This window comes from Pieris rapae, chromosome 6 (assembly GCF_905147795.1).
Source record: "Pieris rapae chromosome 6, ilPieRapa1.1, whole genome shotgun sequence".
NCBI classification, from domain to species: domain Eukaryota; kingdom Metazoa; phylum Arthropoda; class Insecta; order Lepidoptera; family Pieridae; genus Pieris; species Pieris rapae.
In genome coordinates, this window is record NC_059514.1 from 2655579 (window position 1) to 2919936 (window position 264358).

Below are 264358 nucleotides of genomic sequence, written 5' to 3' on the forward strand. Positions count from 1 at the left end.
TCAAACGACATTTTATATGTTTGTAATCTAAATATTAAGTAATTCCTGTAATTTAATAAAAAAACATTTGAACATATATTGTATTGATTTCAATTTCAAATGCAATCATAGAAATTCTGATAACATCGATAAAATTATTTAAATTCAATTTCCCTAATGTTATTTACATACGACCACACAGCATGCGTCCGATCCCATACAATAATTTGTATCAGTATTGTTTTGTATGATATTGTGATTACACGCGTTGCTACGCGACTGAATTACGCGGATGGGAGATGTAGGAAAGATTTTATGGATAAACTTTTTAGACATTATTTAAATACAAATACATATGACTATAATAAATTTAACCGGATAATACCATTATTTGAATTTATGTATATTGATTGATTTGTCAAAATTCAGTTATCCACAAAATAACTATCTATTCCACAGATAAATAACTTAATATAATGACATTATGATAATAGGGATCTGTTTAACATATCACATATGATAAACACTATTGTTGCGTTTCACGACTGTCAGATCATGGCGACATGATGGCGTCATGAAACGCCAAGTATCTTTTTCAGAACTTTTATCTAATAATTTATGTGTTGCATAACTATTTGGTACTTTATCCATACATTGTGAAACAGGCCCTTAATATGATTTTTATATGGTGAATTTTATGAACACTTTCTTCGCAATTAAACGATTTATTAATTTTTAAACAATCCATTGGTATTGGATTTTTAAAGTATAATTTTACTATTAACTATATTTTATTGATTATTATATCGTCTATTATAATGGCTTAATTATGGAGTGTTCCACTCCGCATTGATTTGACATTGTAAGGTAGACGATACTTTAGTTAAGTACAAGATTTACTAACGTATATTTCATCAACATCATTTGTGGTAAGGCTTAAAAAATACAATAAAAAATGTAATACACTTGATAATTGAATATCATTGAAGACAATTTAATACTCGCCCTATGTGCAGTATATACACAACCAATGACACATAAATATTACACAATCATCATATTTCTCGATTAAAAAAAAAAAAATCTTTTCGAAATTTCATAAATGAAAGCCGATCAACAGTAATCCATCGTGAAGAAAAATTACTGGCTTGAAGTCGGCCGGCGGCTCCCGCTCTTACGGGACCGAATGAAAATTGACCGTTTGCACAACAAATCGCTCCATTTCATTCACTACACTATCATTTCGTGTATCAATCTCGTGTCGAAGGCGTGTTTTAGATATCTACTGCGTTGTTAAAGGAATTTCCGCTATTATTTGTCAAGTTCAAATGGATATTAGAGTATCTATTAATGAAGGTATACTTATAAAAGCAGTTGAATTAAGAAAAGTAATGCGATGGAATACTTGAGCGTTGGTTACCATGGTTACCTTATATTTGAAAGAACAATCTGGTATGCAATTAGTTTTATGATAGACGACAAAAATTGCATTATTTATTAACACTTGAAATCTATTTAAATTATTGGCGCAACCTTTTTAGGGCTGGACCTGATATTTATGCATCCCTTGTCAATCTAATGGGCAAGTAGGTGATCAGCTTCCTGTGCCTGACACACGCCGTGGACTTTTTGGGTCTAAGGCAAGTCGGTTTTTTCACGAAATTTTTCTTCACTGTTAGAGCGAATGTTTTAATGCGCACATAGAATGTAAGTCCATTGGTATACAGACGGGGATTGAACCTACCACCTTAAGAATGAGGGTCGTACGCTGAAGTACTGATCTAAAAAAATTATTTACTAAATACATACATACATAAAATAAAAAAATACATTAAGCGGTATCTTCCATGAAAGTAGGTATTAACTTTACAATTTATCTACCAAATATATTATCTCTATTTTATATATTACTATTAAGTATTTTCAGTAGTATTTGGTACACCTTGGGTAACACTAGTGTAATTACATAGTGTACCATTACTTTTTTGCAATTATAAATATACAGTATTTACAATTAGCTAAACCAACATAGAAATAAGAATAATAATCAAAAAATAAGGAGTTTAAAAATTAATACATTAAAAGGTAACAATGCTTTCAAAATATTTATTTTAAGTTTACAACACAAAACCTATTTAATATTTGTATTTAAGCATTGGATTCAATATCCCATACATGACACAAAGCTACCTAAATCTATTTCATCTTGATAAAAGATTCCATTTTACATCGCATACACATGCAAATGTTCTATTACTAAATCGATTCCACTCGGTCATCCATTCGTTCTTCCGTTCATCAATCACGAATGAAATGGATCTTTGGTTCCCTGAAATAGTTTATCTGTCTGACTTCTCGCATCTGAAATTCGGGGTAAATATTTTTCTTACAATTTCATGTAATAGGAAGCTTTTCGCCAACATTCGTTTCTATTTAGGCTTGTTTAAACTATGGAAAACATAATCTCTCATCTTTATAGTTTGAAAGACAAAAAAATACATGGTTTAAACATTAACAGTAAATTCACCTCTAATAAATAAATAAAATTTAAAAAGTATTTTTATTTCTTGTAAAAGAACACAGTAAACCTAATCCTATATATACGTATATTGGCACTGAACCTACTTGCCTATTAGATTTGAAAATGATCATGAAACAGATTCAGATATCTGAGGCCAAGACCTAAAGAGGTTGTAGCGCCACTAATTTTTTTTGTATATACGTAGATAATTAAAAAAAAAATTACATTACTTTTCCTATTTTATTCAGTCCTTATCTCCTGGTTTAATTTTTGTTTAAATTCTTATGGCTTTACTGAGACATCACGGAACATTTCGGTCCAGTCTTGCTTAAGACTGATAAGTAATTTAAGTCTAACCTACTGTGTATATATATATTCAATATACTAAACAGGATATTTAATATAAGAAAGTATCCAAACACTATTTACAGTCTCTATTATAGAGAAGACACTCATTCTGTTCTTGTGTTCTATTTTCCACATACCACTCTTCAGTACTTAAGACTAAAGTGCATATACACAAATTCCAATAGTTTTGTCACTATCACTAGACCCGTGGTGTCAAGAAGTTGAATAGACTCGACATTCATGTGCTACTAAAAACAAGAATTATCAATCATTAAATATTATAAAAGTTAATTATCATTAACATACATAAGTGTATCTGTTTCCATCATATCATGTTACGACCACTGGAATTCACAAGTATATGGAAAATCTTCCAAAAATAATGCACCTGTCCACAAAGCACTTTAGAAAGCATTTTTACTTAATTATCATTTCCATAATGACATATATCGTATTAGTTGGCTCACGTGGGAACATTTTCCCTAGAATCCAGATATTATATTGCAGACGAGTACAGGGACGAATTCTGGGCCTAAAATATATACAGATTAGGCTTCTAAGGCATAAATATGAAAAGGATAGAAATACAAAGTATTAATAATACTGAGCAAAAAGATACTAAAAACTTAATTGTTAATCAGAAATATACCAAAAATATACCGTTTAAAAAATCTGTCAAAAACTGCCCATAAAATAACAATGTTAACATAACATATTTTGGAAAATAATTGTATTTTCGATAAATGCTTCTGGAGAACTAAATTTATAAAAGTATACCACAATTCTTCTTAGTAGCATTCCTCGTTGTGTTTATATTAATGCCTGCCTGTCTAGTGATATATCTCCACATTGTTTGGTCTATAGCTTCTCTTAGAGCAGCTGTTATGGGGAGACCAGTGAGAATAGTACCGTATACCACTACTAAGACTTCTATAAAACATGTTAACTGCCTACTAATATTTTTAATTGTAATTGAAAGTATAATACACATTAATAGAGAGATACATTCGGGCCCCAAATGTCTAAAGTACGTCCCTGGTTGAATAGAATTACAATATATTAAACGGACACGGTTAAATGTACGGGTGTTTCTCAGATAATTTTTATTTTACTGTTATGTATATGTCGGATAGAAACTGTAATGGAGCTTTATCAACGCATTTGTTATTGTATTTGATGATTTCGTTCGAATGGGAGCGAGCGTTATCTTTACGCTTTGTATTTCATTGCAGGGAATTAGTATCTGCTTATAATGGATTTAAAGTATCGCTGGAAATAGATTTTTGCCTATCTTGTGTAATTAGTTAGTGATTGTAATATTTAATGTAATAGACGATTATTTTGTTATATTATAGAACAGGGACTTACCTGATGTTAAGTGATAGCGCTCATAGATGAGCTCATAGGACATAGATCTTGCGAGTGCGCTGCCGGCCTGTTAAGAATTAGTACGCTCTTAAGGTACAAATTCAGTATGTAGAAGATTCAATTTCAAAATTTCAATTTGTAGAATTTTAATTTTCCTTTTATTAATTTTTATTATTATTACGATTCAGAAAATTGTAAATATTAAAACTACTGTTTAAATAAATGTAATCACTAAAATACTCAAACATATAATGTTAATATAGAACTGTTTTATGCCTTTGAGGTAGATTACAAAAAAGATCATAAAAAAGGCTAGATAGTATTATGCACATGGATAAAACATTGCATACAAAAGTATTAATTTATTAAATCGTTTCACAATATCAACCAAATACTAATCTAAATTAATTTTGGCCATACAGTACAGAACCTATTCATAACAAAATATTGTGTCTACATTTAAGATGATATACGAATATCGCGTAAGAATCGAAATATATTTGAAACTATTTTTTTATTTACGATAAATTTCCTATTAGTATTATTAATTCATTTCGTGCACTTGAATATAAAACTAAAAACTTTAAGCAATCGATACTTTTAACAGTATTAAACTGCTATGCCAATAATTTATTAAATTATTGAAAAACTTACCAACATTATGCATTTTTTATATTAATAGAACTTACTGTTTAGTATCAAAATATGATAATAAGTTATATTTGAAATGTATAAGATAATATAATAAAATGTAAATTGAATCGTTCAATTTGTCGTTTGACTAACTTAAAATACAATAAAAATATAATTAAGTTTAAAAGAATTACTTCATTTACATTCTATAATAAGTTAATTAGTTTATAATTATTGCTATTATTAAAAATATTTAATGTACATTGTTGTAACAGCGTGAAAGATGTTAAGTTTCTCTGATTATGCAAAATTACGTGGATTGAGAAATTAAAATAATTTATATTAATAAGTTTTTAATCTTCGTAGCGGGATATGTAATGGTTGTATAATAAAAAAATAATATTCGTCACCCGTTGAGTGTGTTTGTATTATAAAATAACTGTGTGATATTATTTACTTAATGGTGTCTTAATAATTGAGAATTAATACAGTGAAACGCGTTTTAAACGATTTTATAGTATCTCAGAAGAAAACGTGAATTAAGCACTATTTTCACTTTAATATCAGTTCCAGCGTGTCATGCGAGAAATTTTATTAAGCTTTACACATATTTCACTTATTAAATATGTGTAAAGTATCTTGATGGCTAGATTGAGCATTTCATTATTATTATTACTTATTAATTACGAACAAATCAATTTATCGAGGCTATAAATATAAGTTAATGTACCTAAAGGAGGTTGGCTTGTTAATTATTTTTAATTTTACTTTCTATTATTATTTCTTTACTGTATCACTAAATTGTATAGCTTATACATTTATGCGTATTTAGTATGTACAAAATACATACAAATATACTTGGTATTATGCTATCGTAAAAGACCTTGATAAAAGGCAATTAAATAAATAATAAAAAATGAGAAATTAGCCTTAAAATAAGCTGAATTATAGTAATAAAATATAATAAAGAAATAATCAATATTAAATTTAATCTAAATACTAATATAACTTTAGGTTCCTGTGTACCTGTAATGGCTGTACTTCCTCGCTGTTTCCGCATACATTCATACGACAATATAAATATATCCATGATGATATACTGGTGACAGCAGTGTTAGCTTAGTGGCCTCATCGTGTAACTCTCATTCCTGAGGTCGTAGGTTCAATCCACGGCTATGCACCAATGCACATTCCTTCTTTATGCGCATTTAACATTTGCCCGAACGGTGAAGGAAAAATCCAAAATCAACTCAAAAAATTTACGGCGTGTGTCAGGCACAGGCCTATTAGATTTATAAATAATCATGAAATTTGATGGCCTGACCTAAAAAGCTTGTAGCACTGATTTATTTATTATTTTTATATACTGATAATGTGTACAAAATATTTGCTTCATAATGGCCTCTTGTTAATCAAAGGACTATGAGTTACTCTATTTAAAATACTTTTTTACTATTTACTTGCATCTCTAACATTATACAATATAGATAGGACACAATGGGTGGTTTTATTCGTGAATATTCAAGTAATAAAGTATGAATAAAATGCAATTATTTCGCCTACCGTCCAATACAAATCTTTATGACTTCAAAGATAGAATTGTGGTCTTTGTCGACATTTTGATTGAATATCGCATGCACAATCATAAAATCGATATTCTTGCTAATTCGATTCAAGTCAGGTATTGAAATTTCTGAATAGAAATATATTAGTATCGCTAAAATACATTTCTTGGTAGTAATAAAGTGTATAGAACATGATAGAATGTTACTATCCAATTGCCTTGAAAAATACCATTTTAAATGAATACAAAAAAAGATGATTTTAGTTATGGTATGGTATGACTTAATTAAACCAACAAAAGATTTCAGGAGTCTAGTTTCTAGTATATCAGTAATTGAGATAAGTAATATTTGCCTTTTAAGAAGATAGTTCCACTACTGTGCTAAGATGAGGAATTAGCTGCAAGTAGGTATTTCAGAACCAAATAAGGTTCCTTCTAGAAAATAACACACCGATTTCTAAAAGGTCGTACGTATTCTAGATCCTTCTGGCATTGTGTTTAATTACTAGGATCATGATGAACACAACAGCCCGTTTGTTCATAATGTTTGAAAAACGCATTTTAAAGAAAGCATTGTTGAGTGCCCTCGTAACCAATCCACTGTTTGTGGACATTTTATTTGCTTAACAATATGCAAAAAAAATTATTTTAATGTTTAATTTTTTTTATAACATTTATGTTTACCAAAAATGTCATACATTTTTGTCATACAGTTTAAAAAGATCACTCACTATGTGTATATAAAAATATACAATATAAACATATTATTAATATTTCATAAATACATCGAAGTTAAGCTAAATATTTGAATCAAACAATATTCAACACTGTCGTGTTTCCTGAAATTCAGCTTAACTTATATTCTGTTGAAACATTGATTTTTATTTACATTTAAAATTCACACATTTCCTCTCTATTTATAAAGCTCAGGTGAGCTTATTTATAAAACTATTAGTGAGTAGTACTTGGTATTTGTTAAAATGGTACAAATTATACAGAGGGATTGGTTTAACCGCGATAATGCATGCGATTTGGGACCGGAAGATCGCATCGTTCACGCGAGCTTCGAATATTAGTTTAAAGCTTAGTAATTCATTACTATGCTTTCTCGATTGTAACTGAGATTTAGGGATTTTTGTATATTGAGTTTTAATATATATCAAACATCAAATAATTCGGTACATGATCAAGAATTTTGATACCAATAACTTCTCGGAAATGTAATAATAACCGTGTTCGTAGTCGTTAGCTACATTCAGCTTGAAACAACATTGTTTTATATTTGACAGGTATATGCCGCTAAGCGCCCAGAAGAATACGACGATCCGGGAGGAGGCCCTGCAACGCGGCCTTGTACGAACTACTCAATGTGATTTTAGTGGGTATTACGCACCTAGTTTCTAATTAGAAACCACAGAGCAGAGAATTTAATGTAGTTCGAGTCCCACATACCCTTGCTACTTTAGGAGACAGGGGATGCACAAATCTATTTCCATGTAGGATATAAATAACAATTAAAAGGTACAATCTTGTAATATCACCTACATATCCTATTAAAATCAATAAAACAGCACAGTGAGAAAACTCGAAAGGATCTCGCAAGATTTTAAATCGAGATGAGTATGAGAATTGAATCATAGTAAGTAAACAGATGTAAATGCGATACAGCGAATATTCTTGCGATTAGATCGACACGACGCCGAATATTTTGTATTGAACGAAAATCGATAGGCCGATAAATATTTAACATTTTTGTATTATTTCAAGAATAATGAAGAATTAAAAAAAAAACAAAATGTTTTTGATAAGGACTTTATGTAATTTGAATCGCTCAACAGATCCAAAATAAATTATTATAAAATAATTTTGCAATGTTTAAACATTCATATATTATATATAAAGATATTTATACAGTCAGCAAGTGTTCTCTATTTTGTTTTTGACAAAAATGACGCCATTGTAATAGTTGCTGTATAAACGTTATATAATTATCGTATTTATCACAGAAATTTATTTGTATGATAGCTTTTGGATTTTTGTGTTTCTTTTGTTTGGCAATAATCAATACATATAACCCTTAATTTTGACCTTTCCCCCCACCAACCTGCATTTTTAACTACTGTTGGTTGCTAACCAGCTATTTAAATATTTAAGATTTAATAATAGTTATTAATGTATAGTAATCTGTTTTGGCTTTATATATTGTCTTAGTGTTTTCAAATGTAAGTTACTAATACATAAGTAAGTACAATTGACATTCAGATTAGCGAGGTTAAAATCTGTTTTTTTAAACCTTTATTTCTGACTATATTAAATGCACACAGACAGATAACTTAAAATAAAATCATCTCCCAATTCCGTTATTCTAATACAATAATTAATTAAACTTTATAAAACCTAGCCATGTACCGATATAATCGCCATAATCTATACGATTTTTTGTTTTAAAAACTTAGTAGCTTTCCCATACTAATAACATATCAATAACATATTATAATCATAAATTACAGCACAAAATTAAGAATTTACAAATTGATTGGTTGCCGCTATGTAATTAATATCTATCGACTTTTTACAAAACAGTAATGGGGAAATTTTATCGATAAAGCTAAGGAGGTCGAATTAAAACAATTAACCTCATGTCGATGGCCAACTTGCCACGAATAAACTGGTGGTCGTAGACTAATGAGTAAGCGTCGTGCACGTTGAACCACATGGACTGCCGGGATAGTGACTGGACTTTATCGATGTTTTATTTGGTGAGTGCCTTAATAACATACCTATGAAATGGAAGAAAGTTTGGCAACTTCGGGCCAATTCATTTTTAAATAGGGGTTTTTTCAGAAGAGGGGCAAACGGACAGGAGGCTCACCTGATGTTAAGTGATACCGCCGCCCAAGGATACTCTCAATGGCAGAGGACTCGCAAGTACATTGCCGGCCTTTTATGAATAGGTACGCTCTTTTCTTGAAGGATCCTAAGTTAAATTGATTCGGAAATACTTCAGTGTGCAGCTGGTTATCGCACAGCAAAAACTGCCTAGAAAAACACGCAGTTGTGAACGGCAGACGTCGAGGTGATACGAGTGGAACTTCGTATTCTGCTTCGATGTCCGATGCGTATGCGCAGTAGCAGACAGTGAGTCGTTGATCATATAATCACGTACCATCAATAGCACACTACCAAACCTTACAAACGTAAGGAATTACTATTATAATACATGCGCAAAAACCTTAAAGGTATAAGACATTTTAATTGAACTACGAAGAATTAATCATACCATCCATTTCTCGATGCAGTTCAAGCCAATTTCCACCAATAATGACTTCATTGTAGATATAAGTAAAAGTTACTGCAGGCATTGTATATGTCATATTTCAAATTTGAATTCAATTTAAACTAGTAGTTTATATGGTGTATGATGTTTGGTGAGCTAATAATGCAATTATGAAAGAGAGAATGTCCCTCAAAATACAAAATAAATTACCTGATTTGGTACGACGATCTCACAACTTTTTACAGAAGATAAATTAAGTAGCTAGACTTGGTTTTACGAGATATATTTTTGATGGCATTTTTTTGACCTTTAGTATCTCCTAAATGAATAATAAAATAAAATATTGTCAGTCTATTTTTGTCGATAAAGCGTCACCTCACTAGACGCTCGGTACAAGTGGTGGCCGCGGTCGAATGCGTAGTGGCACAGCACTAGTGCAGTAATTGGTTCCTCTGCTACCTGATTTTTATCTACAATTATTGAGTTTTCACGCCAATTAAATATTATCTGTATCCGCAGGAAGCACGCTGATTAGCTATCACATTGTTCGATAAACGGTATTCAAGGACGTGTCCTTGCCCTTTTGTTTAAATGGCAAGTTAAAACTGCAAAAACACTGGTTTAAAACATGATATTCTTGAATGAATTTGGAATTGAATTTTGGTCATGTTTATTAATATGAAGACCGAAGAGGACAAATGAATCAATTTGTCTTTAATCAAATTATATTTTATTTATAGTCCACAGTGTTTACGGCGATGTTGTTTAGAAAACATATCGGTAATATTGACTTAAAGGTCCCGGCTGAATTCTTACTACGGTACTTAACATCAGGTGAGCCTCCTGCCCGTTTGCCCCCTGTTCTATAAAAAAATAATAATAATAACAACGTCACAATTGACTATCGGTTTTTACGATCAAATATGAGTCAATTACACAAATCATACCCCAATTTAGGGACATGGTGGTGAGAACCGCTATTCCGTAGATCTTATATATGAGGAAACAAAACACAAAAAAAACACATAGTTCTATTTTATTTTACCATTAGAATTATACAGGCTGCATCCATAGACTTAATTTCTAAATATCAAAAAAGTCTAGCCGTTATAGCTCGCACCTACAAAGACAATCTTTTATGGTTAGTGTAACAATAGATTAAAAATTCCTTAAAGTAATTACAATTAATTATGAGAATGAAAAGCCAGCCTTCAAAGCATGCTCATTGTCTTCGCAATGCGTTGCTATTTCATAAATAACACATTATCTATAATAATAACTCGACTCCATTGAACAGAACAATACATTGCCGTGTGGGTGTTGGATACTATCAAGGTATTGATGAATATTATTTTTATAGAGCTGTTAATACTTTAGAAACACGAAAAAAAATTTATTTATTCACATATAACATTGTTGTAATTCCTCTAGAGATTAAAGCAAACGACGGCTACAACTGATGTTCATAATTAAATGTCGAATTTTTAAGTGTAATAACAGCGCTATATAGATACCCAAAAGCTTTTAATAGTAAGTTTGCAGATTTAATTGTGGGTAGCGTTAATTGGCTATTGTCCAGTGGTATTGGTCTGCCCTCTTCGCCCTATAGCTTACTAAGCCATTGTTTTGCTATCGGGAAGTCAATGATTCAATCTTTTTCCTTTAAATTATTGGTGTTAATTAAAAAGACGGAATTGGTTATGTGATTATGGAATACGTATTTATATTCGATTTTTGAAAAAAGTGACAGAAGTCTAACTACTTTAATTTAATTTTAATTATTACATTAATTAAAAAACCTTTTGTACGACGTTTCTAAAGACAATTTTTGCTTTTGACAATTTCCGTAGAAATTCGACTCCGGTCCTTCAAGAAAAGAGCGTACCAATTCTTAAAAGGCCGGCAGCACGCTTTCGAACCTTCTGGTAGTGAGTCCATGGGCGGTATCACTTAACATCAGATGTCCTGCCCCTTTGCTTCCTGTAACATAAGAATAATATTAATATTTTTTTATTTACAAAACCTTGTCAACGTTTGGCACACTGATACATTGGTAGGAAATATAAAATACAAGATTTAATGCGACAAGCAAAAACACGAAAGAAAAAATACATCGATATCCAGACCTCCATAATCATCGATAAAGGATTGGAAAACGCCTATCCAAGAACTCTACTAACATCATCAAAAACAAATAAACTAATTTTGTTGAAATTTTTCAAAAAACTTAACTCACTATATTTAAATAACAATCACATAATATCAGGATTGAAGTTGGCGTAGTGTTATAACTTGCATGACTCTTAATATGAGCACGTATTTTAAGTTCAAAGGTATCCATCCATACTTAATTCACATGCGCAACTTTTTCAATGATGATAGATCAACTAATTAAATTATTAAATCCATTTAATTATTTTGTAAGATCTAGGTGCCATTGCAACAAAGGCCCCGTAATATTCATTGAAGTGTAGCAAAATCATAATAATTAAATGTCGCAATACGACGCTTATCAGAGGAGGCTACTGACCAGAACGTATCACAATCATTCAATCCAATATAGGTGAGTAAAAGTACATTTGTATACATTGCGTGTTAAGGACGATTAAAATTAAATACTCAGTTACAAGCATCGGTAAAAGATAGCAATGTATTTGAAACATAGCTCCTTTTTAATAAAATTAATTCATCTCTTTCTATCATAGTGTGGTTGTGAGAGAGACACATTGTTTCGAACCGTTCTATCTGTCAAGTTGTATAATATAGTTTTAGAAATTTCGCTAGTAGTTTATTCTAAAGCGACTAAAGAGATATAAAATAATTTAATAGATATTTTACAATTATATGCTTTTAAATGTATCACATACTATCAAAGAAAGAATCTATTTAATTACAGTCCGACGTCAAAGTGAGCGGAAAGTCGTTGAAAATTACTATATGTAAAATGTATGTATAGTTTAAAGATATATTTGTTTAGATAAACCATTGTTATTGATGATTAGTTATTTAATTATTCACAAAACATACATACACTACCCTTACATTACTAAACCAACATGAATATAAAACAAAAAGACAACGTTTGTTTTTTGTTTAAAAACATATAATGAATTTCCATTTCCAACCAGCAATGTATATAGTACAAAGCGGTTCGATAGTTTATATTAGAATACAGTGGTAAAGTGATATGTCAGAGCAAGAACCAGTTAGGCAAATTATCTGCGAAGAATCACTGGGCCCACGGTCCACCTGCCGTCTTCATTTATTTATTGCACCAGTGTGCGTGACTGCATTGTTTTATTGCTGTGTGAGTAGGATTAATGTCTAGTAATTATTAATGCGTATTAAGGCGTTCTTAATCCTTTAAATATTTTCATGTGTATTTTCATTATTAGTTTACACAAATCGTTTACAGATATGAACAGCCTTGGCTTTAGATATCTGAATCTGTTTCATGATCATTTTTAAATCTAACAGGCAAATAGCTGATCAGCCACCAGTGCCTGACACACGCCGTCGACTTTTTGGGTCTAAGACATGTCGGTTTCCTCACGATGTTTTCCTTCACCGTTCGAACAAATGTTAAATTCGCACATAGTAAGAAACTCCATTGGTGCACGGGGATCGAACCCACGACCTCAGGTATGAGAGTCGCAAGCTGAAGCCACTAGGCCAACACTGCTCCTATGTATTATCATTTACACACACATATTTGCAAACGTACACAACAAAGCTAGAAAGCAGTGCGATGCATTCTTCGTAATAATTTAGCCACTTAAGGCCGATTTATTAAATAGATTTGTGACTTTAAATAAATTAAAACTCTGACATTATTAATAACAGTCATTACACAGATTAACCGTAACAATATCAAATATTTTAGAAACAAACAATATTTTTAACTAGTTGCCACGAACCGTTTTTCGATCAAGAACCCAGCGTGGGACATAATTAAAGCATAATCATTTGAATACCCTTATACTGTAGTGATTTATACGTCGTAGGTGGCTCTAACTAGGTGTTTTTGGGAGAAATTTATCTTTATATGACTGTTATAGGCTTTTAATGATGTTAATGACGTGTACAGAACCATTTTTTTATATAACAGGGGGCAAACGGGCAGGAGGCTCACCTGATGTTAAGTGATACCGCATCTGGACACTTTCAATGCCAGAGAGCTTGCGAGTGCGTTGCCGGTCTTTTAAAAATTGGTACGCTCTTTTCTTGAAGGACCCTAAGTCGAAATGGTTCGGAAATACTTCAGTGCGCAGCTGGTTCCATATTGTTTTCTAGTTAGACGATATCAGACATTTAAAGTAATCCAGTTTAAAGGCTTATATAGCTAATATGTACACAATTTCACGAAAGTCGTCGGAAAATTTTATTTTATGTTCGTGCTTTCTTGGTCTATTTATGGGATATGGGATATATATCACCATTTATTACACAAAAATACATACTGAAGTGCATTTTTAGAACTTGTGTTATAATAAAAATTCAAACCTTAACACAAACCAAAAATCTCGCTACCAGACGTTAAGTGACCATTAAATTAATATTTATGGGTGAAAGATAATTATTATTTTATCTAAGTGAACTTAACCTTACACGTACAGTAGTGACGATTCTCGTATTCTTAATTACCGAACGCATTAATTAATGGCATATGCATATTCATATATCGTTAAATGGCTTTACTAAAACATCTTTAATCTCGGTATTTTTGAAGTGATTGATTACGTTCTGGTGTGGGAATCGCTTCACAGTTATCTATACATAATATATTAACTATATGCTACCGTTAACTCTCTCATTGGACTAGTGATTAGCAGAGCTGTAGATCATAAAAAATCCGTTTAAATCGCAAGTCGCAATTTCAAAATCATCATTGGGAATGTTTGAATTCGCATTTCTTTGTTTACTGTTTTGTTCTTTATCATGTATGTTACTTCAGTAATATGTTCGTGTCAATTGTTTTTGCGTAGGATTATATTTGTTATTAAATTCATTTAAATTGGAGTTTATCTTTACCGATAAAGCAGGTGTTTTAAACGCACAGAAGAGATAATTAATGAACAATGAAAAAGAAAGAGAAACGAAAGAAATGACTTTATTATATAGTTATAATAAACATTTAGTTAAAAATAAAGTGCACTTGGACAACCTGAGTTCTAGACTCTTCCATTTGACAAATTAAACCTTTTTTTTAAAACATTTTATAAATAAAAATAATAATAAAATAAAATAAAAAATAAAAAAGCCTTTTTATTTCCTACAAATATAACTTTTTACATTGGCCCATCTCCAAGCGCTTACTTATCTAATTAAAATTAATACCATCTTATTTTTATTTATTTTCTATATTATTTACCTATAACTATTTTATTTATTGTTATTAATATATTACTTATATAATATTTGCTACTATATATATCATATTTACTACTAGATAATATTTACTATTACATTATTTTATTGTATTATTAGCTAGCTTGGTTAGATTTTAGTATACTTACACATTTTATACTTAAACTTATTTTCGCTGTAGGAATATTTTCTCATTCAGCCTGCCATGTTGAGATGTGTATGCGTATATGTATAATTCGAATATTAACTTATTACTATGAACTTTATATATAAATGAAATCACAATAATTGTTCCCAAGGTGCGGCCTAGACGTTCAAAGGAACGGCTATGTAATACAACGGGTCGGTGTTAATTCGCCAACACTCGCTCTATGACAGCTCACTGCATGAACTACAAAAGATAGCCAAGTAATATGGATATACCAAAAACTATTAAATTATACAATAAGTCGAAAAAAAAATTAAATAATTTTTACGAAAATATAATCTTAAATGATTTCTATTTAATTAAAAAGATTGGCGGAGAGTTTATTGCCAGTTCTTCTCTTCCGTTCTACGCCCTTGATTTGAGAACTGGCAGTAAATGTAAAATTAGAATCATTTAATGTATATTTCTTTTTTTTTTGTCGTTCATAAGTGTACATTATGTTACCTATATGAATAAATGATTTTATTTTATTTGAGAAGTAGTTTTCCCAATATACTTGTAGTCCGTTTCTACTGAGTGAGGCGGTTTGGTGGCAGAACCGTTTCTAAGCCCGTCTCATTATTGTGCATTCATGCTGCATCGCAAATTGAGGTTATAATCTATCCACACAGTGGTAAATTAATTGTAAGGGACCTGCTTGATACAATTGAGAGGGAGACAGAGGTCCAGCGAACCATGGTGGTCGAGTAATAAGTGTCTTTATTTATTTTTAATACCTGTAGAAATTCCGATTTTTATATGATAGGCAAAGGAGCTAAACCCATGTACACCTAATTAAAACTCACTCGTTAATTCCACTGGTTAGTTTTTAACAGTGATATCATAACTCATAACTTATCCTAGCAAATTATTATAAAGTATTATGGGAAGGGAAGGCAAAAGGAGTAGAGGAAGACTACATAAAAGATCGGAAGATGACATCAGACAAGTGGCTAGAGTTATGACGAACAGAGTGGCAAAAGAAACATCTGAATGGAAAAGGTTGGAGATATCCTATGCCGACTGGCAAACAGATCTGCAGAAATCAAGCAAATATTAGAATAGCTTTTTTTCCACCTTCTAATATCTAATTTAATATGATCTTTGTTTCTGTATGTGTAAGTCGATCTGAATAAAAGACTATATTATTTCATAGACTATATTATATATAAAGACTATATTATTTACATTAAGGATTCTTCAGAAGACACTTTCAAAGTAGATTAGATTTTACCCGTAAGATGAAAAATCTTTAACATCTGCATATCCATAGAAATTATGTTTCAGAGCGAAGTGCGTGCGACGGGCTATAATAGTCTTGATATTCTCTTTATCTGAGTACCTGTTTGTGGATTAGTCCTTGCGGGACTTGCCTCATTGTGAACCGGCCACAATCGGATTCTAGCCGACTCCAATTTAGTCACATGAAATTACGGAATTTACTAATGTTTTTTTTTAATTCTACTTGCCAACATTAAACAATTTATGTTGGGCGCTTGTGGTAGATAATGGAGAAATGAAAATTTCTAAAAATTTATCCAACTTAAATCTACGGTTAGTACGTATTGAACATCCGATTTCTATATACAAAATGTCTATGTGTAAAAAGTGTAATATTTTTACTCATAATAAAATACATTTTCATCTGTCCACAAAAAGAAATCAAGCCGTGAGTGCATTTTGATCTTTCCCTTAGATTCCTTGATTCCTTTCCTCAGCTTATTTTAACAGGCACCTAGTACACACAGTAACATTAGGTGAAGTATTCAATCCCGCTCACTCCAGTAACACTAGGAACTTTGCAAGTGCGCCACCGGCTTTAAAGGTCATCTCCTGAAGACCCTAAAAAGTTAAAAACAAAGTGCTTTTCGCTGTATTTTAAGGTGTCTAAGTAAGTTTTTACTCTAATAGAAATTGTAATAATAGGTAGAATGGGTGTAAATGAATACAACAGCTAACCCTAGAGTTCACCTTCCATGATATCTTTAATCTCAGTACTTAAACCTATTTGTTTGGTATAATAGGACTTTAACACTTTGTCTGCATTAAGCCTTATCTTAAAGATACTGCTGAGGATTTTATTTGTGCCTTCAAAAGATAAAATTTCTCTAAGTACAAAGTAGAATGTTATAATGTAAATTCAAAATCAAAAACAAATGAAGAGCTCTTTGGAATTTGTGTGACAGTGTAGATTTAGTAGTTATGCGCGTGAGTCTCAATTATAAGTTCGAATTGCGGCAGTGTACTAATTGATAATTCTCTCTATTTACCCGGATAACCTGTTTAGGTCAGGGCCTCAGATTTTTGAATTTATACTTCTTTTGAGGCATTATGAAAGTGCATTTTTATGATGCGTGCGCACACCGACACCTGAATTCGGAATTCGACATCGAAAGTTAGGTATAGGTAGCATGAAAATCGATAACTATGTTCAAGTTGTATGTTCTAGTATTTTTACATTCAGAACACGTGTTTCGTAACACTATAATAACTAAGAAGTGTGAATAAATAAATATTATTTTGGTGTTTTAAATCAATTTCATATATGACGGTGATAGTATTTACAAATAATTTATTTATTTAAATTTAATTTTAATTTTATTAATTATCGTTAATGATTACTGCATTTTAGCTATTTTTTTTCATATGCCAAAGAGTATAACTTCTAACGCGTGTACATAAGTACACATACTCTTTTTTGTATCTATTTCATGATCATATGGCAATCTAATGTTGGGTCTAAATCAAGCCGGTTTCCGCACGATTTCTTTCACCGTTCGGTTGAATGTTAAATGCACACATAGAAAGAAAGTCCACAGTGAAAGTGCACAGCCGGGTATCGAACCTACGACTTCAGGGATGAGAGTTCATACTGCTACTAGGCTAACACTGCACCTGGAAAATAATGATAATCCATCTTAGACCCTGTTAGTGTCATCATATTAAATTTTTCGTAAATAAATAATCACCCATTAGTTAAGGGGTTTGCAGGGCATGTAAGCTAATCTCAAGAAACCGTTGGAGACAGTTAGGTTCTGTACAATGACTAGTATCGTATAAAAATATCAGACCCTGCCTTATATGCGGTACAATGGTGGACGTGCCTTGCGGGATCTTTGCAGAGGTAGCAAACTAAGGCTGAATTTAATATCTAATTTATTTAATTGTACATACGAACGTTATTTAAGTAAAAATACGATGTAAGTTTGACGTAAGTGTGATCATTGGTTTGTAAAGCCAATATATTATTGTTATATATTAATTCCAAGGAATGTAATAATGTGAATCAGGCGCTGTTATTTGTTTCATCAAAGTAAGTTCAGGAACTCAATTCAAACAATAATGCTAACAATAATTTATTCAGTCCCTCCTGAAGAACTTAGAAGTTATTATGTCATTGGCAACATCTTAGATACATTTACATTCTTTATGTCTATGTATATTATTTGATGATCGATCAGTCAGTAAGTGTTACAAAATTGAGAAATTAGACAAGTAATAACTCCTAAGACCACGACCACAAGGCGGTAAGTGTGCGGTGCGTCGCTTTAGCGGTGCCAGCTACGTCATCCTACATAAAATTCGACTTCGGTCATGGTCCTTCAAGAAAAAAACGTACCAATTCTTAAAAGACCGGCAACGCACTCGCGAGCCCTCTGGCATTGAGAGTGTCCATGGGCCGCGGTATCAATTAACATCAGGTGAGTCTCCTGCTCGTTTGCCCCCTGCCTTTCTATAAAAAGAATTACTATACCATGTCCCACGACGCGTTGCGCCGCGTCGTGGCGCTGTAAAATAATTGTATGAAATTTGAAATATACCGTTTATGGTAACTGAAAATTCAGGTATCTAATTTTATACACTACTTTATCGGGTTACGGGGTCCAAAATGGCCTCGACTACTCTGCTCTATTTGGCAGGTGGACTGAACAGATTACCTATAGATAATGTGGAGAACTATTCAGTCACGCACACTATGTATCAAATCGAATCGAATCAAAACCATTTATTTATGTAGGTAACAAAATGTACACTGATGAATATTTAAAAAGAAATTTACATTGAATGCTTATAATTTTATATTTACTACCAGTTCTCAAATCAAGGACGTAGAACCAAAGAGAAGAACTGGCAATAAAGTCCCCGCCACTCTTTCTAATCGCCAAGTTTTTTCTTTTACACAACGTTTGTTAGGAGCTGCAACCATAACACCATGTACCACCATATTCGTTTGTATAAAAAACACAACCTACGGGGTACATTATTACTTACCCCTTATAACTTTGCGAAGATTTAATTGTAATATATATGTAGAAACCAAACGTAAGCAACCGCCTCGCGTGCGTGTCCGAGAGAAACGCGAAAATCACTATTTATTGTTTAAGTGACGAGCTATAAATCTAAAGGACAAGTACTTGACGTCCGTCTATTGTGATCTTCTGGTTTTATTGCTCAACCGTTTATTCAATCTCGGTACCATTGAAGTTGACGATTTATCTGTGTTTGCGGGATGCGTAATTATGCCTCTGTTTCTCTATGGTATTTTGAATACTTTTAGAATGCTTTGTTTGTGGTTTTTTCTAGGTTTTAATTCAGCATTTCTTTGTTTAAGTGCCTCTCCATTTGGGTTGGCCGACAATCTCGTAAAGCGTGTCTTGTCATGTGCCAAATGCAGGAACTCTTCTGCATTTGCAATACTCACTTCCACTCCAATATCCACTCCCCAACGTTACGAAGCCATGTTTTCTTGCTTCAACCATCATACCGTTTACCCATTTAACAGAGAATAGACAGCTTAAAAAAGACGAAAGCTTAAAATAAACTTTCATTTATTTTATATTATAATAAATATAATTTGTGCCAAGCACCTTTTAAAATTTTAATTTTTGTCGCAAAAAAAAAAATTCGAAACCCAAATTGGTTTTTAAATAATTTATTGAGTAGATAGAATTTCTATATAGATCCAAAACATTTTTTATTGCTGGGGTTAAAATCTTTTCCTAGGTAATAGTAATGTAATAGTATGTTATTCTTTTAAGGAAGCTGTAGACACAGTTGACGGCAGAATTCTTGCATAACTAAGCAAAGTTGTAAAAAATCCACAGTGTAATAAATGTATCAGTAATCAATAATGTCCGCTGCAGTATTTTCGAACCAATTTGACATTGAGCCCTTCAAGACCTTACCAATAAAAAAATCTCAAGGCTGGTAACAAACGCAGTTGCCTGCCTTCTGGTAGTAGTTTTCATGAGTTCCTTCCGGTTTGCCACCTGTAGTATAAAAAAACAAAAGATAATTAAATAAAGAAGTAAATTTTTGGATATTAATTGGAAATTTAACATTTCCAATTAACATCCAAAAATATTCCAGTTGAACAGAAATTTTAACTATTTGTTTATAATTTATTTAATGTGTTATAATTTAATTAGTGTATGCATTAAATTATACAAGAAAATAGGAAGCCGCAAACTTTACACACATACACCAATTATATTACAAAGCAAGGGAAAAAATAAACAAGCAGCCACAAAAAATAACAACTAAAACTAAATAGAGACCTTATCAAACCCATGCTGTTTTGGATTTAATAAAACTATACATTATACTGTGAAAAGTGTTAAAAATACAAACGTAAACAAATAAAAAGTAGTCATCGGCCTATAGGCCGCCGTATTTGCATACGTTAGATCCGATTACAGATTTATTAACTAGTGCTGTTTTCTATACATGGGAACAAAAACAGTGATAAACTTATATTGTAAGAAAACATATGTATAAAAAAATAAAAAAATTTTGATTGTGTCTATGTGTATTTTGTGATTTTAAAATAATACTTTTAATAACTGTTAGTTAGTACACTGTCGGTAGGGACGGTAGCGGTCGCCGCGAGGCAAGCGCCCGCGCACCAATTACTAAGAGTAGACAACCCTGGGGCACTTCTTGATAGACGTTAATTGTTCTAAAGAAATAATAGTGCAACTTCCACATAATTGTGTTTTACGACGTATAGCATTAATATTTTGATTTGCTAACAAGAACAGGTGTAGATTTAGAAATATCCTTCAAGTTCCACTCATAGTCGTTTATTACAGTAATTATTTGGTTAAATTAAATAGGTAACAAAATCTGTCCATTATGTTTCAGCCGCTAACTTACTAAGCTAACTATCAAAACAGAGATGCATCATTCAAATGTAAAATGAATATTTGGTTTAAAGTTAAGTGACGTTTGAAAATCTATCACTATTTACAGATATTTTTGAAGTGAAAAGTTCTTTAGCGGCATTGTACACTTTTTTTGAAATGGGTAAATTATTTAAACTCGCGTCAGGACACGTGACCTCATCGAAAATTCGTTAGACGGATGGAGAGTAGACTGCTGGCGTGGCGTATGTAATATACAATAAATTGTCATATTTATTTACGATAGCGCAATAAATAAATATGGTATCTATCACATAAAAGAAAGTACTTTCATACTGATAATTGAAGCAATTCGTGCAAAATTATTCCCTAACCATTCCAAAATATCAAAAATTGCACAACCTTAATATTCAAGTTTTCACTTCTGTCGGCACTCCCGGAGTGCAAGGCGTTTCGTTTCTTTTCTATATATATATTTGCTTCATAGACAACGCAATTAAAAAACTATGAAAGGGTAATTGTTTGTGTAAAAATTTTCCGACATTTTTATACTTTCCAATAGTTATTGTGTAACCCAACAATTTATTCATAGAAGTTCCAAGTCGCGGCAAAACCAGAATTACATCATAACTAGCCATTTGCTGGGAATTTTAAATGGGGCTTTGTTGGACCTGTTCTTGTGTAACATCCTGTATAGTGTTCACTTGACAAACCGATTGTGAAATTGTTTTTAATTGCGACTAAATAATGGAATTTACAATTTGTAATAAATATTTGAGGTGTAGCTAAATCTATTTAGTTTTTGCTTTTTTGTAATTTTTGTGGTATGTAAGATGTAGGTGGACTTTAAAGACAGCTAGACAACCAAAGGAAAGAACTAGAAGACGCTGATCAAAAAGAGGTGGATAGAAGATATAGAGAAAGTAAATCGAGGAAGAAAACAATGGATAGAGAAATTTGGAACAGCTAAAGGATGTCTCTACTTGAAGGGGTTCCGATAAACAGTACTGAAGGAAGTGAGGATATTAGACTAATTAAAATATATATATTAAACTGTACATGTGTTTATATTGCAATGGTAAGTATATTTATCTATTTATTTATTCATATATACATTCCAAAACAATGTGTATGTCCAAAAATACAAGAAAATATTACATCATAAATTTAACACATGCAAAGACATCAATTACATTAGAACTTAATAATATAATTCAATATCTACCAAAACTCAGCAATCTTTCGGCTATTAACATTGATGATGTTACTTAAAAAAACAAAGTAAATAAGTCTTAGTTGATAAATAGAATAAATCGTTGCCTAGGTTTTCGTATTGAAAAATAATACTCATAAAAATAAAAATATATATTTTTATTATTTCCTCAGTTTTATAAAAAACAATCTAAATCAAGAAAAATGTTCCCCGTTTAAATATGCTTGATTCTAAATCTTTCTCAAAAGCTTTCAAATTCATTTTTCTTTAATTTAAATTTAAATTTAAATCAATTTAATTACTTTTCGAATGAAATTAAAAAGTATTAAAATGAACATATTAGAAAAGAGTAGAACATATTAGGAAAGAATCTTAATTAGAATTGAAATGTTAGAGGCGTTTCTCCACATAACCTCCTCGCATTAAAAGAATAAGTATCCTTGACTTCTTCTTCTTCTTCAAGTGCCTCTCCATTACGGGAGGTTGGCTGTCAGTTTCCTGAAACGCGTCTCGTCCTGCGCCAGATGCAGCAACTCTTCCGCATTTGCATTAACTGTCCACTCCCTGACGTTGCGAAGCCATGACTTCTTCCTTCGACCAACACGCCGTTTTCCCTGGATTTTACCCATTATAATTAGTTGAAGGAGGTGGTAGCGGTCATGGCGCAATACGTGGCCCAGGTACGCATACTTATCCTTGACTTAGTGTTGGCCTATTGGCTTCAGCGTGCGACTCTCATCCTGAGGTCATAGGTTCGATCCCCGGCACGTGCATCAATGGACCAATGGACTTTCTTCTTTTTCTATGTGCGCATTTAACATTTGCTCGAACGGTGAAGGACGTGAGGAAACCGACATGTCTTAGACCCAAAAAGTCGACGACGTGTGTCAGGCACTGGAGGCTGATCATCCTACTGGCCTATTACATTTAAATATGATCATGGAATAGATTCAGAATACTAATCCATGGTTCAATTCCCGGAACAACAGCGCATTACTCTGTTCTTGTGTAACTTCCGAAAGTGACTGCGATAATGATACCAAAGTCTTTATTTGCAAGTTCCTAGTGATGCCGGTAAAATCCTGCACATCCTCTCTCATCTACCAACAAGTTTCTTGCCTTGCAATTTGCCCATCATTAAGTATCGATGATGATACAAAACGGAATAAGGAAGACGTAGAAATTATTCTGGTCCTAGTACCTACTCTGTGATGTGGCAGTAATTGCTGAAAAGTTCTATTTTCGCAACACATACTTAAGTATTATAATAATGACGTGTAATAACCGTACTTTAGGTATTCGAGGAAACAAAAACTGCTCCAAATTTGCTTTCGTGGAACAAAATTTAATTAAAGAAAACCTGCTCTCTTTTATCCGCCGAAGAACAATGAGCCCAACAATTACAATATGTGAATGCCTTACGGGACCTGATGGAAAAAGCCAGCAACCTGTCCCGAATTGTTTGATAGGGTTCCTTCAAAGTATTATCTTTGTACACGAGACCGGTTTAATTAACTAATTTTATGTGAGGATTTTTTATAAATACTTGCTAACGCTCGACACACTGGTACATTGTTAACGACCATAATATACAATTAATGCGATAAGTACTTATAGGCAAACACGATATATACGAAGACATAATACAAATATTGAACAAAATAATTCAAGTCAAAACCATACGTAACTACGTAACTACTATGTATAAAAACACATAAATCAATGGCGCTACAACCTTTTTGTGCCAGCTTTGAGCCTTGTATATCACCTCGCACAAAGACTTTACAGCTCTCTTTGCCTCATCTGCAACTATATGACAGGTTTGCCTGCCACGCTTCCGCTTTCCTTGCCAATTCGAATCATAGGCCTGCTTGGGAATCTGATCATTATTAGGCGAGGATACTATTGTAATTAAAATATTTTTTATTCAAGTATTTTATTTGATTTGACTTAACAATTATTTTTTTAAATTTCCTTTAAAAATATAATTTAGATTAAATTACTTAAAATACATATATTTACTTACCACGCATATATATACTAGATATATATAAATAATAACTATTTGAAAATGAATAAAGTATATTTAGAATACTCAGAGACTTCAATAATCAAATTATTAACGATGCTTTAACATGGTATCGAATTAAACCTTTGTCAGTCCGATTTAATATAAGTTAATGAATCACTGTCTCCAAAAAATAAGTACGGAACCGTCAACTTATAAACGGACACACTTGTCTGTACTCCGGTAATGGACGAATTTTGCCACAAGCAAAAATATTTAAGGCCAATTTGATTTACCTATATACATGAGTTTGATACAGTTGGGTCTCATTTTCGACACATAATTGATGAGAACAAGAAAATGAGATGAAAGTTATTCTTGAATTACAGCTTTATTTGCGGTTTTTGTTTCGCAGCAAATTGGTTTAAATTCGGTACAGTTTATGAGATGGAAATTTTATGCAAATGTAGTAGTCAGTAGTAGGTCAGCGAATGAAGTGTTAAAAATTGTGTTTGTATTTTTTTATTATTGTTTGTAAAACATTTTTATTACACATATACCACGAGCCTGCATTTAAATATAACTTTTATCCTGTTCATAACTAAGAAGGCTTATTAATATTGTTGAAACCTAATTTGTAACGAAAATCAATTTTATATTGGCTAGAAACGCATTCGCGAGCCCTCTGCCATTGAGAGTGTCCATGAGGGGCGGTACCAAAGTTAAGTGAACTTTGAGAAACCGGCAGGAAGCTCACCTGATGTTATGTATGATACACACTCATATAGAGGGCTCGCAAGTGAGATGACGGCCTTTTAGGAGTTGGTATGCTGTTTTCCTGGAGGACCCTAAGTCGAATTGGTTCGAAATTACGCCACACAGAATTAACGAACATGCAGCAAACGCTAAACTATTATCATTAAGAAGAATAGCGTTTATATCGGTTCAGAGGAAGTGAGAAAGGGAGATCTGGAAAAAATAAACGCTGTTTGCACGATGTATTCGTTTAGTAGTTACTTTTTAGATGGTAATTCTGTCGCATAACGTCTTGTGCAGTTAACGCAGATTTTTTATTTATTTGTATTATCATTAGCACGTATACCTGCATGCCGCTTTTACCTTAGTAATAATAAATTTACAAAGACTTCTGATATGTTACTTTGTACACACACACTTTTTTTATAGAATAGATAGGACGCTCTCGTGATGTTAAGTGATACCTCTGCCTATGTACTCTCCATGCAGGGCTCGCAAGTGCGTTGCTGTCCTTTTAAGTATTATTACACTATTTACCTATAACAGAACTATACACATGTCAATGAACCCTTATATGTTCTATCATATTTTATGACATCAGAATGAAGTTATTTTTATCTGCCATTATCAGAACGGGTCTTGATTATGCAGGTGCTTTCTGACGTTAAAATATTATTAACTGCGAACGAGGTTTTAAACTAGTTTTAATTACCGATAGATGGCAGTGAACGAAACTTGTTTTTTGAATACGGTTATAATTTGCTTTCATTTACGACCATAAGGATAGTTTCCCGTGAAAATGTTTACGATAAATCTCCATTCCGATCTAGCAAGTGTTATTGCAACCGTTAAACGTATAAGTTGAGAATTAAAGAATAATGACACTGCAATAACCTGATTCTTTATTTAAAGACGTTTAAGATACAAGAAAATATGACATCACAAATTTAACACACATAGATACATCAATTATATTATAACAAAAAATTCAAACGAAGAATAAAAACTATAACTAAATATTATATACTAAAACCTTATTAAGAGCGTATTACAGAAAATTACTGTAAGTAGAAATACATCAATATTTTCATTAATGGTAGTAATTCCGTGAATTCGGTGAGGTGGTTCATCAATATTTACATTTAAAATAATGTGTATGTCTAAAAAATACAAGAAAATATGACATCACAAATTTAACACACATATACATCCATATCAATTACATGGTAACATAAGCCATCAAATGAAACGACCACAAAAAAAAATTATAATAAAACAAAAAATGATTATAGACAAAGGAAAATTTAGTATGAGGGTCAGTATACTCATACTTAATGATGGTGGTGGATTGAACACACTCTTTGCCAAACCTCCCCAAGTATTAGATTCGAATTCCCAAGGAAAAAGGAAACATGGCCGCTCTAGACACAATCCTGGTGAGGCTCGGTTGTGGACTTGTGGCTCAAGAAAGTGATGGAGAAGCACTGTGGACGCCCTTTGCCCCACCTAGGGGATATAAGAAAATAAGTCAAAGTCAAGAATTTACTAAATCTAAATGATTTGCATAAAAAAAAATTAGTTGCTATATTTCGGCTATATCTTATTTTTTCGTCACAAATATAGAAATATGATGTAATTCCGAAACACTTGTAGCAATTTTTCAACATCCGTTGTAAAATTGCCTTAAATGGCAGGGAAGGAATATTTGATTTGCAAAATTTTTGATTGACTTAGAATTGATTGACAGGATTGTGCTCCTTAGAAATTCAATATTTGCATTTACATTTAAAAACAATAAAGTTTAAAGAACTTTTGGGCCAACGTTTTCATATGTTCCCTTCTTTATAACAAAAGAACCTTATAGCAGTAGAGCCATGCCTTAGTCTTAGTCTCAAACTTATGTATTAGGTTATCAGCCTTCTACACCTGATACAAGCCGTCGATGTTTGGATTTTTGGTATGTTTCCTCACCATGCTTTCCTTCACCGTACGAGTGACTGAAGGCATAGACAATAAGCACACAAGTTCACAGCTATAAATCGAAGGCACGATGTTAGGGTAATGAGTCATACGGCCAACTGTGCTAAAAAAGCAAGCTTTTCTTTAAAGAGACAGCTATGTGTGTCTCATCATCATCGTGCCTGCCCTTTTTGTTTTGCCCTGATTGGGAAAGAATCTCAAACCTGCCCCTTTAGTTTCTATATTCTAAGACTGTGGGGGCCAATGTTGACCATACGAAAGCCATATTTGCTCATTCTTAATTACAAATGTCTCTTAGAAACTATTTACGTAAATATAGGGACAATAATAGTTTCCTTATGCTGCGTTTGTATACTATCCCAAGTCACTTTAAAACAATTAACTTGTATGACACTCGCCTGTGTTCTAAAAAATTAAACCTCATGCGGTGTCTTATATATCCTGTATCTCCTATCCTATCCCTCTTTAATAGGCAGCTAATGTCAGAGCCTTTTGGTCATTAAGGAAGCATGTGGAGCGGACTATGTATATGTTTCCACCTGTTTCTGTCCTGTATAACTTATTTTATAATACATATGGAAAGTCCAGTAATTGAGCGTGCTAATCCCAACCTCGAGATCGTCAGCTATATACTAAGATAATCTTTTGCTTGCTTATATAGTTAAGGAAAGCATCATTAAGAAATTAATCTAATATCGCATATTATAAGCAGAGAAGGTTTACCATGCATTAATAATAACAAGCAAATAGATTAAATAATCTGGTAGTAGAGTCTACAACCAGATCAAGCGTTAAAAAACGCAGCCCAATTATCTACTAAAATCAGTTGTACCAATACTTTGGTAAAACTGATTTTAGTAGATAACTTTTTATAAGTCTAACAGCTACTGGAGCCAGTTGTTCAACCATTCAAACGCACCCAGTAAGCCGTTATCTCATCGACGAGTTGTCTCAGCTGATTTATCCGGAGCCTAACAAAAAGTTATTAGCTACACTGTTATTGTTAACCTGTTCCTCGATGACTGGTTTTCACACGTTTGAGAGAATTGATAGTGCTGCGTTTACAATACTTGTTTAAATGATTTATTTCCTTTTGAAATGGGGTTGTAACTGTGGTGAGAAGGTACGTTCTGATGTTGCACCGATTACGTAATTATGAATAGAACTTTGACTTTGAAGATGAGTAGAACTAACCACTGAGGAATTATATAAATTGTAGCAAAATTTTAAAATTCTTAATGCAATTTTTAGTGTTGTTTATGTATTTTATTTAATTATTTAATTTGTATTTTATCAATATAATAATTTTATATACAGTAGCTCCGATCGGAGCAGTTATTTTGAGCGATATTAATGTTTCTTACATCCTCTTTGATGATATTTGCAGCACGGATTCTGTCAATGTCAAACGCTATAAAGTTTGAATAGTAAAAGAACTATGCACTGAAAAAAAATGCAATCGTAACAAAAGTCAGGATTACTTAATAATATGGAGGTTAAGTATTCTTAAATTTTCAAATCAGTACAGGGATCAAGGTGGGCAATACCTTGATCCTTCCTTTCTTCAATCAGTTCCTCAACTTCGTTGTGGTTAAACCTTGGAGCATGTAGAAAAAGACTTCAGTAGCTAAGATGACATGGCATGAAAATACAATGTATCTCACAAATTGTTTAGTGCGATTTCCAAGTAAATACATGCAACATTTTAAATATTGATATGGTCACAATTACATATTATTAGGTCAGCTAATTACGTAATAACTTAGACACGAGGTCCCTTAAGTAGGGCTTAAAAAAATTAGCCGACTTGTATATCACAAATTTTTACGAAAGAAAAACTGAGTAGTTTTTTTGGGTTATTTGATAGCAACTATATTGTCAGTTTACTACGCAGCATTTTATTAATAATAAAACATTATTAAAATATCTATCCAAATAAGTATTTATGATAAACACGCAATAGTTTTGTATGTACTAAAAAGTTTACCAGCACTAGAAAGCTCACAATACCAAAACGTCAAAATGCACACCGGGGAATTGTACGCCGGAGAATGGCAATTACCTCAATTTCCCCCATACCGCGACAATCAAGCGGCGATTAAACAATTTCCCACCATTTCCCACCACTTTCCCAACACAATCATGACTGACAGCTTTGAAATTGCCTTGTTTGATTCTTATTGACAAGCAGGGTTAAAAAGAAATTATTATTCTATATATTTATTTATTATTATTTGATAGGTATTGGAAATATATTATGATGAAGAATTTATTTTTTATCATACTTCGAGTACATGCTAGTAATATGAATTTTTAACTGTAGTTCTGATGATTATTTTATACAATGGATTATTCAAATATATAAAGTTTTTTAAGTAGGTATTTTACTACCAATCTGTTTAGACGCCTATTTTTTATAGAACAGGGGGCAGGAGCAGGAGACTCACCTAATGTGAAGTGATACTAACGCCCATGGACTGTCACTTTCATACAAACGTCTATCCACATACACCGATCCGACCTATCATGGATATCTTGTATCGACAAATGGCTATTACAATCCGTCGATTTGCTATTGGCACACTTTTCTCAATATTTGGATTAAGATGTATATCTCAGATGGTCAAAAACGGATTGAGATAGGTAATATATAAACCCAATAGGGTTTGGGCATAAGTGTGGGAACTCAGTCCACACCACATACATACAAAACTCACCTGATCATAAATCATTTGTAATTATTGCAAAAATGTGTTTCGGACAGTAATTGCTGGATTCAATTAAAAAATTAACTTGTCTTGTTAGTCTCACATTTCATTAAACATTGTTGATTTAATACTGAAACGACAGCGACTGATCATTCGTGTAAAGCAATTTTAATCGTGTTTAATTTTACCTTTTTTGATATGTTGAAAGTTTTATTATGTAAACACTGGTTAAGTTTTTATCACCTTGTTAACATAATTTATATTGTACATGTTATAGGTATCGGTTCGGATCCCTTTCTCAGCTTGTAAACTGAAAGAATCTTCCTAATAAGATACAACAATGAATTGCTAAGTGTGAATTAATACTATTTCGTATTTACATTGTTTGGTGGATATATAAATTAAATGAAAGATGTGAAAAACAATAAAAGAAATCCCTTTTATCAAAAAGCATTTCTTAAAGCTAAAACAAACCCCGTTCAATGATACCTCTTTTGAGACAGGTCTTTTTTTTAAATGCATTTCCCCAAGTAATAAAAAAAGACTTGTCATTGCAAATCCAACACCGTTTTTGGACTGTTTAGAATTCTTGAAAAGCACGCGAAAAAAGAGAGTGATATTATAGAAAAAAAAATGTATGGCTGTGGGTGCTACATATCTTTAATAACAATAGGTAACCGAAGTATGATCAGGTCGTATGCTTATTATTATTACATTCATTAGAATGTCAAAAATCGAATAACTTTCATACAATATTGATGAGGGGGAAAAATTATGACGCACCTGTCAGTTCGCGTGCGCCAATCAACGTGTTGAAGTGTATGCACTTTTAGAGAAACCACAATTAAAAGGCATTCTTTATTCGAATTAATAGACTACAGATGCTAATATGGATGTAACAAAAAGTCTCGAAATTAAAACTATTACGAATTAAAAAAATACTGACTTTGTTCTAGAATTTATTGTAGTTTTATATTTCATAATGAAAGCACATTTACCAATTTCGATAATGATAAAGTCGCAAAGTAACTGTGAATTTCGTGACAGCCACCATTTAGTAATTTTGACAATTTTATTATTGTTGGAACGATATCTTTTATAAATTAAACAAATGGCTAAGTTATTTTTTAGCGAACCCGACCGCTATGTCAAGAGTGTACCGGATAAGAACTTTTGGAAAAGTGATTAAATAGTATGGGGTAAATCTTTTATAAATATTATATCGTGGTGCCTACCCACATGCATACCCACAGCCGTCTTGAATCCCTCGATAGTTATAGACAAATTTTTTTAAATTGTTTTGAATAATTTTAATACATTTCTATACCTGGTCATATTGTATATTATGAGTATAATTAATGTTACTTAACTACACCAATGTACGGTCGAATATTTTCGCAATTCACTAGAAAACCTAAATAGGTTAAGATGTCAAAATGTTTTAAATACATTCTCTTGTAATTCTTAGCTCTACAAAAAACTACAAGAATTGTTTAAAGAAATACGACAAGTCGTACCCACAAATCTGTCTGTCTGCACACAACGTATCGACACTTCGTTTGTTTTAAAAATTTATGAGGCATATTTATGACCAGTAAAACTTATTTACATTCAAAATTGCGAATAAAAATGCAAAGCGTTTTTCATAAATTGTTTTTGTAGGCTTCATTGCTGTATTTGAAACCACTTTTTCTAAGTAATAAGAACAAAATATTCAATAGCTACGCAATTGATATAATAATATTGTTACGTTTCTATTTCTGGTAGGTCATATCTATGTATTCACCCTCGAAGCTATTCTTAAAATTTTAAATGGCAGAAGAAAAACAGACTCAAACAGATGTAACTGTCTATTTGAGATTGGATAAGCGGAGGTAATTTATTTATTAACAAAGAAATATAACAGACCCATTCCAGATTCAAGATATACGAAAAATATAAACACATTAAAATTGCAGAAATTTCCTTGAAGTCACAGGTATTTTTTTTACATAAAATTCTGAGTATCACTACATAGTATAAAACAAAGTCGCTTTCTCTGTCCCTATGTCCCTTTGTATGCTTTTGAAATGAAATCTTTGAAACTACGCAACGAATTTTGATGCGGTTTTTTTAAATAGATAGAGTGGTTCAAGAGGAAGGTTTATATGTATAATAACATCCATTAAGTAGTGGAGAAGTACTGTTATTTTTGAGGTTTCTAATGTGATGTCGTAAATAATTACATTTTTCCCGCTTACATTGTTAACGCAGGCTGAACTCTACGAGTTTTATCAAAATAATGAATTAAGTATTGTACACATTGAAAAGGTCTACAGAAAAGTCCATGATGGTATATATCTCTTATGGATAACCCACAATAACTTTTTGGTCATTTACTTTTTACGAAAAATAATGGCTAATTTTCGAAGCGATTTTAACCAATACAGCATTAATCCTTAACCAAGAAGATAAACGAAGATACTTGAAAATAAACGAAAATAAACGAAGATAAACGAAAATACACGAAAATACACGAAAATAAACGAAAATAAACGAAGATAAACGAAAATTAACGAAGGTAAACGAAAATACACAAAAATAAACGAAAATAAACGAAGATAAACGAAAATACACGAAAATAAACGAAAGTAAACGAAAATTAACGAAGGTAAACGAAAATACACGACTATATACGAAGATACTACTAATCAATGAGACATTTGAGCTGGAATTTGGGAAACTAATCCATCGGTATATATATCCTTTCCACTGATACAAATACGTAAATAATTTTCCAAGTTATGCGTTGATTGACTCTCATCAATAAAGAGAACTGTTCGATATATATATGTCTATCTCTTATGGATAACCCAACATTTTTATATACAACGTTCACAGATTTTCTGTAGTGTATTTATTATCAGCATTGCACCCATGCGAAGGCGGGGCGGGTCGCTAGTCACAACTAAAATAAAAAAATACTGTATTTAGATGAATAGGGGTGAAAAAATTATAAAATCATATTATGTCGTATAGTGTCGCGTGTCAATTGTCAACGCGTTTTTCAAAAAAAATGTTGACCGATCATAATCAAAGGAAATGCGCCGTCGTCAATGTCAAATGTCAATGTACAATGTTTCAATAGATAACATCTTTAGAATTAACATTGTAGTAAGCAAAACGTATCAAAATATTTACTTTTATCTAGCTATTTTGTACAAATGCTTGGCTTTGTACGGTTGCATTTTTTTTAAATAAATATAACAAATGTCGATGTCGATGATGGCGAAAGAATTTCTCAAATCGTACTTAGTTCTTAAGTTTATTTGTTACAACATAAAATCCTCTTCGTTATATTTGTTGATTACATACTAATTTCTTAACTGCATATAAATATTTATTATAAATTTTGAACTAATCAATAATAACTATAAATTACACTATCGATTACAACCCTTCAAAATCGGACAGAATAATTGCTTAAAATAGAAGCCTAGAGCTAGTTTCCCAGTGTTGCCATATAAATCATGCAAATCCACTCATTTACGATCTACCGTTAAAAGTATTGCCATATAATGTCCGAGCATGTATTATGAAGTGATTATTTATATGTACTCATTGTAAGCTCAAAATTAACACCACCTGCAGGAGAAAAGCAGGGTTCCACCGCTAGCAACGCAATACATTTTTAGGGCACTCATAAATAATATATACATCTTAATATATATATTTCTTGTGTGCGTGTGTATGTGACTGAACTCCTCCTAAACGACTGGACCGATTTAGACGAAATTTTTTTGTGTGTGTTCAAGGGGATCTGGGAATGGTTTAGATTCACAATTTTGTCCGCTGGACAATGTTTTTTTAATTAATTTTCAATTTATTAGTTGTTGTTGATTTTGGAATGTTTTACATTGGATCCGACAGACGGCGCTACCATCGCAGTGTCAAATTTTAAATAATATTCGAATTTTAATTTTAATCTGTCCCGAAATTTAAAAAAAGTTTTGTTATCATTGTGTTATATCGTGTGTGACCATGTGCTGGATCGTTAGATATTGTCATAACATTTGAATAATAATTTTCATCAAAATGGCTTATTAAAAATTGAAATTTTGAAATTAAAGACGTGTAGACAGGACAACGTCTGTCGGATCCGCTAGTATATCTATATAATTATTATTGAAGTCTGCCAAAGTGGCGTGGAGCGTTGGCATTACATGGTTGAAAATTACAAAGTAAAATTCTAAACGTTACAAAGATAAGAGATATCTTGGAAATGGGCTGGTCACATAGCACGTGTTTGTGATGACAGATCGGACAAAAATTTCTAGGAATGGCTCAGTGGGAAGAAAAAGAGAGGATGCTCACCAGAAACCTGGGAAGATGAAATAAAAGATATCGTGGGAAAATATTAGAAAATAGTAGGCAAATGGAAGAATTTTGAAGAGGCATTCACGCCGTCGCAAATCGGGTGCTAATATTGAATACAATAATAACATATATTTAATGTAATCCTTATTACATTACTTGGTTCTTCTATTATGCTATAGCGAAACATACCATCTACTACTACAAACAGTATGATAACATCTGAATCGTTAAGTCAGAAATCGCCATCTGAAAGTCCAACATTCTCTCGTCAGGTTAGAGGAAGCGCACCCTTTCTCCTGAAAGACATATTTATTCCTGTAATTAACTATCCTGTTTTGCATATGACCTATCTATCGGCGGTATCATTTAACGACAGTATATATCTGAACATTAACGTTACCAGGCTTACAAGTATGCGTAATAAAAAATCATAGCTTACTGTTTTAGCTGGACAAGGGCCTTAGTGACCACCCGTTTGCGTTTCTTCATAAATATTTTTCGAGATGATTTATATGTCAGGTTGGTCTAATTATTTGGGTCAGTAAATTTTTTCTCAACATATACAGGTTTGTTCCGTAACAATCGATATTTTCATTTAAATTTGTTTTGATATGCATAATAATAATTAATGTGTATAAGATTTATTATAGTTATTATAATATGTCGTAAATTATTCGAATGTCTGAATTATATAGAGAATAATGATGTTATTAATATAAACTTATATTTGGATTTTGGAGTGATGAAATGATTTCCCTAATACGCATTAAAGTATTGTTAAATATATGTAACATTTTCACAAAAATATGTACTTTAATAAATGTTAGCATTGTAACATTTTATTTGATTTGAATAAACGTTAAATAATTGATTTACAGGTCTGAAGTATTTTCGAACCAATACAACTTGGGTCTTTAAAAAAAAGAGAATTTCTGGCATTGAGAATTTCCATGGACAACTTAAAATCAGGTAAAAAACACAGAAGTCTAATCACTTACAGTATTAATAATGAAACATATCTACACAAGACATTATATAACCATCTATGTATTTTTAATATATGTATTACAATGTTATTAGTATGCACACTCGAAGCTATTATAATAAGTTCACATCTCAATCTAGAGGTTAACCGTGTGTCTGTTACTGTCAGAGATCGCGCCCCGCTGAGCGCCTGCGCATCCTTGTTTAGACTTCGGCGCAGAGTACGAGCGAAAGCGGAACCAAATAATAAGGATTATTTTGTATAAATATTAGTTACTTATGACTTTGAACAGTTCTCGTATAAGATACTTTGCAAATATCTTTTCTTAAACATGTTATTGTCTTAAAACTTTAGGCTATAAGTCGAGACTTAAGCTTTATGTCAAATCCAATATGTTTTTGACATACGTCAAACTTTATTTTTAATCCTACGCAAAACTATTTAGTCTAGAAATAACAGAGTCTTCTCGAGCCACTCCTATCGACACTTGAGAAAGAAGTCTATTAGCGTTTGCTAGGATATTAAATAAACACCCCTCACCTCCATATTAGATCAGTACACCACTGACTGGCCGAAGGCCCCAATGGTATTAGAGTTGTGTAGGTGTCAGCAGTCACAAGATATTTGGCAGTCCGATTAGGGGTATGAAATCTTCGACCTGTTATGTAGATGCAAATTATATGCCTTAAATATTATGAAATCATAAGACACCGTTAATAAAATCGCTTCAGTTCGTTACTTGGAGGAACCCGGAATAATTTGTTCAAGTAAATTATCTGTAAAACTTGCGCTTAGAATGTAATGTTTAATAACCGGTGCCACGGGAGGCTGATTCGTAATTGTGTTTCATGATATCATAGTCAAATATTCATTGTCTTTATAAAAACAGTGAGATATGCGCCCGCTTTTTCCAATGTGTATATAGCGTTACGGGTTTTTTGTTGATATAATATAATGTTAAATATATTGGAAAATTTACGAAAACAAATTTAATTCATAAAAGTATGGGTTTCTGTCAATGATAGATTAAAGGTAGATTCTACCTTCAATTAACGTATTTAAATGATCACGAATCGAGATATATTCACAATATTCGGATAGCGTAATTTATATTTTAAAAATATGTAGATTAATGTGATTAATTGAAAAGGACTGACACATGTAATTCAAAATACATACATATTATTTATAAATTTTATACCTTTTTTGTTTCCCTTGGGTTATGTTAGCATTTACTTTGATTATATGTTTGCCAATTTTATTATTTACGCCCTTTATGCGTGTGCAAATTGCTCATGCGTGCTCTTATTTCACCATGCCCCCTGCTTATAGAGGACAAATCTTTATTGTTAATTTATTTTATTATTCTTGATAGTAATCAAGATATCTTGAGTACAAGATGTCAAATGGAACATGGTGTAATGGTTGTAGCTCCTTACAAACGTTGGGTAAAAAAACTTGGCGATTAAAAAGAGTGGCGGAGAGTTTATTGCCAGTTCTTCTCTTCCATTCTACGCCCTTGATTTGAGAACTGGCTGTAAATGTAAATTTACAATTAATTTTTTTTGACGTTCATAAGTGTACTCGTTTACCTGTATGAATAACATTTTGATTTGATTTGATTTTGAGTTGAAAAATGCCTTCGTAATATCTAAAGTCGCGATAAATTGTGAACTATAATATAATATGCACAATATGGCAGTAATATCCTCACGTGCAACGATGATTGACAATAATCAGTGACGCTTCGATTGTGCGAGAAAATGGCGGAACGAAATGACAAAACGTATTCTTGTTAGTGGTCGGCGTTATGCAATTCTTTAAAAAAATCTGTTGTCTATTAAATTTATTTTGTCTAGGCTAAACGGACAAAAAGTATAATGAAGTAAGATATAAATTGTTTGTTTGCCTGTTTATTTCCAATGTTTGTAAATTAATATACAGTTTAGATTTGTTTTTTATTTTTTATGATTCCATTTATCTATCATGTTAGATTAATTTGTTGTTAAATAAATAAAATAATAAAACAAAACTTGCTGACTTGGAATAGTGTCGTTCTACGTCTTAAAGTTGGGAACTACCAAATGTACATTTATAAACATAAAAGTTTATTCCTCATTCCTTTTTATTATAATATATTTTTGAAGTACATATTTTCGAACCAATTCGACTTAGGGTCCTTAAAGAAAAGAGCGTACCAATTCTTAAAAGGCCGGCAACGCAGCAACGCCCACTGTTCTATAAAAAAAAAATATTATAATCATTAGAACTTCTGTGAAACAATATTTTATTGAATTGTCAAAGAAAATCACACTAATAGATACATACCATTAACATACATAATATATACGCCAACATATTATGCTTGCAGAGTACAAAACAGTTGTGTGGAAAGTCAGTCTTATGCTTCTAGATTTTTAATATAAAACAACATATTATAAACATCGTTGTTTCGTAGTCAACGAGTGGTGCTTAACTTCTGTGATTGAGTTAAACTTAAATAAATACGATTTATGTATGTGACAGAGAAAGGATTAAATATTTTACTTGAAACTGGCATAATTTATATTTAATATTAAATATTTTTTATAAAACATAGAAACACTATCGCATGACACAATTCTTGTGGGAATTCGTATTAAAATTTCAGTGCGTGCGACAAAATTATTGTCAGCTAAACGTAAAATCTTGTACTATGAAACTTTGATTGGATTACACTCGCATGCAAACATTTAAGAGAGCTAAAAATTATTGGCCTCACTGTGATTTTAGACATTAGATAATATCTAATGTCTAAATATATTATATTGTAGATAATACTAAAGATGAAAAAAAACTATTTCAATTTATATAATATATAATTATAATTCAGTTAAATACTTACTGCCAACTGATGTTGAAATGTCCCATCACCCATGCCCATGTAGGACATTATTTTTTTTGCAACCACATATCGAATCTTCTAATCACCTAGTCACAAAGTTATACATTTTTTGTCTTATAGTGTACTCTTATATCCTTAGTTGCACGTCGCAAGGAGAATCACGTAGGCCATGTCCGTGACGTCATCATCTCTAAGACTAATCCTGTCAACGATCTAAAAAATAGAAGCAACTTTGAAAGCGACAAGCAAACGTGTAATAGGAAACGCATTCGAATCATATAATAACGATATGTAATTTACACGTAATTTGTTATAATATGATTCATCAGATTTTCCCGCCAAACAATATTATAGTAATTGTCTCTAAATAGAATATTCCATAGACTATTCATTATTTATTACCATCATGTATTTCTTTTTACAAATGGAAATAAAAGCAAAAATTAATATTATTATTAATATGTCTTTGTATATTAATAAATTTATTAAAATTATACTTACATGAAACTCAAATTATAAAGTGACCTCTGTTTTTTATAGAATAAACTAAAATTATAATAAAACGATCCCCTGTCTTTTTTCTTAAAGATTTCATCATGATTGGAGAGATGGCAGGAAAATACAGAAATGCACCGCCCTCTATTGATTGATGTATAAAGCTTTGATACATACGCATGAGATTTGAACATAGAGTTTTAAGTGTTGGAACTGATTATGCTCTCGTATAGATGGCGCTATTATGAATGCAGAAATTCCCGCCTTTTTTGGTTTTTTTAAATAACATATTTGTAACATGTTAATATTCGACGAAATATTATTTAAATATTGAAACTTGAATAATTAAAAATCTTGCATTTGTAATTCATTGTTCTTAGTGATATATCCATACGAAAAGTATGTAGTCTATTATAATATGTACATAGATCCTAAATAAGTATATTTGTAAGTTGTATAAAACTATTTACAAATTAATTCAATATTAACAAGCTATCTTGTATGAATGAATCACGACGACTCTTAATGTTTATCTGTAAAATAATATTTCAACATTATCACATTAAAATAAATTATTTCCCGCCCTTTTACATACAGCTTCATACGATTTAATAATTACAATATCACTTCATAATTTACACGCAATCATTCGTTCGAACTAGCGTAAAAATTACAGGCGGAAATATTTTTATTTTTCATCCATAAGATTAATTTTCTCTTCGCAAACACTAAGTTTGTTGAGTGTGCTTGAGACTTCGAGTGGGCCGGAACGAAATGAGCACAGCACTTAGACGTTATAATAAACCACTCAAAAATATTCAGCGAAAGATATTCTATTCCTTTTACTTTGCGTACCTGCCTTCTGTTTTTGTGCAAAATTTTGAATCTGTACCTACGAGTAAAATTTTAAGGTGTACTAAATTAATTTATTCATTTTATTTTATATGGCAACTATTTTTAATACAAATCTTGGTTATCATAATAATTGTTAAATCATGAGTCTATGGTTTCCAGATCATTCAACCCTAAGAGTTCAAAAAGGTTTATTGACTTCAGTTTTAAAGAGGTCACTGGCCAACGATCACGTGTCAAAAAAAAGTAATTCAAAAAATTGGAATTCGTCTCCTGGTAACGTAAAAAAACAATTTATAACAATAGACGACGTCTTGAAAAAAGGAAAGTTTGACGTGCTCGGTTTTTTTGTCTAAAATAATTGAATAAAAACAAAATAAAATGTTTTCTGACGAGGAAATAAAATCCGACAGTGGCTTCATGAGACCAGATGATGAGCTTATAAGGTTCGATCTTCATTTTTTAATTATTCGAGCATGGCCGTGTAGATTTTATTATTTTTCAAAAATATTTTTTGTTTTACAGTATTCAAGAAGTGTGTTTAGTTGACAAGTATGATAAGAAGGATTTCGGATTTAACACCGAGCCAGTATTATTCAATTCAGGTCGAAGTAATGTGCGTATTTCTTGAAATTTTTCCCTATGTAAAAAATTTGCTCATAGTGAGTTTATTTTATACTATCGATCATTTGCTTATTTATTTATTTATATATACACAAAACAAAATAATTATACACACTCAAACAGCATTTTACTTACCGAGTCGTGTAGAAGCATTTTTCATTTTGATTTGACATTTTAATAATTTGACACAATTGGTATATCAAAATGTTAATGTCAAAAAATCGTAAGTCGTAACCAGTAGGTTCTCGAACAGCGCTAAAAAATAGATAGCTTAAGATATTTTAATGAAACAAGTAATTTATATTTATTTAAAAGATAGTTTGTATATTGTATTCTATATATATTCACACATTCAAAGACTAGAATGTCAATATTATTTTTGTATAAAGGTTTATTTTTGCCTTAAGAAACTTATCAAGTCTTGTCTCCCGAAAGTACTTCGGGTTACCTGTTTGCTTTCAGCATGATGCTCAATACCTGCATCACCTTTATACTAAAACACCACAAAAAAAGATCTTTGCCCTTTGCTTAGAATTATTACCAAATCAAAACTTATTGTGTTCTTGCACGCGAGTATGAATAAATAAAATATAATATTTTATCGAACCAATATTACATTTTTACTACATTAGTAATTTTTTTTAGCTGGATGTTGGTCGTTTCTTCCGCGATGGCTTCTGTGAAAGTCTGGAGCAACAGCAGGCCAAGTTTGCGTGGACGGAAGAGGACGGCAATATCGCCTCTCTCTTTTCCTCATCGGGTTTTGGCGCCGGGTCCAGCAAAGAGCTTGATGATGCTCTTAGTAATGAGTTTAAGGTGCTTTTTATACCAAAAGGAATTGTTTATTTTAGATTTAAATTAACTACAAATAATAATTAATTAAACCCATACGGTACTAACCGTTAAAAAATTTAAAAATGCAAATAATGCGACACTATGATTACCTAATGTAGTTTTTTTTTTAATGTACCATTTTCAACGAATCAATAAAATCAAGTATAATTATATACTTATTACTAGCGCGTTTATTTTAGTCGCATTAAGACCGTATCATTGTTATAGTTTTCTTCGATACATGGACAATTTTTTTTGCGTAATTAATTTATTAATAAGGTAAATATTCCGCTATTATACAAAACAATTGCCAATTAAACACATAAACATTTTTTTTTACGACATGAGAAACCATTATAGGAGACTGATACGTCCTCGGAAAACAATGAATGGAAAAGTAATGGTGTGATATTCAAAACTAAATCAACTAACTCGAATGCAGTGTCTTCTACTTCAGGGAATAGTTCAGGTACCAATTAATATTAAGAAACAAACTTATTATTTTTAAATGTCACAAATGATTTTGATCTATCTACATTATCCTTGAATAACATTGAAAATATGTTTATATTAAAAGTTCTACATTAGAATTATGCGCGGGCGCTGGCTATTGATAATGTGTATATAAATATGGGTCTTTTCTAATCACCTTTTTTTAACGTCAGGAAATGCTTTTACGCATATCTCTGCGGTATTTTACTCCATCAGGGATTATGTGGATTATTAAAACCTGACAGATGCCTTCCGCACGCTTAAATGCGGAGATAGGTTACCTTTCCAAACGCGAATGCCCCAATGACACATCCCACGCACAAATCTTCAAAACCTTAACTTAGGGCAGATGATGACACGGCGTCGCTGCCCTGGTCGTCTTTTCCTTTCCGGAGCATCTGAATCATTTTCACGACGCTCCGCATTCTGTTATTGAATGATGACGGCCTCACAAAAAGCCTTGAAGGTATTAGGGACTGTCATTGTCAGCTTCCATCATTCTTTGAATAATTAGTGGAAGCGACAGATTGCCACCAATACTATCAGCAAGGACGAAGCGAAATCCGTCCCAACTTCAAACCGACAATCATTGATTAGACAATCATCTGGATGATGTACTTTTCTACAGCCTACACCTTACTATTTAGAGGATTTTTTTGTCCTATTCTCCGGTGTATATAATTTTAATAATAATTATAAGTTAATATCTCAATCAATCAATATAATTTTAAAGTAGGTGACCGACCGAAAGGAAAGAACTCATGTAAAATCGATAAAGAAGATCCTCGATCCAGACTTCACTTCGTCAAATATATTAAAACGCATGGACGAACTATCAAACTATGGGAATGTGGCATTTGTAAGTTCATAACATAGGATACAAGATAATTATATGATATCTTCACGAAGTTTATAATGTATGTACACAACTATATTAAATCTACATGAACAATATAATCATAAAAGTTTGTTTTGCATAAATCAATATAAAGTTGTAATCAAAACAGAGAATCCTTTGGACATTATTACCTACTGTTTTAATAAGTGATAATTATAAACTTAACCTTAACTCTAGGTAGCCGAGAATTCCAACACCAATATACCCTGATGCGTCATTTACCGACTCACACGGATGAGAGGAATTACCACTGCGATGAATGCTCCAAGAGCTTTCGTCAGCTTTCTACCCTTAGCCAACATCGTGCAATACATTCTGCAGAGAGACCTTATTCCTGCGAGGTTAGCACTCATTAGTAAATCTATTTAAAATAATCACCAGACTAAATACTGACTCTATTACCTACTACATAAATATATAATATAAAAAAAATATGTTTTCAAACAAAATATATATATTTTATTTATATATACATATAAAGTAACGAACGCATTATTCTTATTTTTGAATGTGTTTATATTTTATAATATACCCGATTATAATATTAAATTTTCAAGGTTTGGTTGTGTAGATACGTCTTGGTATGTACCGTCGTAGTACTTACATAATTAATCAACAGGTCTGCAAGAAAACGTTTAACCGCGTCTCCACTCTGATCTCCCACCGCAAAACCCACTCTGAAGAGAAGCCCTATCGCTGTCACATCTGTCCCAAAGGCTTCCATCAGAAAGGTTCCCCTCCATTCCTTCTTTCCTTCTAACAAACAACTATACCAGCGTTTTCTTAATACCAATTCTTCAGTAATATAATTCTTGGGAGAATATATGGCTTGTGTATCTACCGTTAGTATTTATATTGTAGTTTTAAAAGGAACAAATAGAAAAAAAGTGAAATGATTTGTAAGAAATTTCCAAATTTTTCTAGGTAACTTGCGTAATCACTTATTCACCCACACAAACGAACGTCCATATCGATGCAATATTTGCAAGAAGGGTTACAACCAACAGTCCAATTTAGTTTGCCACAAAAATAAGGTTGGTACTTTATATTATTGATTGTATGTCTAACAAAAAATGTGTGTGGGGAAATTTTTACTTCTTTGGGGTAACTAGATAAAAATCTTTTGAATTTTTTTATTTTTTGTCTGATTCTACGTTTGTAGAAAAACGACACTAAAAATAGAAAAAAATATACTCTTATAAATTTTTCCAAAAACGCGCCAAAAGAAATTGAACTACAAAAATATACTTTAATATATTATATAAGTCTTTGTACCAAATAAAGGTGCAGGCTTATTGATCATTCCGCTACAGTGAGTTATGTAGACTATTGTATTCCAGGCACATCCAGACAACAAGGAAACAATTAGTATTGAGAGAATTAGCTGCCAAACGTTACCTTCCACTTCAAAAGCTTCTAAGCCAACTCCTAAGCCTAGGTAAGATTTTTTATTAATTGCCCAGCGAGATCTAATTTACCTTACATATAATTTGACATTCTCTTCACCTATTTAATGAATACATTTTATGAAAATGTGAAAGACATACTAAATACTATAGTTTAATTATGAATGAAGTCACAGGTGGTAAATTCATTCGGTATTTATTTGTAAAACTAAACAACTAATATTTCTTTGGATTGCAGTCTTCATTTATATATAAAAAAAACTATATGTCTAAATAATTAATAAATAAAACAAATGTTAACATTGGTTTGTACTAATGATTTTAAGCGTCTATCTCAAATTGGAATAAAACTTATAAAAATTGTCAGAAATGTATGAACAGTCTCAATGCTCCCTAGCTCATCAATTTGTTCAGGTTAACCGCTTTCGGTAAATATGAGCAAACATTTGTACGAAAAGTCTTAGATCGCCGCGCATCAAATTAATTTTTATACTTATTAACTTGTAGACCCGACAAACTTTGTCCTATTTAAATAAATTTGAGTGTAAAAATAATAATATGTGCCTACATTGTATGTATACATGTTTCTCTCTGTTTAAACCTTCCCTGAACTTTGACAAATAATCCAAGATTAGCCAAGTCGCTATCTTGAGTTTTAACTAGATAAAATAAAAGGAATTAATTTTATATATGTATATAGATATACTAATTACATTAGATATTTTATCAAACTCATGATTGAGCCACAAAAGATTCACATTCAATTTAGCTAAATTAATAAGCAATACCTAATTTACCGGCCAGTTAAATTTAACCTATGGATATATAACAACTAATACTTTACCAGACCCGAATGCGAAGTATCATCATCAATGAGTCCAGAAACGGCTAAACAGCTTAATACAAGTTTCTCTGGCCTTTGGAGTGGTGGAGTAATTGTTGATCCAATTAAGACGTACCATATGAGCGTTGCCATGGCAACCAGACAAACGCCATTTGCTCTACTCCAAGATGATAATGGAGTTAAAGTACTCGTGAAAGTTGTCGATTCGGAACTGCTTGGGGGAAAACAGGTTTGTAATTTTTATATGCGATTAAAAGAATTTTTTTTTAATAAATCTTAGTTTAAATAATAACGCATTTGTAATTGAAATAAAATGTCCACGCATTGTATTATTTAATTAGCTTTGCCTTAATTTCAAATGTAAGACAAAATAATTGATACATTACTATATGTTTATTATAGTTTTTAACATAATAATGTTGGCCAGTTTCTATATACATATATTTGATTTACATTTGCTCATATAAGTGTTCTATATTGTATATATGTATTTAGAATCAAATAGGTCCGTTATTCAATTAAATGAACCTGGGAAATTCAAATATTTAATTATTATTTGAGGTTTAATATATTTTATAGATGTTAGTTCCCGCCACGGCTGAAGATTTGAGAGTCGGTGGTAAGATTGTGTTAAAGGATCAAGATTCGCAGGTATATCAATTCCTAACATTTATTTATCACAAACCTAGACAGAAATAAATGAAATACAAACTATTTACTGGCTTACTGGAAAACAATATAAAAGACTAATTTAACATTTGTAATTTCCATATTAAAAACATTTATGTAAAGCACACACACACACACACACACACACATATATATATATATATATATATATATAAGACCAGATTTATTTAAATAAACAAAATGGACCCAACTCACTGGTTTTCAGTGGTTCATATTACATACAAATCTACAGTATTGTCATTTAACATAGGAACTCAAAAAAGCCCCAGAGACGTCCATACTTTTTATTTTACCGCATATCTCATACATGCGGTTTGTTCTAGGATATACAAATTGAATCGGTACCGAAAGGGAGCGCTCTTCAGATCCGTGTGCCGGTTGTCGCCACTGTGGTGCCGAAGATAGCTCCCGGTGGTGGACTCCATCTCGCTGTTGAGGAGCCGCATCACGCGTACCACAGTGCATTGTCTACTGATAGTAAGTTATATTATTATCTATCACTTTTGAAAGGAATTTCTAGAATGCAGGTATGTATAATTCAAAACATTAAAAGTGCCACATAGTTTGCTTAGCCGGCTATTGCATCTTTAAAATGTCAGACAAATTAATTGGTAATATACAATAAATAATTTCACTATTAACATCTAATAAAAATCCAACTAAAATGTTTTTATTTATTCCTTGCGTCATTAATTATAATAGCAAAGTTTTAATTCTGGCCGGTTCTGATTGCTAGGTATCTTAAACATATTATATTATATACATAGTACAAGAAACAAAACCAATCATATCAGTTGTTCCTATGTTTGTGCCACATTTATTTAAGCCTAGAACTATATTTTCTAGATACTAGTATATATAGGCTCCATGGCTTCAAATTATTTACCTTATAATGGTTTATTTTTATTTACTGGCAATGCTAATACTTATGACAGCGACGCTCTTACCGGCCAAGAAAAGTATGTGGCACTGTGTTTTACTATAATGGTCATCTAATTGCTTTGAAAAAAATATCCACAAACATAGAGAAATCAGAGGCCAAGACTACTACTCTAGGTTTTCAACTCAAAAAAAATAATAATATTATTCTTGATAAAAAGAAAACCTCATTTTTGACCGGGTATAAAAAAAAACCTCCTTCGGGTATGAATACGACTTTAGTTTAGCAGAAAAATTGCCGTTGATTATTTTGTCTTTTTTTTCGAAGGTTGAGGTGTCTATTGAATTTGTTTAGTTTGTGTTTTTTAACACATTGAATTCTTACACACTGTAATGTAATAGCCGAAAACCAAAACTGAAGTGAATTTTGATTAAGTAAATATTATGAATGTTGAAAATATGTACTAAGGTTTTAATAAAAAAACATTTTTCGGATCCGAGAGGGCACAACTAATATGACCCCACTCCACTCGGATCCGAGAAAAGAGCACTTAATGTGTTAAGTAAATTTATATATTCACAGGTAAAGGTTCTTGCATCACCAGCGAAGCTCATGCTTCCTGCAGTAAAAACGTTGATGCCAATGAAACGATTGCTGTAAAACAGGAGATTCCATCTACTTCAGAGATCGAAGAATTCCAACATGTATCATCATCAGGTTAGATCTTATATTGAATACGTTTTGACGGGATTAAACGTGATTAAATGTTTTGAAAAATTATATAATATGTGCGTTACATATTGTGTTACATAATTGTATTGTTATTATACTGAATTAGTTTGTTTGTTTAATCAGTTAAATTTGTTTAACATGTGTGATACTTACGAAAATAATATATCTTTATTCTTTACAAGTCGCAGTCAACTTTACAAATAAATACCCTAAGATTTTTAAGCCGACTTTTAAAGAAAAGAAAGGTTACCTTTGTATCTGAAATTGTTGGAATTGAATAATATCTGGATATATATTTAGGCTTGGTACTAAATTTTGTGTGTATTCTTTTTTCCTAGGTACTATAGAACCTAGGTACTGTCCAAATTTTATCAATATATATGAAGACGGTTTATGTATTTAAAAATATCTTATATAGGGCCAGTGATATTGTCTACGTACTCCTTGCTGCCACCGGCTCCATCTCCACCCCTCGACTACATTCCACTTGACTTGTTCGAGTCTATGGCATGCATGCCTATGGGTTAGTGTTTCTACCTTTGAGTAAAGTAAAATGTGAATTGTAGGGTTACTAGAAGTCGATACTTCTGACCCTAATTGTTACGTAGGCTCTAAAAAGGAGATCAATACTTTATTTTCGTAGTTATATTCAACTGAGCGTTTTTAAGGGACTCCTCATGAAGTACCTATTTCCAAACTACTTCGATTTACGGCCGCTTTGTATACCCTATAACCCAAAATTTAATCCAATTCCAATCTAGACCCTAGCAAATTTAGATTAATTAATGTCAAAATTCAATCAGTCAAATTCAAAGATATCTTAAAACGATCCATTGATCGGTTATTGAATTTTTTTTTATGAGAAATGGATTGAAATATTCATATCTAGTAGCATGAATTGGATTGGGATTAAGTATAGAAAGCGGCCGTTAGAGTCCTTCAAGAAAGACCACTCTTAAAAAGTATTCACTTGGAAACTTCTGTATGAGTTCATGGGTATCACTTGACATTAGGTAAGCCTGTTTGCCCCTATTCTATTAAAAAAATCATACAATATAAGTTAGTTACATATTACTTTCATATCTATTTCAATTTTAAATCGGGAAAATAAATATTATATTTAAGTGTTTTGTAAATGAATAAATAAACGTGCTTTAACTTATAGTACGTTAAATGCTGTTTTAATATAAGTTTTTTTTTGAATAAATTAAATATTAAAATGTTAAGTAGTTTTCCAACGTAAAGAAACAATTACAGGTCCTCAAATAACAACTGTGAACACAGATCAGCCGCCGTCCGATGAGTCAGACATTTTTATCACCAAATTTGAGGTTATTACTAAAATTTACATTTAATTGCATTCGCTGTATATAATGACGTCACAACCTCTGCCTCAGATTCCATTTTTGAGATTTTTTCTCTTAATAGGTGATCAGCGTTCTGTGCCTGAAAAACGCCGTCGATTTTTGGGTGTTTAGCTTTTCACATATTTTCCATTGCGGTAGAAGCGAGGGTAGTTCTTAAAAAGTCAGAAATGAGCTTGCCCTTTTACCAGTGTGTATAGGCGGTATCACTTAACATCACTTGAAACCTTCTGCCCCTTTGCCCCTTGTTCTACAAAAAAAAGGCAGGATCGCTAATTTTTGATTTATAGTCCTCATTCGCTTATCTAAAGTCTCTTTCTGTCAAATCGTATTAGTACTATGATGAAAATAGCCAAATATATTTTAACAATATGAGCGTAAGAAACCTTCATTTTATTATATTAGCAATTTGTTTTTTTGTTGCAGGATGATTCCAACACGGCATAATTTTTCTTGTTTGCATGTTTTTTTTTTAATTTTAAGCACAATGTTTTATTAAGCACTTGATTTGAATAAAAATATATTATAATTTTGTATTTTTTATTTGTTGTACAATACAATTTCAGAATACCAAAGAAAACCCAAATATAAGCCGTCAAAGAATCTAAATTTCTCTATACTTACGTTTTTTCGATGAAATAGGGAGTAACAACTAAAATACATTTTTATCAATAATTGCCAAAATAAAAATCTCTATGATCCCGCCCTATTCTATAAAAGGCAATTTCCTGTCGTCAGTGTAAATAATCCAGTATTATGATGTTGCGATGACATCGTCTATTATATTGTTATAATATCGTATAGTATTGGCACGTGGACGGAAATACTCCCTTGAGTTGGGGTGCTATGGTTCTAGCTTCGAATCAGAGATGGCGTTAGTAGCTGTGTTAGTAGTGTATTAGCCTTATTGGAATTTTTATTTTTCATTTTAAGACGTCTAAATTTACCTTAAATACAGAGAGCGAATTGTATTATATTTAAAAGGCACAATGGTCTGATAAAATTATGTAATAGTGTAAAAATATCTAGTCCTACCTTCTTAGTTTGTGTAAATTATATTATATTTAAACTAGATATTTATCCGAAACAAAGAAGGTAACACTTAATCATTAATCATTTTTCATTTATATATAAGAAAAATAAAAAGTATACGAAAACGCATGTTTGATAATATTATCCAAAGATGGCGCTATAAGTCGCATTCTAACGAATGATGTTAAATAGTAAAATAATAACTTAATAATTGTTTGACATATTTTCTATTATATATTATTTTAAATCCCTTTTAAATAATTGGATGTTGCAAATGCTAATAACCGTCAATAGGAGTAATTTATTTACAAATATTTTTTTTATTACTTTGAGTGACTGAAGATAATTTCGAATATAAGTAATAAATTTTCCTTTTCAATGTCTATTCTATCCAAGCTTTATTAATCGCCAAGAGCCAACACAATACCGTCTAATTTTAAATATTGGCCACGTTGTACAATTCAAAGGATTCACATTCGTTTAACAAAATTTATAATTGTGTTTCAACGCATCGTCGGGCCTATTTGAAATCAGTCAATTTGGTAATGACCAACCATTAACCACAAAAAATATAACGCGATATAACAAGAATGTGACAATAAAATGCGAATTATACGTTCAGTTTTTTACCAAAGGCTCACGCGTGGCCGGCACGTGATAGAAAATATTAAAACTGGTGTTAGTTCTGACACGCGGACTTTCCCACCAATAAATAGAAAATCTTGTAGCCCTATTGTCATAAACTTAAATCGTTATCACCCTAAAACCAACCTTATTCCACCGACATACGGTTTACAGCAAATCTACCCGTTTTAATGTCTCTACCGTTAGAGGGCGTTGAAAAAAAGATTCTATTTTTTGAGGAATACAGTTGTGAATAAGTTTGGGGTGGTAATATAAAATTAGGGTTATCCTCAATGGTCTAAATACCGCCCCCAACGGTTATCGAATAATGCTATGGCACGTGTCGGCTGCGTTTTTTATCGAATTTTTATTTCGTGCGATTGCAGAAGTGGCGGCTGGTGCGGACGTATAATGAATCTTTTGTTACTTCAAAGGTTTGAGGAATGAGAAATTTCTTATATTCAGGCCACGAAATATTTGAAAATGGATTTCTAATATATTTTCTTTCACTCCACACTTTAAGCGGGGAGGTAGGTTGTCTGACATGAACTAAATAGAAGGGTAGATAGTGCCACGGATTTAAGAACATATTTCGTACATAATAATTATGAAATATAATTATTTATCTAAAATACAATATCCATGTTAAGTAATCGCACGTGACCTAATATATCTATTAAGTTTTAGACAGTACCTTCAATTCATTGCTTTCAACAGGTCTAAAAACGTTCTGTGAATCGGAAATAAAATTGGCAACAAAAACTTTATCAAAATCAGCAATATATACAAATAATCTATTTATTACACCCTCTAAAATCTAATTAATAAACAAACTATCGTTTAAAAACAAACACGGCCCTATAGGACCCCAATATAATTTCATATTTTGATTATGATATCAATGTCACCCACTCGCACTTTTTATTTCTATTGTCCGTTAATACACATATTAAGCTATTAAAAGTCGCGTGCCGACATAATATAATATTTCATACGTAATGGAATAATTTTATTGTTATCGACGTGTTCTTTTGTGGGAATATTGCTTTTTATGGGATGCTTTGTAAGTCATTTTTTAGACAATAATGAATCTATAAATAAATTGTAGGCATTTAAGCTAAGTGGTATTTGGTTTTAGCAACATGTGAAGCTGTCAGGCAAGTATAGTATCTTAGTCTCATTTCATATTATATTACAAAGATATAACACTCAAATAAAATATAAGTATATTCTACTTTCAAGTATACTTTAACGTGATTCAAGTGGCAGATGAATTAATTTTTAAGGCAAATTGCCTTTATTTATATATTTTTTTATAGAACTGGGGGCAAACCGGCAGGAGGCTCACCTGATGTTAAGTGATACCGCCGCCCATGGACATCACAATGCCGCGTTGCCGGCCTTTTAAGAATTGGTACACTCTCTTCTTGAAGGAATCTAAGTCGAATTGGTTTGGAAATACTCAAATATTATAATATATTGGGAGTGTTTAGACCATAAGTTTTGACAACAATTATAAATACATTAACAGTTCTTATCATCATGACAGTATGATAATATGACATTTTAATTTGGCTGATTGTGTATTGGGATTTTTTTTTTATTAAATCAATCTGAATATACCGCCATCGAAGTCCTAAGTAATTCAACAAGACTATCTTTTATACTGTCCAGCTTCTTATGTAGCAACACAGACTAAGGGCCTGTTTCACAATGTATGGATAAAGTAGAGGCGTAGGGACCTGACGACCCCATCGCCCACTGGTGAAATAACCTGTGAAAGAGGTTATTTCACCAGTGCAATCAGTCAACCCCCTTCCTAGTGGGAGTGCCATGCTGTTGCTTTCGGGCTTCAGCCAAATGGGCAGGCACGACCGGGGCAGTACCACTGTCTCACAGAAAACCGGCGTGAAGTGATGCAATAGGTTTATCTTATTGTATTCGCGTTTCGTTCGGTGAGTGAGACTCCCGGAGCCCACCCCCCCCCCCCCTTCCCCAGAGTATGACGGTGCAGTTTAAAGAAAGATTACCCCAGGGGGGTACCACACGTGGAGAATCCCCCTCTGGGCGTCCATCATCGGAACAATCAGTATCCGGTGGTGGATGCACAGGCTGCCCTTCGTATTCTGGGGTGGGCAAAAACTGCGCTCTAAACAAAACATCCAGTTCTAGTTTCAGGTTTCGATCTCGGGGCAAACGGAAGAATTCGCCGAAGGCAACCCCTTCCACGCTCACAGTGGACTTCACCAATGTTAGGGGGCTCAACTCAAACCTAAGCGCGGTTCACTTTCACCTTGAATCTGCGAAGCCGGCCTTATTCTTCCTCACTGAGACTCAGATATCCTCCCCGGCTGATACTTCTTACCTCTCCTACCCGGGGTACAAATTGGAACATTCATTTGTGCCGCGGGCGGGAGTTTGCGTGTACGTCAGAGAGGATATCTGTTCTCGTCGCCTCGGGACGCTTGAAGGAAGGGACCTATCTAACCTCTGGCTCCGCATAGACTGCGATGACCATCCGCGATTCTATGCGTGCCTGTATAGGTCCCATAGCGGAAATGACGAAACTGACCGACTCATCGAGCACATCCAAATGGCTACAGATTCCCTGCTTGAAAGGGTTCCTACCGCCGAAATCGTGATACTTGGCGATTTTAACGCCCACCATGCCGATTGGCTCGGCTCTGAAACCACCGATCACGCGGGAAGATCCTTTCACGACTTTGCTTTAGCCTACGACCTGACACAAATGGTCCCTGCGATTACGCGAATACCAGATGTGGACGGTCATAAACCCTCTTTGTTGGACCTTCTGCTGACTTCGCATCCGGAGAACTATCAAGTCTCCGTTGACCCGCCATTGGGTTCATCGGATCATTGTGTGGTCCGGAGTACTGTGCCATCTACGCGCCCTTCGCGGTCGCGCTTTTTGGGTTTTCGCCGTATTTGGCACTACAAGTCAGCAGATTGGGACGGGATGCGGTCTTTCTTTGCGTCCTACCCTTGGGGGCCTATTTGCTTTTCGTCTGAAGCTCCAGATTCCGTCGCTGCCTCTGTCGCCGAAGTGGTTCTGCAGGGAATGGAACTCTTTATTCCTTTTTCTGCGGTGCCGATCGGTGGCAAGTCTCAGCCCTGGTTTAAGCGTTCTTGCAAGACAGCCTCGCGTCGAAAGCGAGAATGCTTTAAGGCATGGGCAGAAGCGGCGAAATCTCGTGATGCTAATACCAGCGAACTCAAAAAAGCATATAACTCAGCCTCCAGGTCCTTCAAACGGGAAATCACTAAAGCAAAGTCAGAGCACATTGCCAGATTTGGCGAGAGATTGGCCCAACTCCCTTCGGGGACTCGAGCCTTCTGGTCTCTAGCCAAAGCTGTCCAAGGGAATTTTTGTCAGCCCTCCATTCCACCATTGCACAGGGAGGATGACTCGCTGGCCCACACTGCGAAGGAGAAGGCCGACCTTTTAGGCTGTCTCTTCGCGTCCAACTCGACTTTGGATGACCGAGGGAGATCACCACCGAGCATTTCACGGTGTGATTCTTCGATGCCGGAAGTTACATTCCGGCAACGTGCTGTCCGTAAAGCATTATCTTCCTTGAACATACATAAGTCGAGCGGGCCGGATGGTATTCCTCCAATTGTGCTGCGTACTTGTGCTCCTGAGTTGGCTCCGGTCTTAACGCGCCTTTTCCGGTACCTGTACTCGCTTGGCACTGTCCCGGAGTGCTGGAAGATCGCATCGATACATCCGATCCCTAAAAAAGGCGATCGCTCCGATCCGTCCAACTATCGCCCAATAGCGATAACCTCCTTGTTCTCCAAAATAATGGAATCCATTATTAATTGCCAGCTCCTGGAGTATCTGGAGGGCCACCAGCTGATAAGTGACTCTCAGTACGGCTTTCGTCGTGGTCGTTCGGCTGGTGACCTTCTTGTATACCTTACGCATAGATGGGCGGAGGCAATTGAGTCCAAGGGGGAGGCTCTAGCGGTTAGTTTGGACATAGCGAAAGCCTTCGATCGGGTGTGGCACAGAGCACTGCTCTCGAAGCTTCCAGCCTATGGGCTTCCCGAGAAATTATGCGATTGGATCTCCAGCTTTCTGGCCGATCGGAGCATCAAGGTCGTCATCGACGGAGCATGTTCCGACCTTAAACCCGTGAACGCTGGGGTCCCACAAGGCTGTGTTTTATCCCCGACCCTGTTTCTTCTGCATATCAATGATATGTTGCAACTTAGCAACATTCACTGCTATGCGGATGACAGCACTGGGGACACTCTTTACACTGGCCGGGCAAGTATTTCTCGGGCAGATGTCGATGAGTACCGGAACAAACTTGTGTCTGAAGTAGAAACCCTACTACGTGGAGTCTCTGACTGGGGCAGACTAAACCTAGTCCAATTTAACCCCAAAAAGACACAAGTTTGCGCGTTTTCCGCTAAAAAAACACCCTTTGTCGCTACTCCTCTTTTCGAAAACACTCTCCTTAAAGCCACAGCCAGCATTGGAATACTTGGCGTTGACATATCGAACGACGTTCAGTTTCGCGGTCACTTGGAGGGAAAGGCAAAATTAGCCTCCAAAAAGCTCGGTGTGCTCAGCAGGGCGAGACGGTACTTCACTCCGGGCCACCGCTTGCAACTATATAAAGCGCAAATTCGGCCCCACATGGAGTACTGTTCCCACCTTTGGGCGGGTGCTCCCCAGTACCAGCTTCTTCCACTTGACCGTATTCAACGAAGAGCGGTTCGAATCGTTGACGACCAAAATCTCTCCAAGCGGCTTGATCCTTTGGCGTTGCGTAGAGATGTGGGGTCTCTCTGCATCTTCTACCGCATTTACCATGGAGAGTGTTCAGAGGAGTTGTTCGGATTAATACCTGCAGCTGAGTTTCATCATCGGACGTCGAGGCAGAATACGAAATTCCACCCGTATCACCTCGACGTCCGCCGTTCCACAACTGCGCGTTTTTCCAGGCAGTTTTTGCCGCGCACCACCACTCTGTGGAACCAGCTGCCAACTGAAGTATTTCCGAACCAATTCGACTTAGGGTCCTTCAAGAAAAGAGCGTACCAATTCTTAAAAGGCCGGCAACGCACTCGCGAGCCCTCTGGCATTGAGGGTGTCCATGGGCGGCGGTATCACTTAACATCAGGTGAGCCTCCTGCCCGTTTGCCCCCTGTTCTATAAAAAAAAAAAAAAAAAAAAAAAGTACCAAATAGCTATGCAACACATAAATTATATTTTGGAAGATAAAGTTCCGAATAAGAAACTTCGCGTTTCATGACGTATAGCGCTATCTGACAGTCGTGAAACGCAAAAATACTATTTATCATACCAATAAGTAATAAATAGCTTATTTGGAACTTATCCGGACATTGTGAAACAGGCTCTAAGTGTGCTTATTATGTTAGTATCAAGGTTTCGATAAGTATTAGTTTCATCTCGCGTTGTTCTTGCTAGTCCCATCTACTCGATTAAAAAAGCAATGTCATACCTCATTAGAGCTTGAAACTGCGACAAATCCGTTGGAATTGAGACGTCTGCAGTGCTACAGTGATGGCCGCTAATCCGCAACACGAGGCGACACGTGGCGCCACTGGTGCCTGACACACGGCCGCTGACTGCGCCCGACAGTTCCTCGTTAATTATTGAATGAGTTGATGTTTTTTGATTTTGGATTTACGAAAATAATGTATGACAAATTGTTGAGACACCAGCGTGGGTTATCACTATCTGCTACCACTGTTGAGACTATGAAAGCCTTTGATTATAACCGACATAGTTTCATGTTTATTTATTTATATATACATTCTAAAACAATGTGTATGCCTAAAAAATGCAAGAAAACATGACATTTAAAATTTAACACACACATACACATCAATTACATTAGAACTTAAGCAATATATCAAAGGAAAAAACTGAAGAAACGACTACATAATAAAACAAAAACAATTTATTAAAAATAACTAATAATATAACTAAAACTAAAAGATAAATATAACAGTTGATTACAATCACCAGATTGATGTACATTTTTGTTACAAAAACAGATACCTTATTTAGCTTTCCTTGTCCTATATTTAACCGACTTTTGAAAATTCGAAAGACAAGAAAAAAATTTATTTAACGATTTCGGTATTCTTTTATAGCCTTAACGCATCTAAAGATTATTTGTCAATCTTAAACAAATTTTTAATACTATTATTTATAATAATTAAGTGATTTATTTGCGTTTACATATTTTCATTTGAAACTACACAGTATGATTAAGTATTACGTCATATTTCTGATAATTACACGACACTGGCGAAGTACCTTGTGCCCTGTTGGCACAAATTAAAGCCATTAAAAAAATCTGATAACAAGTTTTGTATTAGATATATAGAATAGTTTTAAAGTGCCTCTTACGCTTTTGTTCAACATTATTTCTTTGAAGTTTGTGTCTGTTATGTTCGTTCACTCACTCAGGACTTGTAATACTGTCTTCGTTCATTTTGCTTAACTCTGTGAACATACGATGAGAATTCAACGTGACCTTGTGTGATCAGTCCGGTTGTTTTTGTAAAACTATTGAATAAACCGAATCAATATTAGGAATGAATAATTTCATTATTCCATATAAACCACAATAAAACAAAAATATCGAAAGTATGTATCACATTATATATCAAACTATATGAATTGCAACGAAAACTATATGGAGTTAAAAAAGCAATTGTAGTGGAACAGGCGATTACGCCGTCATATCGCACGCATGGCCAGAGACGCAAATTGTTTGCTAACCTGATTACAAACTACTCCACATTGTCTTTACCCCACTCCAATATACGAAACAGAAATTGAGTTTTTAAAGCGGGTACCGCTTTGGTTGTATATATTATGTTACATTGTTCATATATCTTGTTAATAAATTAACATCTAAGCTGGGTAAATCAATACTCAATTAATTAATTTAAATGGTATTAAAATGTCCTATTATAAAAACATTTAGGTTCAAGATAGGAGGAGGGAAGTAAAATGTTGTCTCTTTTTTACTAACTATTATAGAATAAGCTGGAAGAGGTGTAAGTGTGAGTGTGAGGTGTGAGTACACGATTACGAAAAACGGGTCATATGTTGTATAGGATTAAGTTGTATTCGTTACTTAAATATGTATTAATATATAATACTGGGTGTGTTAGCCTAGTGGCTTAAGCGCGCGTCTCTCATACCTGAGGTCGTAGGTTCGATCCCCGGCTATGCCAATGGGCTTTCTTTCTAAGTGCGCATTTAACATTTGCTCGAACGGTGAAGGAAAACATCGTGAGGAAACCGACATGTCTTAGACCCAAAAAGTCGACGACGTGTGTCATGCACTGGAGGCTGATCAGCTACATGCCTATTAGATTTAAAAAATGATCATGAAACAGATTCAAAAATCTGAGGCCAGGACCTAACGCGGTTGTAGCGCTTCTGATTTATTTATTTTATAATACTGGGTGTCACCAATAAAGGCTGAATAATAATAATAGAACGATTAGTATAGATAACAACAGCTGATACTTATATAAATAAGGATTTAATTACATCACAGACTGTTAATTATTTTAGACTAGAATGTTAATTAAATGTGACTTAGATTTCTTAATGAGCAAAATTTAATCTAATTTTCTTTGAGAGGAACATATTAGACGTGTACCATCTTAAGTTTTATCATCTTAATTTCAAATAGTATATAGCTTGAAGGATATATTATATAGATTCTAATAAATTTATTGCCACCTAAATAAATGTAATATTCAATAAAGATTATAATTATGAGGGAGTTCCCTATCCACAAGGGACGCAATTCTCTCTAATTTGATTTAGTTTTGATCTCGTTTGTCTGTTCGTTTGTTCCTACTTTATTTACTAGGGAGCCGTAGGAAATTCTGTAAAGTTTAGTTTCTAAAAAAAGTTTAAGTTTAATATAATCCTGCGTAAACATTACTACAACTTTTATAGAACCAGGTTCATTGTTGGTTGTTTTGTGTTTAAAATTAAAAAAAAACTCCGAACCATTTTTTTAACAAACAATTCGACTTAGGGTCCTTCAAGAAAAGAGCGTACAAATTCTTAAAAGGCCGACAACGCACTCGCGAGTCCTCTAGCATCGAGAGTGGCCATGGGCAGCGGTATTACTTAACATCCTGTGTGTGTGAGCCTCCTGCCCGTTTGCCCCCAGTTCTAAACAAAAAAAACCTTTAATAGTCCGTTATTTTTTGATACATTGTCTCTTGATTAAGATAATGGAACATTTTGATCTAGCCAAACTTAAGACTATTAAGTAATTTAAGTCTAACCTAATTTACTAACAAGGATATTTAATATATGGAAGTGTCTAATAACATAGTACAGTCTCTATTAAGAGGAAGACGCTCTGTACTTGTGTTTTTTCACTTACCAATTAGCACTTAAGACTAAAAGTGCACTTACACTAATTCAATAGGTCTTGTCCTTTTCCATTTTCTTACTAAGACCGTGGTGTCAATTTGAATAATTATTTTATTTAGGAACTTAAAGAGGTATATTTTTGATACGAATATATAAAACAATACGAAATACGAAAACTGCTGGACTGATTTCAATTAGAATTCTACATTATCCTTCAGTAAGGCTATATTTATTTTTCCAAAATATTTTAAAAATAAATGACCCGCCAAGTATAAGAATCGGACATTAACTAATTTATGTAATGAAGTTTACACTATACGTATTAAAACATATGTCATGCAGTTATGTGAAGATCAGGAGAAATCCATCATGATAAAGTAGGTATGGTATTAATCAAAATACCTGTTTATGTTTTATGAATCCTTCCTTCGTAATTACTACGAGTAATTGTTTTAATAGAACTAAGCAATAGCCAGTCTATAAGTTTTTACCGATATTTAAATCAGTGGAGTTCAAAATGTATTGCAATTTGAAATACAAAACATATAAGATAATACTTCTCCGTCTATCAGCATGAAATCGAATTCAAGAATCAATTTGTCTACGGCTCTACAGAACAAACATTGAGGTAGAACGTCATAGAATATTCTCTTCGCGGAAAATATTTGCTTTTCTTATATTTTCAAGACAAATTTTTAGTAGTTTAGTTTAGTAATTTCTTAATATGGTCCCAAATGGATTTGATACTAGTTATATAGTTAGGCGATTAAAAAGAGTGGCGGAGAGTTTATTGCCAGTTCTACTCTTCGGTTCTACGCCCTTGATTTGAGAAATGGAAGTAAATGTAAATTTAGAAACATTCAATGTACATTTATTTTTGACGTTCATAAGTGTACATTATGTTACCTACGTGAATAAATTATTTTTGATTGATTGATTGTTACATTTTTTCTGTTTGAAGGGTGACCTGAAGTGATCGTAAGATGGGAACGAGAACACACAATGAAAGATATAACTTAACGAGAAACATATATTTGCTTTGTAAATATGTACAGTACAATAAAATCTTTTGTTATGGTAATGCACGAACAAGTATGGGTGTGTCTCCGAAACTTTTCTGTGACAAGCGACGTCTGCAGCCAACGTGAAATCAGTTGAAGCCTAGGTTTAGTAAATTTGCTAAATTTTAAGTCGCCGCCGGTTTCTTGGGGAGTTATGCAAATTGTATTCCATGCGTACTGACTGTATGATAAACGCAAAATCATTTTAGATTAGAAGTTAAAAAACCAGGTAATTTCTGCCCAGGTATGTATTTCATGATTGAAGACTTATGAACTTTTATTGCTAATACTAGAAACAACAGAGTTTTTTTTTATTATAATAATTATTTTAGTTTAGTTTTAGTTTACTTTTAATTAATTAACACTTGACAACATCACATATGAGGAATAAATAAATAAAGTAAGTATGAGCAGTAAGTCCTGCTAGAATTCTGCCAACTTCAAGCAAACTAGAATCCAAAATGTCTCTGGGTAGGTAGAATTCATGTCTGAGTATCATGGTCTAGCTGACCACTTAGCTACAGTAAGATCTGGCTTGAAAAATTTTCCTCCACCAATTTCGATACTGCACCTGCCTTTTTTTTCTTTTTCTTTACAGCGTATAAGTATGGGGATGACGACGAGTTTTTGAGTTGATCAATCCATTTGAGGTTTTCTAGGTTCTCGTCACCCCTACGCAATGAGCGCTATCACATAATTATATTTTTTTTCTTGATATCTGTATTAATTGTAATCACTAGATACTAACCATAGAAGACGCCGCGGTTTATTGCACAGTGGGTAAATGCGAGCAAAGTTGAATAATCTGGCAGGCAAGGGTTGTGACATGGCCGTGGCAGATTGTTTGCACGCGAGGGTTTTTTGGTGCCGAGGGAAAATCTCTTGAGTTTGTTTCGATCAGATGCTCACTGAATAGATTATCAGATTTGAATAGAATAAATTCTGTATTGTTTGGAAATCCATACGAAATAAACAATGATTTTTTTTAACGTTTTCGAAATGAAAAATTGATCCTGTGTGGAAAGAGAAATAAAATCATCGAACTAATAAAATCCTATTATGCATTTAAAACAAAACAGTTTTTATTTATTTATAGTGAGTGAAAATAACAAAAAAGATATGAATTATTTTATGTAACCGAGGGCAAACATGAACAGAACAAAAATCAAACAGCAAACTTTGTTATGGGGGATAGTTTTTTATTTAATTACAAACGAAAAATGTTTTGTTAAGGAATCATATGTCTATTCCATTATCACACAGACAATAAATTTTCCGCTACCCTTATCAAAGCTATATTAAATCGTTTGTTTTAATAGCTTTAAGTGTCAAGCTTTAAGTTTCAACAAGAGCTTTGATAATAAAACGTCATGATGGTTTATTTGAATGTTAAAATGTCAATTAGAATGTCATTGAATTTTAACGATATTTTGATTGATTTAATTTACCTGTCAAGATATTGAGGGTTATCATCAGCTTCCCAATTTAAAGTCTTGATTGAAAACGGATTGCTTTGTGGTTCTGTTTTGGCATTTCAATCAACTTTCTCTGATTGCTGGCCTGATATTTGGATCAGCCTTTGTGTCATGTTTTGCTCATGATTGTAGAAATTATAGTAATTACGATGGGTTTAATACTGATATATTTACTTAGAAAATAATTCTAAAGATGTATAAATGCGTTTATTAAAAATAATTGTCCGCATTTAATTTAGGAAAATACTTTCTTTTACACGCCATATATTTTATGTGTTTTCAAAGTCTAAGCTAGGGTAGCTCAGGTAAGCTAGGAAAGCTTTTATCTCCGATATAAATACGGATTTTATACGATGATTTTTTCACCCTAAATATAACTCCATAAAACGCGTACAATTTAGGTTCTATAATTTGATATTCAGTCGCAATCACACCGAATGCCGATTGCGTAAATACACAGCCCGATATTATTTCCACAACGCATTTAAATTGGCAATTGTTGAACACGTAACAATGAAGGGCACGGCTTTATTCCGTGAATTAAAAACGCGATTCGCATTGAAATTGTCGCGGATTCCGCTCGAGTGCTCGACCAAAATGGAAACTTAACAACCGCAGTAAATAACCACAAATCACTGGCTCCTAACGCCCAGGGCGAGATTTAAATTTACGCGCGAATGTAGCCATTAGTTGCGGTTGAGTTTCCATTGTATCATATTTGAATTTTTCGAGGGAGCTTGGCCAAGGAAATAAAATAATTTGACAGAGATATCCCGGACCTACAAATCATAGTTGATATATAATAGCTTTGACATTCGATAAAAGTAATAAATGCAGACTCTGATGTAGTAATTGAACAATTTTGATGTATACTTTAAGGCTCCTTGAATGGAGATCTAGGCAGAATAATAGACAGCGTGGTCACCCACTAATTAGGTGGACTGAAGAAACGATACCATCAAGGAGGTTGGCACCCAGTGGAGGCATAGAGGCCACCTCAGGGCGTGCAGGTGGAACATGGAGGAGGTCTATGTCTAGAAATAGACCAAAACAATAGACTGATGATGATGCTGGCTTCTCCAAAAAGCGTTATCTATGTATTAACTAATATGAAGCCCGTACATTTGCCGTGACAAAATGGACACAATACAAAATGCTCACGCGTCAAAATCAACATAAGATACGCTACAACGAATCAAAAAGACGGGGAGAGTGATGACGTATTATTATTTTAAAATTCACACAACGTATATGATACAAAAGACCTTACTTTATTGGAAATAGGATATAAAATCCTGATATAAGCGATAACATCAACTTGTGGAAGAAAACGCGGTCGGTGCGTGTCGAATTAGCGGTTTTTACAATTTGAATTACGAATCGTATTATCGAGAAGTGCGAATAGCTGTTACAAAGGAACATCAAAGAGCCATGAACAATTCGTCAATAATGACACTGAATATTCCAATATTTTGTGCCTAATTAGCTTCATCATTTATTGCATTTATCAAAAACGAAACTATTGTTAATACAATATTTAAGGATTGGATTTCATCCATCGTTCATCCCGATATTTTTTCTGTTTTTCACCTTACTTACTATATGATTTTTAAATGACTGTAAATACATTTAAAAATCATATAGCTACAAACTCTTAGGTCTGAGCCTCAGATTTCTGTCTGGCATATAGGTGATGAGCCTTCTGTGCCTGAAATACGCTGTCGACTTTTTGAGTTTCCTTCAGCGTATAGTCGAGTGTTATATGTGCACATAAAAGTCGGTTGGTGTACAACCAGGGTTCGAACTATGACCTCATGGATGAAGCACACTGAAGCATAGGCCATAACTGCTTACCATTATAAATATTTCACTGGTCAGACTGGAATATATGAAATATAATTGAATACGTAATACAATATATAGTATACCATTCATTAGTTTAGCCAAGCCAACGCAGAAATTGTTGCGTTATTGTAACAAGGGATTTAAGGTAGACTATAATCCCTTTTAAGCTTTGCGTTCGCGGCTTCTGCGCCATTTCTCACAGGAAGTGATGTCACAGACAATGGATGGTGCACGTATCCGGCGCCTGCGCAGCTAACTAATGTTGCGAGTACATCCGAATGCAATTTACGCGACATCCAGACTGCGGTTAACGATAAACTTAATGACTCTTTAGTGGTATTTAAGTAAATGTTAGGAAATGGGAAACAGACAATAAGGGAGGAATATTTTCTACGTAGCTGAATGATATTGTATCGAAAATATTTTCCCTAATTTTATCCCAAGTTTTTTTTGATATTGATAGACCAATGACCAACTAAAACTTCTTAAAGGAAATCAAGTATCTTGGACAATTTATTCTGATTATTGTTATGTATACAAAAATACATGAACCCTAGTGTAGACCTAAATATGTTGAAAATCCTTTTGGTAAATTAGGTTATATTTAAATTACTTACTTGTCTGTAATACGTAGAATGTAATATCACTAGAATATTACATTATAGACTTAACTTAATATGATTAAATATGATTGAATATCCAAGTAAAAAATAATTACATTGCATATGTAAAGAGTAGTTTTAAATTTATTTATCGTTTTTATATTAAAATTATCACAGAAAATTAAATTTTTGTAGTTGTATTCGTTAATCGCTCAATTAACATTCGCTCAAATGCTGGAAGAAAACATCATGAGGAAACCCAAAAAAAGTCGACGGTGAATGTCAGGCACGGGATACTGATCACCCACTTACCTTATTAGATTGACAAATGATTTTGAAACAGATACAGAAATCTGAGCTTCAGACATAACAAGGTTAATTTTTATTATTATTTAACCTTTATCAAATATGCTACACAGTTTGTATAATAGGATGAACAAATTGTCAGAACGTAATCTTGTCGAAGTTCATTAACTAACAGTTTTAGATGTTAAATAAACATTGAAATATTTATTGAATAACTGGATGGTATTATGCAAACTAAATCTGTGGGGCTGAAATTTGATTCGGCAAGATATATATTATACTCCCAATCAAAGAAATACGTTTATTATATACAAGAACAACTTTACTATACAAAATAAAAAAGGATGTTTAGTTAATTATAAATAAAAAAATAGATCTTTGCAAATTTGTAAAGTGGTATATTTAGATCGATTACTCATAAAAATCAGTACAATCAGCCATATAAAAATAGGCATGCACTATCATATTATAGTTCATAATGTTAAATAATATTATGACATTATGTTAATGTCAATAAGTTGAGTTATTTATAATTGGTGTCAAACTTATGGTCTAAATATAAGCTATAAAGCTATACCTTAAATTTAAAAATTTAGTCACCTTCCCCTTGACAGCAGACATCACTGATCTATCTTCTTAATTGATATTCTTCTTCTAACTTCTTGGAAGATGATTAAATATTTTGATAGTCATGGCCTAACGATTTTTTTTAAATACCTGGTGTTGAAACATATAAGCACCCACAGCAGTGTGGATTCCTCGGTATATATTATATATATTTGAACAATTTTGGCTGTGTTTTTACTGTCATAATTAATGTACTGTTGCACAAGAAGACATTCAGTTTCAGCAGAGCTCAGGTTGTACAGAGCCATAAATATTTTGCTTTTTATTTTTTTTAATAAGGTTCTTAAGTTCCAAAAAGGTAATATTGTCACCTATGCCTCAATTATATGTACCTCCATAGCCAGTATTTCAATATCATAAAAATGTAACCAAAAAATTATTTTTGCCTGTTTAGTTACATAACACTATCCCAGGACCCCCATAGATTAAGAACGCTAATCACCAAGGGTGCAAACTACCCCTCGCGACACAAGTGTTAAAAACACAATAAGAAACATAATTCGTTACAAAATAACATCGAAACACACTCTATGTATATATTCAACCTTATAACTACGTCATAAAGTCTACTATTTAAGAAATATATGCGTTGGAAGTTTGTATGTATGATTCGTAACGCCTATAAAGTGTCATATCATTGAAATATAAATACATATTTTTCAATTGCATCATTCAAAATAAAAAGGGTGAACAGTTTCATTATACCATGATAGCATTTGAGATAAGTGTTATGAATTTTTTGTGGCAATATTTAATAGTTTATTTTATTTCAATAAAAGTATTGGAATAAAATAAACTATTAAATATTATGAGATTCTCCTGAGATTGGACTAGGATCTGATTTCTATGTATTCAATTCAATTCAAAATCATTAATTCATGTTGGTAACACAATGTACACTTTTGAACGTCAAAAATATACATTAAATGCTTCTCATTTTACATTTACTGCCAGTTCTCAAATCAAGGGCGTAGAACGGAAGAGAAGAACTGGCAATAAACTCTCCGCCACTCTTTTTTATCGCCAAATAGATACTATTACTTTTCTTCAATTCAGACATATATTTGTACCGTTGTATAAATGTTCTATTAAACTGTCCAGATAATTTAAACAATGCTTTCTGTAAAGTACTCCCGAACATTTTTTAAATTTAAATATATAGTTGTATTAATTAAACACGTTATTTATTTCATTTATACTTAAGTAATACTGAAAATGTTTAGAAAATTAAAAACGGCTTAATGTGTAAAGTTACCAATTCTTTAATTGTTTTTCGAAGTAATCTCCGTTCCTCGCTACACATCGTCGTATTCGATGGAGCCACTGAGAAAAGCAGTGGGCCCATTGTTCCTTAGGCCATGCCGTTTTTTATTTTCAGTGTTACCTAGGTATTATTAAAGGGACCCCGATGACCCAGGAACCTTACCCTTGCCATGTGATCATGCATTTGAACCCCAGCTTCGTGAGGAACACGATTAAGAAATTGACAAGTGTCAAATATACAAGGATATTTTTTACCTGCTAAAATGAAACAGTGTGTATAATTTAGTAATGTTGAATAAATATCCTAAACCAGACAACTAACTTTAAAGTCACACAAAATATTCTAAGCAAAGAGTAATTTAACAGGGGTCGGGTAAAGTAATATTTTAAAGACACGTGCCGGAAGCGGACATTACGGACGTCATCTATTACACGCTGTTATCTCGATTCAGCCTCTGATATTGTATAACGTATTCCTTTAATGATCCGGTTTTGCATATTTTATATCTTATTGCCGATTTTTTTAATATGACATGGCAAGTTATTTACAAAAATATATCTCACTCGTACTCTTTTAACAAATGTCATTGTTAAAATACTGTTTACGTAGCAATAGATAGTTAATAGAGACTGCTTTAATTGTGTATTTGGCATTTTTATGCATATAATCGAATAGGGAATGCTTTATTTTTTAAATGTAATAAGAGGAGAAAGTCAGGAGGTTGTTAAGTGATACCGCCGCCCATAGACATTCACTTTGCCAGAAGGCTCGACAGCGCGTTGCCGGCTTTTCTGGAATTTGTACGCTCTTTTCTTAATGGACCCTAAGTTGCATTGGTTTTAATATATTTTCTAAGTGAGAGTTAATTTAGTATTTTCTTTTATCAATATAGCTTTTACATTTAATTATTTAACATAATAAGCGTGTCACGGTGACTGAAGACAAAAGGTGTTGAATGTCAAAAAATATCACAGCTGTCTAAAAAGTTATATTATATGAATTTATTAATCGGAGTTGATATCGACTAAAAGATGAAGGGTTTTTGCACCACGCACGCTGTAAAGCACGCTAAACGTCGAAAAATTATAAAATTATGTCAAATAATAATTATAAGTTTATAATACATAGCTTCAATTCATGACATGACATTTTATCCTATAAGATAGGTACATAAGTAAGTAATATGGCTGGAAAAATGAAATTTATTAAAAAGTGTTCATACAAATAATTTGAAGCAACATAATTTTTATTACTCAATATAAATGAATTCAATCAGTGGTGCTACATCCATTTTAGGTCTAGGCCTCAGATTTTTGTACTTGTTTAATGATCATCCGTCAATCTAATAGGCAACTTTTGTGTCTAAGGAGGTATCGTGATGATGTTTTACTTCACCGTTCGAGCGAATGTGAAATGTGCGTATAGAAAGAAAATCCATTAAAGCATAGCCGGGGATCGAACCGACTTCAGGGATTATAGTCGCACGCCGATGCCACTATGCTAATTTAAAACGAAAATTATTTTTTTAATTCTATCACTACTACTGTCAATAAATGACAATCCTCAAATGGAAAATAATTCATAATTAATGCATACAAAGCTCTGATTAAACAATCCAGTCTTTTATGATTGAATTACTCACCGCTTGCTCAATGAAATATGAAGAAAAATAATTAATCGAAGGGAAGCTTGCGCCATAAATTGCATGCTACATATCTAACGAAGTGTTAACGGTAATCGCATCACAGTATTGCACATCTGTTCTCTGGCTTACGAACTTAATACATAGATTTTGTAATCCCGTATACTGTTTGAACTACAGCTACAGACTTGTTTGTTTATCTATCTGGTTATGAGATACTCCGTACACTATACTCCAAGCTGTACTACATTGTCTTTCAATGTCCATTACAAACGTCATAAATGCAAATGCTTCAAAACCCATATTATATATTTGTAAATATAATTAAAAAAATGTCATCAAAATTGGTCCAGCCGTTAGGAAGGAGTTTTATTACAGATACACACACACAATTAAAACAACACTGTTAAGAACTATGGTTCAAAAATGTATGTATAAACTATCATATTGTTGTCTTATCCTAGAGGTCGTAGGTTCGATCCTCAGCTGTGTAACAATGGTTTTTCTGGGGCCCAGACCGGCACATGTTTGCTTGTTCTTTTTTTGTTTAATACATTGATTCTGTATTTACCAAACCGAAACAATAATTTGACGGCAATCCAAGCCAGTTAAATGTGTTACCTCCGAGTTATGTAATAACCAATAGCTAACTAGTTTCAGTATATATATACAATATTTATGGTATTACAGATATAAATATTGAGATAAAGCGTAATTGGGTTCATGAATAAGTAATTTTACTCGTTATATTGAAAATAAATAGTAGCGTAGTAGGAAGTAGCAGGAAGCGAATGGAGAAAGAATTATAGACAGAGTCAGTAGGAAAAACCTGAAAAGGCTTTACTTGTTAAGAGGTTCCGATTGACGATACAATAGGTAGCTAAGATATATGATATATAGGTACGATAATAAGATAAATAAAATATTGTTTAAAAATGAAATAAATCAAAAATCAAAAATCATTTATTCATGTAGGTAACGTAATGTACACTTATGAACGTCAAAAAAAATCTACATTAAATGCTTCTAATTTAACATTTACTGCCAGTTTTCAAATCAAGGACTTAGAAGTTAAAACGGAAGAGAAGAACTGGCAATAAACTCTGCTGTATATTATCATTATTTTCATGATTGGAAAGTAAAAGGCATTATTATTATTAAGGCTCAATTTCTACACAAAATTCTAATTACCAAAAGCAAGTCTTAAATAGAATGTAATGAATCAATAACTTGTGTTAAGTTCAATAAGTACCAAGATACCAGACTTCAAATTGAAATATCAAAAACCCCACATTTCATGATGAGCACTCATAATATAGCCATTTTAATAACAATGCGCCATAGTACAATACCGCGGCGTGTCTCGCTCCACTGGTTTTCAATCCATTCGCATTTTTACTCCATTCTGTTTCCACTCGCCGTGCATTATTATAGGAAATGAAAAGATCTGTATTTTTTCCTTGGGATTAGTCCGAGATAATGTTTTTCGCTTTTATTTTTGACAGACTGATGAGTAGTTCAGTGAACTTTGCAAATGGAGTTCGACCTGGATTTTTTGTGCAAATTACGAGAACAGATACTAAATATTTAAATAAATCAAATCCTTTATTCTAATCAGTCCACTTTAATTGGCACTTTTGAACGTATAATATAATATAAAGATGATTAAGAAGAATGGGCAAGAAACTCCACACTTACTCTTATAAAATTGGTTTTATAACATTTGCATACATTAGTTAAATAAGTATATATGGAGACAATGTATATTTAGTAGTTTTATCTAGGAGTACATTGTGTGTGTTTATTGTTTATTGCGATTTTCGTATGGGTAGATTAGACATCTAGCTAGCTAAGGTAAGATGTTTGCATATTTACTGATACCATTTAATTTTGAATACCTCAAGTATTCTAAGTTAAGATACTTGAGAGAAGATGCGTTACAAAGGAACACAGTTATTTTGATGTTTTCAATGTACATTTTAGAGTTTGAGCTACCTTCATTATAATAGGTAGTAATCTAATTAATGTGATTTATTTAAATAATACATCAAATAATTGTTAAGATAAGAAATAAAAAAGTGTTTACAATTTTCTTAACCTGTATAATAATTATAATATTTATATTTATAAGGATATTTCAATTTTTTTTAAATCGGTCCCTGTGTACCTTTGAAGCCGGCATTATTTCCTACCTGAATTGCAATACTTATTCGTTGTTTGACGAAAGCACAGGCTCTGGTGTCAAACTTGACGAAAAATCTAATTATATTATTGTAAATACACTGTTTTTTTTAGAGTGTTAAGTTATTCAGCACTTATAAGTACACAAAGAACCTTTTGTTTCAGAATGTACATTCAGAGCCAGTCAAAGCCACATTATGAGCCAAATGTTATATCTTAAAAGTTCATCTCACTTTGTAGCCAAAGTCGATAAAATCCGTATAAAAAGCCAATATTCAAAGTTATATAGAAATATTCCAACTCCAGCCCGCCAGCTGCCATTAACCTAAAACCTTTCAAGAATTTTCTATACGCCAAATCCTTGGGAAAACTTTTAGCATTCCTATCCAGGAGGATCTGCATCGCAATCTTAGTAATGCATTTCCAAATGGGCGTGGTCTATAACAGCCAATGTGCACTCAGGCGATATGTAGTACATCCATTTTTCTAGACCCCTCCCTGCCCCCTCAACACTATAGGAAATAGATACACCCGGTATAACAACGCGAATTTTCTAGGCTCAACTTATAATGGCTAGTCACGAGGCTCCGCCCATCGGCACGCTTCGCTGAACGCGCCGTGCGTTGGACTGAGATGGACCGATGAATTAGAAAGAGATAAAACTGAATTTTCTTAAAGATAGTTTGTCAGACAATGTTAGTATATAAGAACGGTTGACAATGTGTTGGTATGTAAATGAGATGGTTATTTACGATTGGGTGGCCCGAGTTCTCTGTAAATTGGTGTCACGACTGAAATATGTGAAAACTTAGCTGGCTTAAGAATATTGCTGGAATCTTTTTAATTGAACAATAAGTTTCCCAGACTACTATGCACTAGACGTTAATAATTGTGCTTAAGTATACAACTCATTAGCTGTGTCACTTTGTTCTTAACTAAAGATTCGATCGGTATTCTGGGTCTAAATAAAAAAAAGATCTTTGTAGTGTCCTATCAAGTAGATAGTTGATATAAGTACGCAGATATAAATTTAAAAGTAATTAGATATTTTTTATTAATTAGATAATTCACCTAGAATATGAATAACATTTTATTTGGAATTTAATATCTAATACGTTACGATGTATGATTTAAAAACGAAAACAGATACAGTTTCTTAGAACCCTTAGTACCCTTGCGTCATTAACTGCACCATAGAAGCTGTCTAATTATTAAAAAAAAGGTCAAATTTCCGACAACATCTCAGTATATAACACAAAAAATTTAATGAAGTTGGTCTTGATAAAGTACCTTGCGAATTTACAGATTTCATATATAATTACTTATTTATAAGTGCAATCAACATGTATGCTTAAAATATACAAGAAAATGATTTCACATGTCATACATACAACAGTTACAACATAAAAATTTCAAACTAGCTAGGAAAGAATTAAACACAAACAAACAAATATTAAACTAATAAGTAACTTAAATCTCGTTAAAATCGTGAGCACAAAATTATGGTTAAAATTATGGAAGATTCTAAATAAAATATTTTGTACAGTATTAAACTTTTAAGGGTCGTTGAGGTACGATTAACGATTGATTTAAGCGGTGTATTGGTAGCGATGCAGGAGTTCAGTGTATAATAATATATAACATGTGTATGTATTAAAATCTTCATTTACATCAGTTGATGAAACGGGTAGTTTTTCTTCTCTATAAAATAAAATAAATCTATGGTTAGCTTCTTATAGTTAGCTACCTATAACGTTTTCCTATGACCAAATAATACAGAAATCTAAATCTAATAGGTAAGTAGTCATCAGCATAAAATCAAATTTTTATTTAAATTAATTAAACTATATATGCAATTGAAAAGTATAGCGATTAGCTGTTACAAATTACAATCCTAAACGAAGTTCGATAAAAAAAACAGGAAACTTTAAAGTCATATAAATCTTAGAGCGCAGTTAAGAAAGTCTTATTATAATACTTTTGCGGCACAATGTTTCTTAGTTTTTACGACGTGGGTAAAATATTGTTATGGCTGTAGTTACCCCACGGTTGGGGTTTGGGGCGCACTCCCGACCCTCTTAAATTGTAATATTTTGGCTGTAAAATGTTTAAAAGAAATCGAAGTTTGAAACGAGCTTCAAACACTACTAACATAGAAGTAGATATGTACTGGGTATATGAGATATAGTATAAATATCCTTCATTCAAAACCATAACAGGGTAACACATTTTTTTTTATCAAACACATGTACGTTTAACACATTTACACAAAATATAAATTATTAAATAATATGATAAATATATGTAAAGTTTTTTATTTTACAAAACCAAATATAATCAACATATACAAATATGAAGCTAAGTACGTGCTAAGAACACTGTTGGTTAATAATAAACTAGATTATTCCTTCCGATATAACTCGACTTCGGGAAAGGAAATTCAAAAATAATATAGTTCATGGCAAAATAATTCTAATATCGGTTCAATACATTTGAGATTACTTCATACAAAAAAAGTGCACTAATAAATCCATTTAGATTGCCCAATATATGAGAAGCCGTTCGACACTAATGCTAAACTGTATTTAATTGCTTTAAATACTATCCCACAGCACACATTGTTAAATAAAAAAAAACTATGTATTATCACGAACTTAATACTAACAACCGTTTTAAAATAGATATAAAATAGCCAGCTATCCTCTGTTATAACTATAATATTCAACGTTATTTCATCCATCTTCCTTATTTTCATTTGTATGTTCGCAGAGTGAATTCACAGTAGCGATATCGTGTATATTATGTGTCTAATTTTATTAAATGTTTCTCCACATTGTCGTAGTGGCTTAGGCTGTTAAGATAATGTGTGTATTTCTGAAATAAATAAATTTTAACGTGGCATTTGACTTATACAATTTTTAATTTTTATTTATTTATATAGTACTTTACATATATATTTAACATTTCAGTTCTGTTTAGAAAATTATCAAGACAACGAGATATACTGGACCGATGTGTGGTACGTTTTAATTTATTTAGAATATATATCATAGAAATTAATGACGCTAATGCGTTCATGGAATTCAAAGCATTATAGAGCTGCATACGAGCGAAAGTGCACTCAATGGGCAGGTACTATTCTTTGCATATAAGTGCATGTAATGGTATATGGATAAACCGCACTAAATCTGTCGGCGCGGCATCGGCCATTACTGCTAATGACTTCGGTACGGTACCTGCGTGCTTAGGGTTGCACTACCTATTATAAATATTGAATTATTTGTATGTCTTATGGAGTGATTCATGCCCGAACCCATTACTAATCTCCGATCTCAGATTGAAAACTATCTAAGATCAGACTGTGATTATCGATCGATCTCCTAATATCATGACAGATTGTTGATTGGGTATTGGCACTTTTGGATTTTGATCTCTATCTGAGATGGTCAAACATGGATTGAGATAGGTTATTGGGTTTGGGTGTCAGAAAACATCAAGTGCTTGATGGTTTGTTTTACTACAAAATACTGTGTGAATTACGTAATTATAATCAAACATCACTTTTGATACAATAAATTATATAGATTTTCGAGAACTACCTTCAAACCACAAGCAATTTAACCCAGAAGTCTTATATTAGAGTTCTTCCAAACAACGGAACTAGAATAAATGTAGCCACCGCATGCCGTATTAGTAACACCAAAATTATTTCATACAGATAAAGATATCTTTAAATAAATTGTTTGTTGTAAATATTATATGTATCCACAACCCTATCCAGCACTAGTTCGATGCATCAATGCATCCAGCATATTGCGAGCACATACAGCATAGTATCGCTACTGCCTCTTGCCTCTGATTGGATTTGTGCTGACGTTGATTTCAGCCGTATTCATTTTATAATTGATTAATACCAAGAAGCAAGTGTTATTTAAATTAAATGAATGTTTATTGATACTTGAGACTTTGCATGAAGAATTTCTGTATTATTTTATGGGAAAAATGAATAAAAATGCGCTAATTACAATGCAACTACGATGCTACGCCCGTAGCACACGGTTTAGCTACGAAGCTTGTCTAACGTAGTATTGATTATTAGGACTTAGTTTAATCATAAATTTTCATAATGCTACATCGCGTAGCATCTTGTACGCCATATAGCTACAAATCGTAGCAATGTTATGATCTAATGTATCTAATCTAATAATTGATCATAATCATTAAGTTAATCGTTTCATAATGTAATGTACAACTTGAAGAGCAGTATTTAGAATACAATATCCTATTTCTCTTATTCAGTAAATCTCTCTTAAATAGTTATTTTTTAATTAAGTAATAATAATAGTAGATTGATCAAGCTATCAAATAGTGCTTTATAAATAACAATAAAATTTAAAAATACATTTCATTCCTAAGTCGAAAATGTGTAAAGGTATATTTTTAAATTTGGAATACTGACGAAAACAAAGTGAACATTTTCAAAAATGGAAATTCAAAGTGAAACAAAAATATTTCCGCGGTACCAATTAATTATAACGAGTAAGACACCTGAGTGACTAAAGAGCCTTTATTTTTTTATTGAAGTCAACGCCCCTACAAAGGGTGTGAACAGGATAGGCCTAACAGGCGTAAAGTGTAAAATTCTAAAGCTGAGTGGTCACGGCCTGTGTGTACCTAGCGTGTAATGTGGCCAATGTGTGGAAATTATTATCAGGAAAACGGTTTATTTTCTCTTCTTGTGTACTATTATTGATGTCATGTAAACATTGAGTAACAATTTTTACTTTAGTATATGAATTATTGTTGATTTTAAATATTTTATTGAGTAAGTTAAATTCACTCTACCGCTATATTTTGCTAGTAATACTGAGTATTTTCAAATCGCAAAACGGTGTAGTAAAATATCGTATTTTACTATGTACTATCACTACTTCAATTTATGATATTAGAAGTTTCAATGCAAATTAAATATTTTCATAAAATATTCTACCTTTCGAAATAGACTCCAAGTGGGCTATTCAAGAGAAAAAATCTCGAAAAGGCCTACACTTGCGAAGGCTCACTAAAGTATGGCGTCAACACTAATCTAATTTTAATAAGCAGTGTTATTTTCTTAAAAATAATACTGTACAGCCAAAACTGTGTACTTTAATAACAAATAAATATTTATTTGATACACGATCTTTTTTTTATCTATCCACTAAAATATGAACTTTATTTTTAGACACCTTGTATATATAACTACTCAGTACATCAAATTATCATTAAATTACACCCGGTTTCAGAAAACACATTGCTAATAAAGCCTTCTTTGCCAATGCATAACCATCGGTGCGTACAGACATGCATAACACAACATACTTAATACACTAGTTTTGTATACAAGCAAGAATCGCCTATATACCCCATTTCTAAGGTATAAATTTCCGTGTTAGGAAATGTAGTAGTTATGCCCATTGTTCGTGGTGATATTTTATTACTGCTCTTGACAATAATGCATGGCTGAGCTAATGTTTGCTTTGTATCAAGCTGCACTAGCTAGTGACCACGGTATGCTCGAGGCGTGAATGAATAATTTCACATTTCGCTACAGAATGACCAATTAAGTACTCTCATCTATTATGTATGAGGTAAAGGTATCTTGCTTTATGATTTTGGTCAGGATCGATTAATTGGCAATAAACTAGAACATATTGTCGGGTTTATTAGGGTGAATTATTCATTATATTATAAGCTAGGTTTATTAATATAAAATATAATTATGCGTTAACCAATAAACTATAGAGGCATTAACAATTTGTTTAACAAAGATTTTTCATTAGTAAATACAGTTTATATGGAATCATTTGTCTCGAAGCCACCACTGTTGGCTTATTAATATATTTTTTATCAATAGCTTTTATCACGAATTGACCATTCAAAAATATATTATTTATTGATAACCTGGTAATTTAATGGCCTTTTCAAAGTTCCATGATAATGTATTGCCTGCAAGATGTACTTTTCTTTAATTTGTTAGATAATCTAAACAACACTTTGTTAATAATTTTAATTTATATTTTCAGAACACGGTTATGAAGTAAAGAGCAATATTAGCATACGAGTTTCCCATTAACATCACGCGCAGATGTCTGCTTCACAATGTCTGCCCTTGTGAGCGCAGAACACCATTAAATACGTGTCCTGCGGTCAACAGATTGGTTATAGACATAGCAAGATTTAGAGCCGAAAATAAGACTTGACTGGTCGTTTATGTAAGATTTGACAAACAATTCGTTTGTCAATTTGTGACATTTATATGTTATCTGCTATAGTAAATGAACCTATTATAATAATTAAAAGATTATCGCCCAATATCATGACATGAAGGAGCATTGGAGAACACATATGAATAGTTTTTCGTAAGTAACTAGATAATTTGTTTTATGTTGTGTCATATTTACGTTTCACAAAATGTCATCATCTTAATATGATACCCAATGTACCTCCTTCAATCAGTAGTGTCATTGTCGCCATCTTGAAAATCGAGGTACTAATTTGAGTGATAGTACCGAAGTCGAGTTCATACAAGACAACTTGATAAACGTACGAATACGATCCACAATATACTTCCACTTTGTGGAAGCAGCTGCCGACTGAAGTATTTCCGAACCAATTCGGCTTAGGGTCCTTCAAGAAAAGAGCTTACCCATTCTTAAAAGGCCGGCAACGCACTCGCGAGCCCTCTGGCATTGATAGTGTCCATGGGCGGCGGTATCTTTAAACATCAGGTGAGCCTTCCCGTTTGCCCCCTGTTCTATAAAAAAAAATACTTCTAAACCTACTTCAGTCTACATTTAGGAGTCGATTCATTCGACAGGCTGTGCACGTTGCACTGCGGACAGACGTCAAACCCTCGTGTAAACCGAATTGAAATCGAGCCGTATATAGTATAGCTGTGGAATTAGTACTTAATACTGTGCAGGAAATCTGAGAGGCCTTTACGTTAAAACATAGAATCTAGAACGTTCTAGAACCACCTACAACTTTTTTGAGAATATTTGCAATCATTAACATGGTTGCAGTATTTTGGTAAAGCATAAAATTGGCAGATATTATGTACAAAATTGTAGGCTTTCAATCGTACAATATGCACCATTTCCAGCGTTAAATATATACCAGGAAGCTTAAGTGAAATAGAGTTTCTTTGAATTTTGGTTAAAATAATCACGTTTGCAACAAGAGTTATTAACAATTATTCGACTTGCAACGAATTGTATATTTGGCAGTTTACCGAATACCGAAAATTTTTCTATTATTCGCCAAGGCCGAATAGCCGAATATTAGTTTATAGAAATATTAATTATACAATTATTCAAATACATAGAATCCTTCATTTTCCAATTCAGAAGAATATTATGTGTCTGTGTTATGTACTGATGACTACTTAAATGATTAAAACAGAAATGAAAATATGAATATATTCGCAATCAATCGATTTTAATTTTTAATTTTACCAATTATTTCTCTATGACATTTACATTATTTAGTTTTTATTTATTGAACTTCCACTTTATATGTATTTTGTTTATAGAACAAATATTCTTAACCGAAACAGGAACTTAAAAACTATTCGTATATATGTGTATCTATATATATATATATATACGGAATAGTGGAGGCACGTAACGCGAACATGATTTTCACGCTATGCACTCAGGCTGGGGTAGAATTTTATACGATTTTTCCCTTCCTACGTAAATATTTTAAGTGCGAGTGATTTTTGTACTAGTACTCTAGGTATAGATTTTGAGAGTATATTTTAATACTAGTAAGCTTTGTTATATACAGTTCTCGGAGGATTAAAAATCACCAATTTTTTTAACTTTAATTTTCATTTATCATGAGCGTAATATAATTTGCTATACCCTTATACCCTACTGTATAAGATGGCAACTAAAACATGTAAGCGTAATTAAATATATCAATTTTTCGTTGCCTTTGAAAGAGGTCATCCGTCGCCATCTTTATACCTCCACGAACTTTTTACAAACTAACCACGACTGTTATGTGTTTAAAAAATATATACATTCAATAAACAAACCTATAAATTTATAAACAATCCCAAGATTGCACTGCGCTACATATATAATAAGTAGTAAATGTATTCGGGAACCCCTTTAAGTAAAAAATACCTGTTTCAAGGTTCCTAGTTCTTCCATAACTTAATTCTAAATTTAACTGTCATCAACACGCCAGAGTGCATTAGTGAGTGTGTGGGTGCAAATGTGTGAGTGAGTGAGTTGAACGAAATACGTGTTACATTCAAATCAACATATCTGATATTAACGCGATGTATCGTGTAAACACGGATGAGAGCAAATTATTACTCGTGTCTTTGATCAAACTTGCCAAATTGGCGGTTTTGGGTGACTGCGGTTTAGGCATCACACCATACGTTCAAACGTATCAATTTTACATACATCCTAATCTATACTAATAATGTTGTAGTAATTTGACTACATATCTAAAATGTATTATTGCATCAGTAACTTCGCATTGGTAGAATAAAAAAAACGTTAACTAGCAGCCGGTTCTATTTACGCTAAGTTTATAATGCTTTATTATATATTATTTATAAATAAATCAGTGGCACTACAACCTCTTTTAGGTCTTGGCCTCAGATTTCTGAATCTGTTTCGTGATGATATTTAAATCTAATAGGAAAGTAGGTGATCAGTCTGCAGTGCCTGACACATGTCGTCAACTTTTTGGGTCTAAGATATGTCGGTTTCCTCACGATGTTTTCCTTCACCGTTCGAGAAAATGTTAACTGCGCACATAGAAAGAAAGTTTATTAGTGCACAGCCGGGGATCGAACCTACGACCTCAGGTATGAGAGTCGCACGCTGGAGCCACTAGGCCAACACTGCTCTATAAAAAGCTTTATGTTTTTTTATAAATTCTGTTGTGAAATAAAAATATACTAAAATTATAAAAAGCAAATCTGTGGCCGTGACTTTAAAAATTCTTAAGTATGAAACGATTATTGTAGCCTATTTAAAAAAAGAAAAATGTACAAAGCGTTTACAATGGATTTTAATTACAATTCTACATTTAATTAAGGTAATCTGAATGCGAAATTAATATCTTAACAGATCATAGTGTTTAATTCTTAAATGAGTAAATTTATCCTCTTTGTAGAAACCAAAATGGTTTTATACAATTTCCATTTGTTTGTAATGATCTGAAATTCAAAAGTGATTTTTCGGATCCTAACTTGCTCTTGCCTTGACGCCATTTTAAATTACACAGATACCATTACCGGTAATATATAATAGCAGTACAGGCACAGTACTGTTATTAAAAATAAAAATAAAACTAGTGGGGCTACAACTTATAAGTTCTTAAACTGACATTTCTGATTCTGTTTCGTGATCATTGTTTTATCTAATTCGCTTCTGTGCCTGTCTCCTCGCGATGTTTTCCTTCACCGTAAAACCTAGTGTTATATAGGCGGAAAATTTATTAGTGGGTCATACATCGGGTGTAAGTCTCTGAAGCACCTCGACCAATATTGGCAATTTTCTAAAAATATTTTTAACGTATAAATCTAACAAGTTCGTTAGCAAATTGTAGTTTTGCCATCTGACATGATAGGTTTGCTTTTGACGCGATATTCGAGTTATAACCGAATTTATACATGAGTAAATTCGTTTTTTACGATATAAATTCATTCTAATAAAATGTTTTAACTAAGACTGGAGTGTCCCGTCGCTAACTTTCAATTTGCCGATGCGGATTTTGGTGTTTTTGAATGTTATTTGGATAATCTTCCATGATTCGTAGCGCTGTCGTGACCTTGGATGGTACAAAAACTCACCATTAAAAACACATTATATTTTGATCGTATTTTTATTTGTTTTTGTAATACATAGTTATATCGACCTAAATTGTCATACATTTTTTAAAAAAGGTTGTAATATATAACGTACATATGATGTGGTAAACTTGAATAAATCAATATTTAAAAAAATCTAGCAAAATTGTTTTAAATCAACTTTACACTGAAACGCCTATCTTATATATTTAATTGAAAATGCGATTATATACAAAAGTATTTCATGTTACATTTTAACATAGTAAATTAGCGTTGTCGGGTCCGTCCGTTGCAATCAATAGCCGATTAATCAGTAGCGCCCGCGCAGCCGCGCATGAAATCTTACAAAAAATCCTCGCAGGCTTACGCACTACTGGACTTGATTTAGGATTAGACTACGGATGGCGTGGAGTAGTTACGCAACATATTTTGTAAGGAGCATTATTCGATGGACAGTTTTTACAATGCGACTAACCCAAGTTATAAGCAAATTTTAAACAAATATATTCATAAATTTTAGATGATAAAGCTACAACAGTATTTAAAAAAAAACTTTCCAACACATTTGTCGCGAACTGTGACATTGTTCAACAACATGTTCATATCTGGTCACAAAAGAATCGTTCAAAAAACTGTGAGATCTTTAAGTTTAGATTAGGTTAATAAAGAAAATTCGTACTAGACAGCTCCATAGATTTGTAGCATGTCGAGAAGGGTAGGCTGCGGGATGTCGATAACAGAGGTACATAAATCATTGCCTCGCAAATGTCTTGTCGTTGCCTGCACTCGATTTGCCTGCCCCGCCTATAATCCTACGCACAAATTGATAATTGTGACGATGCGTTTTCTGTACGCTATGGCTCGAGAAGGTTTTGGATGTGTAGCCTTTTTGAGGCTTGATCATAGCCAAATAGTTATTGTATAGAATCCATGAATTTCTTTGTTCATAAGGAATTTTACTTTAACAAACGTGGTCCAAATCAGAGACTAAATAGGAACTAAATTTTAAAATAATTTTCGTATAAAAATGATTACCGAATATTGTCATTGTCATCGAAAAATATCCATGATAATTGGCGATTGTTATGTATTTGAAACATAAAAAAACACAGAACATTATTTAAAGAAAAGTCTGTCATATATAAAAAAAATACTTCTTAAGATAACCTGTTGTATATGTGTTTTTTTTTACTTCAACCAGCCAGCCATTAAAAATTATTGTGATGAAGACATAGAAAATATCTGCTTGAAAAAATTTTCTTTCTCTTTAAAATTATTGACATAGATAAGTTAGCATAAATAAGTTTTGTGTGTGTGTATACGTAATTATTAACACAGAAAATAATATAACACTTCAAATGCGATTTTATCGCTGTAATTCAATTTTCGGAACACTAAGAAACTACCTCCAATATTACGAAATCAATTAAAGCGACTTCTTAAGGCGGTATGTGCCTTGGAAGCCCTAAATAATTTAATATGTTACAAGCGTGTGACGTCACGCGTGTCGGCATGTCTGTTACAGCGGGAATACACGCCCCGTTGGGCCGTTTAATTAATTCTCAAATAGCTGAATATATTCGCTACGAATTTTATTTTACCTGACTTATTGTCTAGATATTAAAAGCTCGAAGAAAAATATACTTATTGAGTTTTTCTAAAGTTGCATCTGTTCCATATTTGACAAGATGAATGTGTTTGTGCGTGTACCAAATAATTTGCTTTATCGGAATCTAATTTATAGAAGTAATTACCATTGGAGTGTTTTATTTTACCTTGTTTATTAGAACATGTTCGAACTTGTCGAAAGCCTAACACTGACAGCAGCAACTGAGTGGAGTGGGCATATGAAAAATCGCACATCTCCGCATTCGCGTTCAACGGGGTAGCGTAACTCAGGGTATCACTGTCTATAGACATTGCCACTTAAATTTTAAATTTTTTATCAACTGCGTTATTATTTCCTATAAGCACTATATTATTTTGTGAGTTAACAATTTTATCAAACCATTCGTTTGTATGTATAAAAAAACCTTTAGTAATAATTAACTATTTTACAGACAAACACTGAAATGTAGTCATTTGTCAAGCCCATTACAATATTTCTGAATATAGGTAATTATGTTATATAATAAATGTGTATTACTCCTGTACTTAATAGAAGCGGACTGAAAGCTCCACAAATTAAGGGTCAATCAATTTGCGTTTGGGAGCAAATTGTCTTAAAGGTCGATTCAATTATTTCAAATTAATTTGTAAGAGTCGATTTACGGTCGATTTGTCAAGTTGGCCTAGTGGCTTTGGCGTGTGCCTCTTAACCCTGTGTGCGTGCATTTGAATCACGGCTTTCTTACGAATGCATCCTTTACAAAGAGATATGATTGACTAAGTTCAAAGATAGAGTGTATTTGTGTGTTGTTTTCACGAGAATGTTCGTGCGTGCTCCTATTTCACCATGTCAACTGCTGATAGAGGACAAATCTTTGTTTTATTTTAATATTATTTAATATATATTATTATTACTAAGTAAGTAATCTAGCATGTGAATGTAACCAAACATGGTGCAATGGTTGCAGCTCCTATCAAACATAGTGCAAAACAAAATCCTTGGCGATTAAAAAGATTAGCGGAGAGTTTAATGTTCTTCTCGTCCGTTTTATTGATTTGAGTTCTGGCAGTAAATGTAAAATTAGAATCATTTAGCATTTAATACGTTTTTTATAGACGTTCATAAGTGTACATTATGTTATCAAAATTAATATATGATTTTGGCTTTGGGATAGTGATAGCACATGTTTATCGTTCTTTGTATATTAATATTTATAAAGTCTGGCACGTCTGGCACGTCTATCACGATAAAATAACCACTCTGCCACGGTATTTTCACTAATATCTAGAATACCTTATGAGGAAAGTTTTGTAGTTTACAGGTCACGCTAATCTAAGCAAAAGCAAAAGTAATCATGAAACAGACCCAGAAATCTGAATCCTAAAAAGGTTGTAACACCATTTTTTTTTTTAATTTTCTATCCAACGTCAAATTAAATTAGCTAAAAACCTTTTGATTAAATATGGCACGAGAATAAAGTACATACTTAAGATTGTCTTAATAAAAGCCTTTGTTATATAAATATTACAAGTTTTAATTATTTTCTTGAATGAAATTCATTAAGAAGTCTTATTTAGGGCAAATGTAAATAAAAATATTATAAAACTCGGAATGTTTCTTGTCTCTAGTTATTTTCAGTCATTACTATAGTGGTTTCACATTTTTTGCCTTTTTCCGGTGAAAGAGATAAAAAATGAAGATGAAATGGCGAGGTACGAGTAAATATGGGGCTAATAGTGACGTACCTAATTATTGTCGATATGTTAATACATTAATGGATTAATTATGCAGACTATGATACTGAGAAAAAGGTTTAAGAAAATAGTTATTTTATAAATCACTAACATACAAATGTATTTACCATAATTTCAGATCTTATACTTTTGACGGAGTGTAAACGTGTCAGAAAAATAATTTATAAAATATATGTTTTCTAATGTTTTTATTCGTGCTATAACCTAGACTTTATTTAAGTAACAACTAAAAAATCTGCCCTGGTTGCTAGGGTAAATTGATAAAATATGCTCTAGATTCTTCTAACTAAACCACTCGATATTGCTCTTTATAACTATTTATCAAGTTCTTACACTTTAAGCATTACCGACCGGCCACTGTCCTTTTAGCGGCAGAATGTGCGCCTACGCAAGCTCCAATTGGCTAATTGTGAAGCGACAAACGTGGCATTCTAGTTTCTGTAGCTAAGGCTCACTATAATGTGATATATGTCTTTATAATTTTTCATATAAAACAAAAACATAAGTAATATATTTACATTATAGGATAAACACTGAATCAGTGCAGCAGGATGACCTCCAATAGACAGCGGTGGCGGAGCGTCGTGAAGCGCATTACATCTGCGCCTTCTACTTCTACTACTTAGCGATCACGACCGCTCTGCCAAGAGCGAAACGAATGTGAAGAAGAAGAATATATTTATTTTTATATCGAAAGATCGATATACTGTTTCCATCCCTATCACCGGCCGCAGACCGCACGGGCCGATAAGCACGAAAAGTCGTTCCCAGCAAATATATTAGAATATACATTACCCTACGTGACTTTAGTAAAATGAATAGCGTAGTCCTGCCATTTGATATAACATACACATAGTATATAATGAAAACCTGTCCTATTTACGAAATCGTGAAGTATCGTGTATAGAAAGAGGTTTTGAATGGTTTAAGTAGGATTTTATACAATTATTATTGTGTTTTGACATCCGTATCTTTTCGCTTTGATTTAGTTGATATCTGTATGAAAGGGCACGATGAAAATGTATGCTAAATTAATAATTCGTAAGTAGATTTGGTTTTGTGTAATAGGAATTAAAATGTAATTTGGTTCTAGTAATATTATAATACTGTCTTATTCTTTTGTTTTTAAGTTTTTTTATGTAACCTGAGGAAGGAAATGGTACGCTCTGTTCTTGAAGCACCCTAAGTCGAATTGGTTTGGAAATACATCGGTGGGCAGCCGTGGGATAATTCTGTCATTATCAGTCTCATGTTTTAAATTCAATATTGAATGTACCAATGAATTTCGGCGCCAATATTAAATATTAATAGTCAATTATTTCACAGATCAAATATTTTTGTCTATGGTGTATATTCGTACCTTTAACACCCAATAGATGTTATAATATATGTTACTATATAAAACTATAAGTATGGAGCAAGAAGTAATTTAAGAATATTATATGAATCTATAACCAGAATTAAATTTCATTTATATATGAATAGAATATAAACCTAAGCTATACGTAAAAAAATAATAGTAATAAAAATATTATAACAAATATAACACTTTTCTTAATAATAACTACTTAATACTTTCATAACATTTAAGACTTTATATTTTTTTTCTTTATTTATTTATTTATTTAATAATAATAATAATAATAATAATAATATAATAATAATAATTTTAATCTATTAATTTAATAATATATTAATAATATATAATATAATAAATAAAAAATATACAAATCTCACCTGAAAAGACAATCCATCAATCTTAGAAATTTTCCAAAGATGATCTTGTATTTGATTAGGTATTGTTAAGTTATATTGTAGCTCATACTGCTAATCATATTCAAGTATTAAAGGTCTCAAACTTTAAAAAATATATAAAAGACGACTACTACAAAAGCTGATAATTAGGTACATAAATCAAGTGCTAATTAATAAATTAATTTTTCAAATCTTTTGCATAAATTATACTGAATTCATGAAACTTATGGACTTTCCGAACACTATATAACCACCAAAACCCAAATCAAGACTGATGGACATTTTCTTCGGAAAAGCCTTATATTGGGATCGTACCAGTCAGGCTGAAACTTGCACTCATCCGAATAAATTTTTCTTTACTTGCAAAAGGAATATGTACGAATGGTTCTAAAGATTTCATTTTCATGTTAGAAATTTCTTTAGCATAGATCCTGTTCTCGGAATAATATCTGTGTTTCCAAAATAACTATCTATCCCAAAGTGTATCACTTCTAAAAGTTGTGCCTTTGAACTTAAAAACTACGAATGAAATATCTTCTTCCATCTGCTTTCAAAGGTTGGCGGCCATCATGACTAGTTTAATTTTTGTTCCTAAGCGTCTGAACAATGACTTTGCGCTTTGATCACACCATAGTCAAAGATTATTTAACAAAGACGTGCGTCATTGAGTACGGTTGTATTTCGTATGCTGTTTGTTCAAGATGTTTTAAGCATACGTCGATAAACTTAAATCTCTCACTGTCGTTTCCAGTTTTTTAGGCATCTCCTCTGTGTCAGCTTCCAAGATGCTGCGCCGTAGAGCAAGCACAGAGTTTTACATTGTAAATGTAGGCTAAAACTTTTTTTAATCAAATATGCATCAAATACAAATGCAACTGTAAAAAGTCTGTGAAGACTAAGAAAATTAACTAAATCTATGTTGAATAGAAAAATCATACGCCGTCGGAACGGAAAAACACAGATATATCTCGCAATTTCATTACATATTATCTTTACAGTCATCGAGTAAGAACTCGCGACTGTATGGGTGACATATTATTTATTTTTTTAAGTTGTAATTGCTGACCTCCCTTACCAAAATCTTGTAATGGCAAAACGAACATAAACGCGTTATATTTAGATATACATTAATAATATTCACGACAGAGCCAGTTCTTAAAAGCCTCAACAGTGCGTTGCCAGCCTTTTAAAAATTGGATTTTTCCATATAACGGTGGTACCTCCTTAGACGTTCCATCATGAAGCTCAGCTGCAGGTATTAATCCAAAGAAATCGCCTGAACACTCGCCGGGGAAAATCCTGTAGAAGATGCAGAGACCCCACATCTCTACGCAAAACCAAGGGTTGAAGAAGAGGAAAACTAATGGCTGTATAAAGTTTCATTATAATATTAGGTAACATCTAAAATGTAACTAACGTAAGCATCCCTGTTTTTAAAGTCGATTGTCACAATTGTTAATGGAGAAAAGACAGTTTTTTGCACTTTATTAAAAAAAAATTATTACGCTAATTTTCAATAAAATACGCTTAACATAAAAAGAGACATTATTATTACAAGCCTCGCATGTTTAGAGCGACGAAACTTGAAAGCTCTTCAAACAAACTAGACGCTGCCAAATTGTATTAATAGTTGGCCAAGACAAGGGTGTTTTGGGCGTAAGTTACTTTGGAGCTTTTGAATAAATAAATTAACACAAGGTATTTTGTACTGAGATGTTGCCTAACTTGACTATGGTGAACTATCAAGTAGAAGCTATATATGAAAAGCATAGTTTTGACAAATGCATATAATTTTAATAAGTAAAAACAGTTATAACTTCATGAAAAGCAAAATATTATTATAATAAAAATTCAAGAATTTTTGTAATAATAATATTTTTCCTGAAGGACATTTTTAAATTAAATATATAGTTTTAAAAACTGGTTATTTCTGATTTATTTCCGCAGCTTACATAACTCTATTCCTATACTAGAAGCCTACTTACTACTCATCTCCGAAAACATTTACATAATAGTAACTAAACAGTAAGAAAAGTTCTTAACATTGTATTTGATAAAATGGATCTTTCATGTTTATCCATAGCCTGTTCTTATTCACAGATTAAATTTTCACCTTCAGCTAACTGAAAAAATCCATTATTTCCGCCAGATGTCACCAAAATCAAATGTCGTTAGAACAATGAAACCGAAGAGGCTTTCGTCTCTTTTAAAAAAATGTTTGATATAAGGTCTGATACTTATTTGTATTTAATTAGTTAATAAATTAACCTGGTATAACTTTGGTAATACCATTTTCAATATACAATATACATATATATATAAAGTATATCGTTACAAAACAGCGACATTTAGTCAAACTTACCTTTTACGCAAAATTATTTTTGTATGTTTATTACCCGTTGTCTTATAAAATAATATTATAACTACTCCAGCACTCTTTGTGTTCGGCCGTATCAGAACCAGAAGTTTTTTTTAATCTGTCCGCACTGACATTAATCAACGTCGATCAACATCAGTTCTCAGAAAAAAGTAATTTGTTTCTTTACTTTTTCTATATACGCAGAATATAGAATAAAGTCCAATTAAAAGTCTATAATAAAAATACAATATTTCTCGTGTTTACAAAGGTAGAAAGAAATAATGGAAATTGTGTGCAGCGAGTATAATTTTTTGATTGATACATGCAACAATACATTGTAATATTTTATTTTGATTGTTCCGTTTTTATAATAGCGGTTCAAAATACGGTCCTACAAATAACAATATGGATGTTAGTAATTATTTTCAGTATACCAATTGACATTAATAATTTTAATTGTTTTTTTCCTAATAACTAAGAAGACCATAATGCAGCAATAAATGTCGACCACATATCCTCGATTTAGAATAATTTACGCAAAGTATTTAAACTTCATAGTTTACAGAAGACTCTGCAATTTAAAATGATAACCTCGTATGTCCAGAGAACCAAACATTACAGGAAACGAAAAAAAAAATTCATTTCGTCAATGTTCGTTAAAATATTATCAAGTTCTATTGTTTTGGATAGTTAAAAAGGATCTGGTATAGTATTGTCACTAATTAACATAGCTTTTACACATTAAAAAAACCTTTTTTACCGGAATGAAGCTATTTATTATTTATATTATTTATTTTACATAATTTTGAATTTTTTCGACATATAATATAACTTTTTCTACAGCTGTGATACATTTTGACATTCAACACCTTTTGTCTTAAGTCTACGTCACCACGCACGCTGTAAAGCACGCGAAACGTCTGTAACTGTGTGTGTGTGTGGTCCTTTTAAAGATTATCATTAGATATAACATTAGTTCACCAGTTAAGTGACATAAGTCTAAAAATAAAAAAAAAATGTTATGATAATCTGTATCATTCTTTTATGTGTGATCGAGCCTTGCAATAATTATTCCGATACAGGAATACAAATTATATTGAATAATTACCAATATATGGATACTCTCCTGCCAAATAACTTGTTTAAAGAAGTTTCCTATGTGTTCAAGATTGGACAATATCACATCTGCTAGTGATTTAGTCTAACCGAATGTTATACACGACTAAAATACTTATTTTTTTATGTTAAAGGCTTTTACATAAAAACCATCTCCGTTTACTATTTGTATAGCGACAGACTAATCTCTCATTAATGTAGTCCTTCTTCCAACTTTGATTTTGTTCTCTTTGGAGTAGAGACTCTGGGGCCGTGGGGTTCAAGTGTACAGGCGCTAATTAACGATTTAAGTTGGCCCCTGATGTAGGTGACCCCAGACCCTTGGAGCTTTTAAATATGTTTAAATGTTCTATTTATCCATCTTGAATTATTATTATTACTGTGTAGCGTTTCTTGTAAGTACACTGTACAGTTTATTTGTATGTTGGAAATCGATTTCGCATTGTGCATTTATTTTATACATTAACCCTTTACTCAGAAAAATTTAACCAGTAATTGCACTATTTTAATTAAATTTCTCTTCTGTCAATTTCCATCAAAAGTATTACAAGAGACGACTTTAGTAATTGGTGCAAGTGGTTATGCTTCTCGCATAATGTTTAAAAAAAACAAAGAATCTCAAATCATATTTCCAGTCAAAAGACGCTGGCGTATATAATATAAAACATCCCTTTATTTCACCCTAGTTTAAGCCATGTGGTGTATGTAGATTATAGAAGATATACAAAATAAATGAAATGGCGCGCGTGCTCCGTCAGACGGCGGAAGTCGACACGTCCGCGCCCTGCGCTTTGCCGATTTGATTTCAGATTATATCACTAAGAGCTGACACAACTTGTAATACAAATTATCTTTATAATGTTTCAATAATTATTAGCGTAATGAATATTGGAATTGCACAATTCAATTTCAAAGCAGCTGCAAATTTTTAATTCGTTCATACTCGGTATATCCAACTTATTAATTTCTCCATCAACTATCCTATTTGTAGTGGTATACGCAGTTGATCTTTCTAAATCGTTGGTTCGCATTGCTTATTAGTGAAATCTATCTGTTTTTATATATATATATATATATATATATATATATATATATATATATATATATATTATGTCGCTCTATAAGTTGATTGTAATGAGCAGAACCTAAGTTATGACGGGACTGATCTAGCTAACTCATATAAAAATCAGTGTCAGCTCTTATAGATATTTAATAAAATTCCAAGTACGTGCAAAGTTTCCAGTGCGTGTCAGTCGGGATCAGTTCTTAACTCCTTTACACGCCCATGCACATCGCTCTGGCGGTTACCTACCGATGAATACTTTATACCACGTCGTATTTACACTCCTTATCCGCACCTACCTCTTAAATTTTAGATCTTGTCTACATTTAAAACTAATGTATACATACTATTTTCGTAACCGAATATTGCAGTCAAAGTATCGAGTTGCTCTTGCTGCTGCCAAATCTTGAAGACGGTTTTCGAAGCAGGGTTGTTAAATTAGCTAATAATTAAATACAGTATAGTAGTAGTATAGTAATATCTTGACTGCGTATGCGCACCGAAGCGTGACATCCAAGTCGCGGTTATTCAACCGAGACATTCCAAATACGCAGGGTCTATGCTAAGCGATGCACATTTTGAAGATTCCTTAGTGAATATATAAGTTGTCCCTTGAATATGGAATATTAATAAGATATATTATCGTAAGTCAACGTTCCTACTTTATTTCAGCTAGATATACCTTACAATCACTAAATGCAATAAAAATATTCAATAATAACCAATTTCGGAACCAATTAGACGGAAATAGAATAGTGTACCTATTTTTATTTTATGTTCTGATGCCCATGGGCGGCAGTATCACATAACAGAAAACTCTTGCCCGCTTGTAATTTCTATACAAAAGCTATTTTCGTAAAAAATGACTTCTAAAAGTAATAAAAACATAATTTTATAATTATCGTTGCTTGAATATTTAATATAATTAATCCATGTACAAGTACAAATCTTCCGCTATAATGGTTTGGTTGCGAGTATTTTCTTAACAGACTACATATGCGATACTTGTAAACTAAATTCAAATTAAAAATATATTAGTTATTCCTTGAATTTAATACAACTAACTTAATAAATTCCTTCGTCTCGAATACCCTAACTCGACTTAAAACAATAAAACCCTACTTCTTAGCTTCAGTTTATGGTTCGAAGGATCGACTCAAATCGTATTTTGTACGGTATAGCGAATTTCTAATTATTAATAACGAAATATGCAAAGTTTGTTGTCTCTTTATTTTGATTAAATCGGGACGCTCCCGAATTCAGTTTTAAATCTACATCTGGTATAATTAGAATTTTAGATTGAGATGCCATATTCGTTAACGCGCCAAATGTAATTCTTATGGTAATTTTATTTAACAAAATTAATGCTAAGATCGAAATACCAAAGACAATGGAATTATCTATAAGTGAATAAGATAATTAACGCTCTCGCTTCTTAATTTTTAGCTGATGATAAGGATATGACATCTATTTCTATTCCTTATATAGATATTTGTAAGATCACCACTAGGTGGCGCTACATGCATGATATATCGCGGTATCAAAGTGTTTTTCTGGGATCGTATACTCATCATGTCTATTTAGATCAGTATCGCTTCTCGGAATTTTGGCTAAGATCAAAGTGTAGTATCTGTTCTTTTCAGCTTAATATCTGAAAGTTCCCGCATAGCGGGACCAGTATATTAAACTGATTTTTGGAAACTGACGGGATGTTCGGGGCTCGCTCCACTCCTGTCACGGGTCGGCCCGGCATTGCAGTGCCGCCGGGATCGGCCCACATAATTTGTTAGAAACATCTTATATAAATAAACTATAAAGTTCTCGTGTCGCGGTGTTAATGTATAAACTATAAACTCCTCCGAAACGGACCTCCCGATTCTCATGAAATTATGTGTGCATATTGGGTAGGTCTGAGAATCGGACATCTATTTTTCATCCCCCTACGGCTAAATGTTAAGGGTAATACACCCCTAATTTTTTTTTAATTATAGATTTTTAAAAAATATTTTTTTATGATACAGCATTAGTATAAACCCTTGACAATTAAACCCTACTGTTTATTTTTTGATATGATACTAGGGTAGCGTAGCAAAATGTTCCATGTTGGTGTATACTAAAAACTATTCAGGAGCAAACGAAGTTCGCGGGGGCAGATCACTATCTGCTAATAATAATAAGAAGTATAAACTTTTAACTTATAATGGTTTTCCCTTAATATCGACTGAAAATTCTTTTCAAAACTCCATTTCTTACCCTTTTTTAAATTTGATAGCGAATATTCTTTCTACCATATGTAGTTATAGACGTGTATATGAAATTGTCGATTTAGTGAAAGCAGTCAGCGTTAAGAAGCTTCAGCCCCCGATTGTCGATAGCGTAAAGATTTTAGATCACGGTTTTGTATTCAGTCGAGTCGCTAGACCTCGCGTATATATTGACGTGTAAATTCTAGATGAGATTGAATTTTTTGCTTTGTTCTATTTTTGTCAAAAAACCTGAGAATATCTGGTTCCCTACGAATATATAATATATATATTGTTTACGTACACGGGGTTTTTAAATGATATTTGTCGTAAATATACATACATTAATAAATGGCAAACACAGGTAATTTTGCGCGTAATAATTATATGTTTGAGTTATAACAACAACATCAACAAAAAATCTTTATTCATCTAGGTAAACAAGTACACTTATGAACGTCAAAAAAATTAGATTAATTGTTAATTTACATTTACTACCAGTTCGCAAGTCAAAGGCGTAGAGCAAGCTAGAAACTTTCCGCCACCCTTTTAAATCGCCAATTTTTTATTCCAAATTGTTGGAACTGGAGGAAATCAATCCCAAGGATTAGGATCATTTAAGTATTCGTCACATTTATAAAAATCTTTATTAATTAATTTACTTTTAACGAGGGCTTTGAATTTATTTAGTGATAAATCTCTAGTTTCGCTTGGGAGTTTGTTGTAAAAACGATTATTATTTACAATACCAATTGATTATCCATAGGTAGCCAAAACAGGACAACACCTATTCAACTTTGTAATTATTATCATAATTTCATATTATATTGGTGGTTATCAATTATAAAATATGTAACTAACAATATATGATTCAACTAATTCTAGACTATAAAATTAAAATTATTTCTAGTCCTTATAGTGTGCAGTATGATAACTACAATCTACATTTTACTGCAAATTCCAGGCGTATGTAGGGAGACTGTATTTATATGTAAATTTCACCACTAGGTAGCGCTATATGCATGATATATCGCGGTATCAAAGTGTTTTTCTGGGATCGTATACTCATCATGTCTCATTAGTTCAGTATCGCTTCTCGGCCTTTTGGCTAAGATCAAAGTGTAGTATCTGTTCTTTTCAGCTTAATATCTGAAAGTTCCCGCATAGCGGGACCAGTATATTAAACTGATTTTTGGAATCTGACGGGATGTTCGGGGCTCGCTCCACTCCTGTCACAGGTCGGCCCGGCATTGCAGTGCCGCCGGGATCGGCCCATATAATTTAATAGATATATCTTATGCATATTAACTCATCATGATCTTTCATTACTTAAACAAATTAAAACTGCAATTTATCCTGTCCAGTGTCCTAACCTAAATTAATAACCGCTTAGGGCCAGTTTTTTGATCCGTACTTAAAAGTGGTGTAACCATTTGTTACATTAACTATAGTTAAATGTCTCACCAGTAGTTAAATCGTAAATGCGTTTTTCAATGTCTATTTTAACTATAATCTAACTTTACAATTGATCAATTTGTTACCATTGAAATGAACAATGACATCCCAAAAACATTTTTTTGTGAGGAATATTTATTTATATGATAACCCTATACAAACTGAGGGAATGACATCCATTTTTAAGATCTTCATTCGTTATCTGTGCTTGATAAGTTTAATAGACAAGGACTAAATGATAAGAGACTCAACGAAAAAAGAGATTCGGGATGAAAGCAGTTTTGTCCTGCTACACAAGATCCGGAAACACAAGAGCAAAATATACGGCATTCTAGAAACATCTAGAAAACATAATTCTGTGTCCCGCTGAAAGAATGTGTACGTGTGGTTGTCACGCGGCTTCGGTCACGTTAGGCTCTATTATATACGCCCAAATAATAAGCCTCTATATAATGTGACTTCGCCTTTTGTTCGCTAACAATAGAAGATTATATTTTTATTAAGATTCGGAATCCATTTTCCTATTGAAAGCAAGCATATTGTTACGTGATTCGGTTTCGATAATATTTATATGAAAGGTATGCATATATATATATGTACTTCACTCTTTTTGTAAAATGTTATTTTATTTTGTCAAAAAATCTGCTTATACGAAATTTTGAAGAGAAACCTTGGGAAGAAACTGTCTTAGACGCAAGACTTAACTCGGAGTTTCAGGCCATATGAAAAAGTCTGAGGACAAACCCATTTAAAGGGAATTAGTGCTACTGAATGTATGGCTGTATACACTATACGTATTTGCACCTAATGTGCATGTCTGTGTTGTCTTTCTTAAATTGTATAGAATCAAATTTTCTACTGCTACCGGAAGCAAAGGAAACATTTCTCGATTGAGCCTTTCAACTAAGTTTCGTTCCAAAACCAAAGATTTAAAAATAGAACGAAAAATTTAAATTGTAAAGCAATGCACGTGAAATACGCGACGTAATTAGTTGCTAATTAAGTACTTCACGTTCGCAGCTCGCGCCAAGTAACCGGTGTTTGTAAGATCGCAATATACTGTAATTACGTTTCATTAGTTTATAATTTAGAATTAAATTAATTTATATAAAAGATTCATTACAGAATTTATAAAAACATAAAGCTTTATATAGAGCACTGTTGGCCTAGTGGCTCCAGCGTGCGACTCTTATACCTGAGGTCGTAGGTTCGAGCCCCGGCTGTGCACGAATGGACTTTATTTTAACATTTGCTCTAACGGTGAAGGAAAACATCGTGAGGAAACCGACATGTCTTAGACCCAAAAAGTCGACGCAGGCACTGGAGGCTGATCACCTACTTGCCTATTAGATTTAAAAATTGATCATGAAACAGATTCAGAAATCCGAGGGCAAGACCTAAAGAGGTTGTAGTGGCTCTGATTATTATTATATATAAGATTGGCTTAGTTTATTTTATTATTTTCTTTAATTAATGTGGAATAAAACTTCTGCATTATTCTACACAGTTCGCGTTTAATTATTAACGAAATACAGTTCAGTACAATACAGTGCCTTATATACGTAATTAGTTCCAAAAGCCAGGATTCATTGATTAAGTTTAAAATAGGCTCAGCAGCCAAGAGATATTGATTTTATAGCTTCATTAGTGGATTAATCTGTACGGAACATAAATATAAAACAAACTACAGTAGTTCTGTGTATATATATCCTTATTTTTTAATCGTATCTGTAAAGAAACTCCATTTTCAAATTTTAAACGAATAGCAATCTAATATTTAATGTCGCTAAAATCGAGGAATCGATTCTCGCCCGAACGATCATTCGATGTCCAATATGAGTAGCTCGTGGGGCGGTAAATTGTTCATCAGTCGCTAACAGCTGATGGGAATCGATATCCGATTTTAGTTATCGTATCGATATTAATATTTACATTTTAATGGCTATTTCTTGTTCCAACTATAGTAGTTTATTATTTGAATTTGGAATGAGAAAATACATTTCTGAATTTTAAAATGAAACCATAAATCGATTATTTATCTAAATCATAAAATATGTACTCAAAACAAGCTATCAATTTAACTTACCAATGTGTCCTATAAAATGGGTTCTTAGAATAATACCTTAATTAATTATGTGGTGTCAAAGTGACGGGGTGTGTCGATACCACGCCTCATTACACGCAACCTAAGGCGAGCCAACCGGTTAATTGAAAACATCGTTTTTTACTTTGCCTACATAAGCTAAAGGAGTATTTTATCTCCATATCAATGTTTCACAGGTTAAATCAAAGTTGCGAACTTTGGCTCTCGTATGTCAAAAACATTTCTCGCTGACGTCTCGACTGTGAGAGTTACACGCTAATTAGGCGTTCACGTTTGCTTTTGCTTAGTAGTTGATCGACATGGCATTAATCAGAAAAATATATAGTAGTTTAGGGCAACTCAGAGAGTATCAAACCCGTATTATACGAATCGATCGCAGTCTACACGTCGACGAACAAAAGACAATCGCGAAATGCAAAATTCTTTAAATCTCTTTACCGAGCAATAAACAAACTAAAGCTTACCTTGTACTTAATTTTAAACGACTAATCGCCCGTAATAGGGCGAGATTAATAAATGATGCTTAAAATCAACCTTTTTTCGGCTAAGCTAATGGGGCACGAGTAAATAGCCGTTTTTATAGCAGACTGTTTGAGATTTATTACCGAATTTGGTTGTGAATATTTTGAATAAAATTTCTATTTAAACAAGGAATTACCGTAATTTCTAAATACATACGCACTAACAATCTTAACTAAAATGTAATAACCGGAAATATGCTCCATACTTTATTATAACGGTTTATCTTCATCATCCAGGCCCTAGAGTCCGGGCTTTGACCAGGTCGAGCCAGAATCTTCTTCCGGTCTTTTCTTCTATGCTTTTGCTTTCAATTTGTATTTCCCGTGGTATGGAGGTCCTGCTGAATGGGCTGGACATTATGTATGACTTGTACGTACATTTATATTGAAATTATTTATATTAGAGTTGTAATACAAATTCCCATATGTTAACAAAAAATAATGAGCAGTGTTGGCTTAGAGCTCCAGATTGAGACTCTCATTCATGAGGCCGCAGGTTTAATCACCGGCTGTGCACATATGGACTTTTTTTCATGTACGAATTTAGCATTTCCTCGAAAGGACAAGGATAATATCGTGTAGAAACCGGCTTGTCTTTGACCCAAAATGTTGACGGTGTGTTTCAGGCACAGGAGCAACCTACTTGCCTATATGATTAACAAATGATCGTGAAACAGATACAGAAATGTGAGGCCCAGAACTTTAACGTTTACCGCGTCGCTGGTGTTTGATGTAACGAGAAATAATATTACGTAAACAGTATTTCAGTTAAATTTTTACTTGAACATCTCAACAACTTTATCGTTACCTAGCATATATATATATTATTTAGTATAATAATATAGTTAGTAATTTAAATAACAACAGGCGTTGATACAAAATATTGTGAAGAATAATTCAAATCGAAGTTTAAAATTGGCTTTTAAAATTTGTAATAATTGATAATTTAATCATGAAACTCAAAAACTGTCATTTTATTTTAGTATGAAGTCAAAATTCATCCACGAATGTGCTAATAATAAATAAACTAACCGGTTGCTCGATAGATGTCGCCAGTTGTATGATAAATGTATTTAAAGTCTAAAGTACTTTAGGCGCGTTTAAGAGCTGGTTTGTTTAAAATAAATCCATATATCACCAAAATGTTACTTTTTTCGCCTGATGCTTTTTCTCTTTCAGAGGCTCTTTCATATTTAACCACTAACTAAATTTTAATACTTGATTCATAACTTTTACTTTCAATAACAATCTTAAGCAACATCTTCTAAACCCGTCTTATGCTCAAACCGATATACTTATGTGCAAGAATAGTTTAACTAAAAATTAGTAATAATTATAATCATAAATAAATCAAATACGTCAAAGGGAATACTAGTGTACAAGGGCACTACTGATTTTACTAGCATATGTAATTATTAAAAAAAGTACTCAATTTGAGTAGAATATGTTAATTATATTATAGAAACCGTGTCGAACAATGTTTTTAAATGTTCGTTTTCGACATCATTCGATTACTTGAATTATAGAATATAAATTACATATAGTAGTCGGGAGTTACATATGTAAAATCATAGTTTGTTTCTTTAAGACATATTATATAAGTTCCAGTGAATTGGCTATCTCGCTTTTGCAACTTTTGACTAACATTGATGAAAATATTGATATTTAGTTAGTCTTATCATGCTTTTAATGAGGTTTAAGTTTTCATGTAGAATAAATTATTATTATTAAAAAAATGTTTCAGTTTTTATTTATATTTTTGTTATTATTTTATTTTGTGGTCGCTTGTTTAATTTCTTCCCTTGCTAGCTTACGGTTTAATATAATTTAAGTGTATGTGTGTAAAATGTGTGATACTTACTTGTACAATTTTATGTATGCATAAGAACGTTGATTTAGAACTTCTAAATAAATAAATAAGAATTGTGTGTATAATCTTTTCACTTCGTTTAAATTATGACGATAATCTTTCACGTAGCTATGTATGAACCTAATATTATTTTATTTAGTTTTCGCTTCTTACTTGAGAGACATAAGTACTGCTGTATTTGCACCAGACCACTATTGCGATTGCTATTGGCAATAATATTTCAAACAATTAATGTATTAAATGGAACATTTGCCTAGATAAAATATTACTTTAAATATACTTAAAACGTTTTCTCAATTAGGCAATTTAATTTGGATTGTATTTGTGTTATTCTTTTCCCTCCGAGCCTCGGTTTAAGACGTTTTATTTTATATTTGTAGCGTCATACGTCTAACATTGCAGGCTCGTAAGGGAATATGCTTCAATTATAATATAACATGTCTTAATGGTAGGATTCGGTTGGACTCGCCGTTGAGGTCCAGGTAAAAGGCGACAGCGACCGGAGCCTCTGCTTTTAGTTGGTATTGTTCACCCAGTCTCTGAATAGTAGAGATTTTGATGTGGGTTAAGTCCCACATACCCCTGCAGCTTTATAGGGCAGGGGGATGCGCAAATGCATTTCCACCTTGAATATTAAAAAAAAGGATTCGGTTGGATTAGGTATATCTATAAACGAATAAATACCCAATAATACTTTGAATATTTTATTGAATTCAAATTTATGATTAATATGTATTTACATTGGTAATTTGATATCTACGTTCATATATATTTAAACTCTATAAATAAATTATAGGATAGATGTTGCATATAATACTTTATTTATACTTAGGTACTTGAAAGCGAGTTTTCGAAGATTTAAAGCAATTAAGCAAGAAATATGAATAAATGATACATAATTATACATATAAACATACAAAAGCTTTTCGTTTTGTCGGCAGTGACATTTCTCGAAGAAAATTACAATAAAGAACACGAATCTACTTCATATACAGTATATCTATATATCTTTGGTATACATCAGATTTAAAAATATATTATACTACTGTTAAACTACAATCATAAGTTTTTGCGCATGGTGATTCAATTCGTGCTTCAACACACCGCTATAAATCGTAAAAATTGTAAAGATATTAAAACGCATCAAAAAACTTATTCAAATATTGAGAAATTTTAAGTCACCGATGACTGGTTGTGTCACTTGACAGACGGATTGACACATCGTGAGCATTTGTATGGGGTTTCAAAAGAGCATAAAATTATTGCATTTTTGGCACACTCCGTTATCACTAAAACTACTTTAAATGTCTACTATTCTCTAAATATTTCAACATCAATAATACATTTCATAAATTTTATTATAGTGATAATCAACATTTTATAAGCTGTGCTACATATAGTCCAAGCATATAAAGCAGGCTAAACAATTTCAATAAAAAACACAATGTTTTTAAATATTTTTACTTTATATCACATTACATGAACGTCGAAATCTTAAGACATTATTTGAATGTACTCCTAAAATGTTTTACCATAGGTTTTGGTTTGAAAAACTTAACAATAAAATCATTATGGCTTAAGATATATAGGCTTAGGTTTGAGAGTTTTATTCCAAATAATATGTGAGCACGAAAAGGTGTGATCCTTAACGAATAAACCGAAAAAATAGATAGACTTTTATATCTCTATCTATCTATAACGGTACCATTTGACGTTTCCAATAAGTGTACCAGTATTCTTGTTTCACAATAAACATTTTTTACATCAAATAGCACATCATATAAGTAAAGAACATCCAATATCCGTTGCTATGGTAACGCCTCATTACTAAAATAGGAAAATACGACTATGTCCATGTTGAGCAATTTCAATGAAACGGAACCATTATCATTTTAACTATTGTATCATTTGCGTACTGAACATTATTCTCAATACTTCCAATAAATCTTTGTACATATCGCTCGTTCGTATTACTGCGAAAGCAAAACCAAAAATTCGATTCCTATTTTATAATAAATCAACATTGATTTGATATGTTCGATTTCACTAAACGAGTATCATAATGATCAACAAATTCTATACTTATGTTACATTGAATTGGTAACAATATACTTTGAGATTATTAGGCCTAAACTTTAATATGAAGCCGTAATTACATCTAACATTACATCTAAGCACTGTTTCAATTAAAACTAAAGAAACAAAAATATACAGTCAAAGTATTATAAATATAACAGCCTATAACTTTACTATTCAATAGTAAAATAACCACGATTGATACACATAACTGTTAACATTCGTTTTAAAACGTAGCCTCTTGTAGGCTTAAAATGTGTGAGGTGACCCGCCTCAGGCAAATGAAAACTTAATTAATTTCCGTTTACAACCTTATACTACGACACCGAATTATAAAACAGTTTATTGATACATGCACAATATATTCGAGTTAATTTAGGCTAATAAACGTATATTAATTGCGACCATGTCATGTAATACATAACGACGTAAACACAAAAGAGAGAAATACAACACTATAATATTAAGATTATATAGTCTGATATAGATATAGTCTGATTTTAAGTCCGTACAATTCTGACAGCTATCATTTTTTGACGTGTCAGAGATTACAAACCTTTTTGGCAGGGCACATTTTTCAATTTTAATACGAGTCTGAACATCTGAATCCATCTAAAATGGGTCAAATTTGACTAAATTTCGGTGGAGAACTTTTTTGTAGCAACACTTATGGAATATCAGAATTCTACGGAATAAAAAATCAGAGTTTAGGTTTTATTAATAAAGTCATAATTTTTTTCTTTTATATGAAACCGAATAACAAAATTGTAGCATAAAGTATACGTTGATTAAAAGAGAGGGATTGAAGTGTTGATTGTATTTTATTCAAATTAGCCAATGTGGCCCTTTGAAACCCAATAGACCGAACATTTAGGCCTAAGTGCGAGATCCTGTATAGAAATATATACCCTTATATGTGTTTTAATAAAATATGCTAGATGATTACGAACTGCCTAAGTCAATCAACAATAGATGGATACTCTGAGTTCAACGACCTTTTTATTAATAAATAGATAAATACCTAAATGAAAATTTATACTACACCACTCGCTTCTTGTAAATAGCGAATACTACTAGTATAGATAAAAAATGCTGCAGTTTTAATGGAATTGAGTTTATTTTGTAAGGCAGCTATTATACAATATATAGATAAAAATCATTTTTTTTTAAATTTGTTTATATATCTATTGCATATATGGTTTTTAGCCTCAGATTGTATCGGTTTTTAATGCATTTCATAGCCAAGTAGATCAGCATTCTGTCAGACACATGTCGTCGATTTGATTTAAATCCTTACGAGCGAGTGTTCATAGACAGAATATTCATTAGTGTACAACCGGGGATTGAGTCTACGACCTCAGTGGTGAAAGACAGAGCCTTAAGCCCCTCGGCAAACACAACTGTACAGTAAACAATTTATTATTGTGTACCTGTGAATGACGTATACTCTGTGTCTGTGTATTTCTTATACCATAGGACCCAAAACCAAACAATTCACGCAAATGAACGCTAATTCACAATAACTAAGATGTGACCCAAACCTAAAATTGGTGTATGTATGAATTAAGCACTTTCACAATTCTTCGGTAGACGCAATGGGTGCTTTCAGTAATGGAGTCCTAGGGCTCTTCGATCCATCCTTCTGGAAGTCTTCGTTAGAGAGCGAAGCAGCAATAGGTGCGATTTTCAGTTGATGACCATTCAACTTTATCTCTGTTATGGAATGTGATCTGCCGTGATATGGTTTTTCTTTTACCTCATGCTGCGGTGTTTTTGTTATTGATTGGGTGACTTTACTCTTGATTGCTTGTTCTCGAAGGGCCATTTGGTAGGCAACTTCAAATGCTTCACCGAGGGTTAAGATCACTTCAGTCGCTTGATCCTGGAATATATTAATCAATGTAAGTCCTTTATTATTTGGGTGCTTTTTTAAGTCATGTAGTCCTTATAGGCCAGGGTCGATAATTTTTAAAACCAAAAAAAATAATAGTAGAATGAAACCCATTAGAAAAGGAGGGGAATATTATAAAAAATGAAAGGAAAAATAATTTACGGGCGATCTGAGGAAGGTTCAGGGGGTGAGGGAGGAAGGGTAAAAAAACGGTTTTTCTTGATTTCCGGCAAAACTAAAAGTCCTATTAAAAAATGGCAAAGTTGTAGGTAATAAAAAGATCTAAAACTCTGTACACTTTTTTCACATACTTAACTTTCAAAAATTTATGTGAAAAATTCAAAAAACCAATTTTTTGGTTTTTTATTATTAGCTGTGTACCAGATTCAGGGAATCGAAAATCTTAGTGTAAGATTCATACTTACCTATCACAGTTAATTATTGGTTTCAGGCGATAGAAAACACGAGCGAGTTGCTAATATTTGCTTTATAATTCAGCTAGGCGTTACTAAAAACATTATTAAATGCTCTTTGCACTTACCATAGTAGCGACTCTAAAGACATGACAATAGTGACTCTTGGTGGTGTGGTCTTTTGTGATGTAAGCAAAATGCGTCAGGTCATCGGCGTCTTGACAGGCGCAATGAATGTTTCGGATTTCGTGTTCACACACCAACTCCTGCACAAATTTAGTATTACATTATTAAAATGATACAATTAACACAATTAAATAATAAGACACATGTCCGCTAGTGATTGATAATTGTATAAAATTATTGCATATAATGTTTGGTACTATTTGCGACTTTGATGATTGGGGCATTCACTGCAATGAGCTTTATCTGCCTTTATCCTTGACGACGCCAACAGCATCTTATTCATTAAATAAAACAGGCTTAAATGGTTAGGATATATGAACAGAACCCTAAGATCCTTACCTACTAGCTGGTAAGAGAAAACCCGCTAGCTCGGTCTAGCGGGTTTAGTTAGTTTTAGCGGCCGAGTTAATAAGATAACGATGGCGAAATATTAGAAGGTTAAGGGCCCAATCATGATAAATATAAAATAGATATAACGTCATAGAAAATCTTTGACAAACAGTTGCGAGATACCCCTGTAAGATTTTGTAGAAATAAACAATATAAAAATCAATTAACCCATGTAACTAAGCGTGAACATCAAAAACAAAAGAAAAACAATCCTTTTTCTGAGAAACAAAGGCAAGATTAGAGCTTCGATGAAGTGAAAAGTTATCCATAATTAAAAATCAAGCGAGCAAAGTCAGGTCCTTTGTTTAGTTGACCCTTCGAAGCAACTTTGGGATATTTACCCTTCCAACGCTTCGTTGGGTAACATTATTTAAGAAAATTCAAATAACGATCTAGTTGGCAGGATGACCGAGGGAGATCTCTAATTGATACTATATTTATTTTGCATATGTTAGATATATGTAATATTTAAACAACGTTATTATTATTATTATTAAAGCTTTATTAATCCATACAACAATTGGTTAGTTTACATTCCTTAATATAATTATTAGTTAGGTTAGGTTTAATAGCCAATTATAATTATAATATTGTAGAACATATAACGTATAACGAGGTTATACGAAGCACCTCGTTCTTAACAATCTATAAATATACTATTTATCCTATTCTGGACGAAGACAAATTCAAACTCACAATTTGGTCCAGCCGTTCATTAGTCATATAATTTAATGTAATAAAATATATAAATAACAATTTTTTGTTTAATATATAGAGTAGCCGATTGAGCTGAACTTAATGTATGATTTTATGTAAGTAATACAATCAAACAACAAAATATTAAGACAAAATAACTGTCTGCACGTACGCATAGGTAAATACTTGACAAGTTGTCAAGTATATATTTTATATGTCAATCCATTTTTATTACTGACAATATTCTAATTTTAAAAATTTAAAATAATCCATTTCCTGAATATTCTGGATTTCAAAATTAAAGAATCCCTTTTAATAAGCATATTCACTTACCCTAGTTATAGTGTTTAGAAACTTGACACCTCGATAACTGATAGACAGAATGATATCGGGCGAATCCCTCGGCTCTTTGGTAGTTTTCTTCAGTTTTTGTATTGATTTCTTCGTCGATTCCGTCCCTCGTAATTCTTTCACAACCGTCGATCCTAAGTACTGTAAAAAAATATTAAATTAAAATCGTAGACATTAAGTAAAATCAAAACGCATAGCAAGTAGTATAAGATTTTGATAAAAAAAGTCCAGAAAAGAAACCTACGTATTTTCAAGAAACATGTACTACTGACTAATTGTTATTTAGATACTAACAACACAGGGACTCCCTACTGTGGGGACTAGCGATATATGAATTTATCGTAATCTATTTGTCATGCATAAAGTTATTAATATTATTAAAATTTACTCCAAAATGTGGGGAAAGATTGCTGCCCAGTTTTCAAATGAAAAAAAATATTAATGAAAATTTTATTATTAATGTTGTGGACCACTTACATTAGCTACATATGTAACAGCACCAGTCACCAATACGAATGGCTGGTGTTTCCACTGCGTCTTCAAAGCCCCCGGTACTCCGACTAGCAATTCCGAAGGGGCCCTGATCTCCAGATCAGAGGGTCTAGGAGGTTGAGGAGCAGGTCTGTTCTTTTTACTACGTTTTAAAGTTTCGCCTCCAGGTGGCGCTAGTGTGGGAACGACAGGCGGTGGTACAGGTTTCAGATTTTCCGAAGGCGGCAATTTTTCTTTGATTTCGTCTTTTAGCTGTTGAATATTGTTTTTCTAAAACAAATGTATGATAAAGAAAATTCAACTATTGGACTATTAAAAACTATATTTATTTCATATGTACCAGCAGGCAAACGGGCAGAAGACTCGCCTGATTTTAAGTGATCATGACGTATGGATACGAGTGCCTTCTAGCTAGCAAGTGTGTTGCCGGCCTTTTATAGTATTGGTTTTTGCTTATCTTGAGGGCACCTAAGTTGAATTATACACTTCATTTGAGTAAACAAAAAAATAAATCTTAATTCGTGACTTCCATAACCCATTGAATAGTTTGGTACCGTAAGCGATCTTAAAAATAAATAAATAAATCAGTGGCGCTACAACCTCTTTTAGGTATTGGCCTCAGATATTTAAAACTGTTTCATAATCAATTTTTAAATCTAATAGGCACGTAGGTGATCAGCTTCCAGTGCTTGACACACGTCGTCGACTTTTTGGGTCTAAGACATGTCGGTTTCCTCACGATGTTTTCCTTCACATAGAAAGAAAGTCCATTGGTGCACAGCCGGGGATCGAACCTACGACCTCAGGTATGAGAGTCGCACGCTGAAGCCACTAGGCCAACACTGCTAAGCGATCTTACGTAATTAAAAATGCAATGCGCCCTAAGCTGTAATATAATTAGAACCAAGCTCGAACAACATCCCATTCACCGATACCGATGAATAAAACATACGCTAATTAATGAAAACGACAAAGGAACAAGTACAAAAATGCCACTCAAAACAGTTCACACTTCAGAGGTGTAAAACAAAAGTAATGCAATGCAAAAATGAAATGTACATGAATACACGAGCGTGAAATTTTAATTAAGCCTCTAAGGTGAGGCACAAAGAGGCATCTAACTTCACGAGTGTCATTTTGTAGGCAATAAAAATGATGGGGTAAGTGAATTGGTGTTCTTTGAATGGGAATGAATGCGGAGAGATAGTGTTGTGCAATATTTGTCAGATAACACGTGACGATCTGGGGAGTAAGAACGAATGGTTTGGTTTAGTCAAATCAATTTTAAATGTGAAGTAATGATTTTAAAATGATTGCTTTGCTACTAATATTAAAGTATTTATTTTTATTTATTTAATTGTCCTGAAATATGTATGCTTAAAGTATATAAGAAAATATTACTTTGATAATTTTACACACATACTCGTGTCAATTGTGAACGCAAAAATTTTAAACTAAAGGATAGGCAAGGATAAATTAAAACTCAAGCTGACAGCAAAAAAATACAACTAAATAGACAAAACCCCTTATTAAGATCGAGATACACATTGTAAGTTTAAATTCTATAATTTTATGAATTTTAGCACTTCTTGGGAAACGTTGGAATTCTAATCCTAACTCCACAGAGCTGTGTATATATATCTAACTATCTATTTAACTGTAGTTTCTACTCTATATTAAAAATGTATAGCCGTACTTATCGTTTCATTATTAAAAGTAAATATTTCAGAACAATAGATTATTTCAATGATTTTAGGTTTCATTCTAAATCCTACCTTTTCAATTCCATATATCCAATAGGTTTTCCTCTTGGCATTTCTCTATATCACAGCCCGTGAATGAATAGCCGGGTTGAATAGAACGCGAATTGAACACTAATTAACCATACCGGCCCAACGATGTGTGAAATTAAAAAAAAGAGCTGTACAAATGTACTATTACTACCTATAGGGTTATTAGACATTCTTCGTTATTATTACTGTATTTATGTGGTTGAACAAATATAGAACTTTTGCTTAAGTAATCTTTAACTTGGAAATCATTCTATAACCACTGGGTGTAACTTAGTTTTTCTTCCTGCATTTGTTCAGTTCAGATGTCGTACTTAATAGTATTTAACTTATTATATACAGTATTATTTAGTAAAAGAATTTCATCTTTATTTATTTTATTTATTTAATGTAGTGAAAATAAATAAATAAATCTTTCGCCCTTACTAAGTTATTTACTAGAAGGGATATTTTAATCGTTAATAAATGAATATTATTGAGTTATATCTAATATGAGCTATTATGGTTTTGAGGGTAATATAACCTGGAGCTTTTTTATCCGTTGTGCCTTACTCCTACGTAATAAATAAAAAGTATGTACACTAATAAAGAAATGTAACTTAAATCGGAAGTTCTTTGATAAAAATCTACTTAATATGCCCGTCACTTTAGATATTATGGCACCTGGGAGGGGGTTGCCAAGATACACCCCGATATGTGTAATTACCAGCGAGATGAGCAATTTAATGAGGATTAGCCCTTTTAACCGATGTGGTGATTGGCTTTTAATATATTTTGAACTATCGGGGTGTTGCCAGGTGATTAAAAATTATTTGAGTGGGGTAACTTTAATCTGCTAGATGGGGATGTGCTGTGAGGTAAATATTGTTCAAAAACAGATTAATTTAAAGACAGTATAGATGATTTTTGTTAAGGCCGGACATAAATATTGTCTATATTTATTGGTTAGATTTTGAGTATACCATCGCAAAAAATTAAAAAGTTATACAAAAAGTATTCCGATGTACAAAAAAAAATCGTTTCATTCTAAGTCATATTTTTTTAAAGTGGTATTCATGTTTATTAGGAATTAGTTAACGAATTTTGAGGCTAAGGTTAGCCACGCCTTTATCTAAAATCTTCATCATCATCAAACTTTATAATTTTAAAGACAAATTATCTATCAAATGTTCAAAAATCATGTTAAACTTTTAAACGGTCCTGAAACAACAATTCATGAAATTTAATAAATAACCGAACCTGCATCAACAATCATTATTTGAAGTATAATAAATGCATGGTCACTTCATTTATATGCAGTACCGCAGTTGTGAATATCAATCAAATCAATAAAATTATATTACTGATTGTCTGGGAGGATGTCCTCATATTGTTTGTATATTATATAGTAATGTTAATCGTGTAATTTATATATTTTACGTATAGTATACATAATATAAAAAAACACTTTCCAATTTTGCGGTGAAAACTGATGTTAATGTCTTCATATATTTTATTATTTTTTTTGTTGTATGGATGATGAGACTTTATGTTTTATAAAGGGTTTAATTAATTGTATACATAAATTGACAAAACTATTTTAATATCAGTTGATTTGTAAATTAAAAAAAAAATTTTTAATTGCCGTTTTGCTTTATGATCCATAACAATTTCACATTTAGTTTAGTTTAGTTAGTATGTATCTCTTATTAAATTACATTATCCATTGACAAGCCAATTTATTAAAAACTGTCAGTCAAAGTACCTAATAAAAAAACTAATTCTCTTCAAATAATCTATAACGATCAGACATAAGTATGCAAGTGACGTTACCATTGTCTGTAACGGCTATACCATGACTAGACTATTGTACGTAGTTCGTTACGTCAATCGGTTAAGGAAAATTTGCTTAATAATTCTTCGAAGTTGGTGACGAAATTTTTCTTTCACGATTCCTGATACTATTATCTGTTTACTACGAAACGGGTACATAATTTTTAATTCGGAGTTCAAATGAAAAACAAGGAATAAACTTGTACCGAGTATGTAACCCGTAGTGACACCATTTAATAAAACGTAACTTCAGCTGTTTATCTCAAGGATAAACTCTTCGATGTCATCTTGTTTAATGTGGAAATAACATCTGAGCAGACACGAAAATACCTGACATTGTCATTATTATTAATTACATAATTGGTCGATCTCAATATGATAAATCGCATAAGTATAATACATTGATCGCACGTCTTTATCGTAGTCGACATAATTTGTCTCATCACACTTTATTCATTAGAGCGTTAACACACTTTAACAGAACGGCACAAATTAGTACTTTAGTAGAATCCAATAAATTGTTTTAATTAAGATCAATTTATAAATACTTATTATATTCACTTACCAAATTATTAAGATCAGCATTAATATCGTCGATGTTATTAGCAGGACCATTATGCTCCCCTGACACAGAACAGAGGATTCGTTTCCTATGCCCCGGCTTGTTTATCTCCAATACCGCAGTCAGTTCCACTTCCCATATTCTCCTAACTCGATCCATATCTACATACAAATGCTTTCTAAAAGTCTCACTATATTGTTCTAAGTTAATGTTCCGTAACCATTCGTCCACGGAGCCATATTGATTTTTTATTACGTTATTGTTATGATTATTGCTTATTTCTGTAATCTTAAGAGGTAACTGTTTCGATGATTCTAGAATTTTCTGTCTATCGTTCTCTTCTATTCCCATTTCTCGTAGGTCGTTCTCGTCCAGGATTCCATTCTGGAAATTATATCATTTTAGTACATTGTAAACGCATCCAAATCATACAAAAATTACACTTCATTTATTGGTCTGTTCTCGAAGCTGATGCTTCTTTATAACTGAGAATAGGTTTGATTCCCGAAATAATGTTTTTCCTGGAATACTGATCGCCTATATGCTTTTTAAAATTATTGTTGTAAGAGACAGGAAGGTGGCTTTAAGATTTTCTGTATATAGATGTTTCCTGGGGTTTCAATGGGAATGCAAATGAAAAAACTGTCTCTGGTACAATACTTACGACAAACTCAATATCATCATATCCGCTATCTATGAATAAGGGTTCATAGTCATGTAGACCCAAACCAGACAGCCAAAGACCCAAGCTTGACGCCATCGACGGACTAAGACTGGACTCAGAACAACTGAGGCCGAGGCGGTTGGTGAACTCCTGTTCAAGTTCTGAGACGAAGACGGATTCACGAACAAGTTTGCTCCCGAATGAGGCCATTATCTCGGAGATTTTTGCCCATTCCTCCTGCGGAAATAAAAAAAAAATCAAAACAAAAAAAGGCAAACATTCTTAACAAGAAGAAGTTCAAACCAAAGGTGACGCACGGTCAGTATTTGTATTGCCCAATTCGTTGTTCAAAAACGTATCTTTTTTCTGTGTGTTTTATGTGTATTGTTTTTAACTCTTAATTTATTAAATTTAAAATTTGTACTGTGGTGAAGCCTTACGCACCATGTTTTCTGTACTTTTAGATTATTTATATATGTATATGTAACTACTATATTTTGTCGTTAAAGTAACACTCAGATTTTCTACTGTTTTTTAAATTCCAATTATTTACTTTATAGTAATTGTGTTCACTATAATTGTTGCTCAACTTGGGTCACAACGTTTCACCTTATTGAATATATCTTCATAATGAATATATGTATTTACAGGCACGACAGTAAGTGTAAGGATTATCATGCAAAAAGACAAGCTTGCACCTGCATACACCACCTGACTGTTTTAAACACCTGCCTACCTGCACGCAAAGGGGAATGAACTATTATTATTTAAAAATCCATCTTTTTATTTTGCAACACTCGGGTAGACACAAAAAAAAATCCGATCTACCGTAACCAGCAGAAGCATTTTAGAATTTTTTTTTGCATTTTTCTGCTTTTTTAGATTTTTTTTCGCAAACACATCACTAAACTATGGTACTACACAGAGTTTAAACACAACTTTTCACCCCAAAACAACAGTGCAAATTAAGTATTAAATACAATTTGGAAGTATGTCAGGGTGGCGTTATCTATACCCTTGAATTTTCAGTTTTACACGCATATATTATCATATATAGGTCACTGCGCCATTATTGGATGTAAGTACGAAAAATTCATAACATATTTATATATAATAATAAGTGAAATTTTTTATAATACAAATCAAATAGCATTAATAAAATAAATAATATTAAAACATATATATATAATAAATAATATTAATACATAAATTAATATTATTACGCAAATTTTAAAGATTTTTCTTTCTCTCTCAGCCAAAAATAAAGCATTTTTTTTATTTTATAACAAAGTTTATTAATATTTGAAACAGTTGGATTAATTACGTCTAAAAACTAATAAAAACTTTGATTTAAGTTTAATTGTGATACTACTTACTTATTATTACTTTTACTTTACTTTGATTCAGCTTATAAATTAATATGAGTGAAATGATAATTCCTCAAACCAGGTTAGTTTTGGACTAGATACTGATTTTAGTTTATTTATTATTAAACAATTTAAAATTGAACAAAATTCAATTTTAAAATGAAATATAAATATGGTCAAAAAAGAAGTTTACTTTGTTTTAATAAGTAAAATTATATTTAAAAGGTTACGGTATTTGGCTCCAAAGATATATAACATATATATCCATAGACACAGTCTTTGATATAAAGTGTCATCATGGAATAGATATATGAACTAACTAATTTCAGTTCTACAAACACTGGCATTCAAGATTGTGCATCGGAAAGTGATATCTAGTTTAAAAATTGGCTAGTTAAAAATAATATGACTACGCCCCATTATGCATATATCTTTAAAACCGCAGGTGTTCAGACTGTTGAGCACTAATTCCAGCATTTCCGCTCTTTGTCATTTCATGGTATGAACATAAATTGCATTAGTATTCAACTGTGAAGACCTCCTCTTTAATAACGTTACACACAGCTCAAGGCCATGCGAAATTACCTAAACACATTAAGTAAACGTGACAATCGCCATTCTGCATTATCATTATAAAATATATACTATTTTATTTATTTAATTAAATAATCTAACAGGTTATACTTGTAATACAGAAACCATATATATAACCATACAGATTACATAGATAAACAATCTCATAACAATTTCAAAACAGAAAACAAGCAAGTGCATTAATAGATAAAGATACATTTAAAAAAATAAAACTAAAGTAAACTGAAATTTAATTTTTTAGTTTATTCTTAAATTCAATACGTTTTGGATATAAGGGTAATCATTACTAGGTCTAAAGGTTACCTTTTTGTCTTTGTTGTGTAAAGTTATAATTGCGTATAGAAAAAAACGATTGGCGCACAAATGAAGTACTGTCTACAAAAGTAACATGCATGTGAGTGAAGTTGGCGCGGAACTGAGATGTGTTCAAGTGTATAGACAACAAAACCTATTCACAACGTTACCCAATGGATACCCTACTGAAAATTGTTTCAAATTTGAAATTCTGATCTCACCTGCTCATCGAATGGGCTGAGTATTGAGAGAGATTTGTCGCCACTATGACTCGAGCTTGTCGTATTACTCCGTCTTCTGACTTCATCCTCTGTACCATTAAAGCTTCTGTCCACCTGAATAGATAACTGTTATTACAAGTTTAAAAGGTTAAAAAAGTGGGTAGATTAAAAAATATATATTGTTTAACGTGCAACCGTCGTATACAAATTTCCACTATGAGTGACAATTAACATGATAAAATTGCTCTGTGCTATATCAGTAAAATATTTAAATAAACAAGTTGAGTGCGGCCCCGATTGCTCTAAACAATTCGCGTTTATTTATTTATAAGTTCTATAGCAATGTGTAAGCATAAAATTATACAATATGACAACACAAATTTTACACCTATACACATACATATTAATAATATTAGAACATAAGCAAGCTAGCAAAAAAGATCAAGCAACCCCAAAATTAATAATAATAAAAATGTTGAAAAGTAATATTAATCAATGTTGTAAAATATATTATCAATATTTTCATCAATGTTAGTTATGAATTTGTAAGAGCGAGATAGCCCATTCACTGGACCATAAATAGTAAAGAAAAATTTTAGTTCTAGTAACCTAGGATTACATAGAAAGGAAAATTTTGAAAGAAGGTTTATATCAGTTACTCATATTTAAATGCGGAGTAGTCGAGAACCAAAGACAAACATTGAAAAATTTCAATACCATAGAGGAAAGTCTTCAAGCAAATTGTGCACAGACTATAGTAATGGTTACCTGTCCATTGCTGCTATTGGTATTGACATTAGTAGGCTCTGTGGGTGACGCGTCGTACACTGACTTGAGTTTCCGTAATGTCTTCGGCCGTTCCGCGGGCATCGGTCGTAGGCCTATTCCGTCGAGGGTGGTGGTGGAGCCTTTGAAGAGGCCTGTGGATAATGGTTCAAATGAGTCACATAGAATATGATGTGATTTATATAAAAATACTTATGAAATGACCGCCATATCGAGTTGAGATAATTTATACCAAATTCACTAAACCAAAGTGCCTTATAACTAATATAATTAACTACAATAAATGTTTATGTAAGAAATATTATTAAGCCATTTCGAGTAGCTAAATTGGTGACATTTAGAAGGCGAGATCGCGTCGTTCCACACATGGCACAATGTATAAATATTAATTATAAAATATTTAACAGACGTTTTTCATTGTCCGTTAAGCGAACTAAGGTTTAATTCATATCAGTTCCTATACTGCATGAAATACTTAGCTAGTGTTTTTGTAAATATTTCAATCAATTACTGTTTAATGTTGATTTTTTTTCTATGTAAATAGTACCGCATTAATCTGTAATAGTAGCTTATTTTGGTATATAAATAAATGTTTATAACTTATCAAAATCTAAATTAAATCAATAAAACATAAACATTTCAATGTAAATAAAAACATCGCAACTGAGTACGATAAATGAATTCTCTAAAGTTAGATAAGTTTCATACTTTTTTTGTAAATGTAGGTTAATCACATTGATTTGCAAGGTTACGTTTTTATGACCAGTTAGACAAAAAAATAGAAATCGCTAAGGTCGTAACTAACTTTCACTTATCAATAAATTAATATTTATTTTAATGTGTACAAATTTTAATAATTATAAATAGGGGACATCCAGGAGAAAGAAACGAAAAAAGAAGACCACAAAAGCCATGGGCTGACGACATCATTACGGGAATGAAATGGCTCGAGGAAGCAAAGGTCCAAAAGGAAAGTTCCGGAGGAAGCCTTTACTCAAAAGGGGTCCATACGGCGAAACATCAAGTCATGGAAATAACAATAACTAACATAGACAACAGCTGTATAATAAATAATAACACTAACTAACTACTATGTTATTCAGTATATGTAACAGATATTGCATGGCCATGCACTCGAATTCTACCAGCCCAAGTAGACGTAGTAGAAGACGGTCAGATCATCTATCCCCTAATCTTCTAGAAGACATCTTTCATTACTTCGTCGTAAGCAATGTCATAATTGGAATTTTTTAAGTATGGAATTAAAGTGGCTTTATTATTATCCTGATTAATCACTACAGAAGTTGGCGCGCAGTGTTGGCCTAGTGGCCTCAACATGCGACTATCATCCCTTAGGTCGTAAGTTCAATACCTGGCTGCGCACCAATAGACTTTCTATCTATGTTCGCTTGAACGGTAAAGGAAAACATCTTGAAAAAACCGGTATCGCCACATATTTTGTATTTTAAAATTTAGAATGTTCAATTCGAAATTTGAAAATATAATTAGAATTCAATTGTTTGATATTTTATTCAATTACTCAATATTCTCAATAGTAAAGTAACATATGATTCTTTAGACTAAATATTCTCACAGTCAGTTAATATCAACAAGTTCCTTTGTTCAACACCCAGCCGGATACAGATACAATTTGAATCAATTTGTGCCTAATAAACATTGACTCCCTGTCTTCTATAGTTATTAACTATATCCTATACGTATGACCTCAAATCAATGTTTCCCAGCCTTTTTGGTGTATCCACCAAATTTTTAGCTATATATATATATATTTGCTAAAATTTCAGCAAATAAGTAATATATATCTTTGTATTATTTGATTTACTATATGTAACAGATATTGCACGATATAGAATGCGAGTACCTGACTCGCATTCTACCGGCCCTAGGACGTATGTAATAGGAGACGGTCATCTATATCCTAATCTTCTAGAAGACATCTTTTTTACTTCGTGGTAAGTACAAGCGGATCACACGTATTCTTTCTGCATCGCCGGGAGCTAACGTATATGTTCGCTCTTTTCTTCATAACGTTGGACAATTTGAAAGCTCATATAGACAATGGAAATATAAATATCATAACAGCATGTTATAGTTAACAATGTACCATTGTATTACACAATCGTTGAACTACCGATTTTATAAACTATGTTACGAGGATATGTACAATATTGAACAGTAGAGCAGTGTTTGTATAGTGGCTTCAGTGACTTTTTTCCCTGAGGTCGTGGGTTCGATCCCCGGCTGTGCACCAATGGTCTATGTGCAGGTTTAACATTCGCTCGTACGGTGTAAGAAAACATCGTGAGTCAGAAGACAAGAAGGCAAACTTTAGGCTTATCTCAGACACAGAAGACCCATTTTAAAAAATGATCACGAAAGATACAGCCATCTTAACCCGAGCCCTGGTGGTTGGAGTGGTGGTGGCTACTGGTTTTATTTTAAAAACAGAATAGATGCTTATATGCTTGCTTATAGTGCCATCTCCTTGCGAAGGTAGGCGATCATAATGGCTATTTTAATTTCGGATGCCGTGCTTCTAAACAATGACTTGGTGCTTTGACCAAACCATTGTCTCAAGTTTTACAACCAAGGCGTGCGTTAGCGGCCAGGTCTCCTTCTACCTGAATGTTATTATAGTATAGCTTAAAATCTTTATAGATATATGGGGAGATATTAGAAATGTACAAAATTATCAAAAATATATGCGGCTTTTAAGACTGATAAACTCGAAAATTGTGGTTATAGTAAATCTACTGAGGAAAAATAACCCTTAAATTTGTTATGATTAAATAAAATCGGTATCAAATACAAATAAGATAAACCTATCGATAGATAACGAAGTCAATGTCACTATCATATATTTTTATACATTATAAATATTTAACGATGTCTAAGTAGGTTGAGTGAGTCATTATAACGCTTCAAGTAAACGTGAAATTGATTATAATATGATGTCATAAATTTGCCTCTTTTAAAAAGACCAAAGGAGTTCCAATAAAAAAAACACTAAGTTGAATTTTAAAGTATTTGCGAAGTAATTTCCGAAAAAAATTTTTTTATCACTATTGCTTTGTTGAGATCCAGTTTATATAAGTTTTCTAATAAGTAACATCATAGTATTGTCTTTTATTAACATAACTATTACACATTTAAAGAAAAACACTTTTTTATCGGATTAAAGTTATGTATTATTGTAAGCCTATAATTATGTTTAAATAATTTAAAAACTTTAATCCGTTAAAAAAGTGTTTTTCTTTAAATAAGTTACACCATATTTAAGCAAGCTACATATTTGTAAAACATTTTCTTATATACATGTACATTATGTGTTTTGTGTTGCATTGTAAATCATGAAAAATTTATCGAATATAAGCTTTTAGATTATATTTTATTTTTAATTGAGTTTGGTTTTATTATATATCGTATAATTTTACGCTGTTTCTTTAACCTATTTAGTTTTTTTCCATACTGGTGTTGCGTGAAAGAGAGCAGTTGTTAGCGATAGCCTCCTGCTGCATCAACTTCATTTAACCAATTCCAACCCATTCTAAATAATTTATGTTACTTGTTCATTAGCAACTTTTAATAAATAATCGATTGATCATTCGAATTCTACAAAACAAATCAATTAAATTTTTAACTTGTTTCATACAATTAATATTACTCACAATTTCCCATCGGTATAATCATTAAGAGCTTCTGAATTGTTCAAAGCCATCGTTTTTTGAACTTCACTTCACTCATCACACACGCTTACACATGACACAATAGGTATATGAGTTTATGAGTTCTAGAATTTAAGACGCTCGCCCGATTAGAGGCGCGCAAAGCAACTGGGCACTACGAACCGCAAGTGTTTGTTTGATAAAACACATCAGGGCTTGTAGATTGCGAAAATGAAATTGCAGGCAGCGAAAATCAGTAGATTTGAAACAAAATGTAGATGTAAGAAAGAAATATTAACACTTTTATGCATTAGGTAAAACTTAATAGATACATATAAGTATAGCATAGAGTTTAATCTGATTTTAATATTTTATTGTGTTATTTCACATTTTGTATAATAGTAATTTTTAAACATGGGATATAATGTACGATTTCGTTTATTCATTAATGATTTTTCGTATAGAAGTTGTGCACCTTTAGCCAGATTTAAAATTTTATTGTTTTTTTTTATAAAAAATTCAGTAAGTCTACTGCAATCACAGTAGGTACGTCGCCACTCGCCGTCACATGTTTAATCAGAATCAATTTATTCAATTTTTAACAAGACGATTGACCTGTGTGAACGACAGTCGCGAACTAATTTCTTTTGAAAACAAAGTAAAGATAAGAAACCTTTTAAAAGGCTTTTAGTTTAAAGGAAACTACTTATTTTTGTCTTGAGCTTTTAACAATCAACAAACAAATTAGTAAAACAGATATTGTTGTTCTTATAGTAGGTATATATGCAAAAAAGTTGTTTTGTTATTAAAATAAATAAAAATAAATCAGTGGCGCTACAACCTCTTAAGATCTTGGCCTCAGATTTCTGAATCTGTTTCATGATCATTTTTCAATCTAATAGGAAAGTAGGTGATCAGCCTCCAGTGCCTGACACACGTGGTCTAAGAAATGTCGGTTTCCTCACGATGTTTTCCTTCACCGTCAAAAGTCCATTGGCAATGTTTATCTAAACAAATGAATATAAGTTAACATCATGTGCTGCCGCATCAGGTGTCGTCAGTTTGCCGCCTGTTCCGATAGGCTGATTCTTATACCTGCAGTAGGTATCACAACTAGATTTTCAACTAGAAGTTGTATATAAAATATTTTAAATAGTTTCTTGTAATCACCTCTACGTAATGGCGTGAGAACTAAAAGAAAACCATGATTAACGAGGCATAATTCTAACTACATTAACGTATGTAAATTTTGTACTAGATAATGTTGAATCGTATTTTAAGCTCTATGTACAGCGAAATAAGGCTTTCGCTAAAGGCGGCTAACACCTGTCAGTTTGATAAGCGATTTTCTCGCGTTTGCTTGAAGATTAATGAGCAGATTTGTCTAACTTTGAATATTTTAACTTTTCCAAGTATACAGTAGGTATAACTGTGTATAATTACATATTTATGTATCTGTGCGGCCTCTGTGGCTAAAATATTTGAATATAATTCTAGGTTCGATTCCGAATGAAATACTGATTGGTTTGCCTGAAAATGGCCAACTAACTTGCAGATGTATCTGCCCAATTAACTCAAGAAACGAAAATCGTCATAAGAACAAGAAATGTATAGATGTTTTATTGTTTAAGTTTCATGTTTTTATTTTTATCTAAACAACTGCGGCTCACATTTGTATGCGATACAGAAGCATATGGTGGCGATTATCTACCAGCTATTTAAGGATTTGATCCACTAGAAAATATATAGAAACTCATTAAATGGATTTGAAGAAGAATGTAGCTTGAATCACAAGAAGTACGTTAGTACTAATATACGTTGTAATATGTGTTTAATCACTTTTAGTATTTAAAACACAACATTGATTGTTATTTGTCAATTTGACGTTAATATTTGACAGATGTCACCCGTTGCTGCCTAGTATAAACTTTTTATGTTCGGTGTTTATACATGATAATTATAATTATATAATATCAATGCAGAGCGAAATAGTAAATAGGATCAATAATGAAATTAAATTTTATATGATAAAAATAAATGGCATAGCTTTAAGTAATAGGCAGCCTTTAATTGAAGCATGTGTCTTGCTACCAAGGCCAGTGTTATTCGGTATTTAAGAGATAAGATCCTTCCTCGAATACACTTCAACCCTTTAACTATACAAGCTAACTTCATTATCTGAATAGATTTATGGATCAAGTATTTTTTGAACTACCCTTGAACTTTTAACGCTTTTTTAACTACCCTAAATTATCAATAAACTTTTAACTTTATTTAAGATCTTTAGTAAAATTTATTATACTTATTTACTTATTGTATAACTTCAATTATAAGTTGTCATTAATATATTATACAAAATTTTCAATGGAAATTAATATCACCCAAGGTTAAAGAAAATATGTACTTAAATTGATATCGTAAAAAGTATAAAACGCATAAAAACAAGATAACGCAACCCCAAATGTAACCCTATACGACAAAGTTTTTTTTAACACCAAACTTTGTCACAGATAAACTTTAACCAACAAACCATAAAGCATCTTAAACACCTTGGAATAAAGCTCAAATCTCCATAATTTTATAAGGAAATTAAGCTATCAGAACGGAATGAAACCTAATAGTTCCCGTGTGGTTTTAAATACTTTTATTTGGGTAAAAAATGTAACATGTGGCTTGGATGTTATTTTTGTTATGGAGTTTAATTATTCTGTATTGATGAAAAGGTCTACGTACAGGTCATACAGACTTCTTGACACAACAGGAATAAGACGCCTAAAGAGAACTAAACCTTTAGAGTTAATAGTCGTAATGAAATGAATATAAATGAATGTGTGATATATCGGACACAAGAACGTAATGTCAAAACTTTATATAACATTAAGGGTCTGTTTCACAATGTATGTATAAACATAATAGCTATGCAACACATAAATTATTCGGAAGATAAAAGTTCCGAATAAGATTCTTCGCGTTTCATGACGAATAGCGCTATCTGACAGTCGTGAAACGCAGCAAACACTAGTTTTTACCAATATGTAATAAATAGCTTATTTGGAACTTATCCGGACATTGTGAATCAGACCCTAAGACTATTAATGAGCAATACCTTAGTTTAAGCTTTTCACTAGTTTTGTAGTAAATTTAGTAAACATAATATTATTTATTACCCATAATTAATGTATCTAAGGCTAGATTCTATTTCATGTGAAGTTATGGCAGGAAAAAATGAAAAGGGTATTAAAGAATAAAATTACTTCAAAAGAAGTTTAAGAATAGATTATTTAGAAAAAGAAGCGCGGAGTCATTCATTATTTATGACCTCATATGTGTTTTTTCAACACTTTGTAAACTATTGGATAGAAAGAGGCGGATGAATACCTTAGTTCACATACTGACAAAGCTTAGAAAATCAATAATATACCCAAGAATTTAATTTTGAAAAAAAACAGATTCAGTTTAGATTATTGTGTACCTCTTTCGCGACTACTCTTTAGACTTCTTTGGTTAATGAACTGTATCGAAAATCTTCCTCGTCTTCGGACATAAACAAATACAGCCATATCCAAATATCGCCTTAACAATAGAGTTAATCAACACTTGTTTTTATTTAGTACTAGATGAACTTCATATCACCTACATATGCAAACGTAATACAACATTTTTAAAACTATACCAAAGACAACCTCAAACACCAACCATTTTTATAACAATCAAGTGACACATCTTAATTTCTAAAAGGATATAAGAACACACAATAGGATTAGATTTTATTGTAAAATTCAATTGTCGTTTTAAAACATATTGTATATTTATTTTCTTATATATGTTTCAAACCGTTTAAAACTTATCTTCCACAAATAATGTAAGACCATATCCAAATCGGTCAAGTCTTTCTCGAGTTTTAGCGAGACTAATAAAGCGCAATTCATTTTTATATATAGATAGATAGATGTTTTCTATGAATATTTTTAGTAGGTAGTCATACTATACGTATGTAGGTTATATGGCTGAGGTAAAATGCGATCCCGTGGGCTTCTTTAATGTAGTCGTGTTGTGCCACTACTCCAAGTAATTTTAGTGTAGGTATACCTAACGTGACCAGACATCCCGTTTTGAACGGGACTGTCCCTTTTTCCAATTACGAGTCCCGGTGTCTCCGAAAGAACTGTGGGACACAAATAAGTCCCGTTTTCAGAAACCGCACAAAAATTTGAGTATTTAAAAAATCGTGCCAATAGTTTCATTCTTATTTGAAACTGCCACTAACTATATTAAAATAATTTGTTTTTCTAATTAATATAACTAAAATTCTCGGTACCTATATTTTATGATTTTGAAGCCAACTAACTACTTTCTAAATTAACTTTTAACAGGCGTTTTGTTTTCATTGACTACTTATTATTTGACCTAAGTCGAATAATGATTGGTCACTATTATTATTATACTGGTTCATACCTAAACCCTCTAAGGTTAAAGTTGCTCTTCTACTCAAATAACTCCTATTCAGTTATTGGAGAGAGTCTAGTACCACATACGTCTGTTGCTTTTACTGCGAAATGTGTAAACCTTTGTTAAAAAACAGTGTTATATTTAGACAGAAAAATGAATAAGACAGATTTAGTGCTTATAAAGATAAGATAAAGAGAATTGTTACATGAACAATGACAAGGAAAAATCCCGTCATTATGATTAATACAAAATTGCAACATAGCCTTCATAACGGTGCAATGTTATTGATTTTTACTTGCGATTGTCCCTTGTCACGGCGATTTTTATTATAGATATCTTCGAAATAACCTTAATATATACATGTAAAGCAGCATTCTAATTATAAAATAAGTAGTCAATTGAAATGCAGTAGTTATAGGAAATATCTATGATTCTGTATATTAAACAAACATATATAAAAAAGATATATAATTAAAAAATATAAAAGAAATCGTTTTTGTTTTTTCCAAGATTGAGTAATCTATGACACACAGTATACGTCATTCAAAGGTAAATAATATATTCAGCAGTGTCGGCCTGGTGTCTTGAGGGTGTGACTCTCCCTGAGGCCGTAGGTTCGATCCACGGCTGTACAAAAATTGATCTTGTGCGTATAGACTCGCTTGTTTGCTGAAGGAATTCGCAAGTCAACGGATTGGGTCGGACAGAGTAAAGGTGATCACCTACTTTCCTTAGAGAAGAATGTACACGAATGTCACGAAACACACACCTACAGTCTTGTATCGGATAAAAATTCAGGCATTAGCCAAATACGATGAGGAGACATCACTGCATCTACGGCACCAACTCTGTTATGACTTATTCATAATATGAGAAAGACATAGATAAAGAATTTCGTAATTCAGTCAATAATAAAGTTATAGATTAGTTTTCACATATAGATAAAAAGACAAAAGCGGAAAGAATAGAGAGATCATTTTATAAAAATCTTTAAACACATAAAATTTATCGTTTCTACTCTCCACTACCACTCCGAAACGTTTATTTTAATGCCGTATGCAAAGAAAATTGTAGCAAAATCAATTTTCTTTATTCAAAATCTCATATTTTAAGCACCCATTCGTTCGACTTTGTGGTTATGTCAAAAATATAACATTACCGTCAAACCTGTCCAAACATTTTAACGTAAACAAATTCATCTGTTAACCGCGTAATTAATACTTAAGGAGTGGTCTTGATTATAACGTGATTACTATGGACCAACCTACCTACCTAACCGACCTATTACTATAGTTATATATAACACATATATAGACGGAGTTTCTTTCCTGTTCTACGCCCTTGATTTTGGAACTGGAAGTAGGAATTTTAATTAATTTTTTCTTTTAATATTGACGCTATTTCATTAAATAATTCATTGGCGCTATCATTCGCAATCTTTTGGGTTTGGACCTCTGATTTGGTGATCAAAATTATCTTAACACGGTTTCTTCACAATGCTTAACTTCACTGTACGAACAAGTCTTAAATGCAGATATAGTCGATTGGTGCAGACCTGGCGATCGAACCTTCTACCTCAGAGTCACATGCGGAATCCACAAGGTCGATACTGTCGTTTATGTACATAATTATTATATGAATAAATGCATTTTGATCTGATTTCCCAATATACAGTTAGTTACTTTTAATATTAAATATTGTGTGTAATATTAACTTTTATTTTTAAATTTTCTGCTTTGTAATACAATTTCTTTAAATCTATTTGTCACTATTGTGTAATAATTGGAAATTTTTAGCTATTTCATTTTGTATATTAAAAAAATGAGACTTATGCTAAGGGCTAAGTTTGACGATGTCTAAAACTTGGACTTGACAATTAGAAGTCATACTTAGCGATAAATTGCGACTTAGGTTAAGCGCCTAAGCGCACTACTTCCAGCCCTGATGTCGCCCGTTCGAAACCCGGCTGTAAATTTTTCAATTAAATTGAATATGCAAAAGCAGTTTGTAATACGTATGTTGTATTATTTACGCAAAATACGAAAATGTGTATTTGTTACTACGCTTGTTTATAATATCGATTTAAGGCTGAACTTAAATTATAGTTGCCATAAATGGTGTACAAAGAAGGTTCGATGACATAGGCTCGCGTTTCCGTTGTTGTCCGATACGAGATTTCAGTAGGTACGATTTGATTACTTTATTATAAGAATTTGACACGAATGTACTATTGATTTGGGTTATAATTCTGGTTTCCATATGCTAAATTTAAAAAGGGGGAATTGCTTGAGCACCTTCTTCTATTGTACTTATTCTTATTATGAGGAAGATACAGATAAAGAACTCCGTAATTCAGTCAATAATAAAGTTTTTCACATACAGATAAAAATACAAAAGCGGACAGAATAGAAAAGCAATATTTCATATATCTTAAGACAATAATATTTTACGAGTCCACGATAGAAATCGTATCAAACGACAATGGAACCACGCAATAAAGTCGTTGCACCAGGCCTGCGCCTGCGCCACCTGCTAACCTTGCACCGACGTCTTCGGCCCCGCTTTCCATATATGGCAGCTTTTAAATGATATAATCTATTTATATGTCTTTTACGTCAACCGATGTCTAAGGAAAAAATGATCTGGCACTGGCGGACACGGGAAATAGTATGGACGCATGTCCGATGCAACGTTTGGTGCTAAAACAGAGCTAATAGCAACAACACGTTGATGTCGGGATCGCAGTCGCTTTTGGCTGTCTTTCCGGGGCTGGACCACTATGAAAATATATATATATATATATATATATATATATATATATATATTATATTTATATATAAAAATGAGTTAGCATGCGGTATTTAGTCTAGTGTAATAGCGAGCTTGCTAATTAGATTTTAAGACAGTCTTACTAAGTCAGTCTGAATATCGCATAGTGTAATAAGCCTCTTAGAGTAACTCAGCCTGCAGGTGTATTTTTAAAAACGATGTTGTACACTACTCTGTATCTCGAATACTGGCTAACGGTTTTTACAGCTGCTACGAAATAGCAGGTAACAGTAAGGCCCAGACCCTCCTAGGTCCATCCCCACTTCTCAATGAAATAACTTACACTGGGCTAAAATTCACCGAAGGTCACTCAGGTATATAAATTATCTTAAAACAGCAATAAATAGGCATCTACAAATATTATTTACAGAAGATTCTACAACTTTTTCAAAATATTGTAGATGTCTTATTAAATATTAACTTTATTAACTTATTTGTTTGTTAATTATAGAAGTATATTTTAATTTGCAATTTTTTCGTTTATCAATGAAGCATGAAATCTTACGTTTTTTGAGTAATTAAAGTGTAAATTTTAATAAATACCTCAAAATTGTACATAATTAAAAGAAAATTTTCGAATTTGAGGTTTTTTCAATTTTTTGCATTTTCTAATAATATTTCCTATAGTAATGTATATTTTTTTTTACACCATCAGAAAGTAGATATTTCAACGAACAAAAAGCCCCCAAACTTTTTGAAAAAAGCTGAAATTTTGACGTCAGAATTATCGATTGAAAATTAGGGTGCTTTTTTGATATTAAGTTAAAATGAGGCGAAAAAATAAATATTTTTAATCAAATAAATTACAGTATATTTGGGACATAATAAGGTAAGTTTTCACCAAATTTCGTAGAAAAAAAAAACTTTTTAAAAAAGATATAAATAAAAAACCAAAAACTTGGTTTTTTGAATTTTTCACCTAAATTTTGAGGTTATGTGAAAAAATTGTAAATACCAAAGTTGTAGATCTTTTTATGACCTACAACTTTGCCATTTAACTTTTTTCCATAGGACTGGTAGTTTCGCCGGAAATCAAGATAAACCATTTTTCCCCCTTAAAAGTCACCCCCCTCCCACTTCCCGAACTCGGATCGACCGTAATTTATTTTTCCTTTCATTTTGATCATATTCCCCTGCATTTCTAATGGGTTTCACCCTACTGTAATTTTTTTTCGTTTTTTACTATTTTTGAAGGCTTCGGCACTGGTCTATGTTGTAAATAATATTGTACATATTGTTAGAAAGTAATTTTTATTTTATATAGCTTATTATCAAATAATTTCACAACACATGTACATAACTAACCTTTTCTAAATTATCTACATTGTTTTTGACTCTTCATAACGAAATTGCCCATGACTGTACTAGAGGCAATGTGAGTGTCTATGGGCAGGTCTACTTACCATCAAAAGAGCTTCCTGCCCGTCCCCAAATGTATAAAAAATACACTTTTACAAGTACATTTTAAACAAACCTAAATTTTATAATAACTAGCGTTTAGTATATTATATCTGATTACATAGAAAATATTTAAACAATCATATGACTTTTACATAGCAATAGTATTAAAAACAAAATTACCGTGAGAATTCATCCAGTCGTGATCACTGAATGTCGTGAAAAGGCACAGCTATCTTTCATCTATTGTTAAATACTGAACATAACAATCACCTAAGTGCCTTTCATTTATATAATTAGATTATACATATTACATCGTGTATAACAAATATACCAACGTCTTTGTAAAGAGATTATATATTATAGTGTGACATTTGTAAATCGGAGATCTGATATTATATATTTTTTTAAAGTAAAACAGCGTGCAAACGCGCGAGTATGTTGCCGGCCTTTGAGAATTTGGTACCTACGCTCTTTTCTTGAAAGATTCGAATTGGTTCCAAAGTACTTCAGTCGGCAGCTGATTCCTCATAGTGGTGTTGGTCGTAGTGATACGGGTGGAATTTTGAAAACTTATTAGTTTTCATTAAAATTTTGAAAAATTCACTTAATGTTTCGTTAAGAATTTCCTAGTAATTTCTTTCCTATAATTTAATTTTTTTTAAGTGTACAATTCAATTTTTAATTACATACATAGGGACAAAAATTATTTACTACATATATTAGGTTGGCTAATGTGGGGCATGGCACACAGATCAAGAGTATATTAAATGTTGACTAAAATGTTATGTAATTAATATAGAAATGGCCTGAATAACGCAATATAAACATTTAATTTCCTTTCAAATAAATGGGTAGGTAATTCGTTTCTTCCATGAATTCAACGTTATGACATCACTGGCCGTCACAACAATTAGTGAATCGCTAACGCGTTGACCACGCCTTAACATTGGTTTTAAATAATGCTATATACTGTAGCTCTGGAAATGATTATCTAACTACTGTTTCTATATATAAGTATATGATAATTATGATGGTGACAGCATGTTGCTATAGGTATATATTCGATTAAATACTTGTAATATTAAGATACTTACACGCAATTTTGCCCGATAAAAATTTTACTTGACTTGTAATTTACTTACAGGCACAATAATTATTTTTCCAAGTTATACAGGCTTGAAGTTAGTAATGGTGTCAATAAAACTTTTAATTTTCCTGATCATTTAGATCTCTCCTACTGAACTTGTTTTTCCAATTATATAATGTGTTAATTTTTCGACCATTATACAGCTATTATTATAATTAATCATACATGCTACCTATTTAAATTCAAATTAATTCGAATGTAAAACCGGAAAAGGTGGGATAGTAATCATTCACTTCCGCTGCACCCATAGTACTTTATATACTAAGGGCATACGTGACGTACCAAACACAGCTATACTTATTACAGTAAATAATTTGTTGCTAAAAGTTGCTTGGAAAATTTCTTAATTTTTTTTCGCTATCATAGATTTGATTAAAGTTTGTTACATTATCGCTTTTAATAGTTGATCCAATCAGACCCCAATAGGAGAGTCAGATCCGTGACCTAATTTTTTATCAATAGAGTATTCTACTGCTCAATATATACTTAATAAACAATAGATCTACAGCAGCTAATAGGTACTTCGTACTTTCTTACTTCGTTCACATATAATTAAGTGATAAGCCAGAAGCTAAATCAAATTTAAATAAGCAAATCGCGCGAGGCCATAAACATTGACACAGTTTGAAGCCTTTATGACGTTGAACAATACACTGGAAACCTCAAAACCATAAAGTAAAAGGTCCATTAAGTCCAAAGTGAATAATATGGCATTGTAAAAACTTCCCAAAATGGCGTTAATCTTGTATATCTTGTCCTGCAGTGTCATTGTTCGTGAACTTACAAATTATTTACGCCAGGGGACAATAAAGTTAAACATTTAAAATTGAGTAGTTTTGTTTGAATTTTTTGTGTAAGTCAATAATAATAATAATTTTTTTTTCTCACAAAACTTCATACATGATAAGTTACAACGATTTATTAATGTATGTAAATAATTGTCATTCTTCTTTTGAGGGATAGTTATTGTTTTTGTGAGACTGATGCCTGCTAAAGGTTGAGCACTTGTGTTACAGGTCATCAGGCCTCCACCACTTCGGATCGACAAAAGATAATATATAATAGCGAATAGACAATTATGGTTATAGTAGGTTGTAACATTAACAAAATAAGAAAATATATACATTTTTCTACAATATATAATAAGGAATGTATTTATTATAAGGAAACCACATGGGGTATATGTGTGAGTTTGTGTGTGTGTGTCAGTCAATCAAACAAGTGTTCTAGAACCTTGAGAGTTCATTCATAATTAAATCTAATCATCAAATTGACGAATCGCGAAATCCTTTACAAATTCTTTTAAATACTAGCGAAAATAAAAGACAATATAAGCCTTTTTGATAATTGGGACTCAAAAAAATAATTATATACTAAGAGCGCGACATAGTGTCCCATTTAGCGCCTGTTTCACAATGTATAGATAAAGTACCAAATAGCTATGCAACACATAAATAATTCGAAATATAACCGTTCCGAATAAGATACTTCGCATCTCATGACGAATAGCGCTATTTGACAGTCGTGAAACGCAAAAATACTGTTTTTCCTACCAATAAGTAATAAATTGCTTATTTGGAACTTATCCGGACATTGTGAAACAGACCCTTAATATAGCAAAAAATATATGTTAATACAAATACACAAATAGTTTTATTCACTTAACTGATTACAATGAAGTTCTTTTGCGACGAAAATAATGTACCAAAAGCCACCAAATTTAATTATCATTGAAGTGTCGCCTTATAAGGTAATATTTATACTTAAGTTTAAAAGGTACTTAAGAAAGTTAACACATGAATTTATTTTAATAGTTTTACGAAATAACTCAAAACTCAAAAGTCAAACTCGTTATAAAATATGGATAGTATCGTGTTGTTACCATGGTAACAATATTTACACAACATTGTAACCATGGCAACAAATATGTTATAATAAGGTCGTATAGAACTGTTCAGTGCCTAGTATTGGGATATTCGACAGTATACACTGTATGTACTTTAACAGTAACAAAATACCTTTAATATTTTCAATATATATATATATATAATATATATAAGAATATTTTTAAAATGTAAAGAATGTAGCGATTAGACGCGTGTCTGCATATTTTTTAATTGAACACAGGGCAAACGGTCAGGAGGCTTGTAAGTAACTGCCACCCATGGAAATTCACAATGTCGGGTTCGTGAGTACATTGCCGGCCCATTAAGATTTCTTATCCAATTTTATCTTACCCTAGAATTACATCCTCAATATAAGGGAAATCGGTTATTTTCAAAATAATGCATACCCATTTGCCCCTCCTTACTCTCGTAGTCTGGAATGATTAAGCCGGATAACAACACTATTTTTCACTAACAATCACTAGTCATCACTTATCACTTGCTTTCGTTTCCAATCATTTTCACTTCGCTAGAAAAAAATATTAAAATTAAAAAAGATGAAAAATATGGGTTTGTTCCAAGTTTGAGGTGTAAGAAAAATACAAACTACATATATGTATATATCAATGTCAACATTATACGCGTTAAACATAAAAATGTATAATTTTGTTTAGACTTGTGTTTTTCTAATCAGATAAAGTCGGTTCCTATTCTTTACTATAAGGCCTTGCATAGTAAAGCAAAACCAATAAAAAGCCATAGACCGCGGGTTCACCGCTCGAGAATAGAACTCGTTCTAAATTTAAACACGATGTTCGTTAGTGATGCGCCGCGCGGGAAACTGAAATCGAATTTATTTTTAAATTTCGAATAGACACGTTCAAGGTCGGATTTGTCAACAACCTATGTTTTTTACTTGACAGTACACGTCACAGTTGACAATTGATAGTAACAAAACCATCTGTGGCAGGAAGTATTAATATCAACTAAATGTCTATGTGTTTTTGGGGAAGGTGTATTTAGATCAGATCGAGGTAAAAAAGTCAACATTCAACATCGTTACTGTAATTTAATGTTTTATTTATGGCAAAAGAAACATCTGGCTTTTAATTCATTGTAACGATTTGTTGATAATAAACCCAAAATGGATCCATTGTGTCGTTACAATGCCAGAAAAGGCCATTCTATTTAATTTGTAGACAACGATCTTTTTTCAGGTAGTAAAATGTTTTTTATATTATTTAAAAGATTTTATCGTAAAAATAGTTTTATTTGAAAATTTCTTAATGTTTTGTTTTATAATTGATGTTTTTAAAATATACTGAAAAAATTGAAGATTTTAAAATTGGAGCAAATTTCCGGAAATTGTTGTTGATCAAGTTTATCGTGAGTCTTATCTTACATATTTAAAAAAATAAATGCCTTATATCATATACATCTTAATTTCAGACATTCCAATCGTTTTTGCGCAAGAATATTAATGTGTAGTGTGTACCATATATTATAAGCATTGAGGTCGAGTATTCATAACACTTTTGATTCCGATTTTAATATAGTTAACGAGTTTAATATTGGCAATAGAACAAATATGAATAAACTGTTTATATTTCATCATCAATAATATTCAAATTCAAATTTGCATCCATTATTAGCTTAGTTCTTTAATAAAGACTAAACCAGTTTATTACTAAACTAATTTCATGAAATACAAATTAAAAAACAACGACAACGACATTAATTACTGTATGTGTGATTTTTATTATTAAGAGCAAATATCAACAAATGGTTGTGCGCGTCATAAATACGCAAAATCTGTCATAAAGTACAGATAATGATAATTTTAAAATACGATAACGTAGAGTATACGTCCCACAAGTTTATATAAAAATTTAATATAAACTTGTGGGACGAGTTAGCGAGTTGAGGTAAAATCTTGTTGACTTATAGACAAATTACTTTCTTACGCACAGACGCAACTAATTAAACTTGATCTATAATATCAGCTGTTCCTTACAATAATAGGGGTCACATAAACTGGTCGTGTTAACTCGGGGACATAAATTATAGAACGACAGTTATCTATGCCCCTAAACTATTCTGTGCCTATTTTTAAATTAAGTTATTTTGTGGAACGTGCTATACTTACATTTATCGGGTTTTGGGAATCGTTTTTCACACACGGAATGTTATTTAATGGAATGTGTGACAATTGATTTTACGAAAATAAATTTCTCATATATTTGTGTGGATGCGATGTCAACATTATTTATATTTATATTGGGTTTATTCAGGTGTCAGGAATATACTTTACAATGCGCTATTTAAATAAACGATCTATTAACATACCAACAAGATTTTCTGAATAATGCTTAATAAATATCTGAAGAACCGTAAACCATAATCTAATTGCGCCGTATTAAGTGACACAACGTGTTAAGCGTCAACACAGCACAGAGTATGTTTCTCTGTGAAATTCTGACGCAACGCAATATCTTACAACGTTTTAAATAAAGGTCTCTATTTCCTAACACGTTTATTTGCAAAGTGACATATCACTCTCATGTCACTTAGACTAAAACATTCTATACCAAAGTATACCAGTCGACAACCCTTTGGGTCATCAGATCTCTGTCGCCAGTCAGGCAGTCGCTGACTTCGAAATGCTCATCAGATTGATGGAAAGGAAATCTGTTTTCATAGCTACTTTTCTATAGCTTGCAATCGTTTTTTGTATTTCTTTCGTTAACTTTTTAATTATAAGCACGCCGGCTGATACAGAGCACAAAGTTCTATTTTGTGTAATTTGTTTTTTACTTATATATGGCAATAATTAAATCAGGCTTTTGTGCCTGACACACGCAGTCGACTTTCTACTTCTAAGTGTTTTACTTCACGGTACGAGTCAGTGTTACATCAGTGTTTAATTCAAGATTGCCATACACGAAAATCCACTTAAAACACAAATGCATGACAAACTATATTTGAGTAATACATTGTCGTGCCTAAATACCGTTGGTTATGGGACGTCGTTCGAAACGTGACATAAACAAATAAAACAGCGTGTCGGGGACACGTGCTCTTGACCTTTATTCAATTAATCAACTTTCAAAAGCTATCTATTGATAATATGACCTTTTATCACTGATGAAAGACAACATTTTTGAGAGTAACGATTTATAAAATAATAATATTTTGATAATTGAAGCGCCGAATGTCAATACAGTGCTTTCGACTCATTCAATAAACAATTTTTGATCTCTACATTTTTTTCACATATACATATATAAATCTCTTGTCACGATGTTTGTCCGCGATGGACTCCTAAACTACTTAAGCGATTTTTAATTAAATTGGCACACCGTGAGCAGTCTGGTCCAACTTAAGAGATAGGACAGCTTAGATCTTTACTTATAGTCGCAATTTTATTTTATTGCAAATTATTTGTTTATTATTTGGTACAATTCTAACAGATGTGTTACGTTCGTTGTGCACTGTGTTAAAAGTACCAACGTTTCACATAAGTTCTCCTACCGTTTCCTTTTGGATAGTTTACTACTATGTAATATAACAAAAACCTTAGCTACAGCAACGCTTGGCTGAGTCTGCTAGTATCACATATATTTCCATTCTCGACTCCAGCTATATAAAACAGTAAAACTTAAAATAGTAAATGTTTAGTCGCATTTTTTGTCAACGAAAATGATAAGAATAGAACAATGTAACCCATTTGAATATTTGCATTACATATGGATAATTATGCATAAAAACTTTTTAACGAAACCTTTCTCGAATATAGAAATCGTTCATACAGTTGATGATTCTTAGATAAATATTTACTATGGTAACAGTACTTAAGTGCCACTCAAGAACACATCTGCTCTACTATTACAGTTTGAGAAAACAACGCCGAAATTGGTCAAACATTTCACAAATACTTCCTACTTCCGTGAAACACTTTCAGATTTTTAATGAAAAGAACTACGAACATTACATGATTTATCTGATATTATATCCTATAATGGTACGGCGCAGATGCATTTAATCTCCGATACGATATTACTCTTTTGTCTATGATACAAATAATAACTAAGGATCTTAGGATGATCCCGCGTTACCAACAAAGCAACAAGACGGAGTATATATAAATTCATTCGCAGTTTTAGTTACAATTGACGTTTTATATGCGCTCATTATATATTATGTTATATATTCTTACTATATAAGTATTCAATCTGTTCGGACGTCCTGGTAAACCAAAAACTGTGTCTAGTTTACGTTGCCTCTGTTGTAATTCTTTTTCTCATGACATAAAATAAACGAAGTTATCACTTATACAAAGATTTAGCCAGTTGAAATTTTAAATTACATCCAAACATTCACACGACAATAAAACGAAGTTAATTGTTACATCTCTAACAGCATAACCATATAATTGCTACTGGATTTTATCTTTTAAATGTTATTTGAAGATTCCAATTATCTGTACAGAATTTTTTATTAACAGACAAGCAAAACAAAACTGTATGATTGCCAAAGCTCATAAACTACAACCTAAGCCATTAAAAGGAATGACTAACAAATGATATTGGTCAAAGAGTTGAGCCTATGGATACACCATTATACATTACTTAAGCGTAAAACATAGTCGTAAATTAGCGTTCACACGGACGGTGTCCCAATTCACCACGCGTACACAACGTACAAAGCAAAAAGACCATGAGCAGGCGCCGAGTCGGGCGCCACTTGCTCTTTTATTTCATGTGATGACTCTTTGTTCATATAAAGATAGCATAGACAGGAACTGTGAGCTCAACGCATTACGATTGACAAATTTGTACAATGAAACAAAAGTTTTATCTGTGAGACAATTATACTGAATATGCAGACTTTATGTAAACCACAAGACAATCAAATATAAGCAACCTAAAAATCGCACTTTCTTCGCCCAACGCTTTTTGAGGCCCTTTCAACTTTAACAGATTCATTAAAAACAAAATTATCACTAACGTTTAAAAAATAAAATTAATCTCAAACAATATCTTGATAACCTGTCTTATGGTAACACAGAAAATATTCATATTGTACAAAAATAGTTTAAATATAAATGTGTTATGTATAAATAAGTAAAATACTATTTACATGTGAAAAAAAAAAAGAGACTGGCTGCCGACAACACAGGGAATCCTAGTGTTGTGCCAGTGCACTTTACTTTATCTAAATATTCTTGTATATTGTGTCTAATAAAGTTTTCTTTCTTTCAAATGTTCCTACTTATAACTGTCTTAATTCTATTGACGCGTTTATTTTTTTTAATTACGTAAAGTAATATTGGTCGCCTTCTAGGCTCAATTCACTTCCTACCAAGAAATCGAAATCAGAGAGCCTGGGATTCGAGTTTAATATTACTGGAAATCCACGAATACATTACCACTTCGGCAAGATGAATTAACAAATCAATTAATTTAAATGTATGTAAGTGAAGAACAAAAAAAAAATAAAAAAAAAAATAAATTCTGTTAAGTAGTTATTCGAGTTAATCCATCGACTTTTTTGACAATGATATTTAAACTAAAATACAAATTATACAATTAAACCAAAGTTTTAACGGCTGTATTTTACAGAGATAAGAGAAACATAATTGAGCGAGTAATTAAAATATTTTAAAAGTTTGTTGAACGTATTGTTTGACCTTTTTAAGTAAATAATTTTGACTTTGAAACAAGCTTCAAACGAGCTTTACGCGACACTTTCTTTAAATTGGAGGTCGTATCCTATGACCACCAGACGAATTCGATTCAACAGTTCGATAGTTTGAAAAAGAAAGTTACTCATGAGGCAGACCGTAGAAGACTTCCAGTCGTCAAGGTGATGCTGATTAAATTTTGAATAAATACAGCTCGTACGGTAACAAAAACCCCTTCATACACTTTCAAACACCATAATAATATAAACCAAATTTGTATTATATTTTCCATAATCCAAATTTGATTATGAAATTCTGAAATTCTGAAACAACTCTTCAGAATTCGATAGTACACTTTGATTAATACGCATAGAGACGCATAATTTAATAGATTGCAAAGTTTAGTCAGTCCGGTTTACCTGTATGAATGAAAAAGCTATTGACCATAGCCATGAATATAATTGTATTACTAGTGTATTTTTTCAAACTGAAGTTCTTTGTTAAAATTGCGTTAAAACTGAGGTGTATAAGTGGCAGAAACTCGTAAGAGTTCTTCAACCTTGTGAATGATTTTTTTAATAACGCAATAGGCTCACCTGACAAGTGACACGCTGCCTCTAGACACTCACATTGCCAGAGGGCAAGTGCGTAGCCGGCCTTTATTGAATAATACTATGACCGAATTAACGCAGGTGCATTATAAAGACTGACACACAGATGTGACTGAACTTATAATATATGCTGTAATAGACGTCCTATTCAGTTTTAGATCTAAAGATAAATTGGAGTATTTCTTGGCTGCCGAGGCGAAATTCCACCGTAATTAGCAGTAGCACGTGATACCGATTCACACGTTAATGAGCGTGAGTGTACTTCCTGTTCACTTTTTAGTACTTATCAAGCCATAATCTTCACGACTGTACGTGCGAACACTAGTGCGAATACTGCATGTACAGTGGGCCTTCAATTGGGGCAATTTGATTCTTGTTTTGGCCGTTCGAATTAAATGTATTCGAAATTAGAATTTCAGTTTTTCATCATGTTTTGAAAGTTTTGTTACTGTGTTTATTTAACAATTTCCAAGTAATTTCTTCCTAAAACCTTTTGTAGTTTATTAAATAAACAGTTTATTTTTTAAATATTAATAAAGTATGTATGTAACATAGGGGTGGCATAATAATTTGAGAAAGGGTAAGATGGGGAACCAAAAAGGTTGCGAAATATTGTTCTAGATATTTATTATAGCTTGGAGCTTATTATGCAAAAATAATAATTCAGAACTAATAACATTTCACATATTTATTGTTATTTTATTTCATTTGCAAGTGCTATATTATATATTTTGTTTGTTCATAAGTATAATTAAAAAGATGTGGATTTGTTACAATTCCCATTAATTTCTTACAGACATTACTCGGTTATCACTTCGTTTATTCATTTGTTTAGAACCCGGAAATAAAACAATTTTAAAAATAGAACATAGATCAGGGAATTATAAAAAAAAACAAATGAATAATGTAATAGACGATTAGCATTTATATTTCGATTTTTGGTAAGGTTTTAATCATATTAAATTAATAGATAATTCACGTCCTTACGATTGCTTATCAACACACAAGGTGCATTCAAATAGAGACCCGATTACGTGTCCATACGTAGGGCTGATTCATCGCTTGCACTCATTTCTGTTCTCATACTATTAATTAATTACGTTAACATATTTATTTATATACAATAAATTTTATTTCCGACGCACACATATATGTTAGGTGTCACGATGTTTGCCTGCTATAGACTCCTAAACTACCGAACCGATATCAATCAAATTTGCAAACCGTGTGCAGTTTGATCTAACTAAAAAGGATAGCTTTCATCTGCAATATTTTTTTATTACAAATATTTGTTTATTATTTGATTCAATTCGCACCGATGGCGGAGTGTTAAAAGTACCCACGTTTCACAAAAGCTATCTACCTTTCACATAAGTTCTCCTACCGTTGCCCTTGAATAGTCTACTACAATGTAATATAACAAAAACCTTAGCCAGAGAAACGCTTGGCCGAGTCTGCTAGTAGTAATAATAATAATAATAAAAATGGAGAAAAAGAAAATTAAAACAAATTTGATAAGATCCCTGCTCCCTGTGGCGGTGTGTACCTTTAATGCTGGTAGCATTTCCTAGCTGTATTGCGATACTTATTCGTTAAGCGTTGAAAGCACCAGTTTTGGTAAAGCCTATGTATTATCAACCAGCCAACTGAAATATCAACTCTTTGGCTGTGCACTTGAACCCACGGCTCAAGAGTCTCTACTCCAAAGGAAACAAAATCATAGTTTAAGGTAAGATAAGGATAGTTTGATATGTGTAAAACTTTTTTTAATTAATTTTTCCAAATAAAATAAATCAGTGGCGCTACAACCTCTTTAGGTCTTGGCCTCAGTTGAATTCAGAATGGATTTCTGAATCTGTTTCATGATCATTATTTTAAATTTAATAGGCAAGTAGGTGATCAGCCTCCAGTGCCTGATACACATCGTCGACTTTTTGGGTCTAAGACATGTCGGCAAATGTTAAACGCGCACATAGAAATAAAGTCCATTGGAGCACAGCCGGGGATCGAACCTACGACCTCAGGTATGAGAGTCGCACGCTGAAGCCACTAGGCCAACACTGCTCTAATTTTTCCAAAACATAATAAAATTAAAAAAAAAAGACTTAGAAAACCCAGCCTTTTAATCATATTATCTTATATGCTATCTTTGTATGTAAGAGAAAATAGGCATCACGCCTATAGTAGAAATAATTTAAATATTATAAAGCATCTTGGTCAGTGGCCGCAATGATAATTTTTAATCGATATAATCAACGAATGCATTGAATTATAATTTCCAATCATTGAATTGCATTGACCGATTCGAATCCATTTTATTTTATTGCCTTAATGTATTCCACATTATAAATTGTGCAAGGAATTTTAATTGTCTTGCAAAAATACTTTCAATTTAAGAAACATTTTTATATATAGCTTTCAGTAAATATATTTATTTGTTTGATATAATTGGGTTATAATATTCACAGTGGCAATGTAAGTATGTACTTAGAAATAGATAAATAACGCTGCGAGAGGTGTTATCCTACTTGAAGCATCGTTTGGGTAAATTACTGATGGTTAATTATTGGAACTGATTTAATAATTTTTAGACGCGTGGATTAAGATGTACTCCATTAAGTATATGTATACCAATTAATAATATAACAAATATACCCATATATGGTAACCATGGCAACGAACATTCTATTGTATCCATATATGTTTTAACTAAAGTACAAAGCAGTTACACGCCTATTGTAGGAAGTCTAACAAATTCCTCTCAATTGCCATTAATTGTTGTAATCAAGCAATTGTTACCATTATCTGGCTGAAATTGAACTTAATAGATATACATTGTTTAACATAAAACACACTCTATTTCGTCACAATAGGGTATTGTTTTCAATGACTTTATAATATGGAAAAAAATGTCGACGTTTTGAAGTCAGCAAAACTTATATGACGATGAAAAATGTATGTTTAAACCCAAATAGTTATATAATTGAAATTATCTAAGCAATATTGGTCAAAATTTATTTTAATTATCAATCTGCTTATGTCTTCATGTTTCTTATGTTTGCATATAAGTGATTGTCGCATTAAATCTGTTTTTTTTTTCATTTTTCCTATGTACTAATGTATCAGTGTGCCGAGCGTCGGTACATTTTTAAATTAATAAATAATTGTATTGGTAAGAAACTTACTTCCATTAACTTGACTTTAATTAGAGAAAAGATACGATATTTATTTTAGAAACATTAGTTACTTAAATAAATAAAATGGACGATTTACTACTTTTACAAAAACATTTCAATATCTAAATTATTTCTATATACAGTGTATGCCAACATCGCAGACTTGAGTTTGAGTTTTGTCAATTGTCATTGTTATCAGTTTCAACTGTGTAAATAAAACTCATCAAAGACGCTACGAAAAACGTTAATTTGAACAGTAGGTACTAAATTTTCTCTCAACTGATTTGGTGTTAACTCTCCCCATATAACTGATCAATAAAAATTAATCAACGCCAATGAAATCACAATGGTACGTGTCGAATACAATTTCACGGCCCTAATAAACGAATACATTAACGAATACTATTACGATTAGTACGACCTAGATTCGTAATATTACAAAGAAATTAATCAAATATAAATTTATCTTTATTATTAAAATTCAGTCTAATCAGTAAATACATTACAACACGAGATTCATCAATAATAAAATCTTCTATCTATTCTGCAACGAGGCACTAGAGTCTAGACGTTCACAGGGCGACGCAGAAAACATCGTGAGGATACCGGCTTGATTTACACCCAAAAAGACAACGGCGTGTTTCAGGCACAGGAGGCTGATCACCTACTTGCATATTAGACATATTGTCATGATAGATAGAGGAATCTGAAGCCCAGACCTAAAAAGGTGTAGTGTAGTGGTATTGGTTTAATTATCTATTCTTCAATTTATTTAATTAATAATCTACGGAATTATAGATCTTATTAGATTCAAATAGATGAATGCAATAAAGTGTTTGAATTAAGTAAAAATCTACCCAAATATTTACGATATCTGTGTATGCATAGGTCTGTATAACTATTTCCATTCACCTCATCAAGTATGTTACGGATGTTTGTTACCAGGTAGTGTGATAAGGCTTGCTTCATCCTAGACAATGTAAATATGGTGCAATGCCTTTATCAATCTGGTTGGGAAACTTGAGGCATTCGCGATATATTGTTACGAAACTATTTCCATTCATATGGTAATAACATTTTAAATAATAATTTGAAGAGTATTAAAGATTTCATTTACCGTTTTTATGTGTTTATATTCATCTGTCAATGTAAACTGCTAACTGTCAAAGTATGGCATCTATGTCGTATGAGATAATAAGTTATCGAAGTAGTATGTGGTACCTTTTGAGTTATCTGTACTGCTTTATTAATAACACTTTTCGTATACGCAATAATTAAATTTTTATTAACTCTTATATATATATATATAACATATACAACAACTATAACAGTGTTTATTGTTAGTTTATTAATTTTTATATTTCCGGCTAAAGCAATTTTGATGAAAGTTTTTGTGGGTGGCTTGGTAGATTCGAGAATAGTTAATATTCTAACTATTTTTTTTTATATAAGACGTATGTACAAGCCACGTCTGTCCTTTAGCTATACGTTAAAAGTCATACATATATACATTTATTACAAACGGTAACATGTTTTATATTAATAACAATTAACTAACCCTTTTATTTTACGTTGTAATTAAAACAAAGCATTGACAATGAAAACAATTGATAACACTGCACAGTAGTACACTCATAGATAATACAATATTAATGCGCCATCACCTTTGATAAGAGATTCACATTTTTATTTTGAAATATATTGTTTCACGCATCAATTTTATGCACTTAAAACTCGCTATTTTATTGCATATATCCTTTATTATAAAATTTCCTACTCTATGGTTTTGAGATAATCGATTACAAAGTCAGAAATCACATGTAAATTACGTAAAGCGAATTGGATTTGGAATCTACAGAGGCCTCATATGTATCTTGGCATGACTCTGAGGTTCCAAAAACTAACACTGACTCAGCGCACGCTTAAATACACACACCCATTTACATCTCACACATTCAAAACATTAAAACTACTTTTTCTCAAAAATTTGCTTTAAACATTTAATATGTATGAATAAATACAAAATGTATTTATTCATACATATTATTTTATTAGTTACCCACAACATAGGCACTAGCGATGGCAAGAATTTTGTCTCAATCTGTCATGAATATATTTTTTTATGATTTTATTTAAGCAGCGATGACAGTACGTGTTTAATAAAGTTAAAAAAGACACATTCCTGTGTCTATCCCACGTCCTACTAACCAGTGAATCTACAGTACTAGACAGGAAAGAGCTAACAAAACCTAATTATACAGACAAGCCTACATAAAAACTTTCACAATCAAAATATTTAAATGTAAATTTTGAATACAATCATAGGCCTATTCTCTGTGATTTATGTACCCAAAACAATACTTCGTAAATGACATTCAAAAACCGAGTTCAAAAATAAAATTCAACTGTTACTGAACGCATGAGTGGAAGCCTCCATAGTATATAGAATTAACAGTTGTGAAAAAGGAATTAACGTCCTACATTGTTGTCACTTTGTATTGGTTAATATATATTGACGATTATAAAAGAGATTTATATACAGTTTCGTGTAACTTTGATAGCTTATATGTAATAATGAACATATTTAGCAAGATTTACACTATAGTCTAGAATAAAATATCAGGCAGCAATATATATACAATAGGCTTGATCTGCCAGTGGATTTTTAGGCAAAAGTGATATAAGTACCATCATTCTATTAATCCCTTTATCTTACTTTATATGATAGATATGGTTTATGGAAATGCACAGAAACAAAAACTGACCATAACTTTAAAGATAGTAATAGCCAAACTATTTTCATTGCACCACTGTAGCTGTTCAATAGGCTATATGATACGTCATAAAGCGACGGACAGACGCCCGAAAGGATGCTAATAAGGCGTTGACAAAGAGAGACCACATGGGTGGATCTTTTGTTTAGTGTGGTATTACTTGGGACAATGACAGTCCTTTTTTATTCTGCTTCATCGGAATAAAATTTATAAATGAACAAACGTACCAGTCTTACTTGACTTAATGAAATATCAACTTTTAACATAAATAATTAAATTACGTTTTTAGTGTTACCGGGTCGTCATGGATATCAGACTTGAATTCATTGAAGACTATTATGTATTTTTAAATAAATTTTTAGAAACATTATTTTGATAATTCATATATTAGCAATGTTGGCTTACGCCCAAACCCAATAATTATACCACAATCTTGTTGATTAATTAATGGGTTCAACATCTGTCATTTTCATACAAAGGTCTATCCACATACACCGATCCGACCTATCATGGATAGCATATGGATAGTATCGACAGATGGCTATTATCATCCGTCCTTCGTTCGTTCCGTCTCCGTTCGTTATTGGCACTCTTTTATCTATATTTGGATTAAGATTTCAATCTCAGTTGGTCAAAAATAGATTGAGATCGGTTATTGGGTTTGGGCGTTAGGGGCCCCAGCGTGGCTTCATTTCTGAGGTCGTGGTTCGATCCCCGGCTGTGCACTACATTTTACTTTCTATGTTAACAGTCGCTGAAGGAAACCGGCATGTCTTTAACCAAACAAATGTCGAAGTGTATAAGCAAGCTGTTAGAAAAAAATAATCATGAAACAGGTACATAAAACTCTGAGGCTTAGACCTAAAACATTGTAGAGCCACTGTTGTTGTTGTTACATGTGAGAAATACATTAATGCAATTAGATTAAAATCCATAAATAATATTGTAAAAAGAAAACTTTGTGCAACGCACGTCTGAATATTTAATAAGTTACAAACAAAATAATCGTGCGCATGTCTTCAAGCGCCATATTGGTAAAGATAATGAATTATAGTACAATCAATAATATTATATAAGTTATTAACTTGTCAAGATTATCAACACGTCGTGTTGCCCAATAATGAAACGTATTAAGCTTTCGTGTCAATCGAACACACGATGACCGATATTTTAATGATTAAAGGATTAATCAATAATTATTTATTGTATTATTGTCTTAATGAAAATTGTCTTAACAAACAAATCAATTTCTCCACGTATTCTCTTTATTTCTCCATATGTATAAGTTGGTTTAGCTAAAGGAGCACGGCTTATTTATTATTTGTTTTCGACCTATTAAACTATAAACATTAACTTTTAGTTTATATTAATGCCAGATAAAAGAACTGTCTTAAAATTGTTTTGTGGTATATTTATTATATGCTTGTTATATTCCTGCAAAGACCGTGAATATATCTATTAAAAATAAATTTAACGTGTTTCATATTACGTTTTTCAATGTTATTTAGGTGTATAAAAACAATCTATGTACATAAGTATAAAGGGCTTATATAATTTGTAAGCTCAACTCGTATTGCATCAACGTATATTAAAGCAAACAAAATAAACATACAGAAAATACAATACGCTTATTTATGACTTCTCCGTCTTGCAATATTTGATTCTTCATTATGTACATACATCGTAAAGAGGGAAAGCCGTTGACTGCTTGAACGTTAGGTCTTAGTTCGTTTGCGGACGTTACCTCACGATTTAACTATAAATTACTTAAGAAAATAGCAGCAGACAAAACATCAAAGTGCAAAAAATACACGAGTACGAACCGTCGAAGAATCTTGTGTGTATGAAAATGTTTTTAATCTGTATTTAGTAATCGTAAAATAAGTAACAATTAAATAAAACATACAAATTGAATATGAAACAAGCCACAATTTAATTAACTCAAAGGCGTACATCAACGGCAATCAACGGTTCTATCTAATAATTAATTTGCTATATTTGTTTTAAATATTATAGAGTTGTTTTTTTTTTTAAAAGAGTACCGAGAGGTTTTTCCGCCGGCTTTTTCTCTTGGCCAACACCCTCTGTCTTCTTTGCCGATAAGTAGGGATGCCAACAGGCTCGAATTTAATGACGTGGAATAAGTGATACCATGATTATCTTATGTTCCAAAATAAACGTATTTTATTTTTTATTTTTACTTTTATCTTTTTCCGCTCCCCTTTAATATAAATAATAATATTACATTATGACAGTTTTGTTTCAGTTAAAAAAGTCCCAGAAAATTTTTCTCCATCCAAAACTTACCGATGAATAGAATATTAAAGAGCAAAAACTAAGGAACTACCTAAAATTGAACGGTATATTTTTTGCCAGCGGAACTGGGGTGGTTCTAATTAATCGTTACCATCCGGCGAGGTGAACTCAAGTACCGGATACCACTCGAAACTGAAGACGCAATGGATTGAAAACATCGCGAAATCACGTACGCATTATTTAAGAAATTATGTATATACAATGTTGAAATTGCTTCACTAACGCCCTATGTAGAATCACAATTACACAAATAGAATAGTAATTCGGTATTATATTTATAACGGTGTTTGGTTCGATTATGCACAAAAAGTAATGATGCCTATGAATTATATCTGTGCCTTAGATTTCTGTATCTGTTTCATGATCATTTGGCAAGTAGGTAATCACTCTTCTGTGCCTGATATATGTCGTCGACTCTTGCGGGTATAAAGCTGGTTTCTGTTTGACACGATGTTTTCCTTCACCGTTCGAATGAATGTTAAAGTGCAAATCAAAAGAAAGTCCAGGGATTAGTTGCACGCTAAAGCCACCAGGCCAACGCTGCCAATGAATTATATACGCAGGCAAAATGTATGAATGGTCTATTACAAAAAAGTATTTAAGAGACTCCAGATTTGAAATTCACAAACTACAGTCAAATTACATAATACTCTGTGAATTGGAGTGACGGCTAACATAGTGTTTAAATACTCTGCACAAAAAATTTCGGTAGTATATGGGTTTTATTTTGTCTTGGAAACCTAGGTGTTCCACGAAACGTTTAAATTATTGTAATTAAAACTAATCAAGCGCAATATAAATACTTTTTTATTATAAATCATTTGTAAAAAAAAATATTTTTACTAAGCCTTGCTTTAAGGTTGCTAGCGTCACACTCATAAAATTTAACTTTACTGTGATCCTGTAAAAGTAGCATTTAATTCAATATAACCCCAGACCAATAAGTAAAATAACGAGAAATTGGTACAGAATCTTAATATTTTGGTCACGAAAAGCCAAACCATTGGGTATCTGGTAAATATTTGTTGAAAAACAAACGTCAGACATTGCCTTAAATCAATAGTGATTCATTGACGATGCTCCAGTGAGCATCAATACATTAGCAAATACATCGAATAGCCGAAACTTGAATAGTGATTTCATTTTAGTAACGTATCCCATGGCATTTTAGCCTAGTTCCTTCAGCGTGCGACTCATACCTACCACCCCAATAGGGCAACGTACTCGCGAGCCCTCTAGCATCGAGAGTGTCCATGGGCGGTAATATCACTTAACATGAGGTGAGCCTCCTGCCAGTTTGCCCCCTGTTCTATATAAAAAAGGAAAGAAAAAAGAGGAAATCGGCTCGCCTTAGACCCAAAAAGTCGTCGGTGACACCGAAGGCTGATCACCTATTAGATTGACACATTATCATGAAGGATACAGGATTTGAGGCTCCGATCTAAAAAGCTTAGAGCACATTTCAAAGTACCTAATTTTGAGCTTATAATTACAAATTGAGTCAAAAATAGTAGAGAACGACAACTAAAATATATGTAATACGTGTAACAATACATTTTATTTACCTATTAGCTATGAATTTGGGACTGTTCGATATAAAATCGCAAGCATTGCAAACGCGACTGCGTTTATTTATTTGTATGATACTATATCACTTAATAAATGTTGATATCATCGTGTCATGTAAAAATAGTGTGAATTTTAAAGTGAATGACGAAATAATTAATTTAAGATCAAACCTGTAATTTTAAACAGGCAAGATTATAATAATCCAACGAAGTAACATCAATACGTTAATAGATTAACACGATATAAGTTGACTCATTATCAAATAATTACATAAGTGAACACTATCTCAAACTTGATAAACAAACCACAACTGACTGATAACCTAATACACTGTGCATTCACCTAAATCACAATTCAAATTTCGAACACAAAACTTTAAACGCGTTAGCATCGATCGATGCGCGAGAGCAACTGACACGGGGAATCATCGGAACGTGCGCCTGCGCATGTATTATCCGGACAAATTAAACGAACCTAATTTATATGGGTTTTGGTTCGTGCAACTACGTTTGAAAGCTGCCGGATTTTAGTATTTATTCAATGTGTATTTTTAGTAAATACAGGTAGGTTTAGGGCCAAGGGCTTCAATTGTAAGCGTGGAGTGGCTTTAGAATTTGGGTAATAAATAGGTCGGTAGGAAAACCCCATTTAAGATTTTTATTGAGTCCATTTGAGTAGTTCGGAGAAGGATTATTTTAAAGAAAGCCGTCAATAAAACAGTTTGACGGGTTCAAGTAATATTTAACGTAAACATTTTATTTTGATGTTTTATAGATTAATCTATACCGTTCTTTAAAAGGAACAAACATTAATTAAATGTATCTACGTAAAAGTCTACGATATGGAAATTCTTATTTTTTTTAATGTCTTTGTATAATGTTAGTAGGTACTACTGGAATGCACTTGAACAATCAGACATCCTCAATTATAATCAAATCATCTCAAATTAGGTTAACGATTACTGACAGTTTCAATGCGTTTCAGCTAATGCGTTAAAATACACGTTTTAAATATAATTTTACTATTACTAACAAATTTTTCTATCGGAGAAAGACTTTTTACTTTAAAACACTTATAGGTATTAATGTAATAAGGCCAGCAACGCACTCGCGAGCCCTCTGGCATTGAGTGTCCATAGACGGCGGTATCACTTACATCGCCGAGTCTCCTGCCCGTTCGACCCCTGTTCTATAAATGAATTTTTGATCTATTATTAATTATTTATTTTTGTATTCTTTGTATCTGACTCAATCATTTCTATAAAAAAATAAATATTATATAAACATCAATTTATTCAGTTACAATACTCAATTATGAAACATACAAACTAAATATTATATCTCTATGCCAATAATTAATACAAATGGCATTTAATTTTATATTCAAATAACTCACCTTGAATGGCATTTAATTAATTTCAAATCATTTAAATGTACAACATTTGTAAACTTGATGTTACGAAACTTTTAAGCTTCTTTATAAAAAGCTATTATAAATATGTATTTTAAAATGCGAATGAAACTTAATTTTAATAACAGAATTAATATCTATTCAGTATAAGAACGTGTCGATTCATGTCATGTTAGTTTAGTTTTCCTCCACAAATTCACAAACCAATAGAAAAATAATTTTTAATTTGTTGTTCAAGAGATTAACGCGTTCAATCGAATAGACTTTATACTTTGTATTAAGTCTTATTTCTTTATCAAGTTTATATAAATATTTTTTGTAAACACTTGCTAAGGACTATTATCGCCAAGAAACCAAAACCAATCATAGCCTAAATAAATATTATCCATAAATAAAGATGTCTATACCCCAAGGCTCATTCTGGGGTTACAGAATACAATTATCTGTTTATAATCTATAATACAACGATGAAAATCATATTTTATTCATATACAACCTTTTACAATCAAATAGTCAAATATTCCAAATTTAAATTCAGATTTATCTTAAACATTTATTGAAACATAAATTTTCTGCCCACATTTTCATACCAAAATAGCATTATTAAAAATGTGGTCCGGATTATAATTCGCTCTAAATACGTCAATTGTTCTAAATCTGGATCGATTTGGATCAATAACACGGAACCGCTTGGGCGGAAATAAGGCCAGCTTATATGAAAACAGTTAAAAAAAAATTATAACATTTTTAACTTTACTTTACTTTTTTTATTTCTTTCTGTCTAGCAATACTTTTCAATGTTTCATTTATTCAGTAATCTTATTTTTTTATAACATTTTTAACTTTACTTTTTTTATTTATTTCTGTCTAACAATACTTTTCAATGTTTGATTTATTCAGTAATATTACATACATCAATTACTTGCTACAGATTTTTTACTAACATTATTAATAAAAGCATTATTTCACCGTATATATTTGCAACTTTTAAACCCTAGGTCTCAAAAAAACACATTTTTTTAATGTGGATGAAAATAGGTATGACAACATTATAGGTATGATGAAAAATCTATGACGACAAACGATCTGGGATCCAAAAATCTCAGGCCAATGCCGAGACTCAGAAAGACATGTTTTTTTGCAAATATGTACAAATATACATAGTCTTTGTACCACCTTAGCAATTTTTTTTAAGTAACACTTACGCAGCACTTAAGTCTAAATTGTTACTGCACGATTTATTATTTTTTTAAAGTAAGTGGTTTTTGCACTTTTCTGTGCTTATCGTTATATCTATATAAATCATTAATTTAAAAATGATATATATATATCACAACTGTTGCTTTGCAAAGACTTTTTTAAAATGAACACAGCGTGTGGTTTTTACAATTAAGGCTTATGTAAACCCTTTTATACAACAATTACTCAACAGTTTGATTAATTACTTTAATTACTTTACGCATGACAATAAGGGACTTTAAGTTATGAAATGAAAAAAAACATTGACAATATTTATTATCATAGTGAAGGTGAAACCAAAAATGTAATTACTTTAAAAACGCAATGATAAGAAGTAAAAAAACACAATTATAGCAATGAAATTTATAAAGGTGTTTTGTAAAGTTCCAGATTCTTACGAAGTTTACTGTGCAATTGAATTAGATTTGTATAAAGTAATTAAATGTAATTCATACATATACATGATACACCGAAAAAGGCACCAATACATGACTAATTAACGCCGTTGCAAGTCAGGCAGACTAATGATTATTTCTCAATAACTCACTAATTATTTACAATCAATTAAAATCACAAATTAAGTGTCAATTAAAAAGTACACGGCGGCGCGCCAAATTAATTTTATGGGAAAAGCTTTTATATTTTTATAAACAGAACAAAATCGTAATAAAATTTCGATTTCACTTATGATTATGGAATTGCAAACTTAAATGGATTTTATTGATTATTTCAAGTATAGGCTTTTAGGCATTATCTTTATCCTATAAAACGAGATTGTACATAAAAATATTTAAATTTTATATTTATTTTATATATGACAGTTTGTTTTTTAAAAGTCCTACTTCCAAGGTGGTCCATTGGAAGTATTTGATGATAGAATGATAAAAAATCTTCATTTTTTTAAATTTTTATTTATTTATTTATAAATTAGTGTCAAACAAAACATCGCGAAGTTATACAGATTATGAAGATACACACATATCTTTAGTACGCATTGCAATAAGTTAAATCTAAATTTGTTTGTATTATTTAAGGAGGCGTTTGTGTAATGAACGAACATATCTAAAACATAAAATAACATATGTTTTTATGTAGGATAATTGTAGTGGGTATTATTTTGGAGTTCTATCGAATAGTAGTAACTGTTAAGGTAGAATAATGTAGTGGAAATAAATAAATAAATAAGTCTTTGGTAACGGCAGGTCTAATGGTAGTAAAACTGGTGATTTCCTCTCTCAACGAATAAACATCGCAAATACTGTATATTTATATGTTGAAATTAATGATTTAATTTTATATGTAGTAATTTTGTTAATATTGATAAAGAATCAGATTGTCTTTTTTTTAGATACATTAAATAATTTAATAAAAGGCTTTGGTTGTCTTTAATAAATTCCGAAAAGATTGAAACGTATATTTAAGTAATATAATTAATTTATATTATAAATAAGATTATTCCTATACATTCAAACTCTTTTTGGATATGAGTTAAATGACGTGTCCTTCCTGCCAAGTCTAGAAGCATGAGGCGTGGCGCCAGTATCACTAATTACGCATGTCGTAAGCTAACTTGCGATCATGACCTAACTTAACTTCGACGTCTGGCGCCAAAAGGGCAACTTGAATTCAACACGAAGGTTTCAGTAATTAATTTTACCTTTTTTATATTACAATGTCCGCGTTATTGTGCTAAAAAAGGCAGATATTATTGAACGTTATCGAAATTCTAGTGAAAAAGGATAGTTTAGAGGAGTTTAGCTAGAGGGCAATGTAGGGCTTCATTATATATAGATAATAAAAATATATTAGGGTAATTATCCGAATATATTTTCATTATATTTATAATTAATAATATGAATAATAATAATTATTTATAATTAATGAATTATAATCTACTGGGAGTCGAGAATGGTTTGCTTCAAGTAAACAACTAAGAACAAAAAAAATAGAAACGCGAAATTTACGTCAGGCCTGACCCAAGTATATATGTAACAGTTTCTTGATTTTATTCCTGTTAATTATGGACTCAGGACATAACAAATACTTTATAAGTATGGTACGTATAATAATTAAATCTTCCATGGTTCAAAATTAATAGTAATAAGTAATTATAATTGTTTTAAGTTGTAAAACAATTATTTATCTGTTAATGTTATAATCTGTTAAAAAATTACGATAAATAATTATACTGATACACTTGTAAGGGATGGTACATGTTATCGGGAACATTTCCTTACTTTTCAAAATAATGTTTTGCAATATTTTTCATTCCATTCTCGATAGACAGTTCCTGCTATTATTATTTTTATTACAACAAACAAACTCTATCTATAGTACCCATATGAAGCAATAAAAACTATTACATTATAATTTTCATTCACAGGTATCGGCAACAAGAACACAAATAGTTGTAAATTACATTAATGTTGAAAGATGAGCATTCCGTTAGAATTTGTAACCACAACTCTAATGGAACTCTCTCACGCAATACCACAATATACAGGTAGATGAATTAAATAAATACGTCGCTAGAAATCATGACTATGGCTTATTAATTACGAAAATTAATTTGAAAATGGGCATGCCCTGGTGACTTGTAAATTTACCAGGGCACGCCTATGCCGCCTGCGCCATTTGCTATATTACGATTGAAATATGGCATGACAATGGAAGAACAGATATAACGAAGAAAATTTAAGCCTCACAAAAAAAAATTACGACGAATACATGGAAAACCATATTTCAAACAAAACTTTGGTGAATATACAATAATGTAACCATTTGCGACTTCATTGAAATTTATCACGGTTAAGTCATTGAGGGATAATAAAATAAAAAGTGCGAAGCGCCGGCGCCACGATATTATTTGCTTTTCTTTGAGCACGTCTAGCCATAGAAAAAAATGATCTTCAATATAAATAAGGTAATGGCGGCAGAACTAGAAACTAAACGTTGGAGTGTCTTACATGAATATCGAACAGTATCTGAATAGTCACTACATAGTATAGAACAAAGTCGCTTTCTCTGTCCCTATGTCCTTTTGTATGCTTAAATCTTTGAAACTACGCAACGGATTTTGATGCGGTTTTTTTTAATAGATAGATTGATTCAAGAGGAAGGGTTAATTGTATAATAACATCCATTAAATAGTGGAGAAGTACTGTTATTTTTGAGGTTTCTAATGTGATGTCGTAAATAATTACATTTTTTCCGCTTACATTGCAAACGCAGGCTGAACCCTACGAGTTTGTAATAATGTACTAAGTATTGTACACATTGAAAAGGTCTACAGAAAAGTCAGTGATGGTATATGTCTATCTCTTATGGATAACCCACAATAACTTTTTTTTGTCATTTACTTTTTACGACAAATAATGGCTAATTTTTGAAGCGATTTTAACCAATACAGCATTAATCCTTAACCAATTAAATACCTTGAATACATTGTTCATTTAATATAGATCTATACAGCCCATTACAGATTATTTAGAAGCGATCAAACGCCTATATTATCGGAGCTTTCCAGCGACGGAAATAACAATACATAATAAAAACCTGCTTTTCATCAGCATTGCACCCGTGCGAAGCTGGAGCGGGTCACTAGTTATTAAATAAAGCATAGATGCCTTCTCCATCTACACGACACTGGCGAAGTACCTTGTACCCAGTTGGCACAAATTAAAGCCATACCAAATAAATTAAAAAAACGCATTAAGATAAACGTACAAAGCCGATTATATGAATGTTATAATTTCTCACGTCGACCCCAAACCGCAAATTTCCTCATAATATGCTCACCTTAACTTTGGGTCACCGCAACCGTTAGATCCTCTCATTACACTAGTATAAGATATTTAATACCGTTTATTAAGGAAATGATAGGCAATTATTTTTAGAAACTCTTAGATCATTTTCAATTTTTAAACTCTGATAATTTTAGAGTGTTAGAATATAGTTTGAACTCAAGCTTTTGTAAAGGTTCACCAAGGCAAGGACCCACAGGAATGGCAAGGGAATTTGGTCTTCAACATGATGCCTATGACCTAACAAATAATTTTCACTAAAATAGCTATCGACGATCTATCAGGAAACACAAATAGAGGTGTTACAATACCTTTTATAAAACTTTGTAAGAGGTACTTGGTACTTAATAGCAGTAATTTTATTCAGTAAACAATCTTACTTATACTAATTGTTTATAATATAAAAAGTAGTTATTAAAGGATTGCCTTTTCTTTGAGTCATTAATGATAATTATAATGTTTCCATCAATCATTATCAAGATGGCGTCGAACCTATAATCATGTTAATGAATCAAAATGTTATTAAGGTATAAATTAACTGAATCTTCGATAATCGATATAGTTTTAGTTTTTAATATATTATTTTTAAGATTTTTTTGAGTTATAGCATGCTAATCTATGATATGATATTTCGTTCTTTTCCTGGTAGCGACAATGGATTTGTCACACATAGACAAATCCATTGTCGTGTGTGAAGTACAGTGAATAACAGTTGAACAGCACTCTCTTGATCTAAAGATACTGATAGTGATTGCATAAAAATAATTAATATAATGAAGTTCTGGTGAATGAATACTTTAACCGTGTAATTGCAGGAGAAGCTAGTACGTCGGCACATGTCCCGTTGAGTTGGTTAGTTGTTGGTTGGTTAGAGGACCTAAAATCTTACTGTGTAACTTTCAATGAGTATACCAATATGGTTATCGGTGGCGCGATGGCTCGCGATCCTAATAATAATAATAATCCTTATTTATTTTCTCATAAAAACTTACAAGACTTCATACATGATAAGTTACAACTATTTATTAATGTATGTAAATAATTGTATTTCTTCTTTTGAGGGATAGTTATTGTTTATGTGAGACTGATGCCTGCCTAATCATGACTTATGCACCGTGCGATACCAAGATTGCGACATCAGCCGGCAGGATAGAAGCCAGGGGGCGGAGTTGGAGGCCAAGACAGCTTTTGAGAGTAAATCCAGCGGTGTGTAAAGTATATGTAAAGAAAGGTATATTTAGGTCATTAGCGACGCATCGAAATTTATCACAAACAAATATTTCCCGTGTGGAACCGCGCGAACCGAAATCAGATGAGCCTACAATATTGACTGAATATTTTCGAGGCCCACTGTTTGCAGTCTGGCAGCCAGTTGACGTGATGTTTGCTAACGTCGTATCGAAAAATTTCAATTCGATGGACTGAAATTCATTGTATCAAAAGTCTGTCAACAAGATGATTTTTGGGAGAGTTTAACTGGAATTTAAGGATATTATTGTAAATTTATTTAGTACTGTACATTCTTATATATATGTGAATTAGAGGATTTGTTTATTCAAAATATTATAATAATTTATTTAACAGAACTTTGGGTCTCCGACGCGAAAAGAGGGTTATTAAAAGTTTGTTGTATTTGTGTATGTGTCTCTGTGGAATTAACCTCTAAACGAATATACCGATAATGTTAAGTACAAATTGCTGATGTGAATAAGCTATGCTTCTTAGCAATCAAATTATGATGATTTATCCCAGCGTTTTAAAACGTAAAGCGGGTAGGTATTTACTTTACTAAGATTTGGGACATCCATGGATTCTACTAACCCTAAGCCGCTCTGGTGCTAAAGCATGAAGTTTTTAGGACTTATTTGTAGTATATCTATATATGCAAGTATGTTCTGAACTAACACAGAACTGATAATGCAGTTACAGATACCAGCAAACATCTTAAACAAATGTCCTTGCTTGCGTAGAAGCGATTTTTAGGTATCACTGGGAGAGTGACGTTCGAGCGAGTGACAGTCAAATGAGTTGTGTGCCGCGCTGTGATACGATGCGCAAACTTTCCCCCACTCCTTTGTTTAATGCTCAAGAAGTTTGCCGGTACCTGTACATCTTTTTTTTCCGTTTACAAATGTCTCAAGTTTTAAAGTTAAGTGGACTACTTTTAAGGTTGGCAATAACTCGAAACACATTGCTTTCAAATTTAATATAATTTAGATATAATATATTATTCTTACGCAGTACGCCCTAATATATAACAGCCCTATGTGACCATTTCGGAATAACAAAAAACCACTCCAACCATTCTTCCGATTAGCTTTTACCGTTAGTAAGACAATACACATCGAAAGCCCTTAAACTAAACTTACCTGCAAACGGTACATCGCAGACGTATTCTTCAACACAATTGTCCGTGTTACCACTCCTATCAGTGGCGCCACTTGCTACGGAGACTGCTGAAGCTGCTCTTAGCAGACTGATGTCGGTCTCTGTCTGACTGTCTCGTAACGTTGATCTTCTCTTGTATTCCTGTCAAATAATGTCTCATTACTCCCCTATACCCGGTAACGAGATATTTTTTAACACATTAAGTGCTTTCTCGGATCCGAGTGGAGCGGGGTCACGGTAGCGGTGCCGCACACACGAATCCGAGCGAGCGTCCCGTTCATTTTTTTTAACCATTGCCATCCGTAGCTCTCGGATCCGAGTCGGCACACAATGAGCTGTATGCCGACCACTCGGATCCGAAAAAAATTGTTTTTTTGTAATAAGAATACTAATGTACAATCATATATATTTCCATATTGCCTAAATCAAAATTCGCCATAAAAAGTTTTGGTTTCCGTCTGTTACTTTGTATCCATTGTTTAAGCATTCAATGTGTTAAGTCACAGTTAACTTTTTCACACAAGTATACGAATAATCAAATAATATCAATCAATAAGTAAATTTTTCTGCTTCTTGACCGCTTTGCTGCACTCAAATTAAACCGTAATTTATTTCTACATACAACCAAATTATGTTCGAGGTAGCTAGACAGTTTTATTTTATTCAGTGTAATTCCTTGAATTTTTCAAATTATAAGATTTATGTTACATATTTTAACGTCATTGATATAAATAAATTTTAAATTAGAATAGCTTCATTGGAGAAAATATATCGTTTAAATAAAGATTAATTCTGAGAAATTTTATATCCACGGTGATAAATTATTTAATTTAAATTACGAATGTAATTGGCATTACTTCGGCTTTTAAGTTTCGTAAATTTTAATTAAAATAGCAATCAATCAAACATGGAAAATTGTACTTTTAAGGTCAAGGTGGAAAATCAATATCGTTATGGACTTTTTAGTGAATTAGAGCCAGCAAAGTATTGTACACTGCGAATTAACTTTGGTGTTTCGTTGCGAATGTTTTTATATTAAGTGCAGTTTTAAAGTCTTACACTTGCGTTATCTGGAAGAACCTGCAGCAGTAATATAAAAACAATGACTACTTTTACTTGTACCCTGTTCTGTGATATTGTTTGTTTTGTAAATAAGTTGCTTATTTATTATTATATTATAATGATAGGTACGTAGACAATTCTGTTTTTATTGTTGGGAAATCAATTTACGGACCCCCGCGTCGGGGTTACGATTAAAAGTGACGCGGGGAGTGTGGGGTTCAGTACGTATGGTGCAATGAGCACCTAGCCACTAAAACCCAATAGTATATATAAGTCTCCCTTAATCCTGTCTCCGTCATCAGCGTCTGCTGTGCGAGCCCAACATCTGAGTTGCCCAATTCGGTGCGAAGGTCACAGTGGAGTACGCGCGTAATCGCGTCATCGTCTTCCAGGCCTTTTTTTGCTTTGAGGGTCGTCTGGGTTACACTCCCGAACCCTTTCCGTATTCTCTTTATTATGTTACGACGGCCTCACAGAACGCTTTGAAAGTGTTCCACGGGCCGTCACTGTCAGCCTCCACCATAGCTTACACTATGACTGAAAGGGACAGATTCAAACCGAAGGTGGCGGTTAGTAAGCTACGTATGTTTTAGACAATCCTGGATTAACCACGGATATATTTCTTACAAAGTAAACTTATTACTATTTGTATACACTTTGCATAATAAATATTAAGCACAGTTACACCGTAATGAATTCGTGATTGTGTAAAATTAATTGACACAGCAAAGGATAGAAACGAATCTGTTAAAAATCTCCTAGCGGAATAATTATAGCAATTCTATAGTAGATAGTTACTCACCTCCGGTTAGCATACGCTAACAGCATACGCAAAAAGTTGCTCATTTCACTTGACTAACGTCATAGACGTCTTAGCAAATGTACTAATGTCTTAGTAAGTGTTGATACTTAAAACAACAACGGTTCAGCCAAGGTACGTTTAACACTTCACACGTGAAAAAAAAATCACTCCTGTTTTATATCAAACCAATTGTAATTATATACTAAGAATAATAACTACTAAATTTAAAAACAATTAAAGCTGTAAATATTCGATGTCTAATTACTGGCTGTGATTCATTATTTTAACTAGATTTAAGTCCTCTTTCCTCTTCGTAATAAAAAAATACGTTTTGAAGCGTCAGTAATCGGTAATCGGATATCGATGATGTATTTTACTTTTTCTATTCTAGTCACCTTTTGTGAGTATAAAATCAATAACGTCAGCATTTTAGGTAACCAAACATTACTATACTTCTATAGTATCTATATCAGGAACTCTCAGTATGAATATACGCATCTTCATCGACCAAGGTATTCAAATTTTATTTTACTTACCAAAAACATCTTCAAGACATTATATAAGAAGGCACGATTGCTTTAAAATTATCGCAGGCGCTTTTAAAACATAAAATACAAATACGGCGTGTGCATAAAAACAAAAAAAAACAAAATTAAGAAATAATAAAAATTTATTCACGTAAAATATGTAAATAATCGGAAATAATACATGAAAGCCTTAAATAGGTAACAGAAAGAAACTTAAAATTTAACATAAATATAATGTTGCGTACGACTTATATCTACTTATCATCACTTCTATAATACTAATTGTCAGTTCCTAAATTGATTTAACGGATCGTTTTTATTTAAAACAGGAATCATACAAACTGCATATAAAAATTATGAAATAATTTTACGTCATATTTCTTTTACTTTAAGCGTGTATATTTCAAAATAAACAAAATAAATGCTCTAAGAAACATGTATGCTTTCGATTTAACTAAATAGCACCTTAAGGAATACTTGTAAAATATAAAATCTATTTACAATACTTTATATCTCAGCACCGATTACACACAATATTTGAAGATCGATACAGTGTAAACATAGTAGCGTATTAAAAAAAATTTGGCAAACCTTTGACTTCATTCAAATATCAAAAACTTTCCCGCTTGATTTTTATTATAACCGACCTTTGAAAAATCTCTTTAAAAGTCCGTAGTTTCAAAGCAGGATAAAAATCTTGCAATAAAATAGATAAATAAAGTCTATTTTTTATTTGATTTTATTATAATATTTATATCAAGCCCGTGGCACTACATTCTTGGTCTTGGTTTTGTCAATTTTACTTTATCTTTATGAGTCGTAGGAGTAAATCATTTGCTAACAGTATCATACACAGGTGTCAGGCCCAACCTAAGGTCGAGAACACTTTGTTATGATGGCATATCCAAAAGTTCATATAAGCGATATCTCTAATATTTAGGTCTGATGCTAGTCGCTGCACAATTGGATTATTTGCCTGGAACTATGTTTACACTGTAAATAAATGCACAAATGGCGAATTTCACAACTTAAACTATATATCACGGTATCGTAACATCGCCCTGCGATTTCTTTCTAATTCTTATTTCTTCTACAACCTCCATTATAAGCTGAAATATTTTAAATAATTAATTTGTGCTGTGGTCACATGCAAGTGTGAGATAAGATTTTGTTAGTCCAAATTTCGAAATACATGACTGAGGCCCTGTTTCACAATGTATGGATAAAGTACCAAATAGCTATGCAACACATAAATTATTCGAAAGATAAAAGTTCCGAATAAGATACATCGCGTTTCATGACGAATAGCGCTATCTGACAGTCGTGAAACGCAAAAATACTGTTTATCCTACCAATAAGTAATAAATAGCTTATTTGGAACTTATCCGGACATTGTGAAACAGACCCTTAGAGTCAAATTATAACATTTAACGCTACAAATACAATTGAATAGTTAATAATTCGAATTAAATACATTTTTATCAAATTTAAAGGGTTTTGAATGTCACAGTATCTAATTATTAGATTATCGTTTAGGTAATTTTTATGTTGGAAATATGGTAAAATATGATAAATTTAATAAAAGCGTATTTAACGTAATTGTGAATTAATAATCAAACGCATGCAAAATAAGGTGAAGCATCTAAAATAACAAGAACTAAAAGTGTCCTTCAATTGGCTTGTATAAAAAAAAGAGGCGAAAATTATTTACATAAATTTTTAATAGGGTTTGTTGTGTTACTCGATATGCCTGCAGCTTTATAAAATTAAATGTTTCTTATTTATCGATAAAAAAACAGGATTTTACGCTAGATTAAAATTTTTCAACCCAATTGAAAGGCGCTTGATTGTCACAATTTATCTATTATGTTTAAATCTGTCCGAAAGAACAAATAAAGTTATTAAACTACTGGCACGCGCTTTATTCGGGTATAAATACTTCAAAGTTTAATGACCTATTTATTAAGAAATCATGCATCAACAAACATGCATCCGTATTAACTGCATAAATTTACAACTACCCACACTGACTACAACAATCTAGCCAGTCAAGAAATCATTAACCTACTAGTCCTGTAATCCAGAACTTCATATTATTAATAGCAACGAGACAAGAACGTTTTAAAATACAATATATATATATATATTTAAAAATAATTACATCCTACAGAAGGAGATAAATTGCTACCCACACAAACTTATAAAAGATGAAAGCATAAGCTCAGCTTAAGAAAACCTTCTAGAACTGACCTGACTTAACGGTCGTATCCTTTCATGAATGCTTCTCTCCGCTTGCTTGGCCGACGGAGGCGGATGGTCAGGCGTAGGAGGCTGTTCATAATGGCTTGGAGACAGAGGAATATCAATCTTCGGCCCATCAGAATACCGCTCACAATCGCTTGGACTGTTCATTGACTGATCATCTAACAAACTCTCCAGGGAAGACCTTTCTTGGTTCGAATACTTTTTCACCCTCTCGATCGTATCCTCGCTTTGGGGTCCAAAATTGTTTCTTCTCAATTTCCGTCTTGGATTCTGCTCTTTTATCACCACGTTCTCGTACATTGCAGTGATTGCGACCGGCTGCGTGCGAGTTTTGAGGCTGGGCCGTGGGTTTGGGACAGGAATCGCCCGAGGCGAATTGTGGTTCTCCTCATAGTCCATGTAGGAAAGTTTACCGTCAACGTATTGATCGACTGATCGACCGTGCTTGAGGTAGTGCTTTGAACCCTGGAACAAAGAAGAATGACCAAAATTATTCAAAGCTAAATAAATATAACATACAGGTGAAATTCATCAACGGTAGTGTGCCACATTTTATGTTTTTGACATACAGGAGTCATTCTTAGTGCTAAGTCTAGACCAGTGTTTCCCAAAATTTTTTGTGCCATGTCCACCTTAGTGTTCCTAAAATTCTTATGTCTCCCCAATGTAACATATATAATTTTTAATATTAACATATTGAATTGTTCACTTAAGAAATTTAAATAAATAGTTTTAGGAAGAAATTACTATTAAATTGTTAACATTCTGCGTGTTGTATGTAAACTTTCAAAAAAATTCAATAAATCCAAACTTTAATACATTAACAACCAAATTGACCCATGTGGGGCGTGGGCTCCACGTTAGATAACACTGATCTATGGCCCCAATTTTAGAACGTCAAACAAACTAAATTCCAGTTTCATGAATTTTTTCCGTATGATAATTCTGTAGACAATAGATTGCTCAAGATGAGATTGTGACTTGAGTTACGAATTAGAATATGGACCTACAACTCACCTTAAAGTATACTACTTTAACTGTACTACAAATATATCTTACAATTTTGCAATCATGTGACGACACCACATTTGAAACACTTCTTGCTAATGATACCCAGAGGAAAATTTTATGTACAAAGAAACTAATTCAAAGCTAAACCTCGATTTAGTGCAACTAATCTAAATCAAAACATACTCGTATGTAGCACTCAGAGTCGACTATTAAATTACTAAGAAACACAATCCTGCGCAAGTGCCTACTCGAAACTTCCAATAATGACTCCCGACACTTCAATAGTCAAAACCGTTTACGACGACATCGTTTATAACAACATACTGGTTATATTGACCAAAATCAAAAGTCCCGGCTGAATTGTATTGTATTAGATTCCTCTGTCTTTACGGGCAAATATGAGGTCCCTTTGATGTTATAATATATTTCAACTGCCGTTTAATTGAATTTAGTGTATCGGTATTGAGAGTTTCAGAGTATGGACGCTGTTGTAGTTTCTAATTGATATTATGGTTGACTTATTTACATTATTAAAATGGCTTTAATGAACAACTCTGAGTGTTGCTACATGCGTAGGCTATGTATGTATGTAACTACTCCTTGCTAAATACTACTACCGTTAATAACAACGCGCACTTACAACTAGATGTTAGGTCACTTACATCCGTACTACATAACAATATAATATACAAAACAAACAAATACAGACTACATAAAATATGATTCTCGCATCCAGGTTTCATGGTGCTAAGTATACTACGGTGTTCCAGATGTCCCCAACATGACGACTCACCTGGATTTCGTCCAAGTCATCTTGACTTCTGGCATGAGACCTTAGCTCATAGCTGTAGCCAGATGACGGAGAGTTGGCATGGGTGGGGGAGACTGATAAATTCCTCCGGGGAGGCTTCTTGGGAGGGGTAGGCTGTTGAAATAGATCTATCTTAGGTACTATTCTTGGGTTGTTTAGGACATATATAGCGCTTAAACAAGTACATGCTTAAGTAGATAATAGTCTTTATACCATGACCCGTTAAATTTATATATTTTGGGAAAAAAATAATGATAATATCGCGACATAGACAATTGTTATACTGTATCTATAATCCTGGTAACATATACATTTTTACTTAAATAAATATTATTATCATTATTAATATTATGCCTAATAAAAACAGAAGTTTGAGTGCATCGCTACAACGCTAATAATCAATCGGTTCCCGAAGATTTAGTTTTGCTATCAAGGCCGGTTCCAGTGGAAGGCTCATTTTAAGGCTCAAAGAAATATATTTGAGCAATTGGTGGAGCGAACTATCTTGGTAGTTTGTTTACCAATTTTATCTCTCCCTGTTTGTATATTTAAGTAATATAATTATATAATAATAATAATAATAATAATAATAATAATTTATTTATTTTTCTCCCTTAAACATTAACAATAATAATTCTTAATATAGTAACAGTATTGGGAGACTGGTTTCCAAACTAGGTAAGAACCTGTAATATGGATAACCAGGCTTCCATTCCATAGCATATACATAACAAAAAGGAAGTTTGTAAGGGATTGTGTATGTGAGTGTGTGTGATAGTGGGGAAGGGTACGCATGCGTGTGTTAGTGAGTGTTAAAGGGTGTTTGACATGACAAGAACATATTAAGTGAAAATTATTATTTTATTACCTCTAGTAGAGTTTCAGTTTCATCATAGCTCAAAGTACTTAAAAATTTATGAAGTGTTTGCTTTACACATTTTTTTGTTTTAGCATATATATTTAGAGTTTTGTTGAGTTTGTTATATAAGTAACAGCCAAGAAAAGAGAACGATCGTTGAGAAAAATTAGAAAAAGATGGGGTTGTACAAACGTTATATTTGCGACGTTTGTCCAATATAGCGGTATCAAAGAATAACAGCGAATGTTGTTTAAGAATAGTGTATAAGATAAATAGTTGACGAACTGTAAGTACAGAACAGGTTTTATAAAGTTCATCAGTAGGGAATCGAAAGGGGAGAGACAATGAGGTTTTAAGAACTGCACGTTGGGCTCGCTCAAGTTTCAGGAGAGAGGTTTTATAGGTGCCTCCCCAGACCCAGACACAGTAAATTAGTAGGGATTGGCAAAGCGACTCGTACACCATTCTAGTTGTAGTAGAGTCAGCAACCCCACGCAGGCTCCTGAATACATACATTAGCTTACGCAAGCGTCCCGAAAGCAATTCAATGTGACCATTATAGCTAAGATTATGGTCTATAAGTACGCCGAGGTACATTAGTGTACTAACGTTTTGCAGCCGTGGGCAGTCGCACGAACCATTCGAGCGTTGCAGACGGGGGCAGCAATGAGTCACGATTGTCCACTGATGTTGTGGATGGCACCCTCGTTTTGTAAATGCCATGTATTTTGTTTTGTCTGCATTGAGCGTTAAGACATTGTCGCTAAGCCAATCCGTCACCCTATCCAGGCCAGATTGGGCGTGAGCGTAAACCTCCCCCCAAGTCGGTGCATTAAATAATAAAGCCGTGTCATCCGCAAAGGTTACAATGGTTCCATTGGTTAACTGTAGGTTGCATAGCTGATTAATATACACTAAAAACAGGGTAGGACCCAATACGCTACCCTGCGGGACACCGTATCGAACAGGAAGGTCCTCGCTCACACTATCACCAATCTTTGTGGCCTGGGTCCTATTGCTCAAATAGTCACTGAATAGTCCCAATTGGGCCCCTCTCACACCAGTATTCTCAAGTTTTTTTAATAGGATTTCTATAGATACCGTGTCAAAAGCCTTAGCTAGATCCAGAAATATAGCTATGCACTTCATGCCCCCCTCTAGGTTCCTAATAATGTAGTCAGTAAGTGCATGAACTGCATCCCCGGTGGATCTTCCAGAGCGAAAACCGTACTGGGAAGTAGATAGAATGTTGTTCATCTCTAGAAATTTTATAAGCCTGTTATTGATTATTTTTTCCAAAACCTTAGACATTGCTGGTAAGATGGATATCGGTCTATAACTGTTGACACGGTCCCTACCGAGGCCTCCTTTATGAACTGGTATTACTAACGCTTGTTTAAAAGCAGATGGAAAGGAACCATTGCTGAGAGCCAAATTACATATATGTGTGAGAGGGGGTACAATAATTGCTTTATATGACCTTAGAATCTTAGCGCTAATCCCGTCTCGCCCTGTGGCATCGCTCTTGAGGGCTATAACAAGTTTTTCCACCTCACTCTCATCAGTTGGTAATAGTACTAGAGATTTATGGTTACTATTATCTCCAAAACTGCATTCAACAACAGAATTAGAATAATTCTTTTGTAATATATTTTCCGCCAGATTCTTGCCAACGCCCACGAAAAATTGATTTATATCATTGACCGCTACCAAATTATTGGAGTAATTTTTTAGCAATTCATTAGGAGGTGTTAGCGATTTTTGTCTATTTGTTATCGTGTCAATTGTTTTCCAAAGTAGTTTTGGATTGTTTTTGGCTTTATTTAGTTCATTATTTTCATAGTTCCTTTTTAGTTTTCTTAACAAATTGTTGCAGAAATTCCGGTATCGTTTATATGTGGTAATTATTATCTCATTATTGTGATATTTTTTTGCCTTTTTGTGTAGGTTATCCCTGTTTCGCATGCACTTCAAAAGACCGGGAGTTATCCAGGGCTTAATTATCATTTTTCTTTTCGAGGGACTAACTTGCGTCGAGTTCGACTTGATGGCTTCAGTAACAGATGCAATCAAAAAGCTCGCAGCGAAATTTACATCAGACGAATTAAAGAGAGGACTTAAATCCATATTATAAAGGCTAAGTGCGAGGCCCTCGTAGTCTATTTTAGTTAACGGCCTACTCACGGTACCACCATGGTTTAATTTAGACTTAAGAAATAGTAAAACGGTTTTATGATCTGTCAGTGATGTTTGGGCAACAAATGTGTGTGCTTGAACCTTAGTTTTCAGAAGGACATGATCAAGGCAGTTATCTACTCGTGTCGCAAATGTGTGGGTAGGGAGCAAACCGTGATAGGCTGCTAGGTTTAAATAGTCTCTGACATCATCTTTTATGATTTCTCTATTAATTATAACATTCATATCGCCTGTCAATACAATAGTTTTGTAGCTAGTGTATCTTGTCAGTAAGTTATTTAGTGATGATATAAAATTCGATTTATTGCTATATGATGGAGAACGGTATATGCCAATGATAATTGTATTTGGGTCAATTTTAGCTACCAAGCAATTAGCATCCATGAACACCGGTTCCTCTATATGGGTAGGGATATAGTCCTTGATGTACATTACCACGCCATCGTTTTGTAGTAAGTTTGATGTGGTATGAAAAGAATTATAGCCATGCAGTGTTGGCAAGTTATTGTTGTCCCTTATCCGACATTCAGTCAGTATAATGACATCCCAACTTGTGCGTGACCTAACTAACAAAGTTTGCAAACCTGCAAAGTTTGCTGATATACCACGAATATTCTGATTTAAGACTTTAGTAAAATGATTTGGGTTATGAATTAAACTATGAACGTCCTCAATATTACATTCTACACAGTCAGAATTAGAAAAGGAGTCAATATTGGTTTGTAATTGTAATTGTGAGCAGAGGGTTGAGGAGAATTTTGATGTTTTGTCTATATCATCAAAATATCTATCCATATCTGGGTTTGGGTAGGTCCATGGGGTAGAGAGGTGTATTTAAATATGGCGTTTTCCATAAGCGAGGAACCAGTAGGGAGCAAGGTAGGATGAAGCAGGATAGGGTGTGCATTAGGAATTGGCGATCAAGTAATTTTATTTTGAAGTGTTTATGCAATGGTAGGTATTGAGGCACGATTGTACAAGAGTAAGCAGTTATGTGTAGTGGTTTAAAACTATTTATAGGGAAAGTAAGATAGGAGTGTGAGTTAGTACATAACATAAAAGAGGCAAGTTGACTAGCCAGTACATGTGAGTTATATAAACTTAAGTAACAAATATAAGAAATAATTACAATACCTGAATTCAGCACGCAAGAGAGTGAGATACAATATGGTTTAAATAAAGGCTGGAAATGAACTAATTTAACGATCAGTCAGTCCATGTTCATTAAGCTTTGAACTTGGGCCTCATTTGTTATTTGTATTATGGTAGACGTATCGTCTTTTCGCAGATATACTAGTCCTATGGCCGTCCAGCAATACTTGTAGTTCTTCACTCTTTTCAAGTCCCGAGCTAGGAAGTAAAGCCTGCTTGCCTTTTGCGTTAAAGACTCTGAGATGAAGATCGGTACATCAGGATCCTTTTTAAAACCGAGGTGTTTAGCAGACAGTTTGTTGTTTGGACCAGTATTAAACTTCTTAGCGGCGTGGAGTAATTTGTCTTTTATAACTGTAGAAGTTAGTTCAACAACTACTGTTTTTGTGGAAGATTTTCTCTTTGTTTTGTATATGTCCCTTATGTCCTCTTTGTTAAATTCTGAATTTATATTTTGGGCAAGGTTTGCCATAAGTTTAATGAGGTCCTCTTTAGATTCTTTACCTTCTAGAGGTACATTTCTCATCTCAATGGTTGTCTTCTTTTGTTGTCTGGCGGTATCTTCTAGTTTTTGTTCTAAAATCAAAATTTGCTCATCGCGCTTTTTTAAATCCATTTCCAATGATTCAATTTTATTTTGAAACTCTGCATTTTGTTCTGCCAAGAAAGTAATAGACTTTTCTATATTGGAGTTACTCAGATTAAGGGCTGAAATCATTGGAAATAGCTTGTCCATTTGCTTCTGATGGTTCTCTCCCCACAAAGTAATAATATTTTTCATTTCTTCCCTAAAGTCAGAAATTTCCTCACTGTGAGTTTTTGCAAGGCGTTTACGTTTCTGTCTAGAAGTGACAAAGGTATGCTCTTCCTGTTCCTGTAAGCTAGGCTCTGACGTAGATTTTTCCAGGGAATTATTCATTGAGGTATTCATTGTGTGGTAGTGTTGTTACCTTGATCTTGTACCAAGAGCACAGAAATGGCAAGGAGATATATCTTGGATTTAGTCACCGTTCGGGGGTGTGGCCTTGGTTGACACTCCTTCCTGCAACGTGCGTATGCGCTGGGGGCGTCAACAAGTGGGCAGTGATTTAACAAAGGTAGCTACTCCTACGGCGCACTGTTATCCTAGTACTTGCTAATATTTTAATTATTAGAATTTTGAAACTTTTTAAATTAAATCAAACACGGGTTACACACGACTACTCTCAGCGAGATCCCGGAAGGAAGGGTATGCGTTCACAAGATCATAAGAAGAAAGAAACTCCATTGGTGGACAGCCGGGGATCGAACCTACGACCTCAGGTATGAGAGTCGCACGCTGAAGCCATTAGGCCAACACTGCTTCTCCAGAATTAAATAAATAGTAATAAAAAGCTTATAAAACGTTCTAAATTCCGTCGTGTCATACATCCGTAACGCCTACACATCTCCAGTTACAGTAAAACTCGCCACATTAAAGAACTAGTGAAATCGTTGGCAATTTACGAGAATGTCATCGTCTATATGGGCACTGTCTTCGCATGCAGATAAGTGGATACAATTGCGTAATTGTGAATGATCATGGACCGTCCGATTGTGGCTTAAAGTGAGCAAATTATTTCCTACCCTTATAGTATTATAGGAGCAATGAAATCACTGTACCTAGTACGCATTTTTAAATAATGATTTATTTCATACAAAGTAATAGTATCTTCAATCCATGTTTAAGAATAAAGACGTCATATGCACTATTTGTTAAATTGGCTGAACATCTGAGGCTTTCTTAAGTTTGTGCCTGCCCGTTTTCCACCTGTAATGTGGCAAACTGTTATAAAAAACAGCTTTCATTGCCTACATTTGAAAATATTTAACGTTTGAAATACAATATAAGAAATCATCCATTGTCTCTAAACACATATAATATTGATACAGTAGCAGAGTTAATATACGTTTAAAAATGTTTTTTTTTTATAGAACAGCGGGCAAACGGGCAGAAGGCCCATCTGATGCAAGTGACACTGTCAATGCCAGAGAGCTTGCGAGTGCGTTGCCAGCCTTTTAAGAATTGGTCACTCTTTTCTTGAAGGCCCCTAAGTCGAATTGGTTCGGAAATACTTCAGGGGGCAGCTGGTTCCACAAAGTGGTTGTGCGCGGCAAAAACTGCCTTGAAAAAGGCTCAGTTGTGGCACGGCGGAAGTCGAGGTGATACGGGTCGAATTTTCTATTCTGCCTCGACGTCCGATGATGAAACTCAGCAGGTATTGTATTGATAAACCTTTGCATGTAATTTTATATTAAATAAAGTTCTATGTGTTCCTAATTTTTTATGTCTGAGTTGTCTGGAAACTGCATTCAGCAGAAAGATTACCTATTTAAATCCTTTTCCCTTTTTTATATATCCTAATAATGCCTGGAAGAGATCGTTTGTTAGCGATAAGGCCACCCGTTGCATCCCTTGTAATTTTTATGTATTGTGTTTCTTTACAAGTATAAGTGTGAATAAATAAATAAATACTTTGTTATTGTAATGTAAACACAGTGTTACTATATATTTTTCGCACAACTCACAGCAAATTCAGAACATTTTGCGGGAATTAAATCTCTTAAACTCCTCACTTAACCCAATCTATCAAGCGACAAGCGGGGCGAGTAATTCAATCTCAAGCCGCGGATGAGGTCTAAATTGGAAGCAGGCGGACGTTGAATGGACAATTTTCTCCATAAAAGCCTATTAGACATAGATATCCTTTCACGATAATGCTTATTGTGTGTAATTGTGCGGCTGATTTGAGTATTATGTTAATTTTCGCAATTACAAAGCATTTTCTTCGACTGCGCATTTAGTAACAGTTTTTCTATATATATAAGTTCATATATAAGTTCATGGTTGTTAGTTCAGATGATCACATAGCATAAATGTTAATATAAAGAAAAAGCGATTAAGGAACTGTTCAAACAACGTAGCTTTTATTTTTGGTATATTAATAATTATGTCAAAAAAGCCTGAGAATATGTCTAACGTTATTTTTCTAATACGGAATTAGGCTTTGAATACCTGTCTTCTTTGCCGATGAATAGGGATGTCTACCGATTCAAATTTATTGACCATTGGAATAAGTGATAAACATGTTTTATTTTTATTTAACTTTTACACCAGTTCTCGCGCCAAGTCGACCAAAAAAGCGGCGCGGCCGTACCATCCTATTTCGAATTAGTTTAAGCCATTTTCGATCTCATATGACTTCGGTGTAGATAAATCTAGAAGCTATAATTACCAAGTCAATCTATATTAAAACATTTGCGATTTGTAATATAGGTCACTCGAAGATGTTGTTAAGTTAGCTAACTTAAGATAAAAGGCTTAAGTAGGGCCTGAATAAATGGACGTACTTGCTTATACATGGATCTCAAATCTTTTTACGGTAAAACTTTTTATAAGTAAAGTTTTTGGTGGCATTGGATTTATATATAAACTATATTTTATTTATAATTTATATATAAACTATAATTTATATATATATATTATTATTTATATATAAACTATTGCATATTGTTAATAAATTTTAGTCCTTGGTAACTTTAATCGATTTACATAATAATGTTATCTAAGCTATATCGTAAATTATTTTTAAGTACTCAGAATAAATCTAAACAAGCAACACCATTGGCGCCGTAGTAATGAGCTCAGTGGCGTGACGGCGCATGCGCACCCAATTTATATTGAGTCCTTTGATGTACTTTGTATATTCAGTTATTTTCCCGGAACTAAAGCGCACTTAAGAATATTTAGTTCATGTGAAATACAACTTTCCTTTTTTAATAATAGATGCATTTATATATTAGTAATTAGGAAATTCTAAGAATTATAAAGTCCTCTGAAAATGATTCGATTCGTGACACTTACGGACCGAATTTTGGATACAAAACCGGATATAGGTACATTATTTAAAGTTTAATTTACGTAGTTGATTTCCCAAAACAATTCTTCATCACTAATTAACTAATTAATTCAGTAAAAAATATTGGTTGTCTGTAAAGTCGGTTTACTGACGATAGTTGAACGTGACAATGTCATAAGAAAATACTGATGGAATGGTTGCATTTTACAAATTTTAATTTTATTTGTTTGATAGATTTTTTATATGGATATAGAGAGATACTTAAATAAAAAAATCACACCTGTATTGATAAAATTACATTTATTTGCACGCATAAATACAATTGTGTAAATTTTTGCACTTTAAGCAGGAAAAACTGAAATGGAACGTCTCAGGGCGAGGTAACGCCGCATGCGTCCAATAACAGATAAATCTTTATCTGTGATTACTATAATGATTTAAAAAAATGTAACTTCTGTATATTACAGTCTTATAGTGCGAAGATCATTCCTTCATTCCCGTGCATCAATGTACTTTGTGTCAATGCAAATTTGCGCATTTGGCAAACCGGCTGGCTTTACACCCAAAGTCGTCGGTGTGTTAGGCACAGGAGGCTCATCGCTTTGTCTATTACTGTGTCTGATACAAAAAATCTATGACTTAAGTGTTGTTCAGTATAGTCTATTAGCTATAAAAACTCTTTGTTATAACAACACCTATTGTATAAGCATAACAAAACAATAACGTCCGTTACGACCGCATCGCCACATGTCGGTGATGCAATACCCTATCAATTTATAATTAATTCACGACTACAGATTTAGACCTGTTAAAACAAGTACTTCCGCCTCGTGAATTACACTAAAAATCAACTCTAAGCGCGAGATTATTAAGTGGTATTGTTTGAGTTATGCCTGTGATTCAGACACAACACTATAAGATGGTCGAGACTAGGCGAGTCTACATAAGTACTACAATAATCATATATTACTTCACTAAATATATATTTAAAATTGTTTATTACAGATACAGTTTTTTACTTATCTATAAAGCAATATAAAAACATAAAACATACTATAACCTGAAATTGCAAGATATAATATTGCATCAATTTAAGAAATAGAAGTGTGAGGTGAATATAATAGCTTTGACTACGAGCATTTCTGAATTCAATATTTAACTTGGAACTGTGCAAAAGTATTTATTTATTTATTCCACTACATTATTCTACCTTAACAGTTACTACTAATTCGATAAAACGTATCGAACGTAACGTAAATATAATACGTACACCAATTATCCTACACAAAAAAACATTAAAAAATTAGATTTATGCCTAAATCTTATAACTGAGCAGTGTTAGCCCAGTGGCTTCAGCGTGCGACTCTCATACATGAGGTCGTAGGTTCGATCCCGGGCTGTGCACCAATGGACATTCATCTATGTGCGCATTTAGCATTTGCTCGAACGGTGAAACACACAAAAACATCGTGAGGAAACCGACATGTCTTAGACCCAAAAAAAGTCGACGACTTGTGTCAGGCACTGGAGGCTGATCACCTACTTACCTATTAGATTTAAAAAATGATCATGAAACAGATTCAGAAATCTGAGGCCAGGACCTAAAGAGGTTGTAGTGTTATAACTAACAACTATTGTAAACAAACAAATAGGTCTACCTCAACAGAAATTTCGATAATTATTTGTATTTGTGATACGACCACACTCTCAATGCCTGAAGGCGAGTGCGATGCCGGCCTTTTGAAGACTTTCTTTTCTTCAAGAAAATAGCGTAGCAAGTCTTCAAGTTTTTTCTTTTCTTTTCTAAGCTTGAACGTGAGTCGATGAACGAATGAACCAAAGACAATATTACTTGTGGGTCGTTCATACGGTCAAAACTGGGTCAGTTTCTTTATTGACGTAGAATTAAGTAGTAATTAGAACAATGCCGTATTACCGAAGTAATCTCATTGTCTTGTTATTGGTATGCATTCCACTAAGTCTTATTCGTGAGTTTTAATGTAAATCTCTGTTTTAATAAACCTTCATTAAATAATAAAATTTACAATACATCCCGTATTATATCAAGTAACTCAGGGTTTAAATCATACCATACTTACAACTGTCATGTACATGTTCCGGCTCTGTTAAATGGAATTTTGAAGTTATACTTCTTTTGGCGCGATGGAGAAAAATGACGAGAGTGAATTTTTACGATGCGCGCGCATACCAACACCTTAATTCGACATCGTAAAGTTAGGTCTAGGTGGCATGGAAATCGATAACTATGTTCAAGTTGTATATTCGTAACAGTAAAATTAAACAGTCTGAATAAATAAATATGTATTATTTTGCTGTTTTTAAATCAATTTTATATACGACGGTGTGATAGTATTTACTAATTATTTATTTATTTAAATAAAATCTTTTTAATTAGTTTTAATATTTATCGTCAATCACTACTGCATTTTATTTATTTTTTTACATACGCCAAAGAAGTATAACTTCTAACGCGTGTACATAAGTACACAAACTCTTTCTTTACAATAAACGCTTGCTTCTTGTATGGAGAAGAGAACAAGACCCATAAGACGACTCTATAGTTGTCATCGGTTTGTTAATGGTTTCAATCGTCATGTTTCTTCTGCTATTTCATTAGTAATATTAAAACAAAATCGCCAGTAACGAGAGACGATACGAGACGAAAAGCCATTTAGAACAATATTTTCAACGCAAATACATATGATTTCGTAAAATTACGTAATTATTGTGTACGCACTTTCTGGCGTTACTCCAAAATTCATGAAATCCTATTTCCGTTTCAACATTCGACATTTTCCACGATCGAGCAACAGATGCCACGTTTTCTCGGTATTTAAATTATATAAGTTCTTCTGTATGCCGCGTTCAATATATGTCAAGTTTGAGTTAACTGTGCTAATAGCTGGGACATTGTCTTTTATTATACCTACTACATATTTTATGTTGATTATTGCATATTCTCTGTTATATATACAGAGACAAATAGGTCTGTCAAAGCATATGTAAGATAAAACTTTATAGGACCCAACAATATTAAATATATAATGTGTATTTGGTTTTGATTAATATATAAATTTCGTCTGTAATTCAAAGTTAATAATAGCAAATTTAAGATTTTGAATGACACAATAGGAAACTAATTTTTCACTGGCACATAAGAAAATCAGTGGCGGCTTTGCCTTAGGATTTCTGTGTTCGTTTGTTTAAAGATTCGAACGCACGATCTCAAACCAACACTGCCCTTCTTTCACTGGCATATGACTTCAACCAATAATTTTAATCTGGAAGCAGTTGCTCCGTCTTTAGTATAAATATCATAATTAAAACACAAACGCATGATTTTTAATCGTCTAATTTATGAGTGTAGTTATTTAATTGAAAAAGGATTTCATATAAAATCTTGCCTTTGAATTTCTCAATACATATATCCGAAATGAGAAATGTTTACGATTAATAAAATTGGGTTATGGAAACCTTGACACATTCCCGATATACTCGCGAAACGCGTTAATCATTTGTTTACTATACAAACTACAAATTAGCCTTTTAAATAAGGTACAACTCACAAGAAGATAAAAATACTAACAAGATTTTTTCTTTTCTACGATAATTTCAGAATTAAAGTATAAAATTACTTACTAAAGTTGATCTAGATCAAACTTCACACACACACAAACATTTTTCACACAACACAACACAACGAATTGTACGCACAACTCGTACGCATACCGCGAGCGACTGATCTTCGCTCGCGCTTCCATCACGTGGATAATCTTGTTAAATTTAATACACGATTAAATGGTCTAGTTTCCTATTATTTAAGAATATTTGTAATGATTTTACATAATAATTAATATGTCTATTCTTATTGTACGAAAATATAGTAACTGTCATTTCTGAAATAATTATCTTTTCAACAGTCTTTAAATAATTTTGTAGCTCCAATATACAGTCAAAATCTGTTATAATATCGAATGAACAACTCATATTTGGTCGTAAAAACCGATAGTCGTAACAGCCGATGACGTTGTTAAGAATCTAATATCAGAATCTATCCAATACAATAGAGCTCAGCCGGGACCTTTCATTTTGGTCATTATAACCGGTATGTTGTACTCAACGATGTCGATGTAAACGGTTTTCACTGTATATATTTTTGTAAATTATTAATGTAACTAAACAATGTCCTTATTAGTTGAATTTATAAGACTAAAACAATTATAAGCCTACTGAAATAGATAATAAGTAGGTGCGTACAATTTGACGAATTAGCTGACAACAATCACACAATTCATGCATTCATATTACGACATCCTGTCGAATGATAGGCCATGTGCGCCGCCTGAGCATTTCTCACGACGTCTTTAATCATTCCCTATTAGTGGCATGTTTCCATCCAATTCAACGCCTTAATCAACATTTACATTCGTTCCTTGTCCGCGGACATTAATCTAATTACGTATCGCGTGACAATTGCGGGTCATGGTATTGTAGGAAATGTTGCTCAATTTATATAGTATAATTAAATTAGGAAAATTAAGGTATCAAGGTCAGTTGGTAATTGGGGCAAATGTTAATAAAAACCGCAGTCACTAAAGAGCGTGAAACACCAATTAAGTTATTGTTCTGATTTAACGTGTCACGCTCTCCCTATCACCTGAAATAGTAAGACCATAAAAGTTTCACTCACCGAGACTTTACTGTGTTCGTAGTGATGTGCGAGGTGCATTGGCGCGCAGCTGGATGCAGCGCTGGACACGCTTAACGCGTCACCTTCGCTTGTCCCCTCGGCCTCGTCCCAGCGCCGGCGAGACCCACTGTGAACACCCACCAACCCCGAACCATGCTCAAGCGAAGCAAGCGACCCAGACCCCGGAACACCACTATCCCCGCAATCGGATGAAGAATCGGAATCTATCAAAACCCCACTCTCTGACTTGGAGGATGACGTATCCAGTTTACTGGACTCTTCCTCGATCACATCGATTGCCTCATCGCTCCTTTTGACCAGAGCATTACCAAATCTAAACGAGTTACTATGTTTCCACGGCCGTTTGGTCGTGCTCACGTCAGACTTTATTGTCTCTGCATCAGAGCTTTCTTCATCCGATTGCAAAGTACCATCGGAACCATCGTCCGATGATGATTCTTCCAAGCACGTTTTGTATGATGCATCCGACTTAATTGTTATATTTGAATTGCATGATTGCAATGACCAATGGCCAGAGTGTTCCGAGGTTGATTTTGTTAGCGGTAAACGGTCTGAAGCAGATAGAGATTTAGAATCGATAGATGATCTAGTAGATTTTAAAGAAATTACATCAGATATGTCTTTGATGGAATACGGTCTATCAGTGGAAGACAGGGAGGTATGCGGTGACATTTCAACATAAGTGAAACTTTCACGAGTTTTTGATTTATTTCTATCTATGATATCTTGTAAAGTGACTACAGCATAGGGTTCTTCTAAATTCATTGGTACTGATTTGTTTTTTGTTAAACCACCTGATTGTCGTGTCAAAGAAAGAGTACCTAGCGTGATATCGGGTGTTGATAAACTTCTTTTGATTGCAGAAAACTTAACGATTAAATCAATGGGCGATTCACGTTTACTTGCATGTAAAGAACACTGTTCCGAATCGCAGAAACATCTAAATGAAGTATTCACAATCTCAATTTTGTCTTTTAACGCTGCCGTGTCAATTGTTACAGTATCCTTGCCTTTTGGTGCGATATCTAATAAATCTTCTGCACTGCTGTGAAACTTGGGAGGTTTAGGCCTACAAAAGCATATTGCTGTTTCAAAATAACTATCCCTTTTCTTATTCGAACCAGTAGAAACTGTGCCAGTCTCTAAAGTGTCTTTATTAAAAATAGAAATAAATTCTTGAACGGTAGGTGCGTTGTAAATGCAGTGTCCTGTTCCTCTAATATGGTAGTGAGCTAATGTTTCTTTAAGGAATTCATTGGACCATTTTGGTAGATCTTTGACGTTTATTGAATTTCTATCGACTTCAATATTTGTGAATGTCTTATGTCTAAATAAAACCTTTTTCTTAATAGTTTTTTCTGTTTTCTTTGAAGGTAATGTACCAGTCATGGATAAATATAATGCTCTGTCATCTGCATCACCACTACAATCGACGTTTTCAATGGCACTAGCTTCCGTAATGTCGGAATAATCTGAAGCATTCGATTGAGTTCTATTAATACTGGACCTTGATTCTTTACGGATTAAAACTTTTTGACCATGACGAAAAGACTTAGATTTTTCTGACAGTAAAATATCTTCTAAATTTGTTTCATCTATCATAGAATCAGATGATGATGACAGTGTGGACGACCTACTAATACTGGGTGATGATTCAGTGGATTTCTGAGGAAAATACGTTCTTTTTGGGGGTTCGGGGGCTTTTCTAACTGGAATTATTATGTTTTCGTACAAAGTTGGTTTATTAGAAGAAACATGAAATTCTTTACTCGGGATATGATTCCTTTGTGCAGGTTTTGGCGGAAGAGTGTTATTTTTTTCTAAATAAACATTTTCATAAATGGTTTCAGTAGTGACCGTTTCAGGAACATTTCTCGGCGGGGGTTTGGGTTTTGATATAGAGTTTATTTGTTTTATTTCTTTAGATTCAACAACGGCAGAATGGGTTGAAAATTCGTAGGACTCATAACACTCGTTAACTAGATGAGCCGACTCTACAGACGTGTTAGAAATTACTGACTTTCTATTACTTTGAGGTCGAGGTTCAAAGATATCTTGTTTTGCAACCGGATTTACAGCTTCTACCACTTTTACTTTATCGGTTTTATTATCCGCAGCAACTATGGCCTCGGGGATGGATTCTCTCGAATCGCTTAGTTCATTATTTTCCGTTATATTTGGTAAAGAGGTTTTAAATCCAGGACAACTTCTATTACTTCGATTTACCGTTGAATCTCTATTTAAAATACCAACTCTATCTAAGGATATGGTGTCAAATTCGTCGTTGCAATTTATTTCACCAGACTCCTCTTTCTTTGACAATTTCTTAAAAAACTTGCTATTGCCAATATGCAAAGCATTCGATGATTTTACTTCAGACTTTGATTTAATATCTACATTCGATTCAGAGATGTTAGTGATATTAGGTGCAGAGTTAAACTTTGCTTTAAAGCTTAAGCATTTAGAAGCAAGCTTTTTGACGAAACTCTGGGATGGATTACGGGTTACAAGTGATGAAGATGAAGTTGTTAAGCTAGTATTTATATCTTTCTGGGTCTCTGGGGCTGTCCTGTAAAACATAAAAGCAACAAAAATAAATTTGGGATAAAACAACACTAAAAAAATAAAAAATAAAATAATTATCTACTGCCACCGCGTTAAAAATAATGTATATACAATAATATATTAATAATAACTGTCCAAATTGAGATTTGACGAAACGTTTTAATTTCCTCTAACTTTCTAAAGCCTTTGTTAGATCAGAAATTCTTTTAATGGTATCATTTTCAAAGTAAAAGTGTACGTTTCGTTTATATTAATTTTGTTTGAATGTACTATCTCAGTCGGTCCTTTGCCCGCCATCAAAGGACGGTACTCTTTATCTGGTGTACAAACTCGTACCTGACCGTTTTCTAGGCAAAATCAAAGGGATGGAAGATTTTAATGAGACGCGCATTGGAGTTTTTGTTTTGCATCCTTTTAAGAAGTGTTATATACAATTTTAACGATTGTACGCTCGTTTTTAACAAATATGAATCGCAAACAATGTGTATTTTGTTATTTACAATAATGATAAACTTGAATAATGAAGTTCCAGAAGCTATTAAAATGTGGGTCATGATTTTGAATCCGTCATTAAAATTGAAGTGAAAAACACATCCCTAAGACAGCAATCAGAGGTTCAAAGGTGACACGTAGTATGTTATAATTGAGACGCCTCACTCCAATTAAAACTGAATATTTAGACTCTAAAGAGCTTCAAGTAATTAGAGGGAAGGATTCCTTTGCCGTTGATAAAACGCATTTAATTTAAACGGATAACTTTATATGTCAAATGTTATACATGCAATGTTAGTGGGTTAACAAGCAAAACAAAAATATATTTTACAGCCGCCCCAAGATTCTTAAGAGATATTTTAACGAGAAATTAAATTTCATAAGATAAATAAAATATTTCTTTCAAAAGATAATTCGTCTATAACATTTCCGATGTAGTTTTAATAACATTTTTTATTTCTTTCTATCTTTCTACTACTTCAAAAAAATGTTCGGCTGTTAACAAAATACTTTATAACATTCACCACCATAATAACACTTTTAAAGAATTAATTATCATGTACTTTTCATATAAAAATTACAATACTTACATGACGAGGTGATGGGGATAGCTTGTGGGGCTATTGTCTTGTACCGGAAATGGTGGAAAATCGTCTTCACTTTCGTAGTTATTTCGAGCCATACTTTCGTATTCTACAAATAATATTAATTTAGTACATCACAGGAATTAGATGGGAGATATAACATGAGAATAATTTCAAAGAACTCTATACGACAATAATAATAGGCTTAGTGGCTGGTGCGACTCTCATATTTGAGGTCGTAGCTTCGATCCCCAGCTGTGCACCTATAGACTTAGTTTCTATGTTTCATTAGCTCGAAGGAAAACATTGTGCAGAAACCGGCTTGCCTTAGACCGTGGACCTAAAAAGACCTAAAAACTGTGTATCAGGCACAGGAGGCTGATCACTTACTTGTCTATTTGATTGAATTATCATGAAACAGATACAGAAATCTTACGCTCAGACCTACAATGACACGAGTGATTAAAACAAAACGTAAATCAGATAGATACCTGAGCTGTTGAACAATTGAAAGAAACAGTTTATATCACTACGTTTTTCAAAGTTCAGTCTGTCAAAATTTATTCTACACACAAACGTACCTCGTATAACCCTTCTGACTCTTCTCGTGGCTTCCTCCGAATAGTCCGCTAGAAGATCCTCTACTGTCTTCCCTCGGCCGTCTAAAGCTCTGAGATCAGCACCCTTGGCTAACAATATTCTCACTACAGATGCCTTGCCGAAACAGGCCGCGTCATGCAGTGGTGTACCAGAGTTTGTGCGTATGTTTGGGTCTATGCCCGCCGCCAGCAAGACTTGGACTACCTCCCTGGAGAAAGAGGATAGGTCAGACAACAGTTTTGTGTTGCTACGTTCAGCAGTTAAGTCTCATAACATCCTAAAGGACAGGAAACTCCCTGCATAATTACGTTTTCCTATATATCCTGTTCCAAGTCAAGGCAAGTCCAGATGAAAGATTCTGGGTCTAGACTAAGCGCTAATGTGACTCCCCTATATCGGGGTAAGCCCGATTTCGATAGAAAATACTATTTTTCTTCACGGTACCAAAAAATATTAATGCAAACGCTCATTAATATAGATGTTAGTATGGAATGTTGTAAGACTAGCTGTCTTCTCTTAACGAAGCTAAATAAAGAATGAATTAATCTTCGCACAGTAGTAATTTTTCATTAAAGCATGTAAATGACAACGCAATTGGCACCCTTATATACAATGTTTCATATGTCGTGCAGCAAATTGATACATTATCAGAATACAAAATTTAATTACCTGAATTTAATAAATTAACCAACAGAACACAAAAATCTGTGAATACACAATTCCAACATTGACAATTGACATATCGATGACAATGCATATTTATGAAGTGAGCTAACGATTCCATGTCATTGTAAATTTTAAAACGCCTGCTGTAAAACACTTCTATGTGATCTGATAAAGAGATATGATGAAGATCATTATCGTTATTTAATATTTAAATTTACATACATATTTCATAAACATACTGACACGTTTGAAAATCATCAAATACATAGTTATCCGCTTTATCCAAATAAACCAAATTAATAAGTATTTTCTCGACTTGCTTTCGTCAACCTCTTAGTATTAATTAATAGGTCGTTTCCATAATGGAACAGTTTTAAGCCCCAACTTTTAACTACACGGAATAATCAAACTTTCACTTATTTCATTATTTCCAGCGCATCACAGCTATTTAAACCCATAAAAAAAAATTGTTTTCCGAATGCTTTATCCAGTGATAATATCTATACAAATTCATACAAACAAAACGATTCCAATTACAATTTTGAATGCATCTTTCATCTCTTTCATCTCTTTCTGTCCAATTGCGTTTACGCTGTTATATAAAGAGTTTAGTTACTGTGCAAATAGATTTATTTGTTGTAAATAAGCTCTATTTATTTTGCTAACTATTTTGCTGGTTCTTTAAAATGTACGCGATAAGATTAAAATAATTTATATATATTTGCGAATCAACTAGAATGTATAAGCGAATTATATAAAAAGCTTTAATTATGACAAACGGCCTGAAGGCTCAAATTTTTAAGGATAATGTGGCATAGTCATTGCCAGAAATTTCGTTAAAGTACCTTACTGATAAGTTTTACTTTGGGCTCGTCTTAAATAGTTCAAAATCTAGATAAGATTGGGATCCACAGTATACAGTATTTTTCTAGATATTTACGCTGAATAGAGTGGATACCGGCAAAATATATATACATTAAATACCTAGTATATTTATACTGTATATTATAGGTAATTATGTGCCAGGCCGAGGTAATCTCTTAGGCGTCTACTACGTCCCTTTATTGGTCGACAATGTGGAAAATTGACAGTCAACGATGTACGAAATGGCCAATATTGCTGATTTATGATCTGATACAAGAATTGGTTCTTTCTAGATAACCTTTACAATTATACCTAAAATTATTTAGGTTTATGAAGCTTTATAGATGTCGCCGGTCTTATCAAAATCCCATTAACCATTTCATTATAAAATATCAACCTTGTTCGTAACTTCTCATGTAAGAATTATTTTACTTTAATTACATAACTATTCAGTTGCTTTTGTTAAACACAAGCGAAACAATAGACAATAGGATTTTAAAAACCATTTCAGATATTATTTATTAGTGACTGTAGAACCAAACAAAACAAATCGTTATATTTAACTATGTTAAGAATTTCAATATAAAAAATATTTTTCAACTATTTTACGTGTTCTCTTTATTATATTTATATATTTTATTCTTAAATAAGACATACATATATTATAGTAAGATGAAAAATAGTCTCCGGCTGGCTACATTAAACTCCAAGACAGTATTAGAATTAGATAGGTTAAGACGTTATTTACAAGCATGTTACGTCATCGTCAATTCAACCAATCCGTGACGGTCACGTGACTGACTATTTTGTAAGTTTTTTTGGTCCATATTTTTAAACTTAATGTACAAATAACTCTCAAAAACATTTTTTCATACCTTAACCTACTGCTGAAATTTAAAGTGTTTAAAATATCAAAATCGACGAACATCATAATATAATAAATATATTTCCTAAAATTTCTCCTACATTTAACAAAACTGCTGCAAATCTGTGCACATGACAGGAACATGGACACGTCACTTCCTTATGTATTTCAAAACATGAACAACGATACCGCATCCAAATTTCATCTATCGTTCGAAGCAAATTCGCAGAGAAACCGATTGGAGCGCGATAACGAACGAATGAATATGAATATGCGACAATGTGTACCCGACTTTACATTAGCATGCGCATTAATATTCAACTGTAAATAGTCGCTCAAATTTACAGCCACAATAGTGTCGTTTACGAAAACTGAATTCATTGTAATCTTTAGTCAAATTGTAGTATACTTTATCTTGATACTATCTATAGCAACTCATCGGAATTGGCTTACATTGATGGCAAAAGATCGTGTGGACGTTCGCCATCGAGAAGGACTGGTAAAGTTAGACTCGTCCGACCTCAAAACTATACAGTGTAAAGGAAACGTAGGGCGAAAATTGGTTCAGGAAAATCACGCCAGATATACAGCTGAACCCGAGTTACCTCAACAGAGATAGACAGAGAGAAAGATACGCTTAATTATTTTTTTATTGCTATGTAAAAAAACTAAGAGTACAGAAAACACTAAGGGGTTTAACCTTGGTGTCTGGCTACACTATTCTAAATTCCATACAAACTAAATATAAAAAAATATAAAAACTATCGTAAAATATCATAAATGTTTAAAACTTTTTGTACATTATGTATTCCATCTTTGGCTATGTTTAGCATAATTGTTTTTTGTTTTATATAATTTATGTTAGATGTAGTAGCAATATATAAGTATAATGCAAAAAAAACGAAACGAATAACAATAAAGAGATGTTTTTAAACCCTCTAGATAATATTACATCTAGCTAAAACGTATGGGGCCAAGCAATCACATCCCAGGTTGGCTAAACATACATTTTAAGGTTATCTTTCAAGTGACATACCTAATATAGTTAGAAACACAATAAAAAATATACGTGATAGTTCGATATTTTACCGGCTTTATAACACATGGACAAATAAATGTCTGCTTTTAGTTAGTAGACAAAGTAGTTAGACATTTGTCAGACACTGATTGCTGCTTAAAAATTTAAATTCGTTCATTTAAGACATTTATTCAGTTGCGACCTAAGACGTGAGCCTTGCTAAATTTAAAAGTTTATTAAAAAATACTTGTTAAATACTTTGTAACTATTAACGTAATTTATTTGTGTTAATGCAACCTTATTTAATAATTTATAAGCTATGCTAAAGCGAGTTACCTGCAGTCAAACTGCGTTTTTCAGGGTACAGTACAGGGTACAGGGTAAACAGTTTTGCAGGCAATACACTTGCTCCATCTAAATAGTTATCATAACCTTACGTAAAGAAATACAAATTACTTACTTGTGTCCATTTTTGCTAGCTCTGTGCAGGGGTGTGGAAGAGAAGGACCTGACCTTCCAATTCGGGTACTTGTACGGCTGAACCAGCATAGGCTGAACTCGCAACAGGTGCTGGACGGTTTCCAACCTGTTACACAATCCAGAACGTTAAACATTTATTTTTGTCTGTAATTATTTTTAGTACTTGCGTAGAAGGACGATAATCAAAAAATACTAACCAGTTTTAATTATTATTTTATGATTTTAATATCCAAAATATTAGTTATTCATGGTTATAAAATTGGAATAATGCCATCAAAAACATAGCATAAAAAAACAAGTCTCGTAGTTCACTACCGTAAAAATTTGTGAGATCCACATACTCATTACGAAGTCGGTTAATTTATTGAGTACATCCTTACGATATTGTCTGAAGTTATAATATAATTGAAAAATAAATAAATCAGTGGCACTACAACCTCTTTAGGTCTTGTCCTCAGATTTTTGAATCTGTTTAGTGATAAATTTTTAAATCTAATAGGCAAGTAGGTGATCAACCTCTAGTGCCTGACACACGTCGTGGACTTTTAGGGTCTAAGACATGTCGGTTTCCTCACGATGTTTTCCTTCACCGTTCGAGCAAATGAAAATCCATTGGTGCACAGCCGGGGATAGAACCTACGACCTCAGTTATAAGAGTCGCACGCTGGAGCCACTAGGCCAACACTGCTATAATATAATTAGCTGACCTAACAACATTATACTGACCATATCAAGGTCAATAATCTTTAATGTTAAATAAGTATATTTGACTTCAGTCATGCTTCTAGTTTATAAGATATAAAAATCTTTTTTAACTATCCAACACAAAAAACAAACCAGTAATTGTTGAATTGGAGCATTTTAAGTTCTATTTTCATTTTAATCACATAAATAACAACTAAAACTTACAGCAGCCAATTGAAGATTTATATTTGTTATACAGAGATTTTACCAAGCGACGCGAACATAACGAAACATGAAAACACACTGACGCAATAACCATTTATGATAAAACAAATCTAGTATGTTTGCATAAATTAAATTTAGATGGTGTTGCCAGCGATAAGCGTAACTGACATTGTCCCAATCATTATAGAAGTATAAACTATGTTTTTATTATCTTTTAATATATACAATTCTCGTGGCGGTTTGTAGTTAAACTCCTACGAAATAGCTTGACCAATTCTCATGAAATTTTGTGTGCATATTGGGTGTATCTGACTGCCTGTTGACTGTTAATTTAAATTTAATTTAAATTAAATTTCACTTTCTGCCACTGTCTGTAAATATGGCGTAGGTACACCACAACTTTCATTGTGTTTTTCAAAGTTTCATGAAAAATGTTGTTTTTCAGTACAATGGAAGAGTATGGTGACAATAATAATCTGAATTTGACTCAAGCAATGTAATTTTTATTTCTGCTAAATAATGAATCTGTCGTACGAATGGCCTAAACATTAGCCAGCCAGTTTATTAAATGTTGTAACAAACTCAACAGGTGAATATCTATCAGGCGGCTAGTTAAACGACGCTGTTTCGTTAAAAGGCTAGGATGTTCATCGAATAGCTAATTAAGCTAGTTGGTTGCGACATCCACATATACAACCTGCCGCGGAAAAGATAACATCGTGAGAGAACCATGACGTCGACTCTAACAGAGTGTATTTGGAAATTATCACAAAACGTAAGAAGTTTGTCAAAAAGTTTCTTTTTTTTAATTTTTACTATTTACAAATTGCCTAGAAATTTCTAATGTTACATTTGAACTATTTCAAATACAGTAATTCAAGCAACCGTTAATTACACATACAAACTCACTCCTATATCAAAGCCAAGAATCTCATTACCCCACGCTAAAGGGTATAAACTTATAACCGCATCTCAAACTAATTTCTAAGGTAAAATATTTGATAGTTAAAACACTGTAAGCTCCAATGAATACGAATACCTAATTTAGAGGAGTTTCGGTGAAATTTGTGTTTAATAATTACGATCCATTCAAACCGAATTTTACACCCAGAAAGCCGAAAGTTAATTTGTTTCAATAGCTACTATATACTTGTAAGTGAATAGTAGGAAAGATAAGACAATCACTTGAGATACGAACGATGACAGGTTCCGGGGCGAAACAAACTAATGTATACTTTTACCTGCGTAACCCAGATTTTTCAGTACTAAATGTTAGGACTAATAAACGTTGTAGGTACTATTATTATTATGTACTTTTTGTAAGTACATAATAATAATATACGGTTAATGTTAAAGAATTATAGTTGAGAATTATTTGTTAATTGATTGAGGGTCTTGAATTGAAGAAGTTGCAATAATAAGCGCGAATCGTATTACACTTTTGTTTGAACCGAGAGTAGTGGACTGTATACATTTTTGGACAGTAAGTATAACTAGCGTATAATCTAAAAAACAAATATACATATATACAATAGTTTCATACTATATTCGAGTTAAATCTGCCAAAAAAGTCTTAAGCCCAAAATTATGGCATACCGTCCATACTGCGCTGCCAAGTCCAAGGCACTCTCTTGCTTGATATTCCGAATGTTGACGTCAGCTCCATGAGCTATGAGCTGAGCCACCACGTTCACAAAACCGAATTGAGCTGCCATCAACAGCGCCGTCTCTTGGTCCAGAGTCTAGGAAAGAAACTTACTTAAAGAATACTTCATACAAGGCAAATTTAACAAATTCACTATTTATTATGTATTATTGTATTCCAAATGATCTTTAGAGTTTTGACTGCACAGTCTACTAAATTAATATTGAGTCTAACGTATACCGACTGATTATGTAAAAAATAATGTGTGTTAACAGTGAGTAAACGGTCAAATCATTTATTCTAAATATTGACAAATTGTTACTTCAGTTTTTTTTAATAGAATAAAAAGCAAAAACTAAGTTTAACCTAAAAAATTTAAATTGATAAAACGATTCACCAGATGCATGACTTGATGATGATGAGATGTCGTACTTTCAAAGGTAACCAACCTTTCTCGCCTAGTTTCTAGTACTTTACCCATGTATAGATTTTGAACATAGACAGACAACATCTTGTATGATAAACAATTTCGTAAATTGTACGAAACAGTAGTCATGAAACAAATATACTCACCACGTGATTGACATTGACAGGTGGATTGTTGTGGTTGAGGAGCATGGCTACAATATCGACATCTCCCTTCCACGCCGCCAAATGAAGGGGCGTAGCACCCTTCTTGTCCACGACGCATGGTGACGCATCCACTGATAGTAGTAACCGTACTATCTCTCTGAACAAATATTGTATGTAAATAATTTCTGATATGGAATACGAAAATAAAATGCTGTCAGATCAATTTTGGAATTAAACAGTTTTATATATCTATATTTAATATATAGGCAACCAATATTTTTCAGTTTGCACACACAAATTTTTTCGCCAATAGACAATAATGCTTAAGGTACACTCATCTTTGAGATTTCATGCTATAATCAACAAAATCTATTGCATTGGTAACACGTTTAGAAATTCAGATAGTGTACTTAAATTGATAATCAGTATAGAAGTTCTTTTACAATAATTTTCAGCAAATCAGCGCCCGGAACCATGACGCTACCAAGCCACCTGATTAGACTATATATTTGTTATACAATTCTATAATCTCTTATTATCAATTATAAATAATTGTAACAGCATATATCATAGGGACTTATCATTTACAAAATTATATAGTATTACTGTAATTTAAATTGAATACTATTTTAACATCATATTCATTTTATTACTTTGTTAGCTATAATCATTACTAAAATAGTATTAAAGAAATTTATATAATTACTTACTTGTGGCCACGTAAACAAGCGTGATGGAGGGGAGTATAACCATTATCGTCCTGAACATTTACACCGGCACCTCGCCTTAGACTGTAAACAAAAAAAATATCAAAAGAAATTCGCAGTCGGTAGGATTCGAACCTACGCTCCCAGAGGGAATCTGATTTCTAGTCAGACGCCTTAACCGCTCGGCCACGACTGCTGTTATAAATTGAGAGTAAATAAGAGAACGCTTTCAAATGGATCGATTAAACAAGTTTGAAACGTAAACCAGGTCACGACTGATTGACGAAATTAGCTGAAGATTTATATATCTCATTTCCTTCGTACGATATTTCCTATATTATGAAATACTTCTTGCCAAAAATAAAAAGTTTGATTCTGAATTCAAAAATTTGCATTCGTTGTTTAAAACACCTGCCTTCTTGCTTGAGTGCGCAAAGTTCATTTAAATTTTACTGTTGCTTTTGTAATTATTTTATTTAGCGCTCTTTTTAAGCAAAAAATATTTCTTTTTGAATTAAACTTAGTAATTATGTATTCCACATATTACTTAAACATACACAAAAAAAATTGTCGAACTTTAAACGTCTTTCAAGTAAACATATTCTAGGTATGATTTTCTATGTAATCAGTGAGTATAACACTCCATCGTTAGATTTAATTAAAAACCCTACCATACAACCAGCACAGGTTAAATATTTTTAAAACCTCTACCACTAGTAGTGAACACTTTTTAGATATTCTTTTTTCACATATTTTAGTAGTAATTATGATTACTTTAGTAATGAAAACACACAATTTGATAGTTGAAATGACACACATTGAATTACCGTTACGACACACATACAGCTAAAGACAGAGAACTCTGAGCCGGCCTTGACACCACGAACAATTCATTACGGCAGGTCATAGACCCAAGACCTGATTCAGACAATGGTCAACCCGCATTAGTTCCTTTCTTAACCGTTAGAACTTAGAACTTGAATATTTTGATAATGATTGCTTAAGATCACACATACACAGTCAGAAAAATTGCACCTATAGTTGTCTGAGGGTAGATTTATCGCTTTATATCCTTCACTTGTTAAAAGGCAAAGTGATAACCAGCCTACAATGTCCTTCTAATGATAACGATATTGTTTTATATAACAAAGAAAATCCAGGGTGTTCAACGTTACAAACAAGCCGAAAAGTGTGATCAGGGTAATGCTAAACAAACTTTCTACGAGTCAAATATCCCTGAAGAGAACAAAACACTATACCACATACCACGATTAGCAACATTGTTTTATTACTATGGATTTTTTGTAAATAATGGCGTCTTAACCTTGTGATAAGATATATTTTACAATGCATGAAGTCTTACTTTTACGTTCGTGGTACTGTACCTAATTATGAGACTAAATATTACTAACTATTAATGTTTCTAATGTAGCGCTGACGAAATCAGTAACTATGTGGAGAGGCCCATCAGGCAAAGAATACAGAGGCAGACTCTGCTCTCGATGGGATGATGACGTTAAAATGATGGCGGGTCCTCAAGGATGCAAATAGTTCGGGATAGAGAAAGATTGCAAGTCTTTTAGAAGGCCTTTACCGAAGAGGGTTAAGTGTACAAAAATATTTACTAAAATATAGAATAATTAGATTAGTAGCAGGCAGTAATTGAAAGCTAAAAATATTTAAAAAAAAACAAATTTTTGAAATGCTTGTAAATTTAAGTTACTAAAAGCATAAGTCAGTAATTGATATCATTAGAATAATTTTGCCTATTGAATCAATTATGAATCACTGCAGGAAGCCTGCCAGACAAAGACAGGTATATCATGGCATGGGTAATATTTTAATATGTAAAGTATAAACAATAATCAAGGTGACTAGAATGTAGAGCGATTTTTTTTGTTATTAATTTATTGTATAGATAATCTTAAATAGAAGTTGGTGTGATAGAAACAAACTGGACACAGTTTAGCAATAAATCAATATTTACAAGAAAAACCTTTCTATTGACAGTTTACGACCAAATATTTGTATAATTTTTGTAACAATTCTCATTTTAATTGGAAACTATATAAAGGCCGGCAACGCACTCGCGAGCCCTCTGGCATTGAGAGTGTCCATGGGCGGCGGTATCACGGTATCTCTAATAGCCCACTAATTAACTCACCTATCAAAATCGAAAAATTTCGAACGTAGCTTCTTCTTAGCTTTCACACATTTCCTATACAAATGACACTTCGCGTCGCACACATTAGCACATATATCTAGCGAGCCAAAACACTGCACTTTTTTGTCATCCATCTTTGAGTCACCTCCGAATGTATGTATCCATATTTCTATACTGACTCATAGGAATTCACTGGCCCAAAACAGGTTAGACCGACCAGGGAGGGACAAGGCGTTTGAGTAAATTAATATCGTATAGATAACTCCGATAAGATAAATATGTAGCACAAGGAATTACCATATTGCGAATGTATTATCTAATTATAATTGACAAAACAAAAATAGTCAATTGATAATTGATTAATTTCACAACTAATAATTCATTATGGATTACTTAGTGCTAATCGATTCGGTGCTATTAAATAACACATACAGTCAAACTCTGTTATAACGACATCCAAGGGACTACTCATATTTGGTCGTAAAAACCGATAGTTAGTAGCCGATGACGTTGAAAGTACTTAATACAATAGAATTGAAGGACCATTGATTTTGGTCATTATAACCGGTATGTTGTTCTAAACAATGTCGTCGTAAACGGTAATAACTGTATTTCTAATCTTATTTTTTACCGCATCAATATTACTTTACTCCAAAAGAAAACAAAGATACGCATTTATATGAATTCCGGTTTCTACATATTCAAAAGATACAGCTATTTATCAAGAATCATCCAAGTCTAAGAACAATGTTTACCTATACAACAAAAGACCTCTAAAAGTAGACCTAGAAACAGCTAGGATGTATATTGTATACGCAGCAGGCGGACAAGCCAGTCCCCCACAGGCATTAGTCATAAAGTAGGCGAAAGGTATTTTCCTCATGACGTACGATATCATATGCAAATTCGATGGTTTTTACAATATTACAAATAATACGAGTGATATTACAATGACGATTGCCCAATACAAACATACGACGATACACTTAAATAAAAGACTCAAAAGGGCGATCTGAGACTCATTATTCAGGACATAATTATTTTTATTTGTAGTCTCCCAAAAATCTAAAGGTACAATTTGTATGTATGAAAACCTGTCATACATACAAATTGGTTGATGCATAGATCAAGATTAAACATATATAGGCCTCTTTCTCCACTCAACGTATTAACGAAAAGAGCGATTATAGACTATAAGAGAGCTCTCCCTAAACTAATTATACTAAATAGATCAGATAATATATATAATCATGCTAGGCCTGCGTTGTGCTGTGGGTAATTCAGATTTGCATCTGCGCTTGGGCATTAATTTGACCGGTTTCAAGGCTATCAACTGGACTGGAACTGCGAAGCAAATTAAAGTGAGGATTAATGTTGGAAATTATACCTTTTTTACCATATTTGGTATAAAGCAATTGTACACTTTGAATTAATTATAAAAGAGTATTCATTATAGTAGAGAAATTAGCTTCATGTCAGAAAAGAAAATATGCTTTTTTTTAAAGTAATTAACTAACTTATTTAGCTGTTGATGTGTGTGTTTAGTTGTTATTTTTTGACAAATAGGAAAGCAAGTTAAAAACGTTTTATAACAATAATTAACAAATCAATCAATTTTACTTTAATATTTGATCCTGAAAACGCGATCTTTTAATAGATATTAAAGAAGACAAAGATTTGTTGTTTATATGGATACTATTTTATTTCTTTTTATTTTCTTAAGTTCTTAAATAGCAAAAGGAGGTGAGTAAGTCTAGTATAAGTCTCAAATATCAAAGAAAAAATACTGGTAAGAGATTTTTGTATTGAAAGTTCACTTGAACCTATACAACCTACCTAAACCTTCTCCGCAATATGCGAAACATATCCTTCCTACTGAAAAACGGTATCCAAAACTTCATTTTAACACTTCACTGAGAGCAGTTAGAGGCCGTTTAAAATCGATTACACGCCATTTCTTATCTAAACGCTCTATAATAATATTGATTTTAAATATTTAAAGAGCACCATATCTTGGAGACCGCCGTAACTGACTAACCATCACACCGTAGCGTGAATCATCGTCCGGGCAACAGGTTGCTTCAGTTAGACCTTTTTATTGCGGTAGTTTTGCGGTGTAACTGTTGTTTTGGAGCTCGGGCTCTAATTATTTGAGTTGGCTGTTTGCTTAACTCTTAGCATAAACCCATTTCTTCTAATCATTCATGTAATCTTAGAAATTCTAAATGAGGTCAATATGAATTTTGTCTAATAGGCGTTGCATGTATTTTTGTATGTTTGTAATAAGAATACCTAAAACTCATAGATTACACGATTCGAATATTACATTATCTCTGAGTAGCATTTTATTAAAAGAGCGTGCCAAGCCGAAGTAGAGCACTACCGTTCAATAAAATTGTTACAAAATACCGAATCAACAACATACGTACTTAGATTTTTTTTTCCTAAATGTCATAGAAAACCAGTTTCATCGTTTAGTATAAAATGGTTTAATCTGCTCGCTATTGCGAAATCTAATACATGTACAATATCGCTAACGTAGATAATAATTTTATCTAAGTTTTTATGCAAAAGTATAAATTACTTTAATTTTAACTTACAAACATTCTAGGAAGTACAGTATCATATAAATATATTTTTAATGATAACTACGGCTTTAAACTTCACCAGAAGAGCTATAGAAGTAAATCCTGAAAAGCATACATTTAAATAGTTTTAATAGAATTACGATATTGCCTCAAAAATTTGCTATAACTATCGTATGTGCATTTTAAGTTAAGCATTTCTAGGTAGATGAAACTTCTTTATGTATGTAATTTAATTAGAGAATCAAACAATACGTGTTGAGTACAAGCATTTGTTAATATACACGTGATCAACTTGTCACGTTGATCAGATTTATTTCTCGGTATATAAAGTACTTACTAGACGTGTTTTCCTTCGCGTTAACTCACTAAGGTTACATACTAACATACATAAGAAATTTTCAAATAATTTAAGACAATAGCTGATGAAACTAAGAAGCAAACTTTAAGGAAACTTACATGCATATACCCAAGTAAAATGTATAGTTCATTAATTTCAATATGCAGATATTCCCTACCGGCAAATCTTTATCAAGATACAACAATACATCAATATAATAAAACCATTTCTCATTGCCTTAACTATATTTTATCTAGGTTCCTGGGATTAGATAACTGCTATAGATAAGATAACTACATTTTAACCAAAATAGGAAGGAAGCATGTTTTGAAAATTTTCAGAAATGACACATTGATAGTTTTTATTAATAAAATATCAGTGAGTCAAGCATTGGCAAGCTTTTATAAATAAATATTGAATTTGAAACTACATACAAAAAATTTCAAGCCTCTTAGTCTTTAGCTTACATAAGCAGAAACATCATTGAATCTTTTGCTTAGTTAAAGCCTTTCAGATTCTATTCAACAATCATGCCGTCAGAGATAAATTATAAATATAAAATCCCGCATTGGTATCTGAAATAAAGATGTTAAAATAGTAGTAGAAGTTTTCATTTCATCAGGCTACAGGCTTAGAAGAGATAAGCTTAAAGGAACCCTCCAATCGCACTGTATTTTTAACATTGAATAATCTGACAATGAATTATTCTAATACTAAGTGTCTAAAAGCTCATAAAAATACATTAACATTAATCAGTGGGTTATACCGTTATAGAAAATGTTTCAGCATCTATTTACAAATCACTTCCATATAGGCCTTACTGATTAAGCCTTTTCAATAATCAAGATCAATTCATACAATCCTATTGTCTTATACCTAGAAATGTTATTTAAACAACATTCAATAAATAACTGAAGGAGTCTGAAGCGAAGCTAAACATACCAATAATCTTAATAAGATAATCGAAATATAGCAATAAATTTAGAAAGGCCATAAAATTCATAAAACCCTCTTGCATTCATACATAAATACAATATGTAGGTGAATAGGATGTGATGGGTAAGTTCAACCACCTTAGCAGTCTGGCACAGAGCCAAACACTTAAACAGTATTAGCCACTTACTTCCTTAAATAGATAATGTTTTACCACCTTGCTAACTTTTATTGATCACTCTTCTATTGTATTTTTTATTGGCGCATAATTAAAGGTTGCATTGTCTATGAAAAATACATCAATTAGTAACAATGACATTATATAAGTCTTCAATAGTGGGAAAACATCAAAATGGAGTTGCTACTTAGGAGCATTTGTACCTACTAAGAAGACCAAAGGCTTAGCCAAATAAGTAATATAGTGTGAATTTAAGATTTCATATGTTTTACAATGTTTTACTTCCAAAATCATATGGTAGTTCTATCATTGAACCTCCTATCATGGTGTTTGCTATCAAGTTTACAGATCTCTCAAATTGCATTTTAACTTTTCTATTTATTTTGTATTATAAAACAATCATAGCTGTCATACATTTTGGTAATTAAGTATTATCTGCCATCAATCTCAAACATTGAACAATAAACTTGTATGAATACTAAATTTTTATAGCAAAAGTAAATTTAACAGTTTATTACTACCTCTCTGTACCACTGTGTGGACTAGCCACCTTCCACTACTTTTTTAAGATACTTTCACTTTGAGGACAAATATTTCATTTTTAGAATAATTCATCTAAATTAGTCTTATTAGCCCTTATATATTCTATGATTCTACAATTCCAAGGCAAAATAAATCAAGAAATTCAGTGACCAGCCTTGTGTCAGTTTTCCTAATTGGTAATAGGTCTATACTTAAAAGAACTTCTTAGAAAACTTGTAAAACATTAGACAATGGTCCTAATTATACGAAACCGCATTACTATTCACAAGCACAAGCTTAATTTATTATATTCTTGGAATAACAGCGTCGTAAACATTGAAAAACCATCAAGTATAATACAATGTTTTGGTTTTGATCAGATTTTCGCGGAACTAAGACTTAGGAATAAACTTATTTTTAACAACTGGTAATGTCGAATAATTAGTTCTGGAACTTTAATTAATACATGACCTATATGTAGAAAGAAACATGAATTTACCTTGTAAAAGGACCACTCCTTTTAGTTATTTGTGCTAATATTTTCTCAACACTCCGCTCATCACCTTTGCGCGCCGCATCTAACAAATCCTGGCCTCTTCCCATGGCCCATTTATTTCTTAAATCAGATTACGTTCACAATGTATCACCATTTCAATTTTTTACACTAGAATTCACTACACACTACAACAAGTACAACTTCATTGATCGAGCCGCCATGTTTAAATTAGACGTGAGTGCGCTCTAGCGGCCACGGTGGGAATCGATATTGCGATTGAATGACCGATAAATACAGAATGAGTGGACATGACATTACATAAAAATAAATTTAATCATAAACGGATTAAGAATATTACTTATTTTATTATTAAGTATACCTTAACATTATTCAAATGTATTTAAATTTACATATTCAATAAGGCATTAAAAAAAACTTGTAGGCTTGTGGTTTTAGTATATTGTATTTAATTAATTTCAATGACTAGATGTAATTTTAAAAATCTTAAATTTCAAATTCAGCTACCTAAAATGCCTCACGAGGTTTCCTCTTGGTACATATTTTTTTCCTAGTTTGCATTCAGTTCTGGTTATATTTAGGATATAAATAAGTAGGTATTTTTCTAGAACTGAATTGTTTAAATGGAAAAAAACAAGTTATAATTGTTAGGTATTATTCATGTAATTTCTCGACTTATTATATTTTATTATAGATTATTCTCTTTAATTCACAAAACTTAAAGAATCTCATGATTTTCATAAGTAGGAATTCAATATTATATTTTAACCCTGCGAACTGTGAATGAGGTATTACGTTCTATTTCACATTGGTAAATAATATCGTTCACCTTTAGATCGCCGTTTAGATCTTCACAGTTCATAGATCTTTTGACAATTGACAAAGATATTTGACTCAGACGTGACAGTTTACAATATAATAACAAAAGTTGAGAAAAAAGTGAGACACGCAAAGTTTTCACTAAATGAAGTCGGTTAAAAATGATAAAATGTTGTGATTTATAAGAAGTTCAGTGAACCTAAATATCACTTAAACTTTCTAATTATGCTATCGCTTTTGTAATTCATTTCAATAAGCACTACGTTCGGCTGTTCTATAATGTCAACATCAACAGCTGATTGCCGACAAATTTAATTAGAGAACATAATAATTAATCGTTTTACTCTGGCTAGAAATAAATTTTGTGTTTGTGAGTAAAATGTCTTCAAGAAGTGTGGTTAAGTGTGGTATTTGTCTGCTTACGTTAATCTTAATAGAGACTGGATGTGCCCAAAGTAAGTAAATAATGATAAAAGCCAATTCAAAACATAAACAAGTACCACCCCCTAAGAACATACTTTAAAATGATCAATGATTATCCCACACATATATAATATCTTCACTACTTCAATATTAGTGTAACTTCTACAAAGTAGTTTTTTTCTAATAAAATTAATAATTAAGCTACATATATAATTATAGTCTAAAAGTCAATGACATATAACACAAGTGCTTAAATTTTTTTTCCAACACAGTAAAGTTATAATATAATCATACACATATACACATATATTACTATATAGGATTCACTTTTATGTGATGCTGTGAAATATCTAATCTCCATATAACTAGTTTGCAATTGCTAGCACTTTCATCTTTGTTTATGTGTATTTTTTTTTTGCAGATTTAACACTCATATTAAACAACACACTATCATGGGGAAATAAAGAGTTATATGGTGGTTTCATAACTATACCGGGAAATTCCACTCTGCAAGTTGACTGTATCAATGAAGACAAAAATGTATCTTATATCATATTTCAAGTCCATAGTCATTTGTATAATATAACATTGTATAATACTACTAATGTCCGTGGGTCATCTGTATTTGGTACCAATTTAGGATTATATAGTAATGTTTTACCTACTATTGATACATTTTTTATAACAAACCAAAATTTAATTAGCCTGTTGCTTTATGTATCTGTTCATGGATATAGTCTTGATGGTATGTATTTTAAATATTTTTATTGCCTAATTTTTATAATCTTACAAATAGCTTATTTACAAAAGTAAATTCTAAATATAAAAGTCTAAGGTTCAGAATATGTTCTAACTTTTTACATTAAAAGTTTTTACATTAAAAGACAAAAATTAAGTAATTATAATTTCTTTTGACACATTTCAATTTAAAGGTTTGAAAAAAAGTGCACTTGATTTGATCATTATGCTTAGTGTAACTGGCCAGTATCACTATTGTTTTAGTATTTATTATTGGCCCTATCAGTAGTGTCACATATTATCTATGACTCATTTATATTGCTGTTTAGTAAATAATATTGAAATAAATAAATTTAATTTTACTCAATATATAAGATTAAAAAACTTTTTAAACTATAAACAAACCCACGTGAGTGTTGCTGTACAAACATATCATGAAATTGAAAATAAGGATGGAAGAGTAATCTATAGCATATTCTTTATTATATTAGGTTTTACATATGAAATTGGGGTTTTATCTGGGTGAAAAAATATTGATTTACTTTTTAAAAGAAAATATTACTTATATATTTAATAAATCAAAGTATCTACCATTGCTATTTATGCATTTTTGCTATTTAAAAAAAAGACTCATCTGAGTTTCAATTTTACCTTTAAAAATGTTGTCATAATTTCGAAAAAAAAAATGGTAATCAGTTGGAGCAAGCTCCGGGGAGTACGGTGGATGTCATTCCAATTTGGTAGCAGACCGTTGTCTAGTGTGTGGTCACTGGTCTAGCGTTGTCGTGAAGCAGCAGTGGCCTTGAGCCATGAGCCAGCCTTGGTTGCTAAACATAGGAGCCAGCATTGCCATCATGATTTTCAGTTGTTGTAGACATCTGCTGTAATCGTCTAGCCAGATTAAAGAAAGTTATAGTGAATGACCCCGGCACTCGAACACAAAACAACCACATAACGAACACAAGTAACTTTTTCAGCCATTGCGATAAGCGGTTCCAATTAATCCGTACAGGATCCACATCATCACGAATTTAACATTTCATTCGATTTAAAATCTCTTCATTATTATACCGGTTGAGTAATGTCGACGCACGTTTTCGATATGCTTGACTCAATTACTTAGTTACACAATTAATTAGTTACTTTAAGTCCAAGGGACATATTCCGTGGTCGACATTACCAGAACGAAGACGACGGAACGAAAAACGAGCTGTTTTCTTTTGCGACACCACCTCCATAAACATCATTAATCCTTTAAGCCGTTTCTGCAGCAATTGTGAAATAATCATAACCAAAGGGGAGAATTTTTTTTGTATATAATTGGGGGGCAAACGAGCCTGCGGGACGTCCAAAAAGGCCAGTCATCGCAGCCTATAGACACCCATTAATAGTAGGTGCGTTGCTGGCCTTTAAAAGTTCAAAGTGACCAGTACGACAAAACGCTAATTTCATATAGAAAAACCTCATATTTGTAAATTCTATGCTATGTTTCTACACGAGTAAAATTGCAAATATTAATTAAATTCTCTAACAATATCCACTTTCAGACCCAATCCCTGGTGGATGCAACATGGAGTTTCCCGTGCCCATATCCCCATATCTACAAACTAAATATAATAATGAATATATTCTGGTTGATGCACCACCACCTAAAGATCAATTAGATGATAAATGCAACACTATTGGCAATGTAGTGTTGCTATTTTATAAAATGTACTTGCCCGAACGAAACTTCGACGCTGATGTTTATTTTGAAGGTATTCAGAAAATGTTGACGGTTAACAATATTGAAGAAAATGGGGAGTTTGTGAGTGTGATTTTGTTAAATTTAATTTCAATTTAAAAAAAATAAGTTTGACAGTAAAAGGTGTAATTTTGTTTATCTTCCCTAAGACAGGCAGCAAAAATGTCTCATAGTTATAAGTTTTGATTGTTTTCAGGCTCAGATCTGGTAGTACTTTTACCCACTTTCCTTATCAAAAAAATGTCCCTTTCTCTGCCCATGACATACATCCTTGGTTTCCACATATTTGGTTTTTGAATTAAGTTTGCTTATTATAATACTATAGGTCCCAGATAATGGTCTCCACAATCGACGAATGCTCAGTGCGTACCCAGGTGTAGGATCTATATATGTGGCTGTAGCAATTAGTGTGGAGAACGCAAGCGCGTATTCAGTGTACGTGCCAACGTATACGTACGCTTGCGCACCCTTGGTCGAAGGAGACTGTGATATTTTTGGTACGTGCTACATTTGACGTTCTAAACTTCTTCATATCGTTGGTAGTTTAATTATTTTGTGTTGTTTCAGATGATGTATTATCACAATTATTACTGGCGTCCATTTTGTTTATTGGTTTGTTTGTGTGTTACTACGGGCACAAGTTCTTTAAGACTGAGATGTTTTTGATAGGATTGATAAGTGGTGGTATTGTTACCTACATACTTATTTCTATGATGGCTGATTTGGATAGACCAGGTAATATGTTTTTTGTATTAATGTTATATACATTGCCAACCTAACCTTCCATATAAACTACACCCTGTTGTATGTTTGTTTGTTTGGTTTTTTTTTAGTTTGTTTGTGACAATTTGGTTCGATATTTTTTTGATTTTGCGGAAATATGTAAGAAGAAGAATCACGTACCAAATTTGTATGAAGAAAATAATTAAATTTGGAAATCCTAATTTATTTTTTTATTACAGCGCTTCTGGGTGCGTCTATACTTTCTGGAATATGTTTTGGAGCAATATGGTTGCTGTTCTGGTGGTTTTACGGTATACCTTTTTTCGCTGTTTTTCTGGCGACACTTGATGTGGGGTTTCTATTCTCAGCTATAATTTACTACGGTCTACCAGGTATTATTTTAATTAGAATCATTAGTATGTTTTTTTTCTTAAATCTTAATAATAGTAACATCACCCAGCATAATCATGTGCCCATGCGCTAATTCTGCACTCCCTCCAACTATATTTTTTTGGTCTATTAATATATAAATAACTATTATACCTATAAATTATATTTACCCTAACTTAATAATTTATTTTAATGTAATTGAGTATTTTTTTTTCTTTTTAGGCGGTTTGACAGCTCTGCAGAACGACGTAAACTTCTGGACTTTATTCATATTTATAATGCTCACAACCTCCTTGCTTCTGGTGTCTATGACGCTCCTGTCAAATATACTGTGTTGCGCGATACTCGGCGCGTACGCAGCAGTATACTCTATGGACTATTATTTGGGCTCGAGTATGAAATATATTGTCATAAATACTATGAGACGAGCTACAGTACCAAAGTTTAATAAAGCTGTCTTAGAACCACCGTTTGAATGGGCAGGTAATTTTTTAAACAATTTTTTATGTTATTTGTTCACGTTTTGCTGATATTATTCTTAAAAAAATTTTAAAGGTTTTAATTTTTCAACCCCAAAGAAATGTCACTTAAAAACTTTACAAAAAAATTAAACAATATACTTAAAATCAAAATAACTTTATGGACGTCAATAAAAAAAACAAATTAAAGCAATTGTAAATTTACATTTACTACAAGTCAAGTGCGTAGAGCGGGCAATATCAGTTAGTCTTGCCCGCTCTCCGCTCTTGACTTGCGAACTGTAGTATATGTAAATTTAAAATCAATTTTACATCGTTTATTTTACCTTCATAAGTGTACATGTTTACCTATATGAATTAATATATTTGAGTTTAATACTATCTAACCAAAGCCAAAATAGTTAGCCAAATTATTATTTTCTTTTAAAAACTTTATTGACGAAAAAACTAATTTCAGATTCTCTCATGTGTCTCTTGTGGGTTGGTTTAGCGATGTCTGGATTCCTCTTCCAACACTTTCAAAATTACGGTCGACCTCCATTTCCTCCACCGCCTAGGAGTGTTCGACCTGTGGTCCCGAGATCCTTGTACGGGGCAACACCTCTTGGACCCAGCCGGTATTTATATATCTAATTATATGTTTTGTTACAGAGGGTTCTCTTACTTGCTTATCAAAATACAGAAGATTTTTTATTTGTCTATGCATTAATTTGAATCTGATTAAAAATATAAAAATATTTATATATAATATACATATTTACTTTTTCAGTTATCCCCGTGTCATTTCAAGAAATCAGCGCAGCACGGTTACCACTGAAAGATCTCCATTATTGGCTTAAGTATGAATATTCAAATTCCAAAAAATTTAAAATAATTACGGACTAAAGTATAACCGGTTCGTCCTCGATATCTATATCAAAATTTATCTATTTCTCTATGTTAATTTAGTAAACACTCTCCCGCCATTTTTACATTCCCTAATCATAGCGATCTCACAAATTCACCAAAAATACTCAGAACCAAACATCACTCGTAATGATATAGCTGACTCTTTCATTTAATATACTACAGTGAGAGATAGCAATGGTCGTTTCCCAAATTTGATACATATGCGTACGCGCACTTAATTTTAATATAAGTTAATGGCATATATATCCTGTGGTAATTTACACGTTAAAGGCTCAACATATTTATATATTTAAGTTGTTTTGCGATTAAGATTAAGAATTTTGTTAGTCACCTATACTAAGTATAACTATACTATTTTGATATGGAATAATCATTAAAAATATATGAATTTGTATAGCGCCTCTAGTGGTAAAATACTAAAGAAATTGCCTATTGAAAATTGTATCGTTTACTTTAGCAACGAACACTATTTTAGACCTTATATATAGGAGTAATTAAATATCACAAAACAATATTGTATCTTTATAACCGTTTAATAAAATGTATTTGTTAGTTAAATAAAGGAATTTACAATAGCTCTCTACATGACACAAAGTGGTATTTTTATTAACTCAAACCGCACATGTTATGGAACAAAAGATGCGTTTGAAATTCAATTCCCCTCATGAGGGGCATAGATAATCTAAACCAATTATAAGCGTTGATAATCTGTGCAATTGTTTATTTCAATACTGACATGTGTTTGATTGTTACGCAGTTTTATTTAATTTTAGTGCAATGTATTGTTTTTTGAATAAAGCACGTATTTCAAATGATGTTTTATTTATATACCTAATGAAAAAATATACCTTTAAAGACAAAATGGTTTCGAGAAATTGTTCTTGATTAATGCTAAAATTTGTCGATTTAAATTTAATCCCATATTGTCAATAACGATAGAAACCATCAGAATGGGTCTAATAATAATTGAATTGTATAACATTGGGTGCATTAAGTAGTTTACCATTAAGAAAAAGCCATACGCCCGAATAACTTGAGATCAGTCTAATGCCGACAATACAAAACATTTAATCCCATCCCATTGTGCGACCCTTCCCCAATCTAAACGTAAATAGGGGAATGTATGGCTCCCTATATAAAACTATTCGGATTATAAAGCGCCAACACGCAAAATTAATACGTACCGCCCAAATATAGTTAACAGCATAATTTTAGTAGTACAATGCTCTGTGGATGGCAACACTATTTTGGCGGGATAAGGTTTTGTTTCGAATGTTCTAACGTCATCTGTGTAGCTTCTCAATGTCAGTAATAAACTATTGTTAAATTCGATACACTTCAAAATTGAATTGGGGAACGAATTGTAAAGAAAACAAAACAAATGGTTAATGCTGTATTTATTAATAAATTTCACTGTAATCTCCTCAATCTATATGCACTTAAACGAGTAATAATTTATTTTACACTTAAAAATTAAGTACAGATCTTATCGTCTATAAGACTATAACACATCCGTATTGCATTTATTTTAATGAAAAATATATTAACCATTTACATTTCCTTAGATTAAGATGAGACTTGTGCTGTTGCATTACTATTACGATGATTTCTTAACACACCCATTTTGACACGCTCCCAAACTATTTCAATTGAATTAAAAATAATCTAACTAGACACCTACGTAATAATTATAATCACAGCAATATTGATCTTCTTAATGATAATAAATAAATTAATTCGTTTCGAAATGTGCTATTTTAATTGTGACTCAACACATTACAACATCTATTAATGTAACTATTATACAATAATACAAACATGCCTCGAATGTCAATTTGTAGTCAGAGGGTTGAAACAAATCGCTGTAACGAAGCTTATTGCCACGTTTTTCTCTATAGCATTAATATTTCGCACCCCTGCCGCATACATCAAAGGAAGAAGGGTTGTGCAAGCAAAGGGCGCATAACACTCAATTATTACAAATGTTGGCACAAATCATTTACATTTCTTAAACTTTGAACACAATACCGTCGCGTCGCTAACGAAACCTCTACCCAACAATAGATGGCGGCTATATACACTTAGATGCGAGGGTATAGTCTATGGAGAATTAACATAATTCATCGATTAGTCAGCTTATGAGCTAAGTTTGAACATCATCAGTTTAACGTACGCATTGTAGCACTTACGACGCGGAATTGTTCTCCTGTATGTCGGCAGGCATGACGTCGTGGCCGGCTGTCATGTTGAGAGCGTTCATAGACAAATGACCGTCCGCGTAGTTGTGCGCCAGTTCGCCGCTAGATGGCGACTCGGGCACGCTCGGGTTCTCGGGCATCGAGAGCAATCGATGCGGGAACCCGAATAGCTGAGATCACTGAAGTCGTCCCCAGTAATTGGACGCGAGGTCCGGCCCCTGCGACGGAATTTGCACCGGCACGCTGACGCCCGCCGATATCACACCTACAAATAAAAGATTCAAGATTAAAATGCAGTCTATTAGAAAATAGGGAGAACTATTCGGTTCCAATTTGACTTAGATTGTTAACGATAACATATCAGTTTGTATAATAACTGAGATAATTAATATCTAACGAATTTATCTCTTATAATAAAGAGTAAAAAATAAGCTCAATAGTAAACAGTTAATTAGCTAGCTACCAGAGTTTTAACACCGGTACTTTTGTCATATTTAGTAGGTATAACCCAGAAAATAATAAAAAAACAAAAAAATTCTAATTTCACCAACTGCACTGTTTGTAGATAGTAAATACTAATATACCAACTGGTTGCTACTAAAACTAAAGTACTAAAATGAGCCTAAGACGTATTATTTCTATTCTGGCCTTTCATTGTTTTCAATACGTAAGCCTTAGATGCTTCCATGAATATTCCCTACATATCGTTATACACCCGTATCTCCCGTAGAAATAGGCATCCAATCAAAGGGTGGTTTACACGAGACGGCTGGCTTTATGACTGGTCTGCCAATCGCCATATCCGAGATAACACGATTGTGTGTAATGGAATGCAATTGGAATCCTATTAGACATATGCCGATACTGATGCATGATGTTAATAGGTTTCGTATTAGATTATGTATGGCATGTGTATGGAATTTGACGTTTAATCTCAGGCAAATTATAATGTTATATAATTTCACCTAATCTTGTGTCTATTTACCTACAATTTATACATAAAAACAGTATTGTTAGTAAATAAACCGAAATGTAAATAATTTAGAAATTGTGTTTATAAAAATTAACTCAAAGGCAAGTAATTTATTAAGTACCTAATTTTAAATATTTATATACACGTCTTTTACGACATTCAATAAAAAATATTGCCAATTATATGAAGACTTAAACTCATAATAAAAGTTTACGGCGTATATTGACGTATAATACTCAGACGCGTGTGGCGTGGTGATAAGGAAAGGGGTGTGTTCACGATTATCACCAGTTAACAGCTCCTTTGAGACTCGTTTGTTCAATGGTCTGGTTCCATGTCACTTTATGAAGATAGATCGCTTTTGTATGGAGAATATATGATCGCGTTGTTACCCGGAACTTATTATATTCAATGGTATTAACGGAAGAATAAGAAATAATTTGATAGTACAACAATACTTTTAGTAAAGGAGATCTAGTGATTCAAACATAACGTATCGCAGCTTCGTACATTCGACGCGGGAATTCCATTAGCAATAATCAATATCAAGTGAACTGATACCCAAAAACGATTTCATTATTAAATAAAACTGGAAATGGTTCTGTGGAAGGAGTGCAAAGAGTAAATGAAACGAAACCGTGCATTTTGAATTGTGAAAAACTCCTTTGTTCGCGGTTGACGTTGAAAACTCTGCAATGGAACAATGAAACGCGCCAACAACAATAATTCATACCGTTTTCCGCCACCTACCGGTAAAAATGTCCGCTGCGTGATATATAACATCGAATGGCAAAGTTATGGCTTTTTAAAACAATGGCGATGCCAAAGGAAACTTCGTTATTACAAATATCTAGAACATTTCGCGTACATGATACATTTTCTTATGCATTGCTTATGTATGCGTTTTGCGAGATTTCGACTTTGTTCTTAATTATAGACGATATTAAATCCAATTCAATGATGGCGTAGTGGCTTCCGCTTGTGTCTCTCATCCCTGGAGTCGTAGGTTCGATCGCCGTCTGTGCGCCAATGTACTTTCTTATACGTGCGAACTTTACATTCGCTTGAACGGTGAAGAAAAACTTCGCGAGTAAACCGCCTTTGTATCTAATAATCGATGGCATGTGTCAGGCGTAGGAGGCCTCACCTACTTGTCTATTAGATTGACAACTGACCATGAAACAGATACAGACATCTGAGATCCAGATTTTTCAGTATATAAGGCAAACAATCTCTGACACATATTTTTAAAGAATTCATTTATATGTATCAAATATTCCATTCTATTAGAACCTTAGCGTTGTTAATAGTTGTTTAATATAATAATCCAAATAAAACCTTACGTTACAATTGAATACTGTTTTTCAAAAGCTCAATATTCAAAATCAATTTAAAAGCCATTTGTAAGGAACAGACAACGGCAAATCCAATTGGGGCTCGAACTCTCATTTTTTCTTTTTCCTTTATTTTTTGTTTCCCCGTCATGTCGCGGTCTTGTGCGCCCCCGGCTCTTGACTCAGCGTTTTTTACATTTTATTACGAAGTTGGTAAATATTTTTCAAGACCTGATTTTGCCGATTTTGTTACAGACGCGAAAATTTCCGATTGCAGAGCGAGATTTTCCAAGCAGTTTTCGAAAATCATCGTTGCTTAAGCGTCATTTTATGTTTTTTTTATAGAACAGGGGCAAACGGGCAGGAGGCTTAAGTGATATCATATGTTTATATTACTATGAAATAATTACCAGTGGCGCTAAAACCTAGGTACGTCTGAACCTCAGATTTCTGTATATGTTTCATGATGTCATCCTAATAGGCATGTCCACCGTTCGTGCGAATGTTAAATGCGCACATAGAAAGAGTCCATTGGTGCAAAGCCGGGGTTCGAACCTACGACCTCAGGCATGAGAGTCGTATGCCGAAGCCACTAGGCCAACACGATTAAATACATTCTTAAATTTGATTAACCATTATCAAGGTCTCCTAACAATCATACGTAGATCAATTGGTGTACGGCTCAAACTATGAAAATATTTTATTCATCTTGTGCATCATTCATCAGTTTCTAATTATCGCGAAATCCAAAAAGCCGTTAAAAAACCCTTACTTCTAAAAGCACTGTTAAAACTCCAGCAACTATCTTTTGCGATCACACCCTTTGACAAATAGAAGCATTAGTAAATACATACCGGTACTGGCAGCCGCTTGTGGTTGGGAATACGCCGGGTGCTGTTGATGAGCAGCCGGTGCTCTTGAGTACCCTCCACTACCCAGGACGTCACCAAACATGTAGGGGTAGCCGCTGTCCCGTTGCTGAAGACACGACGACGAGAGACCGCCCGACATCGAACTATCGGAAAGCGCACTGTCAATACATGGATTCGATGACGTTAGTACTAATTATTACTTGCAATTAATTATATAGTTGAATAATTATTTTTGAAGTGAAACTTCTTTATCGGTATTGGTATAAAAATTACCGTCACATTTTTCCGTTACGCGCCATCGTTTTCTTGTCCCTACGATGGTTGATTCGAAAAGATTCGAAGCCATTAATAACAAATTATGTAATAACGATGATAGTAATCATTCTATTACAATTAATGTAATTCTGTAACAACTCAATCTAATGGTACACACACAGTGCAATGACAATGGACTAGTGATTATTCTTGCATTAACTACCTGTATAATTTTATTGTAACTGCGACGAATGACGATAATTGTAAATAATGTAAACAGGTATTTTAATTTTTAAGAACACTATTCTATATTGTGATAGTTTTCACATACTGCAGTTTAATAAATAAATGAGAATGAATAAGATGTGTGTGTGCATGTTTTATTTTGTTTCCATTCAAATTAAAAGAAAATTTAAAAAAATATAACATAACGATCACAATGATAGTAATAATGCTATTACAATTAATGAAATTCTGTAATAACCTTAGTAGTAATAAGGTAGAATGAAATAATTTTATCATTTGTAAGAGATAATTTTTCGAAAAATAAGTTCATAAAGAAGTTAGACTTCTCATAATATGTGTACACGAGTACACGCACACATTTTCTTTGATAGTGTATTAACATGTTCTAAAACTTACATTATAATTCGTCCCAATTTTTCTCATTTCAAACGCACTAACGTGTTCGATATTTAAATGGCTATGAACAAGATACGCCTTGGTAAAATGTAAGAAATGTCAGATTGGTAATCAGAATTATGCATCTAAAGACAGCGTCAAAGAAAAAAGCGATTCAATTTATTCCGTAGACTGAGCCAAAGTGGGAACTTCGTCTAAGTTAATTTGCTCCGACAAACGCTAAACCCGTAGGTTCACTATTAAAAATCAATTCGAGTGGAAAGTCGGGCGACCTTCGGCGGTAAACTTCGGATCGTCTCGGTGCATTGGCGGGAAAAGCAAGGAGCCGCGACCTTTGCCGCCCGATTTCTCACTTTATCACTTTAGTTCACCTATTCGATGTTAGATGGCGTTGGTTGTGACACTTCTTACAATTATTATACATTGTTACTAACAGGTCTTAGAATTTTGCAGACCATGGTATTTTAGGTGAAACTAGTGGCCGTCCGAACATTACTGAATTAATAATTTTAATTTATAGTTAACACGATAAATAGAACGATAGATAGACAAATATAGTTTATCGCATTATTTGGTCCACTCACCTATAGGTATCGCCCATCGTTGCAATGGGTTGTGGTATGGGACTATACATAGAGTTAAAGCCTCCATTGAGAGGAAGCCTAGCTGGAGGTGCGGGGGGAGACGCGGGGGCATCTCGTCTTTGACTTCTTAGCTTCTCTTCGCGACGCCATTTCGCGCGCCGATTAGAAAACCACACCTGTGGAAGCGATAAATTTAAAAATAGAATCCTTGACTTATACTATTTCTATAATTAAACACATATTAATTTAAGGTTTCTATTAAATGTAAGATATTGATAGATTATAAAAGATATTATATTGTTAGATATATATTGACAAAGAGACAGAACAGCGACAGGGTTACAGGATAAATGCAACAAATTATCTAGAGGCAAAATACTTGCACAATTGATACAGTAACGTTCATAAATTGGATTTTCCGTCCTGACTCTCCCTGCTACAATAAAAAAATGAAACGAATTAAAGAGTCCGTTTTTAAATCCGTATGTAATAATATTAAAAACATTTTCCATTTACTTATACAAATTACCTTTTGATTAACTTGGATTTGGACGTGGACTTCTAATACATAACTAAGCAATTAATCTTACTATTTATTAAAGTACAAGCGAAATTCTAAGTTCAGTTGCCACAATATTATGACATTCAACTGCGTGAAACGGAACGCGCCTCCGGAAGCGTTGCTCACGTGCGCTTCACTTCCGACAGTCATGGCGTAACAATATGGCGCCCGGCATTCCCGCGCTTTTGTTATATTACAAAGCTTACTGAATATTCTCAGATAATCTGGTTTTACTCTAAAATTTATTATGAATTAAAGCAAAGATGTTACTTGAATTACTAATAACAATAGAGAGTGAGAAAATTTGAATACTAGATTTGTAGGTATGAAGTTAAAAGTCTATTGTTTTTAAAGTTGTTTTATTGTTCTGTTTTCTTTATAATAGTAACAAGAACTATATCAATGTCCCGAACTCTAAATAAGCCTCTAACTATTTGGTATACCTAAAATAATTTCGGGTTACCCAGAATTCTGTGAAATAATTTTCTTTTTCCATCGGTAAAATAAAAGGGAAAATTTATACGCTTACAAAGAAGGTCGGTGGGGGCTAGGAGGTAATATGTCATAATATTATTGCCCAAGCCTCGACGAAATCGCGAGTGGCCGACTATATTTTATTTCGTCCCTCGGAAAAGTTCGCTAGGGTCTGAGGGTTCAGCAGAATGGAAAAAGGGCGTGCACACACATTTAGTTTTTTGTTATTAGTGTGGTTTTATGTAAAGGTTTAGACCCTTTTAGCATCAGATATTGCATTAGCTAATCAAACGAAGATACAAAACAAATCCATTATAAAGTAAAGTGATTCCTACATATTTAACGAACATATTTTTCACGGAATAACTCGAACATAACTCAGATAATTTAAAAAATCTATCAATTGAACCTTCCTTATGTATTTAGAGAATATAAGAAATTATATTTTTAAATAGGTATGTTAAAGCAAGCACAGTAGGCTCATTCCATACTATCCTTTAGATTGTCAAATGAACATTAAACAGATACATAAAGAAAAGGCCCAGATCAAAAAAGTTGTAGCGCCAATGATTAATGTATTTTATAAGTATTAAATATTATATATAATGTGTCTTAGGTTTATGAAAACTACTTTGAAGATTGTTAAGATGATGAAATATTATGACATTTCTTTTTATCCTGACATTCAAGTGACAGCGATGACAGCTCGTTTCCCGCCTATGTCGTTCCGTTTTATAAATTGTTACCCTCATAGTTGGGACGAAATAATGTTAGCTCTACAAAATGAGATTTGCAATAATTCTGTTATACTTCCGCCAAGCCACAATTCAATGTTATATTATTGTTTTCATAATTCCCGCAGTATTTTTTATCTGTGTTTAGATGCTCTACGGATAATTTAATTACTACAGGACTGCAATACACCGCCAGCACAAAGATTAGTTTTAATGTGAAATTAGGAATGATTATATTCGATTATGTATTACCTTAATAATTTGCAATAAAGATATTTAAGTAACATGACCAGAATCGGCAATCCAATATAAAATCCATTTACCGAGCTATACAGAACAGAGGCAAAAATCTATCAAACCTGAAATTTTTAAATCAAATCGCAACCATATACAGGTCGCATAAGGTTACATTTTCAATGTTTTCATGTAAAGGCTGTGTGGGTGCCAATTTTTCAAAACACTCCCCTCTTTACAGGAACTTACCACCCCGCGTTTCCTATAGGCTGCGGGATCAATACAACCCCACGTAGGGTGAATATTATTTTGAACATTCCGTAGAATATTTGAATTTATAAACTGCCTTTGAAGGAAATATTTTGTAGGGACAGATCACACTAGGTACTTTGTGTTTGTAGGCGCCAAAGTGTTTTAAAAATAGTGAACGGGTTCCTGTCCCTCTGATGTAATTGAAGATTTTTCAAAAATTAAGGTTCACTAACACACACAACAACGAGTACACACATACAATTTCTGTAAAACAAAAGCGTCGAGTTGGACATAATGTAAATCGTGATTATCGTTGAAGAGGTTTCACTTAGTTTTGTTAAGTAAGAGCAATAATCTTAAATAAAATAGTATGTAGAATAATTCCGTTATATACAATTATACAAATATCCCTGGGGTAACACGTGGTGTTTAAAGCACTCCTGAAAAACGTTGGCTGTGAATTATCGACTTTAATGCATTATGTTAAAGCTTAATTTAGCCTAAATTTCGAGACCTCTAAGAAACAATTTTCATAGGGCTGTTGATAAAAATGGAAAAGTTGAAGACAAGGATTCATTCGTATCGATTTATGTGAATCGACTAGTCAATGCCTCTTTGTCAGGCAAAATACTCAAAGCTTGTATGTACAAAACTGATCAAATGAGTTTCGAGAAGCAAACGACTTGACAAAGACACTTTATTTTACACTAGTTTCTTAACATTTATTAATGTTTTAAAATTAACAATTACCTCGGAGTTTTAAAAGTACGTTGAAGGAATCTGTAACCCTTACAATTAACCTTTAATATTAAATATAGGCTTAAATAAAAACGGTGGTACAGATTAAAAATAATTTAAAAGCGTACAAAAGGTTTTAAATAAGAGTTTCACGGCCTACATACTTTCTTAGACTCAAGCACACGAAAAGAATTTTACATTCCATTCACAGGCTTTTGAATGAAACATTTTACATTAATAGATGGCGCTTTTTATATTATACAATGTCTTGTATTAAAATTATTTATAAATCTAAATAAAAATTACTGTAATTATTCGTATGGTATTTTCGGTTGTTAAATGTTTGAATATGGGATAAAAATATATTTTATATGTACATACAATATATATGTATATATTATATGTAACTAAAACTGTAAGATGACGTACAACATCGTGAAACCGGCAAATCTAAAAAGAAAAGCCGATCACTAGCTTGTCTTTTTCATGTAAAAGGAGGCAAACGGGCAGGACACTGACAATGCAAGAAGGCTCGCAAGTGCATTGCCGGCCTATTAAAAATTTGTAAAAAAAACGCTCTTTTTTAAAGGACCCTAAGTCAAATTGGTTCGGAAATTCTTTAGTGGGCAGCTGGTTGCATATAGTGGTGGTACGAGCAACAAATGCTTTCAGAGACACTTAGTTGTAGTACGGCGCGCGTCGAGGTGATGGTATAAAGAAAACAAAAAAGAATATTGGTTTAATAATAATCCATGATGATAATGAATTCATTTAACAAATAGCAATACTATATTTTTTCTAACGTGTAAATGCATTCGTTGGAATACTTGGATAATGAATATACGCTTAATAAGAAGTGGGATTTTCTAGAGCTTTCAGCCCTGAATACTCGTTGACCGTGCATAGGGAATGTTAACTAGCAGACGAGAGGTTAATGTGAGTGCTTTGCCTGGATATATGCCAGTATTTTATTCAGTGAAGACAGCCTAAGAAATAATGAAGTTAAAACCTTCTATAATCAAGGCTGCTAATTTTCTCTAACATATTTATAGATCAAAGTATAGGCCTTTGCTATAATGTTAATACATTTTCTTTATAAAAAATAGTAATGCTTACAGACAGTTATAATAAAAGGGCTGTGTACTTAAAAAGCATTATATATTTTATCCCCTAAAAATGAACCCAGAACTTTCAACTTCACTTGGATTAGCTCCGCTTAGGCGAAGGAATTAAAACAAATGAAAGTCGTACGCTAATTCAATAAAATAAAATTGTTAAAAGCTTGTAGCAATATCGCATTAAGAGCGTTTTAAAACTTGGCAAGTTCAGTGATAAACGATCTTTTAAACTGTTGGCAACACTAATGCGGTGTCGGGTAATGGCACGAGTGCTTTACATGCTCGAATGGACGTACGCTACTGACGATGACATTTTTATTTAAGTGCTAATATGTTTAAAATTTATAATTAAATAAGTGCGCAGTTTCGAAGTAAAGTGTTTTAAAATTTAATAACATTTATTAACTTTCATTGATCGACTAATATTTTGTTGAAATGATGCTTTAAAATAATCAGCAGTCATTTATTTTTTGGTTAACTTAATAATTGAAACGTTAAGTATTTTTAGTTTTTATAGTTCGGTGTTTTCGTATTCGGCGAGGCTTAAAATATTTTTATATCGTATTAATTGACATTGAAAAAATATAAACATGCTCAAATGTAAAATTCGAACAATATTCATAAGCAAATATAAAAATTCAAACAATATGGCACAACAAATTTACAATTCCCCAATCGCTATGTTTGTTCAATCTATGTATTACATATTTACACATCGGGCTTATAATATGGCCCTTGTTTTTTTAGTATGTTTGCTAAAGACGCATCTACATGCGGCCCGGGCCTATATAAACAGACAGTGTAAACACGGCCTTATAAACGCATCCACAGTCCGGTTTTTAATAAAGCTCCCCATTTTATGCGAGCCGTAAATTAACTTTGATTTTTATACAAAACAATTTATTTAACGCTCCAAGTGTCTACGCATGACATTGGCTGAGAAATTAATCCACTATTTTGCGTTTCCATTGTCGCTATATTTCCTGTATGAAGCTGTTTTAATTAAGTAGGTACTTCATCTGCTGCCTTGCTTGTTGAAGTTTTAAGGCAAAATATGTAAATTGCATGAAAAACTTATAATTAAGTTATTACCTTTAGGGTCATAGCATGCTATACGTTTATATCATATGCAAGGTGCGGTAGAATTATGCCAGTTTTAGTATTTAACCAGCGGTAGTGTTAGAGGCATAGACAATATAGCCACCTTACCGCGGCTTAAACTGGATTTTATTTTACCTGGATACGTGCCTCAGGCAATCCAATCTTTTCGGCCAGTCGTTCCCGCGCGAAGACATCTGGGTAGTGGGTGCGCTCGAACTCTGTGGACAAGTGAAAATTTAAATTTCGAATTCGTTTTGGATTCCAATAAGAATTGGTACAAATACTGGTACATTGCTTTGTTCTCATTCATATTCAATTAATTATATTTTTAAATTTAGAATATGTATATATAATATTATAAAGCTTATTCAGACGGATGATTTCGTGAAATGTTTTACGTAAATGTCATGTGCTGCCTTTAGCTGTTATGTTGGCAGCCTACTCTGAATGTACCTACATAATGCCATTAACGCTTGTGCCTAATCAAACTGGAATATTGATAGGTTTATATATCCTTGAAATAATAAGTTTAAGAGATTGTATTTGCAAAACAAAATGGTCGTCAAATAGCAAGTCAAAGACAGGTTCCCATCCAACTTTCGTAGACTTAAATTACATCGAAGAAAACTCATCAGTAGAATGTCATAAGAAAAACAATACGAGAAACAAACAAAAGCGTATTAACACGGTATAATTGGGCACAATGCCATCTCCCAAGAGTAGAGCAAACACGGGGAAAATATTTATTTGCTAATAACAGTTATTGCAAATAATAAATAAAGGGACATTCCCAAATAGGTTTATGAAGTCCCGGGGGCCTAGTGAGTGTTTGATGTCCTTAACTCGGCTTTACAAGTGGTAATTATTAGTTTGCGGGGGCGGTTATTGATGTTTTTATTGCTTACCACAAAAAAATTCAATACCTAATCAATGTTAACTGATACGAGGCCCGATTTTTAGTTCAGCACGTTCCTATCAACGTTTGATTTCCGATCTCAGTGGCTCTACTGTGAGTGGAACTCATAAACTGTCAACCAATTCTGCATATGATATTGCTACATAATTCTGCACCCGAAATGGATATATTTGCGACAGGTTTGAGAAGACTGGGAGAGGAATGTGAGACGCTTTTGTTTTTTGAATAGTCATAACATTTGCAAGTAGTTTTAGGTTCATGTAGGTTTGGCATTTTTATGCTGTAAATTAATTTAATCTGGACTTAATTTTCCAAGGTATAAATACGTATAAATTTATAAATTTTTCTTGTATAGTGTCTACTAATCTGCTTTGCTGATAACTTAGTTATACGTAATGACCCTTTCGGTCTTTCAAAAATTATTGTTTTGATGGAAATCAAATGCTACAAACTATACTTTGTTCGTAGCACGTAGAACAAATCGGTTAAAGCTATGCTACACTCGTAGGCTGGTGTACCGCGTAAGGCTACAATAGTGTTACACTATATATATTATAAAAAAGATTTTATTCGAATTTATTACATATCATATAACCTATGTATCGATTGTATCGAAAGCTTTTAATGAATATAGAATGAATATACTGAAAAAGTTTTCTGAGCTTACCTTTTTCCAAACTATCTATTTGATCGTTAGTGAAGGAGGTTCTGTTTCTCTGCAGCTTCCGTTTTAGTCTGAGTCTCATTTGGGAGTCCTCGTCTCCCGATGACGCATGCTCACTGTTACCGTCAGAGCCTGCTTCCGATTGTAGCGTGTCTGCTAAAGAATTAAAGCCTTTAATAAACTTAGCACTGAACCATGTATCATGAAGGCATAAGGTAAATATTTTATAACGAGTAAGAAGAACATATTATGGTGGATAGGCGCAAGAGTTTTAATACAAAGATTGTGCGTTCATACCTATGCACTAATGATAAGTGTTTCAACGTGCCTTAATTAATTTAAACTAATTTGCGAAAAAGAATATATTTTTATTCTTTTATTAATGGGGTTGCCTGGAAGAGATCGCTTATTAGCGATAAGGCCGTCCGTTTCATCCTTTGTAATTTTCATATACAGGGTTGTTTGTGTTGCTTTGCTACGAAGTGTGAATATATAAATAAATATTTGCTTCTTAAGGCTATGTAGGTAAGTAAGACAGACACTATCATAGAAATCTAAAGCCAATTGAATAAACAAAATCTCTCTATATTCTAGATTGTCAATTACAATTCCAAACCGTCTTTCAGAGCGCCAAGCAACATAGATAAAAAGAATCATTTATCAAATTAAATTGATCAAAGTCCTCTTCATCATGAACTATCAACACACCACTCACATCAGCCAAATGCGTCAGCGAAATTACACAATTGCCCCCCAAAGAACAAAAATACCATCAGTCTGACCCCTTTTCTCCTCAAAAGACTTCTACACAATGGGCCATCCTACCCTGGTTGTTTCCCCTAGAGGGGTGATACACAAAATTAAACGTTACTCGTAATGTCGACATGCCCTTTGCTAATTGATTAATTTGCTTTATGGTTTGAGTACTTGAGTTCGATTCCCGGTACTGTAATGGCCGCACGGATAGCTGACTCCAGTGAATAGAGGGTCTGTTACACAATCTGTCACATTTTTCTGATAGCCCGCGCCTCGTATTGTGCGCTTACTCGAAGTAATTGTCATCAATTATATTGCAAAGATGTCTAAAAGTTTTAGTTGTAAGGATTTTTAAGTATCAGAGCCAGAACGCTTCTGTATATGCGTTTTTCTTTTAAATAAACAGGGGCAAACAGTCAGGAATATCATTTGGTAAGTTATAGGCCCAGGGACACTCTCAATATCAGAGGGCTCACGAGTACGTTGCTGGCCTTTTACGAATTCGGAAATACTTCAATGGGTAGTGCTTGTAGTTAAATAACACTCAGTTGTGGAAGATGTGTACTTTACAAGAACATTTATTTTAGATTTTATCCTTTTACTAAAAGAGGTCTAATTTGAATGAATTTTGAACACATGAGTACTGATTGTATATTTTAAGGGTACAAAATAATTATTTACTTAACAACAGACTTACACTAAGCGAGGGCGGTTAGGAAATCGCGTTTAGATTTTCTTGTAGTTTCTTATTGGAATTTATTGTAAGATGTTTCTTAGAGTAGCCCTAACATACATGGCGACCTATTGTATCTATGGTCATTTCAACCCTACCAAATATCTAAACGTCTTTTCTTATCGAAAATTAAAATGTTAATACAAAAGTGTGGCAACACTTGAAACCGTTTATTGGCAACATTGACGTCCCAAGATTGATGCATCTCTCGGTTGACAAGTTTGATTGATTGCCGCGGTGTGCGCGCCCGATGTCATTTTCAAATGAGACATGGAGGGTGACGCAAACTTAGATTCCGGTGGAAGTCGATTATTTCACAGAGTGAAACGATTTTACTTTTTTAAGGTCTCCAATAGTTAGTTATAACACTCTTATGTTCGTTAATACTTAAGCTATTTACACACGGGTTTGTAGCATATATAAATACATACATATCTCTAACAATATATTAGGAGTTGTTACGTATTTGTTACGAGTATGTGTAGTAAGGGTAAGAACTAAAAACAAAAATCAAGTTGTAAATTTATTCCTATGTAAGCTATTAAAAAAACATATCTAGTTGTGTGACACTTATATAAAAAAAATACTCTTTCTATTTAACCAATATCAGTACTACGACGTGTATAATTTATAAAAATTAATTTTATATAAAAATGGTGTATATAATTGTGTAATTCTATTGACAGTCGTAATTTAAGTCCGTGTAGGTTTATAATATAATCACTCGCGAGCATAAGTAAATAAATAAACTCTATAAAAATGTACATTATTTTGTCACAAATATATTTCTTTTGTTTGTTTAGAATTGTATTAATCTGTTAAACACTATACCAAAAAAAGTTTGTTAAATTTGTAAGGAAGAATCATTTATAACCAAACTAGGTTATAAAACACGATCGAAGAAGTTTTCGATAACAACGAGCGAATCACGTAAAACATTGAATCGTACACTCGCGGGAGATATAAATATATATATATATACAATACATAATTTCGAGTAGTTATTTCAGTATGTATTCTTATGAGTGACAAAGACCGCTGCTCACCTCAATAAAATCGGAACGTTTGACTTCAGAATACATTTTGGTTTAGTTAAGTTTCAGTTGTAAATGGTGTTACTTACTGACACAGAAGAAAGATCACCAGAAAAATAACGAAAAAATACAGATATCTAAGTTGATCGATTTTGTAGTAATTTTTTTTAAGAAATGGTTCACCGGATTTTAATGAAATTTACACAGCTAAGAGAAGAGGCTTGAAAGGGTTGCCTTTAAAGAATTGATACTTTCTTTTCTAACACTAAGTTTGGACTCTCTCAATGCCAGACAGCTCGCAAGTGTGTTGCCGGCCTGTAAGAATTGACACACTCTATTGAACCCTAAGTCGATTGGACACACTCAATGCCAGAGTGACCGCAAGTGTGCTGTCGGCCTTTAAGAATTGGCAGGTTCTTTTCTAACCCTAAGTCGAATTGGTTCCCATTCTAAGTGTGGCTGTAATAAGCACTAAGAAACAAAAATCACGAATATACGTAAAAGTCTATCATATTCAATAAACTGGCAGGCTCTTTTCGAACCCTAAGTCGAATTGTAAGTGTGGCTGTAATAAGCACTAAGAAACCAAGATCATGAATATATAATATTCAATAATAATAATAGAAAATATATCCACATCGATATAGAAATATTAAAATCACTACCAGAGAGTGTAATAAAAAGGAGATAAAAAATTGTGGAAATAAGGAGACGCGATAGAATTGAAGCTATCGGAGCGTGGACGCGGTTGTCGAGGGCGATCGCTGGCGAGCGATTATGTTAGATCGATACTGTCACTCAAATCGCCTGTGCAAAACATAAGCGACACTGCAGTAGACTCAAATCAACAATCATAAATAGTCATTTTTGTTTTAATCTGAAATATTAACTTAGCATTGATTTTTTTAGATTTTATCACATATTAATTTATATAACATTGTAACGGTTAATTAAACTCACTGGAAACACGTCAATTACACGTAAACTAACGCTAGGTTTATATTATTAAATCGTTGGTTAATTTAATAAATATAAATTCCACGTTAACACGCCTTTGCTTGTCACTTACGGCCTTTCTCGCGACCTTCTTCAGCCGGACAAGACGCATTTCGCCTAATTCGGCACGCTTCCGCAACTCAATATAAGGAGGACCTATTTACCGCAACATAAAATTACTTTTATATTCTTTTAAGGAAAATCTTAATACAATAGACAATTTCTCAATAAGTCTTTAACTCGTAAATTTCTTTAGAAAAGACGTTTGGAATATCTAAAAGTAATTCCAATTTTGAAATTACAATTCACCACTCAATTGCATATCCCATTCATCGTTCATCGTTCATAACATCTATCAAACAGCTACTAAGCGCCTTATTTATTACAATTTAATGACATGTCATTCCCGCCCTTCACCCTTATTTATAATCAAAGATCAGCCATTTAGACAAGATCTCTCCCAACTTGAACCGTATTGCTAATTCCACACACTTTACGAGCGTCGAGGGAAAAACTAGGGTCACGGTTAGTGGTTACTTGTAATCAAGAATTCGCTTTATTTTGGGGTCATCTAAATTACTTAGTTGGGGCAGATAATGTTTAGTTTTTATTGAGTAGAGACCATTACCAGACATGGTAATAATTACTGATGGTTTTAATTTCAGCACAACACACGAGGGTTATTTACAAGACAGGGAATTTTATTACCTTAGTATTGGTTCTATAATATAATTAACCATATTATAATGTTTAATGCTATGCATTCGCTAGTTTCATAAAATACACCGCATTTTTAAATTTAGAACAAAAACAAGATCAACAATAATAGAAGGTATCGATTTCAAATCAAACAGTGTGTGCAGCGATGCGGAAGCGGTCTGCCCATTAACTTTGCAACACGTGCTACTCCGTCGAGCACACTTTCGATTTTAAAGTCAATTGAACTACATTCACTCTTCGTTCAATTAAAACGCTATTGTTTCATTCACTCATTCATATCGTTCACGAGTGTACTTCAAATTGAACGATTGTGTAATTGATAGTTTGTCGCGTTGCTGCGTAACCCTATTGCCAATAACCAGCTGCCATTTTATTTAATAATAAAATTTTCCTTGATACATACATCCGAGAAATACCATTACTCGGCTATTAATCTATAAAACAGAGAGTGTATGAGCTGTGTACTTAGATAACGAACAAGTAAAATACGTTAGTTAAATAATTCGTTTTAAAATGGAACGTAAATAAACTAGACCAGTTGTAAACGTATAATTTGGTGCGATTTCTATGTATTGTCGTGAGTTCTACACATTGTACCGCCGTGGAACGACTCGGTCCTAACATTTAATAGTACATAATACATAATATGGCACTACAGCAATCTAATAAAAATATAATTATAATAGCTTTTTATTTTAGATACTTTTACACATTATATTTCTATCGTCGCATTCTTTCAGATCTGTGTGCACTTATCTGGCAAAAGCCTCCTGCAAATCCCGCGATCTCTCTGCCATTTACCACCTGCTGTTTCCATAATCTGGTCTTTCTGTTTTGCGTTTATTATACCTTGGGCACCAGTGCTTCACTTTCCACTTCCCCTTGCCATGTGCCCCGCCCATTTCCACTTTTCCATTTTATAAAACACTAGTCGATGCCCACGACTTCGTTTACATAGAATAAAGTTTATTTTAAGGTAAAAAAATATCTAATTGCTTTTCCATTTATGATATTATAAACTACCTTTAACTCAGCGCCATCTGTTAGAATTGTATCAAATAATAAACAAATGTTAATCTTATCGTAATTTTAGTAAGGATGCCTATTTTTTTTTGAAAATGAAATATAGCCTATGTCACTCAGGAATGATGTAGCTTTCCAACAGTGAAAGAATTTTTCAAATCTGCCAAGTAGTTTCGGAGCCTATTCAATTCATACAAACAAACAAAAAATCAAACCTTTCCTCTTTATAATATTAGTATAGACAACCGAATAAAAGTTTGATACATATTTATTAATTCATACGTACATAATATTATTAGAAGTTAATATTGAATTCAATTTATTAATAGGATATTTGTTGATAACCAGTTAGCTAAACCGCCGTGCACACTGTCATGTTTATATTCTAAAACCGTGTGCACACGCAATTTGTGTAATTATTTGTAAACCGACCGCTGGTTTAACTGTTGACTAGGTATTATATACGTTTATTTCTCTCGTATTAAATGAAAATTAATTAAGATTAATGTTGTTAAAAGACATTAAGATGTTACTTAAAGATTTAATGCTGACCTCAAAAAGTTATATATTTTATGAAACACTTATCTAATTGGGCGTGGCTTTCTATATTTTAATAACTAAATATTATATAATGTAGGCTCTCTGAGCCGTCTCCTCAGTTGTTTCGTTATCGAAGGAAACACGCAGATAAAATTCTAGTATTGTTTCTTTAGAAGTTGTTGGTTTTGAGTTTCATATAAGAATTAAAGTCAAAACTTAGCGCTAACAAGACTTTCATATTTCCAAAACGTATTGGATTTGAGACTTGCATATAATATTCTTCATGCTACTAAATTGCGTACAAAATAGTAACTTCATAGAAAATGAACAAAAAAAAAATTTAAAATCATTTGACACTGGCCTCAGATTTCTGTATCTGTTTCGCCGTACAGATGATTAACCTTCTGTGTCTGACATACACCAACATTTGATCTTAGGCATGCCAGTATCCTCACGATGTCCTTCACTACGAACAAGTCCATTGGGGAATCGAACCTACGACCACAGGGATGAAGCAACACAATAACCACGTAAAATTAAACCAATTAGCGTTTGTCCTTCATAAAAGTAACATAACTTTCATAATTAGATAAAGCAGAGTTAAATTTTTGGCACGGCCAACACAAAATTTCTGTTTCTTGTCACGTGTTAGCGTCTGAGTACTTACTAATTTAGACGGCAATTGTAACGCCTGAAATTTTTGATTCAACATATACTCGTACATAGACAATTGGCAAAACAAAAATTATAGATGCACTTGTTCATGGTCTAAGACTGGAATGGAAATGAGGAAGTCATATTTGTATACGCGGCGTATTAAATGGACACCCTAAGCAAGAAAATGGAATAAACCTACTGGAAAGAGATCTATACACGAAATATCAAGAACAGATGACGTACTAGAACTAGCGGTAAAACTGTATGAATGTTTCTCAAGACAAAGAGAAATGTAATGATATGGAGGAGGCTTTTACCCTAAAAGAAATAAAAACTAACTTAATTTTTAGCTGCCAGCGTTAAACTGCCACAGAGACCAAACTTTTTGAATTTGTTTAAATTTTCTTTTTTATATTATTTAGGTAATTATTTTTATTATTACTATATCACCTACATATATTATAATTGTAAATATTGTATATTTGATTGTTACACTTACGTTTTATTGCTAACCTTACTTTTAGACTTAAATTTTTAAATCCTTACACAACTAACACATATTAAGAAATAGCTAAGCAATTTTTGTATGGATTCATTAATAAAGATTTAATAATATATAAAACATTTACAAAAAATTAATTTATTTCGACTAAACAGCTATAACATTTACACATATATCTTAATGCCGTTACACAAAATGTTTGAGGTTAGAACAAAAGCTATAAGCAAGTTTAAGGATGTCTAAACTGAAGTGAAATCATTAAATTGTAATCTCATTAACAATGTCTCTCACTTGAAATACCTACAAGATAATTATTTACAATTGGAGCCGCTTGAATCTCGTTATTTCACGGAAATAACAATAAGACTTCAGTTCAGATTTAGTTCAGAAAGTTATGCCTTTTATTCTTTAAATGAGACTTATAAGGAAGGAAGATATTTTCATGTACTTTCCAATGTTTTTATTTATATATTCGATATTTATGATTCGATCGAAGCGTTGTTATTTGATTTTTTAAGTATAAGTATAGTGTGTTTTATTAGTTAATTATAATTATTTTAAAAACAAAATTAGTGCTTTTAATGTTATCTTTCATATTTTATTAAATACGACAACTTTGCACGCCATTATGTGTGGCATAATACGTCAAATAATTTTTTTTTAGAGTTTCTTAAGTATTTAAATTCTTTGAAATATTATTACAGTGGAAGATATTCCTGAATAACAAATACCTATTGCTGGAAATAAAAGGTTAAAGTGCGGACAAGATCTCGCGTCAAAGAGAAATGGAAAAACGACATCCTTGCGACGGCTGGCGACACAGCGCCCTCTACAACTTCCTTATATTCCCTACGCGTATCTTTGGTTGTATATTATGTGTTGTATTATTTACAACTAGGCAGATAGGCGTCTGTAATTAAATAACTGATATGTCATATACTAAATAAATATATTATTATATAATTAATTTCTTTACGAATTGAGTTCAAAAAATTTGATTGTTCTCTTTCAAATTGTATATTTATCTGGGTTTTTGCATGCTATCTATATAAACTGTAGGTACGTAAAAAATAAAGGTAGTGTTATACGAAAAATCTTCTTGAAATCTAACCAGTGATTAAAATTTGGATTTTAAAGCAAAGCACTACGTAAATTATATCGCTTAACAGACAATGATAATGAGTTCGTGACCTTTGAGCGGTGAATGACCCCAAATTTGATACAACGATTGTCATCTGTTTTTATCAGTACAAGGATCAGACATTGTTTATATTTTTCATAGATAAAGACATTCGGTACTCAGAGACGTTCATTAAATCATCTCTTACCTATATGTTTTAAGTTAAATTTAACAGAACTTAAATTAATTTCTATTAACTGCCTGATAAGTTTAACACTGATAAATAAGGCACAGAAACATTTTATATCTTATTTGTACCTTGAAAAACGACTCTAAAAGGCGGTTTTTCTAGAATATTATTGAATAAACCAGCAGACATACCTCGTTTATGTTCTTCCGTTGGTCTATTCAACTGTGGTGGTAATGGGGCTGGAATGGTAGGTGCTGGTGCGGTGGGAAGACCAGGGTACCACCAACCCGTCGCCGCTTGTCCATTGAACATTCGTAGCTTCTCATATACACTGTCGTTCTGCGCAGACGCAGCTTGCTCTTTCTGTGATGCCAGGTTTCTTAATACGCGGTTTATCGATGATACCTGTTGGATAGTTTAAAAATGAATAACATATCATGCATTGTTTCATTTGAGAAGAGAAGTAGGCAGTTGGGTGAGTACCTACATCAGTAAGGAGGTAGGTAAATACGAAAGTAAGTAAGTAGGTAGGTAAGTAAGTAAGTAATCGTCACATATAAGCCTTTCAAACAATAAAACTAAATAGGTTTTGCTTTAGGTACACTTGTGGTTAGCGAACCTCTAGCCTAAGAATTTTTATTTAAATATATTACTCGAATAAAAAAAATACAACAGTTAGACACATACATATACGCAAGTCTCATTCTTATTCATGTCCCCTTAATCAAAGTACATCCAGTAAACAACTATTTAATGGGAAACAAATTGCGTATCGCCCTAACTTCCAAGCAGGTCTAATTTAAAATTTAATATGATTACTAAATTCCAATCGGGAGCCTCAAAGGGACACAGATTAGGGCATTCCCTCCCCCCACGCTTCACCCCTTCGGGGCCTAAAAACCCCAATATCCATCTACTTTCGGCGAAAAAGCACGCATGCGTAAAAACCTGACACACGTATTCTATTAGTAGTATATGTGCGCCTCCCTAGATAATATCTATGTTTAAGGTTGCTATTGGCAACGGTGGAATAATTTCCCAATGTCGTAAGGTAATTTGATAACGCCAGAATTTGGTGGAATGATTTAAATTCCATCATCCATCTAAACTACCACTTTAATTACTTTAAAAACAGTAAAAAGTGTAAAGATATGTATAAAAAGTATTACATGTCTTAGTAAATAAATTCAACCTAAAATGACGTATAAATATAATGACTAATTAATTACATTATACTCCGATACAGCTTTCAATACAGTACAAATTAATTCGAAATGGAAATCAAAATGGCGCCCATATTGAAGCAAATGTAACACCGGTGGAACACCGGTCCGATAATCCTCTGTACCACTAATGGAACCTTTCCGAAATTGGACAATATAATAGAACAATCGCAGAAAATGCCACCTCATAACGGAAATAGATTTATCTACTTAGTTTCAAAACAATTAAATTCTCTATTTTGGTACTGGGACGTTGTTTGTATGGGATTAGAATTAACTATCGATACCAAAAGCTTACGCCAGATACTTTTATATAAGTAAATACCATTAATGCCTTTATGGTCGAAAAATATATATTTATAAAATATACTAACAAACCGTTAACTAATAAGAATTAAATATTAATTAGTATTATCACTAATCCTTTAATCCTACTGAAATATTCCAACTCGATTTAAAATTGCCAATAAGAGAAGCGCAATCCAAACTTGTTCTGCGACTGACAGGCCAAAAGCCAATCAGATAGAACTGAATGCGTGTTCCAATTTGAAATTTAAATTTTTCAAACACGATATACCATTCATTCTTCCCAACATAGAATTGCCTATTTATAATTGTTTTTTTTATGTTACAGACCAGCCTTATATGTTTTGTAGAGCAAAAACTTTTTAACAAATTAAAAAGAAAGGACTTAGAACGTTTTGTAAGTGAGGCAACCGTATCGGTGGCCAGTGATGTGTACAAAACAGCCCGAAAACTTCCGTCAGTCCAGGAGTACGAGGGTACAGCGGTGTTAACGGGATTTTAAAAAAGTAAGGGGCTCAGAGTGTTTAAATATTTATTTTTTGTTAACGTTTTATTTCGTGGTTCTATGACTATCATACTTAAGAGCTTTTGCGTCACTACAATCGTACGTCTATAGGTACTAAAAAATATATTGAAGTAGATATTTTCATTGTTACTTTAAGTTCAAAAAACGTTGCATATTTCATTTACGGCAGCCTATTAAACGCCATTAACTGGTAAGCCGATGTTTCGGAAACAAGTCGTATAGTAAATAATTATGAATAAATACTAATTACTTAAATGTTTTAGCTAATAGTGTAATGGAGTAATGAGCCCCGAAACAAGCAAACTACCGAAATCAATCTTCTGTAACCAGACACTTTCAAACTTGTGACAGATCGGCGCGAGCCAGCCAAGCAGTATTGTATTACGATAAATAATGTTTATATTTAAATGCGACGATGAGAGGTCTAAACAAGTATTTTAGTATTATTCTCAAATTTAAAAATCGAACATAATATTGACGGATCGGTTCTGAACTAATGTCATGAACGCAAGAATTAATATGGCGCAGTTTTTAAATTATTAAACGTCCGATTTTATTCTCGATAAAATCGTGTAAGGAACAATTTTACACATAACTTTCATTAAAACATTAATGACACTTTTGGAAAATCGAAAGTTAAAACAAAAAGTCATTCCAAACTTAATTGATCATTTCTCCCGGGCGTTCCCGCGTCATATTGACAGTTGACAGGTGTCAATTCAGGACGTGCGCGCGCACCTCATTACCCCAGACACGGGCATAGATCATAGAGATAGTGCGAGATCTGCCATTAGGTGGTCCCGAGTGACAACTTAGAACAAAAGAGCCTATCGCCTATTAGACCCTGTCTGCTTAATTAGCTATAGGCCTGTATATTAAATCGATCGTTAAATTAACAAGGACGTTAGATAATTGTTCGCTTCGTTACAAAATGAGTGGATTCTTAAACGGTATGGGAATTGGGACTTTAGCTGGGTAGGAAACTTAGCAATAGTTTCACTTTTAAGTATTATTATTCTATCTGTGTCGAAATTTCTCTATCCTGTGCCACCTGGCGCTAATGGCTGGCTTTTAGGTCCTCCTCAACTCTGTCGATTCTAGGCTGACCTACAGGATTCTGACCCCTAGGCTGGCTCAGTAAACCTCCTTCACCCGATCTTAGCTCATGGGCTCAAGGTGCCCCAACCGACGATGGGCCTTGGAATCTTTCTCTATACTAAAATTCATTTAGATTCATTAGTTTGAACCGGGAAACTGTCAGTAACAATTCGAAGTTTTTGATTTTTTATTAAAAGTATATATTAACTTAATATTGATTGGGTTAGTATCGTAAATTTTAGTAGCGATCAATCATTGTAAATGCCAGTAGAAATACAAGTTAAATATTAATTGAAACATGTAAATTAATTATCCTTTGCCTATTCAACACGTCTACAAATATAATACGATTATTACAAGCATTAAATACATTTTAACGATATTTGTACACTTCTTTCTCTACTTCTCTTTGGTTGAATAGGAATTTCAATTAATAAACTAAGCGTTATCTAAAGCCGCTACAATTTGGTCATAATGAACCCTGAAAACCGCATTCAAACTATCCAATCTCAGCGTCCTGAGGGAATGGTAAAAACGCACCCCAAAGGTATTTAGTGGGGGTGCAAACCCCTATGAACCGCGGGTCTCCGCGGGTTAAGCTAAAATGTTTATAGATACAAAGGTACCGTAGGCTGATGGAATTTGCCGCAATATTGTCCGGATATTGGTAAGATTTATCCAGAAAGGACACGCTTTCTTCTTCTGTTTCAGTCCCCGTTCCTAGTCCTATAGTTTTTGAAGTGAAATTTCTTTTGGTATTTTTTTACGGATGAAACGTCACGAAGATGTGCAGCGTTTTTGTCGAAGTAAAGATAGAAATCGATCGAGAGTGAGAAAGGAAGATCAAGAAAGAATACACGCTATTGGTTGATGTATTCGTTTAGTAATTACATATTAGAACTTTAGATGGCAATTCTGTCGTATAACGTCTTGTGCAGTAAACGCAGAATTTTTTTAATTTATTTTATCATTAGCACGTATACAGTGTGAATATAAATGTACAAATACATGGAGTGATCATATACTGGTACATGGTCATCTATTGGGGCTTTACCTTAGTAATAATTAATTTACAAAAAACTTTGCACACACGCACTTTTTTAATACATCGTCTCTACACTTACACATAGAACGTTACAATATAGCCTAACTTCACACTTATAAGTAATTTAAGTCTTACCTTATATTATAACATAAGAAAGTCCAACAACACTACTTACAGTCTCCTCAGGGAAAGTCTCTTGTTCTTGTGTTCTCCATTTGTTTACAAGACTAATGTAAAAAAAATGGGTAACAGTAGTAAATGTACTTTTAAAAAATATTGATTATACATTGCCGTGTTTGTATAACATGTCTTAAAGTGATCTAATTACTGTGCGTGCCGAAACGGCAATGTTACACCCGAAGCCTCCGAAATGCGACTCGGTAGCGTTTGGGTGGTGTCGGGTTGCGCCCTACATCACAGCGTAATTCAGGATGTATACCTATTCCAGGGAATTGAATATAATGAATAGTTTAAAGTTAAATTATATCTATCATTTATTTAAGGCAAAAGTTACACAATGATTTCGGAAGAAATATTTATTATTATAATTTGTGTAACTATTTTTTTCGTAGATAACAGACAGCCCGTAGATTATAGACAATCAAAAATCACTAAAGAGTATTTAATATACACGGAAACATCACATGTTCCATTTAAATAAATACTTGTTCTTTATGAGTTCTAAATTCTTATACCAATTTAATTGTAAATATATACCCTAATTATATAGATAATACGGTAAATAAGCTACATCCTACCTACCACTATGACGAATGCCGGATAGTCACCTCCTTCTGAGCGCTATTAAGTATTACCCAAACAGTCATATATAGGATTCTGGAATTAGCTTCACTGGCTTGATTAAAAAATAAATATATCATTGCCGCTAAACTTTTTTAGGTCTAGGCCTCAAATTTCTGTATTTTCAAGATAATTTGTCAATCTAAAAGGTGTTAGGCAAGTAGGTGATCAGCCTCTTGTGCCTGACACATGTCGACTTTGGGTCGAAAGCTTAAGGTTTCCTCACGATGTTATATTTCACCGTTGGAATGTTTGTTAAATGCGCACATAAAAATACGTCCATTTGTGCTCCGGGGATCGAACCTACGACGTCAGGGATGAGAGTCGCATTCTGAAATCACTGGGCCAACAGGAGATCTGGGCTGTTTTAATTAGCCCGAAATAGGCGTCTTAGTGTGGAAACTGAGTCCACTGGAAAAATGATACCTAGCAAACTATCTTTTGGCAAGAATCATAAAAACACTTAAATAAATCCTAGCCAAGTATTAGGGGTTTTAACGCCATTCTTAAAGCAATTTTTTTATCTATAAGTCATTTCTAGAGTCTGGAGTTACCCGTCAATTGCTATGCCATAAGCACTAGACGTTAATCCCGACTGAGAGGGAATAACGGTTGCTTATGAAGAATTACTATGCGTGTGAGTGGGACGACAGATGTTCTGTCCACTCACGCGTGAAACGTGGCATTATAGTGGAACGCGGGAAGAAAAATGACGTATGTTTTCACTTCAATGAGTTAAATGCATTGGAGGTCGTGATATTGAACGCTGAAACTTGAAATATAAAATGTTAGACAACCTTATAATAGTCTCTTGATATCAGGGATGTATTTAAAGAATTTTATGTGTATGTTTGTAGTGAAAAACTTCTATCTGTTGCTGTTATAATATTATGTTTATAATAGCAAAGAATGGAGTTTTTAATGAAATAATATTAGTAATTCCTGAATTAGATGATAATAAAGTATCATCAACACTAACTCATTACCAAATCAACAAACTAATCCAGACATACCAAAATCGACATACGTCATTCTTCTACTGCGCCACAATCGATTGTTCGTTATTTTTGTACGCTCTCAGTTGGTAAGAAACATCACGCCCATTCGACCGTTATGACTACGAAACGCAACTGACAATAAACACCTATCTCTTTCTGACGTACGTGAAAATGCATCTAACTGTTCACCTATTTGCCCAGTGGTGCGGGTGCGTGCGACAGTTATAAAAATAGCCCCTTCGGCGCCGAATCTTCTTTGAGGGTGAGGGCTTCAATTTTGTCTTATAGCTATGTCATATTTCAGAGGTGTGGTTTCGCTAATATGATGATTGTACTCAAGATTTCCCACATAGGTTCCTATATAATGCCTACGTATTACGAGTCGTAGGATTTTTATTTTGCATAGTAGGTAACTAAGTACCTACTTATAGATATGTTCTATCGTTTAAGACATTAACAATTTTGTTCTTAATTAATCCAATTGATCAAATTTCGGAAAAAATAAACGAAATATAATACAAATGTATAAATATAATATTAATAATATATGTGTATTAATATTAATAACAGTAATGATGTATTGCAACAATCTCATAGACTAAAATAACACATACGTAAAAAAACAAGTGCCGAGCGATATTCCAAAAATAAACTTCGATTGTTAAAACAAAAATCGAACATCAACTTTAATTATACGATCGAAAAATATTGCGTACTCGAATAAAGTCATGCGAAGTGACACGTTGGCTAATCGAACGTGACAACGGGACATCTGCCGCGAACAAAAAATACCGTGATATAGGCACCTTGTTATATATTTTTTCCATCGAAATTTCAAATTTGAGTCTTTGTTGATACACACGCTGCGGGGGTGTTTGAGATTTAATTTAAAAATGGAATATTTTGACATTGATTTTAATAGTTTAAATACTTGGTGTTCTGTGGTTGGTTCGTGGATTTGTAATCTATGAAATCTTACATAGACAATAATTATAACCAAGAAAGAGTATAAGTTCTTATCTGTTCTGTATCTTATCTAGTTTTGCTAGTAAGTAGTTTTAATTGGGTTTTAATTTTTGGTTCCATTAATCTTTGTATTGTCATACAGTTCTATAGAAAAGATATCTCGTAACATATACTGTGGATATACCATGATGTATGATATGGTAATAAATATATAAATCAATTAGTGTCAGCTGAACTACATTATACTATTAACGACTTCAACAAAATAGTCTCATAAAAACACTTTGCCTTGAGATTATTAACTTTGCAATTTTTGTCGAATAAAACGGTTGTCATCGTAAATTTATGAACTCTCAATAATAGACAACGATTTGTATAGATGACAATAAGTTTGAGTATAGAAATTATAAGGCCGCGTATAGAATGGTCAATGTTCCGTCAAAGGCCCAGAACACAATAGGCCCGCGTTGAAATACCAAACATATGCTCGAAACCAGAAATTTTATGTCGCAAAATTGGATTAAAAGGCGCATTGTTAAGAATCTGACCGGCTTATTTGAAGGGCGTCACAATGTATGCCAATTTAATTAAATCCATCGTGTTTTGACATATTTCAATTGGCCAGATCATTGACGTGTCAAGGTGAACGACATTTATCTCAAGATGTACATTTCAAAATTCGAACGGCACAAAGGATATGTATGGTTTCAAAATTCTATTTTCAAAATAATTTAAATACTTTTTACAGGTAAAAACTTTTTAGCAGGCAGATATCTTAGGTAAAATAAATGTTATCAAAAGCTCTAATACGTAATCACGTCATTACTATATCAGCAATAACTTATAATGAAATTAATATAGGGTTATATTAATTTCCAAACTAATAAATCAGATGCTCTGGCATAGAAAAGTTTTTATGTAATAAGAGGCAAGCGGGCAGGATGCTCATCTGATAAGTGATACCGCGCATGGACACTTACATTATTAGGCTCGCAAATGCGTTGCCAGCCTTTTAAGAATTACCTACGCTCTTTTCTTGAAGGACCCGAATTGGGTTCACCTAATGTTAATTTTAAAAACTGTGACTTAGCAATGCAGTGTTTTGTTGTATAATTAAGAAGTACCGTGATTCATTATGTAAAGTATAGCTGGGACTGCTTATAAATTCAATTTTTATGAATAATATATGTGAATATAATATATAATGAATGTCAAGCAAATCAAAATTCAATATAATATGTATTTAAATATAAGTCTTGATCATATAGTATTCTGTAATGTATTCATTAATTCGATTGATAGTAATTTGAAGAGAAGGGCGCCCTAAAATAGCTGGTTAGAAGAATTACCAAGAAGCGAAGCGAATGGAGAAGAAAAGCCGAAGCGAATGGATAGAGAAATTTGGAATAAGCTGAAGGAGGCCTTTACCCGTCAAAGGTTCACGAAGCGTGATTGTAATGAGAAAATATATTTAATTTAAATTGTATATTGGGTTGATTGGAAATCAATCGGCTTTATTATTATTATTATGTATTTCGTTTCATATATCTCGGATGATAACGAGTAGCCTGGACTGTTCTTGGACGATGTACTTATAAAGATACTGCAAAGATATGAAATATCTATTGGGGTATGGTGGACTGGGATGCGAGAGTATTGGGAACCATGATTACCTATTAATTATCGTATTGTTACCAAACAAAAATTGGCATAGACAATGGCGCACCAATTCAGTGGATGAGCCCTCGAAACGGTTGGCAGCTTATTAATATAATTACTAACACAAATAAAGATACTTACGCTAGGAATATTGTCATTATTGCACACGTTTTCACTCAGCAAACGATCTCTGATCTCCCACGCAAAGATCGAAGGGCACTCCCGCTTGTAGTCCGCGATCTTCTGGACAACAGGGGTGGTTGCGACCCGCGGTTTTGACCCGCCGATCGCTCGGGGCTTTATTGAGCCCGTCTCGTAATACCTGGGTAGAGAGAAAGTATGAACTTAGCTTAGGAACGCATGGACCGATTGACATCGAAATTCATTTCAATTGTTTCGATGTTTTTATCGATCCACGCGTTCCCAGCTCAAGCATATTTTTCGCATAGTGGTTATGTTTTAGTTAATTTAATCTCAACCTGTTAGCCAATGGCTTTGAACACCCGGCTGGAGGTTGGGTAGAGCCCTCGAAATACCTGATCATGAAAATTATACCCATAAGTATTTATGAAAGTATAAAACCTCCACCGTTAACCGTTCCATATTAAAACTTATACATTGAAACAAATTGTTCGATTTTTAAAATAATGTTAAGATCTATGAGTAAATCTTAATATATATATTTCTTGTGTGCGTGTGTATGTGACTGAACTCCTCCTAAACGACTGGACCAATTTTGATGAAATTTTTTGTGTGTGTTCGTGGAGATTCGAGAATGGTTTAGATTCACAATTTTGTCCGCTGGACAATGTTTTTTTTAATTAATTAGTAGTTGTTGATTTTGGAATGTTTTACATTGTATCCGACAGACGGCGCTACCATCGCACTGTCAAATTTTAAATAATATTCTAGTTTTAATTTTAGTCTGTCCCGAAATTTAAAAAAAGTTTTGCTATCATTGTGTTATATCGTGTGTGACCATGTGCTGGATTGTTAGATATTGTCATAACATTTGAATAATAATTTTCATCAAAATGGCTTATTAAAAATTGAATTTTTGAAATTAAAGACGTGTAGACAGGACAACGTCTGTCGGATCCGCTAGTATTGTTTAATATTCTGTGCATGATATAATTATCTGTGAAGATAAATTATTTAGAATGTGTTTATTGTCATCTAAAACGCTTTCGGAACATCTTTCACAGAACATCCCTTTTTAAAACCTAATTGAAATTGTATAAATGGAGCACATTTCAACAACTCAAAATCCACTCGTACAACATTAGCGGACAATTACAGACATAATCTCAAAACTATCCCCTCACTCGAGTACCTATACAAACACATTCGCAAATAACAAACTTATTTCTAACAAAATTTAATGCAATCACTCGAAAATGAATCCTATTCTGATTGTAATAAGAGTTTAATGCCTTTGAATCTATGTAGCCATATTCTGGTATCGGATGTACTTGAATGCCATTGTTGCTATCGACATGTGTCGATATTTAGGACGTTGAAGATACAACTGTCGATAAATATTATTCGTTATAGGGATTGTGATTTTATGAATGAATGTTGTATTGGCAAATTAAAAAAGATATTTTTTGTGTGATTTTTTGATTATTTTAAATTTTCTGGATGATTATTAAATAGATAATTTTAGAAAGGACTTTTAGTTGTAATAAATTAGGTAGTGTAAATATTTTAAGCACTTAATATATCCTTCTTAATATTTCATGTAAAAATAACCAATAAAAAAGCACGAAAAAAACAAAAAAAAACAACTTAACTAATACAAAACCGTTACAAAATTGTCATCAATAGAATAAAATGCAATGTCAACCCTCAAATAAACACTATCGAATAAAAATCATCGTGTCATCTGTCGATACGTGTTTACTTATCCATTGTGGAGGACTATTACGAGGTTATTACGGTGAAGAGCGCTAGAGAGATGCCTGTAGCGATTTGTAATCGTTTTCGCTTCGGGCGTCGTTTTCGGAATAGGGTCGCGGGTGCGTTTTGTAAATAGAAGCTAAGATTGAGGTCGCTGACCTTCGAAGATAATTTTGTTAATTTAAAAAGCTTTGATAAAACATCCTTTATTATATGTATTACCTATACAATGAAACAGCCACAAAAATGTGTCCTATCTTTCATCGCTCAACGTATGTAATACAGCGACGAAATGCTGCCAGCATTCAAGGTACACTGCTTGAAATTCTTATATACATATGTATATGTTTAAAAAATATTAAATCGATTTTTTTAAATAAATTTTACACGTTTTTAATTTAATCAAGAACCTTCCGCTTATTAGAAATATTTGCGCAATTAAAAGCGTAAATATCCGACACAAATGGAAAAATATCGACAAGTGGGGGGTCAGATAAGGGACGGAGATAGGGCGCCCCGGAGTGACCCCGTTTGATCCCGGCTCAAGATTGCGTTTCAAGTGGCCACCGTCTATTCAGCTACTGAAATGCGATTTTTTACCAATTTGTTTGCAATAATTGTTTTGAATTACTTAGAAATATTTTGTATCAAATATTTATAAGTGGTTTTATCGTTTGTACAATTGTTTGGTTTATTTCATTCTTATTAATTAAATCTGTTTGTAATGATGCATCTAAAAATAAGACTTAGACGAGAGAAAACTATCTTGATTCTCTTTCTTCTTTTAATTTTAAATTACTTTAGTTTGTATAATATTTTTGGTTAGAGGTGTTCTCAAAGTTAACAAATTTTCTATATGTACCAAGTGGCCGTCAACCATGTGTTTGGTTGCCGATAAAATCACTGTTTCGTACTGAGCTACAATATAAATGGATGAATATATTTCATTGACATAGAATAACCCTTTTCGCCGTCGGTTTATATGTAGTATGCGATCTTAGCGGGATACCTCTTTAATTAGGAGTCCCGCCGTTTGCCTTTTTATAAGCCCCAAGAAACCCTTTGCCGTAATTGGCACGATAAGAATACGTAGGGCGTGTGGGAAAATGCCCTTTGCAGTTGCCAACCGATTAATCGAGTTTTCATTTGGAATTACATCGATCCCATAATCGAATTGATAAGCTATGAATAGATTCTAAATTTCGATATGAACATGTGTTATATGTAAAGTTTAAATTTAGAATGTGTTGAATTGTACATGAATAATATTAATATTCAATTTTTTTGTTTTTCTCTAGAGTAAGGTTCAATAGATAAATATATATATTTTATATAACTTCTGGTTATGCACTTCTTCCACTCATCATTTTTTTTATTAGTAGGATTGCCTAGAAGAGATCACTTGTAAGCGATAATGCCGCCCGTTGCATTCCTTGTAATTTTTATGTATTGTGATTTTTGTATTTCTTTGCAACGAAGTGTAATATGTTATTGTTTCAAATGTGTTCGGAAATTTCTAGAGTCTGTCACAAATTGGTTTATTCGAGGACGGAAACAATGTAAGGTAGACTCAGGCAGTTCTTTTTTTTTCAAAGAAAAATCTTTAATTAATAATACCGAACTCTTACTAGTTTTAAGACCTGCATAATTTCTCTATGTATTATTCTTAATACAAGACATATCTTGTATCAAAACGCCGAAAAGAAGCCCGTTCGCCAGTAAGAATCGTGCGCCGCTATAATTAGATCAACATAATAGGATATACAAACTTAATTGGATAAAACTAAGGCTACAAAAAGCTCCTTTAAACTCGTTAAATATTAGGGGCCAAAGGGCGCAAAATTCACTTTTCTAGATCTTACTGGGATCGCCGCGGGGTTACCAATTACCACAAAATAATGTTTTATTTTGATTTTTATTTAGGGGCGGTCGTGGGACAGCCCTGAAAGGCACACCCGGTATTAAAATTCTAGTTGTTTGATTGACGTCTTTATTTTATTGTTCACGATTGACTTTTGGCGTTTTGTTTGCGTAATTTTTTGTATGATCGTATAAAGGAAATATCTTGACATTATCAAAGTATTTATTAGGAGATACAGTATACAGTACAAGATACAGATTTATTAGAAGAGTAACAATTGTCGATATATTTTATGTTGTCAACAAATTTCCGTTAATTAGGCACCTTGGAGAAATAATTCTAAATTTGAATTTTTAACACAGTAGTTTCAACAATTAAGCTCTCCAATTGGATTTAACAAAATGGAGGGTTGAGGGCAAATACTTAACGACAGCGATAAAATCGCAATCAAGCAACTCCGTTGAAATTTGGCACCCCACGCGGCACCCAGTATATTCCCACCTAGCACGCTGGGCACACGTCCATTCATACAAAAACAATACTATGGGAATGTAGTTCCTGTATTGATTAAGTCGAGAAATCTCGAAAGCGATTGTTCCGGTATTGTAAGCTACCTCAGCAGGCGTTATGGGAATTCTGTCAATTTGGCGTGTCTCGAGAATTTGACCTCATCTTAGACAATCGATTCAAGGTATTGTTAATAACAATGGGTTTTGTTAATTCATTTATTCGGTGTTTAATTGTGATACGAATTTCATATGTAATAGGATTTTATCGGATTACAATTTTCGACTATTGTGATTCATTACTTTAAGATGTACTTAAGCTTTGATGTGTTAGGGAATAATAAACTATAATTCTGTAATCTATCGAAAATTTTATTATTATCATAAATAAGATTGGTTCGCTGGCCTCAGCCAAGAATAGAATTAGGACACAATACCAATAATTTCTTTTCTTGTTTCAAGTGTTTTAATTCTTTATAGCTATTATTTTTAGATTTTTGTTTGTTTTTTGTTTTGACACTTTATTGTATTTACCTAATTTCGCTGGTCGTGTCCACATGTTCTAGGGACGGCACTGCTTTTTTTATATTTTCGTATGTAAGTTGATGTTGACATGTGTTTGTCCTAATTTTGTGGTCCAATAAAAAAAATATTATACTTAAGAATTCAACTTTATATTAAAATCATTGAAATAGTCAGGGGAAGTCATCTATTTAAGACATCGCTTACTAAAAAAAGAGGAAAATGTGAGAGCCTTAGACGCATTTTTTGCGTCTAAAACTTCTTACATTTTATACGCACCTGCCGAGTATTTTAGAAACACAGCCGTTGGAGACCTGCAGTATCCGGCTGATGTCGCAGGGCCTCGCGCCGGAGTGCGCCAACTCAACGATCTTCTGCCGCGTGGAGTCAGGTAGCGGTCTACCATTGACATAGACCCCTCCGAGCTGGTTGATGCCGCTGTGTCCGGCTGAAGAACAGCCGAATAGGCCACCACCACCCATTGCTGCGCTATGCATCAGCTCATCTGTAAAAACAATCGAGAGTTAGAGTCATCATTACAGACCACTGTTTTTTTTCCAGATTTCATATGGAATATTTTGTCATATTTAATATTGTTTTGCAAGTAAAAAAGGTATGATATAATTTTGCATTAACAACAAATCCTGACTGTTTTTTGCTGTAAACCTCACACATGCTTCAATGAGGACAATTATATATGAACTGATGAAAATATGTTACATAGAACATATACGTGTGCAAGTGACATGAGAATCTAAGAAGGCACAGCGTTAACTAGATCTTTCCAACTTCCTCACAATCGAACCCGCAACATAACTTACGAGGGAACTCTTTGTATTGAGGGAACTCTTTGGCATGGGTCAGCCAAGCATCCGCCAACATATGCTATAAATACATAATTATGATGTTAATATAATAACAGAAATAGAAAATAACTACAATAATAATAATTAATAATATTAATAATAACAAAAGTTGCTGACAATATCCGATTTTTTCATCACAGTTAAATTAAAAATTGTTTTGAGAGGAGCTATGTTAAAATAATATCATTAGAGACGTTAGATCACAGAAAACGATTAAAGTTAATTCAAGGTTTCAAATTCGACTACCATTAAACCTGATTGTAAAGTTCGTATCATGAAGATTTTATAAATATTTAAAAGTACCTTTAGCTTAATAAACTATTTAATTTTAATAGTTGTTGCGTAGAGTGTATATGAGAGCTTAATTTGCCTGTGTTAAAAAATTATACCAAATTTGATCCTTTGATAAATTGCAGGTGTCATCTTGGTTTTATTGTTATCAAACAATATCACTTCAAAGCACATATTCTTAGCGTTTTTCAATTCAACCATTCTATACTTTTGGCGAATGCAATTTTCTCAAGTGGCCTGATCGAAATGTTCGAGTAGGTGTAAAAAATCACCATTATACCTGTGCATCTAGAGGATAATTTAAAAAAATTTAACCCGTTGAAAAAAATAATCCGCTTTGCAAATCTAAAAAAGGCTCTTAAGGAACCGCAAATTATTATCTAATCTTGCTCTATTGTATCTATAACCGTTACGAATTGAAAGGAATTTTATATATTTTTTAAGATTTTTATTGTTGGCAAAAATATCCGAAATTAAAAAAGATTATGGCATAGATAGGTTCCATAGAGACTTACTAATATATTTGGATGCGCCATCTTTATCATGAGATATTTTGATAATACAGTTTACACAGAAATCTGTAAAACTTTGTAACTGAGATTCTAATACTCAACCATTTTAATAAAAAAGTAAAATCTAAAAAAACGTTTAAAAAGGCATCATTTAGTTCCTAAATAGCCATTACATATTATAACTTTAATTGCATATAAAATTTCAGCACAATGTCAGCAATAAGCTAATTTCAGTTTTCAAACATGTGGTCGGCAGTTGCGGTCCAAATTGCAGACGTGAGCGAGTTTTTTCACACCAATAAATACTCTTGAATAGAATTACCGATCAAACGTCTAACAGATAATTCCTTTTACCCCTTATGCCTGGCGGTAAAAAGTGAACAATTGAATGCAATTTGTGGGCGAATTTGGGGCTGGCTCTTGATTAAGTCATGGGTGGGAGTTAGTGAAAGGGCCAAAACAATTGGTTTCTGTGGTCGCTAAATTTCATTTGTGCCTTTGATTTCGGCTTGTAGTTTTTCTAGTTTCAATCGTAAACGTTTACGTCTTGTGAATATAAAATGTTTATATTTAATATGTTTAATTTGCAGTAATAAAATGTTGACTTAGTGCCTTTAGCGTGCGATACTCATCCTTGAAGTCGTAGGTTCGTACCGCGACTGTGCACCAATAAACTTTCTGTATGGGCGCAATTAACATTTGCTGGAACGGCGAAGAAAAACATTGTGAGAAAACCGGCTTGTCTTAGATAGAAAAGTTCGACGGCGTGTGACAAGTACAAGAAGCAGATCACCAAATCATCATGAAACATAATATATAAAAAGATCCCCAGAGTGATCAAAATCTTACTAAACAATCTTAAATTTAAATTAAAAATTAAAAACTATTGAAGCAAATATCATTAGCAATAGGCCATAATAATACCTCAAAACAACACGTGTTACCCACTTTAATTACGATTAACTAATTCTGAGTACAATATCCCCTCAATATTAATTATAGCTTTCGCCAATTAAGAGTGATTTTCGCGCCGAAACTCGTTATAAATAACACCTCTTGGCGTACCTTTCGTCAAACATCAACGACTGCGCATGCACTAACAAGCAACGACTGTTAAAAGAACAATGGACAATCGCAGGGGTAACGAATAACTACTGGTTATGTAATGGGCGACGGCGTTAATTAAGGTGGATATATCGTTCTAAACTACTATAAAAAGATTTGTATTTTAAAAATCGGAAACAAACTATCAAATATATATATAAATAAATCAGTGGTGCTACAACTTCTTTTTAGATCTGGGCCCTCAGATTTCTGTGTTTCAAGCCTCCTGTGTCTGACGCACGCCATCGATTTTTTGGGTTTAAGGCAACCCGGTTTCCTCACAATGTTTACCATCACGTTCCGAGCGAGTGTTAAGTACGCACATAAAAAGTCCATTGGTGCACAGCCGGAGATGGAACTTATGACCTCAGAGAGTCTCACACGAACGCCACTAGGCCATTACAGAAATGGTGGAAACGTTTTCGAGTATTAATTTATTTTCTATTAAATGTTATAAAGTAACGTAATTTCCTCCATACATTCAAGGAAATCATGTTGAATTATTAACTAAATTATTGTAAAGATAACATGTAGGTTATGTTCTTTAATATATATAATCGTTTCTTATAAATGTCGTATCAGTTAACAAGACAATATAATTACAAGTGATTGGGAACAAAGACTTGTTAAATATCAATTAAAACATAAAGGTCATCGCTTAATCCTTTAGCGTATTAACGACTTTTATCTGCAGACAAGCTAATTTTAATCAAAAATACATTTATTTATAAAGCACTTAGATTTTTATTATTTAAATGTTTTTCAAACACAGTTGCCCACATGAATTCATATTTAAGTAGAAAATATATGAATAAATAACTATAGAATGCTATACTCACTTACCTAAACGATATATGTTTAGAATTTATTTATTTGAAGGTAAAAGTATCGCAATATAGCGAGATAATGCTGCCAGCGTAAGGCGCACGGCCCTCAAACTTAAAATTTGTTTAAATTTTCTGTTTATTAATTTTAAATTGTTAATATTATACTTAGATTAAAAATATTGTAACTGTATGACTTGCGGTATTTGCTACCGCGGCTAATAAATAGTCTACCCAAACACATAACAGATAGCCTAACACTAAACAATATAAATTCTAAATTAAAAAACTACTTTTACATGCATTTGTCGCGCTCCTAAACAAGACTGCTATGCTTACATTAATACAAACCACAGCGGTTATCTAATGTCACATATTGTAATAATATATATTATTTTGTAAAATAAAAAAGAAAAAAAAATATTTGAAACATAATATAACGCAAAAACCTAACCTAACTTTGACAAGTAAGGACGAGTCGAAATCGCTACTTAAACCGCTTGCGCTCATCCCGTACACCATAGCCATGAGTGTCGCGAAAGCGCGTGTCGTGAGGGAACATTTTAATTTCAGAGGTGCAATTTATTCGAGCGATTTATTTTTAATCCCCGTTTTTATGGCCGCGACTATAAATTTATGTGTAGTTGTAGTTGATTTTTTATATTAAGCTCACAATGGCCTCTGCGTTCTGAAATTTGTGGAGTCGATGTTTCGCTTAAAGTAATTCTAGTAAAATACAAATATTTGTAGGATAAATAGCGAAAAGTATGTCATTTGCGTTCTATTTTATTCTGAATTTTGTTTTGGCGATGCAAATACTGGTTCTGATGTAAAGTAATTTAAAAAATGCGTATTTAGAGTCTGGTAGGTATATGCGCTGATTTTTCTATTGAATTAAATTCTATAATCCTCACAAATTAAATATTTAAGACAATTAATGGACCCGAAAGACTAATCAGCATCTAAATCACATAAAACCAGTTAAAAATAATCATTTTATGGTCAGAAATAAAATTAAACGAATCTTTTTATAATTGCTAATATTAACGATTCCAACTAAGCCACTAACAAATAGGCTTATATACCAACATTAATCATATACATGGTAAATACATAAGGGTCGTCCCTGTGTTTGACATCACACCAGGTGTCAGAGGCAGACAACCCCCACTTGAAACCCTTATTATTATTATTTTGTATCTGTTTTTGAATTATCTATGGGGGAATTAATTGTGAAGATAAACGCCATTTTGAATGCACCCATCCTTTTTGAATCGTTTTAATACTTTATTTAGAATTCATAAATGTGTTGCATATTCAATTTATTATTTGTTAAGTATATAGCTATAATATATATAATTTATAAGTCTATAACGTAAAATTTGATAATGTCGCACTAACAAACTTTTTCCGTTTATATACGCAGACGTAATACGTGGTAAACTAAGATATTGCTTTGTATTGTTAATCGCTATTGTAAATGATTTTGTCAGCTTTATTTGTAGCGTAGAAGGAATATGTGAGCTAACAAAAAAACGTAATAACTCTGTGTATATGAGTATATTTTCATAATGTGTCAACAAAATAAGAAGAATGAAACGTTTGGACGTTTGTAACGACATAAATCTAACATCGCGACCACGCCCCTCAAAAACTGTGACAAATGTTGAATACACAGTTTAAGTTGACATTTTTGTCTAAAAGCTTTGTGATATATGACTTTGTGACAATGTTTTATCATATTGAACATTCTAGTTTGTGTATGTGTTGTATTTTGACTAAAAATATAACATCGCTCTGTTATCGTTCGTATAAAAAAATTAAGATTTGCTAGTTATATTTAAGAGTAATAAAACCAGACATAATTACTTATTGATTTTTTTTCGCTTCTCTCTTCTCTCTTCCTCTGAAGGTAGGCAGAGATAAGGAATCTTCATTTGCTACGGTCTGCGCTCGCGTCATCCACATAACCACCATGCATGCTTGTCGGTTGCAGCAACTTTAACTTATCCCTCTAGTACCTCCTGGATTTTTCCAGGTATATATGAAGGCCTACCCAACCTGACCTCATCATCCACTATTGCTTTGTATATCCTAGTATTAAATTGCCTAAAATATATGTTGTAATTCAGTACTAAAAAGTTATTAAAAACGTACGAATTGTAATTCTATTGTGTCCTTAACAATTGTAAAGTGTAACTGTATCTTCAGATTATCTTTAAGTACATTTAAATGAGCTTTTAAAAAATATATTTGTTAATACCTTTTAGAACAACAAACTTTAGGATTTCTGCTTTGTATTGAATGATATTCTATTGTGATTTGTTTATTATAAGTTTAGCAAAATGCTTTTTACTAATTGAAGGTTTTTATTTTAAATGTGTTTCTTATATTGCTACTATATTTGTATATTTATAAACAATTACATGTTATATTATTACCAAAACAGATATATTAAATATAAATTAAAATAAGGGAAAACTTAACGCAATGATTAGTAATTGCGAGAAAAACTATTATTTTTCTTAGGATTTCAATCGATGTTTTTAGCGTAGAATTAAAGATTTATTATTACTAACATACATTCAGTATGTTAGTAATAATAAATCATAACAATAACTTTCACACAAGGTACTTGCTTCGCTCAACGAAAAAGTATCGCAATAAAGCGAGGGGATGACGCCAGCATTAAAATATATATACTGACATAAGTAACTTTGAATTTTTTTATAAATTTACTATTTATCAATATTTAATTATTATTAATTAAACCAGTTTAAACTATTACTAAAAATAAATCTAATATCTTAAAATCTACACACGAACTATGAAATAGCTTTAAAGTCTGTACGCCTAGACTAAGTCCTTAATCATTAAAATCACTTCAGCGCAACAAGAAAATGCTGTTTATCTCCCTCTTACGAGTAATTTTCCGCTCTATTTGTCTCTATCTAGGGATAATGTGACGCGAACACTGCATGCTCCGTTTGGCTGGCTCCTGAATAATCGTATTATTTTGTTTTGAGGAATAATCAAAACGGAGAATACAAAATTGATAGATGTCTTAATGACCCAAATAAATGTTATGTGAAATATTTGATTGACTTTTGAGCAGAGTAGATGGTTCGATTCCTGGCTGTGACATGGGACTTTCTTTATATGGGCACATTTCAATCGAATGTTGAAGGAATATCGTGAGATAACCGGCTTGCCATAGACCCAAAAAATCGACGTTTGAAATATACGCAAATTGTCAAATCAAAAAATGAAATAAATTAGTAAAACAATAACATATTTAAGTGGTCCTCAGATTTCTGTATATCTTTTATGAATTTAATATGCAAGGGTAGATCCAGGCTCCAGCTTTAGCAGCTTAAAATCCAGCCAGGAGGGGGTCACATTTTTTTGGTCAAGTCAAGAACGTTTGTCATCATAGAAAGTTATTAAATTATATTAAATTAATTCAATATTGAAGTAACATAAAATCTGTATGGTGACAAAATATTAAAATAAAATCATTATGTTCAATTAGTGGTCCACCTAAGTCCTGGTACCAGCTCAGGGGTGGTCATGGCCCCCATGACCACCCTCTGGATCCGCCGTTGCTAATAGGCAAATACTCAGCCTCCTGTGTCTGACATACGCCGTAAATTTTTTGGGTTTAATATAAATAAAGTTAGTTTGAGTTTGAATCGTCAGCTAGGCTGTTTCTATTTATCAATTATTAAACATATAAAACGATTGTAACTTCATATAAAGACGTTTTTAATCAAAGGTGTGTAGAAACTATAATTCCAAAACACTTGAACGAGACCAAATAGTCAAGTCGTAAACTGTTTAAGTTAGTAACAAGAGGACAAGTTAGCTTCTAACTTAACAATAGTTAACAAGTTAGCGCACAACTTGCAAGACCTATTACTACATAGTTTAGTGGTCACTTTATAGCCTTTTATTAGTCTCCGTCTTACGTCTGGCTATAATTTAATTACCTACCAAACATTGTTCCTATATATAAACGAATATCTTGAAAACGCTATAAAATATATGGCACATAAAATTTAATTAGATGTATGAAATAATAATAGTGAAGTGATTCCTCCTTTAGTAAGAAGAGTAGATTCAAAAGTATTTAGATATTATTATAACTGTCATTGGTATTGTCAACTAAAACAGTTGGTATATTGGAGAACTATACGTGAGAAACTATACACATAGCTAATACATAGTACACCCTAGCAGCACTGCCTCCAGTTCCAGGCTCCAGGCCTGCAGGTTTCAGGTGCGCATGGGTGGTTTGAATAGTCCTGTCTGCAGAGCGGATTTGCTATGATTTAAATAAATAAAAAAATTACCTTTATGTGGCATTTTCCAGAAGGCTTCTGCCGCCGTGGTGGGTTCCCGCGGCGGCGCCACCAGCCCGCCCACCAGCGTGGTGGCCGCGTGCGCCGGCGCCGGCGCCGCCCGCCCCCAGCCCCCGTGCAGCGCCACGCCGCCGGCCCACGAAAAAAAGTCCCCCACGCCTCTATCGCACACCCCTATTTTGCCTTACAACCTTAACCCCGTTTAACTATACTCGATTTTTACTGCTAATTAAAAGCAGTTGGCCGCGTTTGCACAATTTATATTAAGATCACTTTTTAAATTGAAATTGACTAGAATTTAAAGAATCCGAAGTGTTGTCGAATTCGCTCCGCACCGTGACCTGAAAAGAGAGATTACATTATTGACCCCCAAGACAATCGCATCATCAATTACAATCAAGGCTTTTGATATTGGCGGCTTTCCGTCTCGCTCTGACTGTTGGTGGGTGAACGAGAGGCACGGCTAATTGGTAGATGATACGCTGAATTGTGTAGAACGCCATCTATTGTTGCATAGTAGGAATAGTTTTGGCGTTCGTGCGCTGATAATGATCGTAACGAAGTTAGATATTTGTACCACCCAAAGAGTAGCAACTGAACGGTAGTCATGCTGTATATCAATCTGTCTGTTTGAGTTTTTATTTGAGTAATGTGTGGGTCATTCCGGTCATTAACGTGTCAGTACCGTTGCTCAGTACTATCGGGACGACATGAAAGTTTTGCATCATCATCAATACGATTTGTTGAATTAATAATTGAATTAATTCAACAAATTCGCCAAGGAATTTTTTAAGACAAGCGCAAGTCACCAAGTCAAGCCAACCTTTAACAATAAAGTGGCACCAGAAAAATAAGATCGTTACTGAATTTACTACGCGTGATAAATGTTATATCTATAATGCTTTTACCAACTTATCCCATACTAAAACCCAGTTGTAACTCTAATTAACTATTCACAAATTGGACGATATATTCGACAAGCACCTATTAAACGCAGGTACCATTCGAAATCCTTACACAACTTTTCACTACACTTCTCCCTAACCTTTGGCTTTGACATCAAACCCCGCACTGAATTAAGTTATATCAAAAGTAACAGGTACTCAAATATAACGTTTTGATCTTTTCAAGTTGCCAATCGAACGACTTTGAGCTGAATCCAACTCAAAACTCACAATGGGCCAAGAGGGACTCTTTGAACCTAGTCAAAGTCAAACTAATAGGATAAGGCTGACCACTTTTTATTAATTAATGCATTATTGATATCGCATGTTTAGTTAGCGTAAGCTAAAGACAACGAGTATTAATAGCCAGCGATTAATTTAAAACATCGATTGGCTTTGACATATTTGTGTTGTATAGAAATTAAGTAAATTTTATGAAAGGAATTTAAGTTATCTCAATTAATAAGAACACAGTTTTTTTTAATATTTATAATTTAATAACTTTTGTGTAGCTTCATTGTACCAAGACATTTAAGTCACAAAATACGTGTGTAAGTTCTCAACAGTTCAGAGACCTAGGTTTGATATAACGAAAAGAAAGAAAGAAAATATATATAAAAGATATGCAAGCACAGTCACTTTAATCAAAAATGGACCCAACTCTGCTTTAAGTTATTGTAGACACTGATTTTATGCGGACATATATATTATGTTGTCTATAAATTTTAACATAATAACTTTCTATGTCTGGTAATAGTTATATGTTTGCTCTCAAACATCATATATGTTAAAATGAGGACAATCAGATACTGACGAAAAAAATTTATAGAAAGTATATACACGTGAAAATGACATGAGAATTTAAGTAGGCGCAGTGATAACCATGCAACTTTCTCACAATCGAGTAGAACACGATATTGCAGCACACAACTGACGAGGTGTATTGAGGAAATCGCTTAGATCAGCCAAGCATCCGCGAATATACACTGTAAATACATACATGTAGGAATAAAGAATTAATATAAATACCAAATAATTAACATAGCAAGGCATCTAAATATAACATCTGGTAAATGTGATATATGAAAAATAAATAATTAATAATTATTATTATCTAAAACGACTCGATGGATAACAATATCAAATAATTAACTACAGCAACGTTGCTAAAAATGGTCGCCGATTCATTTTTCATAACAGTTTTATTCCGACACTTTATAAGAAATATCCTGTAAATCGTAGCCTACGGGCTGTTTGCTTCGAATCTGGTACACTTCGCTCACACAACATCTCAAATATGATGCATCACTGTAGTATCAGCCGCGATCGCCGGCCTCTTTGTATCTTATCTCTACAGATCCAGTTACCGGACCAAACCCGTTTCTAATTAATATAATTAGCCGTCTATAGAGCTACGAATGTTTAGACCGTCTAAAACCACGTAAGCAATAGTCTATATATAAACGTGCTTACTAAGTACACATGTCAGAAGTGAAACTTATTTTAATATTTATTATTAGTAAGGTAAAAGCCCCAATAGATGATCATATACCAGTATATGATCACTCCATGAATTTGTACATTTATAGTCACACTGTATATGTGCTAATGATTATATGTATAAATAGATAAAAGTTTTTCTTGATCTCAAAGTTACACGCAATTTCAAGGTTTTATTCTATACTGAGACTTTCATATATTAGTTTCTGTGTGTGTGATTGTTTGTGTTTGCAGTAGCCCTTTACAAATTCGAAATATAAATTGGTTCGAGTGAAAAGTTAAAACACTCAACTCACGGGATATGGCGTACAAGTTATTGGGAAACTGTTTTTCAAACATTTGCGTACTTCAGTTGACTTTTTGTTTGCGTGTTTGTAGTTTTCCGAGCCATTTATTGAAACTAGTTTTTTTTCATGTGAAATAAGAACTGTGTAAGCGTTATTATAGCTCGAACGCCAGTTTACATGTTCATACATTATCAAAGCCACATTGTTTATTTTATTGTCTATAACTGCATATTCGTAGTACGACAAATAACTTTTTGTAATTTTATTGTAGTTCGGAAGTTTCTGGACACACAACATTGGAATTTTATTAAAATTATTAATTATTAATTTAAATTATTATTATAAAATAAACAGTAATTTCGCAAAATATACACATTTGTTATAATTTTTAAGCGAGGAAAAATAAAGCCTTCATCATGAATATATCATGATTTTATGTAAACAAAGTCTAGATATTTTAAGTCTATGGTCAGTTTAAAAAATATAAAACATTTAAGATTCTATATTTGAGCCAAAATTTCAAAATTGTGTTATTACAGTTTTCGAAAATAGCTATTATACCTATTGCGTTTTGCGTTATAATAAAAAATAATTAAAATTGTATCTGTCTATTTAACATATTTTAATACGTTTTTAATTTGTGTGTTTGTATATGACAACGCCAGAACGCTTATCTGATGTTACTCTTAAGTGATACCGATGCCCATGGACAGAAGGTTGTAAAGTGCGTTCCGTTAATTAAATGGCAACAGTTACTTAAATATTGATACCAATTTTTGCTTGAATTTAAATCCTGGACTAAGACCTAAAATTAAAAAGGAGACTTCTTCTTCGAAGTAAATTAGAAGTAAATCTCGAAATTTTTATTCTCTATTCTCAAAATCAATGGCGCTACAACCTTTTTAGATCTGGGCCTCAGATTTCTGTAACTGTTTCATTTTTGGGTCTAAAGCAAGCCGGTTTCCTGGCGAGTTCGGGAGTTAAATGCGCACATAGAATGAAACTATTGGTGCACACCCGGGGATTGAACCAACCACCTCTGGGATGAGACCCACACGCTGAAGCCACTATGCACTGCTCAAGAATCTAATAAATTTAATCAAAAATGAATTAAAGTACAAATTTAAACTCGCATTTAAATTCGTTTTGCGTAGAGGAACACATAAGATCAAAAACAAAACGTACAAGATCGTAGCGTATTTCACGAAGTCTTGGCGTGTTCCGCTTGGCACACCTCATTAGCTTCTACTTTGATTCGCTCTTCGGCCGCAGGTGGCGCTAATGTCTTTTTAGTCAAACGGATAGATGTAATCGAATCCCTGAATAGTTTATCTTTTAAATCTCAACGTTTTTAACTCTATCCTTTTTGCTATTTAGTTGCAAAGGTATTTTTGTTTAGCTTTTCTATTTAAAATAGAGTCAATGTAAGCCTTTTCGTGCGTATAATCATAATAAATGACTGGACCGATTTAGATGATACATTTTGGGTTTTCAAGTGGATTTGAGAATGGACTGCATTTACCACACTGTTTTTAGTAGTAGTTGTTATTTAATTGCGAATGTCTATTAAAAATTATGGTTGTATTAGCGGGAATGTTTACATAATTATTTGAAATGTCAAGGGATTTGCATTGTTAATAATATATTTGTTTATTTACAATAATACAATTGATTTCTGGTACAAATATTTATATTGATTTGGTTATAAAAAATATTTATTAATTTATACATTAATGTTACGAATAGTTACCAAATTATTATTAATGTATCTCATGACAAACTGGTAATGGAAGGCAGGAGACAGAAGCAGTTGGAGTTGATAGCCTACCCATTGGTCTGACGAAATTAAAACAATTATGGGGTCTATACCTAATGCCCTGATACAAACTGAGGATAGAGTGGTATGGAGGCAGCAGGTCGACAACGACTTTTCAAGGCAGACGAACTTCAGCAATAAAAACTGCGAAGATCTCATTGGCAAAGTAAATCTTTGTTCAAAATCTCTCAATGTATTACTAAACACACACATTCACAACTTTGTAATATTACTATATTTTTTTAAACATTAATTAGGAAAATTAATTAATGACTGATGCCCTACAATCTCTGTAACTAAAATACCAATAGGCTGGTCATGTAACACGATACCTAGACAACATATGGACATTAAAGAATACATAATGGAAGGGAAGAAGTGTGGGCAGGCTACAAAAAGGTGGGCTAATGATTTAATAGAAATAGCAGGAAAAATTTACCTGCCAATGGGAAAAGATAGAGACATCTGGAATGGGTTGAAGGAAGCCACGGAAGAGGAATTAAAAATGGTATTTAGGGATATGGAAATAAAAAGGGCTCTATTAATATTAATTAGGAAAACTCCAATCCCTTTGTGTAACTATTTTTGTAATATTCAAAAAGCCATCAAAGCTCGCGACACGTGCGTTACAAAACATGTACCTAAGTGAAGTACCCTCGCCTAAGTTGCAATCGTCAAAGCGTCTTCCTTTTCACTGGGTTTTTAAAAAAAAATATAAAACAGAAAAAGGGCTTTCACATACAAGTCTATACATAATTAACAGTGATGTGGCTGCGTCAGAGGCTCCGCTTACGTTCTTTGAATTGTCAAGTGTCTTATGTTCGTTTGATGTTTTTACCTTTATGTACGAAATCGTTTTATGTTTCTGTCTGTGTACTTTGTTAGAATTAACTTGATTATGTACGTGCTGTTGTTTGTCATCATAAAGGTTGCTTTGACTAATTGTCGTAACCACTGTGCATTCAAGGTACAAGCGAAACAAAGTTATCCCGTTATTACAGTTTTAGCGGCGAATTTTGACATAATTTTTAGGGTTGCCACTCTTAAAATTATAATTCTGTTTTCAGATATTGCAATGGGAAGGCGTTTTTCTATAGACTATATTCTAATTTTAACGATTTCAACAAAGCGATTTGATGAAAACACTTTTTTAACGGATTGAAGCTGTGTATTAAACTTATAATTATTTTACATAATTTTAAATTGTCCGAAAAGACGTTTTCGAAATTTCCGACGTTTGAAATAATTATAATACATAGCTTCAATCCGTTAAAAAAGTGTTTTCTTTAAATCTGCAAATGTAATGTTAATAAAAGACAATACAAAGTGATTTGACATAGGTAAGAAGCGGGATATATATATTAGGTATTTACGAATCTATTTTTCCTAGTATGTTTTTATAAATATATATATCCAACATATGCTAGGTCTAGTCGGCCTGTGTATACAAAAACAGCACCTGATTTCTTATCTCGAACGAACAGATAGCAAAAAAGTTTATAGAAATTAACATTAAGTTTTTTTCTGTTTTTAAAAACGTACATACGTTCTAATTTTTTTTAAACTAAATATGAATATGTACTATAATTAAAGTTGTATTCAGTCTCGTAAGCTAAAAATATTCGTATAAAATTACAATTATTATAAGAATATCAGAAGGCTAAAATTTTAAAATTTGAATTAGTATATTCACTGTGTGTAATCTACTTTGCATACACCTTCATACTCTCGTAAGCATCAAACTTCTGTGTTTTGTGTCTAAAGTAATTTTAACATATTTTAACAATACAAAACTGTTACAAGAATAACGTTAATTAAATATTTTGAAATCTTTTGCTATCTCTACAATATTTTGAGATTCTTTAGAGAAATCAATCAGTCTTTGTGATCAGTTCAATGCAGATCCGAGTGTACGGAGCATAAAAACTAATAATAACGTCTAATGATACTATAGATACATTTTTTAGTTTTTTATCTGCACTAATGACCGTGCACAGTAGCTTAGAGGGGTCAAAGAATTTGATGCTTCAACATACAACATATTTTTTGTGCAATATTCTGAAGTACTTCGTCTAGTGTTTTTCTTTTAAGATAAATGCCGTAATACATAGTGTGCTTTGGCCTGCTTTCGTGATATTCCAGTCGTGTCGGACGTGTGCGTAGAATGGGACTGGACATATCCCTACTTTTAGTCCACTTGCAACATTTAAACGTACTCATCTGTCTCTCTTCATCACGGCGTATAAATAATTTGTCGGATAGAGACGATACAATTGGTGCAACTGGATTGATAAATAGAAAATTAAAACAAATTTATAACGTTTGATATGGCAGTGTACCTTTAACCCTTTAAAGCATTTCTTCACTGTATTGCGATATTTATTCGTTGAGCAAGGAAAACATCAGCTCTAGGGTCACCGGTACTGTCTACCAGATGCCGACATTAATATTTAATTAACGTCTGTGAACTTGAACCCCACGACTCAAGAGTCTACTTCAAAGAGAACAAAATCAAAGTTGGAGAAAAGCCTCTTATATTTGAACAGTTTCTTATTTTCCGCTGATTGATTGATTTAGACGAATTAGAAGGTTATATAATACTAGCAGGTAACTCTCGAAAGAGATAAGTCACCACTGATCCACTGTGCGTAAATAAATGTTTTAATTTCTCATATATCATAATCGTCTTAAGTATATTATCGCCTCCAGTGTTACGAAACCAACTCGATAAAAACCTAATCCCTGATGGACAAATAACACCTTTGGATATCCTGATGAAGGGTTACGGATTAAGATAGGGAAGCTTAAAAAGCTTTCGATGTACTTCGAGCTTTTTCTTTTTGTCGGCGATTTGGTAAACGGCTTTTTATGTGTCAATTTAATGAGCACTTTTACTGGATTAGTATATTAAAAAATTCTACCCGGGCTGGGGTTATTAATACAACATAAATTTTAGATATTTCGGCATATGGTTTGGCGAATCCAATTGTTTTACACAATTCTAGAATAATATTAATAATAAACACAACCTTATATTGTAGTTTTTAATTCGCTTTCTAGATGTTTGAGTAGTTTATTATCAGAAATAATATTATGCTCAAGTACCAAATATTTTTTATCCTGTTCTTTTTTTGCCTTCTACAAGATATCGGATGGACACTTTAAGTAAATTATATATGGTTATATTATAACACTTTGTGATCTATATATTTTTTATTGTTTCCGTTGCTTCAAGCAAGTAGCATATCTAATGAATTTTTTGTAAATTATAAAAAGGAGATAATTTAATTTCCATTTTTATATATAGGATGTTCTTTGTAGACAAATACCTACAGTATTTTATCTAATAATGATTTTAATGTATAAAGTGATTACCTACACTTAACTTATACAACAGTATAAATAAATGTTGTACTAAGTATTTCTTTTTAATTCAAAAGTTTTTTAGGCAACATTTCGCTGGAACTGTGGAAATGTTACTATGAGTATTTTACTTTTAAAAAAATGCACACCAATTTTGACATTTCAAATTTATAACAATCCTAACCACTCATGACATTTTCTGTTACAAATCGATTTGTGACATTTTACCCCAGTTACCGTGTAATGACAATATGTGAGAATTTGTATCAATGGTTACATGTCTATTGTCAACATAAAAAAAAATCACACCGGGACACATTTAATGTTCTGTCAACACGCTTTTGAAGTGTAAATAATCTGTCGGTACTTCTTTACGCGGCGACATCAATTGGCGAAATTTATTGATTTTCATTTTTGTCAAATGTCAAGTATTGGACATTTATGTTTAACAGATTATAACAAGTGATTATTTAAAAAAAACTATATTATTTTTAAGAATTTCTTTTCAAACTAGTCTGTTGATTAGACTAGATTGTTATTTATCGAAAAAAGAACATAGCACCTCGAATACAGCTCGTAGAATATTTGTTTGTTTGACATTTTATTTATTGTCTATAAGCATTTACAGTTTTAAAAAACTACGGCTTTTAAAATTAATTTTATCTACAAAGTCAGAAGAAGAAAAACTAAAACACACACGTTAAATACACTACCGTCCTTCTTTGCTTAAAAAAAATATTTAATTTAATCTCCAATAGTGAAATCTGTAGAATATGTTAGGAAATATTGAATAAATCTGTTTTATACAATTGAGATACTTCATCTATTGTGTCCCAAGTATCGTTTACCGCAAAATTACTGACAATGCAACGCTACATCTCTATTAATAGCAATATAACTTTACAAATTCACAATAGAACCTACGTTACACATTTCGGTAACATCAAAGTAGTGATTTGAAAATGGAACATTTAATTTGTGTGTCATCTCCCAAATTGAGACTGCGTTGTGAGATTTTTTATTAAGTTCTTACTTTTATATAGAATGAAAAAATTATTAGGTCAATTATTAAATTATTCTTATGGGGTTTTAATTATTTTGATAGAGCAACATGTAAATAGTAGATTATGCTAATGTTTAATTATTTATAAAGTCAAAGTCAAAAAGTCAAAAAATAGGTAACATAATGTACACTTATGAACGTAAAAAAAAAGAAATATACATTAAATAAATCTAATTTTACATTAACTGCCAGTTCTCCAATCAAGGGCGTAGAACGGAAGAGAAGAACTGGCAATAAACTCTCCGCCACTCTTTTTAATCGCCAAATCAATAATCAATCAAATAATTAGGGGCATATCACGGCAATGAATAATTATTTTTAAAATAAATAAGGCTAAAGAATTCAAGATATGACAGTGGTTCAGTAATTTTTGATATGTAAGAAAAATACATTACCAATAATAACTATAAAAAGTCGTCTCTATAATATATTTACAAATAAAATTTCATATAAATAGATAGCAGTTGTTTAAAACGAGGTAACAATAGGCCTATCATGTATCAGATTCGCAAAAACCCATCGCAAATGTTTACAATTACAAATTATTTCACAAAGGAAATTTAATAGACTTTGGCTATGTTAAATGGAGAACTGAAAAATATCATATTACAATGAGTCAATTACCACAACAGGTAGATATTTGTGGAAAAATTTAGAAGCTTTTTTATTATGTGATGGAGGATTTTATATGATAAATATTTAGGATAAAAATTGCCGCATTATTTGTAGTTATTGTACTGATATAAGTCAAATTTATTTTAATTATTTATTGATTTATTTTTATATTTAATATTGTGATATTTTTTATGACGCTGTATTGCATTAATTTATTAACTATAAATACTGTAATTTATTATTATTTTGGTACAGTAGGTAAATAAATGTAGATGATTGTACGTGTCCCAGAAAGGTGTTGAATGATATTTGAGCAGTGTAATCTGTTGAAGCCACCAAAACTAAGTAATATGTAAGACTTATTTGTGGAAAATGGTAAATAAAACAATGACCTACCTAAAACGCAGCGACGGTAACACAAACACTTAAGCACAAACAAGCACAGTCCGAAATCAATGCAACTAATCAAGCGTGTCCTTATTCTTTAATTCGAGTTTCTAAACCGTTGGCCAGTGTAGCGAGAATTATCGAATACTCAATATTGAGGAAGGGTGCGTTCGGAGGCTGCGAACCGTTCCCGATGTCACGGCTCGCTTACGACTGGCCGAGCCATCTGATTCCAACTCAGCCGTGTGAGCATCGCAGGGGCGGGGCCTAGGGGCCGTGTCGGTACACTCACCCTAGGGTGGGTGCCGCACACATTCGCAGAGACACCCACAGATGCATCGGTCGCGAGCACGCTGAGATTTTGTTCGAATTTTGATTTCAAGTTTTCGAATATCGAAGTTCATTTGTAGGTGATGTTTGGCGAGCCCTTTTGCTTTAGCACGTAACATTTTCGCGCCAAATTATTTGAGGTGTTTTGTTCGAGTGTCTATGGTTCCTCTTCAAATTAAAAGAACACAATATTTGAATTTCGAATACATTTTTGTGCGAACTATCTGTGTGTAGCAAATTGGTAAATATAATACGTATAGTACGAACCTGCGTAACGCTCGTAAAATGCGGTTAGCAACTTTATAGTTCCGCCCTAAACTTGACGACTTGGGCGGAATGGCTAACGTTAAACATTCGCTCGCTAAGCAAAAAAGGTCTTAAAACTTTATAACAACTAGTATTTTACGTAAGACTCGCTTTTTTGACATTACTTCTTACGAGTGGTGAAATGTGAAAAAGTTTAATTGGGTAATAAACTTCCGTTCCATTACGTCACCAACTCCTAATATGTGGAAAGTTAGGCTTTTAAAAACATTAGTGGAATAAAATAAATGCTGTATCTAATAGAACATATCTTACTTAACTTTTTTAACTATAATTTAAATGATAGGAAGAAGTTAAAAATGTAGTAATAAAAAGATTATAATAAATGAATAGTAATAATAACATTAAAAGCCTTTTATTTCAGATAAAAATAAAATAATTCAGTGGCGATTCAACCTTTCCAGGTCTAGGCTTCATATTTCTGTATCTGTCATCAAACTAAATAGGTGTGACATTTTTAAACAAAAGCGTCCTCCAATTCCCGCCATTTTTATCTTCACTGAGGAATTCTGTGTCATGCAGGTACATATTTCCTTAATCTGATCAATTCTCCTTCTAAATTTTCTTCCTCTGTTGCGTTTAATACCGGCTCCACTTTTCTGTTCCTCATCAATTTATTTATGACTAGTGAATCACCGTAATTAAATTAAAATTTAACCAGTGATATTTTCTCACTTACCACTTTATTTGTTGTTGCTCCATTTTGATAATTTTAGTTACTTTAAAGATGTTCTTTTGTATTCAGATACAGAGCGCAATTTTGTTAAATGTTTTTATACTGCCTTTTACTAAAATTCATTGACCTATTGCGAAATTACAACATACAGTTACCCCTCATATAAATTTCCTTTCATGGGAAACTGTATCATACGCAAATGTCTCAATTAACCAGGCCTGACGAATCGTTATGTTGGTAGCGATTTCTCACAATGCGTAAGAGCGAGCGTGAAATGAGATCTGTGGGGCCGCGTGCGCACTTTTTGTTGATTTTAACAAATCTGTGGCAGGCGTTAAATTAATTGTGTTACGAATTTTGTTGTTATCGTTAGGGCATTCGTGAAGTTTAAGTGCCTTGTAGTCGTTTTATTTTAGTGTGCTTTTGTCATTTGTTTCTTAGTAACGGACGCAATAGACTACAGTGTTAATTGTTATAAACACCTTCTATAAAGAAGAGAAAAAAAAACTAGTATTATCTCTTTCTCACCCTTTTCTGTCTTAATTTGTCGTTCGGTTGCTCGTCGTATACCTGTTTTTTTTATCTATCGTTAAGTTTTTAATAATTTAATGAAATCTATATGAATTCTTGAAATAATATACGAGCGATACTTTTTAAGACACATGTTTTTTTTTAATTTTTATTGTGATTACAATCTTTTGGTAAGTATCAACTAAATATTAGCGTATCAAACCCTATTCCTTGTATACCACAAACAAGGAACAACCAAGGAACCACCGGGGTCAAAACGCTTTTACGTAACAAACAAAATATTTTACAACAATAAAAAAAGCGACTTAAATTAATTCACTCGAACGATTTTCACCAATATACAGGGGAACTTAAAGTTCTCGTCTTTCTTAACGTATTAGTAATTACCTGCTAAATAACTTTGAGTAAATTCTGATTGATAATATTTAATTAATCTGGAATTATTAAAACATTACAGAAATTTGGTTGAGGAATACAATTTCTTCTTCCACCGAATCATCGACTTTCATTTCAGATACTTTTACACATAAACACCTATATTCTTTAATCTCACTATTTTTAACGGATATATCTGTGTGCCCTTTGGAAAAGGTCTCCTACAAATCCCATAATTTCTGTCTGCGCTGTGTCACTCTATCCCATGTACCTGCTGTTTCCTTCTGATCTATTCACCAACTAAGTCTACCTCTTTTGCATTCTTTCATGTTCCACTGTTCTGTTCCTCTTACCCCGTCCATGTCCACTTAATATTTTTATTTTTTAATATTACATCTGCTACCGAGTTATGTCTTTATTTCATCTATTCTTTTTGTTCCCTAGTAAATAACCGACGTGAAAGCATAAGAAAATATCTAAGTTTATTAGCGGCCTCTCTAAGTAGGTGTACATACTTGCTATGTATTTGCTAAGTGCTCAAAAATCTCAGTGCGAAACTAAAAACTTATTTCCCATTAATTCTTTAATACCAGTAGTTAGATTTACTACATTTAAACAGCCTGTATACTGTTTGTGTAAGAACAATAGTGAACACCGCAGCGGGGTACGTATTTTCTATGTTTTTTTGTTTGCACTCACCTCGGCTGAATAACGTCTAATTTACGCATCGCTTGATATATTCTTTTTGTAAGAAATTTTTCTTGTTACATACTCTATTGTAGGCTTACGATATCAATGTAATATACGGCATTATTTACCCCTAATTCCTGCTTAAACTGTTAAGATCCGAAATAATGATTATGCTTTATATTACTTAAATTAATGAACGAATTATTCTCTACATATAGATGCAAAAAAAATGTTTTGTCTATGGTAGTCAACTAATTGGGTTAGTCTTTAGAGTATATGTAGTCACAGGATAAAAATAATAACCTGGAGAGGAGCCGGATCTTGCCTTGTAGTTTCGACTCAGTTTACGCGCTTAGACGCCCATTTGGTCCATTGTGCGTATCTGACCTTCCTATCAATAAATCAGCTATGTACCATGGTTTAATTATTATTATCAAACATTTCTAATGTCTCGTTCACCATAACTTTTCTTTATTGTCCGTCTCATGGGCGTGGTATCTCCTAATTAATTTGCGTACGCTGCTTATGGAGACTAAATTCTCAACTAGACTGTTGCATCTTTATTTCTTAATTAGATAAATGCAGATTATTTAAAAAAAACTGCAAAAGGTTAAAACAATATATAGACAAAGAGTAGATAACGTAGAAACGGCCTGGCAGCTGCAGCGTCTTACACGCATCAGTGCGGACTCACAACATCGCGGCACTAAGTAACGAATGCTTTGTGCATGCCGAATGCCGATAGATTACACGCGATACAAGTTATAGGTGACCAGCGATTGATATTTTTTATTATTTTCAATCACCCTACATGTATAGACTTAAAAGTAAGAAAATAATGCTATGAAAGGCTGATTCTAGCGAAAAGAAAAAGAATAGGATGGATAATCCTACAAGATACTGTAATTAAATTCACACCCAGTATTATCGGAATACTGGGCCTTGACATATCAAACAAGTTTCGGGTTTACGGTAATTTGGAGGGAAAGGCTAAATTAGCCTTCACGAAGCTTGGTGACCACAGCAAGGCAATACGGTATTTCACTCCGGGCCATCGCTTACAACTATAAAAATCAAATCAAATCAAAAGTAAGGCCCCACATAGAGTCCTATTCTTACCTCTGGGAGGGAACTCCCCTATACCAGCTCCTTCTACTAGACCGTATACAAGAAAGAGCGATACGAATCGTCGACGACCAATCTCTTTCCAAACCGGTTGATAGACGTTTCGTAGAGATGTGGGGTCCCTCTGCATCTTCGACCGCATTTACCATGAGGACTCTTCAGAGTTGTTCGACACCTAATTTGCAGCTGAGTTTCATCATCGGACGTCGAGTTCACAATAAAGCGTTATTTAAGGCAGTTTTTAAAGCAACGCCAGTTTGTGGAACCAACAACCCACATACCTACTCAAATGCAGTATTAAGACATAGACATATTATTTATTACAAACAAAACGCACACACATAAACACACAAAATAACATAAATCAAAGAGAAAAAATAAGATAAAAGATATAATGAGAGGTTTATAATTTTTTCCTTTTCCCATTCGGTTTACTCATTTAATAAACGTTGATATTTAATATTATTCTATAAATATCAGTTTATTAAATTGTTTTGAAAGTTTTATGTTCGCTATATCTAATGGAATAAGCAGCCCGCGACCATGATTCTATATGTTTATGGCTTGGACCACACAATTGTATTAAAAAGGAGGCATCCTTTTCACCGATAGGTTACAGATTAGATCGCGTTGTGGCCAATTTGACGTGCGGTGTCTTCCGCAAGCTTTTTGTACTTCATCGATTTACAAAGGGGGATTTCATACCTTCTTTATATACGAGTTTGTGGTTATATTTGGTTTTAGATATCGTCTGTACTAACTTCTGATAACGAAAATAATATAAATATATATCTGTGAGTTCACATATCTATGGTTATATTTTATTAGAAACCATAGATCTAGAAGTTAAATAATACATTCTCTAGCTTATAGTAAAAAAGGTTTTAATAGCTATTCCTAGTAATCTCGTTATGTTTAGATGATTAAAAGTTCTATTTCATGAAAATGTACGTAAAGTTTGAATGAAAATCCTATCTATCTATCCCATGACCCATATAGCAATCGAACACCAACAGTGTAATTCGTGTACATCGTACATCTTATAGCTGAGGTTTTAAATATAGATTTCGGTTTGAAGTTATGGTAGCTAGCGCCATCTATGGACATTTATTGTAAATTTTGTTAATACGAAATTTATAAATAAGAAGAAACAATTGCTTACATATGACCTTCTCTCTTATCATATACAGAATTTGAGCATTTAATACAAGTATAATGGTATTTTAAAAATGTTTCAAGATTAAGTTTTACTAACAATACCTAATGCAAACAAAATGAATGAATGTTTTAATCCATACTTAAACGTAAAACATAAGAAAACAAAGCAATTTTTATCATTTAAATTATAAATCAAGGTCCTACATATTTAGTTAGGTGAGGTTCACTTATACTAACTGAAAATGCAATAATATATCACCCTTTAAGCGTTCCTTTCTTATAAAAACAATGGTAATTATTAATGCAAACATTATGTACCCTTCAGGTCGCGCAGCAATGAATAGTAAACAAAGAATTTTGAATTTATAATTAGGATACATTTGTAATCATTTTGGTTGAATGTGAATAAATTTAACCCCAATTCATATAACATAATTCATACATAATAGAAGTAAAAAAATCTTAAATTTGTCATATTATTATTATCTTAAAATATATATTTTTTTAAATATATGTATTAAGAATACGACAGACGTGGCAGCAACGAACACATTTAAAAAACCATTACATTTCAAGTTGTTTGAAATGGCAACACTGCTTTAAAATAATTTGAAAAATGCGGAAAACATTCCATTTTTGAAACTCGCACCGAAGTGGCTCTACGCTTTCCCCTTCAGTGGAAAACACGCACACTAACGCAAATTCTTACACTGGCTTTCATGTATCAATTCTGAATGCTTCTATTTTCAAATTCATTTGACAGTTGCCGAGTATAAAAACTTAAATCAGACTTGTACTATTTTTAGTTTGTTTCTCAAATCCAATTTCCAATATACGGCGTCGACAGATATGATATTTCACGAATCGTGACAAACAAATAAAATCCATAAACTAAAGACTTATGCAATTCATCCCAACTTCTTACTTATCCAGAAAAAAGCAATAGTAACCGATATTAAAACAACACGATGCATCATAACATTTCCCCCGCTAAACACACGCATGTGCTCCATCCTCTTCTCCCACGTTGTTTTTCCATATGGCGCTGTCTCGGTCTGGCTGGGGCGTGTTCTGTTCCGCCATTGGTGGAGGGGTTAATGGCGAACGCGGCGCCCGTCGGTACGTTTCCGTCGGCATTTTCCCGTCGGTAGGTTGAATTTATAGAATCCCTTCAGTTACACTTTCACTGTTTATCGAAAAATCAGTTTGCGTAATTAAAAATGGCGGCCGCAATTGTCATTTAATCACTGACTATGTGACTTGTTACACGTGTGAATCCTGAAATGAATGAATGTGATAAATATTTGCGCGTATTTTCTTGTATATTTATAGTGTTTATTAAAATTTAGCGAAAATATTTAAAAAAAAATTGTTGCCCCCGCGAACTACGGTTCTCCTAGCCTACCTTTTTAGTATACATGTTACCTTTTGCTATGGTATCCCAGAGAAAAGATAGCAGCCGATTCTCAGACTGATTATGCATTAAAAAATCGCAAGAATCGATTGAGTTGTTTCGGAGGAGTATGGGAGTTTATACGAGTATTTTAGATTGTACTTAATTCTTACTAGTATATAACGTAAATATTACGAAAGTTGTGAAGTGTTGAACGCAAAGCTATTCACTTTTCTGTTCTTCTTGCTATAATTTAATATTAATAAAGATTATATTTTATTAGATAATATATATACTAATAAATTTCAATCTATGAAATAGTTGTAACTCTAAAAAATAAGTAGGTATTTGATTTATAGCGGTAATATTTACATGTGGTATCGTGTGTTTGAACCTCGACATCAATATACTTTCTTTCTGTGTATGTCTATTATAAACACTTGTCGTACACAACGTGGCTGTCTTAGACCTTAAAATATCATCATATGTCACACACTATATTCTGACACAATTTTGAAAAATCTTATATAAAAACATACGAAGCAGATTCCGTGAATTGTCCAGGATTTGTTTTTACATCTACATATTCATTTCATTTCACTATTTTTATAATTTGTATATAATGTCCCAAAATTATTCTGTATAATTAAATCATATTTAATCCCATATCTCTCTAGTATTTATAAGCATTTCATGCATTTGTTGTTAAATTAATTGATTATTTTTAAAATTAATTTATTTAATATTCATGTCATTAAATACTCATAAATATAATACAATTGTTAAAATAGACATGTTAGCATCTAATAAATAAATTAAAATATACTAACTAACCTTAAAATTACTTAATTTAATGTTCACGCAAAAGTTCGGTAAATAAACACATTTGATACGTAATTTTAAAGGATTATATATAAATTCTTAACCTCCAGGCCATAGTAACCACTAAGCCATAGATAAACAACAATTAATTCATATAATATAATAGTTTTCACGACAAACCTTGCACCTTTGACGGAATCGCCACGGAAACCACTGAACGGTGAACCACCACTGTTTAATAGTTTACGGTGGTTCATTCAGACCATTAACACTGTGAAACTATATTAAGGAAGTAGACTATATTAAGGAAGTAGACGTTTAAGAGTCGTAAATGTTTTTTGCAAAGACTCTCAAATGAGTATTGTATGAGCCGACTGAAATTAAAAAGTGCGTGACTGAAATGAAACCAGTTGTCACAAGATCTATGACTAGATCGTGTCACGGATACTTGAGCTTGTGTGTAAGGGCACACACGCACAATTACACGAATGGACGGACACTGCGTAGACGCATTCAACCAATGTATGAATGAGATTTTTGTATTTTAGGTAGTTGAATATGAAAATAAAACGAATAAAGGCGAAAATGTCGCGAATTTGTTTTTGAATGACTATAAAAATGCAAATATTTGTGTAAATTTAATATTTTATGTATATTTTTAGTTCGTATGAATCTGTTTGGTGTATGCGAGTACTAGGTTTTTTTATAGAACTGGGGGCAGGTAATCATCTTTCTTGACTAGGTTAAACTAAGGAAAGCACTGTCTATCTCATAACTAATGTACTGTTTTTATTTTTGCTTAACAATAAGCAAAAATACTAGTATTTTTATTTTATATATGTATTTCTTTCGAATATTTGATAGCTTATGACATATACTCTAAATTCAGTACTTAGTATGTATGACGTTGTAAACTTCTATATATAAATAAAATCAAATATAAACGCAAATTATACAATATTTTTGACCACAAAACAAATAAAATCAAAATTAAAAATTTATCAGAAAAATACCGAAGATACCTACCTACCTATACAACTCTAACGAAAATATAATTTGATTTTCAATACCATCTTAAGAAACAGAAATCACACCTCGCTAAGAGCATTACGCTGAATGTTTATAATCGCCTAAATATCGAATTGTTCTATCTATTGTTTGGAGGGTTTAAACCCCCCAAACCCTTGAGAATTGGTTTTGAGAGTTTTAAGCCTACTGCCTTCGGAAAAACCGGGGAAAACTGGCGAAAATTCGACCTTAACCTACACGAAATTAAGCCCAAATTGTATCGAGTGTAGAGTCTAAAGTAATTCCTGAAAAGTGAAAGGTATTTAGGTTTAAACTCCTATTGAAAGAGGTGAAAGTTTTGGGGTACTTATCTGATATTGGAAAATGAACTCTGTCTTCTTGGGAGAGGGTACATTTTTGTTTAACATGATGTAGTATTTCGGAGGAGTGTTGAGAAGATTGTGCAGTAACGAGCCTACACACAGGGTGTAATTGTATCGGGGATCAGGATCGAAACCTGGGATAAGTGAGGGGCTATATCGATATTAAAAGTTCAACGGCTGGGCGAATTTGAATTTTATACATTTAATAAAGAACACCCAATTTGTTTTGTATACAATAAAAAATAGAGATCTAATCCTTCAAACAGACTTTAAGTTCATCATTCTGATAACATTTACGATAAATATATTATCTCTTCCCTGTAGGTATTTATATTTTAGAAATGTTATTCGTGCACAGAAACATACATATTTTTAAGTCGAAGGAAGAAATAGACATGGGGAGAAATTGGCTGTGCCAAAAATCAATCTGGAACTGTTAAGAAAAACACCTTTTGTATGGCAATAAGGGTTTTCAATAACTTACCAAAAGAATTAAAAGATCTTCCGACTATTAAAAAGTCGATGTATATTACTTTTAGTCGAGGTGTATTACTCTTAGAAAAATGTATTATTCAATAAATGATTATTTGCGTGAGACACTGTGGTTGATACATAGCATATGATACAAATAACATAACAATTGACCAATTAATATGACTAATAATGAAACAAATATGCGCGGTATTGTGTGGCAAAATATGAGAACTAAGGATTATACAACCTTACACATTTTTGTACCATATTCTTGCAATAAACTATTATTATTATTACACTTTAAAGATTGAATTCAATTCCACCACTATAGGTATGGTACCAGCTTCCCACTGAAGTACTATTCCGAACGAATTTGACCTAGTGTATGAAGAAAAGAACGTAAAACTTGATGTGAGTGTCCAAGGGCGGGCGGTATCACATCAGATGATCCCCTGTTATATAAAACAATCATGTAATATTTTCACTGCACACTGTTAAAAACACCTGAATTAAAACTTTTTATATATCCATGTAAACAGATATTATGTTGAATTATACAAATGGTAATCCTACCACATAAATACTATAAATATATGATTTCAGGTATAACATAATTTATTAAATGTAAAACAACAAATGCACAGAAGTTTCTACATACATCTTTGGGTTCAAAATCCTTTAGCCGATATTTATCGATGGTGGCATTTCGCTCATCGTCATAACATCACAGCCCTATTAAACCGAGGGGTCCAACAGACCCTGGGGTGGATATTTATTATTGTATTCGTTTTATTTTTATTTGTTTGGTCTTTTGTTATAATGGGTGCTTAATGATCGTTCTGTTAGTTTACTATACGTTACGGACAAGTTAACTTACCTACTTCCGATTGAGTTCAATAATGTAAGGTACTCTGCTATTGTCTTTGATATTTAATAAAATTTGAGATATCAAGAGACATTGATGCTATCAGAGATTAATTTGTTCAATGACAAAATTGTTAAATATTTATTTTTAATAGAAAAAAATCAGTGGTGCTACAACCTCTTTAGGTCTTGGCCTCAGATTTCTAAATCTGTTTCATGATCATTTTTAAATCTAATAGGCAAGTAGGTGATCAGCTTTCAGTGCCTGACAGTTGACACACGTCGTCGGCTTTTTTGGGTCTAAGACATGTCGGTTTCCTTACGATGTTTTCCTTCCTCGTTCGAGCAAATATTAAATACGCACATAGAAAGAAATTTTATTGGTGCACAGCCGGGGATCGAACCTACGACCTCAGGTATGAGAGTCGTACGCTGAAGCTAGGCCAACACTGCTTACTAGCTAATTTTAATTGAAGTTAAAAAGAATAAAGATAAAAGTAAGTTTGATTATTATATACATGAAGTCGTCGTGAAAGAGATAACTATATCCGTAATAAAATAGGCCGATTCCCTACTGACTGGACCGATCAAGTATAGGCCATTACAGGTCTTACCCATCGCCCAGGCGCAGAGGTTTGCCGAAAAGTGGAGAGTGGAGGAAGTTGTGCAGCGCCTCTCACACTACCTTCAGAAATCAATAGTGCGAGTGAAAATGATGATATAAGTAAACTTATATTAAGTAGTACACATTGAATGCTTAAACAATGGATACAAAGTTATAGCCGGAAACCAAAACGTTTTATTGCCAATTTATATTATGTTAATATGAATGTTTGAAAATAAGTAATATTATTTTTATGTTCAAAAAAATGAACGGGACGCTCTCACGGATCCGAGTAGGCGGCACCGCTGCTATGGTCCCGCTCCACTCGGATCCGAGAAAATAGCACTGTGTCAATCACATTACCAAAACCCAATAAATGAGCAATGAGTATATGGGCCATAGGCTTAATATCGTACAAACGGATAAAGGCTCGGAATATCTTACTCTACAAGATAAGAGAAAATCTTTAACACTCATGGTGCCCAGAGTTAAATTCAAGGAAGAAGTCATAAATGGAAGTCTTGATTAATATTTTGACATGTTTTTTTTTATATAGAACAGGGGGCAAACGGGCAGGAGGCTCACCTGATGTTAAGTGATACCGCCGCCCATGGACACTCGTAATGCCAGAGGGCTCTCGAGTGCGTTGCCGGCCTTTTAAGACGCTCTTTTCTTGAAGGACCCTAAGTCGAATTGGTTCGGAAATACTTCAGTGGGCAGCTGGTTCCACAAAGTTTGTGGAATACAGTAGAATAGTTTAATAGATAGTGACTTACTATTTGTTTTGTCCGCGATCGTTTAAAGTATAATAACAATTAACATTTGATTTTAATAAACATTTTACTGTAAGCCTTTGTCTTTTATTGAAAATTTTCTATCACAGCTTTAACAATGAATACAATGTAGGGATATGAAAGATAAAATTGGGATAATCATATTTGCTTAGTTATATCATTTTAAACATCAAACATTACTAGTAGGGACATCTACTGATTGTTATAATAGTCTGAGGGATAACTAAAATTTAGAAAGAGTTAAAGAGGGTTCAGATCGGAGGGAGCTTGATGCTGATATTTACACATCCTCCCGCAAGATGGCAGCATCCAGGATCAAACTGTCGGCCTATGATGACGACTTTATTTCATAAGACCTGACTAAACTCTATAAAATCATATTATAATAACTAAATTAAATTATTTACATTCTTATACTGCAAAACCTTAAGAATACGACCTCCAATTGTTTAAAAAAAAAGGATGGCCCACAAATAGATGGCCATGGGCTGATTAACTGCCACAACAACGACTTTCTAAAGTAAATTTAACACTTCACATTATGTTTCAAACATTTACAAACAAACAAACTGTGTAAGTGTTTTTCACGTGTTGGTATAATAAAATAAATTAACATTTTTTGAAAAACAAAGATTTGCCTCAGATTAATTATCAGAGATCCTCTATCATACCTATATATAGACACAAATAAAACAAATTTTAAATTTGGGACCTCTGGCAGTCTTTAATGCTGGCAGTATTTCCAGTATTGCGATACTTACCTATTCATTGCGAGTGAGTGTGAGGTGAGGTGAGTGAGGAAAGCATTAGCTATGGGGTCACAGGTACTTTCTACCTCCTTTCTACCCTATGCACCCGAGTGTCTCTACGCCAAAAGCAACAAAATCAAAATAACATAAAGAATTATTTGAGCTGTTTTATATTTTCCGGCGGCGAGTTTTCTTATTTTATTTCTCACTCATAAAACTATTGACAACACATACGTGATATGAAAAATCAGGTGCATAATGTAAACCTTTTTTTAATAATTTTCATTTTTTGAAATCGGCTCCTTTGTCGGCGTCTTTGCCGCGATTATAGTTGCGTAACAATACCGATTGGGTTTGGTAAACGCAACATTGTATTGGAACAAGTGAATGTTTTGATACCTTGCTTGTTCTTTGTTGTTTTTTAATCTGCCTCCCATAGCCCATTACAATTTCTGTGTTAAGTATATATTCCACAGAATAAATAATCCAAGTTAAGTCACCTATTACTAATAGGTGTACATATTTCGTTTCGTGAGATATACTTATTTATTGAATAGAGATATCACTTTTATTCATGGTATTATAGTTGTTAGCATATGGTATGGTACTATGGTACGGTTCCTGGGTCATCAGGTGCTTGAAATAATAGTAGATTTTTATATTACCTTATATTCACCACTTACGATATAATAAAATGATAATTGCTATACAATTAAACAACCAAAGAGAGTGCCTACGTCTGGCTATGTTCTCAGGGTATAACTCCGACGATTTAGGAAATAGTCCAGGTTATAAGCGATCCAAATGTACGACCATGGCACGTACATACATTGGAAATCTTCACGTTTGTAGCTGAGCATGATGTACGAGCCTTGGCTTATAAACGCTTATAAAACTAAGAAAACCTAAGTGAGCGAAATGTACAGCCTTGGCTCGTACAACTATCTTTGAGATTCTTTGTCTTTTTCTAAGTTTCTGATAAGTTATCATCAAGAATACCATCCGTATGACCTGGACGTTCGTTGTTCCACAAGTGAGTTTTTTTTAACCAGTTTTTGCCTACCACTATGTGGAACCAGCGGTCCACTGAAATAATTCCTAACCAATTCGACTTAGGGTCCTTGATGAGAGCGTCTTAAAAGGCCGGCAACGCACTTCGGAGCCTTCCGGCATTGTGATTGTCCGATTACCTCCAAATAAAAAGAAGGATAATATGTATACCCAATTTAAGTCTCTCATTTAATTGAGCGAATTCTGCGTGTGTATCAAGGTACTTGTATTATTTTTGCGGGAATGGATGCTTTTGTAATACAAAGTAATATTTTCCTTCAATAGTCAATGACTAAAACTCATTAAGAAGAAAATCTGCAGGCTGGATTGTTTATAAGATCATCAATGTTTATTATTTCATAAATTATTATTTTAACTTTTATTTGTTCGCTCCACTTCAAGATGAAGCTTACTAGACACATCACAGGAGGTTTAATTATAGTTATCAGGATATACTGATAATCTTGATAATCCTACCTTTGTGCGGGGGTTAGAAAAGAAATCCTATTTTTCATAGTTCACTTCACCAACCGACGTAATTTGGTTAACACGCATCGATGCATCGGGCTCCTGAATTTGATTAGGAATTATTATATTGATACTTTGTTATACTTAAGAGTTTATACCAATTATTTAAACCTAATTAAGTATTGTAGAAAGTGTTTTCGTAAATTATAAGTAACTAAAAACAGTAAACGAGTAGATTTGAAATCTTGAAATTAATTCCATATGATTAAGTATCAACGATAATTAAACGAAAACTTGACAACGTTTTGTGAGCTGCCAGTTGCATTTTGACGTTTTTAATGATTTACTCTTAAAACCTACCGGTTCAGATATCATTTAAACATTGACAGCAGAAGGCGCACCCAGCAACAGCTCACGAAAAAAGT

At 32.8% G+C, this 264358-nt stretch overlaps 4 protein-coding genes and 3 non-coding genes across 19 annotated transcripts; 4 read left to right on the forward strand and 3 right to left on the reverse strand.

Annotated features, from left to right (window-relative positions):
• Positions 1–39946: 39946 nt before the first annotated feature.
• LOC110994328 (zinc finger protein 76-like) lies at positions 39947–48889 on the forward strand. Its single transcript, XM_022260902.2, has 16 exons — positions 39947–40070; positions 40150–40240; positions 40894–41064; positions 41443–41551; positions 42311–42433; positions 42650–42813; positions 43092–43203; positions 43397–43506; positions 43813–43910; positions 44726–44951; positions 45302–45373; positions 45736–45889; positions 46875–47009; positions 47443–47547; positions 48282–48355; positions 48815–48889. The coding sequence occupies exons 1-16, from the start codon at positions 40006–40008 to the stop codon at positions 48833–48835; spliced, it is 1830 nt and encodes a 609-aa protein (XP_022116594.2). The 5' UTR covers positions 39947–40005; the 3' UTR covers positions 48836–48889.
• A 41682-nt stretch (positions 48890–90571) lies between these two features.
• On the forward strand, positions 90572–90764 carry LOC123689311. Its single transcript, XR_006750314.1, has one exon. It is a non-coding gene; the product is annotated as a U2 spliceosomal RNA (small nuclear RNA).
• A 1548-nt stretch (positions 90765–92312) lies between these two features.
• LOC123689310 lies at positions 92313–92505 on the forward strand. Its single transcript, XR_006750313.1, has one exon. It is a non-coding gene; the product is annotated as a U2 spliceosomal RNA (small nuclear RNA).
• Positions 92506–98619: 6114 nt separating this feature from the next.
• On the reverse strand, positions 98620–190870 carry LOC110994323 (ankyrin repeat and sterile alpha motif domain-containing protein 1B). Of its 10 annotated transcripts, none has more exons than XM_022260893.2 (19): positions 190611–190870; positions 183393–183473; positions 182683–182839; positions 182061–182206; positions 179536–179661; positions 175644–175870; positions 175069–175171; positions 171401–173990; positions 158587–158718; positions 156768–157247; positions 152108–152267; positions 111742–111893; positions 110974–111087; positions 108498–108734; positions 107837–108217; positions 103655–103939; positions 103160–103318; positions 101683–101820; positions 98620–101132 (listed from the first exon to the last, which is right to left on the reverse strand). In XM_022260893.2, the coding sequence occupies exons 1-19, from the start codon at positions 190712–190714 to the stop codon at positions 100824–100826; spliced, it is 6081 nt and encodes a 2026-aa protein (XP_022116585.2). In that variant the 5' UTR covers positions 190715–190870; the 3' UTR covers positions 98620–100823. The 10 variants fall into 10 exon arrangements, with proteins under 10 accessions (XP_022116585.2, XP_022116584.2, XP_045484525.1 ...); XM_022260892.2 differs by having other exon boundaries at positions 110974–111099; XM_045628569.1 differs by lacking the exon at positions 190611–190870 and adding an exon at positions 187390–187554 and having other exon boundaries at positions 110974–111099.
• Trnas-aga lies at positions 183504–183585 on the reverse strand. The gene has a single exon. It is a non-coding gene; the product is annotated as a tRNA-Ser (tRNA).
• Positions 190871–191535: 665 nt separating the features above from the next.
• LOC110994324 (transmembrane 7 superfamily member 3) lies at positions 191536–197658 on the forward strand. The gene is made up of 9 exons (XM_022260896.2): positions 191536–191899; positions 192289–192612; positions 194153–194412; positions 194675–194846; positions 194917–195084; positions 195312–195464; positions 195685–195945; positions 196399–196558; positions 196711–197658. The coding sequence occupies exons 1-9, from the start codon at positions 191824–191826 to the stop codon at positions 196778–196780; spliced, it is 1644 nt and encodes a 547-aa protein (XP_022116588.2). The 5' UTR covers positions 191536–191823; the 3' UTR covers positions 196781–197658.
• A 588-nt stretch (positions 197659–198246) lies between these two features.
• Positions 198247–240212, reverse strand: LOC110994326 (paired box protein Pax-6). Of its 4 annotated transcripts, none has more exons than XM_022260898.2 (9): positions 240132–240212; positions 232462–232687; positions 227536–227716; positions 218964–219177; positions 210505–210654; positions 209057–209139; positions 203709–203884; positions 202210–202370; positions 198247–199313 (listed from the first exon to the last, which is right to left on the reverse strand). In XM_022260898.2, the coding sequence occupies exons 1-9, from the start codon at positions 240142–240144 to the stop codon at positions 199225–199227; spliced, it is 1293 nt and encodes a 430-aa protein (XP_022116590.1). In that variant the 5' UTR covers positions 240145–240212; the 3' UTR covers positions 198247–199224. The 4 variants fall into 4 exon arrangements, with proteins under 4 accessions (XP_022116590.1, XP_045484678.1, XP_045484679.1 ...); XM_045628722.1 differs by having other exon boundaries at positions 202210–202385; XM_045628723.1 differs by having other exon boundaries at positions 210505–210657.
• Between the last annotated feature and the right edge of the window lie 24146 nt (positions 240213–264358).

Bases quoted from the DNA above. Each gene is read 5' to 3' on its own strand.
- LOC110994328 (XM_022260902.2), top strand. From the start codon at position 40,006: ATGTTTTCTGACGAGGAAATAAAATCCGACAGTGGCTTCATGAGACCA. The intron at 41,552-42,310 runs GTACCAATTAAT...ATTTTAAAGTAG, and splicing joins TACTTCAGGGAATAGTTCAG to GTGACCGACCGAAAGGAAAG. The intron at 45,890-46,874 runs GTAAGTTATATT...ATATATTCACAG, and splicing joins CAGTGCATTGTCTACTGATA to GTAAAGGTTCTTGCATCACC.
- LOC110994326 (XM_045628721.1), bottom strand. The intron at 219,178-227,535 runs GTAAGTATCTTT...ACTATCCAACAG, and splicing joins ATAATGACAATATTCCTAGC to GTATCATCGATAAACCGCGT. The intron at 199,314-202,209 runs GTATGTATTTAC...TTTTATTTGTAG, and splicing joins ACAAGCGGCTGCCAGTACCG to GTGTGATATCGGCGGGCGTC.
- LOC110994324 (XM_022260896.2), top strand. From the start codon at position 191,824: ATGTCTTCAAGAAGTGTGGTTAAGTGTGGTATTTGTCTGCTTACGTTA. The intron at 195,085-195,311 runs GTAATATGTTTT...TTTTTATTACAG, and splicing joins GGCTGATTTGGATAGACCAG to CGCTTCTGGGTGCGTCTATA. The intron at 196,559-196,710 runs GTATTTATATAT...TTACTTTTTCAG, and splicing joins ACACCTCTTGGACCCAGCCG to TTATCCCCGTGTCATTTCAA.
- LOC110994323 (XM_022260888.2), bottom strand. From the start codon at position 185,687: ATGGATGACAAAAAAGTGCAGTGTTTTGGCTCGCTAGATATATGTGCT. The intron at 175,172-175,643 runs GTACGTTTGTGT...TATTATTTGTAG, and splicing joins AGTCAGAAGGGTTATACGAG to AATACGAAAGTATGGCTCGA. The intron at 108,735-110,973 runs GTGAGATCAGAA...TTATTTCCGCAG, and splicing joins TCAGCCCATTCGATGAGCAG to GAGGAATGGGCAAAAATCTC.